The sequence below is a fragment of the Dermacentor andersoni genome, unplaced genomic scaffold (genome assembly GCF_023375885.2).
Source record: "Dermacentor andersoni unplaced genomic scaffold, qqDerAnde1_hic_scaffold ctg00000041.1, whole genome shotgun sequence".
In the NCBI taxonomy this organism is placed as follows: domain Eukaryota; kingdom Metazoa; phylum Arthropoda; class Arachnida; order Ixodida; family Ixodidae; genus Dermacentor; species Dermacentor andersoni.
Window position 1 is genome coordinate 1,103,406 of NW_027314754.1, and position 288,358 is coordinate 1,391,763.

Here is a 288,358-nt window from a genome sequence, read left to right on the forward strand (position 1 = left end):
TGTGAGATCTCTCCAAGTGTACTGTAGATCCGTCTTTAATACAAAGGACTAGCGAACAAGAGACGTAAGAAAGCAACAACTGGCACTGGAAGTTGCTTATCTACGTCCCTCGTTTGTTAGCGCTTTGTTCTGAATAACCTTAATTTACAAGCTGGACTCTCAAAGCTTCCTCCGTTTTGGTGGCGTGATCATAGAAAACTATTTTTGACAGGATGGGCACTATATATCGTGCAACGGAATTTACTGTGGATTGGTACGAATTTCATTGTGAGCAGGTAGCGACGTCCTAGAGACTGGTAACTAATATGTTAAAATTTGTGGATGTGCTAGCCATCAGTACACATTTTTAGCAGAAAATGTAGCTATTAAATTAAAATGTATAAATATCTTGGCTTTCTTCGAAAAAACAGTTAGTGCTGCAAAGCTAAGGATGAGTATACGTCAGCATGGGTAAGCCGGATCCTCAGCCTTCTTCGGCGTATCTTTAGACGAGCACCTTTAAAATTATAAGAAAAACTGTATACGAGGAATCTGCGTCGAATCGGGGAGTTTGGCTGCCGCAAGTGCGACCCTTCTGCGATCATATAATGATATGCTGGAGCGGGTTCAGAAGCCCGTAGATGGGTTTGCGACCTGCACCTACGATTTCAGAAGAAGCTCATAAGATGTGGTCAAATCACTCGGCTGGCCCTTGTTCTCTGAAAAAGGGTGAATTCATAAAGCTGTCATCATTTTACTATACAGTGAACAATAAAACTGGCGTTGATAAGCATAACTATTTCAAATAGCTCACGTACCTGTACTCACGCTTGGACCATGCTCTAAAGATGCGCGAGCCTAACTAGCGCATTAATACATTCAAGTACGCATTTTTTTTCCACGTACTGTGCATGACTGTAACTCTAGCGAATTCGTGCCAAGGTGCCAAGAAGGCGCAAAAACTCCTTCAGCCATAAGCATTGCGCATCGATAGTATTTATTTATTTAACTCGAAACAGCTGTTTTATGCTGTATTCGTCAGGTTCTTCTTCACCATAAAGAGTAGGTTTCATTTTCGCGCAGGCGCATAGGTGTAGAGATGAAGGCCTTAGCGAATTCTGCAAAATTGTGCATGGCCAGGTTGACCCTAAAATATAAATACCAGAGGCGTGTTATGATTTTCTAAGTAAAGACAAGCGATTGGCATTTTTACACATGATTCCAGTGCCTCTACACAACACTTTAATGAAACGGTAATCCCACTGTTTCACATATTGTTTGTACCTGATTTAATTTCTCGGAATAAAGCTTTTTTGATATGATGATGTGGAGCTGTAATCTTAAGTTTACGCGTATGTCGCTTGAGCGATAACGCCAGGAGAAACTAGCTCTGCTGCAATTTTTTCCTGGTTAACTGACTTGGTTATATTAACAGTGCTCAGCACATTTTGAGCAGATAAATTGTAAGAGTTCAGAGAGAGAGAGAGAGAGAGAGAGAAAGCAAGGACAGCAAAGGCAGTGAGGTCAACCAGAAGAGCACCCGGTTTGCTACTCTACACTAGGGGTGGGGAAAGGGGGAAAGAAAGAGGAAATAAGGAGAGAGTAAGCATTGAATGCGTGGGGGAGGGACACTATATACAGGGACACTATAAACGGCCTCTTGAGCCGGTGCACTTCATGTAATTGACTACTGCACCAATCACTTTTCGTGCCAGTGACGGGTGTGGCAACGGTCCAAGAATCTTCGAGTCGGAGAACGGTCTTGAATCCAGTCGGTGTAAAGTTGCCCTCAAGGAGAGGCGTTGTACATCGTAGCGAGGGCAGGTACACATTAGGTGCTCGACGGTTTCCTCGCACCCACAGGAGTCGCACATCGGGCTGTGGGCCATTCCCAAACGATAGGAGTATGCGTTCGTGAAAGCCACTCCAAGCTACAAGCGGCGCAGTAAGGTTATTTCGCAGCGGGAAAGTCTAGATGGCAGTTGTAGCCGTAACGTGTGGTCCAGTCTATGTAATCGGCAATTGAAGGCACTTGAACTCCAGAGATCTTGTGACTTTTTGCGTGCAAGTAGGCGAAGTTCCCTGGCAGCGTCCGACCTCGCCAAAGGTGTTGTACGCGTCTGGGTATCTTCTTGGACAGACTTGCCTGCCTAGTCAGCTAGGTTGTTGCCGACGATGCCACAGAGAGCAGGAATCTATTGAAATATAATGTTGTGCCCTCTTTCCAGAGCATAGTGTTGCACTTCCCTGATGTCAGATATTATCTGCTCGTAAGTTCTCTGATGTAATGCAGACTTCATACTGTGAAGAGCTGCCTTAGAATCACAAAATACAACCCATCTCTCTGTTCACTCTTTGGTGACGTAGGTAATAGCGACATGGAGAGCTGCAGGTTCTGCCGACGTAGATGTAGTCATGTGTGACAATTCGAATCGAACTGTAACCTGCTTAGCTGGAACAACGAATGCGGCAGTTGAGCTGGTAGGTCGAACCAGTACTATATATATGTATGTGGTCATGATACGCCTGGTGCATCAATAGGAGCGTAAGTTGCGTCAAAACCGGCGATGGATGATTCGACTTTTTTGCAATTAGAGGAATAGCAAAATTCACTTGAGGCTGTCGGAGGCACCACAGGGGAGATGAACGCTTCGCCACCGGTGTGAAAGATGACGGTATGCACTCTTGATGAGCGCTAATCACTCTTGAAAAGGTCGCTTGAGGTTTCTCGGCTGGTAGGGGATGGTTGGGGATCATACGATGGTCGGGGATCCTTGACAGATGACGAATGTGCGCTCTGAGAGAGTGGACAGCTACATGTGTCTGGATCATATGGTCTCCTGCGATGGCAATTGTTGCTGTTGTTGAGGTGCACCAAAGCAGCCCTAAACACGTGCGTAGGGCTTGAACTTTTATGCTCTCTAAAAGTGAAAGTTCGTCTTGCAACCATTTGACAACACTCGTAGACAGTAACGTAGGAGCCCGAGAAGCAGTACCCTGTACAACTGCAAAATAGAATGGACTGCTCTACCCCAGTATTTCCCGCAGGAAAATTTGAAGACCTGTGCAATGGTAACTAACTTCTTCAGATAGATGCAGTGAGGGCTCCACAGAGGTTGCCGTCAATGATGACACCCAGAAAGCGATGCATCTTAACATACGATAAAGCTTGACTATTGATTGATACAGGACAATGAAATTTTTCGCGCGTAAAGCCAACCAATGCGCACTTTTCAGTAGACACGCTGAGGCCTTGTTCTCGGAGATAAGACGCCGTCATGACTGCCGCCCGCTGAAGCCTGGCTCGTACCTGAGGGCGAGTCACCGCAGAGGCCCAGGTGCAAATGTCGTCGGCGTATATTGAGGCATGAACTGTCTGCGTTAGGTACTCGGCTAGTCCGACCAGGACCAGGCTGAAAAAAAATAGGGTTCAACACTAGACCCTGCGGCACACCACGGCAGATGTAATGTTGTGAAGTTGGGCCGTCTTCTGTCTGTAATAAAAAGCATCTGTCAGTGAAATAGTCCCCAATGCATTGATGCATCCGGCCACCAAGTACAACAGCCTCAAGTGAGTTCGGTATGACCTCATAGGCAACGTTGTCCTTTTATATCTAGAAAAAGTGCCACTGATAGGCGCTTGAGACTTTTTATTTTGGACCCACGTTACGATGTCAATGACGTTGTCGATGGACGAGCGATCTCGACGAAAGCCCGTCACGGCGTCCGGACGGATGCTGAACCGCTCTAGGTACTATTCCATACGAGCAAGGATCATTCTTTCGATCACTTTGCCGACCCACCTCGAAAGCGCAATCGGACGATATGATGGGAGCTCAAGCGGAGACATCCCAGGTTTCAGAATGGCGGCCAAGAAAAAACGCCGCCATCTTGAGATGACGTCACCAAGACCAGCAAGCTAGCTCCCCCTGTAGGAGTAGGCGAGAAGCAGCCGATGACTTCACCGGCGCCATCACACGGGGAGGGCCACAGCCTCCCCGTTTGGAGGTTGTGAAAAACGGAAAACACGTGAGCGGCGTGGGGAGGGCTGCTTCCTCCTCCCATCCATCTACTCCTCCTGCGGCGCACAGCGCTGAACAAAACATGATCTCAGGTCTGCATGCACAAATGAGATGCAGGTAAAGAAAATTACAGCACTCGAAGCATAATTGACACAACCCCTCTCTCCCACGCAGTAGAAGAAGTGGAAAGTGAGACTGAAGCGCCGGCCGAGGCACCTAGCGCGGAAGCCGCTCTTGAGGCCCGTATGAATGCCGGGATCCACATCCTCGAGACCCGTATGGACAGCCGGATTAACGTTGTTGAAACCCAAATCTCCGCGGCCATGACTGCCGTGATCGCCAAATTGACAGAGACCATTCCCTTTCTCATAACTCAACAAATCGCGCAAAGCTCTCGCAGCACACGGCAAGCCCGCCCAATTAAAGATGTGTCCAGCCGGTATTCCAAAATGTTTCGACGACAACTCGATTTCGATGAAAAAGGCAGTTGCTCACTCATCGGAATGGATGATGCTCCCCTCCACGTGAGTGCTGGCACGGAAGCATGGTCTTCGCAACCCACTACCAATCATACCGATCATGGCCGGCACCCCTAAACTCAGGAAATTCCTCCAATCCAAATCAGCCAACCCCATCCTACTTACCGAGAGTGTCACGATCCGCCCGGGTTCGCGAACGAGGGAGGGCTCGAGGCACCCTCCGTTAGACGCTCCGCAGCGTGGTTGTGACGAACGATGACTGACCGCCTAGCAGCTGTGCCCGTCGGTGTTTATTGGGTGCAGTGACCAATTTTTGCCTACCTAGGCTGGCAGGTCACCGAGCCTGGTGGGCCAACGAAGATTATGCCCGAGGGGGCGTCACATGCTTGTTGCACCCCTTTACCCCCAGTTTGTAGACAAAAAACGTCCAAGTTCAAAGTACGAGGCTCTGCCTCCGTCCTAGCCTGGTCGACGGAGCCTGCTACCCACGCGAGTAACGAACCGGTGGCCTCCGCTGTCGAGTACTCTGCCTGGGCACCGGTGTTGATGGGTCGGGTGTGGCAACGCCGGGTGCTGCACAGCCTTGCTCTATCCGGAGGGTCTGCAGTGGTCGGCTTTGTGATGGGGGCGGGCTCGACACCGGCGCCAGGGGTGCCGCACCACTGGCAACGCTTGCCGGCTCTGAGGTTGGCGGTGCTCCGCTAGAAGCGACTGGTGTGGTCGCTAGCCCTCCTGCGGGCTGGAACTCGGAAGTGGCAGTTGAGTGTGCTGGCCAGGTCCGGAGACGGGACCTAACGTGGTCGGCGTGTCTGTGCCACGCGGCCCCGTCTGGAAATCGGACGAGCAGCGATGAGGCGCTGGCCGGAGGCACCGCCGGTCCGGCAGACCAAGGTGTACCAGGACGGAAGTTCCTGGCGAAAACTGGAGCTCCTGACTCCGGCAAAGGCTACGAACTACGAAGAGCAAAACAGTAGCCGTCACCGGCGCCGGCGACAGTGGCGCTTTGCGGACTTTGCCTTCAGTTTCACTTTTAGTTGATGGGAAAACAAACAGAAGCTAGGACATTCTGCGGCCGAAGCCGTCGAAGTTTTGCATGGTCCCGCTTCTGAAGTCAGGTGCCGACCGGGGGTTCCGTCAGCGCGACAGGACATTTTGGTCGACGAGACGATTATTCGTCAATAATACTGCCCTAAATAAGTTGGCTTGCAATATGGAAATGTATAACTTGCAGAAATAGAAGAAAAGAAAAAGAACCAAAGACTGTATATCTCTCCTTTCTCGTTTCCTTCTCACAGGTGTGGAAAATAAAATAATATAACGCATAAAATAAGAAATACAACTCTGTTTACGCTAGAGGGAGTCCTCCATTTTCTAAACTTCCTCTTAAAAAGGGTGTAGAATTGAGGTTGTTCCTCCTTCTTTCATCCCTTTTTAGCGAAGGATCGAAATGGAGGACGCTGAACATTTCTACACCACTGTAAGGGAGCACGGTTTTCAGGCACGTAGCCTAAGGGAGGGGACATACCTTAACATGCCCTTTTCGGCTGATTTCCGTTTACAGTGCAGGATACGACACAAAGGGTGTAATTTTGCTTAATAGTGTGAATTGTGCGCTGGAACTTGGTAGAAAATGGCTGATCGTTTCGTTTTCTGCGCGACCGACGGTACGATGCGAGAATGAGCAGACGAAACGGAAGTTCGTAACTTTTTACTACGGCGTGGAACGATACGAAGACTCACAGGGATTCGGTTTATGGAGTTTAGTAATTCTGTAAACTTTAAATGGCATGTGAAGCAACGGATCAGACGAAAAACGATGTAACAATAACGAATTAATAAATTACACCGTCAATAATTTAGTGAAGTCAAGTGTCGTAGTCAGTGACATTGCTAGCCATGCATTTTAAGTAGACGTTTTTGTGCGTGTGACCTGGCTCTGGCTGTCTGCGATCGAAGCTCCTTCAAGAGTAAACGCGTACGGTGTTTCGTTAGAAATTTCAGCTCTTTTTGGTGGGCAATGTGCAGCGTTATAATACTTTGTAGACACGATCATCAGTGCATGATGCGTTGCGCTGGTCTGTTCGAAATGACCAAACTTGGTGAGGGGTCTTTTAGGATTGGTTAGTGCGAATTACCCGAGCACCTTTGCCTCATCATGTTCCTTATAGTGTTCAGTGCGAACAGACGTACGAAAATAAGAAGGTGCATGTTATTTTTTGTGCAGAGATTCTCTCTATCGTACACACACACACACACACACACACGCACACGCACACGCACACACACACACACACACGCAAAACAGACACACGCACGTTTTATCACAATTCAAAATCATATTTCGGGCCAGACACGTTTACATAAAAGGTAATATCATAGGTGGCCCGTATGCCAGGTGAAATACCTATAGATAATACAATAATTCGCTAATACCTCCCTGACGACTTATGATCTTGCAGTCGATAAAAGTATAGGGCAACGAATTAGGCGTTCGACTTATTTTTCGAAAAAATAGCCTACAACGCCACAGGCCCTATCACTAAGCTGCATATATGAATAATTGAAGTAAGCAAGAAAGCACCTACATGCTTGAAGCAGCGTCGTACGAAGGCATGGCGTCCTTAAAATTGTTGCAATATATGTGATTCTAGTTAATTGGTGGCAAGGTGCCAAGAAGGCGCAAAAACTCATTAAGCTATAGGCATTGCCCATTCATAGTGTTTATTTATTTAACTTTACAAAACGGTGTATTCATTAGCGCTTGTGGTGTCGTCTTCTTGTCTCGTCTCCCGTCTATGTTTTGCGCTCTTAAGACCCGGGTTTATTCATGCTGTTGTTGTGCGATTCTCTTTCACCATAAAGAGCAGGTTTCATTTTTGTACGGGTGCATTGGGGAGCCAAGTGAACAGTTGAACGCCTTACCAAATTCGTCCAAATTTTTTAAGGGCACGTTCACCCTAAAAATAAATAGCAGATACGTGTCATGACTTTGTAAGCAAAGACAAGAGATCGGCATTTTTACACACGATATCACTTCCTGTACAAAAAAATTTAATGAAAATTAATCACACTGCTGTACAGGTCATTAGTGCCTTATTGAATTTCTCCGAATAGAACTTTTTTGATATAATCATGTAGAACTGTAATTTTAGGCTTACTTGTGTGCCGCTTAAGAGATAACGCCAGTAGAGACTACCTCGGCTGCAATGTTTCCTTTGCTAACTGGCTTAGTTGTACTGACGAGAGTCAGCATATCTATAGCAAATAAATTGAAGCGTTCGGACTTCAGTTTAAAGTAAGATCGCTCTACTAAAAAAGAAAAAAAGAAATACAATTTCTTTTCTGTACCAACGGAACCATTTCTTATTGTGTATGTTACTTGGAACCTTTCTTGAAAAGCAAAAGCAATCTCTGAAAGTTGCCTAATTTATTAATTTTTTAAATTGTCAGCCCGCGAAGCCTACGAAGCAACATTTTCGTCACTTGGGATTCAGCAGTGAAGAATTATGAGGTATTCTTGTAGACAAATGAAGGTCTATTACTTATACTAACCTGCGGGCACACATTTCGTTGTGCGAAATATTGTTCGCGTTATAGTGCCACATATCCGTCAGTTTTGTTTCTGTGACCACATAACCACACTGAGCGTGTTTCAATTTGTTCATATGACTTGGCCTCTAAAGCTATCATTAGGTTACGGGGCAGCTGGGAACGCGATGAATTCGTCACATATGCCAATTTGCTGCGAGGAATTTATCCTATTACATCGCAGCACCTTTGTATAAAATCCAAACAATTTGCCCGCATATCATGCGCCAATAATTCGCCTTTGCAATATGTGAAAAAACAACGACAGTTGCAATAATTCCGTCAATTAGAGCGTCAAAATGATGTCCTCGTTTCCTGTAGTTATTAAAGGAGGCCCATGTATACTGTTGAGGTAAAGAATTCACAGTAATATTTGATTGGAGGCGTCGAATAAGTGGCATCCGGGTGTTTGGGTAGCTCCTCAGCAACTTTGACATCTGTTATCTTAATACCGTTGACTAGCCACTAAACGGGGGATACTATTGAAAAACGGTGATCGGGGAGAGTATTAGATTATCTCATAATTTTCGATGGATAGCTGCAGGTTGTACTTGACGGGTACAGCGTACCATCGTCCTGAGTTTTGTTATACTTCGCGTAAAAACACTAATGGGTCACCATTTGTTCACGGCGAAACTATACAACTTACGTAACACCGTTAAGCCGGCTACAACCTTCTCTGCTTCAACGACACGCCTCGCAAATGGCAGCGGCGAAATTCAGGTAAATGCACACATACGTTGCTGCCAACTGTACGGCTATGACAGTGAACGCAAGTGTCTGAAGACAACTGCAGCCAAAACGAAAATTTTAGCCTAAATTCTCTTGAAAAAACTGATCGATATATGTGGTCAAATTGTTCAAACACGTTTCGTAACGTACTTACTATGCTGAAATCAAACCAACGAACAAAAGATGGGAAAACTATGAATGTTTAGACAGCAAGGCCACTTTGGGGAGCTAGGTCGACTAGTTTCTTTGCTGCAACGCTAATTTCTAAATAATGGCAAAATAAAGCATCTTAGCGGTTACAGTCAGCAGAGAATGAATAGGATGGATTGTTAAACGCTTTTTGTATTCAGTGAGGTCCTCTGCGGCGCCCAAAGTGTTGAAGAAACACATTTTCTGACAATTTGCAGACTTTTTCTCCCGTGCATCGTACCCTAATGAAAGGAAATGCTAAAATGTTAGGTCATATACGCTACAATAATTTCATTTGATGAGGTACTGCTGTTATTAATTTGCACAATGCAAGGTGTATCGAGAAAGATCATGACTTCGCTCTCATTTTCCTTTCATTGCAAATTCTGTGAAAAAAAAAGGCAACAAAACTTATTAACTACGCATAAACCTTTTCTGACTAGATAAATTTTCATCTTACCTGTTTTGCGCAGAGCTGAATATTACCCTTCTTATCTCTTCGATGAGGGAATACTTGTCTGCTGTTTTGCACAAAGTCTGTGGAAATAACGGAAAAGCAATAGCAGGCATTACAGGAGTAATTTAGGAGTTTTTGCTCGTGTAAAATATAATTTGTTTGTCCAAAGTCAGACAACCTACCATAGCACGCGAAATGAAGAACAGCTGCGTTCCGCTGTATTCTTCTAGGCCTGTTAGACGAGTGTCTTGCCCTCCACATTCTTCTTCAAGTACTTTGGCATATGCCTGGAAATAAATAAACAAGAAGGTTGTAATTAGGCCTTTCACCAAAAGCGTGCCCTTTAAGTCCACCTCTAAGTAATGCAGCAGTAGTATGCTTCGACTTTAGTTCACTTTATCCTGCTTAAAGAGTAAACCATATTTAAATTCATTGGTAGCTGGTGGCAAAAATAAAAAAAAAATGCATAGAAGGTCCCAGGATGTTTTTAAAAGTATAGCCGTAGTGTGCGGTCATTTTCATAATTCACTATGCCAGCATTAAGGGTTAGCTCCCTTGTGCAGCTGTACTCATTACATGAAAGTTTAGTGAAACCACACTCATGTTTTGCGCTTTGTTTAGGCTTGTTTGTACACATTTACAGAGTCTACCATAATGACTCTTGGTAGAAAAACCTCAAGGCGAGGCAAACATGGGTAAAAGTATTGATCCTGATTAACGCCAGCATTTGAAAAACAGGTGGCATGAAAACTTAGATGGTTTTTCGTCAGATAATTTGTTTAAGTGAAAACAAGAAGTGTCAAGATCAGAATACAGTAACTGCGCGCATTTCTCAATAAGTGCAATTGACCTATAATGAAGAGCTCTGTTTACACATAACTACGTATGGCTCATTATTTCCCACTAGCGTAGTCATATTTTTTTTTCTCAGAACTTATGTAGGTATCGCCTTGTACAATGCGAGTTTCAGTTTTTTAAAAGAGGTTTCTGAATTCTCACCTATTAGGCCTCAAATTTAAAAATCGCATTTGAGTATCCTCAAACTGCAAGTGAAATCCCATTCGCATTTTGACGTTGTGAGCCTTTCACTTCACATGCGCAAACTACATGACTTTCCTCACTTAGTGGTCAAAAAGTGCAAAGTGTAGCTTAGCGTAATATGGTTGTCTAATAATAATTTTACGTGCGGATTAATTATTTTGATATGGATTGGGGGAAAAAAATTGACGCCGTAAAGAAAGAATGATACCAGTGTGGACTTATCCATGGACTAATGTTGCCTCGCGCTTGACCTTAATCTAAAACCAAATGGCGTATAATGAAGCGCAGTAAACTGTTTTTGCTCCTTGCACAACGTGAAGCGAATGGTTGGAAGGAAGGCACCGTTGTAATTCAGTAATGAGAAAACACGAAGCTTAAATATCTTAGAGCCATTTGGGAGAGTTAATAAATCGAACTGCTCTCAGCTGAAGTAGTGAAATGCTAAATTTTAATCTTGTAACGTTGCTTGTTCATTTTACTTCGAAGCTGTTCGCCTCTTGTTGGTCGGCATTTTTCGTGCCTGCGTCCCGAAGCAAAAATCTGGGGCGAATCTAGGCGGCAGTGCAACGCCAGGAGCAGTGTCGAGTACCCCAGTAGGGCAGAGGCTTCCAGCAGTCAGCAAAGTGATGTGAACTGTGCATACAACCTTTGGAAGCGCGCAGACAATATACAGACCAGCATACGTGTCAACAACCAGCAAGCTCGAAACAGTCATCCGAACCGCATAATTGATGATAAGAGGCTCCTGATAACAATGGGAATCACGCGGCGCTGCTCGCATAAGTTTCCGGAAAAGATTACTGGTGTGCAAGCTGCCGCGCCCACGACGTGGGGAGTGACGTCACTAATCTTTCGAATACAGAATAATCAGCCTAGCAACTGATTTCAGCCCTGTTGTAGCACCGCTATGTGTGGTGGCGTGTTTCCAAACTTACCATTGCTCCCATTAGAACCATTACCCTAAGTTACCATCACTGCGATTAGTCTAAATTAATATAGCGATGCATACCCCCCTCAGCAGTTGTAGTGGTGGTTGTCAACAGCTTCACTGGACACCCACTTTCGCAGGGCCCGGATGGTGAGTCAATTTCTTTAGCACAGCTTATACTTGCATTGTATTCACAGTTATAATGAACCACTGTATTAAACTGAGTATTTATTTGTCGTTTCTTCACAAATATCTGGAGAGAAGGAAACGGTCTTATCCGAAGCTACTGTCCCATTATTAAAGCCAAATGAAGCAGGTTTCCAAAATTCTAAAGTGCATAAAGACTGCTTTGTGAATACAACAATACCGTGCATCAAAAGCATTTCTGTATAAAATGAGCTCGTGTAATAATTTGATGTTATGTTTTATTAGCGTACGAATGTTAGTTATTACTTATACATTATTACATTTTCCGAACTCGAATATATATGGCAGGGATATTCCCACGAGGCGTTTTCGAAACTCACATTGAAAGCTGTCTGGAGGCCAGTGTTGTCAGCAAGGTCTTCGTTCAAGGTTCTGCTCCATTGGACGCAAGGTTGTTTTGACTTACAACGACCATTTGTCTGCAATGGAAGTTATGCATTAAACCTCCAGCGTACACGTAGTTGACTTGACCCATAACAATCGCGTCTCTGCATTTGTAGTTCTGTGTTAAACCTACAGCGGATAGTGCTAGTGGGGTGTGGTAGGGTAAATGCGTCAATGAAACACGTTGCTCGGCTAGTTACCGCATGATTGAGGCGCCGCAAAAGACGAGGGACGACACAATGAACATAAACCTGTGTTTGAAACATAACAACGCCTGTCAACGTTGCGCAACCTCGTTTTTTGCTGCGCCATAATTCTGGCAATTATTTGCGTCAAAGTGGTATCACCTTTGCCTCTTGTAATCTAGTGCATGAGGTAATACCATATTTTAGAGCGGAGCTCTCTGCGCCCGTTCCTGCGGCGCAGATCGAACGTGCACGTGATGAGAGCGAACGTGGAGCACAGGGGTAAATAAAAGACGGTGATAGTGAAGAGAGCGCGAGGAGGAAAGCGCAGCAGGAAGGTGCACCGGAACTATGAGGCGGAAAGCGGAGAAGGAGGGTATGGCGAAATCGTGAGAAGTGTAGTGCCGCGCGCGACAGAATTTACGGCGCCAGAATAGCGCGATTCGCCTGCATGGAAGCAAAGCGCAGCTTGAGCGGAAGTCTGTTTGCAGCTACTACTCTGACTCGCGCCCACGCGTCACGATTAGCTAGGTGCTAGGCCCACACTTCACTCCGTTTGCAATGTGCCCCACGAGACAGACTTTCCGCGCCAGTAAATATATCCAGAAGTGAAAACACATATACAGCTGGACTCAAATTTCGCATTAGGGAGTATCGTAATCATTGGGGGAGCTTATATTCTTCCTCTAGTTTTGTCGCGTCACTGCTCCTAACTGTGTTTGCACAAAAGTTTCGTCACAGTTTGGGAATTTAGCGCACCCTTCGTAAAAACTAAACCAACATGAGCATTTAAATTGGTAAGTTCCTTCGAAAATCTACTGTACGCAATTTATTTATTTTATTTCTTTATTTATTTATTTATTTATTTACCCCCAGCGCCACAGTGGCATTACAGTGGGGGGTGGGGGGGTTGTACAAAAGAAAAAAGATATTACAGGGGCAGTCACAATTACAATGCAAACACTTCATTGTCAGTAATATTAACAAGAAATGAAGATAAAGCATTCCATACTCGAACAGTGTGGGGAAAAACCGACATCTTGAACACATCGGTTCTTGACCTGAATTCACGCACTTTATACTTATGATGAACCCGCTCGGATCTATAGTGTGGATGGAAAATGTACTTCTCCCTAGGAATAGCAATCTTATCGTAATATATGTTATGCAAAAATTTAAGCCTTAGCTTTCTTCTTCTTACTTCAAAGGGTTCCCATTCTAATTCCTGTTTTATGCCAGACACACTAATGTATCTACTATAATTCCCAGAAACATAGCGGGCCGCTAAGTTCTGGATTCTTTCTAATTTTTGTCTGTCGGTCCTTGTCGGTGGGTCCCATACAGTACAAGCATATTCCAACGCGGACCTAATATACGTTTTAAATAGTAAATCCCTAGAGTCTTGCGGAAACATTCTCGTGTTACGGCGCAAAAAAAACAACAACATTTTGCAAGCTTTCCCAGCAACTGCTTTGTTGCAAGCTTTCCCAGCAATTACACTACCGATGGCCGCCAGTGGTTGCTAGTAGTACCCCGCAGTCTGCGTTCTCAAATATGCATGTCATTTCATTCTGCCTCACAGCGTGCACATTCGGGAGTATTCAAAACTTACCAGCGCATTCGCCAGCGGTACTACTGGCGCCGTATGTATACTACTGGCGCGGCTCGTGTCTCGATTGTTAGTGCCGAAAAACTTCACCGCGCCTCATGCCAGCTGGTCTGCAACCTTCACCTTGCCCTACCCGGCCGTTCGGGTGCGTCGGCATCGATTTGTATAGGCCCCTTCCCCTGACACCTGCTGGTAACCGCTGGGCCATAGTGGCTCTTGACCACCTCACGCGATACCCCGATACTGCCGCTCTCCCAGCGGCTACAGCGCGCGATGTTGCCTCCTTCCTGCTGCGCGCCGAATCATACTGCATCATGGTCCACCACAGGGGTTGCTCAGCTTTCGCGGACGTGACTTCTTGTCGGAAGTTGTCGAAGCCATCCTCGAGGAGTACCACGTTGTGCACGACACAACTAGTGCTTACCATCCGCAGACCAATGGCGTCACAGAACACTTTAACCGTTGGCTTCACGACGTGCTCGCAATGTACGTAGCCGCCGACCACACAAATTGGGATGCTACTCTTCCCTTCGCAATCTACGCCTACAATACCGCCACTCAGAGCAACACTGGCTTTTCACCCTTCTTATTGATCGGCCGGCACCCATCGCATACAATCGACACACTCCTTCCGTACAAGCCGGATGCATATGAGTGTGCGCCTATTTCTGCCACATCCAGACATGCCGAAGAGTGCCATGATGTCGTGCGGGCCTTTAATTCAAATGACCAAGAGCACCAGAAGAGTGTTCGCGGTGACACCACTTCTGCACCCACTTTCCTTTCGCAAAGTGTTGCTCTCAGTCCCTTTCACTGCCCCTGGGCTCTAGTCGAAACTACTGCCCAAGTTTGAAGACCCCTACCGCGTCGTCGAACGCACATCTCCGGTCAACTACATGACCGAGCCCGTTGAACCGTCTGCGGGCATGCGCCCTCGTGTACGAGACATTGTCAACGTCGACCGCCTCAAGACCTACTATGACCTATTCATAGTGACAGGCTGTTAGGTCGCCGGGTGGCTCCCTTTTCGTTCCCGGGGGTACTTGTAGAGAAGGACTGGAACGATATTGGAACGGTCATACTCTTCCACGCTTTCTAGTGCGTTGTCCTCTTCCGCGCCTTTGCTCGTGATTGCCGCTCGTGTTGAGAGTCCGTGCCCTACGCTAATGGTCGGTCCCAAACGGCGGTGACTAGCAAACGCGTTTGCAATACTTTCTTTTGCAGAAACGCACACCTTATGTGTCGCCTTTAAAGAAATAATTCTGAGGACACCTAAGCGCTTCCTATGAGTTGGGAATACGACAGCATTAATGTCCATGTGAATGCCATTGATGGGTCCTTCAAGCTTTGCTTTGCGATGAATGTTTTCCAGTTTTGCCGCGGGGTAGGATTTCGAGTTTTAGATTAAACTGACACGCGTAATCTTTTTTGTACACTTCCTACGTTAGCATGTTGGCTGTAGATCGTAATCCTTTGTGAGATAATGCCGGGCGGGGGTAAGGAAGAGGGGAGGAGGGGGCAAGGTAGATGTTATTCCCGGCATGATTGTTTAGTGGCTAAGGGATCTGCTGTTTAGCATTAGGCCACGGCAGCAGCGAGTACATTCCTGCTGACGGCACGTAAAAACAGTTGTGTATGTTGTTTTTATACTGAATATTCATTGCTTGCCGGAAATGAATGATCCCCAACCTTAGTATGTCCGTAATAGTATGTCCGCAATAGTATGTCCGTAATAGTCCGCAATTGGCTAACGATAAAAGTCAGAATATAGTATTTATTCTTCGCACACATTTTCTGTTGCCATTAGGTTATTTAATACAGGATATTGCTATGCCTGCGGAAGTGAAAACTGCCATTTTAGGCACCTGTAATTAAAATATTGCTCAATAGTTCTAGTGGCCTTCTTGCAAAGTTTTCAATAAGTGTATACATCAGAATGTCAAAGGCATAAATAGTAAATACTTACGTCTGCTCCACCACTCGTACTTTTGTTGTAATTGTCGTCAAGTTTCTAGAACAAATTTGTTTTACTTTATGAGTGTTCGTGATATCACACAATGGGTGCACTTTAAAATGCGTGTAAATTTATTTTAACCAAGAAAATAAACTTTTATAACGAGGCATCTTGTCTTATTCGTTATACTACATGGTGTCTTATGAGACGTGGAGAACAAACACACTACAAGAGCTAGCTTTCAAGTGGCGCCATCTCCTACACGTAAAGACACTGGCAGTGAATAATATATACATGTATGCAACATGTTTCCATAAAAACTAAGTCATCTACAAAATATGTATGCTGAAATAAAAGCACGGTTCCTTCATAGTCTAGCCATCAGCGGTAGCGACAACGAGGTGATGGGTGATACGTGGTAAATCGTTGTGGTTAAAACAATAGTTACTTATAACGTATAAAATTTTAATTTCAGCAGCGTCATCGGGATTGGGAATTTCCAACGAGCGCTCGGTAGAAGGAATACAAATTTTTGGATCTTCGAAAATTCGGTTATCCACGAAAATGCAGCATGGGAAACAGAGTCTAAGAGCGCCCTAAAATCTCTAGAATTAGTAATACACATCTTTGAAGTTGCCGCAGTTTACCCAACAAGAAAACAACGAGGTTCTCACCAGAAGCAGTTCTTTGTTAACCACTTCGTATTGTTTCTCGAAGCATGAAGTTTTGTTCTTAAACAATGCCAAGGAAGTTGTTGTCAGGAGCTTTTCGAATTTCTCTTTCATCCGTTTGCTGATACCTAGAGCAAAGAATAGATTCTAAGGTGATCTATACATGAATACGTTGATTTGCACGTTTATACATTAAGGTGTCGATGATGAGTATGGTATTTAGGGTTTTAAGGCGCAAGGGCCATAAAGGACATCCAACGTATATCCAAATCCAATATCCAAATGTAAAGTAGCTGGGCAGAACCAATCTAATGATGTTTGTCGTCGCTTGGAGATACAAAGATTATTTTCTGCGTTCCACCTAGTTAGTTATTTAGTTTTAATTACTCATTCACTTTCTCAAATATTATAATTAGATGAAAGTTTCCGTGAGAAAATTTACAGCAACATGAAAAACTCCCGATACAGCTTTCCGTTGCTCAATACGTGCTACGTAAATCCCTTTTTCCAAGTCTGAAAGAATCCCCGAATGCACGAAATATTGCCTCGCGACTGGCCACTCTAGGCACTTTGCCTGTATTCGCAGGCTTGTTTCATTGTTGGAAAAACAATTATATGTAGCACGTACTGAGCAACAGAAAGCTGTATCGTGAGTTTTTCATGTTGCTCTACAATATTCTCACTGGCACTGTCCATGTAATTATAATATTTAAGAATACAATTCACGAAGACTTATTGTGTAATTAGGCGGAATACCAAAAATAACCTGAGCAACTCCAAGGGACGGCGAGCAACATTACCTTGCATCTGTCGAGCTAGTGGCATTTGAACATTTTAGAGCGCAGCTGTTAGGCGGCCGTTCCTGCAGCGAGCGTCGGCATAACCGAGCGAACGAGCGCAGCATAAGCATGAAAGAACGAACGCAGAGCGCGGGTGAAATACAGCGACGGGGAAGAGAGGGCGAGGAGGGAAGCGGAGGAGGAGGGTGCGACAAAAGCGTGAGAAGAAAAGCGTAGTGCCCAGCATGACACGCTTAGCGGCGACGATGGATACGAGATGGCGCTACAGTAGCGCGCGTCGTCTGTGTGGAAACAAAGCGCTGCATGAGTGGAGGTCTGTCTGCAGCGGCTGCTGTGAAACGCGCCTACACGTCGCGATTGGTGAGGCAGTGGCGCAACACACAGCTCGGTTTGCAACGTGCTGCATGAGAAAAATTGTCCACGTCCAGCCAATATATCGCGAAATGAAAACATGTATACAGCTGCACTCAAACTTCGCAACAGGACCTATCGTAATCGTATGCGAATTTTTAAACCTTTGGCTCAAGTTACGCAGGACACGCGATATATTGAAGCCTAACATTAAATTTCACACAATAAACAAGCTGTATTTTCAGATACCTGAACTTTCCATTTCTTTCCATTTATTTGCCCTAAAGGCCCAGCTTGGGCATTACATAGGGGGGGAGCACAATTAATATACAAAGGTATAAGGCAACGTGCATGTAAGTCGAATATCCTTATATGAAGTCGTACATACTATGCAACCTTTACATCACTTCTCATTCGGCAACATCATACGCCAATAATTCTTACATTATACAAACAATAATCTTACATCCTCTGACATCAGAAGAAATGCAGGAAGAAATGTTACTGTTATTAATTTCCGAATGTTTCATTAAGTGCTTGTTTGAATATAATATGGCCAGTTATTTCGGCTATATTACTTGGGAGATGATTCCATTCCGAAATGGCTCAGTGCAGACATGAAAACTGCAATAGTTTAGTACGTGCAAATGGTTGTTCAACCTTAATTGCGTGATTAATTCGTGGGAATTTCCTTTTGGCTGGTAAGACGTGTGCCTGAGACAAGATATTTGGGTGATGAAAAAGCTGATGGAAGAAAGTTAGCCGAGATATCTTTCTTTTAGTCTAAAATGGGATGAGTCCTAGGTCATGTTTTATTTGGTGATGCTTGAATGTTGTGAATAGTTACCTGTAATAAACTGCGCTGCCTTCTTCTGAAGAGATTCTAACTTGTTAATAAGATGCGTTTGGCGCGGGTTCCATATAAATGAGGCATACTCAAGCTTTGAACGAAGTACGGTGGTATACGCAAGAAGCTTTGTATAACTATTAGCCTGACCAAGTGTTCGACGAATAAAGCCAAGAGATTTGCATGCAACCCGCCGTGGTTGCTAAGTGGCTATGGTGTTAGGCTGCTGACCGCAAGGTCGCGGGACCGAATCCCGGCCACAGCGGCCGCATTTCGATGGGGGCGAAATGCGAAAACACCCGTGTACTTAGATTTAGGTGCACGTTAAAGAAGCCCAGGTGGTCGAAATTTCCGGAGTCCTCCACTACGGCGTGCCTCATAATCAGAAAGTGGTTTTGGCATGTAAAACCCCATAACTTAATTTAATATTTGCATGCAGCGGAAACAATACAACCCACATGAATATGCCAAGACAAAGTCGGAGAAAGAACACCTATGATATTTAGATGATTCTGCAGTTTCTAAAGCCTAACCATTAAGAAAGTATGTGTGTTTCGTAATTTCACTGCAAGTAGTAAATCTCATAAGTTTAGTTTTCGAGGTATTTACGGTCATTTGCCAATCTGAACAACATCTTTCAATCCTGTTCAACTCATTATGTAATTTATCACAGTCAGCCTTACATTTTAATGGCCGATACAGAATGCAGTCGTCGGCATATAACCGGATTTCCGAGTCTATACCATGATGATGACGATGATGATGATGATGGAAATGTTTTATTGAAAAGAAAAGGGTAAGGGAGTTAGGAGAAGGGTAGTCGTATTCTTATTCCGGAATGCCGTTGGCTAAGGCCGCCGCCCTAGCTCTTTCCACGAGGGCTCGATGGTTGTTCAGGGTTGAGCCGGACAGGGCTGCCTGCCATCCTTCCCACGTTGGTGGTTTTATAGCTTCTAAGGCATTATTAGCCTGGCAGGCCCATACCATATGGTACAAATCTGCTTTCTGCCCGCAGAATTTACACTCGGCCAAAAAGGATTGTGGCTCAATAGCATTTAGCTTGACTGGGTTATTAAATGACATGGTTTGTAATCTTCGTACATGACATTCTTCTGATTTATCTAATCCCTTAGTCGGGCCCGGGTATTTTCGTCGCGATAAGCGCAAGTGATGTAATACGTCTGCATAAGCTATTAATGGCACTGGGAAATCCGACTTCTCGGGTAGGGAGGAGGAGGCACTCCGGGGGCGAAAAGCTCGGGTGGCAGCGTGTGCACACTCATTTCCCTCTACACCCACGTGACCTGGCACCCACATCAGCACTTTGCGCGAAGCGAAGACCCCAGATTGTGTGAGGATCCTGCAAGCTAGCGGTGCAATTCGGCGCCGCGTGTAATTTCTATTTGCAGTTTCCGAGTCTGTAATGATGTATTCGGAACTAGGATGCGAAGCCGCCATGGCGATCACCACCTCTTCCAATTCTGCAATTTCCCAGTGCTGAACAGAAAGTCCATTGACCGTCTGCTCCTGATACACCACCTATACCCTGATGAATATCATTTATATAAATTAAATATAGAGTGGGTCCCAAAACGGAAGCTTGAGGCACACCGGACTGAACAGGCTGAAATGACGAAAGGACATTATTAATTACGACAGCTTGTCGTCTCTTACTTAAATATTCTTTAGCCCATATTACTTTTCCGTCAATTTTAATCAGCTTAATTTTATATATAAGGCGGTTTATGAGCCACACGGTCAAAGGCTTTAGCAAAATCTATAAATACGGTGTCAGTTTGTGTAAGTTCGTGAAGGTTAAAGTGAATGTCTGTAGTTAGTTGAAGAAGCTGGGATTAACACGACTGGCCTCGTTGAAAACCATGCTGGTTTGCAAATAGAATGTGGTTTCTAGCAATGTACTGCATGATTTGAGAAGATAACACGTGTTCAAACATTTTGCATACAACAGAGGTAAGGGATAAAGGCCTATAGTTTGTTGGCTTGTTTTTGTCGCCCAACTTTAAAACGCTTTATAAAGTGTTTTATTCTAACACAAGCATAAATAATCCCATACCTGATAGCATATTACTCAACTATAGTAGGGCTGATTGGGTGCATGTATATCGGTGGCTAGGACGCTTTATAAAAACAGGAGGATTTCTTTTATGTAAACAAGTAAGCCATCTTAAATACATCATGCATGCTTAGTATCGTATAAAGAATACATAGCACAGTAAGAACAACGCACCCGTCGAGACAGGACAAGCGCCGACTTTCAACTAAGGTTTTTTTATAGCGGATCATTAACGCGCACGCGCGCACACGCACACACACACACACACACACGGATATATATATATATATATATATATATATATATATATATATATATATATATATATATTAAGCTGCAAATACTCGATAGAAAGAAGACAAACTGCCACGGGCCGTCTACGCCAGGAAGTCAAGCTCTTTCTTAGATAAAGCCCCAGATGGCTTACTGACTCAACCAGCTCTTCCCCATTGCAAACATACCCAAACTTATTCCCTGCTGATTATAGTTAACTGCAACATACTGTAGTGGCACGACCAGAAAGCCACGCTAGCCCTCTCGGCATTCGGAAACACCACGGAGCGCCGCTAGGGTTTCCCCTAGCGCTACTGCACATTTTCCGAGGGTGTAATGAACTAGAATATAAACACGGATGGCAAAGTCGGCACCGCTGTCCCGAATCTCGCGATCCGCTGCGTCGGCAGCCAAGAAATGACGACTGAACATGCACCGGTGTGTTCTCTAAAATTACTTGAGTGCCGTGTGGATATTTAGGATTGTGAGGACGCGCAGTTCACGACATGCCGAAGTGGAGGACTGAATCACACTGTTTTGCTCCGGCTTGCCGGAGCGGCTGCCTGGGCGTTCCGTGGACGTCGTTCTTTCCACATGCTACGGACGAAGATCTCAGCAGAAAGTGTCCTAATTAACCCTGTCGCTATTAACTGTACCTTAATTACCTTCGCCTTAAATAACACCAAAAGTCGTGGCTTTGACTTCGAACAAAGGTTGTTGGTTAAAGTGCCTTAATTAAATCTATCTTAATTAACTGCACCTTAATTAACAGCGAAGTTTGTCGGCTCGACTTCCAAAGAGGTCGAGGGTTCGACTCCCACCAAAACATGTAGCTTCGATTGCCTTAATTAACTGCACCTTAATTATGCGTGGCCTAATCAACTTCGCTCTAAACAACACCAAAGCTCTTCGACTGGACGCTCACCAAAAATCGAGTGGGTTCGAAAGCCTTAGTTAACTTCACCTTAATTACCACCAAAGGTCATGAATTCGACTCCCACCAAAGGTCGAGCGTTCGTAGACTTTTAGGATCATGGTGTGGCCACGCCATCGCCCACACCAACGAAGTTAACGTATTACGGGCCATTTACTGTTTTCGTAATAATAAGCCGACACCAAGACTATATTGAATTCACGCCAAAGATGTATGCCTAAATAAGGAATTAACCACAATCGCAGCGTAGTGAAGGTTCTGAGCGCGGGTGGTAAATAAGGAAAATATTTACTGGTAGCCAAAATACATACAAGAAGCTAAGCGACTCAGCGAGTAACCTGACTATTTTATGTTTTCATCAACCAGAAAGCAAATACGCGCATTAGAACTACAGTTCAAACTACTGAAGGAACCCTACAACGCAGCTAAATATGCTAGAAAAGGTTGTAGTGGCGCCATCTCACGGCGTCCGCGTAAAAGCAGGACTCAGAACCCAGGCGGTCGCCCCACCAGCTGATGCTTAGGATGACGTACAGTAAAGGACGCGAGTTTAATCAAACATTTTATCGACTTGCAAACTTAAAGGAAGATGGCAGTAAGCGGGAAGTTTAAAGTGCGAATGTTTGTAATAGTAGGGGTCTCGCAGGTTTCACCGAATTAGGAAAATTAATCCCTTAGCTCACGCCTTAAGGTGCTGCAGAACATTTTGACCACTTGTGATGGAAGTTAATGAGCCTCAATGATAGCAGGCAGCATCGTAGAGGATGAGGCTACAGAAGCGCACTAGCAGGTGGCCGCGCTATTGTCAACGACACCTCAGGCCATGGTCAAGCTTTATTTAGCACTGCACGTTCATGGTCGATAATGACCCCGGCTGTGGACTGGGAAATTACTGCCCAATTACTGGCACTTAAGTGTATAACTGCAAAATGAAGAGTAATATTGAATTTGAGAGGTAAAAAAGCTTCGTTTTTGTCATGCCCATTGGCTATTACCGCGTCTGCTTCTCTGACATTGTGGAACATTCATCAAATTGGATCGTATTGGTTGCAAAATAACAAGACCAAAGATATAATGATTTTACCTGCGTAGGCCAAGCTGTGCGCCAACTCGTGAGCAATTGTAGTACCCATGCCACCATAGTTGAATGAACTGAAATAAAAGAAACCGTTGTTAGCGTTGCCCTTGAAGGGAGACTTTCTTTTCCAAGCCTACCATGGTTTCGTAGCTGTAATATGGTGGGTATATATCTTGAGGCATGCGGACATGAACAGCCTGTTGCATTTCTCCAGTCCCCCTGGAGTCCGTTAAAGCACTATCCTCATCGTCCTCTACATGCCTACATACAGCACACGTCTTTTACCCTCTCTTTAAATGAGCATCGCCCGGATGGTAAACAATAAAGTTCGCTTGGTGAAAAGAGAAGTCTGCCATACTCGTTGACATATGCTTTCATGCGCACTACATGCACAAATTCAGAACGGTGTTGGCGGTGCCTTGTGCAATAAGAGCTATTTCGAATTACCTCGTATGTGACGTAACTTAGCCATTGCAGCACGTTTAGGGTGCGAAATATCACCTCGGGCGCTTCACGGATAGGCCCCGTTTTCGTATGGGCGTCCAGACCCATACTCGGTCACCGGGTTCGTAAGTTACAAGTCTATGATGGGCAATATAGCGACCTGTGTCATACTCTTGCTGCCGGTGTAGTCGCACGGGTGCGAGCTGCCTCGCTTCTGCGCGTTGCGTAAACGCATTGGCATCCATGTCAATGTCGTCAGGTTCGTGTGGTAGGATGGCACCGAGCACCGTCCTTACTTCCAGTCCGTGAACAATGCTCAATGGAGTCATCCATGTATTGCCTTTTTAGCCGTGTTATAAGCAAACGCAATATAAAGCAGAATCTCGTCCCAATCTTTGTGCTCTATATTCACGTACATTGAAAGCATGTCTTCGATTGTTTTGTTCAGGCGCTCTGTTAGTTCATTTCTTTGTGGATGGTAGGCTGTTGTCTTTTGATAAGTCCTGGCTAATGGTATTTTCGTCACACTCTGCTCAGCGTTCGCATGCATCCTAGATGCCCGGAAGGGATCTTGATGTGACGTGATTCCAGTAATTCACAACGAACAGCAGCAGGAACGACGAGGAAGCTGCTGTATTCACACAAAGAGCAGTTTATTTATTTATTTATTTACAGTACCCTCAGAGTAAATATACATTATAGAGGGGAGAGGCTACATAAAGGACGTAACAAAAATTATATACAGGAAAGGCACAGTATAAGTAAAAATAGAAAATTATACTAGCTCACTAATTTACACAAAAAATAATAGTTGTAGTTCAACATAGAAATCTCATCATACACTTCAATATACAAGTTGGGAATGATACGTAAATACATACATAGTTTTTTCTAAAATAGTACTTATACAATAACAAGTCACATGATATATTTAACGCGAGTTTCATGATTTACATGTAGTTAACTAAAGCATTTCTAAATTTACCAGGATTACTTATACTAACAATAGATGCTGGCAGACTGTTCGATTCGTTGCATGTTTTAGGTAAAAATGATTGTGAATGTGTTAGTGTGTTAGAGCGAGGAACATGTACCTTATGCGTTTGATCTCTACGTGAGGAGATGAATGGTGCTGGATTATGAAATAATGAAAATTATGATTATGAAAATCTTATGAAATAAGCATAGGCGTGATTGTTTCCTGCGGTTTGATAGCGAAGGTAGGTTCAGAGTAGTCTTCATTTGTGTTACGCTTGCAGTACGATGGTAATTAGCTAGTATAAACCGAGCGGAGCGATTCTGGACACTTTCAAGGCAGTTAATTGAGATGGCATGATGTGGGTGCCATACTGATGATGCATATTTCAACTGTGGACGGACATGTGTGGTGCATAACAAATATTTGAGTGATAATGGTGCGAGCGAGAAGTTTCTGCGAGTATATCCAAGTGTGCGATTAGCTTTGCTCGTTATAAAGTCGATTTGATACTTCCAAGATAAGTTGTAGGTTATATGGACGCCCACATATTTGTAATTTCTTATGCGCTCTAAAGGAATGTTGTCAAGTAAACAGGCACGGCAAGCTTCATTAGTACGGTATATTCTCATTGATTTACATTTCTTGACGTTAAGCTGCATGTGCCATTTTATAGTCCAGTTACGCAGTGTGTTTAAATCGCCCTGAACAGATGAAATATTAGTGTCATTAGTTATTTTACGATATATTACGCAGACATCTGCAAAAAGACAAATTGTAGACGAAATGTTATCAGGTAGATCGTTAACGTAGATCAAAAACAACAGCAGCCCAAGCAGAGACCCTTGGGGAACACCTGATTTGATAGGGGTTAGAGCTGAATTAACTTCTTAGCGCTTACAAAGTGCATGCGGTGTGTTAGAAATGCTTTTATCCAATTAAGTACATTAGTATCAATGTTTAGTGCGCTGAGTTTAGATAGCAGTAATGTGTGGCGTACTTTGTGAAAAGCTTTAGCGAAATTAAGAAAAATACAGTCCGCAAGAAATCCTGCGTCCAAGTTGGAATGCAAGTCGTTAGTAAAGCAAAGAAGCTGAGTGTCACAGGAGAATGTTTTACGAAAACCATGTTGGCTAGATGTAAAGAAGTTGTTAGATTCAAGGTGATTGATCACCCGAGAATAAATTACGTGCTTCATTATCTTACAAGGCACTGAAGTCAAACTAATGGGCCTATAATTAGAAGGGTTATGTGTATCACCAGATTTATGAACTGGAACGATCTTAGCCGTTTTCCAATCTAAAGGCAATGTGCCGCTGTGAAGCGACTGAGAAAAAAGTAATTCTATAATTATGGAACAATGCCCACTAAGTACTGTGTAAAAATTTAATGTTAATTCCATCAACACCACATGACGATTTCAATTCTAATTTATTTATAATCGATTCAATACCGTTACTATTAAATGCTATGGGATCCATGTGGGGTGTCTTCTAGGCCGTATTTCGGGAGGAGGAGTAACATGCGAAGACGGCGAAAAGGCCTGTACGAACGTGTCATTTAGCACGTCAGCGCATGCGTGGTCGGCGATTGCTTTCCCAGTTAGTGAAGTCAGAGTAACCTTTCTAGTGCTATCTCCTTTCATAGAGCTCCAGAATGCCGTACTGTTAGTTTTCAGTAGCTTGGTAAGGGTAACGTTGTAGTAGGAACATTTCGCAGACCGTAAGTTTGGAAAGTACGTGGCAGCAGAAGATTTGTATGAGAACCAGTGTTCAGGATTTAGTGAGCGTTTAGCGACACGAAATAGGCGTTTCCTTTTGTTACTTAGTCTGCTAAGGTGTCTGTTATACCACGGTGCGTTACTATTTGAATATGTACGTCAGACTTGAATATAATGATTTAGTAGATCAGATAGATAGAAGAGGCGCCAATTTGTCTCGACAGAACGATCAAGATGGCAAAGTAGAAACGCGTCAAGAAAGGGAGCAAGTTCGTTGTTTATTGCCGAGAAGTTAGCCTTTTTATAATCATATTTCCTTAAATCGTTTACGTTTCAGTGGTAGTGATATCGTGATTGTAAAATGTAATGTATCGTGGTCGCTAAGGTCAGGTAAGTGCGTTATCGGGGATATAATATCAGCTGATGATGTCAGCACAAGATCAAATAATGATGACGTAGTGCCTGTTACACGTGTTGTAATAACGACCGTTTGTACTAAGGTAAAGTCAGAACAAATAGCGATAAACTGATTAGCCTCACTGGATGATGGGTTAGAGAAGGGACATGTGCTCAACCAATTTATGTTAGGAAAGTTAAAGTCACCTATAGGAATTATCTTTGCTCCGGGGAATATTACTGTTAATTGATTTAGACAGTCATGCAAGTGATCACAAAAAAAAAACCAACTATTCGAGGGTGGCCGGTAGCAGACGCCTAAGATAATTTTTTTTGAAATTAATGGTTAAACAACACCAGATAGATTCAATTTCACTGATTTACGGTACATTAAAGCACTCAACGTCTTTACTAACAGCAAGTAATACACCGCCCCCTATTCTGTCAGTACGGTCATTCCGATACACAACGTATCTTTTACGGCAATGAAACAATTCTTCGTTCGTTATTTCGTTATACAAGCAAGTTTCAGTTATCGCTATTATGTCAGCATCAGTGTCATCAACCAGAGTACACAATTCTTCTCTTTTATTAAATATACTGCGAATAGTAGTGAATACAACCGAAATAACATGTTTCGATGAAGTGCAAGCATCTCCCCTTGCGTTTCGCTATCGCGAGTTCTGTAAAACACGACCTGAGCGCAGAATTCGAGGATCGGAATTTCTGTTTCGTGGCGTTATTTCGTAGACAACATCGTTATCTAGGTCGTAGCGGTAACATTTTTCTCCCACGAATAGTCTTTTGTAACGTAGCCTGTAGGGTACATTTAGTCCCTTGCCATATTCCGTTAATTTATGTCATATTTCGCGTTGCCTCACAGAAGTCTTCGCTCACAGTCAGGCTGCTTCCTTTTAGAAGAGAGCGCTTAGACACAACTTGTTCTTTGGTTTTATAAGAGAAAAACTTGACTATTATCGGCCGTGATTTTGTTGACTGTAGCAACCAATCCTATGTGCGCGCACTATGTGGTCGCACTATGTGGTCGCTCACTATGTGGTCGTAAACTAACTTTTGAAGTGCTATATATCAAATCTAGGGCTGTTTCCTCTGACTGCACTGAATTTGCTGTTGGACTGTGCGGTACTCCAAAAAAAGAAACCAGATCGTCGCGACGTGAGCGATCTTCCGCGTCATCAAGTCGCGAACGAAGCGTGTTCGTATCAATTACTACGCCCTCAGTCTTGTCGCGCAGTAAGCTGACATCCTGTTTCCATTCATCAAGGATGGCCGTCTGGCTTTCCACGTGCTGCAGTCTTTGATCGATGTCAGATATAGCATCTGAAACGGTTTTTTGCTGTTGTTTCAGCTCATGAATTGTCTCCGACATAGAATTTAGTACAGATTCCATTCTAATAGATCTTTAATTTAGGTCCCTCACGGTTTTAAGTACTTCAGCAAGGACATCGTCCTTCGATGGGCCAGGATTGCTTTCCGCGTCACCACACAGTGAAAGAAACAAGGAACAGAACGGGTCACTCAAGGCTTCTGGGCACACAAGCACGACAGTGAAGCGATTACTAGATTTAAAGCAAAGAAGTGGAAGTTTGGAAATGTAACTGACCTGCAGGGTGAAAAAACACAAGTGTGAGCCTGTCATCCTGTCGGTGCCTCCGTGCCCTCCGACTGCCCAGAGCGTGTTGCTTGGCTTTAAGCGTCCCGCTGCTGGTGCTGTCGATGCTGTCGCGGTTGCGCAGTGATGAGCCGAAGTTACAAATGGGGCGTCGTTCCAGATGTAGATTTGATGGCGGCTTTGATCCGGGCGAAGTGTGGCGGGAACAGGCTCACCGAATTTGCCGGCCTCAGAACCATGAGCGATAGGTTGGCCACGTGAATCCAGTGGAACAGCGCACCGGAAACCGGGGATGAAGGCAGCGAGTAACTGCAGGGTGAAAAAAGACAAGTGTGAGCCTGTCATCCTTTCGGTGCCTCCGTGCCCTCCGACTGCCCAGAGCCTGTTGCTTGGCTTTAAGCGTCCCGCTGCTGGTGCTGTCGATGCTGTCGCGGTTGCGCAGTGTTGAGCCGAAGTTACAAATGGGGTGTCGTTCCAGATGTAGATTTCATGGCGGCTTTGATCCGGGCGAAGTGTGGCGGGAACAGGCTCACCAAATTTGCCGGCCTCAGAACCATGAATGATAGGTTGGCCACGTGAATCCAGTGGAACAGCGCACCGGAAACCGGGGATGAAGGCAGCGAGTAACTGCAGGGTGAAAAAAGACAAGTGTGAGCCTGTCATCCTATCGGTGCCTCCGTGCCCTCCGACTGCCCAGAGCCTGTTGCTTGGCTTTAAGCGTCCCGCTGCTGGTGCTGTCGATGCTGTCGCGGTTGCGCAGTGTTGAGCCGAAGTTACAAATGGGGTGTCGTTCCAGATGTAGATTTCATGGCGGCTTTGATCCGGGCGAAGTGTGGCGGGAACAGGCTCACCAAATTTGCCGGCCTCAGAACCATGAATGATAGGTTGGCCACGTGAATCCAGTGGAACAGCGCACCGGAAACCGGGGATGAAGGCAGCGAGTAACTGCAGGGTGAAAAAAGACAAGTGTGAGCCTGTCATCCTATCGGTGCCTCCGTGCCCTCCGACTGCCCAGAGCCTGTTGCTTGGCTTTAAGCGTCCCGCTGCTGGTGCTGTCGATGCTGTCGCGGTTGCGCAGTGTTGAGCCGAAGATACAAATGGGGTGTCGTTCCAGATGTAGATTTCATGGCGGCTTTGATCCGGGCGAAGTGTGGCGGGAACAGGCTCACCAAATTTGCCGGCCTCAGAACCATGAATGATAGGTTGGCCACGTGAATCCAGTGGAACAGCGCACCGGAAACCGGGGATGAAGGCAGCGAGTAACTGCAGGGTGAAAAAAGACAAGTGTGAGCCTGTCATCCTATCGGTGCCTCCGTGCCCTCCGACTGCCCAGAGCCTGTTGCTTGGCTTTAAGCGTCCCGCTGCTGGTGCTGTCGATGCTGTCGCGGTTGCGCAGTGTTGAGCCGAAGATACAAATGGGGTGTCGTTCCAGATGTAGATTTCATGGCGGCTTTGATCCGGGCGAAGTGTGGCGGGAACAGGCTCACCAAATTTGCCGGCCTCAGAACCATGAATGATAGGTTGGCCACGTGAATCCAGTGGAACAGCGCACCGGAAACCGGGGATGAAGGCAGCGAGTAACTGCAGGGTGAAAAAAGACAAGTGTGAGCCTGTCATCCTATCGGTGCCTCCGTGCCCTCCGACTGCCCAGAGCCTGTTGCTTGGCTTTAAGCGTCCCGCTGCTGGTGCTGTCGATGCTGTCGCGGTTGCGCAGTGTTGAGCCGAAGTTACAAATGGGGTGTCGTTCCAGATGTAGATTTCATGGCGGCTTTGATCCGGGCGAAGTGTGGCGGGAACAGGCTCACCAAATTTGCCGGCCTCAGAACCATGAATGATAGGTTGGCCACGTGAATCCAGTGGAACAGCGCACCGGAAACCGGGGATGAAGGCAGCGAGTAACTGCAGGGTGAAAAAAGACAAGTGTGAGCCTGTCATCCTTTCGGTGCCTCCGTGCCCTCCGACTGCCGAGAGCGTGTTGCTTGGCTTTAAGCGTCCCGCTGCTGGTGCTGTCGATGATGTCGCGGTTGCGCGGTGATGAGCCGAAGATACAAATGGGGTGTCGTTCCAGATGTAGATGTCATGGCGGCTTTGATCCGGGTGAAGTGTGACGGGAACAGGCTCACCAAATTTGCCGGCCTCAGAACCATGAACGATAGGTTCGCCATGGGAATCCAGTAAAATAGCGCACCGGAAACCGGGCATGAAGGCAGCGAGTAACTGCCGGGTGAAAAAAGACAAGTGTGAGCCTGTCATCCTGTCGGTGCAGTCGTGCCCTCTCATTTTGTATAGAAATTTGTTCCTTAAGGAAAACGATTACAATGATCTTGCGAAAGCCTTAGGTATGGTCTGAGTGTGTCCGTCCAAACAATTTATCAGGCCAAGCAGCCCATGGTCGTCACGTTGTTGTTGTGCAATGGTAGACGTGTCGAGAAGACCGAGGAATGCTGTGTCGTCCTCACCGCAAGGAGCCGACTCTATGGGTGATCGAGACAGGCAGTCGGCGTTGGTATGGCGTTTTCCTGACCTGTAAGTAACAATCGTATTAAACCCTTTCACTCTAAGGCTCCGAGGTGCTAATCGTCCTGAACGATCTTTAAGATTTGTAAGCAAGCAGAGTGAATGATGGTCGCTGATAACTTTGAAGGGTCGACCGTACAAGTATGGGCGATATTTTGTAACTACTCATACGACGGCGACGCACTCCTTCTGAGTTGTAGTTTGCTTTTGTGCGTGAAAGCGCTAGAGAGAGAGAGAGAGCGTGAGAGCGTGCTAGCATAATCGATCACTCCTTCACTGTCCTCCAGATACAACACAAGCACGGCTCCGAGATCAACATTGCTGGCATCAGTGTGAAGCATTGTAGCAGCTGTCTCGTCAAAGTGTGCAAGCACATGAGGCGTTTGTAAACGGTTCCGCAAATCGGTAAATGCAGCTTCCTGTTCGTCGCCCCATACAAAAGCAATGTCATCCCTTGTAAGGCGAGTTAACGGTGACGCAATGCGAGCAAAGTCTGCAACAAAGCGCTCATAATATGCGTAGGGGCATAGAAAACGCCTGACAGCCTTTTTATCGGTGGGTAAATGGAACTGTGCGACAGCAGAAATTTTGATAGGATCCGGGCGGGAACCCGCGTGACTGACAACATGGACTAGAAACTCTAGCTCCTCAAAGCAAAAATGACATTTCCCTGAATTTAAGGTGAGGCCGGCGGACCGTATTGACTGCAGAACTGCTAAACTTTTCATACTCTTCTGCACTTCTTTCCTTGAATTTGACTTCGCTCTATTTCCTAGAATAGCAGCTTGGGCTTGTTGGTTTTCCATCCTGCAAGTAACAGCGCAAAATGTAGACAAGAGACGAGACAAGAAGACTTTCTTGCACAGCATTGTGAACTCTTCGGTCACTCTTCGTTTGACAAGACAACTACACTAACCTCGCGCCAGAGTCATCGACGAGATGACATCACAACTTGAACTTGAAGCCCAGGTTTGTTCTTCCCTCGTTCCATACAAGTCTCGAATTCCTTACCTGGGTCTGTTTGCTCATACCCATCCAGAAATTTTGTATCCGCTATCCAAGATCCATGGTCTTAGCAAATAATCCTTATCGCTGTATGTTATGTTCCTGCGTATACTTCCCACTGTTAAACCACTTTTTATATCACTTTTTTCGCTGCAGTATGTACAAATAAATAAATAAATAAATAAAGAATAAATAAAAATAAATAAATAAATAAATAAATAAATAAATAATCAGAACATTCGGGCATCCGTTGCACAAGTAAAGCGCTAAGGCCGACAAGCCTGGTGCCCATGTGAACTTCTATAGGGTCTATTCGGTAGTAATTAGGCAATATTAGGGCTAACGTAAGAAGACAGCGCAGATTCTTGACAGCGTCTTCGCGCCATGATGCTCACGAGGACATCATGCCGTTGCCATCGGGCAGATTTGTTAGCGGTCATATGATGGCCACAAAATTTCCCGTAAACCGTCTTAGAAAAGAACCAGTCCAGCGAAATTGCAGCATTATTTTAAGGACATTGTATTAGAAAATTCAGCAGCGACGTGAAGTTTGGCTACATTTTTGAGGACGCTGGCCTTGGACACTACATTAAGGAGTATTGTGAGCTGTATTATTACACCAAGCGGCAATTCGCTAAGTGCAGTCGTAGGTCGGCGTTTGTTAGGAATGTCAGGATAAATTACCGGAGCGAATGGGGCGTATGAGAAATCCGGAGCAAAGGGCATGACGTTACATTCTTATAAGCAATCGCATGTAACACACGCCGTGTTTGGGCTATCCACTTCTGCCACTCGCACTTGCCAATAACCCGGCCGCAGGTCTAACGAAGAAAAAAAAAGAATTCTTTCTAAACAGCCAATGGCGTCATCTATTTACCGTACTGTATAGATAGATATCCGCGCAAATGATCTTGTTATTGCACTGGTAATCTAGACAGAAGCGAATAGAGCCATACAACTTCGTAAGAAGGACAACACGAGACACCCACAAATTATGATGGTTGAATTACACGGCGGCAAAGCCCGTCGCCGTCTTGCCCATTGATGATGATGACAAGATGTAATTATTGAGGGATGGCTCAAAGGCCTATAATCGGGAATAGGTGATAACATGATTGTCTGTTGCACATAAGCGAGAGAAGCGTTGTCGAAATGGCGGGGTGGAAGATGGTGTTGATGTGATGCCGAACGGTCGACGTGCCGACGAAAAATGTTTGCATAAACATTAAAAGAAGAACGAAATTCTTCCAAGACACACAAAGTCTGGCAACACTTAACCGGTGTAGAACCTATGGCAGTGGACGGACCAAATACATTGGTGAACAATGGGCAAGGCGTAAATAAAGAACTGAACGTAGAGTAGCCGACATGAGCTCTGCGAACCGACACGTCAACGATTTGCATGTCATCCATGTCTTCCACACCACCAATCAATTCTCCTCGATGCAGTGCGACATGGTACAGGATCGGGTTTGAAACAAAGAGGTTATTACAGCCTTTCGTAATTTATTCGGCAGCATAATGTAGCACAACATCTTTCCGTGTAAGAAACAGCCCTGACAGAAAGAATAGATCGATTTAGTCGGAGAGACTGCTGCAACACAGGGGTGAAGCGCTCAGGTGTTCCGCGGAATGTTCGTTTCTTTGGTACATGAGTAGTTTGCTATAAATGAGAGAAACGGGAACCATGATAACATTCCAAATTGGTGATAGTTCAACTTCGGCTCGTGCGCAATGTATGACGGCGCTAAGTTGCGAAATAGAATCCCCACAGTGGATAGCGTCGTGAGAGGCCGAAAGGACATCTATTTCAAAAGAGTACCGGACATCTTCACTAACCGCATGCGTCTACCCGCCGCTAAAGGGTAAACATGCCAAGCAGTTGATGTGTGAAGGGCGAGCCTCTAAAATGGCGTCGTGGCTTTGAAAAGTGAGCGATAATATTGTGCGGCTATAAAGCACACACACCTTTAACACAAAATTCTGTTAAATTTGATGGGCGACAGTGAGAACCTTTGGGGTTTGACGGCTCAGCAGCCTCTGCCACGTGGACGGCGACAAACAGCACTCATCTTCTCAAAACACAGAACGAGGTCGCATCACTGCTGATGAATGGCGGCGCGCAGAACGCGAACGACGGGCAACAGGCATCGGACGAATGCTGGATGACAGGGCCAAACAAAGATGGGTTCCAACAGCTGTAAAATAAACGTGGCATGTCGGTACCCCGTAATGTCACGTGTGTCAACGCGATTGAAGGCTTTGACAAGGGCGAGCAGTATGACCGGCACAGCCACACCCAACTCGTAATGGGTGATCATCTGTCGCACGGCACTAGTTTGCGACTGCAGGTCGAGCTGACAGACGCAGCTGGCACAACAACGCAACAACGCCTCTTGGCAGAGCATGCATACGATGTCGGCGCAACTGAGAGGTGGGGCTGCAGTTGCACGGAGCGGTCGGAGTCTGGTGACCACTTCAGCTTAACTGAGAGGCACCACTACAGGGAGCTGTTGGCGTTGCACAGGCAGACCTTCGGTCATTTCTTGTTCAATCACGCTTGGCGGAGCGTGGGCACGAAATTGAAAGAAAGCTGCTTTATATGCAGCGGCTCAGCTAACTGCACTAAGGAGAGCTGGTAGGCAACATCCTCGCCCATAAATGCCTTCGTCTCTCCGACCAGCGTTGACTGATAGGAAAATTCATCCAATTCTCCCAGATGTTCGTCTTGCAAAAGAGGCTGAAGTGTCAAAGGTTCCGGCTAGTGGAATTCTTCACAACTTTAGCATGACATCAAAATCCGAGGACAGTTAAGCACTTCTTCTCAATTGTCAATGCGAAAGCATTGATGTGCGCTTGACTGCCCCTGAGCAGTGTTTCGAGTTGACTCCTCTCGGAATAGCAAGCGCGTTGAGACACCTCGCGCGTTTTGATTTGGCCTAACCGGGGCCCAGTTGGAAAGCCGATGAGAGCTTGTGCAGACAAGGAACGCGCGGATAACCCAGGGTTATCGAGAGCGAGATTGAGGATGATGTGGCGTGGCGGTTAAGCCCTCTTCCCTCACGCACTTGGCGCCCTAGCTCTGCAGCAGGTGCCTCCTTTCGCCCGCTCTGCTCCGTCAAGACGCGCTCGTGACACAGCGTCGGAGCCAATGGGAATCCACCTGCCGTTTCACTGCTGCAGATGACAGACGGCGGCTTTTTTGCTCAATGAGGCATTCGACGCTTTCACATCAGTAATGTCTGCTATTCTGCCACATTACTGGCAGTAGCGCATTCAAAATGCTGTCCTACATTCATTTCAAAACTTTCCTTACTCTGTCCCATACGAACTTGGTCTCACTGGCCTGCAAAAGTCCAGAATGCGTTCCATATAGCTTGAGAATGACTCACCTGCTTCCTGCACTCTTTCTCGCCAACGCTCCACGGCTTGCGCAGAGCAGCATGGCAAAACACCTTGCGCAGCGTGGCAAAACACCGGTACGGAAGAAGACTTAAATTATCTGCAGCCGCAAGGCTGACCACACTTGCATGAGAGAAAATCACGTTCAGTTTTGCGTCATCGTCCCACTGGTTGTGCAATATTTTCAACCTACCCTGCAGCTACAAACAATTCTAAAGAGATGTATCGATTGGATATTCGGAGTGGCTAACTGGACGGTGAGGTCATAACAAGAAGTTCGACAACGAGCGGTGAGCCTGTGGCTACAGTGGTGCTGCTGATAACTGACCAGCGCTCTTCTTCGCTACCAAACAAATCAACAAATAACCATATATGTAAATAGTTAACTAAATTAATAAACAACTAAATAAAGCTATAGGTAATGGAAATGTGTACTACAGCAGAAGGATAATCAATATTGTGCATCTGGAGGTGCATTCTGTAAGAGTCAACCTACTGGACTGTCCAATTCAGCTACTGCAAATCTACTGATTGGATGGAGCTGTGCGAGCGAGGAGGATATAAGCGGCCCCAGCCAATCATCCCCGGCTGAATTAGACACTCCGCTAGCTGGACTCTTACAGAATACCCCCCGCCTGGACAAAAGACGCGCCGCGGATTTCGGCGAAAAATGCGACTTGCAAGCCCCAGCATTGGCGGCAGAGAAACGCAATCACGCAATCTAAACCACAGATGCTAGAAATGACTCACGTGACAACAGGTGCGTTCAAATGAGTTATTTGATTAGTTCCTTGCAGCCCTGTGAAACTGCAGGACTGCTTAGCCAATAAGAATGCCAGATGCTCATATAGATGAGTTAATTCACACCGCGTCGGCTGCTTACCATCTAGGCAATAGATGCTACTTAGTTAGATTGACACAGGAAATATTTTGGCCTTGTAATTATAAGCAGCGTTTGCAAGAACGCGACAACAGGCCTTCGCTTGATCTGTACGCCTTCTCGGCAGTTCTTTTCCGCATCCTTAGCCAGCAGAAAGCGCAAATGATAAATGATTATCCCCGTAAAAAATTCGCTTCCTATGAAGAGGGCAAATGGTTATAAAGGGCTGCCTGGTCGTCATTAGGTGCCATGCCACCGTGTCTGGTGATGACGTAATTTTATTGCATATGGAAGCGTTCGCCAAACAGCAAGAAAGCCCTCTTCTGCAGTCCAAAAGTCAGTCCAAACAGATGCTCTCAATTGCATATCGTCATGAGTCTCATTTACAACGGCCACATGCACTTTAACCTTTGGAGGCTTGAACTCTCACGTTAATAGTGTAACTTGTTAATTCTATTGCATTTCTTGTTTCAGATAACCATAGTGCACTGGGCGAAATGTACACCACAGATGGCAGACTTTGCGTAGGCAGATCCTGGACGTCACCCACATTGTCCAAAGCTGTGCGAGTGCAGCAAAGCACACGGTTCAGCTTAATGTGCAATAAATAACAGTACTAGTAAACAATAATTCACCTTCGTCTCTTCTTAAGGTTGTCTCCTATTGCCTTTCATGAAGCCGATCTCCCTCGTTTACTGGCCGTTATCGAATATTACAGAGGAAATATGATTGAATGTACCTGTGATTATAATAAAGACGGGGGCAGGAACCAATGTCTCCGAGCCGAGGAAGAACGCGTAAGAGAAATAAAATTAGTGAGCTTGATTGATGGGCCGCCACATAAAAAAATGTTCCAAATCTCATCTTACGATGACTGTCGATGCTAATGCGATTAGCATTCGACCGATTTAGCAACACGCTATATTTCTGAAGGGAGAGTTATATCGCACCGTTAGTGGCCACTCTAAGGATTTCCTTGCATCAGAAAATTCTTTTGGTTCACTGGGTTTAGGGGCAAGTAGACACATTGGTGATTCTAATTTATGCAATGGCAAGTGGGTTGTAATATTCTGGATGTGGCTCCTCCTTCTTGTGTCATTTCATGGAACTACTGGTCGTCTACAGGCACCTAGAATTGAAAGTGAGCGTTGGTCCTGTTTTCACGTGCCCTTGTGTAGTTTGCACAGAATGTTTTTTTTTGTTTACCATGACCTAAATAGCCCTTTCCAAGGTGCTTCTGCAGCACGATTTTTTATCTTGTTTTGATATTGGCGAATCCACTGCATACGCTTGCCTGTGAATCGAAATGCACTTCACCCATTAAAGCTGCTGCAAAAAGCTCAAGTACATCAGGTGTCGCATACGCCTTCCTGACGCAAAGATCAAATGAGTTGGTTTCATATATGAAAGGGGGGACTTTCTGAATGAGTTGATGATAACGAAGGAATAAATCCTGTATACAGTCACATCAAACGTCAACTTCATGCCAAAACAAGCAAAACGCTAAATGCTACGTGGAATGTCCCGTGATGAAAAAAAAGAGAGAGAGAGGAAAGGGGAAAGGCAGGGAGGTTAACCAGAGAAAAAGATCCGGTTGGCTACCCTACGCTGGGGAGAGAGGGGAGGGGGAGGTAAAGTGGTAACAAAGTAGAGATAAGGAAAGGAAGGAGAATAGACACACAATCACAATTGGTCACTGTCACTGAATACTGTCATCGCACAGCACAGTGACACTTGAAGCACTGTCAACACCTGTTCAGGCTACAGCCGCCTGTTCAATTCTGTCGCCCTCAAAAACCGCAACAGTGCACTCGTCGCCCTCTGCTGCGAAGGCTTATGATGGCAGTATTTTAAAATAAGTTCCTCTGTGAGAGGTCTTTGGTCAAAGCGCGCTATCGCGGTTGCGAGTGATTGTCTCTGTAAATTATATCGAGGACAGTCACAAAGAAGGTGTTGAAAAGTCTCCTCGTCACCACAGTCCTCACACGAGGCGTCGTCGGCCCATCCAATTCGGTAAGCGAAAGACTTGGTGAAAGCCACCCCTAGCCATAGTCGACAAAGCAGGGTAGCTTCGCGACGGCAGAGTCCAGGTGGAATACAAAGGCGTAGAGAGGAGTCAAGATTGTGGAGTCGGTAGTCGTGAAAACTTCCAGCGTTCCACAAGGAGACCGTGATGTCACGGCTGATCAATCAAAGTTTTCGAGCGGCATCTGTCCTTGATAACGGTATCGGCTCCTCTTCGTCCCCTTGAAGAGCCGACCGAGCAGCGTTATCAGCGCGTTCTTTCACTATGACTCCGCAGTGACTTGGAAGCCACTGAAATGTCACGTGGTGTCCTTTATCAGTTAAGGTATGAATGAGTTCTCTAATCTCAAATACCAGTTGTTCGTGTGGTCCGCGCCGCAGGGCCGATAGCAAAGATTGCAGTGCAGCCTTCGAGTCACTGAATATTGACCATCTTCGAGGTTGTTCTTGGCTGACGAGACGAAGTGCAGCGCGAAGGGCTGCAAGTTCCGCGGCCATCGGTGTCGTTGGGTGACATGTCTTGAAACTGATGGTGGTGGCTTTCGCTGGGAAGACCACGGCTCCAGAGGTACACTGGAGAGTTGCCGATCCATCAGTATAAATATGTACGTGTTCGGCGTACCTCTCGTGCAAAAGGAGCAGAGTTAGTTGTTTAAGAGCAGGTCATGACAGCTCAGATTTTTTCCTGATTCCTGGTACGGTGAGGTGTACTGCGGGTCGAGCCAAACACCATGGAGGAATCGATGGCTTAGTTGCGGGGGTGAAGCCTGATGGGAGGCAGGTATAATACTTCGAAATCGTAGTACAAAATGCTGCCTGCGGCCTTTGTGACGGTAGTGTTGCCAGATGGTGGGAACAGGCACGGGCAACGTGCCTAATGTGCACTCTCAACACCTCTACCGCAATGTGTGTTTGTATAGGTTGGTCCCGAGCAATCGTAATAGTCGCTGCTGTCGATGTGCATTTTCGCAAACCAAGACAAACCCTGAGAGCCCGAGCTTGAATAGCCTGTAGAGCACGAAGATTTGTCTGGCAGGTGTTGGTCAGTAAGGGCAAACTGTATCTCAAGAAGCCCAGAAAAAGAGCCCTGTACTGCATGCACTGACATTCCCCAAGTCTTTCCTCCCAGAAACTTGAAAAGTTGGGAGATTGCTTTCAGACGCTTCTTCAAGTAGGTCACGTGCGGGCTCCATGACAGATCTCTATCAATGATTATGCCAAGAAATTTGTGAGTCTTCTCATAAGAAATTATCTGGCCATTTATTGATATGGCGTAGGGTGTCATTGGTTTGCGAGTGAACGCCAGCAGTGCACATTTGTCTGACGAGATTTCAAGACCTTGGTTGCGGAGGTATATAGCTGTTAGAGTAGCAGCTTTTTGAAGCCTTGCACGTATCTGAGGACGTGTCACACCTGAGGTCCATATACATATGTCGTCGGCGTACATTGATATCTTGATCGCTGCTGGCAGATGATCAACGAGACCAATGAGTGTGAGGTTGAATAGGGTAGGGCTTAGTACACCGCCTTGAGGAACACCTCGGTACGTGTAGTGTAGTGCCGTTTTGCCATCACCGGTACAGACAAAGAACGATCTCATAAAAAGGTAATGAGAGATCCATTGGAAAACTCGACCACCTAGGCCAACCATCTCAGGAGCATCGAGGATAGCCTCGTGAGATACGTTATCGTATGCCCCCTTGACATCCAAGAACAAAGCTGCAGATAATCTTTTGCGTGACTTTTGAAGCTGGACGTAGCGAGATCAACAACACTGTCTACTGAAGAGCGATCACGTCGAAAACCAGCCATGCAATTCGGTAACATGTTGTAGTGCTCCAGGTACCACTCCAAGCGGGCAAGGATCATCTTTTCCATTATCTTTCCCACACAGCTGGCCAGCGCTATTGGGCGGTATGAGGTGGGTTCAAGTGGGGACTTGCCTTGCTTCAGGAGAGGGACCAAGAGGCTTATCTTCCATTCTTCGGGAACCATGCCATCCTGCCAAGATAAGTTGTAGAGATGTAACAGTTCTCTCCATGCGCTATCACTCAGGTTGTTCAAGGCGCGGTAGGATATTCCATCCGGTCCCGCGGATGAAGAACGCCTGCATAGAGCAAGAGCAGCTTCTAGTTCCTCCATTATGAAAGGAAGATCCATGCGGCCGTCACGTGAAACAGGGATGCGACTGGGGGCTGGAAAGCCTGGACCGGTTGCTTGGCCAGCGATCCTTGCACAAAAGTCCTCTGCAACATCCGCCTCTAGCCGCCCCTGGAAGAGCGCCAGCGCTTTGAATGGGAAGCGTTGTTCAGGGAGGGAACGCAGACCACGTATGGTTCTCCAGATGTGGGAAAGTGGCTTTCGGGGGTCTAGTGACTGGCAAAATCTTGTCCAACGTCGAGATGCCAATCTATCCATGCGACGTTGAATTTTCTTTTGTAGTCGTCTGGCTGTCCTAAGGTCTTCGATGGATTTTGTACGCCGGTAACGCCGCTCCGCACGACGACGGAGTGCACGAAGTCGCTCCAACTCTATATCCAATTCCGTGCGCTTCGACGAAACCGTGACCGTGCGCGCGGCGTGTAGCAATGCAGACTTGATTGCTTCCTCTAATCCAGAGGACAAGCCCTCTCGACAAGCATCCTCCATGGTGGAAGTAAAAGTGGTCCAATCAATTAATCGAATGGTGTTCCATGGGGTGGGACTGGACATTCCATTGATGACAAGGTATGTGGGAATATGATCACTCCCATGTGTCTCGATATCCGAAAACCATTTAACATATTTTGTGAAAGTGCTGGAGACGAAAGATAGGTCAAGACAGCTGCCATAATTCACGCCTCGTATAAACGTTGGGCTGCCGTCATTCAGGAGTGAAAGGCCGTGGTTACAGGCGAAGTTTGCAAGTCTTTGCCCTCTTGCATTTGTTCTTGCGCTTCCCCATGCTATATGGTGCGCATTAAAATCTCCGATGATGACATATGGGGCAGGGCACACAGACAAGATGTTCGTTAATCGTTTGGGATCAAACACTTGAAGGCGATATATAAACGCCTACAAGTGTAAACATGAGTTTGCCCTTTTTAATTGTTAGGCAAACGTATTGATTTTTATCATGAGGCGGAATCGGCTGGCGAACATAGGTCAGTTCTCGACGAATAAAAACGATGACTTTGCTGCATGCATTAGTTGTTGCGGATATAACAGCTTCGTATCCCGATAATCTGACTGGTTTTGATACATTAGGCTCACATATGACAATGACTGGGAACAAATTAGTATATATATACTGACGAAAGTCCGAAAGGCGTGATTTTAGTCCTCTTGCGTTCCACTGTATGATTGACGCTGCCTTGACTTCCTCTCGAAACGATGGGCGATGGCTGGCCATGTCTCTATTCGAGGGACTCAAGCACTGGGCTTAAGGCGTCCAGTACTTTCAGTGCATTTTGAGCAGACGTAGTTCCAAGGTTCGACAGAATCACTCTAATGGCATCTATGAGGGGACGCAGCATTGAAAGGACTTGACGATCTGCTTTGGGCGTGGCATCAGCGGCAGGAGTAGGCTCCCGAGCGGGCTTGACAATCTGTAGTTTTGTGGGAGATTGCTGGCTCGGAAGCGCAGGCCATTCTTCTTGAGACAAATTCCTTTCAGGCGACTCCCTTGTGCTGTTCAGCCCCTTTTTGGCCTGATTGGAGGACGTGGGTGCTACAATAGAAGCGGCCCCCTCCTTTCGCGGTTCTGCCTTTTTTGAGGAGGTTCGGTGACGCCGACGCCGACGCCGGATCGTTGCAGCAGCCTCCCTGTGTGTCGAATTGTCCCGAACCATTTGCTTGAGAACAGCGACCTCTTTCTTGATGCGAGGGCAGTCCCTAGACGAGGCAGCATGGGAACCATTACAGTTGCCGCACTTTAGGACAGTAGCCCGGCACGTCTCCTCCGCGTGAGGTTCAGCACAACGGGGACACAGTATCGAGTTTGGGCAGACACCCTTGACATGTCCCGGCCTAAAGCACTGATGGCATTGAAGAGGCTTTTGTACGAAGGGCCGAACAGGGTGTCGGAAGTGACCGACTTTGACGTGTGTTGGTAAGCAATGTCCTTTGAAGATCAGTTTGACGCAGCGCGATGTTCCAAGGCGGCTCACACGCGTGATGACAACACCCTCACTTGCTGGTTTGACGAGGATAGGCAAGTCCGCGTTGGGAATGGCGACATCGATGTCATAAATGACACCTGCTGTGGATGCGTCATCCATCGGGATATATGAACGCACTTTGATGCGCCCTAGCACCGAGATTTGCTTCAGTTTTTCGAGCGCACTCCCGTTGTTAACATCAATTGCGAGGACATTTTTGCGTGCATTTATACGAATGTCCTTAATTTCATTCGGCACGACCCCTTCCAAGAAAACAGATAGTTCTTGCCTGTTTAGCAATCGGAGTTTGTTTGAGGGCTCTTCGGGTACGAACACGATGGCGTGAGGCCAGCGTTCAGGCCTTGACTTCAGAGTCGCCGTGCTCGCTTGCGTTGATGGGTTCGCGTTGACAGTCCTCCTTTTGGCCCTCTTTCTGCGGACAGTGATGAAGCTATCATCCGATGAGTCTTCATCCGACATTGAGTATAGCTCAGTGTCCTCGGTGTCACTGAGCACGCTTCCTCTCTTCCTCGTGAGGGACGGCCTTGATGACCTCTGGCCACGAGGGCCTCTGGAAGGCTCCGCGTTCATGGCCACAAAACCGGGAGCCAAGGCACCAGGAAATTCCGAAGAATTCGTCGGAAAACAGAGAACACAGATAGAAGCGTTCTAAGAAGAAGGCACTTCGTCCCCCGTGATGAAGTTTGTTGTATTTATAGCTGTGCTAGAAGTGTATCGAAAACTCCGTTTTGAAAGTTTGCGCAAATTTATTTCCCCTTTTATGGCTTTGTGTTTACATCTGTAGCGTGTACTAACTTGAAGACCGGAAAACGTTCAATCCACCTGCATTGGTGCAGTACCTTTCTGACTTCACAGACGTAATCCAGAAACAGCGTCTATTGTCCTGCGGTTGTCACGGCGCGCATAGCGGCAACTGATGATAAATTGCCTACTAGCCGCAGAATCTCAATATTGCCCAGACACATTTACCAAATGAAATACGGCAGCAACAGCGCACTGGTAAACCTGCATTGGCCATGTTCAAAACAAGTGATCCGCTCGCACACTACTAATATGTATTTGATACACGAACAGGGATAAAGAAATTCACAGAAACTACGCGATTTTACGAATTCTTACCGTGGAAGTCCTTGCTGAAAAAAGGGAGATGAGAAGAGTGCGTAGGGAATTTCTGCAAGAAATGAATACATCAAGTGTGTGATTGACGTTATAAGACCATCTAAATAAATTTAGGTACAAAAGATAAGTAGTAGCAACAATTGCTATGGGTGTTTCCATTGAACTGCTACGTCAAGCCGCAAATTGCTGACATAGAAACAGGGCATAGTGTTTAGTTTTTCGCTAGGTGTCCCAATTTTCTAGAGCACGGAATAATGCCATGAATTCAAAGATTTTGACTAAATAGTACAAAGTAATAGTTTTTTAGTCTGTTAAGCGTTCAGCACTCGGTACATTAAAGCCAAGTTAGACGTAAAGGAAGCTTGCTTATTATCTCTATGCCATGGACTCAACTTAATGGCAACTTGTGTCTATTGTATTTTCGTTCCTTTTCACACACGATGGTCCATTTGAATTTTGTTGCCGTTGCAGATATGTTTCAGCGCAAAGTTTAATAATTGGTACAGGCATGCGACTGAAAGTTTCTGCCATTTCTATGCAAAAAACAACCTGTAGCACAAAAATGTGTCGTGCAAATGCATGTAACTTTACCAAAATACTCGCCTTTCCTGTCAACATTATCAAGCCGAGAACGTTTGAAAAAAAGCAACAGCCATCATTTCCGGTAACGGGAATCGAATATTTTAAATGCGATCTCGGCAATAGTGTGATGAATACAGACTTGCCAGTCCACATTCTTTTCGAGTGTCACAACCTAGTGACGCGATTAGGCACTCAATGAAATTTCCCAGTAGATGGCGTTCTAGCCTTTAGGGTAGCATGTTCCTGATACATTAGCGTGGTGGCGTTAAGGGCCCTGTGAGACAGAAAATCCCGCATCAGTGCGGGCATCGGTGTGGGCGCCAGCACCCGTAAGCTAGAAAATTATCGCGAACCACGCATCCAGAATCACGCAGGCCCTCCGCGTGGTTCCTGAGTCTTACTGAACAGACTGACTGTCTCAAAGTAAAATGACTCAGAAAATTCGTAAAGTACGACTTACGCACACAACAACAGACATGATAGCGCCGGAGTGTAGATTGAATATACGAGAAAACGTAATTTTCTTTCGCGGATACTCAAACATAAGCCCCTTTTTCAGCCGCCGTTTGAGGTCTGTTTTAATAGGAGTCGGGCGACCTGCTCGTTTCCTTGCAAAATCATCAAAAAAAGAAATGAACTAGGAATTCACCCTCCTTGCATAGCTTTCGCCGCCAGCTTTTCCCGGTAAACGTTACGGTTTCATAAGCTGTAGTTGCTGGGAAGCGTGAGAAGCCAGTCAGGGATCTTTTAATACTATCGCGTTCCACTCTTAAATGCTAACCTTAAGCGTCCTCCCATATTTTTGCCAGCTGTTTCTAATTTTATTGCCACTGGTGAAGTGCTGATGGTAAGCGTCTAGCGTTGATGATATGTGTGTTCACCGCTGAAGACCATCAATTGCAAGGCAACTTCGGTCGTTACTACAAAAATAAAGGACAATTCTGAAACTACCTTTTGTGTAGTTTAAAATAGCATTACTTGCAAGTAATATATCAAGCGGCAACTCACGCTCTTATTCGCAGCAATTTGCTTTTTCTATAGTATAAATGCTTACCAATGACGTCCGCAAGGCTGACGTGATACGTGCGAGCCTCTCTTGGACTGTGCTCCCACCTACTCGCATAACAAAGAATAAAGGTGAAAATCGTAAATACAGAGCAGCCAATAAGTTTGTGCAGCACGATTCTGTCAAATGTTACACCTTGCAGTAGAAAACTGTACATTTCAAGAGCACTGTACTAAACTAACATCCACACAAATAAGCTTTTAGGATTGTAGAATAAAAATTGCGAACGTGGTTCATGTATTAACCTGCCATCACAAACAGTAGGCTTGTGAACATTCGGACCCAGCCGCTAATTGTCGGTTTAGTAACGCTTAAAGGCGTGCACCGTTCGCCGCTATTGAAAAAGAAATTCAATAATTCCCCATGCTCATAATAAAAACAAGTTTTCCACATAAGTTTAGGGGTTTGTTAAACACAAGTTGGTCAGAAAGGTGGAGCAAGTTCCTCATATGTCGGAATTCACATGTGCGTTCACTTACATTTCCTATTAAAATTCGGATGGGTAAATACTTCTTTTCCTAACGGGCGTTTTCTCACCAAAATTTGTTAAAAAATATGGCCTGTCATTTTGTAAGACGCAATGTGTAGAACGACTGCATTAACTCCTATTTTATTCCGAAACAGTGAAACTTGTAATTAAAACAGGGTGTAGGTCCTGGTTTGTTGGTAAAACAAGCTTCAAAGTTTCAAAGTTTAAAGCCTAAGAACCTAAATTGTGTGCCCGAACGCGTAACGGACATTTCATCAAGTACACTTCTTTTTCTCGAATTCACTGTTGCACTGAACTATAGGCAAGTGCTAAAGTGGCCGCCATATGCCTGATGTGATCATCATAGGTTTACGATGTTACATGATTGTGACTGCGCACAGACGTTTTTCTTAAATACAAAAAACACCTGGCTGCTCGTTATGTTTTGAATCCCACATGACTTGTACGAGAAATTTTCTGTTGCCTAAAACAGTGCGAGACCTCCAATGAATCCCGAATTAGAGCTGCCGAGATTATGCCAGGTGAATTGTTAATAAAGTAAACGCTGATACACAGAGATGCGTTACAGAAAAGGCTGAATGGACAAGCCCTCTCCAAACCAGCTTTTGTCACGTACTATCTGTGTATAAACTGCTTGAGGAGCATCTGGAACAAAGTGTTTTCCAAAAATATGGAATCCCATGAAGCATGGCACACTTCGTTGAATTCAGATAACCATTTTGTAGTAGCATGTGCAAACTACTCAGTGGTCCATGCAACAAGAGGCGTGCCTAAGCAAGACAGAAATTCACATTTCTCTTTTTATTACACGTGAACTCTAACCCTTTATCACTCCGAGCAGAACAAAACGAAAACAGAAGAATCAGCTTTACTCAGAAAACCGAACGTGTACCACTAATGGTGTTGAGAGCATCGACTGCTATAAGTATCACACAGCGCGTGTGAAAACTATAATTATCTTGTGAAGGAAGTGTCATCAATGTAACACAGCAACCTGCCATTTCAGCCTATTCTACAGCCACTCGGAAGCACTGAACCAGATTACTGTATTACGCCCTGCGAAGTTCCCAATTAAGGGTTGCTTGCACTGAGAATATGCTGAAATGATTTGACCATAAGCCCTATTTTGCAACGCTTCGGCGAGATGGAACAACGGTAAATGTGTTCTGCAAATGTTCGCGCAACAACGCGTCACAAATTGGTGCGTGTCATGGGGCATAGCGGAATATACCAATTCATTTTTAGCACCTGCACACTTGCAGCTAAATTCTAGATATTGAGTAAAATAATAAACAGAACGATTGGCATCTTGTGTCATTAGCCAACCTTTCTCAATTCTCTTTTTATACACAATTAATAGGATTTAAGTGCAATTGGTAGATACATTTATCATCCCCCGGTGACCCTAAGAGAACATTTGTAGAGATTTGGTTTTACTTTTATAGTTTCATCTATAAGCAAACGACTAGAATTTTTTTACAAGTCTCAGACGTGCTAATCCGCACCATGCAAAGCTATTTCTGTAGCATTCTCCACATCTAAATTAGTATCTACGACACCCACTTAGTATCTCTATTTACAGTACCTAACAGATCACCTTGATCGATTTCAAAACTGCGGCATTAGGCTAGTTGACTTTTCTTATTCCTGTGGTCTCTGTACTAATTCGTGAAAGCTGACAGCAACTTGTCACTTCTCTCATAATCGTCGTACTTATGGTGCTTATTGCCGCAAGCGCAGTGCTAAACACCATAATCTCTCAATTATATTGTGGTTTATCGAGAATATGAAATGAAAGACACTGTAGGTCAGTTCTTGTTAACGCAGAAATACGGGCTGGTAGTTCATTAGCAGTTTCATGTTTAGTTGTAGCGCGTAAGGCTAAAGAAAGACCACACACAAACAGGTTAGTGATCGTCCTGTTTGTATTCGCTTCTTGTCCAGTCTACCGGGCTCCCAGAATGCATAAAGACCTGTTCTGTATTTACATTCACAATTTGTCTAAGGATAAAAAGCTTGGCACTGTGCCCCTCACATTATGTTTTAGACCATTCTTTACTCACGTTAATTGTCCCTCCTCTGGAGAGCGATACTTAGTCAATTCCATTTTGTTGAAGCCTTGTCGAATGTAGTACAAGGCTTCTGTGAAAGAAATATTCAAAGCAAAGGGTCGTACCTAGAAGGACAAAGTAATGTTGATAACGTTAGCGCGATATAAGTGTAGGCTCATAATGAGGACACCGAAGGGGGTTTTCTTGGCTCACATAAATGTCCTCTAAAAAGATAATTTTTAAGCATTTCAGTTTGTGATAGTTCATTGCATTATATGCTTCATAGGCAGGTATGTACACTCCCCCACGCTGTACTCAAACACTTACAAGCTTGTCGTCCATCATATCGGTACAAAAATAAATATATACGGCAGCTTATAACTCAGCGCCAAAAGTATATTCACGACGTACTTGAAGCGTTTCACCAAAATGAAGTTACAAACAATATTGCTAAAACGAAGTATTTTCCCTTGTCCGTGTTGTGCAAAAGAGTTCGAAAAATTCCCGTGTCTCCTTTATACGAAACTTACTGCTGCAACGCCTTATGCACAAGAAATACAGTAGTAAGGTTGACCATCATTTGTGCCTTTCATTCCTGAATCTGCGGCCAAAATCAACTGCCATGTGTTCGTATTCTCGCTTTTCCGTGCATATTATTGTCCGGTGACGTGACGAACGCGCGAATTCATTCAAATCACTTGACGACGTTGGCAAGAAAGATGTATCTGGATCAGGATGTGATCCCATCATCGGCCACGTATTCTTTAAGGGAATGTTTCTTTAAGAACCTTCTTGGACCTTCGTTATTATGATTGATAATAGCTTCAGCTGCGGCTGTCTTGCTGAGTAGATTGCACTCAAAAAACGTCATGCAAGTCGAAATTACATGATGAAATCTAATACATGAAGGGAAATTTTGTGACGCCATTATTTGAATGTTATCAAATCAAATGCTATTATACAAATTGCTCTTATGTTATAGCTATTCAGCATTTACTCACATACAAAGATTTCTTCATGCCCCAGACTGCTGAAAACTATTCTGCAAGGTTTTGTTTATATTGATGTTCATGCTCAGACGTCAAAAGAAGTTATGCAGATACGCAAGCAGCCATGGATGTGAAGGTACACCTTGAGACGTCGACGCAGTAATGCCGTGAGGCAAAAGACCGAGTCGATTGTTTGACAGGGGAAAATTGGGAGCACAGGTGTATTGATACAGACAAAGGAACTGTAACACATATTCAGTTTTGCCATATTTGAATATGTGTCTCTAATGAAAACTGGCGATAGTGCACGTTCTTTCGTCACACACGCTGTGCTTCCCGATTTATTCGCGAATTTCCCCAAACACGCTAATGATATAAGCACAGGGCTGTTGCGATGCGACGATAATGTTTTGTTCTCACCATGGAGTCCGGAGAGCTCGGTTGCATGTACTTTTTGTTTGTTTTCGTTGCGCTGCAACGGCTTAAGCAAAGATTTACCATCACGTTCATTCTTTGTTATATCAATGCGTCGACCTTTACCAGTGTGCATTTGCCCATATTACTGTTTGCATATCGACATAGTTTTCGAACAGTCTACTCCGTAAGAAACACACTGGATCTTTTTTATTGCAAAATTGGATGGCATAAAAAGACTATACTCGCTATTTATCCTGAAATGAGCTGACAAAACTTCAAAGGTGAGACTACTTAGGGGCCTTCTGCAAGCACTCATAAAATTCACTCATTTCCCACTTGTCAGTTCAAACATACGTACATTTGTTTTAGATTAAGCAGTATGGCAGGCATCAATTGTTTTTAAACATCCTTGGCCTGCACCTACAAACAAGTTTGTTTTTCACTCTGGTTATTAAGGGCTGTGTTTTTTTTTAGTCGATGAGATTTATATGTGTAACTAATAAACTTAAGACAATGGTATTTGTACAATTTAGGATAGTAAAAGCTTGCTGTATGGGAATATATTCCTGCATTCATCTATGAAAATAACAGTGTATGCGAATATTAGAAAATACAGCATTAGCTGAGTTTCTTCATGGCTACTGTAACAAGTTCCCTTAAGGACCCACAATATGAGCGATGATACTTGTATTGAAGTTAAAAATTTAGATCAGTTCTGTTGACACGTACTGAGGTAAACGAAAATTGCTATTTAGGTGTTCCAGCAATCTGCTCAGTTTTGCTTTGCACTTACGTATTGGTAGAGTGCTGACCGGTTTAGTAGCGTGTCCTCGTATCCTATTCTCATTGTCACTCCTGTCAACTGAAACAAAACGAAACGTTTTTCTTTTTTTGATGGACGGATAGAATAAATTTACACACTAATTCTCTATACTAGCATTAGTTCCGTAGTCATTGAGCTTTGAGGGAGAAAGCATCTGTGGCATCTCACTACCATTGGTATTACTAGCTAAAATATATTGATGCGTTGAGATTTATACTGAGTTTTTATACAACACACCACTACCATGCAACTTCAGACATGTTAACACGACGGCGGTCCTGGTTTTCAAATTGGTAACATTAAAGATGATTGCTTAACACCATACAATATGGTTACTGCCCATTCTTATTTAAAACTGATTTTTCAGTTTCGCACACATAAATGAATCACACAAACCACGACGACAGCAAAAACAAGCCCCTGGTAAAGAAACGTGCGTTTTGTGAATACAGTGACTAATATTTTTCAACTGAACGTCAACCTAATATGGGATTAACAACTTACCTTCAACGTGAAAAAAGTGATAAACTGTAGGAAACTGCACTTTACCTCAGAACTCAACCTAGACAGTCACTTCGTAAACATCAGCACTGGAAGTCATAGTGAAATATTCCGGATTTAATCAGTTCAGTCAGAATGATATATCATGCCGTAAGTGTTGAAGGAATAAAACTGCCGCGCGACTGGACGCTCGAGGCACTCTGCGTGTATGCGCGGGGTTCTTTCTTGTCTGGCAAAACACTTTTATGTAGAACGTATTGAGTAACAAGCTGTAGCGGGAGTTTCTGATATTGCTCTAAAATTTTCTGATTGGTATTTTCATCTGATCATATAACTTGAAAAGCTCATTAATTAAGATCAATTATGTATACAAGAGAAATACAAAAATAATCTGAGTGTCTACAAGCGACAGCCAACAACATTACCTTGGTTCTGTCCAGCTACTTGTCATTTGCATATTTCTAATGTTTGGCTGAAATTATGTGGGACACCCAATGGGGCGCGGGGACATACCGTGACACGGCTAAGCAGAGCCATCCGTGGGACGTGCAATGTTCTATTGCTTCGCCAGCCCTCTCCTGCTCGGCCCGCTGCGGCTATCCCGTTGCATTTTTTTATTATTTTTCTATTTCACTTCAACGAAACCAGTAAGATACTGCTATGGCTTCGACACTGACTGTCAGATAAGTTAAATAACTGTTCCGAAAAAGGTAAGTTCCTGATAAAGCCTAGCTTAGACGCCACGCGATTGACGGCGTCGGCAGCTATAGCCACCGACGTGGAGACCAGGGAGGCGGAGTCCGCTGCTTTTGTAAAACGTGAGAAACCCTTGCGTATAATTAAAGCTAAGCTGAAAATGGGGTTCAGCGTGTACTTGCGGTAGAGAAACATATTATTTTTAACGAGAAAGGCGTGCAACGTGTCCACCCTGTAATTTCATTCATTGTAGGTTTGCATCTACAAACGGGCCGTAGCTGACACGACAAAGAAATGGCAATACATAGCGTGATCGCTTAGTTCACTCTTTGCACATTAAGAGCAGATAAGGAGACCGCCTTTTCACGTTTACTGAAATGTAAACGCGGTTTTTCGCGAGCCTCAGGGACAGCCTCCCTGCTAGCCATTGTTCTCTTATCTCCTGTCTTGAGAGTCGAACGATAATACGAGAAATTTATTCTGGCCTCCATGGCAGTCGGTGCAACTCTAATAGCAATAAAAGTAATGTATTAACACGGCAAGCTGGGCGAGTTGGTGATTGAACATGTTCCTATGGGTGGGCAGCGCAACTCGGACGAAAGGCGAGAGGAAGTGCACAATACGAGCGCAGACTAACGACTGGTTTATTTTTTAGCCATATAGAGGAACATGTTAAATCACCAACTCGCCCAGCTTGCCGTGTAATTCAGTTTATTTCTTCTTCAAGGGCCACTTTTTCTATTTGTAACTGCTTCATGATCTGGCCTACTTGGCAGCGACAATAGCCAGGTGTGAGTGCCGTGCAATGGTGGCGTCTTGGCGTCCTCACCATGGTACGTGTCCAGAAGAAGTTAGGGCTCTATGCGGAAATTTCCGCCCCACGGTAGGCCACACCAGAACGATTTGCAAGATCTTGCGGTCCGAATGGATGAGCCAGGCCAGGTTGCTTAGAGACTGCCTGAAGTACGTGTGAGGTTTCATGAAAGGAAGACAACGACAGTGTCGTCGATACTACGAGTGGTCTAGGTCAAGCCAGTCTTTGCTGGAATTCCTTTGCAAAAACGTCTGGCGCACCCTACCCACCAGGGAGAAGAAACCGAAGCCCACGACCAAAGGGCTGAACCTAACCGATATCGCCGTAAGCACATGAACATACTTGAATTAGGCCGAAAGTTCAGCCTAGATCCGTGCCTAGACTCTGTCAATTAGATAGTCGCCGTTTGATCAGTGTCTAAGCATGTAGAATGAGATGAAAAATTCAGGTGCATTTCTGATTGCGTTGACGTGCTAGTCAGACATCAAAGAAACCAGAACGGCAGAGTGCGATAGATTCAGCCCCTTGCGCAATGTTTAAGAGAAAACGGAGTGAAAGTACCGACCGCTGATAAACAAGGGAAATTCGTCCTCCTAACGGAAGAGCAGTTTTCTGAAAAAGCCTCAGCCACTTTAACAAAAAACTTCATAAGGTATATGTTCAACCTAAGAAAGTCAAAGATCAAGCAAAGAAATTGTTGCTGGCATTGAACCTTGAGCGTCTATCTGGTCCAGTGAACAAAAGTCAGGGATTGAACCTTGAGGTTTTCTTTACGATAAAAACGCATAAACCCGACAAACCTTTACGCGCAATTGTGTCTGAGAGAAACACATGGCAACAAGTAGTTTCTGGTTACCTTCAGAAGAACTTAACAGGGCTCTAGGTAAAAGACCCATTCAAATTAAGAAACACGGAAGATGTCATTAGGTTTTTACAAGAAGGGGCGTATCGAGCATGCACAGCGTTCAGCATCGACGTCACAGATTTATATTATTCCCTTCCTAGAAATCAGCTGATCAAGACAATCAAGGATTGCATTATAGAAAACGATGAGTTAAAGTTTAGGAATGATATTGGCGTCCCGGTTCAGTCTTTTCTCGAACTCTTGGTGTTTTATTTAAATTCCACGTTCGTTATCTGGGTTAAAGAAATTATGATTCAGAAGCAGGGGGTCTGCATTGGCTCACAGGTCGCGCCAATTCTTAGCAAGATCTTTCTCGGCACAGTTGACCGCGCACTCGGGAGCGTCTTGGCAGGAACATTGATCAAGTGCTTCAGGTGTGTTGACGACTACCTGGTAGTTATCCGCTCTCAAAACAGTTCCAAAGATATTGGAGTTATTCTCGCAGCCTTGGATAAAGAAGGAACGGGTCTCATATTTACTCATGAACTGCCTAGTAATAACTAAATTCAATTTTTGGATTTCCAGTTGAGATTAACAGCGCAACATATTTGTTGGCAATATAACGCGAGGACAAGCAGACCAATTCTAAACAGCGCCTTGGCACATTCAAAACTAGTGAGAAAAGGAATTGCTATGACGTTCTTAGGTTCCGCACTTAGAAAGTCATGCCACCTCCTCGCCAATCTGAGCTTTTCGCAACAACTTAATTGTCTAGAGAAGGCCGGTTTTCGTAAACCTATTATCGTGTCAATATGTGAAGGATTAGTGAAGAAATTTAAAAATAAGGGAAGCACCCCAAACACAGATCGAAAAAGTTAAAAAGTACGCAGTCATCCCTTATGTACTTCCGATGGGGCATGGGTTAAAAAAGACAGCCATGAAATATGGTGTTCAAGTAGTCTTTTCAGCAAAGAACTCCTTAAAGAAGATTTGCAATCTTGTCGATATACCTAAACAGGCGTCCGAAGCTACCTGCGGCGTGAGACACTCGCGGCAGCTTGTGGCATGCTCGGTGGGAATGGTCTACGTCATTCCACTTTTGTGCGGCAAAAAGTACTTTGTGCAGACGGGACAGTGCCCTAACATCCGCCTTGAGAAGCACCAAGGTGTGATCAGGAATGAAACAGGTTCTAATCTGGCCTCGCATTGTAGAGTTTGCTCATGCAAATCCATGTTTCCACCAACGGAAATACTGTATAAAAATAGGAATCAAATCAACCGCGAGATCGTAGAGGCCTATACTTCATGCATGATGAACTCAGGCGCATGCGTCAGTCAGACTTGTATCACTCTGCAGGATAAAGAAACTGATTTTTTGAATGGCATGATAGGATAAGACCCTTGTAAACGTGACTTTACACGTGTTTACATTCTCTGCATATTACAGTCCGTTGTTTGAAAAAATAAACCAGTTGTTAGTATGCGCTCGTATTGTGTACTTCCTCTCGTCCTTCTTCCGAGTTGCGCTGCCCACCCATAGGAACATAAAAATAATGCCTGAATCAGGCTGTCTACGAGGCATTGAACCGGGAGGTGTCACCACTGTGGCGAAGTGAAGGAAACTGGAGGGTGGGAGGAACTGCGTAATAGGCGCTGCTTTCCCGCGTCAGTTCCCGTTCCAGCGAGCCTTCGTATGTAAAATATTTAGCCCCATATCTTTCGCAAAACCATGTTTATGAAAAAGATGTCATCGCTCAGCTACATAACGACGAGGATAGGGATCAAACTCTAAATTTTGTGAACGAACTAAGTGCAATAGGGAAAAAAATGTATCCTTGCCTAAGGAAGAAGAACCGCACTCTAGAAAGGCCCTTCACCATCGCCTGTGGCGCGGCCAGTTCGTCCATCCAGCTGACCGTTCGTTGCTGCCGTTGTGTTTCTGGCTGACACTCGACCAGTTCAATAAACATCGTCATAGTCGTTTCGTTGTTACGCACATTGAATGCAAAAAATTCTTATTTAGCGGTATATCATCTGCATATTTGTAACGTATAGACTTTATTGCCCTGAATTACACTGGTTTGGCTTCTTTTCTATCTTTTCTAAAATTTTGTTGCGGTCCCAAACCAGAACTTTAGGGGGTCAGAAAATTGATCTTGCAGTCTGGCAATTTCACAAGAGATGAATCTTATCCCACTGTTACGTAATATATTTATTTTTCTAGCCATTTTTTGATTACTGCAGTGTAAATTATTGTAGTGTTGCTACTATTTCCTCCAGCTTTCTCAAAGTCACACATCAAATTTGCATTGTCATTTGTGCTTTTCAGTAAAAAAGGAAAGCGCTAATATAGAGAGATTTAGTCGCACTGCAACATACTGAACTTCTTCGGTTCTATAAAAATTTTAACTGCATGGGGGCTGTTAGCCAGAGAATATATACGAAAATGTGCAGCACACGTAAAGCGAGCAGGAGAAGAGAATCCCGAAAGAAAGAAGCATTTTTCCTGCTCTCTGTCGTAACTTTTACGATGTATTTCTAGCCTTATCTTGCAGAAGCCCGAGTATTTCCGAAAACAGCGATTTCCATTTTCACGGCTGCTGATACTTATAGAAATTTTGGTAAATAAGGTGTCACTCCCGTTTTGCGCCAAGCGTGATCCCATTTCTTTTTTCATTGATTTTAGTTAGGAACATGAACACAAAGTACTACTTCATAGAAGACTGTCTTTGTTTCAGACATGCCTGCATCATGCTTGGTCAGTCACACTTTGTTGCACGCACTGTTTCAGTTACAAACGTATACAATGCCCAGCGCATTCGACGGTTTCAAATAATGTCAACAGAACAGAACTTGGATGAAATGAAAAATGTTGTATAATACTTTTTGCGTAGCAGTTGTGAGGCGGTGCTCTTACCTTTTTCTGTAAAGCTTCTCGCGTCGTATTGTCGATCCAGGTGTTGTTTTGAAGCGTTTCATTGAATGCTTGTTTCAGCCTGTCGGCAATTCCTTCTACCTGAATCGAAGAGCATTTGTAATTAATTTAAACATAACTATCTAATAGTGTTTCTTTATTTCATGTTCGTGATGCACCGTACTTCAAGGTCTGCCAGTGCATGTAATTATAATTTGCAGAATGAATACAAATAGGCCGTCCAATGAAGCTGATTTCAAGCGCGTTTTCTTTGTTTTTCTTCTACGCGGTGCAGTTTTCAACAGTACTTTAATTTAGGCGTTTTGATTCACGGCTACCTATTCATAGCTTGCGAGCATCGAATGGAACAAAGTATTTAATGCATGAGCGGGAAGCACCTAGATGCCTATTACTGTGTTCCTTCGTATTCTATTTGACTACGTCGCGCAGAACTGCTACAGTTCTAATCACTTTGCAGCGATTCTGTATGCTTTGGAAATCGCATGTCTTGATGTAGGGTAGCTTTTTGTTTCCATACGTTAGCCATGAAATGTATGAATATTGTGATGGTCGAAAAGAAAGGTGAGAAGCACCAGGTATATGTTATTTTCACACATAGGTAACGTTTCAAAACAGCAAAATTACCATTAGAATTCTTGCGTGCCAAAGCCACGGTGTCATTATGAGGCACGCTGCAGTGGAAGGTTCCGAATTAGTCTTGAGCACTTGAGGTTCCTTAGCATGCGCCCAATGAATTATACGGGTGTATTGTTTTCCATTTCTCTCCAATCAAAATAAGGTAGACGCGGTCGAAATAAAAACCGACACCTTGAAATCAACAGCGGGACGCCTTAAACACTTGGCTAACGCGACAGTTAGTGCGAGATACTGAACTTATCGGACTATACTATGGCCATTTGATAGCGTAATCAAGGCCTCAGATATACGGCACATGGGTGATTAAGTGGTGGAGATAGAATCTAACAGCTGCTGGAGAATACGGAGCAACAGGAACTTCTGTGAATTCATTCGACACGTCTGAAGTATGCCACCACCAATGCCGAATGTTTTTACAGCGAAGGTGTATGTGGCTAGGTTCTGTTGAAAATGCATCCGTGGGGGAGAGCCGTGTAGATCGGCAATTCCTCCCCATACGTGGGCCGATCACGAAGATAGTGCAATAGCGGCCTGACCTATGGCTGAGGTGCGGCGGGCTTCAAGCACTCTGCCAACATGCAAAATATAAGTTTGATATCTCAGGTCCAAATATAACCCGTAAGAGGTATTATGGTGTTAAGAGCGGATTCTACACGTTGACTTGCGTCGGCCATGTCTTCGTCCGCACCGCCCTCTGTATGTCGGCGTTCCAAAAGTTTACCTACCTCGTTTTCTTTCTTTCCGATCTCCCGTGGTGGCGGTCCCTTAAGCGCACTGCCCGCCAGGATCGCGAGGTGCAAAGAAATGCGAACCGTCGAAGTGGCCCCGATCCCGCAAACTTGTAACGTTTCACCGGAGCAACGGCCAGGTTTCATAGGGAGTTTGTGGGGAACAAATTTTTGTGGCCTGTGAGGCGTGGGACCGGTTGTGGTTTTCAGCTGACCTCAAAACCATTACTGCACTGCGAGACATTCACCAACGCACGATCGCCTTGGCTAAGCTGAAGCAGTATATGCCCTCCGGGTGTGGTGAGGTGCATGTCCGTTCTACGCGCCGGGATTCATTAGTAAAAGATGTCGGGACGCGCTTAGCTACAATACATTGGTTGTATACCCCCCAGTGCCTCATCAGCTTCCGAGGTTCAACATAGAGGAGGAGCGGCTAGTGGCGCCTCGCCTTCCATTCATGTGCGCACGGCGTTCGACGCACGGCAATGGATAATTCGCCATTCGCCATACACAGCTTCGCTAGACATCCACCTCCACAAAGTGCAATGGCACTGAATTTTTCGAGGTAGTCGGATAGACCAAAGTAGAATTTTTGAAGAATAGGGCGGTCGCGGGATCGAATCTCGGCAACAGCGGCTGAGTGTCGATGGGGGCGAAATGTGAAAACACCAGTGTACTTAGAGTTAGGTGCACGTTAAACAACCACAGGTGGTGCGAATTTCCAGAGTCCCTTACTACGGCGTGCCTCATATTCAGATCATGGTTCTGGCACATAAAACTTCATAATTAAAAAGGAATACGGCACTTCAGACGTCATACTATATGTGCGAAGATGCTGAAAAGATAATAACGTTGTGCCTTAAAACAGGAGGAAATAGTCGAAGGTCGTGGTATCATCCCGTAGGCTTGGTTACTTAAGCGTAACTTCGTCTAAAGGCTGCCGGGGATCCATATCATCATGACCACAATCTTATCGCCGTCCTTGTACAGGCCGCAGGTTAAAGAACTTGAGGTAGTCAAAATTATTCGGGAGTCCTTCAATGTGGCGCGCCTCGTAATCAGCTTATGGTTCCGGCACGTAAAACTCCATAATGTTATTGAAATTATTGCACAGTCAAGTTATTTATAACTCGCGTTTGACGGTGCTGTCATGCCTCAGTTATATGTTTTTATTAGGAAAAGCTTTCATTCTACGACTTGTTACGTCCGCCAATGTGCTTCAGTTCCTAATATTGCTCTCATAATGCGTTGAGAATCGGTCCGGTCCTGCGCATGGCCACGTTCAGCATCGGTCTGCTTATTGTGTCACTGATAGCGTAAGCATACAAGTTGTTTACGATGTTGTTAAGGAGTACATGGGGGGTTTACTTGAACTTGATCAAACGGCCGTTTTAAAAGGGCTACAGGCCATGAGGGAACAGCAGGTTGCCGTGGGGGCATTGTGGTAAGGTTTGTAGGGGCACGACCAACGCCTCCAGAGTCAGTGAAGAAGGAGACGGCCCACGTGCCTGTAGCGCCAGAAGAGAACACGCTAACTCGCTGGGCATGAGGGCCGCGATATCGGCCGCTCCTGAGATCCCGCGACACCATGGCTGGCCGGCCTAAATAAACATCGGCCACAGTGACTATCTCTTCGCGCTGCCTCCCACAGGTTTCCCTAGCAGAGTCATTATGCTAGAGGGCGACGTGCTTACCATAAAGCACAATGAACGCTTCAGCACCAAGGAAGGTCAGTTAATTGGCACAACTTTCCGGGATGTGGCTCAGATAAAGCCATCGCTCGAAGTTGCAAATAACAGATCGAGAGGAAACAACCATTTAATGTTTAGTATGTCTCACTCTGCGAACCAGAGTGGGAATAAGATAGAGGAAAATGAGGGCGCCCGATCTTTGCATGTACCTCTTCTGGTGTAGTGTCCCATTTGCCAAATTTCGCGCATTTAGAAATCAGTCGTTAGAATGAACCAACTAGCCCCTCAAAACATTCTAATAAAATGAAGTTCCTTTTTGCAGTGAAATCTCTATGTATCTTTTTCTACTCAAGAAATTTTGCGCGCTCATGGGCTTTCCCGCCCACAAGAATAAAAGAAGTCCTTTGTTTGGGAACTCTTGCTTCATTGAAGGCAATGGCGTCTGCTGACATGTGGCCCTAAGTGCAAGGGAACCACTTTTGTCATCAAAGAAGGTTTCACCCATGACGTGGGTCACGAACATTGTAAAATGCCGTAAATGCTTACTTTCACTGGATAGCGCTCGCATTCGCATAAACCTATATTGTAATCTTACATATTAATCTAGAATTATTAACGTGCAACGGTTGTCGGCGATTGCAATGCAATTAGACCTGCATACTGCCTCCGAAAGTGGAAGCCTAGTGATCACACACGGTAGTTTCATACGAGCACCTACTAGACATATTTATCAGAATGTTTTCTGCTGCCCGCTCCGCTCACGTACACGCGCTCCTTCGGAGCAGTAGGACGGAAAAACAATCGGCTTTACCTTTGCGCTCAACACGTGCGGCGAGCATGAAGTATCTCACTACGGCCCCTTATGGTAGAATACGGGACTACTGCAAATATTATATGGTATATTCAAGTTCATGAGTTGCATGCGGTGTATTTTTGCTCATAGTAGCAATTTATGTAACGATGGTCGTCAAAGAAGGCACTTCCTTTGTTACTTGTGAACCGATGTGCAGTGTGACATAATGCGTTGAGGCGGCGAAGTAGCAGTCAAGACGCTTCAGTTGCCCCTTGTTTTCTCTTCAACAAGTTATGATCGTAACTAGTGTCAAATACTCTAAGCTTCTCCTCAGCTCATTAGCAAACCAACGGTGGTGGCGCAGCCATTTTCCATTTTCGTTGGTCTCGATTGCCACGCTTGGGCGTTCCGGCTGACGGGCTGTCTAGTGGAACGAAGACGCCTCACCGCTGACGCGCTCACGGCTTCGACATCGGCGCATGCGCACTTGTGCCTCCAATCGCAGGAGGAGTGGCGCGAGGCGCAGGAACCAATGTTTACACCAACCTACTGCGGGTAAGACAAATGCGTGGCTGCCATTCGTGAAGCGCTCGTGCAGTTGCCGCAGCTTTGCATCGAAGGGCATCTGAACAGGCTCAAGCATGGCTCCCTCTGAAGCCCGTCAAGCCTGCGTGTTCTGTTCGAGAGATTTTTCATAAACTACCATGTCACCCTAGCAGCAGGCCAGCCTAAATTGATGTGCCACATGCAACCGCCAGTGGCTTGAGCCCTTAATCCCAATACACTTTTAATCGACTCCAATAAACATTTGAAACAACGTGCCCAAACAATGCAGGCTCTCTCCGTATGCAGATGTGCAAAAATATGAAGCTTTCATCGTTTATTGCCACTTACAAACCAATGCACCGTCTAGTAAACTTAGGGGTCTTGGCTAGTATAAGATACCGGTTCTAATTGATCTATTATATTTCTTTCTCATCATCCATCGATCACGAGCAACATATCAGAGTGAAAACGTCCCACTGCCCGCGCAATAGCGGACAAAGGGAATGAGTGGATTAGACTACTTCCATTCTCCCCGCCGTTAATTGCGAAAAAGCGTATCGCACTGGATGATTTTCTGTGGGCGTTCGCTTCCGTCGTGACGTTATATTTTGGTAACAAAAACCATGGTTTACAGATTGATGGAGGAGCTGATTGAGCGTTATACAATGCATACAACTTACCTCATTCTTAATCTCAATATGGTAGGTGTCGCTTGTAACATATAAATAGTCGAGAATATCCGGCATATTTTCGCCCAACAAAGCTATGCATTCACTCCAGTTACGGCCCCTCGTCGTACTTTGAGTCAGGTCATTTGAAATGGCCTCTTCAGTGCCCATATTTGCATATGGAATGTAAGGGAGCATTGCAAGGAATCCTGCGTAGTTGTACAGATTGTTCCTAGAAAATTAAAAAAAAAAGTCACATGCTTCTGGATTTCATGTCGACAGCGCTATACCAGTCCTGACCACTGTACTGTGATCACTCTTGTTGTTAAGGCTCCTACCGTTGCATCAGTTTCAAAGGACTTCGAAGATTTTAAGGTGGCTTTTGCAAAAAAAGAAAAGCAGCTGCCATTAATAACACGTTCGAATTTGTGAAGGTTGCAGTGACTGGATGCAATCACGAGAGTGTCTAGAAGCTGAAAGCTGAGGTTGACGATACGAAAAAAGTCACGAATTTCATGAGCAAAGAATCTGAAGCAACGCAATCAGAAAAGAGCAGCCTTGCAGCTGACCTTCTCAACCTTACAGCTGAGAAGATTGGTCATATGGAACGGTACTACCGTATGAAGAATCTATAAGAGTTCCATTAACGCAAGGTGAAAGCTGCAGAAAGATTGTTGAGTTTCTTGGCAATAAAGACATTTCGCACAGAGCACAACACGTGATGCAATTAACACGAACATTATTGTTCTTTTCTGTTCGCGTGACAAGCGCACCGAGTTTTTAAAGAAAGCTCTCAAGGCACAGCCAAGACTGTTTACCTCGTTCTCTGGAGCACAATACAAGGTTGCGTTCGATAACGATCCCCTGACTCATGGCAATAGCTGTTCTTTTCTAAGGCGCTTACCTTTAAAAATCAGATCTGTTGACCGCCAACTGCGTTGTCAAGAAAAAAAAAAAACCCTGGATGATGACGCCCACCAAATCGTATGTGACGTTCCATACGTATTCAACGTTTAAGCTTGCGTGTAGCGATAGAATAGGAAAAATAAAGAAATCGCTCATTTTCTTCCGAGTGACTTTAATAATCTTTCTTCACAGATTAGCGTATTTCCCTTCATATATTTTAATGCTCGTAGCCTTCCTAAGAACTATGACGCAAATGCTGCTTTAATGAGCTCCGCTAATCACGAGTTCTCTGGTATTTGTTGCACTTGAACTTGGCTACCAGTGGTAACGGTGATTGTATGGTTTCCCTGGTTATTCTAGTGCATGTTGTCATGTAATCAGTGATTCTCATGGTGGTTCAATCATTTTTGTCTCGAACAGTTCTCTCGAACAGTTCGTCTTCTTCTGATCCCACCATTTTTTGTAAAGCTCTTACTCGCTTACTTGGCAAATCTATTGCTGAGCACCAAAATGTATTATTCATGGGTGATATGAATATTAATTTACTTGATTCCTCTAGCTTTACTACTCTTGAGTACATGACTTGTACTTATAGCTATAGGTTTCAATCGCTATTATCCGTAACAACACGCTAAACTAATCATGGATCACAGTCATTAATTGATTATTTGCTCATGAACTTCGATAACGCCGCTGGCGCAAGTGTGATCAAGAGAGATATAACCGGTCACTTCCCCGTGTTATTATACTCTGAAGGGCCTATCATTCAGAGCAGCGCATTACTTCAGAAGGCTATTCTTAATTCGGATGAATACTTTCCGCTCACTCAATCTGCAGATTGGTCACGTATGTATGCTGCTAATGAACAAGAGGTGGCGTTGAATATGATCTACGATGTTATTTATTCAGCAAAGGAGCTTTAAAAACATTGCAATCATCTAACAGACGCTACTCTTCCTCACGCCGTCCTTGGTTGTACAGTTCACTCATACGATCCCTTCTCAAGAAATATAACTTGCATAAATAGACCAAACGTCAACCATTCAAAGAAAACAAAAATCGCGGTATCAGAGGTACTCTAACTCGTTATCGTTGCGCCTGAAGAATGCTCAAGAAAGTTATTACGTACATGAACCTCAACTCTGTAAAAATGATACAAACAGAAACTGACAGCTCCTAAACGAATTTTTCAATTCTATCAAGTAACGCAGCAAAGTAACGTCTGTTCGTGTGAGCAACAATATCCTCACCATGGCTAGTGATAAAGCCAATGCTTTTAAGGTTCACTTCTAGTTTCACCGTCACCCTTTCTTCCAGCTAGGTACCTCCGTTTACCAATCACTTTTTCTTTTTCCTACTTGTGCCTCCGACTTATGTTAAGTTATTTCAGGATTAAAAGCTACCGCACCTAGTTTAGAGAGCGTTCGCTCAAAGAACTTTTGTTGCCCTTGTTCTAAGTCACATTTTTAACCGCTCCTATAAAATTGCTGTCCTGCCCGAAAAATTTAAGGGGGCCAATGTAGTGCCCGTTCTTTAAGAAAAATGATCAATTTAATAGCGATAATTATAGGTATATATCCGTGCTTCCTTTCCTCGATAAAACCTTTGAATATCTAAGTATCGCTATCTAAATATTTTAGTAAATTTAATTATTTTGGCATGTCAGTTGAGCTTCAGGGCTGGTCTGTCCACTGATACTGCAATTGCAGTTTCATTGACAAAGTTAGATCATTCAAGGATAAGTGTGACATCGCAGGATCTATTGTTTTTACTATTCAAAAGCATTTGACAGAAAAGGCCATATAATTATTTTTTTTGTAAGTTAACGCACTGTGAGATACCTGGTTCTGCATTGACCATATTTTTAAATCACCTATTTTTACATCTCCCGGACAAGGCTTTCGTGAAACATTATTCTTCATTTTTATTTTCTAAGGACACTATTGATTCTCACCAACACTCACGACTTTTAGTGAATCTTCGAAAGCGGCTACGTAAATTTTACTAAAAATTTAATTGTAATAACGGAAAAAATAGAATTTTTCTAATTCGTGTGAGCTTTCTAATGTTTCCTTTGTGGCTTCATTTCAATTTTACGAGGAATGTATAATATCGACCCACCAGACGCTATTACAAATGCTACGTATTTCACAAAACGAAACTGTATTTTTCTTCGTGATAAGTGGTATGTTACCAATAATGGGATCGGTTTCTTTAGTTATGACGACATGCGGAGAGCAGATGATGTATCAGTTAGCGTGACAAGCAAGCTTTTAGGCTGGTTGCATATGCCAGTCTTGTATCGCTGACTAGCGTCATTGTATAAACAATAGGGTAGCTTTGGGAAGACTCACAAACGCCTGCTTCTATCTGACTTCAGCTGTGATAGCTGCTCTTCATCGTAGCCGCAAAAATTAATTGGAAAATTAGGCCTAGTCCTGTCACATCTCACGCGGAGAATGAAATATTAGAGATATTTTATCGGTAATATTGAGATCACTTCTTTTTTTCAGACCATGAAAGACGGCACCAACTAAGGCAAATGTTGCACGTAGATTGACACCACAGTATATTTTCATGCGTCGGTGATGTGTAACGCTCTCAACTTCTAATCCTAACGGTATTTCCTAATAATTCTACGCCTAGCACAGGCTAGCTCTTACAGTATGCTAAAACAATTATATCTTAGCATCTATACCACGATATCACATAGAGTTGACTGGCGTGCAGACGCCCTAACCCATCACCTATTACAGATACGTATAGCGTATGTCGCGAAATAAACTGTCTACTAGAGTCGCGCACATAAGACCATGCAATATGCAAAGTGATGCTTACGGATTTGCAGTGGCTAAAAATGTACTTAATTCCTCGTATTCGTTGAAAACTTCGAACGTATAATTATCAGGCAATGTGATGTTAACCTTTGTAAATTTTTTATTGACTAAGTCAGATATAGGAATCTAGAAAGAAAAGATATATTTGTTATTTCTCAAACGGACCACGCCGTTCACTAATAACCCAATAAAATAACATTCCAACAACATCCTCACTAAATCGTTAGCGACTACATCGTTAGCGATCCAATAATAGAAGGTCATTTCATGTCAGAATGTGTAGACCTGCATGAGAAAATAATGAAGTACGTAAGTACAGATTACTGAAGCAATATATTGAGAGCCATGTGAAATAATAAAAGTTTCCATGAACACTATCGTGCCCTTGTACACTTCATAAGCTTATGAAACTTTCGTACTGAGACAAAAATGTGTCCTAAAAGAAAAACTATAAATAAATACAGCTTAAGACAAGGCTGTTTTCGCATGCTTACTTGCCTTGTCAATTTGGCATTTTTAACAATTTATTCAGTGGTTACATGTTTTTACGGATATGAAGGACAAAAAAAGGTCCCCTAATCGAAGACTGCCCTTGAACTTTCAGAGAAGGTTGGACAACTAGACGACCGACTATTTCGGGATCGGAATAGCGGAAACAGAGATATAGAACCAATATCATAATAAATATCAGAGGGAAAAAGATGAACGGAAAACGCATTAACATAGAAATGATGGTAGGATAGCATGGTTACATATTCTATTTCGTCTACGCGTTAACCTATGCTAGTGAATTACGTCGACAGGAACAATCTAATGACCTAATAAGTGCAACAACAAAAAAACACCGCCGATTACTATTCTCCCTAATACGAAGTTTGAGCGGATCACTATGCTTGCTCACATTTCGCAATATTTCGGCTCGCGTGTACAATCTGTCTCGTTCGGCACGTTGGAAACAACGAAGCGAAAGGTGGCGCGAGTGCCTTGCTAATTACGAGAGCGGGAGAGCCAGAATGTGGGTGATGTGCACGCGCGACTCACAGCAACCGCCGCAGACAGACATCCGCGAATGCAGCGCTTGTTTCTATACAAAACATCGGTGGGCGCGCTCACGGCATGCCTTATTGATGGCGTCATGGGTGAACAGACGAGTCGCGCTACTCTAGCGCCATCTCGCAGCAATTATTGTCGCAGAACATGTCATGCACGTCACTACGCTTTTCTCCTCCCTCTTTCGCCATACCCTCCTCCTCCACTTTCCTCTTCGTGCTCTCGTTGCCATCGTCGTCCTTCATCTTCAGCTGCGCTCCGCGTTTGCTCTTTCATCCTTGACTGTGCTCATTCGCTCAGTTAGGCCGTGGGATTCCTACGTTCAACGCAGGAACCGAAGAGCGCACTATAACATTACGGTTACGTATCCATTCGACGATGCGGGTGACGCGCAAGCATATGTGTGCTTAGTGCGCTATAGCGCACACTAAGCTATAAGCGCTCGGTGCACCCAGACAGCTAGGCTCTGTCCGCATCACAGGTCAATTTCATGAAAGGATTCGTACTGCCGCGCCATACGCAGCAGCCACCGGAGTCGTCGGTGTCGGCCGCGCTGGCCGTGAGCGATAAATCCCGCAAGGTACTTCATAAATACAAACCAACGTGCAAGATGGGCTGGGTGGGAATCGAACCAGGGTCTCCAGAGTTTGAGACGGAGACGCTACCACTCAGTCACGAGTTCGCTGCCTCAAAGCGGTACAAAAGCTTCTCTAGTGAATGCGGTGTTGCCTTAGAAACGTGCCGTAGAAAGTTATTCTGCGGTGTATATCGGTAATTATAAGTCTGTAACTTACAGAAGTCGCAGTTACACGAATAATGAAGTACGTTTCCGCTACATTTCTTCGCTCTGCGCACACGCAGAGCCATCTTGCGGCAAACACAAAAGACCCCCTCCTCGCAATGTGTGGTGCTGCCCCGACGCGTCGCACGCCACTCGCCCACTTCGCCCCTTCGGGCCATGCGGGGACCGGTGCGAGGATGCCCCACTACCCTTGCGTTTAATAAGCTTTCTCGCTCTCTCCCCTTCCAACTTCCAGCGTGCGTCACTCGAACTCTCGTGTTTAGGCGACGCGGCTCCTCTTTCGGCGCACAGCGCGATTCCTAGGTACAGCGTCCGATGCGGGACGCTTCTGACGTGATCGCAGCACCGTAGCACGTCTGGTGGGAAAGCGTCCCCTGCGATGTGTGCCGAGTTGCTTCCGAGGAGTCATGCGTCTGCGTGGTGCTCCCAAGCGAGATAGAAGATGATCCCATCGAAGCGTCAGCCCCATGGTCGCGTTGGCCTTCATGGCGCGTCGCGGCCCGGCTGTCCGTGCCGATCACGACGTTTGGCTGGCGTAGATTGTTTCTCCTTCTGAGACACCGAGTTCTTTGGTTCGTTCCGCTTGCTCTGGCGCACGTTTCGTTGCCGCGCGGAACGCTGCGTTGCTCGGCGCTCACTGCTTGATGGGTGGGTGCAAAGTCCGATGCGGGGCGCCTCGTAAGTGATTGCTGCGCCGTAGCGCACTGTGTTACACCTTTCGGGGGGTCGACGGAAACGCTATCGCGTTCCACTCTTGAAGGCGAAGCTTAAGCGTCCTCCAATTTTTTTACTATTTGAAACAACGTGTCATTATTTCGCAATATTGGAGGCGCCTCCAGGACGCCAAAGCGGCAACGGGGTCACCAAAGCTACAACACGCACTGGTCTGTGGATTGAGGCTCCCAGAGGCCTGCGCGTGCCAAGGGGTGTTTGCATAAAAAAATTGCTGTCGGCGACAGCGCACAGTCAATTTCTTAGGCGAACACGCCCTGGCACGCTTCGGCTTCCGCGGCCCCAACCCCCGGGCAGCCCTGCATCCAGCCTTCATCCCCCCGCTACCCATTGGGTGCCCTGGAGATCCTGCACCGCCTGCTTTATTATAACCTCAGGTGGTCTCCTCAGGCCTCGTATCTCGGTTACATGTGTCCTCCGGGAGGAGTGCTTGTAAAGAATGCAACGTATCGTCGCAATGAAAAAGGCGACCCGCAACTTATACTACACAAGTGAAAACTTTGCCCCTTCAGAAACGGCGATTACCAAATGGGGCGTCCGTGCCCACTGCTTCACAGCGCGGGCCGCCAGCGGCGGAGTGAAAGCAAACTCCACCGCACTCCGCAACGCCGGCATGTCTAGAGGAGAAACGTATACAACACGCGCTTAGAAACCGCCTCCGTAGTAAATCCGTAGTGCCTAGACAGAGTTACATATTCAAGGAGCAAAGGCCCACAGATTTTCTCTCTCGCACCCGCTGTTACTCGCGCCCGCGCAGAAACGTCGAACGCCGTGAGAAGCGCCCTGCTCCGCTGTACCTACTAGCAATTGTAGAGAGTCAACGCGGTACGTTCATAGCGCACACAGAACCCGTAGCGGCCGCTAGACGCGTCCAACACATAACGTCTCCACCTACCGTCCTCCTCCGTGGCGCTGCGCCTCCTTTCTCATTCCCCTCTGCACTAAACGCCAGCTAGTCTTTCCTCTAGGTGGTGTAGCTTTCACGCGCGCTCCTCCGTACATCCCCGGTGCATGATTGTCTTCTCTACCTCCAGGCGTCTTCTTCCTCCAGCGCTCGCTTGCCTCGAAGCGACCGCCATAGTTTTGCCGATATGACAGACGGGGCATGTACCAGTACGCTGGCGCTTGACACATTAGGTGCATTTGATGTGTGAAGCAAACTAAGTATTAGCAAAAGCTGAATCTGGTGATCACAATCAGGACGATTATGGTAAGCAGAAAGATGTGGGAAATTAGCATATAGTTGGCGTTAGTCCTAGTACATCTAACTAGAATATTGACATTGTTTCTTGCTCCCTCCGAAGGCCGTCGGCCTGACATTAGCCCTGTTAGTGCTAGCGCACTTTCTCATCACAGGTTTTCGCCGTTGACGCCGCCTTATGTGACGGGGAATCGACGGCGTGTTGCTGTGAAACGCCGCTAAACCAGGTGCTCCCACACGGTTGAGAAAACAGAAGGCTAAACTGAATCTTTTGGTTTCTATTGCCCTGAGGCAATCAGTGCCACTCGCAAGCGGTATGTTTAGGTGTCAATAAAGGCAAAGTGAAACTTTACGCATAATGAAAAGGTGCCGATACAATAGCTTGCACAACAATATTGCCAGTAGGTCTTATACTGTTTCGTCGGCTATCGGTTCAAGTAAATATTCGCAGGTGGGCGCGAGTACTAAGCTTTGGAGGATTCAGCTGCATTAGGCGGGCTTAGTAGCGTTCTGGGAATGAATTAGCGACGACTACAGACTGCTTTTACTTCTCAGTTGACATTACTTGCGGCTTATCTTCTCGCATGCCACAACTCCGGGTTGACTTCGATGCTTGTCGCAACATGAGTAGCGACACTATGATTGCTACCAAAATTTTTCGGCCGTCTCTCATACTTTGCAAGCAGCTGCCTCGCTTTTGTCATGCGGTCAATATTTCAGTAAAGTAGCTTTAGCCTGCTGTCTGGAAGCCTCCAGACTAGATGGTGGATCGAAAGTGACATCAAGCAAGTAACTTCGTCAAAAATTTGTAAGCTACTAACGCCGCTTCTTTCTACCATAAAAAATGCACTTACTCATACTTTAAAATGCAGTATAAGCTTTTCTCGCCGCAGGAAATTATAATGGCTGATAGCGGATCATGTTTATGGCCTCACAGACGTGCGTGCGCGTCAAGAACGCAAAAATTTCCAGATGAATTTTAGGGACTAGAAATCACATTGTTACACGTCTACGACCACGTTTGCACGACCTGTTTAGACTGAGAAAAGGAGGCCCAAAAAGATAATTTACACGCGCCAATGTTCCCCTCCCACTGGTAACTTTTGCAATGCTGTTTAGGAACATGAAAGAAGAAATGTATTTGTAAAAAATCAAAACACAGAAGCAAGCAGGAAATAAAGTTCCAGAGTTCATTACCTTCTTCAAAGAGGCTTAAGCCACACTACGGTGACGAATTCAGGTAGTGCGCGGCACGGCTGTGGTCGCGTAATGAAGTCGGGCGTTACGCAGTACGTTGCACCAATGTATCGGATTATCTTTTATTTTCGGGAATAACGTCGGAGTACCTTTTCACGAAGCTCACGCCGGCGTATTGGTGTGCAAATATTAACAAGGTTAACGGGCTCGTATTTCACATAGCTTGGTCGAAGATTGCAGGGTCGGTTGTCGATCGTTTTCTGTTGCTTCATGAGCAGGCGAACGTGTTGTTGGGCCTATATGGTGCGCCGGAAGTAGTCAGTGACGTCGAAGGAGTCTTAACCGCTAACGTTCGGTTGCACGATGTCAAGCATGGTTGCGGCGTTCCTTCCGTGAACCAGTTTGAATTCCGTTATCGGCGTTTTTTATCGCCCCATCATTTTGTGGACGACTTTACGTACGGAAAGGCCCCATCCCACGTCTTCTGTTCCTCGCTGACGTTCATTGTAAATACGCCTGGTTTAGGTTTATTTAGGTGCACCATAAGGCCATTCGTCTGCGGGTCATAGGCAGCTGTTCTGCAGTGACTTGTGCAGCTGTATTGCGGGATTGCTTAAGTCAACCCTTCTTCTGTCGGTGACGATTTCGTAGGGAACACCACGTCGAAGCAGCATATAGAAGCGCACAGTTTTTTTTTTTTGCGTTAGGATTGTTTGGGTTCTTCGCGAACTTTCCGTCCATGGTCGAATAGCTAGCGCATCACGCTGCTCTGCTGAGATAACAGGGTTCGAAACTAACCTCCGCATCGATTTTAGTCACTGACTATATTCCATTGTGTACATATGCACCTCTATTCAACAAATATCTTCACGGTGACGTAAGTGACAGTAGATGGGGCACTGGGTATGTACTCCTGTTCAATTAAACTTTTTCACGGTGACTTGCAGCACTGGTTATGTGCTACTCGCTCTGGCCTGGTCTTCAGTGAACCTCTTTGATGCCAACTTCGGTCACAAAAGTGTCACCGAACGTCTTTGACGCCAGTTCAGATAGGTAGGTATGTGGCACTGGAAATGCACCGTCTGTAATATGACAAGAAATGATCCCTAAATTTCTCCGATGCTAAGCGGAATCGCGCCCTTCGCAAGGATTGCTCAATGACAAAAGCCCAATGCATTAGCAGGCTGCACCAGAAATGCACCTGGTATGTGTCGCTTTTCAATGAACGCCTTTCACGTGAACGCTTTAGCAAGCTGCGCCATGATTGCAGTGGGTATGCACCATTTTTGAATGCCCCGCTCGCCATCTTTGGTCGCTGCGCATGTGCCACTGAATGTGCGGCAAGCGAGGGAACAATCCTAAGCGTTCCATGGCACCGCGACCTACGCTTCTTGTCTCGGAGGCCAGGCGCGTGCTTCTCGGCGATGCCACATGATGGCGCCGCCTGTCCCGAAAATAGCGCCCCATTGGAGACCCGTTGCCACGTGACGAGTTTCTTAGCATACAAATTCACCAGTTCACCATGCATTTTGGACGCCACGTGCAGGCTCCTCGGTGGCGGCGCTCTACGACTCAGGTTTCTTAGGAAAAGCGCGAAGAAAAATGCAGAAAAAGTACGAATGAACGGAAATCAGTATAGCAGAAGCAAACATAGTGCACTTCAATATTTTAATCATTTTAAGTGCCGGAATAATAAAACTTCCTCATACTGAAATTTCAGAGTGTAGATACCTTAATGGCGTGTTCGAATGTTCAATTTTTTTATCTATGGTTGCGCTTTCGTCTAATCAGTCTCAAAGCTTAAATTATGCACAGACGGGAATAAGTTTTCACAAGACTTTCCTAACTTGTGGCCAGCACTAGATATTGTCAAAAGGATTGGTCATATGTAGCGGTGATACGCTTTGCTAAGTAGGCGAAACCAGCATTCATTGCGGAAATTTTGACTTCACAATGTGTTCTTTTATGAACTGATGGTTTCAGGGTGAATAATATAATAATCAAGGACGGAACATTTATAGCATTCCTCAAATTAGTCAACCATAAACAAAAATTTGTTTTGGTACTTCATCAGCAAAAAGAAAACATTTACAACGTTGCAGCAACGAGTGTTGTGGTGTCGAACTATCTTTGTTTCTTTATATAGTTGAAGTGATTATTGATTACAATTCGTGACTCACAGTGGGATATTCTGCTTCCAGCGAAGATAGATTGTAGGCTTTAAAAGCATAATCTTCGGCGAATAAATGCGACACCTGAAAAATATTGCAAGCATTAAATGTTGTATCATAAGGATGCTTTCAATAGGACAAAAACATAAACAGCCATGACGGTATTTTGTAAAACACATGCACCATAATTTGAATGTTTAAGTCACTCAACTGAAGTATTCGTTACTAGCGAAGGGACAAATGCACTTATTCAGGGCATCTGCATCTGGTTGTTTTAATATAAGCAGTTTTGAAGCCGTCATCATTGTCCAAAAGATCCCTAACTGTGTCCCCACTACTGAATTACTAATAAGTAATTGCTTGATTACGGTTACAACTTGGCCCTCTCGCGCTATTGCACAAGCACAAACTGATCACGTCTAGAATTTGCTTCAATACCTTAGTACTTATGGTTTATTTTTCATTTCAGAATTCTTAAACAACACAAATGTATTGAAATTGTTTTTGGAATTGATTGTAACGGAAAAGAACAGCCAAATGCTTTAAAAAAACATGGTTTTTTTAATGATCCGCTTGAACACCTATATTTGCTGGAGCGACGAACTTCAAGGATACCTTGTTGTTTCATAGCGTAATGTCGCAAACAAATGTGCCGTTAAACAGCGCATTCGTAATGACAGTACAGGTGTGCCTATACATATAAAGCGATTCTTTATACGTGTGTTGTATTCTGCAGCGCGACAGTGGGGTGGAAGGCAACCGCGATCGTCCTCTCACACCGTCACCATATGCAGAGAGGATGAGAGGGCAGCCAGAGATCCAAAGGGCTGTCCTTTTCGAGTCCCTCACCACAAAAGAAAATGTGTTCTAAAAGCCCTTCATACGTATCTAAAGCTAAAACAAGAAAATTCATAAGTTTGTGTTTGATGGCACTTGACCAAAAAGGTCGCTTGAGTGCCAAATACACAAGAAAACCAAACGGGCACGCATACATAGCCGGAATAAAATTATCACACCTTTTCCTGTGTTTTATCATATTGTTCTTATTTTAACGCTGATAAAGTGATGTTTTGTGAGTGTTTTCCAGTAGTCTGCAAGTGCGGTGAACAGAGATAGCCTCATGCTAGCCTAAACTTGCATGAACGTTTGCATTCGAAAGCTGTAGTAACATTTGTTTGCAAAACAATAGTGTAAATCATGCATGTAAGGCTTGTTTTACCCTATTTATTCCTTATTTCCAACATTTAAGCATTTACTCACAATTATTTACACTATCCAATCATGTAAAGCATGCGGTGACGTCTTCGGTAATACTGGAGGAGGGAGACGAAGTAGGGTTGTATCATTGTGACGTCGGTGGCTGGTATTCTAGGACGGAGTGTCATGGGGGCCTTCAAGCCATGCGCAAGCTAGGGCAAGCACACGGCAGCAGCGGTGTTGTGGCTTAGTGGCACAGAAATTGCTGCGTAATCTTACCGCTTCGCTTAGGCTTAGCATGGCGTTCGCTCCATCCTGAAATTTACAAGCTCGTAGAGTGCAAATAATACCAGTTGTAAACGCGTATAAACTTGAGATGTGTGGCGCGGTGAGATTAGCTGATCAGCGGTACTTGTGGAGGTGAAAAGTGCGGGAGAATGCTCAGGTGCGCATGTGGCGCGGGAGCCTCTGTGAGATACACCTTGCTATTCTGACATGGAGCGTCCCGTCAGGTTGAGGGAGCGCTCAGCGCGAAAAGCTAACAGTAACTCCCCATCGTCTGAATAACTATTCGCTTTATTAACAGAAATATTCACTTGCAGGCGCGTACCTGCTGCAGTGAGGATATTTGCCGTTAGGATATTCAACTAGCACATCTGGGCAGTGGCACGAAGAGCTCCGCAGTACTACACGGCTGCAGTAGTAAAGCCGACTTGTCACACGTGTGTTCTCTTCAGCAGCGTCAGTGCCTAATTGGAAGGCGACTGTGATACGAGGCGACCTCTCTCCCACATCCGCCACTTGGAGGGAGGTTGGGAGAGTGGTGGCGAGAGTGGAGTATTGCCTTGCCGAGTACTCCGCCAGAACGTTTACAGCTTCATAAACACCAAATTTATCGCGCGATAGCTCGTGCATCTCGGTGTGCACACGGCCTAGAACGCACCCCACAACTCCGTCGCCCGAGAACACGTGATCTTTGTTATGATACTATGGTCAGATAAAGTCCAGATACTGCCAAATTGTTGAAATAACCACTTAAAGCTCTTGGTACTCAGCTTTCAGCAACTTCGAACACGTGGCCGTAGGGATCAGGAAAGTTAAACGAACCTGCCACGTAGCAGAACCCTACAGGGCAAGCACAGCGAGCCGACTCGCCTAGCTGCTAAGTGGAATTAACAGCTTGCAATTACATTAAAGGGCACATCTCATATTCATATCATTGGCTCAAAATTAAACGCGTGTGGGGTATGGTGACCTTAGTTGAAGTTCAAAAGACACATACCGTTTAGAGTACCGTTTAGAGTAAGTCGAAATACTTTGACCGATGAGCCAGACAACATTGCAGAGGCAAATGAACAAAAATAATTCTTAGATAAGCTAACACCAAAAAAAAATAGGTCGTTTTGAAGTAATGCCCAATATACTTCTGGGCCTGATGTTGTTGCAACGACAAGATGTTCTTGCAATGAAGATAACCTAGTGGTCATGCATCAAACTATAGTCTCTTCTGCCTTGCGAAATACGTGCACACATACCATACTCTCAGAGTACACGTAAGGCAAAAGCATTGTCATGCGCAAACACTTTATGACAATTTTCCAAGCATTCAGCCATATGAGTAATGCCAGCACAGTGCGAGGCCTTTTCACACGAGTGCCTATTAGTGAAGAGGGCACGTCAAAACTACTGCCATCGCCCAAACTTCCTTCCTCTCAGGCGGCCAGTTCAGTGGAGGCTCTGATCCAGCAGAACCACAATATTCCGGATAGCGTCGTGCGGGCCCTCCTGCAGCGCTTCAGCAGGACCTGAGGGTATATGCAGCGCATCAGGTGGCAGCAGCCAGACAATCCAGAGCTACTGTAGCGTGGGCTTTCGTCGATAGGCCTTGCGGAAGCGGAGCCGAGGCTTTTGGCGTTTTAAAACACCGGTGTTCGTATAAATATGGTTTCCAGAGTTGAGGAATTTTTAAAATCGAACAGGTGAAAGGCATCATTTGCAACGAAATAATGACATGCACTAACTCCGACATCCTCAGATACACCACTCGGCACAGAGTGAGCACGTCCTGAAGGTAATGTGGGACTGGGACTTAGTGCATGTCCGGACACGCGATGCGAGGTCTTTTTGAGTGGCACGCTTATATCCAATATGCCTGCCAAGGAAATTCTGCACCTTTCCTTTACACACCTTCCAGCTAGTCAGTTCCTCCTCGTGGGCCTCAAACCAGACGATTACAGTTCCCGCGAGGTAAAATACGAGTTGACCTAGTATGATTACCTGGTGCCGGTGATTGCTTGCGCTCGTCCGTTCGTATAGTTGAAGCCAATCTTCAAGATCGGTGTTGTGAAGGCCGGAGAAGATTCTTGGGTCACGCGGTTTTGCCAGAATTACGGTGGGTGAGGGTGGCGACGTGCCTGAAGCACTCTAACCTTGAGCTGATATTAAAGACGCAGACAAGGAGCGGCGGCTGCACAATTTCGTCTTGCTCATGAGCCCGCAACATCCACCAATATGTTACCGGGAAAAACAAGCATAAAATATATTTAGCGAATATTCACAATAACTCTACCGGCTGACACGATGGAACTTAGCTGGCGAAGCCACGGGCAATGTCTTCTTTTGATGAATTTGAATGTCTCCTTCATCAACCTGTTGGAATATGTAGGTTGATCAGTTTGGATGCCATCTTATATTACTTAAACATCGTCCTCAAGGGGAGGGAATTAATTATCGTAATCTCTATCATATTTGGGGGACTGTACTAGAGCAATCGCATGATGTACCCACAACTGTCTGCCTTGGTGCTTTCCAGGTCCCGGGACACTTTTTTGGCACGGATTCTACCACAGTGAACGTAGCTGCAGCGTAGGGAGTTCCAGCAAGTACACACGTGAGCACAAATAAAAGGAACCGACAGCACAACGCTTTTACGACTCGTTATACTTGTGCTCGCGTCTGTTTTTGCTGGAGCCCCCATACTGTGACCATGCATGTACTAGCCCAACATACTACGCTACTGGACGTCGTTAGTTGCGGTCTTCGAGTTTTTTTCTACACCAGAAAACGAGCTGTTCATTATGCTCGGCGCTTCCAGCGTACTAATATGACAAGCAAGCAATCCTTCCTCGTTGGCCAGGAGCTCCTCGGTCTCTTCAATCTCTCCACTGCTGGCAATGAATTGGCTTACCCATTATCCAACCCGTTACGCCATAGCAATGCCTCATCTTTCCAGTTAGGCTTCGAACGTTGCTCAATTCTTGATGCAAGACGTCGTACACATCACTGTGCTCCTCATCAGCGTCTTCCCGAACGGTGTCGCTGATTCTTGCCTTTGGTCACCTAAGAATCACTTTCCTCTTGTGCCACTACACGAAAGTTTACGACTGCACACCACGCTCAAATGATCACCCTTATCAAACGACTAATTGCACAAGTACTAATATAACCTCCTCATACGTTTCATCAAATCATTGCGACTGGGACACTGTGCGACCTTTATTCACACTTGAGTATACGCCGCAACAGGACACTGCTGGCTTCTCTATATTCAGCATTCTGCATGAAGGAGAAGTAGCCTTGCCTATCGATACGCCTCTTCTGACCGCTGTAAAGCGATTTAGTGAGTACGAGCTTGTAACAAGACCCCGACAGGCACCCGCCCTTCTTTCTAAGTTGTCTTTCCCGTCCTTCTCTAGAGATTTCCTTACTTTCAGTTAATAAATAAATAATTAAAATGAAAAATTAAGTCAATCAATCAATCAATCAATCAATAAATCAATCAATCAATCAATCAAATAGCTTTATTTTGACCAAAACTAAAAAATTGACACTGTAAAAATTTCGCCGGGAAAAAAGATGCCTAATGACAGCTTGACAATGTCTCAGCCACCCATCAAATAGGACTTAGCTTGAGCTTTGCTGAATCATTTATCATGCAAGATCAAATCTGACTAGAAATTTCAAACAGTATCTGCGAAATATGTTTACACTGCGCACAATATTCATACTCTAAAATAAGTCAGGCTCGTCGTTTTGCATGATAACTTTGGTTAAGTAAGTTGCAAGAAACTATGGATGCCCATGAAGTAACCGATATAAATACTGATTGTTTTATCACCCTCTCCAACCACCCAGTGGTTGTGGCAACGCGATGTTGAGTTCAAGGTTGCGGCTTTTATTCGGACAATTGTGGTCGTATTTGATTGGACGCGAAATGCCAAACACTCATGTAACTTAAATGTAGATGTGGGCTTTTCTATGTATTTCTATATTTTACTCATCTTATCGTGCGACCAGAAATCAAACGTGCGGTAATTTTAATCTTCCTCCAACTAAAAATATTTACGGACAACGTTTGCTACAGTTTTCAGGGTCAAAAATTTGGAATAAACTACCAGCAGAAATAAAACAAGCAAATAATTTTTCATCTGTACTTAAGAAATACTTGCTTAGCCTCAATAATGCTTTTCAATGGTAACAATAATGACGTCCTTTCCTTTATTTAGTAACTCGCTGACACCTGCTGAACATATCTTAGTGTTTCGATTTTGTCTAGATTAATATTGTGTGTTCATAATAATGCAGAAACTTGCCTGCAATCCTCCTAACTAGTGTATTGTGATTATTTAGAAATATTTAATAGTATAAGATGCTTTTCACTGTTTCGCATTTCATTGTGTACGCTCGTGCAACTTAATGGTATGCGACAAACATGTGTATACACATGATGTATTTTATTTGCTTTGTACTTGCAATTGTTATTCATTTTTCATTGGACCCGACACTAGCCTGTGGCTATGGGTCCAACCAGTTCTGGTATTTCTGTGTATTCTATGTCTGCAAATAAAGAATTGAATTGAATTGAATTGAATAAACGCACGTGGTCAAAGTTATTCTGGAGTCTCCCACTGCGACGCGCTGCGTACTCATGTCGTGGCTTTGTTTGTTTCACTGATTGAGTGATTTTCTTCGCGTGTGACGTCCTAACGCTACTCGCAGCTGATGAAAGGTGACGTAATAAGAACGCCGGATGAGTCTACACAGATGGCAGTTTTCCAGCAGCGACAGGAACCGGTAGGCACGAGCGTTCTTGAATTTTGCCGCTTAAGAATACCACCATCTTAGCCTAATGCTCAGCAGTAACCACTCAACAGTAACCAACAGTAACCATCATAGTGGTTACTATGGCTATTGAATTAGTAAAAATGTACATACTCACATTCAGTGCGAAAGACGCCAATTCATTAGTTAAGTTTGCAAGATTTGAACTGTCAATATGGGGTAATAAGAATTTTATAGTGTTGTTTACTAATACTGTGAAATTCGGCATATTTTTTATATTGAACATATCAGGTATGCGGTCAATCTGAAAAATTTAACAGTAAGAATAAGAAGGGTATACGTAAAGCTTTCGTGTAACTTAAGAACTTACTAAAACTTCTTTTTAAAGAAAAGCAAGAAGCAGCGGATGCTCTTCTTATATTACAATTTCGCTGTTGTGTGCCTATAATTTCGGTATTTTTTTCTATATTAAGTTCGTTAGTCCACCAGATTCTACGTTTTTTCTCCGGTAAGACTAAGGCAACAGGAATGCAGCATTGACTATAGATCACCGCAAAATAATTTGCCGAGGTCAATATGTTTCTGAAGGTTAAATTATTAGAGATATGACGCTGGTATATTGATTAGCTCTATTTGTTAATCATGTGCGGCATGTAGCTACTGTGGCATGTGGGCATGCTGAATTGTCCTGAAAATGTTGCCTTCGGCGTCAATTTCCGAAGAAACAAGATTAAACGCCAAATTACTCATTTTCCTGCAAGTATCTTTAGAGCATCGAATATGCAGTGGGCTTTGTCCTGCGGAGCTTTGAACTGTGGCGCGAAGTGTTCGATTAAAGCGATAGACGTTCTTTATCTACTTGGACCAATTTCACTTGTTGTACCACAATCACATTCTTTCCCTGGTTGGTGCGCAGTTATCATTCTAAGAAACTCAAGTTGTCTAGTATCTTGGGCCACTAGGAATGTGCGGGCTTCGGTGTTGCCGAGCAGACATGGACCACCTGCATGTGCCTCAACAGACAGGCTACCGCGACGTGTTGGGCAGAATAATGCTGCGTCAGCAGTGCTGCTGATTTCATCACTTGTTCTGCGCTACAATGCCGCGTAAGCGAGGTTCGGGTTGTATATATAAGGATATCGAAGTCTTCTAAAGCAAGCACAAGGGCTAAAATGATCGCGTTGTCTTTCGTGTTTTCTGTTTTTGTTCGTTTTCGGTTTCTGTTGCGCATACGTATTCTAACTTCCAGTTTACGTCCTCTGCAAGAAATGTTCAGTTGAGAGCACTACTGCCCGTGTGTGCTTCTCGGTCGTCCGTGTTGTCTCTTGTGTTGAACAAGTCAGTTGAAAGATCAATCAAGACGAACTACTCAAGCTGCCCGTTCGGGTAATTGTGCAACTTGCTCATCTCCACGCAACCCAGTCTGATTACTAATATGTTATGAAACTTCATTCGACTAGTAAAACCCTTATCAACCCTTGTCAGGCGTTATCGAACCTATCGGAATAATTTGACCCTTATCAACCTTGTCGGACTCGATCCGAGCATTATCCGGCCTTATCGATCGGTTTCAACCTTATTGCGATCATTCCTATTCTTATCAACTATATATGTCCTTATCAACGTTATCAATCTTAATCCGATCCTAATCGGTGCTTAACAAAATTGCTTCCTTATTATAAGCCCTTTTCGCTATTTAACACCTTATTCATCCGCGTCGAATCCTAATCAATCGTGATGCGACCCAGATAACCCCTCATCGCTCCTTATCAACTCATTCACAGCATGTCTGTACGTGTTGCGCGAGGTCAAGCGCATGATGCCCCAGAGATCGGTGGCATTTCAGTCGGGGAAGGAACGGCCCTATGGAAGGCGCATACCGCGACCACAGAAACGCATCGGGACGCGCCGTGTTGGCAATAAATTGTGAGAAAACGGCATTTTACTGATGTCTACAATGCTGCAAGTCGGCTTACGTGTTGTTAAAGAAATGGCTTTTATTCTACCATTACCAAATCTTTCAACTAAGCCTTCCTATACACTGTTCTCCTTTGACATTTGTTATGTACTACACGTCCAACACATTCATATAGTTCAGGTATATTCCCTTTCTTCAAGCATGGGTGTTTAGCGCAGTGGGTGAAACACTGGGCGTCTGAGCTTTAGGGTGGAGGTTGGAAACGCACCGCCAGTGTCATTTTATTGCGATAGCAAGTATATTATGGACACTCCAGGCGCATTTCTCCTGTCTTCGTCGCCGTGAGGCTCCGTATAAAGGTCAAGGGTGGTAAACTTGTTGCCGCGCGCTCTATGCTGTGAACCTTGATAGCTATATATACTTCAGCTTGATTAAGCCGCATCCGTTTGGTCTCCCTATCAGAAATATTTGATCGAAAAACTCGAATCTATCAAGAATATAGCAGCGCGTTTTATTTCACGTTGTTAGGGCTATAACAAAAGCATACCACAAATTAAACTCGACCTCTCAATTTACAGCCCTTGCATGATCATTGTGATATAGCCCTGCTATAATTATTTCATAAATATGTCCATAATACAGCACCATCAGTCCTACCTCTTGAACCTTCTCATTACAGGTCACACCGGCTGTACAATCAGTTCAATTTCATGCATGTCTGCGGAAATACTCATTCATTTAACTACTCCGCTCTTCCAAGAGCCATTCGCCTTTGGAACAATCTTCCTAACGCCATCGCGTATTAGAGTGACCAGGAAAAGTTAATTATCTAGTGTCATCTACGTCAAGTTACCCCGTTTGCCCGAAAACCTAACGCATACACGTGTCTAGCAGGAGAAGTATATGGTTTGTCATGAATTAGGCCAGTTTTCAATGATGAGCATGTAAAGGATGTGAAAGACTTTCTAAATGAAAAGCAACTTGATTTGCTTCCTGCAGGGAATGAGGGCGGCTCTATGTATGGTACTTTCTATTTCCACTTTAAACCCAATGCAGTTCAGGCTTTGATCTCCATTTTCACTCGACGGCCCGTTGTGTTGCTAGTAAAGATCACACCAGAAGACAAGAGATTGCGTACCCAGGTAATGACGAAGCACCAAAAAATGGGACATATAGTGGAGAATGATAGTACTTGGAGCTGAGGGATACTTTTGTGTAACACTTCACAACCGCGAGAGTCACTGTTTTACAAGTGGGTGCTTGGCCGATAGTAACCTCATGTCTTAAGGCAATTTGTATTTTTAGTATACCTCACGCACTTTCATGTATCTCTGTCCGTGCTTGTCTCTAAGACTTTTCACACTAAGGGACTCAACATGTCTACTATCTTGGGTTACTGAATATGTGCTAGTATCGTTACGCCGTCGTAGTCGTTTCAATTTCGCAGTCTAGCTACATCATGCGGTTCTCATACTTTCGTGGTCAGGCCATCCTCATCACAATGTCGCCGTCATCCCAGTGTAGTCGTGTCATTGTCGTCATACCGCCTTCATCGCTCTATGACGCCAGGCCTTTTTCTGTACTGCAATTATGCTGTTGTCATTGAAAAGTGATTATGCCGCCGCTGTCATGCCGTCGTCTCCATCGCATAGTCATGCAATTCAAGGCGTGCATTTTTTGTCATACCATCGTTGTGATGCTATCATTGTGATTTCATTACCATCATTGTAGCTGCTTCATCAAAGTCTAGTCACACCGTCGTCACCACGCCATCCTCGTCAGGTCATCGTCGTTATTCCTTTGTTCTCAAGTCATAGTGGTCACGCTGTCGTTATTATACCCCCGCCATCATTTCAGAATACTGATCCTACTTCCTTCGTAACATCGTCGTCCTACTGCCTACGCTGTAGCGACGACGTCATACAGCGGTCGTCGTTGCGTCGTACTCATGGCAGAACGTCGCGAGGGTTTGTCGTAGAAAAATGAGCTGATCCCGCATATTTTTATGAGACAAACAGCCCAAGGAATTGAAATCACATGATGATCACTACAGCTTTTAAATGAACCTGTCGTAAGCAATACGGTGAGCCGCTACTTTACTTGGAAAGTAATTGAATTAACGTCGACAGTAATCGTGAGATGTGTTGTTCCTTTTTTTTATTTGCTGAAGAAGCTCAATTGGCTCAATGTGTCCATACGTTTTTCGAAAGAGATCTCAGTAAGTGATACCTTATTTCTGCATTTGGCTCAATGATACATTTCAAGTATATCCATAGGCGTAAATGGTCCGTACTGTGCATGCAGTTGTGCATGCTACAATGTATTGAATCCTTTAGAGTAGTGAGAGAGAGAGCAAATGATAATTGAAAAGCAGGGAGGTTAACCAGTATTCGAACCAGTATGCGAAACCAGTTAACCAGTTAACCAGTTAACCGTTAACCAGTTAACCAGTTAACCAGTTAACCAGTATGCGAAAAGGCGAGGCAAGGAAGAGAAGAGAAATGAAGAAGAGAAAATCCACTGGGGATATCGATTGGTCACTGAGTCCGGATCACAGACGATCACTTAATCCGGTAGCTTTCCAATATCGCAGCAGCGCTTCCGTGGCCTTTTGTAGTCGCCGTATGCGAGACCATGGTCCCAAGAATCTTGTTCAAGCTGAACCATTTTCTATTAAACTGTTTTAGAGCTGTTTAGAGCCCAGGTAACAGTCGCAGTTGGTTACATGGGTCGAGGGAAGGCAATCTATGTTGGGTTAATTCAGGTGTGCGCCACTTCCCCAGTGTCATACGGTGTGCTAGTTTGCTTAAGTGTTATGCTGCGTCACTCGGCGATAAAGGTATAGAAACAAGGGTTCCTCCTTCGTGTGCATTCCAAGCAGCTTCCTCAGTCAGTTCGTTGCCGGAGATACCGCACTGGCCCGGCAGCCACTGAAACACCATGTCGTGTCCTTTGGCGATCATATGATGATGCATTTCTTGTAGCTCTGACACGAGTTGTTCGAAGGACCCGCGACGAAGAGCTGACAGAAGATATTGTAAAGCTGCCTTCGAGTCACAGAATACAACCCACTGATTAGCTGGTTGTTTGCTACTATAATCAACGGTACCTCGGAGGGCAACAAATTCCGGTCCGGTCGATGTTGTGACGTGATAAATATTGTATCGGATGCTCATTGATCGGGATGGTATAACCACTGCGCCGGCGGAGCTGGATCTGAGTGGCACAGCCATACGTATATATGCGGACTCGGTTAAAGCAGAAATTGTGCAAACAAGCCAGATATGCTTGCTTCAAGGTAGGCAGGTCAGTCTTCTTTCTTCTCCCTGGAACAGTAAGACGCACTCAAAGTTGTTTTAATTACTACAAAGCTGAGATTGAACGTGCTGAGGGTGTGAAGCCCGATGGTAGGGAGGCGCCATGGATGCTGACCACGTTGGGGAATGACACATGTGGTCATCGTTCTGCCAGGCAGGCAAGAGAGCCTAATTGCATTCGTGAAACGTTACGAATAAGACCCCAAGTGTGTCGGTGCTAATGTTAGTAGTGATCGGAAGTTCTTGAACCATTGTAACGGTTCCTGGTGTTGAGGCCCTCCACAGAAGGCCTATTCAAACGCGTAGTGCCTATGCTTGCACACTCTGAAGTTTTTTAAGATTTGACTCTCATGTTTTAGGGAGCACGGGTGGGCTATAGCGTAGGAATCCGATAAAAAATTATTAGTAACACTGTAGCATAGAGCCCACTGTCGATCCCCATGTTTGCCGGCGATGAACTTGAAGCCGTGAATAACGGATATGAGCTTCTTAAAGTGGGCAACTTGAGGGCTCCAAGAGAGGTCGCGGTCTACAATAACGCCGAAGAACTGATGATTTCTCTTGTAGGAGATGGGCTGGCCATTGATGCATGCTGGATAACAAGACATCGCTTCGAAGATATCGAAGCCGGGAAACCATGATGGCGCACTTGGAACTGTAATTTTGCGCGCTCATCTTATTCTGTAGAGTGGCGCGGCCGGAATGTAAGTTCCTTTTGTACCCTTTAGCAGTTGAAACAAACCTTGTGCAGGCCATGTCCATCCAATTCGTTTTGGCGAATCTGTACGGCGACCGTATTCTGCTGTCGATTAGGTAAATCATTTTTGCTTGACGTGTCAGTGCGTACATAATAATGGGAGATCTCTACGGTACCCCTCCCGTGACATACTCTGCAAGAAGATCGTTATGCCCTTCATGAATGATGAGAAGGCTTAAGGGATCCTGGCTCTGGGGGCAGCACAAGGCGACAAGAGGAAGGCAGCCAAGCATTTCCGGATGTGGCATTGTGTAGGATGCTTTAGTCCGTAAACAATGCTTAGAACGTACGAAGTCCTTTGCGAAACGGGTAGCTTCACAAGAAAGCGACACAGGACTGCGACGGTAGTTCAAAAGCGGAAGCCGATGTTTCGTAATTCTTTACTGCTAACCCTCACGGTAGCGTACGCGACGTCAGTACGGAGGCCGGAACTTTGAGGTCATCAGTGTAGAGGATTTTTTTTCTTAAAGATCATATGCACCTATATCATGCACGTATTCAGCAAAAACATAAAGACCGAGATCTTGAAAACACACTTAACTTCCTCACTCGCGTGCTTTGGACGGATGAGGCTTATTTCTCCAGAAACGCACCAGCTAATCTTCACAATGCGCACTACTGGAGGTATACTAATTCCCACAGGCTGGCACAAACGCGATGTCAATACCACTGGTCGTTTATTGTGTGGTGCGGTATGTTTTATGGCAACATCATCGGACCCATTTTTTATGACAACACACTAACCACGCAACGCTGCGTCACCGACATCCTGCGGGGCCCGTCAACGACGTCTGTTGCAATACCACTTGCGCACCTTCGGACCATCTGGTTTCAACACCATGGTGCTCCTGCGCATAGCAATGGTTAGTCACGAGCGTGGCTCGACAAGTTTTTACCTGGACAGTGGATTGACCGGCACGTATCTGTACCCTGGCCTGCAAGGATGCCGGACATGACACCACTGAACTTCTTCTTGTGGGACTTAGTGAAAGATCGTGTGTATAGCAGCGAAACTGCCACACTGGACGCTCTAAAGGCGAAAATAAGCAGTCTGCTGCGAGATTTCAACGTCGTTCGTCAAAGCTGCAACAGCCCAAGCGTTGGAAGGAAGTGTTGTATTGCTGCAGAGGGTGACCTGTCTGAGCACGTTCTATAAGTGACAGTGGAAAATAACCACTCTAAACGGGTGTAAAACGTGACTGTTTAACGCGTGTTCATGATGTCACCCTATCCTTACATTAAAAAAAAGCTTGCGACAAAAATACAAATAGGTAAAAACTGGTTTGTTTTGCCTCTTTCCTGGAGTTCGAGATACAGAAAGGGTAAATGGCTACACCAGTTGCAACTTTGGATGTTTCTTTGTGGGCGCTCAAACGCCTTACGTGTTTCTGGTTTATTTTTTATTCAAATAAACTCCTATGTAGCTCTTTTCTGTTCTTCCGAGAGCTGCCTTGTTTTTCTTGTTTCGTGCCCTTTTACGCACTGTTTTTTTAACATTAGTTGAATTTCTTTTGTAACTTTGTTTCATGATATGCGAAGGTTAATGCTATCCTGAGTGCCTCATGATCGAGCACAACATTCTTGCGCTCGCAGATGCTGATGCTGATCGCACCATGCTAGTTAGGTGGTGAAACCTCTCGACCCACGCTACATGACGAAGCCTTATACGATGCGGCGATAAACGAATGCAGCCATGAATCTTTCAAAGTTTGTTTGGAGGCGCTTGAGTAGCGGCGCTTGATCTATATCATATTTCGCGTATTTCGTGGGCTGTGCTTTTTCTCTTTGAGAAAAAGAACAACCAGGCGCACTTCAGTAGGAAACAAATGCACGAGTCGGAGGTTATTTGAGGTGCCCTACAAATTTGTAATTGACATTTCTGTGATTCAAGCAATAAATAAACAGTTCACCAATGAAAATAACATAATCAATAGTTCGTGATAAAGAAATACTGGCTGTTACATGCACTCGGTATGATTTCTCTATAGCACTTGGGCTTGTTTGTTTACATACTTGGTTCAAGTTAATTGGGGCACCCGGTATATGTACGACACATCGGGCACATACGCTCGCTTCAGGTACAAACGTTGGTGCCAGCGAACTTGCCGTACTGTTCGGATGCGAGATTAGCAATGAGCATTGTTCAAGTGGGACGCTCATCTACAGTGGCATAACAAATACATCTACGTTCTGGGACTGCAACCCACACAAATAAAAATCGGGGGAACTCAAAACCTCACGGTGAATGTCGACGCTATAGTGCGACTAGCATTGAGGCGATACAGCGGCGCACCGCATAGGCACCTTTTTTACTTCTGTGCTCTCAACTTCAATTTTCTGTTACCGACATTTTCACTATCCTCGAGCCCATTGTTATTCTGTCAAGGCACGTTGTGGTCCTATTTCGTTCGCGCCACTTCGTTTTCCTCAATGGGTTGCATTCGATGGTGCCTTTCTCACTCCTATATAGCTCAATTCTGTTCGGCGACGACAAAGCGCGCTGAGATAAGGCACTGGCGTCGTTTTTGAGTTGCCTGATTTTGTGTGTAGCCTTCGCTTTGCCAATGAACGTAGCGCAACAAACAATCGGAAGATGCTTACCGGAAAATTGCTTTATAGAAAACTGAAATACTGCAGACAGAGACAAGTCCCCCCTCTCCCTAATATGAAAGAGTTTTAAAAGCTGACCCCCCCCCCCCCCTACCACCATTATCCTGCTGAAGAATTAGCCGAGTTGTTTACGAAGCGCCAGGTTTAATAAATCAACTTTTTGGTTGGAGACTTGCGGGCGCGACTCCAACCAACATGTTAATTTATTAAACCCGGTGCCAACCAAAAAGAAATGCTGTCGAAATATTTAACTTCAAGTCGATTAGTTGCTTCACTCCCTTTTGAGGGTTCTGGATGACGTCCTCTGCGGATTGCACGTTGGCGTTTAATAAACATTTGTCATTCTTTCACAATTAAATGCTAAAAGGGATCTGTGAACTACGGGTGGACGTGGTATGCAGCCAGGTAACGCACGGTTCCGGAGGCTGGCACTAACAATGATTACCTGCAGTCCAGTGTTATATGGGTGCCTGCTGGTTTCTACGCGGTCTCTAAAGTTGTGACAACCGTGATAGGCCCGCCCACGGTGTTTTCGCAGCGAACGACTCCGTTTGAACGTCGTGTGCAGCTGCCAAGAGACGGGCTACTGCCAGTTCAGCACCGCGAAGAACACGGCTATATTTGAGCCTTCTCTTTGGAAGACTGCTCGTAGTGCCTTTTTCTGTGTAATATATACATTTCTGTATACCTCTGTATTCGCAACTCTATCTGTATATTCCACACGTTTCATATACGTGAGTATATATTACACATGCATGATACTGAAACAACTAACTTGTTATTATGCCAGCCTACACAACAAACAAAAATCTTAATAGAGAGAATAGGGTATGCCCTACTTTAGATGAGTGCATATTGCCAGTTGTCACCCAAGGGCTCTTTATCTTGCATATAATGCTACGTGAAACCCTTTGACTTTTCGGCTGTATCGTTGGTCCCGCATGAGACACCACGTGAACACTACAAGAACGTACCTTCAACCAGCCCAGCATGTATTAACTAGCTGTATTGAACATTCTTTTGAATTTTCCTTCTCTCGAACCGAGCTTTTGGAGACTTGAGAACACATTTCAAATTACATGTTTCGTAGTCATGCTAAATTATTGTTACATTTATGAATTTCATAAAAATGCTGAAAACCTCACCGCCATTCCGTAATAATCTGCACGATGATCGTCGATGTACTCGACTTCGATATGCTGAATGTGCACATAGAGAATTGCAGAAATGTCCATATGGCGAAGTAAATCCGTACAATTACTGGAGTTGAAGATGTTTCCTTCAGTGAGAATCGGCCAGGCATTTATACCGGATTCATTCAGCACTCTAATCAAAGCATCACGATTATCTGGAAGTGCTTCAAAGAAAATTATTCAGGGAATTGTAAGAAACAGAAGGACATTCAAATAAGCATAATATACCCTACAAAGCGAGAGTGTATAGTACTCAGGTGCTTTCCCAATAAGTATAAACAAACTGATTCACCAAATGAACTTGCGGCAATCTCCGGGCTTGAAACAATATCAACAAGGGCAAATCACGCTCGACTGAAATTTCTCTATGAACTACTTCTTAACGCGTTAAAGATCGGCTCTTGAAAGTGTGTTTACCGGACACAAAAACGTGCATCAAGGAACCAGCACGCGTACACACTAACTGAGTATTCATGTCACAGTGGCACCTTTAAACACTCTTTCTTACCGCTAGTAGCACGAGAATGGAACTGCCTGGACGCGTCCATTACTAACGCTGACTCATTTCCAATTTCTTGCTCACAACTAGACGACGCGTTTTAAACACTAGAGATTTGGTCATTCTGTCGGTTCTAAATAGTAGACAATATATTGTGATCATGTTTTCCATTTCAACCTGCGTGAGATTTTTGAAACTTGTTTGTACTAACTTTTTGTTAATTGATTGGTAATTATTGTCTTTGTAGAGCTGCTGTGAACAATGATACTATAGCTGCCAAAGCTGACGAATGTATTGTCGACCTGCTCAGATCTCAACCAGAGGCTGACAGTATTCCATATAAAATAAAGCTATGCTGTCTTCATAATTTTGTCTCCAACACAATTACTTAAAAGCTGCAGGTATGCAATTTTCCCACTACGCATTTTGTTTCCCATCTTAGATGAAGACGACCTAAGCCCAGTGAAAAATGGGCTGCGATCTAATTGGTACAGCGCATTTAACCAGTAGCAGATGCAGGTACTTTTGATAACATCGAGTGAAACGCTGACTAATTGTACAAGACGCTACAGAATGACGCTTTAGAAATTTCAAGAACTTCGCCCTTTATTGTTTTCTACTATAAAAAAACACGGAACCTAGCAGTTCAACTTTTTTTACAACACCAAAGCATGATGCCTTTAGGACAAAACATGTGACATTTTGTTGTGGTGCATTTGATATAAAAGAACATTTTGTACGGACACAATGTTTTTATGCCCGACTGGCATGCATGTCATTCAAGTAGCAGACAGTTACTGCTGACATCAAAATAGAACTAAAATTTTGTTTGTGCGTATTGAGTCTACGCCAAATATAAGTACTCGACTGATAATACTTGCACATCAAAATCCACATCTAAAGCAGATTTTTCGGTATTCTGTCGGTGAGTTTATTCGAACATTCTTGCTTGTGAAATGAAAAATCTAAAGTGCTTCGTCAGTATTTCGTCTAGCAAATTTTCCGGTGCAATGTCTCTGGTCCTGACGTCAGCAAGTTTCCGTCACTGTTGCTTGAGCAACAGTGACGGAAATTTGCTGGGGTAAGATATGCAGATCATTGAGATTTCTGAAATTACCATGCTCTCATTAGAAATGCATAATCAGCGCAGATGTCCTTATTTAGTAGTGCTACAGGTGCTTAACAGACCACGTTCATACACAGTGCACATAACATCGAGACTCCTACAGAAACTAGGGCACGCCGAAGATTGACATTTCACCTTCCAGCTGACGCGGCAGTCTTCTGATTAGGAGGCGCCCCAGGCTACGCTCGCAACAGTCCGCGTATCTTGCAAACAGGTTATGGCGATACAAAAGTGGGCTATCATAAATCGCATCACTGGGTCTAGTTTTGTTCCATACTGCTAAGAATGGCCGTACGGGGTGGCAACGTGCCAGCTTTCAGCCCGCTGCACGTGTTCCAAGCCCGCCAGTCGGGGATCCATTCCGAGAACTGCGGACGGCCGGCGGCCACGTGGCGCGCGATCAGCTCAGGAAATTGGTACTTGGCGGAGCCATCCGGGACCAAGCAGTTCTACGAAGCCCTCTGACGTCGGCACTGAAAGCTGGGCGGTACCGAGAACTGCGGTCAGTTCAGGAATGTGGTACTCCGCCGCGCCACACCAGACGGAGCACAGTTCTACGAAGCCCTCGGTCGTTGACTCCGGAGCCTTTGTGTGTGTGGGCGTAAACGATACTGTGGAACGGCGCCCCTCTGTCGTCGGCTCCAGACCTTCGCACCTGTGTGTTTGCGTGTGTGTGGGCGTAAACGATAGTGCGGGGCGGCGGCAAGTTTACAATGCTTGGACGAACCTTCCCGACCATTCGTGCTCCGTCCACGACCGAACGATGACGTCGAACTATGACGTCAAGCGGAGAGCTTATAAGCAGCGTTTGCCGGGTGCTAGGGTGTGCTCGTGTCGTGCTCGTTGTCGGGAGCTGAGTGCTCTGTCATACTAGAAATGTACTAGTGAGCTGTGTGCTCGTAAACTGTTTGCTGTATGTTAGTTTTGCGGGCTCCATATGGGAGCCGCGCTAGTCGGCCAATCTATGTCCTGTTTTAAAATGTAAATCCTGCAATTAAATCCTGCTCGCCTAGCCCTGTCGTCCCAAGTTCATCTCTTCAGCTACGTCTGACGAACCTAATAACTGGTGGCAGCGGTGGGATCCGACTACGGCTCCTAGATCGGCCTACGACTCGGAGACAGCAACGGCAGCTGACGGACGTTGGCACATGGTGACCGACCGGCATCCTGATCAAGTTGGAGGCGACTTGAGATTGACCACCTCTTGCAACTGACTGGATACGGCGGGGAAGGACTGGTGATATGGCGCTGCTTCAGTGGGTAAGCGTTTGGTTTTGGCTGTAAGATGTACCAGGCTTTAATTTCTCTGTGTTTTTGAATTTGATTCGCTGGGATCTGTTACTTGTATTTTGATTTGCGTGGGTATCGCAACAAGTATTGTGTGACAGCAGAGCCAAAGCTTAAAGCAGCGACCATGGTCCTAATGTGTTTGACGAGAGCTGACCTGTTGTGGTTGTGTGAGGAGATCGGGGTAAACGTAGATGAGAACTTGAAGGAATCAGAAATTCGTAAGACAATTCTCGAAAGTGAGAATGATTTGAAATTCATAGAGCAAATGGGCAAACGAATTCTAAGTAAGAAACGGGAACAGGAAGCAACTAGGCAAGAACAGGATGAATTTAGGCAAAAAGAGGAAAAAGCTAGGCAGAAACTAAAAAGCGTTTCGCAGGAAGAAGGCCTAACAGCAGTAACGAGGCAGTACATTGATGCACTGAACAAAGAGATTGAAGGTTTTGAGCAGTTAATCGAGCAAAGTCAACAGTGGCTTGAAAAATCGGTAGGCTGGACGCAGCGAAAGTGGCAGGAAGTAAATAGCAGATTTTGTTCAAAAGCCGAGGAAAGTAGTAGTACCTGTGAGAGTAGCAGCACGTTCACAAGTGAACTCGAAGTGCTAGCAGCTAACGAAGCCTTAGTGGCAGCAGAGGCCGTTAAAGGCCAGAGTGAGAGCGACGAGGTGCTGTGCCAACAGATGACTGTAGAGACAGCTAGGCCAGCTGCGAACAAATTGGCACAGTTACCGCGCGTGTGCGTCGCATCTCATGGTAGCGAGCTCGTTAGCGAGGTACAGAATACTGCGGACTTGACAGACGCGAGCACCCATGTCGAGTCAGATCTGCGTGCAGAAGTGAAGTGCCAGCTGGACGATGCAGTTGAGAGTAGTTCTCGGGGTGGCGAGCTCCGTAGCTCACGAGAGAACAACTGCATTGTTCAGGGATCGGTGCGGCTCTCCGCCAGTCTAGATAGCCTAGATAGGGATGATTCAGTTGTTAATCATTCGGACTGTGCGCGTGAGACAGCGATCGATACCGACGGGCTGTGTGCAGATGCACAGCGTGAGCTGGGCAATGCAGTAGAGGGCAGTTCGCAAGAGTGCGAGTTGCATAACTCGAGTAAAGCCTGCTGCATTGTTCCAGAGTCGGTTGAGCTGTCCGCCAGTCGAGGCAAAGTGAGAGTAGATTTAAATGCAAATCACTCAGACTGTGCGGGTAAGAGACCGATCCGGGCCGACGAGATGTGTAACGGCTAGCACGAGGCGCGACATGACGGCATGAAAGAGAGTTCGAGGAGAAAGCGCCGCAGAAAGAAGCGCCGAAAAAATCGGAATGCGGTGACTAATGTAGCGCCGCCAAAGACGGCGAGAGACCCAGAAGGGCAGGGCGCGGAGAAAAGACAGGTGCGGTCGTCAGGGACGATGTTGACGCATGAACACGTTCGAGCCACCGGTCAAAGGGGGACCGAGAAGCTTGTTCTGCACGGACGCGGACAAAGGGCACGGGGCAGTCAAATTCCTCGTCGTTCCGTCGTTCTCTTCGAAGCTCAGCGTGCAGTACAAAGAAGCGCAAGGTGGCAAGACGAGACCAGGTGGGGAGTAGCGACGCGGTCAGTCGAGGTCATGTTCAAAGCGGGGCGCGAGGACGCAAATTGGCAGGAGACCGTAACGTCTTGGGGGAGCTGATAGTGAGTCAGCCCTTTTGTTGTTCCTCCGTAGCCAGAGTAGCTTTTAAACCGCGACCACCTCGGGTGCGGCTGAAAGTATGAGTCAGTCGTAAGCAATCGGGAACGGGAGGCCAAGAGAGCTTCCGTAGTAGTGTTGTTTTGTTTTACTTTTGAGCACTCGGATAATTTTCGCGATTTAAGTTTCGTTCAATATGTAAGGCATGAGCTCTGTTTATGTTTTGTTTGAGAAGCTCGAGATTTGAAAGACGCGTTTTAAGCAAACACGTAGTTTCGCGAGGTGTTCATTGATAAGTATATAGGCTTGCTTTTTGTGTATGTGAGTAACCTGAAGGTCAAGGTTATCGTTGAGAGGCCTATCGTAACGCACGTGTGTGTTATTTAACCTTCTTTTTTTTAAGTGTTTTTTGAATTTTCTAAGGTTAAGCGCGTAGATTTTCAGTAAGTGCACGATTTGCACTGAGAAGAGCTCTTAAGTCCATTAGCGCGTGTCCTGTGTGGACGGAAAGAAGCAGATTTATGTCTGGGTTGCTCGTGTGTGTTGAGGGCAGCCGTATTCTGACTTCTCTAGTACGCGTGCGTAGAGCTAGTTATTAGAAGACACATTTGTTCGAAGGTTCCTCTGTGTTGCGTAAGTTACGCAAGTGTGGTTGTTGGTTTAAGGAATGTGTCCTGTGTGGATTAAAGGAACAAATGTGAGTCAGCATGATGAAAACTTTGTATGATGCAAGCACGTGTTCGGAATAGGGACCTCAAACTTAGCGCGTCTGTGATGACGTACCTGTGGACTTGGCCAGACGGTTCAGTGGCAGCAGTACATGAGATAAGTACGCCACTGTGATAGGGTAGGAACAGGCTGTTCGCGAAGTTATGCTGCTGAAGTTATGTTTGAGTATTGGTGTTTGAAAGGCTTCGGTTTAATTCTGCGTAAACCTTTACTCTTGTGCAGTGCGACGGTCGGGTTTGGTCGAACTCAGGAGGAACGTGAACGCTCGCTTTGGCGGCACGAAGTTTTGGGGCAAAATTTGGGATTCCCAGTTGAGTGACTTGCATGGAAATTGTGATGGGAGGCCTGGTGGGTTAACAGCTGATTCCGGGCGTTTGAACGCTGAGCGGTATTGTGTTGCCGGGTCGGCTCTTCTGTGCCAGTTGTTATAAGATGGTTGAAGGAATTCCAAGTACGCAGGGGTTGCAGAGAGCAAAGCCATCGTCTTGCTCGCCAGCCATTCTCTTCCTGCCCAGCGGTTGCCAGCACTGGCCAGGCGAGATTTTCCGGGCCATGAAGGAGCTGTTAAGAATGGCCGTACGGGGTGGCAACGTGCCAGCTTTCAGCCCGCTGCACGTGTTCCAAGCCCGCCAGTCGGGGATCCATTCCGAGAACTGCGGACGGCCGGCGGCCACGTGGCGCGCGATCAGCTCAGGAAATTGGTACTTGGCGGAGCCATCCGGGACAAAGCAGTTCTACGAAGCCCTCTGACGTCGGCACTGAAAGCTGGGCGGTACCGAGAACTGCGGATGACCGGCAGCCACGTGGCGCGCGGTCAGTTCAGGAATGTGGTACTCCGCCGCGCCATACCAGACGGAGCACAGTTCTACGAAGCCCTCGGTCATTGACTCCGGAGCCTTTGTGTGTGTGGGCGTAAACGATACTGCGGAACGGCGCCCCTCTGTCGTCGGCTCCAGACCTTCGCACCTGTGTGTTTGCGTGTGTGTGGGCGTAAACGATAGTGCGGGGCGGCGGCAAGTTTACAATGCTTGGACGAACCTTCCCGACCATTCGTGCTCCGTCCACGGCCGAACGATGACGTCGAACTATGACGTCAAGCGGAGAGCTTATAAGCAGCGTTTGCCGGCTGCTAGGGTGTGCTCGTGTCGTGCTCGTTGTCGGGAGCTGAGTGCTCTGTCATACTAGAAATGTACTAGTGAGCTGTGTGCTCGTAAACTGTTTGCTGTATGTTAGTTTTGCGGGCTCCATATGGGAGTCGCGCTAGTCGGCCAATGTATGTCCTGTTTTAAAATGTAAATCCTGCAATTAAATCCTGCTCGCCTAGCCCTGTCGTCCTAAGTTCATCTCTTCAGCTACGTCTGACGAACCTAATAATACTGTTTAGATGCCCTGCTATGGTCACCCGCACCAACCGCCAAGATCTGCGCTTTGCGATATCGCAGTGCATGTGAAACTTTCTCGCCCACTAAGGTAGAATTGTGCGAGGTTTTAAAAGAAAATCAATTTAGCTGAAAAGTTATCTTTTGTTCAGAATTTATTCAGCCATATTGTCGCTCGTTTTCTCGAGTGAAATCCAGTAAAACGCTTGACGGCTTTTAAAGCAAAGCTTTCTTTGCCTCTTTCTTCGATAATGCTACTGCTGCTGCTGCTTTCCTGCCTGTCACATAAAGGGGGGGGGGGGGGACAGGGGGGGTTGAGAGCGTGTATATACATGGAAGGAGCGCTGCAGATGACGCACAAATCTAGTGTGAACTTTTCGCCACGTTCTGACAATGCCCTCGTGGCTGCCTTCGTATCGCCACAATACGGTCTCGACCTAGGAGGTTGGAAAGTTGGAAAGAAACATTTAGGTCCAAGCCTAACTCAGTGGTGCGCATCTAAGTAAATAACTATGCGGCATGTAGCGTAACGCATGTCTTCAAGGCACAGGTTTCACACAATTTCCTAATAAATATGTGTTTTGAATATCTCTTGTCACCTTGTCTTTGTATCTCGAAGGTACCTTGGTTTAGAAAACGTTCGGGCGCTGCGGGGCCCTTACAATGTTATGGTAAGTATCGACACGGCTGGCCCCTCAAGGAATGGTTGTGGCCAATAAGTATGTTACTCAGACAAGAACCCGTTTCGTCGACATAACATTTCTCGAAATATAGCAGAACGTCGTATACAACGACTGTTTCGCACCCAGCCAATCTACCGCGGTGCTTGAACATGCGCCCATGAATGCTTCGCCTTGTGCCTTCTCGTCCACAGCCGCGCTTATCTTGCAAAGGTTATCGTTCGCCTAAGAGGCCACGTTACACCTGTACGTTTCTCCCATATTTTTAGATGACGGGAAACACTGCGAAGATGCGGAAGGCTGGCAATTCGTCTCTTCTTTGGGTTCCTGTCTGCCTCCGACAGTCTCGCTTCCGCCTTTACCTTTTGCAGTACTCTTTTTCTCAGGAACCAACTAGCCCACTAGCACATGCTCAGTAACTTCTCAGGAAGGCTAGCTGATCTTCAGTAAATTGTTAAATCGAGTTCCTCACGTGTTCCTCCAAACATGTCTCTATGCAATGTGGGCATAACTTCTTAAGAGCAGACTTCGAACAGGAGACCGTGAATGCATTCTTGGCCACATTTGAATGCCCCGAACGGTAGTCAAGGATTGGTTTCGTGTGGCGTACTACGTGTGGCGTACATCGAGCACGAAAACAAGTTTGGTGGTTTCGTAACAAAGTAAAGAGCTGGTAATAGAGTACCGTAAATAAATTAAGGTATCCAAAGCCATTACGGCATTTTGAGAGCTGCTGGGAGCAGATAAAAAAATTACGATGGGCAGTTTCTCCACGTGTCCGGTCATGATTTAGCGCTGACGAGAGGTACAGCAAACCAATAAATAAAGACAGTGGTCGCGGGCCATATAGTAGGGAGTTGCACCCTTCATTTCGTTGCCCCCGTTCCCTGGAAAGGCCGTTTGCGGCGCCGTGGGGTCGTTGCCCTTTGCTACCCTTACCGGTCCTCGAGGTGTGGTCATCGCCCCCTGCTTGCAGGCCGGAGGCGCCACTACAGCCACTCGGCGAACCTGCTTTTTCTTTTGAATAACGCCAGTCGACTCTCCGTTCTCAGCCTATCAAAACGTGTATTACTTGCCTCCGCTAAACCGGGCTCCCAACCACGTTTTTACAAAATGTGCCTGAAAATGATTCCCGCCAATCAACGGGAAATCAGCCGTGAATATTTCGCATACACATCACTAGAAAACCGCTCATAATTTCGCAAAGGAGAGTCGTACTATTGGCAAAGCTTCCGGCAAGTTGCTTTTCTCGAAGCCTGCGACAAAATCTAGGCGAAGAATTTTTTTTTGCCAGCAACACACAAATGTGAACTGATGTAAATTTTAAAGACGTTTTTCCTGAAGTTTTTTATCGCGCAACACCAAATGCAATAGAATCCTATGCATATTCGTGGCCGCCTGTGCCTACAGCAATTGAGCCACCTAGGCTTCACTCGCACACGCAGATGGCTGCAGAGCCTGCCACTCCGGCCGATTTATATATAACCTCCTTGCTCTCGACTGTTGTAAATATCGGTAACCCCCAACCCCTAACACAATACACAAACCATTGCAGAAGCTGCAGCACTTACAAATGTTATAAGGCGCCACAGTCTAGAGGGGAGGCGTTAAAATGAAAGATAGAGAAGGAGTAAAGAGTGAAGGTAGGTAGAGCTGAAGGAGCCAGAAAAGCAGTGAACAAATGCCGCGCCATTCTTCGCTCGTGGCAGCTCGCATGCTTGGTGGGAGCATGGAAGAGATAAAAGGAGGCGTAACAAAGCAAGGAAACGATGTTACTAGACATAACGGCAGTTGTGGACAAGCTGGATTAAATTAAAGTAATGGTGCGGTACGTTGATGTCATTCCTGAACAATAAGCACCATCTAAATTTGTCAAGTCAGCAAATGATACCGGGCGTGCAGAGACAGAACCACATAAAAGAGTGCACCATCTAGACGACCTTACGGAAGCGGACGCCCATAAACTCAACACTTCTCTGACTGCGGTGGCATCTTTGTGGCTATGACGTTGCTCAAGTTCGCAAACTCAATCGCGATCGCAGCAGACGCATTTCAACACGAGCTGAACATTAACCCTTTCATGTACTAATGTTAGGGGTAAGTTGAGTAATCACAGGTGGTCAGGCCTAACCCGGAGCTCCCCACTACTGCGTGTCTCTTAATTAGGTTGGGGATTGGCTGGTAAATCCCCATAATTTAAGCAGTTTTACGCTTTAGGTGCTATGTGATGCGCCATGTTAGACAATGACAGTGCTAACCCTATGGCAGGCTACGAACAATGGCGCACAACAACGCCTGAAGAACGTCTCGCTATGTATCCTGTGTACTACGTAGACAAACACAAGTGGTGCGCACAAGTTAACGTCTACCACCAATTTGACACTCTCATATTGCACCAAACACGCATGAACTTAAACAATCCTCGTGAGCATCTCCACATATTACCGCCAATTAACGGAAACACCACCGAAAGCTTCCCGCATGGCATGGGACCCGCATCATTCTTCTTTAAATCCTTCATTTTCATTGGCACGCAAACACTTACCATGTATTTCTACCCACTACACCTCAGTCATAGCTGAAGCACGTTTAGAGATGACAAGTCTTCCGCACGTGTCACCCATTCACTTGTTTTGTTAGCCTTCCTGTACTATGCACACCGTATGTCTCTCCTAAAAATGACTTCGTTCTGATACAAGCTTTAAAAAGCTGTGGAAGCAGTAGCTCGTGACGACCTGAAACCTTCACCAGAATATGCTTTATCCCACGTGATTCGAAAGAAATCATAAAATGATTGGTTAATTCGTTACGAACGCGAACCGAACCTTATGCCACTTTCGATACTTTTAGCAAATTCTTCGAACCGTGAATTGCAATGTTCCACAATAGAGCCGTGCACGTTTCGACCTTGCTTAGAACGATGGCTTCGCTTGGTGCGAGCCCTGCTGAACATTGTGCAGAAGCAAGGATCAGCGTAGTGTTAACTGCACACTAATTTATAACTTGAAAAAAAATCATGACGGGGATCATTCCGCTCTAGCATCCCTTAGCTACTATGTTGCGCTAAGCATAAGACAAGTTGTTTTAGTAACGTCACGTACCGCTGCCACTGGAATAAGGGGTAGCCAACTAAATTAGACGAAGCGAAAGAAAAATGTCTCCTATCGAAGTCTGCCACACTTCATATCCTTCGAAGCTGCGCGATGCGCGTTTCGTCAACACTGTTGTTCAGCTTCAAACTATCTCTCTGTTCTTCGTGTTTTACGCAGGTATTGCAACATAGCAGCCAGCCCGCCTTCCGACTATTTCACATTGGGTTTAATCTTGCAGTTTTGGGTCATCGCCTGGCAGTTATGATAACAGCCGCACTTCTTTCTCTACTGTCAATGCTATTACATTTTCGTTCTCAAAAGAGTTCGTTACTACTGTTCACTCTGTCGTTTTTTTCAGTAATGACAGAAACTTGTATTTTGTCGAAGATATTGGCATATAATATTGCTGCTTTAAGGTTTGATTGTACCTAGCTTCACTCAAAGGCAGACGGTACAGCGGGATGACCTTTTAATACAAGCACTCTGGCGCCGATCCGATTTTGTGTGTGCACTACACTTACAGTGCAGGATACAGATGTAAAATTTCGTGAAATTTTGAGGGGAGTGACAAAAACTGGTTTCTTTCATGATTTTTTTCAGAAAAATAAGAAAAAATGAAAAATGACCATGGCGCATAGAGCTGTGAAAAATTCGACACATTTACTTCTCAAACAGTGAAAAGCATCTTACTGTTACATTATTGCATCACTAAAGTCCCAGCAGACCTTCCGGATTCAAAATATAGGCACCATTTCCCGTCAAGGCATTGATTTCACATCAAAGCATCAAGACGGACATTTGTACCAATGTGTTTTGAATTGATTTCTGCTTGACGGGTCAACGCTTCGCTGTGCAGTGGACAAAGGCTTCTGGACATTGAAGTTTTTATGCACGTACAGAACTTTTTGCACTAGATCCTCTGCGAGCCTGTTGCGTAGGTTTGTGTGCACATTTTAAAACTCGGAGCAGTTAAGGTCACATGCCGCAGAAGGGCAAATCTGCAGTACGTGATAGGCGAGGGGGCTCAAGGGTTGGTTGAAGCAAAGTCCTTGCCACCACGAGGATGAATCCAAGTGCTCCTTCATTGAGCAAACTTTGAGCAAACAAGTACTAATATGTACCATATATTTTCCTGTATCCAAATATTTTCCATAAAACCTTCAAACCTTCAACTCTAAGTCGAAGAGAGTAGCATCGCAACAGACGATTTCTGCGGGGAAGCTCTGTTTAGGTTTTCAATTTTATCTTGGTTGAAAAAAAAAAGAAAAATCTTTCTCCCGATATTTTCAATGTTTCTTTTTCAGCCGCTTATATCTCTAGTGAAGGACCCACAGGGAACTCTGTCATTAGTTAACCACTGTCTCTAACTGAAGCTTGAAATGCACGTGGCACAGCACCAATTCTAATTTTTCATACAGTATTGTTTCTGCACATGTTTAACTGCTTGTACAGGGGAAACGAGACATATCTGTTGAGCTGTCTCTAGAGCTTCAAAAACACGTATGTTCTGTTTTGAGAGTATCCTCATACAGTATATAAAGCTGTGAAGTCATACCCTGACCACATAAATGATGGCTAACATTCCTGTTTTAATGCTTCAATACAGTAAAACATGGATGAAACAAGCCTGTTTATGCGCACTAATAGTTTTAGACATCAGGTAATTTGATGTAACGAAAGCCGCCTCCAAGAAAAAGGTATTTAGTGATGCGTTTGTTAGATGCGCATTCTTTTCTCAAGTCGAAAAGACAAGAGATTTATTAATTTTTTTGCTACAGTGCTATAAGTATAGGCCTTCGTTAGGCTTGTGCCTTCTACTGCTTCCCAGCGTCCTTAAAAACTGTGTTTTCAATGGCTCGATAGTATGCAGGCATGATTCATTGAACTTTCCTCAATGTTCGCACAATGTCATGCCAAATATTAAACCTCCCCAATATTATTGACTTGCTTCTCTTCCTTATCTAGATAAATCTCTTCCAGCTCATCAATCCTACGAGCAAGCCACATGGTCGAAAAAGAAACTTCGCATCTACATGAACCTGCCGTAGCCACTGATATGCACAAAAAATATTCCTCAACGTCGCCTACGTTACACGCAAGTGGTTACAGTGGTAGCGAATGCATTGAGCTTAGTATATACGTTATGCAGTTTGTTATGAGAGGTATTTTACATGTGTATCTGTCAATAAGATTTACAGGAGTGGTTTTGAACGCTTTTACCAGGTTATAAAATTTAGATAAATAATACTGCACACTTATGAAGCTGTTCATAACATTATTACACATAAACACCATTGATTTCGGTGTAGTGTGATGCGATGCAGCCTGCCTTGCATAGTAGGCCTGTGCACTGCATTCTTTGGGCAACATATCATGTGAATTCATTGAGGAAAATGAACACATTTATGCATTTATGATCTCAGCCCTCACGTGATAATCCCACTTACCTAAACACGCATTATACGTGATTGCCATCTTGTCTAATAAGGTTTGGTTAGACTCAACCACAGTTCGGTTTTCAAGAATATCTGTAAGAAGAGGTGTATTGGGATTTTCAGTATACATCACCTGCTCATCAACATGGCATCGTCTAACAATGCTTGTTACAGCTGAAGCAAGTACTTGCAGAGAAAATGAGTGCGGAACTATCGCCAGCGGAAACCTTAAGATACGCTACTAATAAAACATAGGTTCTGAAACCTGTTTAAAAATTTCAACGTAAATGATATAAAATTTTCCGCACACACCGAAATAAGTGCAGCTTATACATTGAACTCAAAAGACTCAAGAGGGCATCCTAATGCGCTCATTTTTTTTCTTCAGTTAAGCTTGCTCATCTAAATAATGCATACATGCGCCTTAGGGAAAACATAGCAGGGTAAAACAGGTGAAGCATTACACTAGTGTAAGGTCCAGTGTGCTGCCAAAGATACTGAAAAGCGACAGAAAGCACAGGAAACACGCCACTTTCTGCAGCTGAACATTAAGGTAGAAATTGTACTACTTATATTTCTAAATGTTTAAACCCAATATATCCATTTCTCTAACTACACCAAAATAAAAATTCAGAATATGGATTGCACGAATTGACATCTATATTTTATATTCGCAAAGTTAGAAGACGCTGTCGTCTTCGTTGATAAACATTGAGCCTTAATTCAATGGTTTTCTCAAGTCTGAGTGTTTGACACAAACGCACATGGAATTGATTTTTTTTCTAGAACCCATACCAAGTGAATCCACAAATTGCTCATTTAACTATAGCGCGTTTGAAAGTAGATTCAGGTACTCAACGACGATTAGCACGAGTTCAAAAAGCAACAACGACTTACAGCGTAGCTTTTCCGAAACATTTTCATCCATCTCCTGAAAAACATCATAGCTGCCGTTAAGACTTCGACTTTGATGGTCGCTTTCCCACCCGCTGCAAACGTATGAATAGAAGTCCTGGCAAGGATCAATGGTGGTGTTAAGTGATTCATTTATTAGGTTGGCTGTAAAGTAAGAACATTCATTCAGATATTTACTCAAACGCGTCCTTCAAAGTTCTTCTACTACATCCTATAGGTAGTGACAAATGTTGCTGAACCATTGAGCACAAAATGCTTTGTAGACGTCTGTGACAAGCCAAGTATGCTACACCTATAGCCATTAAAAACGCCCAGAAAACGCCTTCTTGCCCCCGTCGAGAACAGTTGTGAAACATGGGTAAAGGACACATTTTGAAGCATTGTATCCCTAGATCGACTTAAGCCTAGTGATGTTTTTAGGCCCATATGTATGTATATAAGGCATCTGTAAAAGGTCGTCTGTTCATGCTTAGGAAACGTTTTGCAGGACACGAACGTATAGAAAGTGCTCGTGCTGATTCCCTTTTGAAGGAATATATAAATACAGTTTGAGAATGTTCTCTGCTTTATACAGTTATCACATATCTATCACCCAATATGGCCACACCTCCTGCAGTCAAATGCAACATGGGCTCAGTTCCTCTATTTCTAATTTATTTGTCCAAAGAGGTGAACATCTCCGTATGGGGGGAGGAGGTGGACACATATATGTTCGCCATGGGTTAGCGGTTGCAGGGTTTCTAGATATGTGAAGCAATCGCAAGAATTGCGGTATACATGACTGACAAAGGACACGTACGCGCGACGCAACGTTTGTACAAATTTAGGCACTTAAATAGCACTCAGAAGAGAATTATTGCTCACCTAAAATCCAAACAAAAAATCTTTGCAGACCTAACGCAAATACCAAAAGTTATGAAGCGAAACTTTCACGAAGTGGTTAGAAAACGTTATAATCTTGTTCATTTCGATCCTTCGTCTTTCGCTCCATAGAAACTTTCGCGCATGTACTCTAGCTCGTCCACGCTATAGAATGTCGCAAACATTGAATTGCTATAAATATCGTCACATCTTTTTTTATTTTATATTCACCGGTAGTTACTTGATTGATTCCCTATCGCGGGTTCGTGCCAGTGTATGGATATCCGGACCATTATCGTCAACGTGCGGGTACACTTCATGCCCGATTCAAGCGTTTTCCATAGCATATACATCGTAACAACCATCAACACCTAGCGATCATTTCAGAGTTATTTGTTGGCACGATTTGTACCGCCCGATTTTAGTCCCTCGTTGTGAGTCTGTGTCATTATGTGGAAATAATCATCATAATGAACACCCGGACACGCTCCGACTGATTCTCATATGTAGGTGTGCGCCCCAGCATGTAATTCAGCACGTGGGCACGCTTCTTGGTTGTGTCAGTGTGGATAGATGACCTTGTATGGAAAATGTTGTTAAGCCTATCCCTCCTTTTGTCGTTTTAACAGAAAATATGTTATTCAGGTGAGGGGAATAGAACATAATAAAAAAGAGGTGTTAGTAAAATCTCAGTGCCCTTACCCTCTGTGAAAACGGATGACCAGCGAAGGTGTGTATGAAGGCCCCTTAATCACAAAAAAATACTTCACGCGTAGACGACAGTCGCTGCTGAAGATGCGCATCTTGGAGGGCCAAGGCGCATTCTCAATACTTGAGATTGAATCGACTGGATGACGTATACGCTTGTTCTTCGGTTCCTGCCCTGCACAGGTAAGCTGTAGCGCATGAACCCGAGGAAAGTACCGTATAAGGTACCCCGCGATTCTCCCGCAAGAAATCTTAGCACATGGGTGACCATGCCCCATTTCTTTTTCATGTAGGCACCGTGAGGACTCAAAGACAGGTCGCGATCTATAATTATTCTCAGAAAGCAGTGGGCCTTCTCATAACTAATAGCCTGCCCATTGATTTTATTGGCGTATGGGGCCGTGACCTTGCGTGTGAGCGCAACCAGCGAGCACTTCTTAGATGGCAGCTGTAGAACCCGTCCTTGAACATAGTTTGAGGTCAGCGTAGCCGCTCTTTGAAGCCTGGTCCGTACGTGAATATGCCTCCCCACTGATGCTCAGATGCAGATGTCATCTTCATATATTGACAGATGCACGCACTGCGGAAGTACATAAGCAACGCCGATGAGATCAAGGTTAAAGAGAGCAGGGCTCAGCACTCCGCCTTGAGGCACACCACCAGAAGTACAATGGTGCGTTGTTGCATCATCTTCTGTTTGTATAAAGTTCAGCCCTTCAAAGAACTTCAGATCCATGGGTAGACACGGCCCCCCTCCCCCCCAATCAAATGTTCCCAAATGTATCCTGAACACCTTCTTGTGAAAAATTGCCGTATGCGCCTGTCCCGTGCAAGATCATCACCACAGATAATCTTTTTAAGCTTTTCTGTTGCTGTGCAGACGAGAAAAGGTCAATCACGTTATCTATCGAGGACAGTCCACGCTGAAAGCCGGTCATAGCGTCACAGTATAGCTGGTTATGCTCGAGGCACCACTCTAGGTGAGTCAGTACCGCTCTCTCCATCACATTCGAAAACAACTGGCAAGGCCGATGCGGTCTTAGGAGGCTAGGTCCAGGGAATATTTGCCTGGTTTGAGCAGACGAACGAGGCGGCTGAACTTCCACGTGGGAGGAACCAATCCGTTACACCACGAATCGTTGTACATGGTTAGAAGGACACGCTGAGCTATTTAACCGAGGTTACACTGGGCCATATAAGTGACCGCATCATGCCCAGGTGACGAGGAACGCTTGCATGCTACCAAGCTCCTTTGCAGAGAACAGATTGTCCTTCTGGGAATTTCTTGACATCGGCGTGTTTCCTATATTACATGCCGTGAACGCGGAGTCCTTACAAGCAGCCCTCACGCAGAAGTCTTCTGCTATTTCAATTTCGCAAAGAACTTGGTGGATAGTAAGGCACCTAAAAGGGAGATGTTGATGTGCCAATGTTCGCTGGATATTGACAATTCTCCATATTTGAGATATAGACTTGTGTGGATTGAACGACTCACATAAAGATTTCCATCTTATAGACGCAGACTCTTCTGCAAACGTCTGGCCTCCCTCAAGTGTAGACGGGTTTTGTGCGCCTATACCGTTGTTCAGCACGACGACGGATTCCTCGAAGCCGCTGCAATTCGGCTTCATATTCGCAAAACTGTGATGAAGGTGCAAAATTACCAACAGAGATATCAGTAGAAAGTTTTATTATGCCCTCTAAGTTTTCAATAGAACCATCTTCATTTTCCTGACAGCGCTTGTCTGTGAGTGACCTCTACTTTGACCATTTGTTGCATGAAGAAACGGTGATGTCCGACTTTCCTAGGCCCTTGATTTTTATATAGGTGAGAATATGGTCACTTCTATGGGTGTCATTGTCTGCAAACTACTGTACCTTGTTACTTAGGCTGCGTGACACAAACGTTAGGTCGAGGCAGCTGCTATATGTCAGTCCGCGCAAGAGCATAGGACAGCTCTAGTTCACACAAAACAGTTCATGATCTGTCGCAAAGGAGGAAACTCTACTTCCCCGAAGATCCATCTCCTGGCTTCCCCGTTGTTGGGGATGAGCGTTGAATGTAGCCGGTACTGAGCCACGGTCCAGGTGTCGCTGATATTATAGCGCTTAATCTCGCAGTGTCAAAACGGCTTGTAGGTGAAATATACACACCTACTAGCATGCAAATGAGGTTATTGTATTTTACTGTCATGCACACGTATTGGTTGTTATTATCAGGTGTTACTGGATGCTCAATATAGGCAAGCTTGCACCTTATATAAACTATGACTTTACTACGGTTGTTCAAGGTAGCAGACTTGAATGCTTCATATCTAGAAAATCCCATCGCATTTTGAAGGCGTGGTTCGCAAATGACGATAATGGGAAATCTATTTTTAAATACAAGAGGCCGAATATCCAAAATGCAGGATTCAAAGCCTCGGGCATTCCATTGGAAAATCGAAGCTTGTCTGACTTCTTAGCGGAAGGGCTGCAGAGGAGGAACCATGGTGCTTCTGCAGACATGGTAGCACCGGGTTTAGAGCATCCAATATTTCAAGTCCACTGTGAGCAGCCGAAGTGCGAACGCGAGTTAGGAGCACTCGAAAGGTATTCATGAGTTTTTTTTTATGTCATTCAACGTTTCAATGATGCACATTAGCTCTCATTTCCAAACCAATAATTACTTGCCTCCGGGCCAAGACCGGATTAATAAAAACAGCTTCAGTGCAAAGTTGGCGTTTTATAAGCGGATTTCCTGTATAATGCTCTTGAAAAGAGGCGAATTGGCATGCGCAGTATACTTAAACGTACCAAAAGTTCTTGATTCAGTGAACCGTGATGTTTTACTTTGCAAGCTTCATTGGTATGGCTTCCGCGTGCCTTTCGTATCTTTCTTTTAAAATTATTTGCATGGTCGAGCTCAAGTTGTGGTAATCGGAAATATCAGAAGTAAGGCCAGAGAGTTGTCCAGTGGAGTTACTCAAGGATTGATTTTAGCACCCTTTTTGCTTAACTTATATGTTAACAATCTCACTCAAACCATTAATTTCTGAGTTTTCAGTACACTTATGACATGCTTCTTGTATCTCGGTAGGTGAGCTACAAATAATGCATTCCTGAAACACATTCCTCTCATAATTCCTTTGTTCCTTCATTCGCGTCGCTGTAATAATTGGCTTTGCTCTCCTATTCCACACCTTTCAAGTGTAAAATATCTGGGTGTTCATTCCGATTCCAGCATGTCTCGGGACAGTCATGTGGCTAATGTCTGTGAATGACGGCGCAAGATAGCGTGTCTGCTATAGTCTGTCAAAGCATTATGCCCAATTTGTATATGAAAAATAATAGCTCATGCATTAGGATACAGTGTGCTGCGTTACGGAGTTCGTTCTTTTTACTTTTGTGCTGCGTTTTCGCGCAATAACGTTGGTTGCTTTCTAACGTCTGCAACTTATACCGTGATGTATGGTTATTGCTTGTGTTCGTGCATTTGATTGTGCAATTCCTTTGAACCATGACGGTTAGATTGGTGTAGGATTATATTATCTCATGGTCATTTTGTTCACACGCATTGCTGCGTTTCTGTGTTTCATTATTCTTAATGAAAATTCTTTTATTAGACACTGTATAAATTTTGATAACTTTTTTTTTTGGTGTGATATGATCGAGTTTGCTGCTTGTAGATAATCTATTAATGTACCGCGTATCGTTTTGCTGCCTGCCGGGCTCTGCCGCTAAAGCCTTCAAAGGCTTTGGCAGGCCTGTATGTATATACTGGTTTCATTATTGGAAATAAAGGTATTATTATTATTATTATTATTATTATTATTATTATTATTATTATTATTATTGTGTTCCAATTCCCGACCAGTCTAGTGTGTCTTTGTGCTCACGTATGCTCCCGCTCACGTTGTTATTTAAACAAAGCTTTATTCTTACGTATCTGCGGAATAATAAATTACCCCTCCCCAATGTCCCGGCTAGAACATTGCGTCCACGAGATCATTTCATTTCGTCTAGAGTGCGGACTAGATATGGTGGCCGTATTCGTGCTTTCTGTGTCAAGTACTTTGAAGGACCTGACAATTAGTGTTTTCACTGTAGGCAGTCGGAATGAAGTAAAATCTGTTATGTTTTTTTATGCTTGATTCATTTTCTTCCTGCCGGTTCCCCAGTCCAGTTATTGTCGTGATGTGAACCGGCAGTGGTGTATGCTCTGGCTTTGCCCTTGCTGTCGGGCACTGTACCATAAGCCAGTTTTTAAATTGGACAGGCCCTTATTGGCATCCTGCAAATCAACGCTTAAATAAATTATTTAACAAAAATCGCAAAAGTTCATAACACACCCGGTAGCAAAACTCGAAAACATTATTCGCAGCGCAAACTTCGAAGAACCGCTCAGCGGCGTTCAATTGGACCTGGATGCTTTCGCATCCACAACTCATACCGAAGCTTATGTGTCCTCGGATTTTTAGAGCGCAGCCGTTTGGCGACTGTTCCTGCGCTGAGCATGGGCCTGTCTCCCTCTCTTGGCGTAACCGAGGGGGCGCGGAGCGCAGTGGGGAATACGAGAAACTGATAGCCACTGTTTACCACTGCAGGTAACATTTTGTGCAAGCTTAAATAATTATTAAGCAAAATCTAACACATTAGCCCACTTTGGCGCACATATAGCCGTCTGATTAACTTTGCTGCTGAACACGCGGTACTCCAATATGATCTTGAAGATATCAGTGATTGGTGTGCTACGTGGCTCATGTCCCTAAGCGTGTCGAAGCGCAAAGTAGTTTCTTTTTTCTCGAAAAACTGTTAACTCACTTCTCTTATCATTTGGATTATGACATAGTTGACCACACCACAGAATACAAGTACTTAGGGGCGCTCCTAACGCACAATGTTTCGTGGACTACTCACATCACCTCCATTTGACCTAATGCCGGCAGATCATTAGGATTTCCGCGCCGCAACCCAAGAACTGCGCCTTCATCACTAATAAAACTAGCTTACATAACTATTGTGCGGCCACAAATTCAGTAAGAGTGTTGTGTATGGTCTCCTCATCAAAAATACCTCATCTAACTCCTCGAGAGCATCCAGAATAGAGCGAGCCGTTTCATTTCAGGAAAATATAGTAGCCAGTCAAGCGTAACACCCAAATAAACGTCGATCTTTTGTTGCAACCTCTAGCTACGCGCCGAGATATTTCCGTTCTATTATTATTTCATACATTGATTCATACAGTTGGCCTATCCTTGTCAAACCTGGAGAAAGCATCCTCGGCGTCACAAAGACTGAACAATCAGTTCAGCCACACCCGAATTTATGCCAATACACACGCTTTTAATTTTTCAGCTTAGCCCCGTGAGGTCCGTGTAGTGAAAGTTCTCCAAGATAACACCGCTTGCCAATCAAAACACAGTGCATTTCTCCAATCTTCTAATCGATCAATATACGGTCTCAAGCGTCTAATAATTTTCTTTCCTGAACTTCTCTACAAGGTAATAAAAGAATGTCAAAAGGGTGTTTAACTGAGCTAGTTGGTTCATTCTTAGAGGATTGTAGCAGCAGAGCTTACGGAGACGGACACAGAAAGAGCGAATAGACGTGAAGGAACTGCAGTTGGGTCCACACCTATTCCTTCTTTTTGTTTCCGTATTCCACGGGTTATGCTGCTACAATCCTCGAAGACTAATAGAAAAATTTCAGTGATCCAAACTGTTTACTATATTTATTACTGCATACATGCAAAGGTGTTTATAATGTTATGTTAATATGTTATTGTGCTTATTGTTCTTTATTATTTATCTCCATATTCTATTTGCTAATATCGTATTACTTTTCGATACTGCTGCGTTGCGTGAATATTCCTTTCATTGTACTGATGGCTTTTTTTTAATTTCCGAAATTGCATACAAATATGTTACCGTATTTCCGCCCTTACAAGATGTCTTCTCGAAAGCCTGTAAGGCACTTGTAAATAAATAAATAAATAAATAAATAAATAACTGAATAAATAAATATGTTTGGAATGATTTTGGCATCTGCACTAGACTCTCAAAAGACAACCAGGAAAGTGCCCGCGAGCTCCGAGCAGGAGTTGGGGGCATTTTTAATGGAAAAAGCACTTCTGCAAGGATCACTTGAAATTGACCAGTTAAATTCAATACAATTCCCACGAGTGCTTTAGCGGTCGTGAATGCGGAGAATTGAGTGTATTATAAGAGAATCGCTACTTTCAGGAAAATAAGCTGCATTGGTGCATGCATCAGCGGGAGAGAAATCTTATTCGTGGCATTCAGCAGCAGTATCTTCAATATAGAAAGAACTCGATTCTCTCTCTGTGTTGGGTAGAAGACTGAGACAATTCTGTGTTTCGAAATTGACCAATTAATACGCTGAGTTGGAAAAGAATATATTATGACACAATATGCAAATGTACGTTACCTCTTTGTATACACTCTGGCGTGTCGCAGACTGGCCAAGTTTCTGGAAATACAACAAATATGTGTTGTTTAGATGCACCAGACAAAATTAGCTGACTGCAGTGGCTTTCGTGAACGTCGTACTCCCGTACCAAAATATTCTTGCCGACTTTGATATAAATCTCAGAACCTATATTATTTTAAAGCCCCAAATCCAAGAGCTGCTGAGCATAAAAATTATCATTATCAATTATCGAAAGTGCATTTCAATGCGAATAAATTTACGTGGCTGAGGTTCATCTCAGGACAATACATAGTCCCTTATCATGAATAATATTGCGTTAGTGTTGAACACACTACTTCCCTGTCTTGCTTGAAACTAAAGGAATGCTTGATTCAAACGCAAGTGTAATGCACGTCGTCGGAAACTTACCACTGGCTTTATTCTGTGCAGTTAATAACGCAAGAAACCAAATCAACAGAGTTATTTCGATTGCCTTGAAAGTCATTGCTTAGATGATGACGTGCACGGTGGTACGAAGGCTGCAAAAGACAAAAAATAATAATGTATTAATTCTTTTTTTTTAATTCGTCTACTGTCAAACGTTATGTCAAACCTATGTGAAGAGACAATTGTCGCTAACGTCTCATGCAATCAAGTCAGCCGCTCGTAAATGGCACGTATAAATGCATGAGTAAACGTGAATGAAGGCAAGATCGACCTACATGGCACATGCACACCGGTCAACCTGGGTACCACAAATTTATGGAGATTCCATGAGGAAAAAGGAAGGAGGTGAAGGAATACACGACCGCAAAAAATAAAAAAAGTAAACATTTTTTTTCCCTGGCTACAGCAACGTCACCAACAGCTCTGAATGATTCTTAGTACAATTATTAGCGCTCCTTCTTTGACCGGACACGAGGCGCAGCCCTGAAAAATTAACGAACACGTACTACCCACCGTGACAGTGGCCCCTTTCTACTGCTGATGCGTTTTAATGTCTAACTGGGCTGTAGAGCGGTAAAAGTGGCGTAAGAAAACCGGCCATTATGAAATGCATATGAGACGTTTAACTCACGCGCACTCGTCCACGCATCTCTCGATCTAAAGCGACGTGAAGGTGTGTAACACTTGCCTTCTGTCTCGTTTGTTGTGCGCGTTGTAGTTTGATAATGCAAAGTGAAGTGAATCAGGCCTACGCTCGAGCCACACTTTGGAGTCGATTTAAATGTGGCTTCTGCTATGTACCTATCGTACATTGGCATCATGGTTTCTTTGGCGCACTGGTTGGATCAGTTATTCCAGAGATTTATGGCCATGCCCACACATTTGCAAATATTGGCTGGAAATTTGAATTCAGGCGCACAAATCGGGAGAATTGGCAGGTATATATGTATTTATATGGGCTGAAAACACTAAATTGATGCAATGTTGCGCAATTGCACTATACTTTTGCGATATTTGGAATATTTTCTTCGTTCCATTCTCGGGCATTATAGTTTCCCCAAAAAATCTATTTCTTTTATTCATTTGAAATTTTTTTACACACACGCTCGTCGACAATGTCATCTGGCGCGTTGAAGTTGATCGAGACGCCTTTTGTCTTTTATGATAAGGAAGCCATGTGTGAGGATGACGGAGAAACTGTACTCTTTGATGCAATACATTTAATTTACGACTATATTGGCGTGATCAGGCCCATCTCCTACAGTTAACCTATTCTGTGACTTATTATCTGGTCTTCTTTCGTTCACACTTACATTTTGATAGTTTATGACTGGTTCCGATATTTCTCAGCAAGAAAAAAAAGCCTCTTTTGTTTAGAGGTTACAAACAGACATCGCCAGATCCCAGCTACGCGAAACTAGCATAAAGTCAGTAAAGAACACCTCGTCTTCAATATGTATGCAATATTAAATTTAACAATTGCTAGGTGCACTTGTAAATTGGATATATTGTAGTAGGGTTTGTTAGCAGCCGCTCTTAAAATAATTAATCAGTCACTTTTATTACGGAACGGTATGTACCTGCGCACCCGACCTGTTTTCACAAGTGCTGTCCTTACCAAGATACCCAAATAACTGCTTCCATATGCGTCGAGAAAGTGACCAGCGGCATCAAAACACGTCTTATTTTCATATGGTGTGGCGCATTGTCATGTAGGCGCTGCATTTTAATGGCTGTATTTCACCTAATAGCACCACTGCCTCTGCTTAGTTTCAACATTTTTATTTTCCTCGCACAATCGTATCCGCTTTATCCCTATTATAGGCGTGTTAACCTTCTGCTTTTTTCTAGCTCTAAGGCAATTTCAAAACGGTATTATAGATCCGTCCACTGCCGTGACTGTTCTAGCGAGAACGTCCATCCATTCATTCACGGCAATAGCCAACGCGCAAGCGTCACTATTCATGTTTCGCGCTTATTATTAAACTTTCTGTGACGTCTAAAGCCAACTTTTCTTGAAGTTTGGTGTTTCTCACTGAGAGTAAGAATGAATCCGACGTTATGAGACAGTTTGAATTATTTAAAAAAAAAGGAAGACTGAGTGCAATCCTCTCGGCGGGAGCCGTGTATCAGCATAAAACTGTATCGTCGTTTTTTCTTGTACGTGAATTGTTGGAATTGAGTACTTGTCTTGTAGTTCTTTAATTTTTCATTGTTCTATTGATTTACCTCACTCGCGCAGATATGCAAAAGAATAAGAGAAAGGGTATGTATTTTAATCAACATTACGCTGTCATTTCCATGTTGTGTCCCGCATGTCATTAGTGTTTATTTACGTAGACCAATTTCCTATTCTTTCCTATTGCATTTCATAATAGCTTTATATGTGAGCTGAAAGAACACATGACGGCAAAAAAGAAAGAAATAAAGGGTTTTTACATAGCAAACAAAAATTATTTTAATTTCAATTCTACCATAGCCGCGAACTGCGATTGAGATCTCCAGCCAGGTGCCTAGTATAAAGTGTGTCTCATCCAATGAAGGCTGTAATTTTTCATGGATGAAGTAGTACTTGTTATCCAAACAGACATATTATATACCACCTAAAGAAGCAAAGAACATGCTTAATATGCTTGCACCTTCAGGTCAAATTCTGTCCTTGGCTGTAATGTGAGCAACAGCGAGTCCGACTACTTCCTCCGTAATTCGTTGGTCTTATATTATTGGTGAAGAGAACAAATTTCAAGTAAATGTTCGACAGAGCTCGAACAATTGCAATTCAACTACAACCTGCTGGGCCAGGAGGCATTAACCTACCAGGAGGCCTGAACTGGGGCCAAAGTTCCTTTGACAATAATAAATTTTATTTTTCTCTCTAAAAAAATACCCGAATTAGCAAAATTCTTCGTATCTAGGGCGTTACTCTAGTAGAAAGGTAATGCAGGGGCCGTAAGATATACTGCAGAATAAATGAAGAAAAAGATACGTACTTACAGGCGCAGTGCTTCAATTCCTTGTTGTACTATCTAAGTCTTCTTTGCCTTTTGACAATAAGCATGAGTCACTTCTGGCACAGTGCGTATTTGTCTTTATGAGGTCGTTCTGGAAGTTCTCTCTGCCTTAACACTGAACTGGTATGAGTCGAATTCTTGAATGGAAGATTCCTTATAAGCAAGTGCAGCGCACACGTTTCCCATTTGACATTTCAGAACGACATTAAGCACAGCCTCTACCAAACTATCGCTTGCCGGGAATTCTGACCACAGAAACAACTTTATATTTTTACGATGTAGTGAGGGTCTCGCCCACATTAGAGAAGCTCTGAAATGATGAAGCTACCTCTTTATTCGGCAGACCCTTCACCACACACACACAAAAAAAAAAGAAATTGAGGAGCCATCCTACTCGGTGAACGTGGTGGACCAGCGAATCTGCTATGCTGGTGTAATTCATATTGCTACAGAGTTTTGCCAGTATGTAACTATAGATATAATCCTGTATATTGGATTTACGCGACATACAAAGAACTCTTAATGCGCACTTCGTCCCGCACTACGTCACGCATATACAGAGCTAGCGTCGAAGTACCTTTACGATGCCGCTCTAAAGACACAGGTGTTGTCTACGCAGCTGCGACGGTGAGCAATTTAGACAAAGGTAGCCGTTAAACCGAGCCTTGACGGGAGCTACGATATGCGTTGACTGGGGCTCAGTCCAAAGGAGTGCACAAAGCAAAACACGTTTGCCGGTTCTCTGCGATTGAGCATAACTCCTAGTTTACTAGCTAAATGAAACTTGGAAGGACTAGAGTTTTATTCTAGCGGACAAACATGGGGCTGTCTGTTTCACCCCGCAGAATGCCACGTATTGAGAGCAGACGGGAATTACACAATATTTATAACATCACTGTGAACTACGTAATCATGGCAAGTAAGTGAAATTCGGCGTAATATGAGAGTCATCTTAGCGGCTAATTGTCATGTAACTTGTTTCGGGGTCATTTTGATAAAAGAAGAGTTACAGCTATATTCTGTAACCATATTTCCTCCGTATATGCCGATGTATTAACAGCAGACGGGAATTCTGTGACCTTATGACAAGTAAATGAAACTCCATGTAGTGATAGAGTCGTCTATGTGCCAATTTCAGTATGAGTTTTTCCGAGATAGTTGGATCACATTGAGAGCTAGAGAGCATTCGCCAGAATGTAGGCTTTGCCGCAAGGCAACTTCCGTTCACCGCCACGTTTTTTCTGGTGTAGCCATACACAGTTTCTATATAAAACAGGCTGCACTCAAAGCACAACGATTAAGCGGAACACAATTTGCGATCAACAAAAATCATCTGCGAATCATGTACCGCTACCTTTTTGTCGTTAACGTTATGCCAATCATTGTTGACAGCGAAGCTGTATATGGCTAGGTTTCCGCGTATTTCTGTTCTCCATGAACAAAAACTATCATCATCAATTGATTATACCCGCATAAGCATGCAAACACTGTAATCGCTCATATCCCCGTGAGGCAGAGGATGCAAGCACTCAGCAATAAGAAGCAACAGCGATTACATTGTTTGGAACCACGCATGTAACATACAGAACAGCATATCAAAAACTGTCAATATGACTGGCTCATACTCCCGTAAGCAAACAAAACTGCAATGTTTCATACTTTTGTAATGCAGAGGCTACAAGCCTTTAGCAAAGTGCAGCGAACAGTACACACATTCCTTGTTATGTTTTGAAAACATATATACAATTGACAGGAAATGAGAAGCGAAGAGCTGGGTAGCAACTGCCACCGAAAGGGGCACAACGCCTGCCTACTCATCAGGCAGGAGGGGACAAAAACATAGAAAATCACGCATACAACATACAAAACAGGATACGTTTTAACAAAGAACAGGGCACACGAACCACATTATTGATGACAAGACGCTCGTGGTAGCAATGCGTACCACGTAGCGCTCCCAGCAAACGTAAAGATTACTGTTGTGCAAACTGCCACGGCGACGCCGGCTTTCCGCATGGGGTGTGACGTCCCTAGCCTTTCGTGTACAGAAGAACCAGCCTAGTAACTGCTATCAATGTTGTTGATGCAGCGCTATGGGTGGCACGGTGCTGTTAAAATTAGGATTACTCGCATTCCTCCCAATACTGTAACATAGCACTACTACCACTACTCTGCCATATAACATTGCATAACACCCTTACCAAGCAGTGGTAGTGGTTGATTTCAACAGCTTGGCTGGTTATCCACCTTCACATTGTGGAATAGCTCGTTTTTTTTTTTTTTGACAGTCATTGCGTAGGCTTGAAATTCTACTAATGTTTTTTTGTTATCTTCCTATTTTCTTCCCAGTGGTCTGCCTTTCTATTTTTGCCGAGATCGATCTAAAGTTTATTACTTGGAAGTGCCTGTATAAGCAATAGGAGAGTAGGTCTTTTCTGTGTTAGGCATGGCAGCAATAATTAGAATTAGAATGTATGCGAGCAGTAGGTATGCTAATTGCTCCTTCTAGTTCTGTAGGGTAATGAGTACAGCGTTGCTTCACTACTATCGGTTCTTTTCAAGTTATTCTACAAGGTTGAAAAGAAGTACCCGAAAGGAAGATGCCTGGGAAACTTCCCAATTATATACATTGATGATGCTATATGTAGTTGCCATTCTACATTTTGCTACCGTGCATGCAAAATTAGACCCTCGAAGAACTAAAATTTGCATGAACGTGAAGAAGTTTGAAAAAAGCCAATGTAGCTTGGCTACAAGGAGCGTTCTAGAATATGCCCACGATGACATTGAGGTCGTCTTTCGAGCAATGCTTCCAACAGTATCTTTTCTATAAACAAGTGGATCCCTATTTTTCTTTTAAACTCAATACACTTGTACAACAGCCCCATTACGTGGGCGAACGCTTGATTTCGTTCGGATAAAACATTTATATCTACTGACAGGGGAAACTAAATGTTGCATCTAAATAAAGCACTCAAGGAGGCATTTGCGCGAATAACAACTGCGGCGTACTGATATTCATTGACCATGCTAGTCTTGATTATTAAAATGGTGACGTCATTTTGTTTATTGTGCACAATTCTCAAAACCTTTTCTAATGTATAACAGGCCCAATAAAGCTTTCTGAATCACGTCTACAAATGACCGCAGTTTTTTTCTTCGCACAAAGAAGAGAGATGGGGCCCGTGAAGTAATAATGATAAGGTAGTGGCTGAAAACAAGTACGCTCTCCTGCGATGTAAGTGGTGTTAAACGTAAGCCTCATCATCAAATACAGCATGCACCTTGAGGAGGTTTCAAGTCAAAGCATCACGTTTGATAACGCCAAAGATGCGTGCCAAAGGCTACTGACGTGCCGAGAAAGAGCGCGATCTCTCGTTCGCAGTGCTAGCAGCTACACCCGTATTTCGCAACGTTACCGACCTATGCATGACAACCTCCACGACATTTCTATACATGACTTAGAATATGTAAGGTAAGTAAGTATTAGCCTCATCAATCTAATCGGACACCTATTTGTGCAGTATGGATCGAATATAGATTACAACGCCCATGGTATGTAGTGTTTGCTGTTAGCGTAAAACAATCTCCTCCTTTTTAGTTCTTGCAGGCATTTATTTGTGACTGCCGTTACACGTAAGCAAACTTTTAAGAAGCTGACAGTGAAGGACGAAAAACCGCGGTAGATAGGCGAAAAAACGCTTCGCTCTAGAATTTGACAGGAATAGCTTTTCAAATTAGAGGCCAATATCTATATTAGCTATCATCCGCAAAGGTCTAGAAAAAGTTTTACGTGAACGGATTTCATGTCTTTGTGAAAAACAGAGCTTTTTGCTATCTCCACAGCACTTTGGTTTTCGCCGCGGTTAGTCAACCGAACTAGTGTTATTAACTCAGAAAAACTTATTCTTAACGGAACATGGTTATAACTAGCTCACCTAATTCTGTTAATCGCGATCCTCATTCTTAACCGTTTCGAAAATGAACTTCTGACCCTGGGCACATATATATTGATTTTTGAAAGGCATTCGAGAGAATAAATCATCAACTATATTAGCCTTAAAGTTGAACATTATGGTTTCCGTGGTGTTTAACTTGTCATTTTAAACTCGTACTTAACACATAGAAAGCAGTGCGTTGTAATTGACGGAAATCGTTCCTCCTTCTTGGAAATAACTTCGGTAGTTCCGCAGGGAAGCATATTGGGGCCACACCTATTTAATGTTTAGGTAAATGACATAACTAGGCTCATTAAACGTGCCGAGTGTGTCATGTATGCAGATGACAGTGCCCTGTGTTCACAGTCTACTAACGTTGACGAACTAACTTGCTTAGCGAATATTGCATTACAAACATTATTACAAAAGACTAGCATAAATTCATTAGAAATTCAAGCCTCCAAACTTAAAGCTCTTTTGTTTACACCTGTGCAAAACCTAGTAAATCGTAACCTCAGTCTATACTTACAATCAGAAAACGTTTAACATGGACTGGAGGTCAAGACATTTGCTGTGATTTTTAATCAGCACGGGTATTGGAGCAAAAATTTCGATCATGTGGCAAAATGTTTGGCAAAGACCTGTGGTATATTTTGTAAATTTCGGCAAGTACTTCCACCCATGGTTAAATTGTTACTTTACATTTCTATGTTGGCCCCTCATTTATATTATTGTAACCTTGTAGGGAGAAGCTCATCAATAAGGAAAATTCAGAAACTCCTTTTATTACAAAATAAGGCCATTCGCCACATTTTAAATGCTTCTTATGACGTGCACACGGCCGAGCTGTTTGCCACGCTGAACGTGCTTCCTCTGCAAACGATTTTCCAGTTTAATCTTGCTATGAAATATAAGCACACTTCGAAATATAACAATAAACTTTTCATATTGTTATGCGATCTTGGAAAAGCTCACACCCCATACCAATATAATATTATAATATAACACACCTTTCTCAGGCACCAACAATGGAATAAATAGACTAGAACACTGCATGCCCATTTATGGCGAAGGAATTGATTTGTGCAGCATTACTAGGAAAAAGTTTAGGAGGTTTCTTATTCTGAACATAAGTTGATTATGCCCAGTTTTACATCTAAATGTCGCACTTATTGTTATCTTTTGTTCAACTAATATTCCCATATGTTGGAGTCTAATACACGTAATATACGTTTATTCAACAATTACTTAAATACATTGTTTGCACGAATGTATTTAAGTTTAATGTTATTACGCGTTCCATTATGTACACATTTCCTGTGTATGTGAAATAATACTATCATGAATGAGTTTTTTATGTAATGTCCCTTGTAGAAATGTATATAACTACATCTTTATGTGCATTGCTCAGCTGTATTCATTGTGTTCATTCTATGAATTGTGATTTGCTTGTTATCGTCTGTGCAAGACATGGGCAGGAACCTCGTCAAGCTACTTGGCTGTTGTTTTTTGTTCCCTTCCAAACATTTTTTCATCTGCTTTTGTAAGAAGCACGAATGTGAAATAAAGTTGATTGATTGGTTGATTGATTCATTGATTTGAGTTACTTCTCCGCTGAGCCGACGGAAACATGAATTCCTGAACTTCGGAGACGGAATCGTTCAATAAATTCGCTAGCGTCATTCGTGACCTATCACACTAGCATTCCGTGATATTCTGTGCGGCCTAATTTTTTGCTTCTACCTTTTCTTTTATTGTAAAGGTCTTCCACACAGCTCTACGTCTTTGCAAAGGTATTCTTCTTGCTCTTTGCGCACGGCTGACTCACTGGCCAGCACGGCGGTTTAAACCATGCACGGGAGAAAGAGAGAATGCGAAATACACGTAGTCGATTCGCAAAGGCTTCAAGCATGCAGTGAATGAATTCGCTGGATGAATTTTTTAGATTAAACATCTTCGAAATAATTGGGATGGGGGTCGCTTGACTTAACGGCATGTAATAAATAAACGGTATAGGATTACCGCTCATATAATTTCAACCGGACTACCCATGCGCCTTGTTTCCATATCCTCGTTTAGAGTTCATGCGGGATTGCTCCAATATGCGTGAGTTCCGTGCACAGATGGCGCTGATGTCACTCCACGAATGACGCAATAGGAGCGAAATCACTAAGCGTGCAGATAGGTGTAGCTTGGCAGCACATTTCCCAATCTCAGAAGGAGTGGCCGCTTTTGCGAGTGCTCACCCAGCCACAGCATATCTAGAATATTAAACCAGAAGCAGTTCTTATCACGAGTTATGAAGCCTACAAGTTTGGAGGAATTCCACGCTTGCTCGGCTATGGAGACCAGCGTTCGGCGTGCAGAATCATAAAATGGCGCGAAGAGACTCGGGCAAGGCGCAGGGAGGCCAATTCGCGCCTCAAATGTTCGACCATAGCTGGTCCACTACGTATGTGAGAGCGAGCACAATTCAAAATCAAACCATAGGTCTTTCCTTAAAGTTCGAGTGCCCTTTCTAATGCGTGAATGGATGTCATCCTCTTTACGCTGGTATTGTTGCGTGGACAAGAGTAACAAATAATCTATCATGCAAGTGTCACATGCCCAGTTGGCACTGTTGTCCTATGACTCAATTGGAGCTAACTTTAACCTCACGCGCGGCCTTCAGATAGGCGGAGCTGGGCAGTTATTTTGTTCATCTGAGCAGGAATGATAGCGTTTGAGAGTTTATTATGCCACGGCAGGAATATCTTTTCCAACCCATACAGGTGGTCATCAGGATTTATAGGGCATGGAAGGGGCACATTTTTGTAGAAAATTCAATGTTGCGCGACTGTGACCACCCTGTGCTAGGCACTGCCACGCGTATGATTCTGCCTGGTACATTGCTTTTATAGACAGAATGAAAGCACGAACTGAGCTTCTGGCACATGCACAAGATTCAAATACACGAAAATAAAAATGGCTAAACAAAAACGCACGAACCACGGAGCACGCACCACGAAGCTTTCCTGCATACGGGCGGACCTCTTACAAATTTGGTTCATTCGGACGATGGCCGTGCCACGTCCAAAACCTTAAAACCATTAAAGAGGTGAAAAACCATTAAACCGTTAAAACTCAAGAGGACCATCACAGCGAAAATTTTCGACTGGGCCTTCCAGCATGTCGTTCACGTACCATTGAGCAGTGAGCATGAGGTAAAAAATATGGGGCCAATTATTCTTCCATTAAAGATACCGCACCACACGCTGAATGACCATTGGTACTGGTGTCTGGTCTACGCCACCCAATGCGGGTTCGTAACGCTTCAGTAATGCGCATTATGGATGTTGACTTGAGAATTTCTGGAGAAGGTTGCGTCATCTATCCAGAGCACATTGTCAACAAAATCCGGTATTTCGTCGCTGTTCACAAGGATCCAATGTGAGAAATCAAGCCCCCGCAAAAGTCTCTTTATTGCAGCTTTTGATGCAGTTGGAGGTTATACGGATGCATTTCAGCATTCCTAAAAAACTCTTGACACTGAAAACTTTGAAATGCCGACCTCACCCTTCACATCATGCACGCTGGAATGAGGGTTTGCAGTCATGAAAGCCAAAATGTCTCCTTCAGCCTCTTCACTGATGGTACCCTTTCTGTGGCGCGTCTTCGTGAAGCTATCTGTTTCTTTAAGCGTCAAGGCACTCCTCACAATTGGGTTGGCGCTTGGTCTTCCCCCACATTGCGAATTTCGGTATATTTTGGCAGCTTTCCTCTTGTCGCCCCGTGCCGCTCCCAAGGGTGAGACCATATTCGCCTTCTGCTCGCTTGAGTTCGGCATGCCTTAGGCTCTGCAAACAAATTGTTCGAAACGATTGCGTGGCACCACCGTAATAGACAGTCGAGCTCACATGCATCTAGCCGCTGGCACAGCTTGGAAGAATAGCAGCATTGTAACCAACGATGCTCTCTCTCGTACATGTTCCAGACGCATGATGCATGTTTTTTGTGTAATTTTTCTATTCCGCATCGGCTTGAATGCTGGAAAAAAATTGCTCTTCTCGTCATATCGGAATAAGCGGCTGATGACGGCGTGTTACGATAAGAAAAGAGCAGATTGGGTGAGGAAAGAAACGCGAGTTAATGACATCTGAATTGAAATTAAGAAAAAGAAATGGGCATGGGCAGGACATGTAATGAGGAGGGAAGATAACCGATGGTCATTAAGGGCTACGGACTGGATTACAAAGGAAGGGAAGCGTAGCAGGGGGCGGCAGAAAATTAGGTGGGCGGATGAGATTAAGAAGTTTGCAGGGACGACATGGCCACAATTAGTACATGACCGGGGTGGTTGGCGAAGTATGGGAGAGACCTTTGCCCTGCAGTGGGCGTAACCAGGGTGGTGATGATGATGATGATGATGCCAGCGTGTTCTTCGGTGACAGGCGCGAGCGGCTGCTGACGAAGCGCTTTTTCGGAGCGCCATCGTCTGCCGCTGCCGGTAATGTGAGAGCCGAGCAAAGGTTTAAGCTTTTTCTCGTTTTTACAAATCACTCATTAGAGTGCTGTAATCGCGGCGCATGCGGGCGCAGAGCGCGCTGTCATGTGGTATTTCCGAAACTTCGCGAGCTTTCGTTTTTCCCCAATAAAAACGGCGACGTAATGTCTATCTCGTTGGAAGTACCTGGGATGGGGAATACTTGTGAAGCTCCACAACTTTCCTCTGGAGGTCTGAACGTCTCAAGCTATATTTAAGAAGTTAATTGCTTTATCTCGGCTAATTACTCAAGAAAAGACCACCAAAACATGGTACTCTAAGTTTAGACAAACGCTAACAACATCCACGCGATTTTTGCCAATACTATTCGAAATTTCCATTATTTTGTACTTGGAGGTTCCCCTCGACGCCTACTGCGGTGTTGAAACATAGTCGTTTCTGAACCATCAATCATGTAAAATTGCGCCCTAGAGCAAATAAAGCATCCACGAACTACATACGCGGTATTTCTATACCACGTTATTGCAACATACGGTTGTGAAGCCTCTGTGAACTGAGTACGTGTATTTCGCCTCCTCTCCTTTTCCCGTGCAGGAGCTCCACCTGCGTGTTGGCCTTTGAGTCTACCGTGCCCATAGGCTAACGGGAATACGTTTGCAAAGACGTAGAGCTGTGTGGAGAACATTTAAAATAAGTCAAAGGTCGCCGAACTAATTTATATTCGGGTAACGCAGATATCTACGGAATGCTATTGTGATAGGTCACAAGTGACGCTAGCAAATTTCTTGATTTCGTCTCCAAAGCTCAGGAATTTATTCTTCCGTTGGCTTAGCCGACAATCAGCACAAACGCTAGAATGAAGAGCTTTTTTGCGCATCTACTGCAATTTTTCATCCTTCATCTGGTATTGGTTACACAAAAGGAGGAAGAAGCACAGTTCCGAGATTGTTCGCGAAAGGGTCGCCTTGGTCTTGCTTGTTGTTTACAGTGGTGTAACAACGATGTTAGGGATTCGAGTTTACTTTCAAATACATTGTGAAGCTGGGACTGCAACTCGTTCGACTCTACATAGAGGCGTTTTACAAGGTTTATCCTGAACCGGTCGCAAGACGGATATATAGATGGTGCACGTGGTGTAGGATTTTTAGAGCGCTTGGCGTTGCGGAGTGATAGATTATAACTTCTTCGTCAAGGCGAGAGCGAACAAGGCTCCTGTATAAGTTCGGGAAGCTTTTTTGATCCCTACCCCTTGTTGTGCGCGATATAATTTTTAAATGGTTCATCATCTTCAGACATTTTGCCTTATTTTTTAGGTTGGAGGATTAGGGTAAGCTTCGAGTCTATAATTATTCCAAGGAATTTATGTTTACTGCTCACAGATAGTGCCTCTCGATTGATTGTGAAAGTTGGCACTAGTTTCATGCCTATTTTGTTTGAAAAGAGCATACACGCACTTATCTGGTCTTTTATTTTCTATCCATTTGCACCCGCCCATTTAGACAATGTGTTTAATGCAAGATGCACCTGGCGTTCGCAGATAGCAATGTTATATAACTGGAAACATATTTGCACATCATCGACAAACACAGAATAAAACTTTGTGCGTTGAATGACTTTATATAGGGAGTTCATCTTTACAACAAAATATACGCAACTATGCACACCCCTTTGAGGCACGGCGGTCTCCTGGGCGAATGTTCTAGATAAAGCAGTGCCCATTCTTAAATGAAACGTGGGATTAGACAAGTAGCTTTCGACTGTATTTAACAATTTTCGACGGATTCCCATCGCGCAAAGATCTCGAGGGATACCGAAGCGCCATGTCGTGTCATATGTTTCTCTAAATCAAGAAATACAGAAAGCAAAAACTGCTTACGCATAAACGCATCCCTGAACTTTGCCTCGATGCGAGCAAGGTGATCTGTTATCGACCTACCTTGTCGAAAGGCACACTGGAAGGTGCGCAGTATTTTGCTTTTTTCAAAGAAACTGATTAAGTGCCGGTTTATCATTTTTGAGAGTTTGCGCAGACAGCTTGTTAGTGCTATTTGCCGGTCGCTGCTGGCTAAGGAAGGCTCTTTGCCTAGTTTAAAGGGACAGAAAGTGAAAAATGATTTGTTCTGCATCAGTAAATTAGTGTTTTACAACATCAAAAACACCACTCTTGCAACGATAAGACGTTTGGTAAGCCAGAAATAGCGCAAGAACGAAATACAGGTGGCGACGCCTACTTAAGTTCCCGCACCTGGGGGCTGTGACATCTTGGATTTTGATAGCATCTTCTAGGGCCTACTAATTATATATAGCGGTACAGACTGACTACATTGTGTTCTAAAGGAACCAAATATTAAACATGGCAAGTTTCGGGAACGTTTATTCAGCTAACGCGGCCCAAATGCGAAAACATACTTTGGAATCGCTGACGTCACGCTGACGTACCGGCGCTTGGGTTTCGGCGCGAAATTAAAATACTGATACTTGGACCTTCATTTTCTCATCTAATAACCAAACAATTTTTTTTTAAATGGCTGCCTGCAGGGTTCTCAAACAGTGCTTCAGTAGTCTAAACTGATTTATTGTTTCGCTTTAGTGTCCCTTTCAGTATCGGGATGACTATATGGTTTTGAAAACAGACAGGAGGGTTTTCATTGCTTCAGGTTGTAGGTATGTTATGATGTTATACATAATCACATCATCACCTGGCGCCGAGTTGTTGCAAGAAACGAGAGATGCCTTACGTTCTGATAAGCTATATGAAATATTGCTACCCTCATTTGGTTAACCTCTGCGATTAAAGGTCTGCCGCTCTTCGCGTTCATTGAACCTCAAGAACGTTTCTGTACAGTGCGATGCACTCGAGACATATTGAAATTCTAACCTGTAATAGAAAACCGTATTAACCCGCTATATCAAACCGTTTAAAGCCGTAAAAACCGGTTTAGAAGGCCAGCTTCACTGCAGCTTCTTTACTTCGAAGTCGCTGAAATGTCACCGATTGATTGGTCACTAAAGAATGCCACCGGTCACTAAGTAGAACTATTTGTCGCTAAATACGCTAAAAATATATCTAAATTTTGCGACAAAACATTGGTAAAATCGCGGCACAAGTCCCAAAGTAACGCTGGGGTGGGACCGACACACTGGCGCAGGGATCCGGATGAAATTTCACAGACTGTGTTACCTTAACAAACTTCGACTCTTTAACCTATAAACATAAGTAGATAAATATTTTGTGCATTCCGCCTATACACAAATTCAGTCGCCGCTATCGGTAATCGAACCGACGACCCTTTGTGCAGCAGCACAGAGTCATAGCTAGTGAGCCCCTGCTAGATTTAGGTGCACGTTAAAGAACCCCAGGTGGTCGAAATTTCCGGAGTCCCCCACTACGGCGTGCCTCATAATCAGAAAGTGGTTTTGGCACGTAAAACCCCATAATTTTTTTTTTTTAGTGAGCCCCTGCATCGGGTATGAAGAACGTCGTTTTCGCTTGTCAATATGATTTGTACGTTTGAAACCCCGTTCATTAGATTGGCGGTGAAGGTTAGCAAGCTGTTGTACTCAGCCAACTCGCAGAGTTACTTCACTCAAAGCTATGCCTGGCACTATACCAGCGGGAAGGTGGTGGTAGAACAATGCAAGGACACAATCCGGAGCTGCAGACAGCCGCACCGTAAGCAGATACCGGGAACCACGCGTGCGAGTGGCAACATTGTGTTACAGGAGATTTACACACGAACAGAGGTGATAAGCACATGCGCAATAACAAGCATGCCAGTTTTATGTTGTGACCGAGCGGGACAAACAGCAAAGCTGCCGCCTAGCGGCATCTATGGGTCCATTCCGGGGATACAAACGGAGCTTGCAGACCCGGTCAGTGTTCACCAAACGGCACGGTTGAGCAATACGGTGCCCACAAGTTGCGATTTAGCAGACGAGCTTACCAGACGGGTTTATTTTCCACTAGAAGGGAAAAGTTGTCCAAGGCTTCGCCCAGGAGGCTTCGTTTTAAGACTGGCAAAAAATTATTGCTATAGCTCTGCGAGTTCTGGAAAGGAGCCCTGTCAGAAGATTGGCGTGTCTGGCAGAAGCGCGCATACTACGGTTGCAGAGTGATAATTGGAAGCAGTAAGCCACCGCGGCTCCTGCTGCGTCAAGGCGGCCACCCCTCCGGGCGCGAAATAGACGTACCCAACGTGTCTAGGAATCGGAGTCCCAGGCTGTCGGGTGAAGCAGCATCGCACTTCAAGGGAACCGATAACGCTGTCTATGAACTTTTGTTGTCGTTGACAAACGATGCCGCAGATCTGAGAGCACTGTATTTGCAAAAAATTATTGTTGCTAGAAACCGCCCGCCGCACGCTGACGATTGCGTCAGAATACCATCTGCACCTCAACGCCGAATACTAGGCTTATGATAATGTGACAAATTTTATGTAAAACTTTAATGGCTGCTTCTCTTCGATTCATAGACATTCCATGAATGCGCTCGTGCGCTATCGTTTTGCAGCGCGCTCAAACTTGCGTCGAGCCTATGACTTATCAGGGACGACGGTGCTTCCTCTCCGTGTGCCACCGTCAAAGATGCTGACTCACTGTGAAGCCGATTGCTAGAGCCGCGGCTGCTCACTTCGTCACGGCCCGCGCCCAAGCTTAATTAATTCCCATGAAGCGCGGTCGAGACCGCTGCAATAAGGTAGCGCTTGAGCGCCGTCACATGGTTTTCTTTCATATTTCGCGGGTTTTCATTAAACGGCGGCAAGAATCGCCACGCAGCGCGTACGTTGCCACAATAAATTGGATCGGTTCGTGTCGAATGCCTTCTATAACGTAATGAAACGCACTTGGCCCTGAAGTGAATATTTGAAAAATTGCACAATTGATCTTAGTTAAAAAACGAATTAACCGCGATATCAAAATATATCCTAACGACCGCCACATGACGACAAACCATATGTCGTCGATTTCATTCGGTTGCAGGTAAACACTTTCTTAAAATACATGGTTTAATTTACGCGAAACATCCTGTGTAAGCGAGAGAACAGTGACATCTCTAATGAGAAAAATTGACGGAAGTCAGGTCGCATAAGAATTGTCTTGCTGATGGAAGGGTGTGAGTGTTGCGCAAGGTGTCACGTTCCACATAATGCTCGAAGATATTCATCGCTGTCGCGTGTCGCAAGGGTAGCGCAGTGGTTAACGTGCTCGGCTACGTAGCGGAAGTGGTAGGGCAGAGTTTCGAATCCTCACCGTGGCCACTTTTCTAATAAGTAGACAATTACGTGGTCTGTGCGTTGTTTTTCGCCCACAGCTTTCTGATGACGGCGCGCAGTCGCACTATAAGCCAAGTAATGTACTCGCATTAAAAACTAAGACACGTTGATCACGGCGGGGCCGGCACGGGGGCGTTCTATTTTGTGCGCGTGTCTTTAGAGGCAAACGGCTGTTTAAAATGTACCAGCTAATCCAGTTTTTGTTAATAATTTCAATGAGAATGTTCACTCTGACCCTACTTTGAATAAAAAATACCGCCATCTTCTTGTCTCATTGCGTTAAGCGTATCATCTTTAGTGAGTTGGCACGTTGCGCAGAACTTAGCTTCATTTCAGAATGTGTTTGCGTCCTCCACATTTTTCCCCCTTGGTCCTCAGTGTTCCATGCGTTACAGTAGACCGGGGGGGGGGGGGGGGGGGTCACTAGATTACTCGGATGCATGAAAAGGTGTCCGATTGAGCCTCGCAGCTTTGACTGCGTGCCAGTGCTCAGTTAAAATTAAGACACGTGACAGGACATTGTGGTCGACGAGACGAACCAATGGTCAATTATATTGCCCTAAACAAGTTGGCTTGCCCTCTGGAAATGTATAATTTGCAGAAATAAAAAAAAAGAAAAAGAACAAGGACAATATATCTCTCCTTTCTCGTTTCCTGCTCACAGATGTGTAAAATAAAATAAAATAGCGCATAACATAAGAAATACAACTCTGTTTAAGCTAAAGGTCTTCCATTTTCTAAACTTCCTCTTAAAAAGGGTGTAGAATTGAGGCTGTTCCTCCTTCTTTCATCGCCTTCTTGCGAAGGAGCGAAATGGAGGTCGCTGAACATTTCTACACCATTGTAAGGGAGCACGGTTTTCAGGCACGTAACCTAAGGGAGGTGATATACCTTAAAATGCCCTTTTCGGTTCATTTCCGTATACAATGCAAGATTCGACTCAAAGGGTGTAATTTTGCTTAAGAGAGTGGATTGTGCGCTGGAACCAGGTAGAAAATGGCTGATCGTTTCGTTTTCTGCTCGGCCGATGGTACGATGCGGGAATGAGCAGAGGTAACGGAAGTTCGAAACTTTTTACTACGGCGTGGAATGAAACGAAGACAGGGATTCGGTTTACAGAGTTTCGTAATTCTCTTAACATTAAATGGCATGGGAAGCAACGAATGAGACGAATAAGAATGTAACAATATAGAATTAACAAATTACACCTTCAATGATTTAGTGAAGTCAAGTGTCATAGTGAGTGACATTGCTAGCCGTGCATTTAAAGTAGACGTTTTTGTAGGTGTGACCTTGGCTCTGGCTGGCTGCGATCGAAGCTCCTTCAAGAGGAAAGGCGCACGGTGTTTCGTTAGAAATTTCAGCTCTTTTCGGTGGGCAGTGTGCAGCGGTGCAGTGTGCATACACGATCGTCAGTGAATGATGCGTTGCTCTTGTTCACACACAAACACACACACACACACACACACACACACACACACACACACACACACACACACACACACACACACACACACACACACACACACACACACACACACACACACACACACACACACACACACACACACACACACACACACACACACACACACACACACACACACACACACGCACGCACGCACGCACGCACGCACATAGGCACACACACACACACACACACAGGTACGCAAAACAGACACACCCACGTTTTATAACAATTGAAAATCATACTCCGCGCAAGACACCTTTACATAAAAGGTAATGTCATAGGTGGCCCGTACGCCAGGTGACATATCTATATACAGTACAGTAATTAGCTAATACCTCCCTGACGACTTATGAATCTTGCAGTAGATAGTAGAAGAAGAAGTGACGGTAGAGAGCATCTGTGTTTTCGGCTGTTCCACTTTTCTGCAGCTTTTTAATATTGTGTGTACACAGTGATCGCGTCGTCCTTCGGGATGGCGGGCACACGTCCCGTGCAGCTTCCCGTCGACGCAGTTGACCCAGCTGCTGCTCGGCCAGTTGGTGCCCTCTGTACTACGGCCGTCACCGACGTGGAGCTTCCAGGTTCGGCAGATGACTCCACGGTGACTGAGATGGATTCCGACAGTAGCAGCTTCACGCCTGTTGAATCGCGCCGCCTGAAAAGGAAGTTGCGCCGGACATCAACAGCTGGTGAGTCGACTACAAAGACTGTTGACAAACTTGGCGCGTTACGCCGGACATCAGCAGCGAGGGAGTTGCCTGCAGAGAATGTTGACGCACCTGACGGGTTCTCTGTGGCTTTCGTAGCCACAACGGAGACGGCTAATTTGAATACCATTAACAGACAGCGGCTGTCCCAATTCTTCGACCAGCTGATTCCGGGACAAGTCCAAGAGGTCAGAATCAACTCTTGGAAGAATGTCCTTACGGTAGATGTGAAATCTCGGGTGTCCGTGGAAAAACTGAAAGAAATTGGAGTGTTAGGCGGTATGCCGGTTCGCCCCTATCTCTCTCACGGAAAACGGACTTCCGCTGGAGTTTTTACAGACGTAGACCCTGAAATAACGGACAGCGACCTGCGGACACTCATCAAATCTACGGCCAAGATAGTCGACATTCATCGTTTCGGCCGATCACGGTGTGTTAAAGTAGTTTTTGAAGCCGACTCTATCCCATCCCACGTCAAGGTGGGCTATGTGCGGCATCCTGTCCGTCTGTATGTTCCCAAGCCTGTTCAATGCCACAAATGCAACAGGATTGGCCATGTGAGTGCTGTTTGCAGAAATGAAATATCCTGTCGTCGATGCGGCGGATCACACCAGCATGACACTTGCAAGACGGAGACAGTCAAGTGCACCAACTGCTTCGGCGCTCATGAGGCGACGGCTAAAGACTGTCCTAGGATGAAGAACGAGAGGCTTATCTTGAAGAAGATGGTAAAAGACAACTCAAGTCACCAAGAAGCGGCCGCGTCTATTCGTCGCCGCAAACGTCGTTCCCGACACCGACGCCCAGAGTCACACGTCACTAGTCTGTCTCAGCCGCCGTCACAGCAACTCTCAGCTCCGTTGCCTCAACGTATTGAGCCGCAGAATGATAAGACGCCGCCTGCTGCAGCGCCCTATATTACCACGGTGGTTCAGAAAGATGCGGGTACATTATCCACCTCCTCTGATGTGGAATGGCCTGCTCTGTCATCCAAAGTCGTCGAACCAACGCGTACATCATTCCGTGCCGGTCCAGCGGACAATAAGGACAAGCCGGAAGGCCAGCAGGTGAACGTTCTTCTGAAACAACTTTTACATTCCATGCGCACGCTGCTTTCAGGCCTCAATACGCCAACAGGAAGGGTTGTTGTTCAGTTTTTGGATGCAATTGAGCCGCTCTTGGCGGCACTGCAGTGATTCATTATGGCGCTACCACACAACCCCTCCTCTGTGTCGATGCACATACGTCGCAGTGTAGTGATGCAGTGGAATGCCCGAGGCCTGCGTGGTCGCCTAAGTGACTTCCGACAGCGCGTCCAGAAATACCGCTTCCCCGTGATTGTTATATGTGAGCCCAACATGCCTTCTGCTTTCCGCCTTTCTGGATATGTATTGCTGTGGTCTCGAGAAGCTGATGAAACCAGCAAGGTATTAGTGTGCATACGCCGAGATATTCCACACTACCGCCTTGTCCTCCAGCACCATAACACGAACCACTACATTTGCTTGACGTTAACGCTTAAAGAACGGGTCTTCTCGATACTCGGCGGCTACATTCCACCCAGAGATCACATTAATTTCTTGTACCTGTCCTCAGCAATCCAGAGTTGCACAGCTCCCCATATTATTGTGGGCGACTTCAATGCTCATCACTCCCAATGGGGAAGTACAGTAATGAATAACCGAGGCAAAGCCTTGTCCGACTTTATGCACTCACAGGATTTCGTCAATGTTAACGATGGCTCTCCTACGTTTCTGCGTGGCACGTCCTATAGTAGCTGCTTGGACCTGACGTTTGTTTCCTCCTGACTACAGTCTTCTATTAGCTGGTTCAGTGATGTGGAAACACATGGCAGTGATCACATACCAACGTATATCTGCGTCAAGTGGTTCGCACCTACCACTTCGTCTCATGTGTGGTGCACTGACTGGCCCACTTTTAAGACATTCGTGGAGAATTCCTGTGCGAATCTCGAGTCACCAACGCAAATAGAAGACTTGATCACGTCTGCCCTCGGTGAGGCCACGCGGACCATATGTGCACCTTCACCGGGGTCTCCTATCGACGTGGAATTCGAGAGGTTGCGCGCAGTCTGACGGCGCGCTGAAAGGAAATATAGAAGGACGAAATCCACGTGCGATCTCGCCCTTTGTCGCCGGGCTCAACGACAAATAAAGCGCCATCTCGAGAAATTAGGAAGGAAGCGCTGGAGAAAGTTCTGCTCATCACTGGATCCTCGCAAGCCGCTGTCACGTATTTGGCATGCAGTCAGGAGCCTACGTTTTCCCCCACAAGAAAGGTACCCTTTCAGAGCTCTGGCCCTTTACCAACGCCGAAATGATGTAGAGGTAGCGGACGACTTCTGCAAAATGATTGTGGGCACAACTCAACCAGCCTCAATCCAATTCGAAGTTTTTGCGCCACCTTCCTCAAGTGACCACTACGACTTGCTCTTTACGATGCCCGAATTAGAGGCTGCTCTTGCGTCGTGTCGGCATTCATCTGCTCCTGGCCCTGACGGGATCTCGTACTCGTCTCTGTCTCACCTTGGCAGGGCTGGTCGCACTGCACTGCTCAATTATTACAACGACACATGGGTCTCCGGCATTGTTCCGCAGCAGTGGAAGATCAGCCGCCTGGTTGCTCTCTTGAAGCCTGGAAAGACACCTTATGAGCTTACCTCATACCGTCCAGTTGCATTAGCCAGCTGTGTTGGCAAAGTTATGGAACGAATGGTCCTGGCGAGGCTCGAATGGTTTCTGGAAAGAAATGATCTTTATCCGAACATGATGACTGGTTTTCGGCGGGGTCGTTCTTCAATTGACAGCGTCATTGACCTCGTTACGACAGTGGAACATGAAAAACGTCAACGCCGACTCGTCGCCGCTGTTTTCTTAGATATCAAAGGGGCCTACGACAACATCCTTCATGAAGCCATTCTCGATGCCCTAGATGACTTGGGTATTGGCGGCCGGCTCTACCTGTGGATTGTGAGCTACCTCAGCGGCCGTGTCGTTTACATGTCCACGCCTGACGGAGATACTAACCGTCATCAGGTATGCCGTGGAGTTCCTCAGGGAGGAGTTCTCAGCCCAACATTATTTAATGTGGCACTGATTGGCCTGGTGAGCGAGCTTCCACCTCACATCCACATCAGTGCATATGCAGATGACATCTGCATCTGGGCTTCTGGTGCAACACGCCCACAACTACGTGCGAAATTACAACGGGCTGTGTCATCTACTTCACGATACATACGGCGTCAGGGTTTGCGCTTAGCTGCCGAAAAATGTGCTGTGGTTGCATTCACGCGCAAATCCGTCTGCCGCTAACCGATCTCCATTAACGGTGTCATAATACCTTATGTCTCCCACCACAGATTCTTGGGCATTATCATCGACCGCGGTTTGTCATGGACGAGGCATGTTAATATGTTGAAGCAAAAACTCAATCTGTTTTGCCATGTTCTTCGCTTCGCGACAGGCATGAAATGGGGCCCCACGGAAGGCTCATTACTAAGACTTTATCAGTCTCTTTTCGTAGGCTACATTCGATACAGCCTTCCGATACTCTCAAACTTGAGCATTTCCTGCTTACGGACATTAGAGAGCGTCCAAGCGCAGGCACTAAAAATATGCCTCGGGTTGCCACGGCGTGCCTCCAACAAAGGCACAATTGAGGAAGCCCACGTATGCCCATTACCGATATACCTGTCCCACGAACCACTTCGTGTGTATTTACGCTTACTGACACGACACCATTGCCATCCATTGACGTCGGTTCTACATGAGCGACCGGACAGCAGTTTCACAAGTGCACTCCGCTGCCATCTACCCCACATAACATCAGGCTATGCCTTTCCATATCACCCCGTCAAACCACCATGGGTGATGGTTCAACCTTCCGTATGCGTACATGTCCCCGGCATACTAAAGAAATCATTGGTTCCCGTCAGTGGACTACAACAACTTGCTCGCGCGTACATCTGGTCAGAATACCAGACATATGTTCATGTTTACACAGACGGCTCCGCGTCACCTAAGGCATCGACAGCAGCTGTGGTGATACCAGCCCAACAGATGACTCGAGGTTTCATACTAGACCATAATTCAACATCAACCGCTGCAGAGCTTGTGGCTATTCGGGAAGCGATTCGCCACATCTGGGGGGAAAGACCTCAAGAGTGGTGCATTTTCACGGACTCAAAACCCACGCTGCAAATTTTGGGATGCTTCCTGCGCCACACCGCATATCAGGTTCTGGCCCTGCAGATCACCGAGCTACTTTCATACGCTCAAGAAAAACACCACCGCATAGTGTTCCAATGGATCCCGGGACACTGTGGGCTCAACGGTAATGAGATGGCCGATGCTGCAGCAAGGCGCGCCCTCAGCAATGGCCTGCGAACTGTAGTGCCATTCTCCAGACCGGACATCACATGCCTCCTGTCGGAATTAATGAGGAGTGCGACGAGAAGATACTGGGCCCAGCCAGACGCTCGTCACGTCCGCCTTAAAAGCCTGGATCCCGATATGAAATTTCCTATTCTGCGTGGAATTCCACGCCCTCATATATGCCTGATACACAGACTGCGATTAGGCGTCGCCTTCACGCGCAAATATTTGCACATTATTGGACGGGTAGACTCCCCGGACTGTTCAGTGTGTGGCGCTGTAGAGACTATAGAACATGTGCTCGTGGTGTGCCCTGAGTATGCGCGAGAAAGACTGATGTTGGCAGATACATTGAGACATTTACACAATGGACCACTGTCGGAGGACCTCTTGCTAGGCGCGTGGCCACAGAGTTGGCAGACGACAGAGACAATGCGTGCACTTTCACGTTTCCTAGGTGACACTGGCCTGGACTCACGCCTGTGATACCAGTTGTGTAATGTGCCATTCACCTCGTTCCTCCCATTATCATCCCCCATTGTGACCCTTTTTCTTCCCCTCTTCCCCTTCCCTCACGTAGAGTAGCAGGCCAGATGCTCCATTATCCGGCCGACCTCTCTACATTTCCAATCATTAAAATACTTCTTCTTCTTGCAGTAGATAAAAGTATAGGGCAACAAATTAGGCGTTCTACTTATATTGCCAAAAAAATAGCCTACAACGCCACATGTCCTATCACTAAGCTGCATATATGAATAATTGAAGTAAGCAGGAAAGCGCCTACATGCTTGAAGCAGCGTCGTAAGAGGCATGGTGTTCTTAAAATTGTTGCAATATTTGTCATTCTAGTTAATTGGTTGCAAGGTGCCAAGAAGGAGCAAGAACTCATTAAGCTATAAGTCTTGCGCATTCATAGTGTTTATTTATTTACCTTTACAAACGTTTATTCATTAGCGCTTGTGGTGTCTTCTTGTCTCGTATCCCGTCTACGTTTTGAGCTCTTAACATCAGGCTGTTCATGCTGTTGTTGTCCAATTCCCCTTCACCATAAAGAGCAGGTTTCATTTTTGTACGGGTGCATTGGGGAGCCAAGTGAACAGTTGAACTCCTTACCAAATTCGTCCAAATTTTTCAAGGGCACGTTCACCCTAAAAATAAATAGCAGATATGTGTCATGCCTTTGTAAGCAAAGACAAGGGATCGACATTTTTACACACGATATCACTTCCTCTACAAAACAGTTTAATGAAAATGTAACCACACTGCTGTACAGGTCACTAGTACCTTATTGAATTTTCCGAAGAGAACTTTGCTGATGTAGTCATGTAAAACTGTAATTTTAGGCTTACTTGTGCGTCGCTTAAGAGATAACGCCAGGAGAGACTACCTTGGCTGAAATGTTTCCTTAGTTAACTGGCTTAGTTGTACTGATGAGTGTCAGCATATTTATAGCAAATAAGAAAGCGTTCAGACTTCAGATTAATGTAATCTCGCTCTACTAAAAAAAGAAAAAAATTACATTTTTTTCTGTACCAACGGAACAATTTCTTATTTTGTATGTTTCTTGGAAACTTTCATGAAAAGTAAAAGCAATCTCTGAAATTTGCCTAATTTAATCATTTTTTACATTGCCAGCCCGCGAAGACTATGAAGCAACCATTTCGTCACGTGGTATTCAGCAGTGAAAAATTATGAGGTTTTCTTGTGGACAAATGAAGGTCTATTACTCGTATTAACCTGTGGACACACATTTCGTTCTGCGAATTATTGTTCGCGTTATAGTGGCACATATCCGTCAGTTTTGTTTCTTTGACGACATAGCCAAACTGAGCGTGTTTCAAATTATTCATATAACTTGACCTCTAGGGCTATCATAAGATTACGAGGCAGCTGGGAGCATGATGAATTCGTCACATAAGGCAATTTGCTGCGAGGAATTTAGCCTATTACATCGCAGTACCTTCGTATAAAATCCAAACATTTCGCACGCATATCATGCACCAAAAATTCGCCTTTGCAATATGTAAAAAAAACAACGACAATTGCACTAATTCCGTCAATTAGAGCGTCAAAATGATGTCCTCGTTTTCTGTAGTTATGAAAGGAGGCCCATGAATACTGGTGAGGTGAAGAATTAACAGTAATACGTGATTGGAGGCGCCGAACAGTGGCATCCATGTGTTTTGGTTGCTCCTCAGCAACTATGACATCTCTTATCGTAATAACGTAGACTAGCAAGTAAACGGGGGATACTGTTGAGAAACGGTGATCGGGGAGAGTATCAGATAATGTCATAATTTTTTTTAGCTGTAGGTTCTACTTGACGGACGCAGCGCGCCATCGTCCTGAGTCTTGTTATACTGCGCGTAAAAACACTAATGGGTCAGCATTTGTTCACGGCGAAACTATACAGCTTATGTAACACCGACAACCTGGCTACAACCTTCTGTGCTTCAACGACACGCCTCGCAAATGGCGGTGGCGAAATCCAGGTAAATGCAAACATACGTTGCTGCCAACTGTACGGCGAACACATAGTGAACGGAAGTGTCTGAAGACAACTCCAGCCAAAACGAATATAATGGCCGAAACATCCTTGAAAAAACTGATCGATATATGTGGCCAAAATGTTCAAACACGTTTCGTAACGTACATACTATGCAAAAATCAAACCAAAGAACAGAAAATGGGAAACTTATGAATGTTTACACAGCAAGGGCACTTCGCGGAGGTAGGTCGACTAGTTTCTTTGCTGCAACGCTTATTTCTAAATAATGGCAAAATAAAGCAACTTAGCTGTTACAGTCAGCAGAGAATGAATAGGATGGATTGTTAAACGCTTATTGTATTCAATGTGGTCCTCTGCGGTGCCGAAAGTGTTGAAGAAATACATTTTCTGACAATTTGCAGACTCTTTCTTCCGCGCATCGTACCTTAATGAAAGGAAACGCTAAAATTATAGGTCATAGACACTGCAATAGTTTCATGTGATGAGGCACTCCTGTTAAGAATTTTGCACAATGCAAGGTGTCTCGAGAAGGGTCATGACTTCGCTCTCATTTTCCTTTCATTGCAAATTCTGTGAAAAAAGGCAATAAAACCTGTGAACCACGCATGAACCTTTTCTGACTAGATAAATTTTCATCTTACCTGTTTCGCGGAGAGCTGAATTGTACCTTCCTTATCTCTTTGATGAGCGAATACTTGTCTGCTGTTTTGCACAAAGTCTGTGGAAATAACGTAAAAGCAATAGCAGGCATTACAAGAGTAATTTAGGAGTTTTTGCTCATGTAAAATATAGTTTGTTTGTCCAAAGTCAGACAACCTACCATAGCACGCGAAATGAAGAACAGCTGCATTCCGCTGAATTTTTCTAGTCCTGTTAGATGAGTGTCTTCTCCTGCACATTCTTCTTCAAGTACTGTGGTATATGCCTGGAAATAAAAAAACGAGAATGGCGTAATTAGGCCTTTCACCAAAAGCGTGCCCTTTAAGTCCACCTCTAAGTAATGTAGCAGTAGTATGCTTCGACTTTAGTTCACTTTATGCAGCCTAAAGAATAAACAATCTTTAACTACAGTGGTAGGTGGTGGCAAAAATTAAAACATTGCATAAAATGTGTCAGGATATTTATAAAAGCATAGCCGTAATGTACGGCCATTTTCATAGTTCCCTGTGCCAGCATTAAGGGTTAGCTTCCTTGTGCAGTTGTGCTGATTCCTTGAAAGTCTTGTGCAACTGCACTTATGGTTTCGTGCTTTGTTTCGGCTTCTTTGCACACTTTTAAAGAATCTAGCTTAATGACTCTTCGTAGAAAAACATCAAGGCGACGCGAATGTGGGTAAAGGGATTGATTTTAATTAGCGGCAGCCTTTCAAAAACAGGTGGCATTACCAATCACGTGGTTTCTTGTCAGATAATTTTTTTTAAAAGCAAAAACAAGAACTGTCGAGGTTAGAATACATCAACTGTGTGCATTTCTCGATAACCGCAATGGACCAATAATGAAGAGCTCTGTTTACACATAACTACGTATGGCTCACTATTTCCCACTGGCGTAGACATATTTTTTATCTGAGCACTTATGCAGGCATCGTCTTGTTCATTGTGAGTTTCAGTTTTTCAAAATACGTCTCTGAATTCTCATCTAAAATTTAAAGGTCGCATTAAATATTCTCAAATTTCAAGTGCAATCCCATTCGCATTTTGACGTTGTGAGCCTCTCAGTTCACAGGCGCAAACCGCATGACTTTCCTCACTTAGTGGTGAAAAAGTGTAACATGTAGCTTAGCGTAATAAGGTTGTCTAATAATAATTTGACGTGCAGAATAATTATTTTGATAAGTTTGGGGGGAAAAATTGACGCTTCAAATAAATAAGGATGCCAGTGTGGACTTATCCACATGCTGATGTTGCCTCGCGCTTGACCTAAATCTAAATTCATACGACATGCAAGGAAACCCAGTAAACTTGTTTTGCTCCTTGGACAACGTGAAGCGAATGGCTAGAAGGAAGGCACCGTAGTAATGTCAGTAATGACAAAACAGGAAGCTAAAAGATTTTGCAGCCATTTGGGAGGGTTAATAAATCGAACTGCCCTCAGCTCACGGCCTGAAATCCTAAATTTTATTTTTGTAACATTGCTTGTTCATTTTACAGCGAAGCTGTTAGACTCTTGTTGGTCGGCATTTTTCATGTCCGCGTCCGGAAGCAAAAATGTGGGGCGAATCTCGGCGGCAGCGCTGGGCCAGGAGCAGTGTCTAGTACCCAAGTAGGGCAGAGGCTTCAAGCAGTCATCAAAGTGAAGTGAACAGTGCATACAACCTTCCGAATGGCGCAGACAACTTACAGACCAGCATACGTGTCAATAACGAACAAGCACAAAACGATCATCCGAACCACATAATTGATAAGATGCTGCTGATAACAATGCGAATGACGCCGCGCTGCCCGCATACGTTTTCGGGCAAAAATTACTGGTGTGCAAGCTGCCGCGCCGACGACGTGGGGAGTGACGTCACTAATCTTTCGAATAAAAAAGAACCTGCCTAGCAACTGATTTCAGTGCTGCTGTAGCAACACTATGTGTGGTCGCGTGTTGTCAAACTTACCCTTGGTCCCATTAGTACCATTAGTCTAAACTAGCACCACAACGATTGGTCTAAAGTAATATAGCATTGCATAACCACCTAAGCAGTTGTGGTGGTTTTAAACAGCTTTCGCTGGACATTCACTTTCGCAGGGCGGGGATAGTGAGCCAATTTCTTTTGCACAGTCTATACTTATAACGTATTCCAGTTATAATGGACCCCTTTCTTAAACTGAGTGCTTATTTTTCGTTTCTTCACAAACGTCTGCAGATGGGGAAACGGTCTTATCCGGAGTTACTGTCCCATTATTAAAGGTAAATGAAGCAGGTTTCCAAGATTCTGTAGTGCATGAAAACTGTTTTGTGAATAGAACAATATCGTTCATCAAAAGCACTTCTGTATGAAATGAGCACGTGTATAAGTTTGATGTCATATTTTATTCGCGCACGAATGTTAGCTATTACTTATAGATTGTTACACTTTTCACAAGTCGAATACATATATGGCAGGGTTATTCCTGCGAAGCATTCCTGAAACTCACTTTGAAAGCTGTCTGGAGGCCAGTGTTGTCAGCAAGGTCTTCGTTCAGGGTTTTGCTCCAGTGGACGCGAAGTCCTTTTGAATTATAATAATGACTTTTCTGCAATGGAAGTTATGTATTAAACCTCCAGCGTACACGGAGTTGTCTTGACCCATAACAATCGTGTCTCTGCATTTTAAGTTCTGTGTTAAACCTACAGTGGATAGTGCTAGCGGGGTGTAGTAGGGTAAACGCGTGAATGAAACACGTTGCTAGGATAGTTAATGCATTATTCTGGTTCCGCAAAAGACGACGGACGACAGAAGGAACATCAACCTGTGTTTGAAACATAATGGCGCCTGTCAACATTGCATTTGTAGTCCCTCGTTGTTGGCTGCGCCATAATACTGCTAATTAATTGCGTCACAGTGATATCACCGTTACATCTTGTAAGCTACTGCATGGGGCAATACACTATTTTAGAGCGGAACTCTCTGTGCCCGTTCCTTCGGCGTCATACCTCGTAACCGATCGAACGAGCATGGTGAAAGATGAGAGTGAACTCGGAGCACAGGGGGAAATGAAATGCGGGGATAGTGAAGAGAGCGCGAGAAAGAAAGCGCAGGACGAAGGTGACCCGGAAATATGAGGCGGAAAGCGGAGGAGGAGGGTATGGCGCAATCGTGAGAAGTGTAGCGCCGCGCGCGACAGAATTTATGGCGCAAGAGTAGCGCGCTTCACCTGTATGGAAGCAAAGCGCTGCATGAGCGATGGTCTTGTTAGAATCTGGGTCGCAAGCCCCAAGGGTAGCGTTGGCCTGGCGGCCTGGGGCACAACTGGAAGCATCCGAAGGTCCCGGCAAAGCATGAGTCGACTGGTAACAGAACAACTTGTTTATTCTAACATCGCAAAAGAGCGGGCGGTCAGGTCGACCGGAGTGGAGAGACGGGAGAGCACGTTACTCAACAGAAGAAATCGGAGCCTCTCTCCCGGCGTCCGGGGGCAGCTGCTCTTATACTCTCGGAGTTGAGGGCAAGAGGAAGGCCGCGTGACGAGACCACGTGACGGCGGGGCACGGACGAGCTGAGAGACAAGTTGAGACGAGTGTAGTGACGCATCCGCCTTGCCGGCGCCGGACAGACCTCCTCGCTTCACACTTGGGAAGCTCCTCTCCCCGGCTGCCGCGTTTTGACAAGCGTGGGCACACACACACACACGCACACACGAAGACACGTGGCACTGAAACACGCCTGGACGCGTTTGGCGGGGAGGCTTTGCGGCAGCTCCGAACGGGCCAAAATGTCCGCCGCTTTGAACGAAGCCCCGGCGTCCGTTGCATCCGCGCCGGCTATACCGCGCGTCGTAGGCGAAACGTAACAGACCGCCCCACCGGGGGAAGGAGATCCCGATGGTCAGGGGACTGCATCCGCTGTCCGGAGGGATGTCGCTTGATGATGCTCATAACCGAAGTCGGTCGTCCTTCGGCGTTTCTTGAGCGCAGCGCACAGAGAAGGCCTCGTTCTCTCGTTCAGGTTCACCCAGGACACTGCAAAGTGACTTCGGGAGAGTTGACATTTTTGTTCTCGTTCCCGGCAAGCGTTAGAACTACGCCGAAACTCAACCGCTCAGTCAGCAAGCACGGCACAACCCTCACTAAGCCCTGCCAGGCTCTTTCCCCTTTTATACTAGCGCCTAGTTCCTTACAGTAGTTTAGCAGCACTCAGAACGCGTCCACAAATCGGAAAATTGCACTAGAAAGCACATCATCACTTTGAAACACTACACAAAAGCAATATGTTGAAAATCCTGCCTCAGGAAGAAAAACATCAGTAACAAATAACTTTGAGGCTGATTCTTACGTTAGGGGCTTCGACTTAAGCCATCGGCGTTACCGTTGAGACTCCCCTTTTTGTAACGCACCTCAAAGGAATATTGTTGCAAAGCGAGGCTCCAGCGCAGGAGGCGGCCATTTGTGGAAGAGATGGTCTGCAGCCATTGGAGAGGGCAGTGATCCGTCTCGAAGCATGCGAAGCGGAGAACGCAGCGAGCGACCGTACACTAGCTCAGCTGGCGAAAACCCCGTAGCCGCATGCGGCGCGGTCTTTAATGCCAACATCACCCCAGGCAGACACAGCTCCCAGTCAGTTTGTTGTTCAAACCACAATGCTCTCAACACGCGCTTCATGACGGAGTGGAGCTTCTCAACGGAATTCGACTGTGGGTGGTACACTGAGCTGTCTAACAGCTTTACCCCGCACCTTTCGGGAAAGGCTGTCGTCAAAGCGGTAGTAAACACTGTGCCCTGATCTGATTGGATTTCCGCAGGAAAACCAACTCGCGCAAATATCGACAGTAGTGCATTGACTATCTCAACTGAGCTGAGTTCTTTAAGCGGCACTGCTTCAGGGAACTTTGTCGCTGGGCAGATCACAGTCAAAATGTGTCTGTACCCCGTGGTTGTTACCGGCAGAGGTCCCACTGTATCAATAACGAGCCGTCTAAAAGGCTCCGTAATGATAGGTACCAACTTCAACGGCGCCCTCGATTTGTCCCCTGGTTTGCCTATCCGCTGACAGGTGTCACATGTCCTCACAAAGTGGTCTGCGTCCCGAAAACACCCTGGCCAATAGTAGTCTTGCAAGAGACGGTCCTTAGTTTTCTTAACTCCTAGGTGTCTGGACCACGAACCCCCATGCGACAAGCGCAACAGATCCTGACGATAGCATTGAGGCACGATCAGCTGATCGAACTCCACTCCCCTGCGGTCTAGATACTTCCGGTACAGGACCCCACCTCTTTCCACAAAGCGAGCATTCTTCTTGGCGATACCTTCCTTGACAATGCAGCGTATGTTTTCTAGGCTGCCATCCTTTTTTTGCTCGGCTATCAAAGCCGACCGGCTGACTTTTAGCAACCTATTAAGTCCGTCTGACGTAGGCGCGATGAGCAAATCTGCAGATAGCTCTTCTAACTTTCCCGTGTCGGGCATTTCCTCTCCAGTATCTGGTGCCTTTAACGCTACAGGCTCAATTTTATTCAGTTCGGACGTGCTCTGAATATCAGCTTGCTGCGCCTCTGACCCTTTCTCATTGTTCGACAACGTCGGCCCCGCAACTACCGCCTTTGCAGCGAGCTCCCGAACCTTTGATCTGGTTAAGGCCTGAACGCTAGCCTCACCAAACAAAAGCCCCTTCTCGCGCAGGAGGTGATCGGACCTGTTCGAAAATAGGTACGGGTACTGGGGGGTGCAGCATAGATGACACTGCGGCCTCCGTCTCAAGCGCTCCGAAAGGTCCTTCAATAAGCACTTTTGCTACGGGCAGACACACGCTATGAGCTTCCACGGCTTGCTTGATCCATGCGCACTCGCCCGTGAACATATCGGGTTCTACGTAAGAGGGGTGAACTACATCCATCGTAGCAGCGGAATCGCGAAGCACTCGGCACTCTTTCCCGTTCACGAGGAGGTCTCGCATGTAAGGCTCGAGAAGCTTCATGTTCTCGTCAGTGCTGCATAATGACAAAAACACGACTTTTGTTTTTGTTTCTGGACACTGCGCCGAAAAGTGACCCAGCTTCTGGCACGTATAACAAACGCGCGCTTGCCTCGTCTCGAACCGCTTTCTCATGGGCGTGAACTTCGGCCTCTCAAACTTGGAGCCAAATTCACCCTTTTGACCGTCCTTAGCTGCACGAGCCCGACGCGTCCCAAACTCCTCGGCTAGCTCAGCGGCTCTAGCCACCGTACTAACGTCTGGCCTATCCAAGACCCAGTACCGCACGTTCTCAGGTAACCGACTATAAAACTGTTCCAGCCCGAAACACTGCAGAACTTTCTCGTGGTCACCAAACGCTTTCTCTTCTTTGAGCCACTCCTGCATGTTTGACATAAGCCTGTAGGCAAACTCTGTATATGACTCACTTTTACCTTTCTCATTTTCCCGAAGCTTCCGACGGAACGCCTCCGCTGACAGCCTGTACTTTTTTAGCAGACTCGATTTCACTTTGTCGAAATCCTCTGCCTCCTCTCTATTCAAGCGAGCGACTACGTCGGCCGCCTCGCCGGGTAACAAAGTGAGCAAGCGCTGTGGCCACGTTTCCCGAGAGAACCCCTGCTTCTCGCACGTTCGCTCAAAGTTAACCAGGAACAAACCAATGTCCTCTCCAAGCTTAAACGGCTGCATCAGGTCAGTCATTTTGAACAATACTCGTTCTCCTGCACCGTGTGCCTGACTTCCATTACGAGCGCGTTCCATCTCTAACTCGAGACGCTTCATTTCCAAAGCGTGTTGACGATCGCGCTCTCTTTCTTTCTCTTGTTGCTCTCGTTCTATCTGTTCTTTACGTTCACGCTCTTTTTCTTTCTGTTCTTTTCGTTCACGCTCATCTTTCTCTTTCTGTTCTTTAAGTTCACGCTCCTGTCTCTCTTTCTGTTCTTTAAGTTCGCGTTCCTGTCTCTCTTTCTGTTCTTTAAGTTCGCGCTCCTGTCTCTCTTTCTGTTCTTTAAGTTCGCGCTCCTGTCTTTTTGCCCTCTCCTCAATGGGCTCAAGGCATTCCGACAGCTCGTCATCCTCCGCTTCTAACTCAAGAATAGCCCTTAGCAGTTCTGGTTTTCTGAGTTTGTCTGAGACATCCAGACCCAACTCTCTTGCAAGCTCCAGCAATTTGGGTTTGCGCAACGACTTCAAATCCATGGCTGCTCTGAATGCTGCTTTCTCCACTGCCTACTATTGTCTTGCCGCAAACTAACCCGGCAGCAACGACAACCACAATTACCAGCTCTGTTTCTGACACTAACAAAAGCCTGGCAAAACTCAGAAGAAGAAAGTCCCGCACTCACCAAACCTCGCAGCCAAGAATTCAGCGCAGTCGTTCCGCTGCAGGCAACCAGTCATCACACAGGGCTCGTTGCACTGCTCCCGGATGGTCGTTGTGCTGCTCAGCATACAGTCAACCGCATATCTTCGCTGCTGGCCTCCGTTGTCGCGATCTCACCGCTGGCAACCAGCTGTTAGAATCTGGGTCGCAAGCCCCAAGGGTAGCGTTGGCCTGGCGGCCTGGGGCACAACTGGAAGCATCCGAAGGTCCCGGCAAAGCATGAGTCGACTGGTAACAGAACAACTTGTTTATTCTAACATCGCAAAAGAGCGGGCGGTCAGGTCGACCGGAGTGGAGAGACGGGAGAGCACGTTACTCAACAGAAGAAATCGGAGCCTCTCTCCCGGCGTCCGGGGGCAGCTGCTCTTATACTCTCGGAGTTGAGGGCAAGAGGAAGGCCTCGTGACGAGACCACGTGACGGCGGGGCACGGACGAGCTGAGAGACAAGTTGAGACGAGTGTAGTGACGCATCCGCCTTGCCGGCGCCGGACAGACCTCCTCGCTTCACACTTGGGAAGCTCCTCTCCCCGGCTGCCGCGCTTTGACAAGCGCGGGCACACACACACACACGCACACACGAAGACACGTGGCACTGAAACACGCCTGGACGCGTTTGGCGGGGAGGCTTTGCGGCAGCTCCGAACGGGCCAAAATGTCCGCCGCTTTGAACGAAGCCCCGGCGTCCGTTGCATCCGCGCCGGCTATGCCGCGCGTCGTAGGCGAAACGTAACAGTCTATTTGCGGCGGCTACTGTGAATCCCGCACTCGCGTCCCGATTAGCTCGGCGCTCGGGCCACACTTCACACCGTTTTCAATGTGCCGCACGAGACAGACTTTCCGCGCCAGTTAATATATCCCGAAACGAAAACACATATACAGCTGCGTCGAATTTCGCATTAGGGAGTATTGTAATCATTGGGGGAGCTTATATTCTTCTTCTAGTTTTGCAGCGTCACTGTTCCTCACTGTGTCTATACAAAAGTTTCGTCATAGTTTCTGAATTTAGCGCATTTTTCGTAAAAACTAAAACAGCCTGAGCATTTAATTTGGCAAATCCATTTGATTATCTGCTTAAAGGGCTCGTAAAGAATGAGTTTACACTTGTAGTATCAATACAAAAATACAGACACAACTATTAGGATCCGTACTGCAAATAGTCACTTGAAATAAACCTGCTGGTACATTTGCACCACTTTGTTTAAATCAAAACAATGTCGAGTAGCTGACTACGTATAGACAATTTCACGCAATGACGTTTCTTTAAGCGCGTAGGAAAAGCACAGTGTAGTCTTCTTCATAACGTAATAATCGACGTCAAGGGGAAAGCATGTGAACTTATGAAGGACTCTGTATAATGGCTGTAACCAATCTAAGAATCACTAACTCATAAAATAGCCAGTGTTCGAAAATTATCTGTGGCTTTATTCTGTAGCGGTTCCGTTAGGAACTGGTTGACTCTCACGAACGCGATTGGCCGGCACTTCATTGTCGTCATCCCTGTTGCGTATTACTGCAAATTTTGTTGTCGTCCCACAAGCTTCCAATCAGCTGGAAAAGCGAACCGGTCGTCTGCTAAGAGCGGAACCACGGAAAAGTGGTTCACCCGAGGGTCGCGCGCGGCCGCGAGCATGATCTAGAGGGTTGCTAAGGCAACTGTGGCCTTCTGCTAGCCTCGCGATCGCTGGCGAGACGAGTTAGAGAGGCCAATGGCTGCTCCTTTGGTGTGCTGCTGGTGAGCGTTGGCGAAAGACAACCGGGACGAGAGGCATCGGTGTGACGAGCTCGACATGAGCGAAGAAGAGTTCCACAGACATTTTAAGCTCATCGAAAACACAGTGCATTGGATTTGCGATGAGCTAAAATATTTCAGACCACAAGATTAAATGGCGTCGACATTGCGACGAAAGGGCTCTGAGCGCCTAGTTTACGTTCTTTTTTCTTTTTTGTTTTGCTCCGTGTTGTTTTCAGCAGTGCGTCTGGAATGAAGGAGCGATAGCATCATCGTAACCGGCAGTGAGTCGTGTCATTACCACAGTCGCCAGGACCAATACGGTTGAGGGAAAATAAACAGGGAAATAAACAGGGAAATAAACAGCTTGGCGTGTACTGAATCTCAGTGAGACAAGTTTGTGACGCTTTCTATGGCCCCCCAACATATACCTTCTTTCGGTACTCACGCTTGTCGAAGACGCGACGAGCAATTGCCAAGAGTGATAATAGTGGAGTGTTATCATAAAAAGCCGACAAACGCAGACACAAAGGACAACATAGGGGAAATTAATTGTGCTTAAGAAATGAAATAAACGATACATTAATGGAAATTAATATGCATGAAAGAACAACTTGCCGCAGGTGGGAACCGAACCCGCAACCTTCGCATTTCGCGTGCGATGCTCTACCAATTGAGCTAACGCGGCGCTGTTTCCCCATCCACTTTCTCGGGTATTTGTGTCCTAGTAGAAGCCTGGGAGTGTTAGCCAGCGCTACTACTCACAGACCTTGGCGGCGGACGTCGAACGTCCTTTTTGCCGTAGGCGTCACGAGAACGTGATCTTCTTGGGTGAAGGCAACTGGTCAATAAACCCTTGGTGTCAGTGTTTGTTGGCTTCTTATGATATGACTGATAAAATTCGGGCCCCTCGGTTAACCCTCTTTCTCCTCGTTTATTGCATAACGAGGGTCTCGAATCCGGCTACATTGATGCCTTCAGGTAGCATATGTGGGTTTATTGACCAGTTGCCTTCACCCAAAAAGATCACGTTCTCGTGACGCCTACGGCAAAAAGGGCCTTCGACGTCCGCCGCCAAGGTCTGTGAGTGGTGGCGCTGGCTAACACTCCCAGGGTTCTCTGCTGGGACACCTAAATACCCAAGAAAGTGGATGGAGAAACAGCACCGCGGTAGCTCAATTTGTAGAGCATCGCACTCGAAATGCGAAGGTAGTGGGTTGTGCTAAAAGCAGGTCTTGCCTTTCGCGAAAACAGCACACACTGAACACTTTCTAAAAAAAGAAGTTCCTATTGTTGATATGCATTCCCACCGTGCAGGATCCGGGAATGGCTTTTGCGCGTTCACTTCACGCAGCAAAGCAGAAATCGTAGGCCATTGAAATGTACAGCCTTCCGCTGGTCTCCTCTGACGCTGCCATTTTGAGAAACTCTTTTGCCTCGCACCCTCCCGAAGAAAGGAGAACCATGACAGCAGCACGCAACGCCCCCTACGTACGCACGCAAGAATCGGATGCGTGCGTACGCAGCGGCCGCGTACGCATCACGTACCGTTCGTGTTGCGTTCTGCACATGCGCACTGTGCAGACCGTAGCGATCTTACGTACGAAACGCCGTTGCGTACGCTAAGTACACAGTACTAAAACCATCTATGAACGGAAATTAACTACGCCAAAACCGTTGAGATGTTTTTCGCTAACTGCGTCACAATCTCGGTTCCGTGCCGTAAAAGCCAAAATTGCTTGAAATACGTCGCAGACAAACAAAATTTCTCGCCGTTCCGTAGCCTAATAGTGCCGTGGTGCCATGTCGAACTACAGAAGGAACGCAAGAATACGCCTAGAGCCCAAAAAATAAGCTACATCCAGAATAAACGGGTCGCCGGACAGGCGAACTTAACATGCGCACCCGGCCTCGCTGGCTTCGGTGGCCTGTCTAGCGCATGACGCATGCATATGTCGCGCTTGGCGTGCCGTTAGCTTGTTGCTAGATAACGCAAGAAAAATAGGTCGCAAAGTATAAGTTCATTTATACGCAAAGCTTTTTAGTTTTAGGGGGCAAGAATAAAAATAAATAAAACGTTGTCTCCAATTTCATTTTACATTCTTTTTTTCCATGCTCGCGTCAACTAACGGATGGGATTAACACTAGGCGTGAAGTGTTTCCTGTTGCCAGTTTTCGCCTAGTGTCCCCTCTTGTTGAATGTCTTTCACTAAGTCCGAAGTCTCATGCTAACAACACTCTGTCTCTCTCAGCCTGTGCTCAAGCATTATGACGATCTTTTCCTTCTTTCACGGTCGGCTTTTTCTCACGGCGCCTATTCGAAAACCGAGCGACTACTAAGGGAAATATTGTGCTCCATGTGGTTCTCGGGCATGCCTCTGCCCATCCAAGCCGTCCACCTGAAAAAGTATTAGCTGCCTGTTTTTGGGCATGACTGCCTTGTTTGCAAGCGTGATACATACAGAAAAGCGATTCGCAGAGCCAAGCGAGCAATAAGGGTCATGCCACACTGGCACATGGCTCAGTCGTAGTAGCTCGCCAGCACACCTTCTTCACAGCTTGACGTACTTGCTGTCATTTCTTCACCTATAATATTCCTTTTCACCTCTATGGCCCTCCTCATTTTTCCAGCTGCGCTCAGAGTTCAGCCACAGCGCCGAGAGCGCTTGAATAAAATGTATACTGCTTTCACAATAAAGAAAGTGATTTCTGTGCTAAAGCTAGCGCGCGGGAACAAATACACCCTTTGAAGAGACTCTAAAGGTTATCCGCCGTTTTTGCCTCCTTTACAAAATATATTTATTACTTAATTCCACACAATAGACCTTTTTATCTAAATCATTAAGCTTCAAGTGAGGCACACATTAGAACTGTTTATCCAGTGTAAATGGGCAATGTCTTTGTGCCGATTTTGAATAATTTATCTTTGTGCAGCATTGCGTGAAGTTTACCACGTAAATGTTCACTACCAAGCGCTGTAAACCCCGAATTCTCGCTATTTCAATGTAACCATCTTCATTCGAGACGTTACACAGAATCTAAAAGGTCTAATCCTCACACTCAACTTCACTACGAGCTAAACTGAATTTTATACTATACAGAAAAAGACGCAGAACACTCACAGGCTGTTTGTATGCGACACGGAAACATGAAAAAGAAATTCACGGAGAACCTACTCTGGGAGGAGCCTAAGTTTGCGCGAACATTGTGCCACTTGCTCATCTCCACGCAGCCCGGTGTCATTATCAATGTTACGAAACTTGATCCGGCCAGTACAAACGACAGCACTGTGGCGACACGAACTGATGCGGACGGTGACGCTGATGAAGTTCTGATCGTTATAAGCCGTTATAGTTCGTTAGCGCCTTAACCATCCGTGACCAAGCGCACTGTGTCGACGGCTGCTTATGACACGGCCACGCGGAACGTGTCTTGAAAGCGATCCGGCATGCCGAAAGAGGGCGCCGACTGCTGCTAGCTCAACGCGCTGTGTTCTGGTCGCTTACTTAGCGTTGAAGAGAGACGCGCGGGCCCGTACCTTGAAAGCGATCTGCGAAAGGCGCAGAGTACGGCCTGTGCTGAGAGCTCCGTGAGCGCTGTGGCCTCGGCGCTTCGTTCGCGTTGAAGCGACAGGCAGCACGAAGGTAAAGTCGCTCGCTGCTGTGGGCTGTATGTCTTACATGACAGATGTACGGACGCTTTTCTCGTTGGGTAAGCACAAAAAATGCTCACGCATTTAGCAGAGTAAATTCTGCACGCACAACCACTCTTTACAAAAGAAGAAATAAATAATCCACTCACATTCCTGTATTCCTCCCAGTAGGCGAAGCATTCTTCCCACTTTTCAGAGATAAACGCAAAAGAAACAAGAAATTGTTATTCTGCATGAGTAAGCAAAAACAGTTACATTGAACGGACACTAAATAGGAAAATGAAAGCTGCTTGAGGTGTACATTAATGTTGCCCTTTTCGACCAAAAAAAAAGCCAATTTACTGCGACAAGATTCTCGGTGAGCCGGAAAACTCGCAGTAACGAAAGTCATTTGGCAGTGCCACTTTCCCGCTGAGACCTTAAACATTGAGACGGCATCATGTCTCGGGCCCAATTAAAATAGTAAGCCTCGCAGTTGAAGAAGCATTCGTCCTGGTCCCGTACCAGGACGAATTTTTCTTCAACTACGAGGCTTTTCATTCGAGGAATCCGTATGGGTTTTCTTTGTAGCAATTGCTACGAATGGGTGGATGTCTCATTTTCCTTTCATTACCGGTATAGAACAACATGTGTTTTCAGTCCAAAGATATCCTAGAAGGTGCGATTGCTTTTGACCAGCGATTGTTTATATCTTAAACAATTCACCGGTGTGTTCAGTATAATCGACTATAGATATATCCCTAATCGCTTTCTTTCGAAGTTTGTTTATCTTATTAACATTGATTGTCGTTGGGTTTCTCCTTAGCAAGAAACAATAATTCACATGCTACAAAAACAAGCTGCTATAAAGTGTTATCTGAACAGAAACTGGAAGAAAGGAACGCGTTCTTGCAAGTATACCTGCACATTTCGAAATATACGCATTCAGCAACATAAATGTGTGTCGGGAGGATTCCACGTTGCTCTACGAGTTTCTCATTGACACTTTTCATCTAAACATAATATATGAGAATTAGTTTGGTTATTCAATACTAATTATGTAATTAGGCGGAATGAAAAAGTAATCTTAGTATCTCCTAGTGACGACAAACAACATTACCTTAGTACTTTGCAGCAACGTGGCATTTGCATATTTTGAATGTTTGGCTCAAGTTACGTGGGACACCCTGTGCGAGATCTGTTAGAAAACTATCCGATATTTGACCGAAGAAAAAGAACTAGCATAACCTGAGCGTTGGAAACCTAATCACCCTCAAGGTAGTCTCCTTGGGACTCGACACACTTCTACCAGTGGTGCTGCCGTTGTTAGAAGCATTCCGAGAAGGCCTCTTTCGGAATGGTGTTTAGCTGAGCTGTCGTTGCAGCCGTATTGTCCTCTCTTGTCTGAAATCGCGCTCCTTTTAATGGCATCTTGATTTTGGGAAACAATCAGAAGTCGCAGGGGGCCGTAGCAGGATAGTAAGGAGCCAGCTGAACTACCGGAGTCTGGTTTTTCGCCAAAGAAGTCTGAATCAAGTGCGAGGAATGTGCAGGAGCATTGTCGTGATGGATGCGCCAATTTCCTGCTGACCAAACTCCGGTCTCTTGCGCCGCACAGCGTCACGTAGGCGACGGAGGACATCCCTGTAGTACTCGTTGGTGATTGTTTGACCCTGTGGTGCGTACTCGTAGTGTACTACACCACGGGAGTCAAAGAAAGCAGTCAGAATCACTTGGACGTTGCTGCGCACTAGGCGGGCCTTCTTTGGTCTTGGTTACGTGGGATGCTTCCACTGTGGCGAATGGAATTCGGTTTCCGGGTCGTATCCGTATACTCTAGACTCGTCACCAGGGATTATGGCGTTCATGAAGTCGGGGTCCCTGTTTGTGGAATCCAGCATATCCTGTGAGACTTCAACACGAAGTTGCTTTTGCTCTACCGTGAGCAGCTTCGGCCCGAATTTCGCCGCAACTCTATTCATGGCCAAAGTTTCGGTCATAATGGAATGTGCAGAAAAAGTGCTGATGCCCAACTCTTCCGCAATTTTTCGGATAGTCACAGGACGGTCCCGCATCACCACAGCGCTCACTTCGGCAATATCCTGGTCATTTCAGCACGTTGATGGCCGACCGGAGCGTTGCTCGCTCTTCACCGATGTGCGACCGTCTTTAAAACGGTTGTACCACTCCTTCATCGGTGTGCTGCTCATAGCATCGTCACCAAAATCCGTCTTAATCTTCCGAATGGTTTCCACTTGGCTGTCGCCCAGTTTCTGGCAAAATTCGATGCAGTAGCGCTGCTCCAGTCACTTCGCCATTTTCCTTGGAATAAAAAAACGATGGGTGCATTGCGCACTACCTCCCTCCAACGCTCCGTCCCAGCGACTGACGCTATCGGAAGGCGGGAAAAACTTTTGCATGCTCACGAAGGTTCAAGATCGGATGATGCAAGCGGTCTTGTTTCATATGGATCAGGTGTTCTCAAAAAATAAAAAATAACAAGGTCGGACACTTTTCTAACAGACCTCGTATAGCACAATCGGGTCGTTGCCTCAACGACCGCCGGCTCGAGCACGCTAATAACGTGATGACGAAAAGCAAGAGTAATCTGGCCATATACTGTGCAAATTGTGCCTGTTATCCGTTCTTAATGAAACACGGGTTCGGCCCCGGCATAGAGACCAAACAGCATGCGAGGTTTTGAAGCGTTTGCGATGATACGCAAAGGTGAATCATGCATTAGTGCTCCTTCAATTGCACTAACTGTCAAGAGTTTATGTATCTCCACCACTAATCTCGCTGCCCACTTCAGTTTCATTCTTAAGAGTCCACTTTTTATAACGTGACGCATGCACGGATGAAGTGCATGATAGCTCCTCCTCCCCACGAACCCCTTTTCAACCGTATGTTTCTCTATGCGCTCAATAAACCGATGTGGTTGGCTGGCAGCCCTTGTCCTGTGTTGCTTCCTTGTCCTCGCTTATTTCGCGCTGTGTTTTCACCGATGGAATATGTGCGATGTTTTTCGTGTCTGTTCCGAACATTTGCTCTCGAACTCTACAATGTTCCTTCCAGGATGGCACATCTAATGTATTTCTGGTGCGCTATGCAGATGTTGCCGCTAAACGTCTCATTGTGTTGTTCAACTGTTCACCATTAACTGCAAAAGTACAAACAATTTGAAGACGATTCGGGTTCCCTCCATCCTTAAGAAAAGCAAGCATTCATAATAAGTTATAGTCCTATAATATTAATGTCATATATTTGTTGATTCCTTGATGATGTATTCGGTAAACGCATCGGGAGATTCTTTGAACAAAGTGCTATATTCAGAAATCCCAGCGTGGATTTACCGTTACAGCAGTTAACACTGTAGCACGAACGCTGCCTACAAATGTTGAGATCGACAACATATTCTTAGATTTTAGCAAGGCATTAGAAACATATTCTCATCAGAAACTGACTCTAATACTTAAAGATAATGTTCTGTTTCATATACATTTGATCAAATAATTATTGCTAGACTCAACTTGTTAAGTTACTTTCAGTGGAATGGATTTACTCGTGGTCTCTTTCTGTTACATCAGGTGGGACCCAGGGCATCGTATCTTGTTCTACGTTGTTTCAACTTTTTGCAGCGTGGTAACACTGGTATTTACCGATGACCCCGTACTATTCCTTGAAGTTACTTGTACGGGTGATCAAATAAATGTGTACTTATGTCTGGATAATACATTTAAATGGTGTAATAAACATGGGATGGTCAAAAATACAGAAAAAAAGTGTCTATCGTCGAATACCTCACATAATGCCATCATTCAAGTATACGTAACAACTGGGTCTATTCACACTAAAACAGGTAAATGATTACAAATAGGGATGATCAACTACAACTATTTAACTTACTTCGAAACTGCAAATCAACACATTTCCTTTTCCTTACGTCAGTTGTGCTTCCTAAAGCGCAAACAGTTTTTTTTTTGTCCAGCCTTACACTTTTTACTTACTTTGAGCATATAAGACCCAAGTTAGAATGTTTTTGTGTTGTATGGGACCCATTAATAAAAGTATCATGAAAAAACTTTTAGCTATCCAAAGAAAGGCTGTTAGACTTACTTATTCAAGTTTAAGCCTGCTAACTCAATAACTGAGCTGACCTCAAACCACCTGTAATTAGTATACGTCGTAATTCGATGCACTTTTTGATACAATTTAGCGTTTCTCGTCCAGGTAAATTTCTCCTCTCTGACCATGAGACATAGTGTGCTTTTGTTGATACGTATCTTCGAGAACATTTGGGCAGAGCGCGATAAGAGCGGGCATGAGTACACGATGTACACGCTTCATTGTTTGCGCTTGAGTTTTGTAATCTTGTCCCCAAGTGCTGATATTGTTTAATCTTGTCCCCGCTTTTTGCCCTTAACCAAATATACCCACGAAACACTAATTCGGGCTTTAGCTCTTTTTTGTCTAAAACTGCTCATTCTATCCGGGGCCCTTTACATTTTGAAAAAATATCTCTAGGCAACTTCCAAAACCACGCATGGCTTCGCTGATTGTTTATAAAAACTGGCTTGCATGGCAACAGTGCCGTATATTGAAAACAGTGAATGCCAGGCTAAAGAGGGCGGTGAGTCCCGTTTAACAAGTTTTTTGGTTCACACAATAATTAGGCACGAGGAAAACCACCACATTCTAAGGCATTCAATGTAAGGGAACAACGTGTGGACGGAGAAAGCGATGTATTGGTTCCACGCTTCTTAGGTGAAATGCCGTTTTTAAAGAGAAACTTTGATAGCGAACTCTCCCGGACGTAGTGAACCTTGCGACGTGCCGCGTTGGTTAGCACTATGTACCAGTGCTAGTTTGCACTATGTAAGGGTGCCGAATATTGCAAAAGACAGCAGCAGAGAGCAGCCACAAATGGCAGGAATAGCAAAAAAAAGCTTCACCTCAGGAATTTGGCGTAAGTTTTTTTATTTAAAGGTAGTAACATAATTTTCACGATATATGTCCCATGTTGCTTGGCAAAAATGATTAGCGTCCTTTCTATGTCGCAACTGAGAGTGTACTTTTCGCTCTGTTATGACAAAGTTCTTAATTGCTTGTAAAAATTGACCAACAATAGCGAGAAAACAAAACACGCTTCACACTTACCTCTTGATCGCTTTTGCCAGATTTTTTACGTTGACTTTCCTAGAAGAAATGTTAGTAAGTTTAGAATGCCTGAAGAAATTGCGAAGGGGAAACTGGTGACAATAAAGTTGAAACACATGTTCTCGCTCAGAAAGACAAGAAAACAAAGCACACCGGCGTTTGAGAGGGGTACCCTGGCGTCAATATTTGATATAATTCCCCACGGTACTGTCAGATTAGCTATGTGCTATGGCACTATGTTGCTGAGCATAAGACAGCAGGTTCGCTTGCACGCAGCTACGGCTGCAATTTTTTGCGTTTAAAATGCAAATGCACTCGTGCATTCTGAATAGCTGCGCGTTAGTAGCTCCTTGTGGTCAAAAATAATCCGTAGCCCTCCAATACACTCTGCTCCTTAAATATCTGGGCAGTTTCGGGACGTTTAACCCCCAACTCAATTTTTATTTTATACTAAGAAAAAGGCGTAGTCACGCCTCAGCGAAATTGGAGGCGACAAGTTTAACCTTTAATTATGCTGTTAGTAGTGGCAGTTCAAGTTCCGTATTTTCAAAGCAACATTGATATCTCCTTCCATCCTACAGGCCAGAATGCGGTGCTTTTGGGTGCCGTTTTGTTCCTCTAGCTGCCGTAAGAAAGAACGACGAGTGTCATTTGGTACCCGAAAACACAGAGCGGCCTGAATGATGACGTTGAGCTATTGAAAGAAAGGGCAGGGAGCTGAACTGGACTTGAAGTTAGTCGGCCTCTTGCAGCCTCCATTTTCTGTAAAACGATATTCCTCACTTTATGAAGAAGTGCATGGTCAAGCATGATGCTATTCCAAGCGTGTTGCCTAACAGTCCGGCCTACATTAACTCATTAAGGCCCATGATAGGACTACGAACCAGAGTTAATTGGTTTTCGGTAACTATCGGTATTATCACACTCTAACTGCACTACGAACATTTATTGAATTGCAATTTAATTTTTCATACGTTGCAGCCCTGTAGTTTCTAAAGTACGCTTGGCGTGTATGACACCAAAGCCTCAAAAGTATGACAGCTCCTCAAAATTATGCTATTGCTTGGAACCTCCTAAAACATAAAAGTCTTACTTTTCATGGTCAAATGAAACTTTACACACACCTATTTAGTGTTAAGATGGCAAAAGCTGCATTTTATAGACAGGCATTCTTTGTTTGAGAGGTGTTTTTATTAGTATTCAAATGTGTAAAATATCAATCCGAATGGTGACAGAGAAGGGCCTTGGCGTTGCTTTCAGAGGCGCGTGTGTTGTAAGTATAATATTATATACAGTTTTCTTTGTTTTCATCGGGCACTTTTAACCTTGCTTCAAGTATGAAGCAACTAGCCCTCAAGAACGTTCGAGTAAAATGTTATTTTTCCGTTGTAATTTCACGCCACGTGCCCTTCCAGCTTGTTTCCATTGTTCGTCTATGTTATTTTTTGTATTGTTCCAGAGTTCCTCCCTAATAAGTTTACGCGATTCTAATATATCCTAGAGACGGCCTTGTATTCCTCACGTATTTCTAACCATCAGCGTTCACTTTCACCTTTCCTCTTTGCTTCAAGCAATAATTGAACCATATTCTTTTTTCTTCCGGCATATTTCCCCTTTTTTGGTTTCTTCATCCTGCGGCAACTGCCTTTTTTTTGCCGGCCTGTGCTCTCGTGATGATTCGGTCATTCAGTCATTGCTTTTCGTATCTCCCTGTTCCACCAGCTTTTCGGTTTTTGTCCTTGCTGTGTTGCTTCTCTTCCGCATTTTTGTCGTAATTACACTTAGAAGCTCACTATATTTCCATTCTTCATTTCCACCCCACACTATTTCCATTCTTTGCTTGGCCATTTGCCAAGTTCTTTCTCGACTCTTGTCACTATAATTGTTATTTTTTCAGCGTTCCAATTTAGCAGCGTAACTTTTTGGGCTTGTTGGTGCATGATCTGAATAGCAATGAATAGCGCCCAGAGGACGAGACAGTAAAATTCACACACACACGAACAGTACGACCGCTATTCCAACAAATTAAGATAAAAGGAACCATTATATATTGTCTAATAGGGAGTACATTGTAGGTGAACACACTGACGTATCTATAAAGCTGTGAAATGACGTTTTTTACAGTGCCGCCAGAATTTTGGGGACAGTCCTCATTTATAGGTAATATATCGCTTTTAACATTACACACTGTTTTAGGTTGTTTGACAACGTCACGCATTCCTGATTCATTACACAACTGCAAATCTATGTGTGCAATTTGCGAATCATCGTCAAGATCGTCATCATAAGCCTAATATTACATCCACTGAAGGACGAACGTCTCTCCCTGCGATCTCCGATTCCCCCTGTCTTGAGCTAGCTGATTCGAATTTCCACATGCAAAGTTCCTGATTTCATCCCGCCACCTAGTTTCCTGACGTCCTGGACTGCCCTTCCCTTCGCTTGGCACCCATTCTGCAATTCAATTTGCCCACCGGTTATCCACACTACGCATTATGTGATCTGTCCAGCTCCACTATATATATCTTAATATCAGTTAGAATATCTGGTATCTCACTTTGCGCTCTGATCCACAACGCTCTCTTCCTGTCACCTAAAGTTGTACCAGCATCCATTTTTTATGTTAACCTCCAAGTTTCAGCCCCATACGTTAGCTGGGCAGAATGCAATGATTGCACGCTTTTCTTTTCAACGACAGTGGTAGGTATGCTCCCAGTCAGAATTTGGCAATGCCTGCCGTAGGCACTCCAACCTATGGGCATTCTTCTTCAATTTCCTTCTGATGACCAAGGTCCCCTGTGAATAATTTACCTAGATGAACGTACTTCTGTACATACTGTAGAGGCTGACTGGCGATCCTGAATTATTGTTCTTATATGTCATTATTATTGTTCTCGTATTGTTCTTTAGCCAGACTGCAGAAAATCGTCTCGGTGTTCCGCGTAATCATCTACAACCCCACTCTTCCACTTTCTCTGTTGTGGTCCTCAATTATTCGTTGTAATTCGTCCCCAGTACTGCTGAACAGGACAATGTCATCCACAAACCGAAGGTTCGTGAGATGTTCGCCCTTGATCCTCGCTCCTAAGCCTTCCCACTCTAAGGGCTTGAATACTTCTAACCATGCAGCGAATAGCATTGGAGAGATTGTGTCTCCTTGCCTGACCGCTTTTTTTTTATTGATATGATATAAGGAGATGTTGGCGCACAGGTTACGGCGCCGGCTACTCCTCATCTCTTCGGTGGTTCTGTCATACATCGTACAGTGTTCAAGGTGACATATCAAATAGTCTTTTCACACAAGCACCAGGACATATCACGCAACCTTTCCCCAAGAAGACTATGACGTAAGGAACACATGGTACATACAATATACAATGTAAATGTCTCCACACTTATGTAGATGAAAGTCTCAAAAGTACAAAAGATATTGTCGCCTAATAACACATTGTCTAGTCAGCGGGTGGTGCATACATCGTGTAAATGCATTATCACATACAGTCACAACAGAACAGTCAACATAACATAATTCACAAACAGATGGATATATACAGTGACAATGAAATGAAGGGAACAATGAAAGCACTAATAACGTCCAGCGATGCCGCTGTCTTCAAGAAAAGCCTTTAGTGCTTTTAAAGCACTCTTCTGTAAGGCCGTTGTTGGCCAAGGGCCCAAAAGTTTCCTTAAACTGAAAGGTCTGCGGTTTAATTTAATTAGCGCTGATTTAAGTCGGCTTCTTGGTGTGTCGTGATGTGGGCAATCTAGAAGGAGGTGATATATATCTTCGTCTACAAATCCACAATCACATTCGGGGGTTTCCGCACGGCCAATTCTGTGTAAGAAATGCTTTGTGTAGGCAGTGCCTAGCCTTAAACGATGAATAAGGGTTTCCATAGTTCTATCTAATGACAATGAAAATTTGAATTCAATAAATGGATCAATATGATATAAGTCCGAGCTCTTAGAATTCTGGTCAAACCAAGTGTTTCTAGACATTTTGAGAGACGTTGTCCTTATAATGCAGCGTAATTCATCCTTTGATATTGGGAGCGGAGCCGTATCATCTTTGAGGTGCGCTTGTCGTGCTGCTTCATCGGCTGCTGTGCTGCCAGGAATGTCGCAATGCCCTGGTATCCACTGGAATGCTATTGAATGTTTCGCTTCGCTTGCCTTTGTGAGGTTTTTAAGTGTTTCATATATTATACTGTCACTGAATGTTTTCCCCTTTGTGTTGCAGAGTGATGTTAGAGCCGCCTGTGAATCGCTGAAAATTACCCACTTTTGCGCATCTCTTACTGACAATATAAATTTTATGGCACATAGGATTGCGAACAGTTCAGCCGTTGTGGACGAAGTCGCACGAGATAACTTAAATGATTCTTTTTTGTTGAGGTGCGGTATAATGAATGATGAAGTTGAAGAGGTTGCTGTACTGGAGCCATCTGTATAGACGTGTGTGTATCCTGAATACCGCATATATATCTGGTACAGCGCTAGTTGTTGAGCAGCTCGAATGAACATGTCTCTTTTGCTGAATATCCCATCTACTGATAATTCGATTTTCGGAACTGTAAGCAGCCATGGAGGATATTCGATGTCTGAGTTCCAAAATTCATTTCTTGGCAATATTTGAAGATTTTCTTGAATTTCTACATGAACATAACTTCTATCTCGTTTCATTATATCTAGAGCCAATGGGTGGTTTTTATGCTGGGTTTGAAGACGGAAATAATGCCGGCATGTTTCTGTAGTTCGTATAACTGGAAATGGTGATTGGCGAGCCTCAGCTATTACAAGAGAACTAGAAGTCGCTCGTGGAACTCCTAGACATAGACGTAGTCCTCTAGCTAAGAGTCTTTGAAGTCGCTCTTCTGACGTGTGGGAAATTCCGTGTAAGATGGGCGCGGAATACGCAACTTTTTGTCGTGTTAATGCATTGTGAACAGTCAGCATGGACGATACTGATCCGCCCCATGATGTGCCTGCAAGTCTGCGAAGTACAGTCACTATGGCATTGACCTCGTTTTCGAGTTTTTTTATGTGGGGTGACCAGGATAGCTGCCTATCAAGTATTATGCCTAGAAATCGATGCTGTGTGACAATCATTAGAGGGTGTCCTTCCAGACTAAGAGTGAAATTTTTTAACTGCCTTCGAGTGAAGGGCAATACACCTGTCTTTGCGGGTGATAGTACCATTCCTCTCTCTCTCAAAAAATTGTTGATTATATTTATGCCGTCTTGCAATGCCATTTGAAGTAGTTGAGCATTAGACCCAGATGTCCAAATACACACATCATCTGCATACAGTGAAAACATTAACTGTGATGGCAGCCTTCTTGTTAAATCAGCCATGACGCAGTTAAAAAGGAAGAGGCTGAGTACGCTTTCCTGTGGTACTCCCTGTTTGACAACATGTTCAGCACTCTTTCCTTCACCCGTCTGAACAAATATTTTGCGACCTGATAGAAATTCAGACATCCATCGCAAGGACCTGCCAGACAGACCAAGTTCCAACATGCTTAGCAAAATATGAACGTGACTAACAGTGTCAAATGCCCTCTTGATGTCTAGAAATACTGCTACAGTCATGTTCCCACGTGCACGCTCATGCTCCACACAGGTTACTATATCTAATATTGCATCCATTGTGCATCTATGTTTTCTAAAACCTACTAAGTAGTTGGACAGCACATTCGTTTCATTACACCACCATTGAAGTCGCGCGTCAATCATTTTCTCCATTACTTTGCATAAACAACTTGTCAAACTAACAGGGCGGAAGGATTCAAGGCACAAGGGCGTCTTACCAGGTTTTAAAATTGGTATGATTCGAGCGACTTTCCAAGAGTCAGGTACAGTTTCCTCTATCCATAAGTTATTATAGATGTCTAAGAGAGCATTTGTACCTGTCGGTCCGAGGTTTCTTAGCATATTGTACGTAATGCCGTCCGGCCCAGCAGCGGACTTTTGGCGACATGATGCAATTGCACATTGAAGCTCGCTTAATGTGAAAGTATGATCTAATTGAGGATGTTGGGCCCAGTAGCAAGCAGTAATTTTTCGCTTAGCCAAAACTACTGAAATATCGAATTCCGCACATTGCGATGAAAAAGCAGGTCTGGAAATAAGCTAACAAAATTGATCTGCAACTATTATTTCACACGTGTCCCGAGCTACAGCGAGAGCACGAAATGGGAAGCTCTGTGTTACAGGTCCGCTTAAAGAACGAATTACTAGAAAAATTCGGGGGACAGCCGTGTGAGGAGACAGCGTGCCGCAGAAATCGCGCGAGCGCCGTTTGCCTAAATTTTCCATTCGTCTGCGCATTACATTGTGTATTTTCTGAGCGTTTCTGCATGCTTCTAAACTTCCGCTCCGTCGGTAAGCTCTTTCGGATCGACGTCGGATGGCTCTTACGTGTTCATATTCTCCGTCAACTGCAGCATAATATTTTGTAATTGGGACCTTCCTTGTGCATATGTTCATATTGTCTTGCAAAAATTCTGTAAATTTTTCCACTGTTGCATGTTGATTAATTTGATCCGTTAGGCGGTACCGAAAAGCCTGCCAGTTGGTTAGTCTGCTGTAACGCCTGACATCACAGAGCATGCTAGGGTGGTAAACAAGGATGGGAAAATGATCACTTCCGCGCGTTTCCATATCTGTTGTCCATCCCACACCATTCACTAGATCATGTGAACACAGGGTAACATCTATGCAGCTTGAGTAATTATATCCACGAAGGAATGTTGGCGACCCATCGTTTAAAACAGTCAAGTTGCATTTATCTATGGCGCACTCAATGACGTTACCCCATGCATCACAATGATCACTGCCCCTGATGGTGTTGTGTGCATTGAAGTCGCCACATATAAATACATTAGAGTGAGCTATTTTGAAGATATCCACTAGCGCTTCTACTGAAATCCGGTTTGAAGGTTGTAGATATAGATTAATCACTGTTATATAGAGCTTGCCAAAGGATACTTTACATGCGATGAATTCCGGGAAGTCTGAATCACTGGACTGAATTTGATAAGATGGTAGGTCCTTTCTGACGCACAGGAGCACTCTGCTAACAGCACCTTGACGAGAAGTCTTGTATATCACATAATTTGAGAGGCGAAAGTCGTCATTGATTCCCGCCTCTTGAATGCAAATTATTGGGAAGTTGTATTGCACAAGCAGTTTACGAAAGTCAGCACACTTCCTTCGAAGACTGTTGGCATTCCACTGAAATATGGAGACATTTTTGTAGCGGTTATTCATGCTCTGCCTGCCGCAGTTTCGGCCCGGATTGTTGACACAATAGTGCTTCTAGAGGCAACAAGGCTTTCACTTATGGTAGGTTGTTTGCTTCCGGCAGAGCAGACAGGATTGCCTTAAGAGCTGCGAAAAGCATTGGCAAAATCAGTTGTGTCACCGATGCTGTGGTATGGTCGCTATTAGCTGGTGTTACTTCTGCAGTAGATGAGTAAGGTCGCTGAGAGAAATGTGTGCGAGTACTGGAGTTTTCTTGAGTATTACTTTCTGCCTGTTGTCGTCTGGGTTTCCGTAGCACTGATGCATAAGACTGGGCACTTGACTGTGATCCTCTTGATTGGTCTCTTGATTGCACTGGTGGTTGTTCTCTAGAGGAGGAATAGCTTGTTGATGCTCTTGGCTGTGGTGGTTCCGGTGCCCGCTGAGGTGGGTGATCTGGCACTGAATGAACAATCTCAAGGTTTGGGGCGGGTTCATTGCGTCGCGGTTGTCTTCCATGGATTAGTTCATGTCGACGCATTTGTGTCGCTGCTTTTTTCTGAGGGCAGCCTGAGAAGGAGGCGGCATGGTTCCCCGCACAGTTTGCACATTTAGGTTGAAGAAGTGACTTGCACTCCTTGTGGTCATGATCTTCTGAGCAGACTTTGCATCGACGTGTGCTGCGGCAGGTTTTCGCCATGTGCCCAAATCTCTGGCAGTTATAACAGCGAAGTGCTGGTCCTAGGTATTCCTCGACAGGGTGACTGGTGAAACCCAAGTAAATTCTTCCTGGAATAGGGCGGTCGTCTCTGAAAGTCAGAATTACCGTGTGAAGTGGACGTGACTGTACTGCTCCATTTTCTTGGCGGGAATATCTTATCTGTCTGCGTGCCGATATAACTCCTGCGTCTTTCAAGAAGTCCAGGAGTTGTTCGTCTGTATACTGCAGAGGCACATGTTTTACTTTCCCAACGTTTCGCGTGTATGACTCGGGGATGAAGGGCTTGACTTCCAGGCCGCCTACATTTGAGAGCATCAAAAGGCGTTTCGCCGACGCTAAGGAAGCAACGCTGACACTGAAGCTTCCGTCTCTGTTCGTCCTGAAAGACTGTACTTTTTCTCTGGCAGCGGAAACTATTTCGGCAGACACTCGGTTTGGATTTACTTGCCAAAAAGTAGTACCTTCACTTGTTGGGCAAAAGACAACCGGAATGCCTTCGGCTCGCTTTTTCTTGTACGTGACCAAAGTAAATGGTGCATCGTCACCCATCTCTTCCTCATCACTTAGCTCATAATTCGATGTTGTGTCATCGGACTTGCTGTCTTCTAGGCGAGGCTTCTTGCTCTCGGCTTCACCGTCAGCCATTATTCCTGAATTCGCTGAAGTTGATTCCGAGTTGTGGAGAACCAGACGTGCCGGCTTTATGAAGCTTTGTGACGCTTGCAAGGCCCCAGGCTTTTCATTATGGCCCGTAGCATCATTCATATGGCTTGTTACGTTTGGACGAGCATAAGGCTCGTGACGATGTTCTCGGCATCCGACCACCGTAGCGGCAGGGTAATAGCCAGGTCCTCAAAAAAGAAATGTCGTACCTGTAAGGCGCCTGGCTAGTTGAATCTTCGCCCGACGTCTTGCTAATCAATCGTCGTCAATGGTAACCGTAGACGTTCAAAAACCAGAAAACTCGAAGGACCGCATAAAAACAGTGACCGAACAGATACACTTCTTCTTCTTCTTCCTTGGTAACTTCTTCCTAGGTAACTTTCTATTTTTCTTGTGGAGAACCCAAGTAGCTGTGGAATCTCTCTAAATAGTTTCTAATATATTCACGTGTGCCTCCTGTATTCCTTTACTACGGAATGCCTCTATGACTGCTGGTATCTCTACTTAATCAAACACATTTTCATAATCTATGAAAGGCATAGAGAGAAATTGATTGTACTCCGCGGCAAACGACAAAGCATAAAAATATCCAACTCAAGTGATCAGGTAGAATAGGCTGAACTGCCAAAATTAATCACCATGAGGAAACCAAGGGATATTTGAAATTATAACTTGGGAAAGATAGGGGAAGTAATAAAAATGAACACAGCATGAAATCAGTGAGAAGAAAACTTTGCATAGGACAATGCGAGGTGTATGCACTGAAATACAAGCAGGGTGATATCATCAGCAATTGTGATGATATAGTAAAGGCTGCGGAACCAGTCTGTACGGAGTTGTACAATAAAAAACAGCCACTCTACCTTCATTCGAAGTAATGGCAAACATGATACAGAGCTACACAAATATTTTAATACAAATAAACCTTATTTTGTATAATGAAGTCTTCGGAAAGTCTTGGCGCGCGACGTTTTCCCATTTTTATCCTTGTGTGTAGCACATCAAGCGGATTGCTGCAAGTTTTCTTTAATTTAGGAAGGAAAATGCGATTTCCTGTTTTGAGTAGTGAGCTCGAAAGATGTACGATATTCTTCAGTGGTATCTAAGTCCTACTTTCCGCTTAACTCAAGCATGCAGCTTAACTTATGCTCTACAGCTTATTATGGTAAATGGGTATATGTCAACACAGTAAATTGTTCGCTCATGGTAATTTTTAAGCAGAAAAACACTTAGCCTACTTACCTTAGTGCTCTCCAGACCGTCATAAGCGTAACAGAAATTCTATTGCAGTGAAAAAAAATATAGATGAAAATATTGAGCATCAATCAGCGGGACACCATTAATAAAAATTATCTGTAGTACCATGCGCTTCCTTATATATTATATATGATGGACGCGCTGTATAATGAAATGAGAGTTTCCGGCAAACTTTCGTCCAGTACTTGAGATAGAGGAACAGAGATAACTTTTCTGCGCGAAAATAAGCCCTACTTTATCAAAAAAGTTACTTTCAATCCAGTTCTCTTTAAGTTCATGGGTTACGCTATGATGCCTGCGCGAGCGGGATGTTCGGCGTATCATTTGGCACAGGCTAAAGCGATTCGATTTGAAGCCGATGCGTTATAATAGCATATTAGGAAAAGCTTAGCTTCCACCGTAAATCATAATTACATAGAGGCTATAAATAAAGTTTTGAAAGTGTGAGGTCAGTAATAAGTGCGGTGAGCTTCCTAAGTAGTTGTGCTTTCATTAAATGATTAATACCGAAACGATCCTTAATGATTCTCTATATCAGGCAAAGCATCTGTAAAAGGTAAAGACAATTCGAATGTGTGGGCAAATTTTTATTTCTTCGGTACTGTTCTTAAGTGTTTTCCTTGATGCTTGTGCAGTCGCATCTACTCTACTCATTATACAGGGTGTTCAAAATTAAGATTTATGGTTTTCTTAAAATTAGGCACTGGGGTGCACGCGAAGAACACCTGTGCAACTAAGTCATGTGGCCAGGGGGACACAAAGTGAGATGATAATTATCTCTTTCAATAGCCCAATTAACTAACATCCAATAATTAACTCTTTTTACTGCCTTAAGTGGGTATCTTAGTATTGAAAAGCTAGTGGCAGTCGTGTTTCTACACAGTATCGATTGGAAGAATTCTTCTAGCGTGCCTGTGCTCCGAGATATCTGACCCCAAATTTTAATTGTCGTTCGCATGATTACTCATGCAAGAGTTAGAATCGGCGCAAAGCTCCTCCCTGATGTGGCGCGGCTGTCGCGTGCGGCGTTTAGTCTGACAACGTTTTTTCACCAACATTTGAGAGCTACCTCACTCCGTTATCAGCATTCGTTGGCGTTTTCCGACGTGCTGGCCTTCAGTTGAACTAATCGAAGTGCAGCATCGGCCGAAGTGAAATTACGATCCTACGTCCCCATGTGAGCTCTCGCGGAGTCCAACCTGATCCCGAAAGAATTCGTGTCGTGAAAGAGTACCTTGTGCCGCGATCGGCCAAAGACGTCCGGAACTTCACCGACTATAACGCAGCTCCTAAAGAAGGAAAGCACACTTTCACGGAGTCCTCAACAAACCGATGCATTCTAAACGCTCAACAGATTGCTTACTACTTCTCCCACCTTGGCGCATTTTGACCCCACAGTGCCTACAAAGGTGAGAACGAACGCTAGCGGACACGCCATCGGCGCTATCCTCCCACAGCAGCATCAAGGCCAAAACCGCTACATCGCCTACGCCAGTCACCTCCTCTCCCCTTCAGAGCGCAAGTTTTCCCTCCCGAACGCAAATACCTTGCTCTAGTTTTGGCTGTGGCAAAATTTAACTCGTACTTGTTTGGCCGCACCTCTTCGGTAATCACGGACCACCATGCGCTGTGCAGGCTCTCGTGCTTTAAGACCCGACTGTACGCCTCGGTCGCTAGCAGCTAAAGTTTCAAGAACACAGCTTTGATGCCCTCTACAAGTCCGGCGTTTCACACCAGGACGCCGATTGCCTATCAAGTCATTCCGTGGGCCCTCCCAAATCCACCACCCATGATTGAGATTCTGCGTCCTCGCCATCTCCGACTTCAGCAATATACGCAGTGAACGGCTCAGTGATGCAAACTTGTGGTCCACCACCGATCACCTAAACTCTAATCCCTCCGACCCGTCCCTCCACCTATGCGTGCTCCGCGACAATATTCTCTACCGTCCCAATACCAACCCTGACGGTCCTGAGCTTCTGCTCGTAGTAGTACTTACGACCCTCCGTTCTACATTTCTCCGCCAGTTCCACGATGTCCCAACAGCCAGCCGCATTGGAATATCCGGTACATACGACCACGTGCGGCGCCAATTCTTTTGGCCCGGTCTTTACCGTTGTGTGCACCGGTACGTTTCTGATTGCGAGCCCTGACAACGTCGCAAGCGTTCGTACTTGCGGTTTGCCGGCCCACTTCAGCCTATAAACATTCCAACTAGTCCGTTCTACCGCTTCGACCTTAATCTCGTTAGGCCATTTCCGACTTCTCTTTCGGGGAACAAGTGGATCGCCGCAGCTACTGACTACGCGATGCGATACGCTATCATACGGGTACTGCCGACCAATTGCGCCACGAACGGTGCTGACTTCCTGTTTCGCGACGTCATCCTCCACCAACACATTCCACGGCAGCTGCTCACTGATCGGGGTCGGTCTTTCGCACACTGTCGAAGATATTCTTCGCTTTTGTTCCACACATCTCAAGTTAACCACCGCCTACCACACGCCGATTAATGGACTTGCAGAATGCATCAACCAGCACGCTCATCAAAATCATAGTCATGTACGTTTCAGAAAATCACCGTGATTGCGACAAGAGCCTGCCAATGGAACATTCGCAAAGAACTCCTCCTGCCACGACACTGCCGGCTTTCCTCTCTTTTACCTGTTGTCTCGCAGCAACCCCACGCTGCTCCTTGAGACACTACTTCCACCAGCTCCGCACGCAGCTATAGAATATGCTCGCGACACCATTGCTCGTGCTCAAACGGCTCGTGACATCATACGTGACCGTCTCAACCACAAAACACGAACGAGCTCTTTCCATTATCCTCTTGGTTGTCCTGCTGAGCACTTTCTTGGGAATGTGGGAATCGCATGTAAAAATATACATGGCAAGCATATAGCCCAGAGTACAAATCAAACACTTGGTAAGCCTTTTGGTATGAGGGTGGAATGTCGAAGTGGTGCGGCGAATAAATTGGCACTGAGCAAGGAGGGCTTCCACAGCGTGACACAAAAGGATCCCCCCCTCTGTCGCCGAGGGAAAAACGAGGAGGACAATGATGGAGAATAATACAATGTAACAAGTGAGAGGCGATAATGCGTGCCGTTGCGGTAGGGATAACTGCGGTTACGGTGTACGGCGTAAGAAAATAGATGGCGACGATGGTCCTGCGGTTACTCGCAGCTAATAGGAGACGGGACCCAAAGAGGTCAGTGCTCACGATGTACCAGAGTTGGGCGGGATATGGAAGAGGTTCCAAGGGACTTAATGGACGATAAGGTGGGTATTTCAGGCGTTGGCAGTCCGCACACGAGGGAATTAACTTGCCAATGAACGTGAACGTTCCGCTCCAATTGTAGCACGGCCGAGGGCTTTCATACGTTTCTAAGACTCCGGCCTGTGAGCACTGAGGGAAGACGTGGAAAGACGCGCCGATTTTGGAAGGCAGGTTGCATGATATATCCAGAATCTATTTCTGGCCATGAGAGGCGTAGTTGCACACATACAGAAGTTGGTCGCAAATAGCAGATTGGCTAGTTCAACGGTTGAGTGTGCAGGAGGTCGGAAGGTCTAGGCGTGCCGTAAACGAGATGGAGGAAGGCAGCTATCTAGCGGGCCTGACACTGCTGTCAAGTTATGTTGTAGATGTCGCGAGGCGAGAGAAATTACACAAGGGGTGAAATGCAAGTAGCGTCTGCGGGCAGGGAGGAGTGAGAGAGCATCGGCGTCCGCATATTTTTAGCTAAAACAGCAGGGAATGTTGATGTCAAACTCTTTAAGGCGAAGTGACCAGCGAGTAAGGCGCCATGATGACTTCTTTCAAAGTCGAGAGCCAACGAAGAGGGTGGTGATCTGTGACAACGTCGAAATTTCAGTCGTACGAGTAGAGACGGAACTTGGTAAGGGCCGAGAAAATGCCTAGGCGTTCTTTTTCATTGAAATCGTAGTGGGTTTCCATCTTAGTTAATGCGCGCGGCTGGTATAAGCCACTCCATATTCCGAAGCATAACTGCTGGCCGGCCTGGTTGGAATTGATTTATAGTGAACCTTTGCGCTAAACGAAAGGGGACAAAGAAAAATACACAAGGGCTGGCGCTTCCAGCAACTGGTTTTGTTTCCCGGAAACAGATCTGCAAATAGCGTACAGATCTGCCCAGAACATCTCAGGCTTACCTCTAGGGCACTATAGTGAAAACCTGTATTGTCTCGAATTTTATAGATACAAGGAAAGCCGCAACATCTCTTTAACTAGAATAGCAATGGATGGGTGACTAACACAATATTTGTTGTGCCATCAATTGTGAAACGCTTCCACAATTTCCCTCGAGATTTTAATAGAGCGATTGAATAGATGGCTGTGTTGTCAAAGGAGCGTGTGCGCTTACACGCGTTAGAATGCATGACCAAATATGTGCTAGGGCGTCCTTTTAACCTAACCAAATCTTATGTTAACGCATCTGCTGGTTTATCCAACGTACACGTGTCCGGACGACGTAGGGATTGTATATACAATATTCTTTATACATTCAACAAACTGATGCCTGCAGCTTACAGCGCACTCATTCTTAACATCATCCTTGCCGTAAAACTGTTGTTTCATCCTGGAACGTACACTCCTTGGTTAAAAAACCCACCTTCACTCCGTAGTTTCTTGCTAGCTTTTAATCTGTCGGAAATACCATGTACATGAGGAATCGGAGCTACCTTTGAATGTTCTTCGTTCCGCCTACTTTTTGCCGTGGTTCGTTCCTTGTTATAGCTTGATTAGTCTTCATCACGCAAACTGCATTACAGTAAGAGGGAATTTAGTCAACAGGGTGCCCGTTGGCGAGATGCGGGATATTTTCTTACTGCAGTGTAGTGAATTGCATTGGAGAGATTGTGTCTCCTCTTCTGACCCCTTTCTTGACAGGTAACTTCGTATTTTTCTTGTGGAGAATCAAGTTAGCTGTGGGATCTTTGTAGGTAGTTTTAATGATATTCACGTATGCCTCCTGTATTCCCTTGATTACGCAGTGCCTTTATGATTGCTGGTATATATACTGAATCAAAAGCCTTTTCATACTCTATGAAACTTCCTCCAGTACTTCCTTCTGCACTTTGTCCTGTACAGATTCCTTGATATGTGTGAGAAATGCTGATTGGTCAGAGAGGACAAAGGCCATCGAAGTATTCGTCGTTCGAGACAATTCCACGAGTTAAGCCACGCTGTTTTGCGCAGCTTGTTATAACTCCCATATAAATGGATCAAACAGCATTTGAAAAACGTCACAGGCCTACGTGGCACAAACAGCACAGTCACAGGGCTCTCCAACACTTCAGTGAAGGAGGTCTTGAAAGTGAAACAGGTTCAAAAGTCTTTCTTGTGGTTTATCAACCAAATGTTTACCACCTCAGAACAGTAACAATAGCATTGAGGAGTTCAGTAGCATATGTCCATTAGTTGGGAGCGCTTACCTTCTCTTATGACGAAAGCGAAACCTCAACGCAACTGTTATCAGTGCCACTGAAAATCATGAGGTCTTGCTGGCGTGGCAATTCAAAGCAAGCGATGAGCGGTGACGTAAGCGGAGCTGGTGGTGTGGTCGTGTCGTTGGACAAAGCGAGCCGTAATGTCCGGGTCCGGAGTTCTATAATAGATGCTTAGTATACTACACAGCATCCTCACTAATTATATACAGATATATTGAAGCAATAAAGTTTGACGGTAGCTGCGGGAAGCGCGCTTTCTCAAAAGTACGACATCAGCCCCTTCCGAGTGGCATTGGCAATGGTGCTGCCGCTCCTGCTGGCGCTATTAGTGAAGCGTTGAATCCCAGGATCCGGCAGTGACATTGTCAAAGAATGGAAGAAAGTAGGGAAAAAACGGGATTCTACTGACGCATTGGCCGCGGGGCGCGCCTTCGTCGAAGTGGGTCTTGGGAAATGATCAAACTGAGTTCCCTCTTGCGTCGGTTGGCTGTTGCTCCAAAAGGTTTGTTAAGGTCACACGGCGGTCCATTTATCCTGCCGCTTGTGTTGGCGTTAAAGGATGTTGAAGGATCCCGGGACAAAAAGCGATTGGAAAAAGCGCACGCGTCACCTCTTGGGCTCGCTCACTTTCCATCATGCCCGGCTGACTAGTGATCCAATGCAGTGTTACACTAACCTTTCGGGCCATCACACGCCAACTTCCTTGACAAGGTTGACAAGTACTGCACATGATGCCGTGTAGTGAGACTTACAGGAGCGCAGTTCAGATTTCATACCAATGTGTACACTTATGTGTTCTACTAGTGTACAGGCTGAGACCATGTTTTCTGCTCAGGCTATCACCCCGAGTTAAAGTTCAGTCGGCCAGGCCTGCACCAGCACTTGTAAATGAGAAATGCGTTGCACAAGAACTGGCTGCCCTCTAGGTGACTGCTACTCCACTGGTGCTTGGGTTGGTAGCCACGTCTACATACACATCTTGGCTCATTAGGGCGTCCGCCAGTCTCTGGAAATGGCACTCTGCGAATACTGCCCTGCGATGCGCATGTTTGCCACCTATGTTACGGGGAACTGACATGGTGTTATTGACTAATCGGATCCTATAGTGGAATTTTTGATGGCAGTGATGATAAAGTTTATGTGTCCTTCACCACGTAGCTTGCCTTGTCTGGCATGGTTGAGGCATCCCTAGTTGGTTGCCTTCGATGCTTCAATGGTTGCGCGGAATGAGGACAACTTTTCATATCCATGCACTTCCTCTGCAGCTGTATGATTGGGAAGCCTCGTGATGACATGGAGAACGGCTCCTTGAATTACATATAGTCGGTTCGAGTGGCTAGGAAAGAGATCATAACATGCAAAATTGCAGCTCGATTCGCCTACAGACTGGCCACTCGATGGGCTGCTCCAGGCACTCTGCGTGTATTCGCAGGCTTCTTTTACGCTCGGAAAAACACTTCTATATAGCACGTATCGAGCAACAGAAAGCTGTATCGCGAATTGTTTATGTTGATGGCTTCATTAGGTCTTGGAAAGCGGTAGGCCCTATGCTGCGTTTTGTGTCAGCCAGCTAGCATATTATTTCATTGTACACTCATAAATATGGCGCCAAGAAACAACACAGCCCGTACTTACGACTATACATTTTGACACCAAAAGTGTTCTTTCACGAGGAAAAGAAATCGGCTATATACAAAACAACCAATCACTAATCACTGCATGCTGTATAATATGCAATATATAAAATGTTGCTTGCCTCGAGGAACAACCTAACTATATTTCTCGTTTATTGTATTACTGTAGGCTTGTAAATAGAAAAGTTCCTGGAATTCTTGTGCTTTGATTTCAGCTCTAAATATGCCAATAACACTGTTCATTTAGGAACTTTGTTCTGTGAAGAGCTCTCGACAAATATTATCAAAATGAAAAAAAATGGCAAATACTTTCAAATGTTCCCGCCGCCTATTATTTAGTGCTGGATAGACAATGATTCAGGGTAACTATGTAGGATTTTCTGTCTCTTGGATATTACAATGTTCGAACGGGTTTGTCTATGCGCATTGCAGATAACAAGCAATGTGGTGAGGCAGCATATTTTTTTCTGGTATGCGAAGTACTAATGATATATAAGATATACTTACGTATTTGCTGGAATTCTTAAAGAAGGCTTGGTATTCCTGAAAAAAAAACGTTATTTTTAGTTCCTTAACAATGTTTTATGTCTAACGAAAATGGATACTTGGTTTCATTACAGTGTTTTATGTGTAACGAAAATGAATACTGCGAAAGAAAGAGCTTTCAACTAACCCATACAACAGCTACAACGAGTAATATTTAGAAGTTGTACCTTGTGCATACTCTAACATACATATTTGTGTGAATCAATACGTTGCAGGCGCTTTCAGAGATATATATAGGGAAGTAACTATAAACATTTTTCATAATGTCGGCAACCCTGTGCACACGTTGCGTTGCCGTGCATATCGTAAATTATAGACATGCAGGTAAACGAGAAGAAAGGGGGTTAACCGAGGGGCCCGATTTTTATTAGTCATATCATGATAAGCCAACAAACACTGACACCAAGGACAACATAGGGGAAATTACTTGTGCTTAATAAATGGAATGAAGAAACGATAAATTAGTGGAGATGAAAGTGGATGAAAAAACAACTTGCCGCAGGTGGGAACCGAACCCACAACCTTCACATTTCGATACATGCAGGTAGGCACATGACGTGCCTAGATGGATGGATAGATGGCTGGATGAATTCTATGAGCATCCCCTTTAAAACGGGGTGGTGGGTTGCGCCACAAAGGCGCTCTTATTTTGCCGAATCTCTTAGCTATCCTATATTATTTATTTATTTATCTTGCGGACAGAAGTCCCAGCACTCAACTTTATGAGTCCTTATTAGGAACTTTTGGTTAGTACCCCTTCGTTGATTGTGGTCTCTGTACTTCTGTGCCACGAAAACCCCGACTGCCTATTACTGATCTATATTGTGGACATTTTTATTTCCCCCCGTTATCTCCTAATACAAAGGCTTCAAGGAGGCCAGCGGAGCCTACATCGGCCACCGGGTAAATATCTCCCCATTCTAATAAACGTATTGCATCATTTCCGTAGGTTTACCGCAGCAAGCACATCCTTCTTGTTCATTGATGTAACTCGCTTTAGCCTACGCGTTTTAAGGCATCCTGACCTCATTTAGCAAAGTGTAGAGCTTCACTTTGGGTAATCATACTTTTTTTTCTTTCCAGATTTCATTCTAGCCCTTAGCTGTTACTCATGACCGCCACCCATAATATCAGTCTTTCTGACTTAGAGGGCTTGTTTACTTGTTTAAGCATACTCTTTTTATACTCTTTATTGCCATGTCGCTTACTATACCTGCCGCGTACTTGATTGTAAGATTTCTAGTTTGTTTCCTCCACTGTAAGTCGACATTCTTCCTGTAGGAGTAGTCGAATATATTCGCAGCCCGTTTATTCTACTTCGGAATCCTCAGTAGTTCTTCGAAATTAATTTTACTCCAAGCTTCCCTCACTTCAAAACTTGCGCAGCCCACATCATCCGGCAGGGCTTCATTTGTAGTCTACCCCTGAGTACCCAATGCGAGCCGCCCCAATGACCTTTGGTTGCTGTGAAGTCTTCATTGTACCTCTGTCTTGAAACAGAAAACCGCGTTCTCAAGTGTAAGTTCTGGAATCATTACAGTTTTCCAAACCTCCCGGAACACCTGTTACCTATTATCCTCATAGTGTTCTGCACATCACAGCTTGTGGGTAGCTGCTGGCCCGTACGCGCTCCACTACCGGCCTCAATGTGATTGCTTTGTACGTAGAAGCCTCAGTGAACAAGTGCAAAGTATGTTTGTTGGATAACATCATCCTGGGAATACAAAGTGCGTTCTCGGGAATGCGATAAATTGAATATGCCGACATGCTCTTGCGCCCCGAAGAAATCGTTAACTAATACAAAGCGAAAGCGGCGACGGTGAGAAGCCTTAAGAACAGCAGCCTGCACTTTCGCCCAGTCTTGCGTCATTACCAATTACATCATTTCAAGCTACACGAAAAGAGGGGAGCGAACCAAACGTGAGATTCCGCGACATTCTTACTTGTGTACTGGTGTAGCCATCAAGCGTGGCCATCTATCATAGTTGAAGTGTCGTCGCAAGCGCTAGAGTATACGGTCACATGATTCCATCAGCTTATAAGAAGAACCCTTGTTACCCTTGGCTCTACAAACGTCACTGCTGTCGTCTACATTGCTTTAGCAAGTGACACAGCTCACTGAGAAAGGGCTCTCGCACGTAAGCGTAAATAATGATTTACCAGCTATGTGTGCGCTGTAAACATTCTTTAAGGTGCACATATGTTTAAGATTAGCGTAAAATACGGGCAAGCGGTCGGCATAGCCACGTAGTGGCTCAATTCACTGATGAAGTGGATGAATTAAACATCACATTACCCGCTGTGGTTGCTCAGTGGCTATAATATTGGGCTGCTGAGCACGAGGTCGCGGGATCGAATCCCGGCGATGGCGGCCGCATTTCGATGGGGGCGAAATGCGAAAACACCCGTGTACTCAGATTTAGGCGCACGTTAAAGAACCTCAGGTGGTCAAAATTTCCGGAGTCCTCCACTACGGCGTGCCACATAATCAGACTGTGGTTTTGGCACGTAAAACCCCATAATTTAATTTAACATCACATTGAATGTTGCGCAAATATACAATAGTTATAGCATACGGCCGGAACTGCCCACATCGGCACGCTGCTTGCATGGTGACGCTGAGAGGGCATGTCGAACAAGAGTGGAGGAATGCTTCAGAAACTGTGCAAACCATACAAGCTCGTGTTAGGGTTACGTAGCCGCCTACTAGACCATGCCCGTGTCTATTCCGCGGAATGGCGTCCGAAAACCAGCGTCGCCTCACTGCAGCAAAGGGTTATCGGCTTTATGCAATTCTTATAGCACCCCTGTATCAGCACGTAGCACGTGGATAAATATGCGTGCTTTTCTCCTTGTTGCTTTCGGTATCGATTATGGCAAACCAGTGCTTGGCTTTCATAAGGTTAAAAAGCGTCAGAAAGTAAAACCTGCGAGTCTCCAAACACATCGATCGAGGTTGCTGGTATAAAGCTGAGCATCGCTATGTAAGAAAGCCTGTTAGTCGTAAAGTGAGGTTTTACAGACTCCTTTTCAGGCTTGCAGGAACAGACCTTTTTATACTGGAGAGGACACAATCCACCATGTAAAACATTGCACAAAAGACGCATGTACTCAGTGCTTTAGGACGTAGCGTTTTTGCACATAGTCAACGGGACTGTATGATTCAAATGAGGTAACATCACCGTACTATGGGGCTTGAGATCCTGCAAGGTACAGAAGCACAAATCGGCTGTGGGTCACAGGTTAGTCAAGGCCTGTAGTGGATCACCTTTAAAGCGATTTGACTGAATATAATGTTACAGAAGTGGCTCTCAAAGTAAATTTCTTGCAGTGTTTACGGCATGCTGTCAGCAGGTCTTGTTGAGGCAACAAGATTTCACCGCCCAGAGGTTGTTTTCTTGTTGGATTTCAGTTAGACTGAACCTTGAAGGTTGCGCCCACCTGCCTTCAGCTGTTAAGCACAAGGGCAGGTACTACGTATGAGGTGTCACTAAGTCATTCTTAATGAAAAGTTTCAATTTAAGACAATCGAATTTCTATTTCCCACAGAATACCAACTTCGTGCCTCAGCACCTAAGGAAACATCATCTGTCTCTACTTCAAGTTGTTCGTTGGAAAGTCTCTAGATTATTTGGCGGATTTTCTTGATGGTTGGGTATTACATAACTCCGCAACATAACGTAGTTCGTGTGATGAGCATTGCAGATTGTCAATTATTGATTATTAAAGAAAACTTCTCTTGCACGAAACAAAAAAGTCATTCTTATGTATGTTAGATGCGGCGAAACGACGCTACTCGCGTTCAACGGTGTTCGCCGTTTCGCAGTGGAGGCTCACTCTGTGAGTGCAATTGATCTGCGGGCCTAAGTCATTATTAACGTGAGATCGTTCGCAGTGTCATTAGCCCTGGAAGTTGACTTAACAGTGGATCCCAAACTTCGTGATGATAACGGTTCTAGAATCAGGGGCCTTGTTCATTTTCTTGGCTTTACTGGGTACCATTAGTGCTACTCATGTTGTTTCTTTCTTTTTTGCCTTTTGTGCTATTATAGACGTTGTATAAAACATGACATGTATTTCGATATAGAGAAATATTTAGTCGGTACTTGCCTAGTCGCAAGAAATTGCTACGTGTAGAATAGTACGCACTTCGGCTGGCTGGCTGGCTCATGATTACGAGCAGTACAACAGTGCTAAACAACAGGACGAGGAGAGGGACACAGACACGAGCGTTGACTAACAACCAAGTGTCTTTATTCTTTCAGTCAGCATATATATACTCCGCCGCTATATCAAAGCACAGACTCATGTATGCTGCATGATTCTGTGCTTTGAGATAGTGGCGGAGTATATATATGCTGACTGAAAGAATCAAGACACTTAGTTGTTAATCAGCGCTTATGTTTGTGTCCCTGTCCTCGTCTTGTGGTTTAGCGCTGTTCTACTGCTACGTTTACTTTCTTTTTGTAAACAAGTACGTGAATAGGTAAGCGAGTCGCTGCATATCTGGAGGAAACACCGCTAAAGAGAGTCGGCGATAAAATAAAATTACTGTTCGCCGGCAACCTACATGAATGTTTATTTCCGGGGAAATCATTTACGAACCTTTAAGCACCAAGAAAAAGCAGCAGCTGAGTGACGTAGGCTTAAACCTCGAGGGTCATGCTTCTCATACTTCCTTATAACAATGGCGTTTACAAAGAGGAGGAAATGCTGCAGTATGCATCAGTGTTTTCTCAGTTTTCACGACCAAGAGAAAGCTTGGATCGCTCTGATGAATAGTCAGTAACGCAAATCGACCACGTAGGCCGCGGGGCAAGGAAGCGCTTAGAGGTAAATCCAGCGTAATGTAAGAGTTATATATGAGCGTTCACAAATAGTATTCACAAGCAAACACTTACGTTGCGCGCTATCAGTACCATCAGCTATACCTGAATGCTTTGCCCAGGGTCTTCTTTATTCCCATTATGCAATAACGATGTAGCCTAGCATGCACGTAGCGCGCGCGTTGCTAATGTCACGTCATAACATAAAAACTGTCGGTTGAAAAACGCCATGAAAAACCAATCCGAAAGATGTGCAACTACTGGCTTAATATCATTAGTCAAGTCTAAGTTAGTCTGCTCATCGCCCATCTGGAACCAACACGAAGTAAGTCTCTTAAACACTCTTGAATCCGTTCAAAATCATGACTAGATTCATTCATGCTTCTTGTTCATATTGACACGTGTACTTCTTTATCATTATCGGGCGATACCTTCTCACCACCTAACAAATGTTATCGTACAGCGCAGGATGCGCCTGCATGTAAATGAAGTTTCTGGAATGTTATCGATGGTTCCATCCGCTGTCTTTCACCACAACTTGTGTAAGCTGATTGCATGTATGCGCGACGCGAAGAGTGTAGAACTTTGTGGAAGACACGCAGGTCCCAGCGGTTACTCTGGAACATACGACGACTGATCTATACAAGCCGATGCGCTTGACCCACTGATCAGATTTTCGACAATCGCCGACTGTGTTCGCCGCTATCGTTGTGCTTTAAGTGTAGCCTGCCTTTGTGGGCACAGGTTCGGATAATAAAAGCTAGTTTTGTCTTTCACAGTATTGCTACTGTGTTCTTTAACGTCACTACTACGTGACATCTGGTGGAGGAGCTTCTCGTCCATGTACCGGATGCCCCCGACAAGCCGTGATCCAAGCCCGGACCGCAAAGAGAGCACCAACGTAGTCTCGGACCATCGAGGAAGCCGTCGTCTACAACAGCTGCCCCCGGAGCACGGACTTCTACCTGAGAAGACCAAAAAGATTGTGGCCAAGACAACCACAATGGCAGCCTCAGTGTCATCCGTCGTACTTCAACAACCCAGAGTTCCCCCTACCTTCCGTAGAGCTACGTCGGAGGATCCGAAAACCTGGCTTGAAACCTTCGAAGTGATCTCGACCTTTAACAACTGGACATCTGAGAATAAGCTACGACATGTGTACTCCTTGGAAGATGCCGCGAGGACTTGGTTCAAGAACCGGGAGTCCACCCTTGCAACATGGGACCTGTTCCGCAGTAACTTCCTGAGGACGTTCACGAGCGTTGTCCGAAAAGAAAGGGCCGAAGTTCTGCTGGAAACCCGATGCCAACTACCCAATGACACCATCGCCAACTTCACAGAAGAGGTGACCCGTCTTTTCCGGCACGCCGACCCGGAAATGTCCGAAGAGAAAAAAGTACGTTTCTTGATGCAAGGCGTAAAGCAAGATCTTTTCGCCGGACTAATCCGAAACCCACCGAAGACCATAGCTGAGTTCCTGACAGAGGCTACGACGATTGAGAAAATTTTAGAAATGCGCACTAGGCAATATAACCGCCAAGTGCGGATGGATGGCGCACCTCAGTACGCCATCCAAGCGCTGGGCTCCGTTGATCTCCAAGAGACCATCAGGGCCATTGTGCGCGAAGAACTGTGCAATGCCTTGCCTTCGTCGCAGCCTCAAGCAGCTTCAATTGCTGACATCGTGAAAGATGAGGTTCAGCGATCGCTGGGAGTTTCTCAGGTGCAACCTCAATTACCGCATCCCCAGCCAGAAGCGATGACCTACGCCGCCATCGCACGCCATCAAGGTCCCCCTCCGCGACCGCGCCAGGGCCCTGTAACGCCGCAATTACGTAGTCCGCCACCACCGCCGCCAGCACAGGCACCCGTCGCACAGCGCACCTACGCGAGGAAGACGGACATTTGGCGCGCCCCCGACCACCACCCGCTCTGCTACCTCTGCAGCGCAGCCGGCCATGTGTACTGCCGATGACCATACCGCGACCTGGGATTGCGAGGCTTCGCCGTCAACGCACAGCGTCCGAGGGAAGGTGGACGCCTTCGTGACATCGCCGACTACCTCGCCGCTACTCAGTGGAGCCCTCGACGACCGTCCCGTTCGCCATCAGCAGGCGGCTACCTGTCGCCGCAGCACCGTCCATACACTGGCCCAGCCCGGGGCCGGTCAGCGAGCCCATATCCGGAAAACTAAAAGTAGCAACCGATGGAGGTGCGGTTGCTGTTCGTCGAACTGACGAAGATCCTCCGCCGCCGATGAAGACGCCAAAGAAACTACCTCGACGACATAACGACACGCCGCCGTTTCCACGAAGTGTGGAAGCAAAGAACACGACGACGAGAGACGACCTGACGAGGTCCCGTACCAGCCACAGGTCAACGCGACACAGCCACGATCCGACGCCAAGACCTAACTGTAAAGCAAGACAAAGAACCCCCGACCTCGACTTGCTTCTCGACGGCCACGCAGTCACCGCCTTAGTCGACACAGGGGCCGATTACTCCGTCATGAGTGGACACATCGCCGCCCAGTTGAAGAAGGTTAAGACTGCATGGGAGGGCCCTCTAACTCGGACCGCTGGAGGACACCTCATTAGCCGACTGCAATCTGCACGGCAAGAATTACCGTTCATGACCGGACTTACCCTACCACCTTCGTTATCCTCCAACAGTGTTCACGAGAGGTCATTCTCGGATTGGACTTCCTGAACCAACACGGCGCAATCATCGACCTGAAGTCAGAGTCGATAACGCTGCCGGAAGATCAAGTGATACCGCCGGAGAGCTCTCGTAGTCACCATGCCTTAAGTATGCTCGAAAGTCAAGTCAATATCCCGCCTCGCTCCAGCATTGTCATTTCCGTCGGCACCAAAACATCTGCGACGAAGAAGGCGTCATCGAGGGTGACCAACGTCTACCGCTAGACCGTGAAATTTACGTCACAAGAAGGATCGCTCGACTGCACGAAGGAAAAACTAAAGTGTTGCTGACAAATATCAGCCAGGAGTTGAAACACATCAACAAGGGCACTACGATCGCGTACATCGAGGAAACCAGTAATACGTTTGTTCTCTCCGGTTCTGCCACATCTACCCCGGCGACCATAGTTCCCAACCCAGACTTCGACGTAAATCCAAGTCTCCCCATAAGCAAGCATCAACAGCTCAGAAGTCTTCTCCGACAATACAAGGACTGCTTTTCGACGTCATCGACGATTCGACAAACACCAGTTGCAAAGCATCGCATAATAACCGAAGAGTGCGCTCAACCACTCCGCCAGAGCCCTTACCAAGTTTTGACGCGAGAACGAGAAACTATTAGGCAACAAGTCGACGAAATGTTCCGCGACGACATCATCCAGCCGTCGAAAAGCCTGTGGGCATCTCCTGTTGTCCTGGTGAAGAAAAAGAACGGAAATGGTTGCGACGGGCCTGTACACTGCGCAGGCTGAATACCTTTGCGAAGTTCCGTCCTTACCTTACGGTCCCCCTTTTTCCGTAGTCACTGACCATCATGCTCCCTGCTCGCTCATCGCTAAAGGATCCTACAGGCCGGCTTGGTAGATGGGCTTTGAGGCTACAGGAATTTTCATATTCTGTGGTGTACAAGTCTGGCGGCCTGCACCAAGACGCTGACAGTTTGTCCCGTTACCCTGTTGACGACTCTGACTCCTCCAATATTGCCAGTGCTTCATGCGTATTCTCTGTATCCCAGCTGCTTCATTTCGCCGACGAGCAACGCCGTGGCGCCTACATCAGAGCACTCCATAGACCGTTTTGAAAACCCTCCGGCCGATGCTGCTCTACGCCTCTTCGTCCTCCGCGACGGTACCCTGCACCGTCGTAACCTTCATCCGGACGGCTCTGAGTTCCTGCTTGTAATACCTAAACACCTCCACTCCACCGTTCTAGAAGCGCTTCCCGACGCACCAACGGCAGGACACCTCGACGTATCTCGAACTTATGACTGTGTACGGCACCGTTTTTTCTGGTCGGGCCTTGTCCGTTCCGTACGACGTTACGTCGCCGCTTGTGAACTTTGCCAACGACGCAAGAAGCCTTCCCAGCTCCGCGCTGGTTAGCTGCAGCCGCTCGACATCCCCGCCGAACCCTTCCATCGTGTCGGCTTGGACCTTCTCGGCCGATTTCCGGAATCTACATCAGGAAACAAGTGGGTTGCAGTCGCGGCGGACTACGCGACCCGCTACGCCGTAACCTGCTCTCATCCGACCAGTTGCGGAACTGATGTTGCGGACTTCCTCCTACATGATATCATTTTAATGCATGGTGATCCGCGTCAATTGCTTACAGACCACGGCCGCATCATTTTGGCCAAAGTCATTGACGATATCATGCGTGCCTGCTCAATACAGCATAAATTTACCCCCTCCTACCACCCCCAAACGAACGGCCTCACTGAGCGTTTGAACCGCACCCTTACAGACTATCCATATACGTTTCAGACGACCACCGTGACTGGGACCTGGCTCTACCTTACATTACCTTTTCATACAACTCTTCCCGTCTCGAAACTGCTGGCTTTTCCTCGTTTTACCTCTTGTATAGCCGCGAACGGACGCTACCACTGGACACTGTGCTTCCGTCCGCCACAGCTTCAACTAGCGATTATGCCCGTGATGCAATCGCTCATGCTGAGTATGCTCGCCAACTTGCGCGCGCTCGTCTACGAGTGTCTCAAGGCAAGCCAAAACAACGCTACGACCTCCGTCACCGTGATGTCCATTCTGTGCCCGGCGCACTCGTGTTGCTTTGGTCACCATCGCGTAAAGTCGGGCTTTGTGAAAAACTGCTTTCCTGTTACACAGGCCCATATCGCGTGATACGCAAAGTGACCGATGTCACCTATAAATTCGTTCTAGCCACGCCCACTATGTCCTCCGCTGTGACAACCAGTGACATTGTCCACGTTGCCCGACTCAAGCCCTACAACTCTTCATGCACCTTGGATATTTAACAGCACCGTGGCGGTGTTTTTGCAGCCGGGGGGTATTATTACGATGTCATCGAGCGATGCTCAAGAGACGAGCCGAAGCGAGAACGACGAAGTTGGTCGGCGCCCTTGGCACGAGCGAGTGTCAGCCTGGCTGCCTGGATCCAGTGTAAATAGCATCTTTCGTCTGTGTCTTTCCACACGTAACAATATTCTTTCGACTGTATCACTTAGCTACGCTGAGGTCGCTGGGCCGCCCCCACCGGTCCCAGCGGCTGCACCACACAGTTACGCCGTAGCGGTTGCGAGGACCCAGCCACTGCCTTCAAGTATATGCCTCTCCGTTCTGCTGACTTCCTGCCTAGACCCCGACTGCCGCCCGGCGTGCAGTCATGGATGCAGCCGCCCCGTACAACGCGTCCTGTGACATGGATGGGAGATGCCTCGGCGAGCCGGTGTCCAATACTGCTTAATACTGCCGAGTACTGGCCAATGTACTTTACATGCGGCTACCCCGGTCACGGCGCACGTTTCTGTAATCATGTTCAGCCGCCTGTCGCCGCACCACCCGTGGCAAGCCAGTGCAACGGCCCATATTACGGCCCCCCGTCAGCTATGTCATCGACATGCCGGCCCACCACAACTATACCACTGTTGACCGTCTCCACGCCGTCGCTAACTGTCGCCGATGCGACCTCGCCCCGTAACTCGGGACGAGGAAAACTAATCCTCGCACTCCAAGAGGCAAGAGCTTCGACAACATCGAAATGTAAAAGTCCTCCCCGCGGTCCGTCGACCGTAATCGAAGTGTTTGTTGAAGGTCTTCTTGCTTCTGCACTCGTGGGAACTGGAGCCGCTGTAGGTCTTACGAACGCTAAGCTTTGCCGCTTAATTCGGAAGGTCACGACGCCCCTTTCTGGACTGTCCCTCCGCACAGCCAGTGCTCAGCACGTTCACCCCTTGGAAGCTTGCACTGGTCGTGTTGTCATCGCCGACGTTCTATATGCCATAGAATTTATCATCCTTTCATCGTGCTCTCATGACCTTATCCTCGGCTGGGATTTTCTCTAGCGCCACAGTGCCGTTATCCATAGAGCACGGGCTGAAATATAATTCTCGCCGCTGTTGCATTTGCCGCTCATCGACAGTTCTTCGCTTTCGAGGAAACTATTTGTCACACCTGACGGCTTATAAAAATTTAACGTATTGCCTCTTGGAATTTGTAATGCGTCCACAACGTTCGAGGGCATCATGCACACTGTTCTGCGCGACTTGAAGTGGCACACGTGCATGTGCTATCTTGACGTTGTTTTTTCTTTTTGCTCCTGACTTCCCCACGCATTTTCAATGTCTACGGTCTGTTTGAACGTGTTTAGCGAACGCTGGGCTGCAACTAAACCTCAGTAAGTGCCGATTTGCTATTGGTCAGCTGACAATTCTAGGTTACGCCGTCTCCAGGATGGAATTCTCCCCGACCCAGCCGAACTTCGGACCATTGCCGAATTCCCTAAACCTACATCCTTCAAAGACCTGCTTAGTATTGTAGTCCTGTGTTCCTACTTTAGACACTTCACCCGAAACTTCGCCACCATCACATCACCCCTGACGAAGCTCCTTGGAATAAGCGGGCCCCTCACTTCGTGATCGTCAGAGTGCCACTGGGCGTTCGCATTGTTGCACCTTTTGCTGACTGACGTCACCTCCAATTTTGCGTTAATACGACCCGACGCCCCCTACAGAGGTACACACTGATGCTAGGTGTGTTAGCCTCGGCGCATTCCTTGCGCAGCTAAAACATGGGTTTTCTGAATACGCTGTGGCTCATGCAGGTCGCACGCTTACGAAAGCCGAAAGTAACTACACCGTGACAGAAAATGTTTGCCGATCATCTGGGCTCTTAATAAGCGTTGTGTGCTAGAAAGTGACCGTGCGCGAAGCGAGGTTCATAGATAAACGGAGCGGTGCGGCGAAGACAACTTAACATCGAGAGGGAATGGGTCAGCGCAAGAAACTGACGACGAAGAAGCAATGCGCATGATACCTGATGCACAGTCAAAACAAAATACTAAGAAGAACGGAACCATTAAAGTCCGTACACGATCAGTGACGTAGAAGAAAAAGTAAGGAAGAAGAGATGAGAGAGAGACCCTAGAACGGCGTGGTGGCGTTTGGACGCAAGTGAGCGCCGAAGAAGTCAGGGCCCGAGCTTCCAGACTCCTACCGGCAGAATCTGGACTGCCTAGCCTCCAAGGTCCCACCGCGTGACTGGAGTGAGCTATTGGGCCATGAGCTGGAGCTTCCAAATTTCCACAGGCAGAACCTGGACTGCCTAACCTCCTGAGCCAGTACGAGGTCCCATCGTGTGACAACCTGGAGTTCGCTGAAAGAGCGGCCAGTGCCTTCCGTCGACGACGGCTCGGCACTCTTCACCTACGCGATCATGTGCCAGAACAGTTGGTGAGCCCCACCCCGCTGTCAGTCCACTGTCCATGTGTATTCGGACACACTTAACAACCATAGGATTAGAATAGCGGTGACTTTGAATAATGAGAACTGCGTTTGTTGTAAGCAATGTAGAGTGCTCTTTAACCTTTTGTTTTTGTTTTATATCCTTTGTTTATGTGTGTTTTCTTTCAACTTTCTATGTCAAAATATACATTCTACTTTCACTTCTGAAGTCAAAGGCTCTCATCCTTCATTTGAATAGGAAACATGGATAGCGATATTATTTTAATTGGCTTTCCATAAACGAACCGTGACAATATGATGCGGCCATATTTGTATGGCCGCCCATTTGACGTCGTCACGGACCAGCACGCACTTTGTTGTTTCTCGTCAGTGAAGAACTCCTCAGCGCGTCTTGACCGTTGGGCACTTCGCCTGCAACACTACGATATTCGCGTGCTCTACAGTAGCTGCCGCTAGCACGCTGACGCCGCCGCCCTCTCGCGCTCTCCATTGCCCGACGACAATGGCCGTTGCTCTGTATCGCAGCTTGCCTTTCCTTCCATTGACCTTCGCACCATCGTTTCCGAACAGCGCAAGGACCACTGGATCGCTTCACTGGTAGACATCGGCATAACCAGCCACTCGCGTGGTTACGTCGTCAAGCCCACCACTTTGCCATTCGCCACGACCTACTCAACCGACGCAATCACACCACCGATGGCCGACAGTGGTTGCTAGTAGTACCCCGCAGTCTGCGTTCTCAAAATGCACGTCATTCCACTTTGACCCACAGTGACATTCTGGAGTATACAAAACTTACCCGTGCATTCGAAAGCGGTACTGCTGGCGCGGTATGTATATTACTGGCGCGGCTCGTGTCCCGATGGTCAGTGCCAGTAATCTTCACCGAGCCGCATGCCAGCCGCACTGCAACTGTTACCTTGCCCTACCCGGCCGTTCGGGTGCATAGGCATCGATTTGTATGGGCCCCTTCCCCTGAGATCTGCTGGTAACCAATGGGCCATCGTCACTTTTTACCACCTCACGCGATACGCCGAAACTGCCGCTCCCCTAGCGGCTGCATCACGCGATGTTGCCTCCTTCCTGCTTAGCCGATTCACACTGCGTCATGGTCCACCACAGGGGTTGCTCAGCTATTGCGGACGTGTCTTCTTGTCAGGAATTGTCGAAGCCATCCTTAAAGAGTGCCACGTTGTGCACGACACAACTACTGCTTACCATCTGCAGACCAATGGCCTTACAGAACGTTTTAACCGTACGCTTGGCGACATGCTCGCATTGCATGTAGCCTCCGACCACACAAATTGGGATGCTATTCTGCCCTTTCGTAAGCTATGCCCATAATACTGCCACTCAGAGAATTACTGGCTTTTCACCCTTATTGTACGGCCGGCACCCGTCGCACACAATCGAGACAGTCTTTCCGTACAAACCGGATGCATATGAGTGTGCGCCTATTTCTGCCACAGCAAGACATGTCGTAGAGTGTCGCGATGTCGCGCGAGCCTTTACTTCAAATGACCAAGAGAGCCAGAATAGCGTCCGCGGTGACACCACTTCTACGCCAACTTTCCTCCCCGGAGCGTTTGCGTGGCTCTCGGCCCCTTCCGCTGCACCTGAGCTCTCGTCGAAACTACTGCCCAAATATGAAAGCCCCTACCACATCATCGAACTCATCTCAGCTCAACTACATGATCGAGCTCGTTGAACCGTCTTCGGGCATGCGCCATCGTGTACGAGACATTATCAACGTCGACCGCCTCAACACCTACTATGACCAACTAATAGTGACAAGCTGTTAGGTCGGCGGGTGGCTCCCTTTTCGTTCCCGGGGCTAATGGTACAGAAGGATTGGGGAACGATCTAGTGGGTCGTCCTCTAGCCCGCTTTCTAGTGGGTTGTCCTCTTCTGCGCATTTGCTCGTGGATGACGCTCGTGTTGAGAGTCCGTGCCCTGCGCTAATGGTCGGTCCCAAACGCCAATGACTACTAAGTGCGCTTGCAATACCTTCTTTTGTACAAACACACACCTTGTGTGTCGCCTTCAAAGAAATAATTCTGAGGGCACCTAAGCGCTTCTTATGAGTTGTGAATGCGATAGCATTTATGTCCATTTGAATGCCACTGAGGGTCCCTTCGAGTTTTGCTTTGTGTCCGCGTCATACCTCTGTCTCTCGACCCTTTTTGCGCGCTAAAAACCTAGAAGTTATGGTATACCAGCATGCCCAAACCTGCGCTCTTTCAAATCAAGAACGGCGCATGTCACCGACCTCCTGTGGGGAACTAACAGTAGCAGACTGAGGAAGTAGGAGCTGGCACATAGGCCAGCAGGCGCACGCCACAGGTAAACCCAGAGATGTGACAGAAAAAGAGACACTCACTGGGCGCCGGCTTTCGAGAACGAGACGGCGGCACCAGCACACGCGCGTCACGTGACTACCTCGACGACCATAACCCGTCTCGCCCAGCGTAGTCACGTCGCCGTATCTGCTCCGCCGAGGCGTGCACGTCAGGTGGCGTCGCAGCGAATGGGAATTTAGCTGCCGTTTAGCTACTACCGACGCCGGATTTTTCGCTCAATGGGCCATTTGATTCTTTGGCATCAAAACAATATGATTAATGAATCAGTTGGGTTTTACATGTTGAGGCAGTTTAGCCAACTTTTTCAAAAGCAATGCAATAATCAAGGTCACAGCAGTGTTCGACAAACGGAAAAAGTAAAATTTCCGCCCGAAAGGCGAAGCATTCATTGCGATAGCAAACTATTAGATAGTTATATGACGTAAGCCAAGTCCTTTTATCAGCTCCATAAACTACTGTAAACAATCCCTTAGTAACTGTACTAACAAGCACGTGGCCACGCGCACACTGGCAAACACGAACAAACGTCACTCGGTGACCAGGAACACTCGCTGTCAGCACGCTGGCGTGATGAAGAGTGGCAATCACGCAAGCACGAACAAATCTCACTCGATGAACAGGAACGCTCGCTGCCAAAACGTTGGCGTGATGCAAAGCGGCAACAGCGGCGCGCAAATTCCCCTTCGTGCTGCCTCTCGCTTTAACGCGAAGCACGCGCGCGACATGTCAGAGCCCAGGCTAGTCTTCGACCTGAGCGAAGATTACCTCCGATACGATGCGCGCGGCCTCCATAACTGCAGTGGAAGGTGAGATGCTGACAAACCTCCTCCCACTACCCCCTTCCCCTTTCGCACGTGAGAATACAGCGAGCTCCCTTCTCGCCTTCCTCCAGTGCGAGCGCGCGAAGACACCGGCGCATCAAGGCACTGCACTTTGCCGATCACCCTCGCAAGCTTTTCCTCGCACCTGCAGGATACGGCACACTGCAGCAATGTTATCACGCTTGCTATTTACAGAAAAGATCACGTTGATGTCGACGCTGACGACGACGGCAGAAATTCCCCTAGAGTTCTCACATAATTGCTATCGCAATAAAATAATAATGTTTAGACAAAGGATGCCCACAAGATAATAGTATGCGAAACACAGGATATCTTATGAAACTGTTGATGTTACAATTTATCAGCCAAATCATAGCATGTATATTATAGCGTACAATAGATAAAGTGTTGCAAGCTAAGAAAATTGAGAATGGAAACAATAAAAATATGCCGGATGCTGCAGCAGACTGGAACGACCTACCGAACGACATCGCAGCCATCACGTGTTCATCCAACTTTGCCAATAACGTTACCAGTCATGTTTCGTTGTGTGAAGACTTGCTCACCAAAATATATGTGCCCAACCCTTATGTAATACCCCTCGAGGGTCTTTAAGGTAATAAAATGAAATGAAATGAAATGCCCTAATATGCATCGAGATTTCTTTTTCGAGTAAGGAGTCTATATCGGTAACATTTGTAGCCGAGCGTGGTACGGGCCACTGTTTGGGGGGGAGGGGTGGAGGGGAGGATGGGGGCAGGGTAGATGTTATTCCCGGCAGAGGGTTTAGTGGCTGAAGAATCTGCTATTTAGCATTATGTCACGGCCGCAGCGAGCACATTCCTGTTGACGGCACGTAAAAACAGTTGTGTATGTTGTTTGTATACTGAATATTCATTTTTTACCGAAAATGAATGATGCTCAACCTTATAATGTCCGTAATAGTCCGCAATTGGCTAGCGGTAAACGTCAGATTTTATTATTTCTTCTTTCGCACACCTTTTCTGCGGGCATTGGGTTATTTAATACAGGATATCGCTATGCCTGCGGAAGTGAAAACTGCTGTTGTAGGCACCTGTAATTACAATACTGCGCAACAGTTCTAGTGGCCTTCTTGCAAAGTGTTCAATAAGTGTACACATCAAAATGTCAAATGCGTAAGTAATAAATACTTACGTCTGCTTCAGCACTCGTATTTTCGTTGTAATTCACGTCAAGTTCCTAAAACAAATTTGTTTTACATTATGAATGTTCGTGATATCACACAGCGGGAGCACTTTAATATGCGTTATTCAATCAAGAAAAACTTTTATAACGAGGCAACTTGTCTCATTCGTTATACTACGTGGTGTCTTATGAGACATGGAGGCCAAACCCACTACAAGGGCTACCTTTCAAGTGTCGGCATCTACCACAGTTAAATGCAATAATTAATGTTATAATTAATAAATTTATTAGCACTCTAATGAAATCAAACCAATTATAAACTTTAAAGTGAATACTACAAATAACGGAGATTTTACTACTAAATTACACCTATTATGTATTCATTTCTATATTCGAATACATGAAGTTAAATACATCTTTAACCGATTTTTCATGGATGTTTTCAGAAACATATGCAATTTCATAAGCACATACCCATAATTTCTGGCGAGAAGAATCGTCGATCTCCAAAAGACGCGTTACATTTAATGTAAGATGCACAGAAATGTTTATCGTTACTAAAATATTGAGAATTACTAATACATATTTTTGAAATCGCTGCAGTTTATTGAACAACGATACCATGAGGTTCTCACCACAAGCAGTCTTTTGTTGACCGGTTTGTATTGTTTCTCGAAGCAAGAAGTTTTGTTCTTAAACAATGGCAAGGAATCTCCCATGAGCTTTTTATATCTTGTTGCTAGGATTCCCCGGATACCTAGAGCAAAGAATAGATACTAAGGTGATCTATACATGAATACGTTAATTTTCACGTTTATACATGTCGAAAGCTTCTATGAAGATATGGAATCGGCGCTGGGTAAAGTCAAAACACAACACACTATACTGATGGGCTACTTCAATGCCAGGGTACGCAAGAACCAGGCTGGAGACAAGTCAGCGGGGGAATATGGCATAGGATATAGGAATAGCAGGGGAGAGTTATTAATCGAGTTTGCAGAACGGAATAATTTGCGGATAATGAATACCTTGTTCCGCAAGCGAATAACCGAAAGTGGACGTGGAGGAGCCCGAATGGCGGGACTAGAAATCAACTAGGCTTCATACTGTGCTCTAACCCTCGCATCATACAAGATGTGAACGTGCTCGGCAAGGTGAGCTGCTCTGACCATAGGATGGTAAGATCTAGAATTAGTCTAGACTTGAGGAGGGAATGGAAGAAACTGCTACATAAGAAGCCGATCAATTAGTTAGCGGTAAGAGTGAAAATAGAGGAATTCCGGATCAAGTTACAGAACAGGTGTTCGGCCTTAACTCAGCAAGAGGATCTTAGTATTGAAGCAATGAATGATAATCTTATGGACATCATTAAGGAATGTGCAATAGAAGTCGGTGGTAAGTTCGTTATACGGGATACCGGTAAGCTACACTGTTAGCCAAGTCCTGGCTAGAATCCACGCATGCAGACAGGATATCAGATCAAATGACGGCCGGTGATATACCGCTCGCTAGGCGGCTCCACAGGCGGCCCCTCGGAGACAACGGCCCATTTTCAAGCGGATAAGTTTCACGTGGCCCAATTCCAAGCGGCTTTCAGAATAGGCGTGACCGAAGTTATGAAGAATATTAAGTCAAATTTTTCCTGGTTATGTGCGGCCTACCATGAGGCGTGACTGCTCTGACGGCGGCCTGTGCGCATGCGTCCCGCAAAAAGCGAATTAACACTTAATGCGCAATTATCTACGGAAGTTTCGCAAACAGGGGTCATATAATCTAATTAGAACACAATCAACAAGGCAATCGCACAGTTACGAAGAGTTCACAATACTCTGTACACATCACGTGGATTCAAACCCGCGTACACTCGCATTTATACAATTCAAAGCACACATCGTAACGACTACACCACAGCACCACCACGCCCACAGGGGGTTCTTTTAGGGGTTATATATTTACGAAATGTATTTAAGGAATCGGCGGCGGTGGCTGGCGTTTCTCTGCAGTGCGCTGTGCTGTTGAGTATTGGAATATATTTGCATCATTTCCAATCCTTGTTACGACTGACTAAGGAAGACAACGTAGACGACAGCGTGAGAACTATTCTTCACGGCTTGTCGTCACCGCAGGAAAATAACAAATGTGCCGTTCAGCTCACGATTGAGTGCTTCTCCAGTCCGTGCATTATATGTTCTCCGAAAATACGCGTATACAAAGTATCGTGCCAACCATCCACGTATGTGATTTTAATTCGCGCGTATACTGGTGAGCATTTCTGTTTATTTTTTCCGCGAGTTCCATTCGTATATGGTCAACTGCGACGCCAGTACCAGGCATCTCGACGTGCCTCACACTGACATGTAGGCATTCTTTTCAAGTGCATTAGTTTAGAGTTTGGTTAACTCCGCTGTAAGCGGTTGTCCTGCATTAGTAGCGGATCGTTAGCGCTTTGGAGCGCACGCATTCCAGCATATGGAGATTGCATCTGCCGATTGCCGCGTCACATGCATCGGCACGCATGTTTAAATTACTAATGTCTCCACTTGTTACGCGTTCACTGCTCGTATCCTGTGGCAGTGCTCGTTCTAAAAGCTTCGAAGAGCAGCTACGCTCGTGCATGTGTTCAATATATACGTACAGGATGGACTTGCCGGCTAGTTTGCTGAGCATTTTAGAAGAAACAGCGCAACACAAGGACGACGGAAAAACATGGACCACACCATGTAGCGCTGGTGTGGTTGATGCTTTTTTGTCGTTCTTGTGTTTGCGCTGTTTTTTCTTCCACGATACATGCACACCACAGGTGCACGAAAGCTTCGGAGCATGGGGTGTTAACTTTGTTTTCCCCGTTTCCTCTCAGTGTCAGTGGAACAGTGCGTTGCCCCAAATTGTGCACGCTTACCCCGGTATTCAGAAATGCATCTTAACTTGAAGCTCATGCTTGACTTGATCTGAATGACGCAGGTCGTGAACGCACCAAAAGAAACGCAATGAGCGTCTTGGGGGGCGTTCGCACCAGGCGTCATTTATATCAAGTCAAGCATGAGCTTCAAATTAAGATGCATTTCTGAGTACGGCGGTTAGTCATCTGCTTCTCACCGAAAATGTCGAAGAAACGCCCACGAAAACCAGGCACATTTGTAAACTTAACTAGGCAATAGATAGCTCCATAGAAAAAAGAAAGAGTGGTATTGAAGGCTTTCAGTGTTTTTCTTTACTCCAAAATGGCTGCGCTGCGCTCCAATGGCATCAGTGTAGAGAGATAGTGCAGGGTTAGTTAAAAAGCATGAATTTCCGAATTCTTTGCCAAAATAAGCTTGTGAAATTATTTAGGTGCTTGAATCCAGGGTGTGTAGCGATCCTTGAAAACCCATTATCTTTAAAATGCCGTTTTCAAGGCATTGAAAGTCCTTGAATTTTTAGAAGCACTGGAAAGTTCTTACATTTATACACTTGGCTAGACTTAGCAGACATTGGAAAGCGTTTCGTTTTGTGACTCTCTCGCATGTCACAGAGAATTGTCTATGGAGGAAATAGAAGGAAAGCGGCATCTATAAAGTTGAAATTACAAAGGAGCCCCGGATACCAGTTTTAGGCATATGGAACCGGTAACAAATGTACTTGGAGCAGAAGCAGGAAGCTCAACAGTTTAGGCATTTGAAAAGAAGCCGTGAGGAATAAATCGAGAGCTACAGACACAATGAAAAGGGACTAGAAATGACTATTGCTTATTTGATGGTGAAAAGATGAGGCAAAAATGACATCACATACACTCTCAAATCAAACAGTGTTCAAAAACTGCAAATATTGCAGGTCCAAGCAGTTATTTATGCTATTGCAGAGTAACTTCCAGCGCTTTCTTGAAGTACCTCCTTGTGTGTGCATTAAGACACTGTGTGCGTTTAGTGAAGGGCGGTGAAAGGCAAATTAACAGTCTTTCAAATGTTTGAAATCAGTGAAATGCGATTTCTTTTGTTTTCTTTTGTTTGCATTCATATTAACGATGTAGTTGTTGAACAGGTTATTGCCTCTCCAAGCTACTAAGCACATCGCATGAGGTCCTTGAAGTTACTATGTCGGGGCCTCGAAAGTCCTTGAACACCCTTGAATTTATTGCTTCAATATTGCTACAAACCCCGTAGAACAACCGTCATGGCGTAAAAACCTTGGCTGAGCAGGGACTTATACGCAGAGTACAGGAAGACTAGAAATGTAGTAGTAGGCATGGAGGGCCCTGAAAAAAATGTGCCACATCGGCTCGTCTGCCTTATGTTTCTGCCCTGGCTGTCGCATTTTTAATGGAAGTATACTTTCTGTTCTACTCCACAATATGCAACATTACCAACTCCAGTGTGGGGCAGTCCTTTAGCCAGTGCAGAACTCTTTCTGTACATCCCAGTCAGCTCTGTCATTTTTCCAGCATTGTAGTACAAGATTTGTTAAACTGGTTTAGCAGAATATGAGCAGTATACTCTTAAATTAGCTGTTTATTTGTATGCGTAAGTTAAGGTCCTCAGTTTGGTTGCATGAAAAATTGCCATACCTCAATATATACAAGAAATAATTTTATTACAGTTTAATAAAATCCAAACAGTAATAATCACAACAATATAATGATATACATTTATTTTGGTACGTATACAGCCCACGTCTTGGCACTGTATAAATTCAACTATACATCGCAAATACTGTGTCCTGACCACTATTATTCACATGTGTAAAACCATCACAGCAATTCTTCAACAAATATCACAGTGATTAGTGACACACACTTTGTAATTGCTTTACATGAGCATAATGTATACAAATGGTACCTGTGTACCTACACATGACTAGTGCCACCCGGGTACTATTACTCACAGGTGTAAAACCAAGAAAGCAGTTCTTTAAAAAAATATCATAGCGCTTAGTGACGTACAGTCGCGGACAGAATAAAATGGACCACGGGATCTCCGAAAACGTTCAATTCCCGAGCAGCCTGTAGCAGTAACCAGTAAAACTGCCCACGACAACGTTGTTAGCATATTCTAGTTGAGGTCCAAAATGCAAATACCAGATTGCGTTGTGAGGTTGTGGAGATATTCAGCTTTTTCTTAGATTTCATGGTCCGTAATATTCTGTCCGCGACTGTACATGCTGTAACTACCTTGTAAAAGCTTAATACAAACACGTGAGCACACAGAAAGCTAGCAGTCGGCCTACATGGAAGTACCACTGCTTCACTACTAATTCACAAGGGTAAAACCAACCAAGCAGTTCTTTAAAGAATATCACAATGCTTAGTGACATACATTTTGTAACTAGCTTATATAAGCTTCATACAAACATGAGAACATACACAAAGCTGGCGGTGCACCTACATAGAAGTCCGGCCATCTGAATACTATTATTTGCAGGTGTAAGCTCAACACAACAGTTCGTTATAGTGACGCACATATTGTAACTGCGTTATAAAAGCTTAGTGCAAGCACAAGAATGCGGAAAAAAATAAATTAAAAACTGACTGTGTGCATACACAAACAGATCAACACAAATGGTAAACACCGCTTTGAAGACATGTGACTGTGGCAAAGCACAGTGCTCTGCCGGTTGAAACTGCCATCCACAAAAGTATTGAGCAATGCTTAAACCACACGCAATAAAGTGCTGAAAGCCTGCGTCTAACGTACCTATTTTATTTCTAATTTCTTGAATATAGGGCTCTCTTGCAGGTAAGGCATCTGATCCAACTGTCCTGATTTTACACCTGCTACATGCATACAATGCACTCAGATATAACTGGTAATAATAATTATAAAAGGCGTTAAGAAACTTGATAGTGTGATGAAGATGTGTGACTAGAAATGTTCTGTCCCCCTCGTACTTGTTAAAGAGGTGTAAGTACGACACGTGTTCTTTTTTTTTCTGACTTTTTGCAATAATGAACATCCGGGAACCTCGAACCCACACAAAAAAGATACAGCTGTGTTAATAGTGTTATGAATAATTTTTGGGAAAGCTTTTTACAGACAAGTTGCAGTCTCGTTTCTGGAGGTTGAGCTGTATCATGCAAAATAACACGGAAAGTGGTCACATGGGAGCATGACACTATGTCATAACGTTCCTTTCAGTTGACTCTCTTGCCCTACAAGTCGCTGCTCACTGTGGCCAGTGATGCAGCAGCAGTGTCTGTGTGATTTTCATCACACCTCTGTCCTATGCCATCCATACCAGAGTTGGTGGCACATAGATACCCAAATTTCGATAGTGTTGCTTTCTCAGGTGGTTGTTTTTGATTTGCTCAATATCAATTGGCACTTCAGCTGCATTAAACTTCCTTTTTACCTCTTCAACAACAACATCAACAACAATCGTATGACACCTGTGTTGTGCTTCTAGTTGCCTACAAAGACCAGTTAATCTAGCAACAACACTGACAGTCTATATGTTCTAATGGGGGAGAGGTGTGTCCCACCATGTGTTCCACATTGTTGTCACTATGTTGGCTGGCTGGGGAGGCAACAACTGTTTGCATATATTAAAGTGAAGTTTGTACTGTGTTATAACACCTAACTTAGTCTTGCACTTGCTGCACAAGAACACTGGCTCACAGTCGTGGCGAAAAGCTTTTCTATGTTGAGCAAATGAGTTGTATCCACTACAAAAAAAGTCAGTGATAGCACACATGTTGCCCTACCAGGTCTGGTGCGGTTCCTTCTGACACTGCTGCTCATGCTGACGCGCTGCTGCTTGCCTCGTACACTGTTGCAGCTGCAGTAGACATGGCAGTCTCTGTATCTATTGCTGCTGTGTCATCTGTCATGGTAACTTCAGGTGATATCGGGCTCACTTCTGCAACAGAGATGTCGTTTGCCCCTTGAGGGCTCTCGTCATCAGGGCGAATATTTTCGTAGGCATTGTCTCCTGCATCGAAGAACCAATAAGAACAGCCTGAATAAACGAAGCTCTAAAATGTACGGACATCAAGACTTAACCACAAACTTTGCACATCAGTGACCAGGCTTAATAAATAATACTTGCACGATGAGGAATTGTGTGTGCACATTACAGTAAAGCCTCATTAGAAGAGATACTCAAGAGGCACGGCAAACATGCCTCTTGAAACCAAAAATTTTAAAACACTGAGGAGCCAGACTAGATCGCTTTATTATGCATAATCAGTAAAGTATGTTTAGATATATCTGAAGGAATAATTGCTGAGGGTGGATTAAAGGGCCCCTAAACTACCTCTCGACATTTTTTGAGCATTTCAAGTAAACACTCGTATCCAAATCAGAATGCCGTCACAATCGACGATGCCGAACGCCGCAGTGCTACGCACTGCGGGAGTGTCACAAAAGGACGAAAACGACCCCGTGTGCCTCTCCGGACTTATCCTGCACCCCTCAGTTCGTTCTGACATCACCAGGCTGTCTCTGATGATGTCACCAGTTTCTGATTCTGTCAATTGGTTGAACGAGAGTGTATGACCGCCGGCAAGGTCTGCAAGCAATTACACGCGCTCCTTTTTCCTCGTCGCGTTGCTCGCGTTGCCATTGTGGGCAGCCAATGGGGCAAAGAACAGAAACGCCGACAGAAGGGTCTTCCTGTGAGGCTTGTCAACACAGCGAGTCACCATACGGTTCCATTGTATTGGCGAGGTCGTTAACGGCACCCCTCGCAGGACGATGGGCCGGCCCGACAGCAACAGAGCTCATTGGTGATAGCCTGTCACGTAACATTTGGAGGTGTACTTAGCGAGGAACAAACGATAGCATCCAGATGGCGCGTACCAGATGAAAGAGTGAATTGAGCGGAGACTACTTTTCGATAATCAAACACACGTAAGTCCACTATTACTGCACCGTTTCGAAAAATTATCGTGGCTACGTGTTCGTTGCCTTATCATGTACAACTGCAACACCGCAACTAAATTTCAACCTCGGTGGTTTAGGGGCCCTTTAAAGAAGACATTCACAGCTTTTTAGTGACTAGATTGTCTTAGCTTCCTTCCCAACTTCTGGAAGTTAAACACTTCCCTTTGCAAGCCTCCTCGTTGCTCGCAGTAACGTTGAGGTGCTCTTAGACGCTCATCAGCTTCAACTGCCGACACTTTCTGCCCTGCACTGTCCTCGTTGCCCTCCTTTTCTTTCATGCTTAAGGAGACATGCGCAATTGACTTGTGTAAGGATTGCGTGATCTTTACGCCCTTCGGAGCACACAAGGTGCACGAAATGAATGTGTCTGGGTTGTGTTTCTTCGAAATAGTGAAGAATACTTGAAAAGTCATCCTTAGTAACAAAGGTGTCTCTTGTATACAGTGTTGTTAACGGGGCAAACATCGAAAAACCAACCAAACCATTTTCAAATGTCTCTTACAACCAAGTGTCTCTTGTAACGAGATTCTGCTGTACTGAATATTTTTCATCTATGGATCATCTGCATGTACATATAGTCACAAAGACATGTTGCGTGGAATGGCGAATCAGGAAACAGCTCGTACTCTTACTTTTTGTCCCTAACATAAGCGACTGATATCAATATGATAAAAATCAGGCAATGAGACTAGCTTGGAACATAATCCTTCAGCTCTAACAGTTATTTAGGCCCACATCACTCCCTGATATGACATAAGGAAACAACTTGATTGCAGTAATGGCTGCATGTGATCTGGGTTGATCGAAACAAACAATACGTAAGGTTGTCTTGTATGTAATTTTATCAGAGTGCTTTTCAGGTGTCCTGCTGGTGATCCTGGCTGCACAATGCTTCTCATGCTTTTTGGCATGATTGCTTTCTTATCCACTCCCCTCATTTTTCTGACTTTCTCCCCTTTCCCTTCCCCTTGTGTAAAATAGCACACCTGAAATATCAAATCAGTTGAATTAACGTGCGGATACAATCTGTTAACATGCGTGCGTCTCTGTGGTTTTGTATTTTTGTGCTGTACAAGTCAATTTAAGATGAAAGGTGGAACGTCCCTGCCTTTAGTTTACTTGTATGTGTGTTTTTTTGTCATGTTTTGGTATATATGTACATTCAGGAGTGCCTGCATGCTCTTCTACCCTGGTCCAGTGACGAAACGGAGAGCCTTTCTATGTACTATAGTAAAACATTGAAAGGTTTTCACTGTACCCACTACATCACTTATCATGTCGATCAGTCACAATACAGAGTAGCAGTGGTCCATAATACTAGCCCATCCTAACATAACTGTAAATTAGCACATACCGACATGCTGTGAAACAGCGGTTGCAAAGCCGCTGGTGCCGGTAATTTCTGCAGCACTGCAGTGGTACAGCTGAGTGCCACCTGCATAGTGAGAAATGCATATGCATGTTAGCAACTCAGTAGTTGCTGACGCTTTCATAAGCTGTACACTGCACAATAAAGTAATCTAGACAGCTTTGCTGGAACAAATGCACACAATTAGAAGACCATTGAAACACTAACGTGAATAATTGCCCCCAATCTCTCACTCACTAAGGAATAATACTACTGAAACATCAGTGGAGAGCTCAGAATAACACAGCCTATAAAGGACAAGCTTCCTTTGAGAAAAACAGGTATAACAGTGGTTAGTTTTCTTGATCATTTTATGTGCTAGCTTTGCTTTCAATTCCATGCAGTACTATAAAAATGAAGTGCAGCATTTGTAGCAGCAGAAGTCGTCGTCAGGTTCATGGTACAACTGATTTTTGCACTGTTTGTGTCAGTGAGCCAACACATACAAAGAAAACCGAATTCACACATACATATACAGTGTCAAGTGCACTTCTCCTTCTGAAAACACAGCCACCAGTTCGAATGCTGCTGAAAGCAAGGGTCATATAGAGTGCGGCACTGCATGGAACTACCACTTATGACAGTATGTGCATGATATGCTGATTGGAGAGGTAGTCACATGCCATTTCTAGTCTCTTTTAGAAGCATCACTAAAGGATGAATTAAAATCCATTCATATGTTACGAATTTCACATATCCACAGTTTGGTTATATAACTTGTGAAAAAAAAAAAGACATGTTTACCTGGAATAGCAACCTTTTTCCTGCTGCAACATCTTCCTTCGAATTAATGAAATAACTTTACAGCGTCATAATATATCGTGTTTCTCGCAACTACTTGCTGGCACTGGCAAATTACAGTGTTAATATCTGACTCATTGGGTGACAATACTGTCTAATGCTTCACGAACACGAGCACATGTCCCTCGCAGCGAATGGCAACCATATATACCTCTGTGAGACATGATCGCGCCTTCTTGGTCAAAATTCACGTTAGAAGGACATCACCGCCTCATTAAAAACAAAAACAAAAAAAACCCTCAGTACAAGCCAGCAGCCGACTGGGTAATGTGCAATTGCAACTGATGTACACTTACTGGTGACCTGTGTTTAAGCCACTTTTGGCAGTTGACTGGGTGCTGAGAAATACATGTCCTGGGTTGTGCCTACAAAAGATACAGGATTATGTCAACTGTTGAAATTGTATATACGCCAGCATTCCATAATTAAGTCGCAAAACAAGTGAGTAAACCAGTAAACAACTGTGATGTAAACAGAGTACACATCATAAGTCAGGCTGTCAACTGGTAATGCATTCCGCGAAAAACGTAATGCATAGGAAAGACTATATGTATACACACGAAGCTGACACACAATTTAATTCGCTGTAGGTTTTTCCGTGCAATATAATATAGTCAAATTATTATGTGTCTCGTTTTTACAGCGTAATTAGTGTAAATTACGTACAAAATTATGTATCCTGCAAAACTTTTCTTCAAGACGCACCTGTGCACGCTTCGAATGAGTAGCGTTGTAAAATTTACATGCATGGCATTTAATATAGTTGCTGAACTCGGATTTCCTTTTGCCCTGTGTCGTGTACAGTGAGCTACATATACCTGCCCCCCCCCCCCCCCCTTTTCTTAGCGATACTGCGTGGCACTGCACCTATACGCGCGTCAGTAAACCTCCCGACATCGATATAGAAAAAAAATACAGAAGTGCCACTCACCAATTCGTGCATGTTGTACTGCGCTGTGTTCTCAGTATGAGCGCCAACCGGCCTGGAATGGTGCAGCAGGTTCATTGTTCGCGGAACAGCAAAATCCGTCACACTCACATTGCGGGGCATTGCATTGGCCTCGAAACGCAATTTTCATGTCCACTGGTGAAAACATATCGCCCTGCTGCGCACGCGAAGGGCGCCGCCAACGCAGTTACAAAACATTGCAAACGGTATGTTCCATTACAAACGGTCCGCAGAACGGGAGCTTCGACAAGGCACGTCCGCACGGCTCCTCCGATGACAATCCGAAACTTCTCCTCTCTTGTATATATTTTTCTCTTTTCATTCGCGCATGCGTGGAGAGTTTGTTTATATATTGCGCTTCGGCAGTTTCGGTTTCGGCGCATTCGGTCGCGTATCGCGCACAAACATCGGTGTGCGGGGCCGTATACGGACATGGGCCACGTATCAGCGAGTGCATAGAGACAGTACTAGTTGGTTTGGCGGCCGCTTGAAGAGTGTCACGTATATCTCCCTTTGTCGGGCTGGCCATAGTTGTTATATTAGGCAGTACGTCGAAGGGCGCCGTTTCTAGCCAGGCGGTTATCCAGGACCGGGCTAAGAGTGTATCGCAGGAGACAAAAAATCTGATTAAGAAACGACAATGTATTAAAGCCTCTAACACTACAGCTAGAATAGAACTGGCATAATTTTCCAAGTTCATCAACAAGCGTAAGATCGCTGACGTAAGAAAGTATAATATGGATAGAATTGAGCATACACTCTGGAACGGAGGAAGCCTAAAAGTAGTGAAGATCCTAGGAATAGGCAAGAATCAGATGTATGCCTTAAGAGACAAAGCCGGCAATATCACTACTAATATGCATAAGATAGTTCAAAAAGCTGAGGAGTTCTATAAAGATTTATACGGTACCAGTGGCACCCACGAGGATAATGGAAAAAGGAATAGTCTACAGGAATTTTACATCCCACAAGTAATGCGGGAAGAAGTAAAGAAAGCCTTGGGAGCTATGCAATGGCGGAAGGCAGCTGGGGAAGATCAGGTAACAGCAGATTTATTGAAGAATGGTGGGCAGATTGTTCTAGAAAAACTGGCCACCCTGTACACGCAATGCCTCATAACCTCAAGCGTACCAGAATCTTGGAAGAACGCTAACATAATCCTAATCCACAAGAAAGTGGATGCCAAAGACTTGAAAAATTACAGACCGATCAGCCTACTATCCGTTGCCAACAAAGTATTTACTAAGGTAATCGCAAATAGAATCAGGAACACCTTAGACTTCTGTTCAACCAAAGGACCAGGCTGGACTCCGTAAAGGCGACTCAACAATAGACCTTATTCACACTATCAATCATGTGATAGAGAAATGTGCGGAATATGACCAACCCTTGTATATAGTTTTCATTGATTACGAGAAAGCGTTTGATTCAGTGGAAACCTCAGCAGTCATGAGACGCGAGCGTCGCTCCTGTCCGAGCATACGTGCCTTCGCATCGCTCCACAGGAAAGACCCGAATGCCAACTTATTCGGCAAGGACCAGTCCTCAGACACGGCTCGGCTCCTCTAGAACATCATCCGAACATTTTGGCCACCTTCTGCTGTGATCGGATCAACGTACTGTGAGTTTCTGTGCTTTTGTCACGGACCTGGCAGGGCGCTCAGCTAGCCCTAACGGCTAGGGGAGTAGGCCTACCGTCATGTACGCCAACGGCCCGCACTCCTTCAGCACCAATGGCCCCGAAATTCGTCACCGACACTGATGGATGGACCACTCGAGTATCAAAACGTTCCCAAGGTACGCAGCACGTTGCAACGCTCATTTTGCGTCCGCCAACTGGCCTTTTCCTACCTCAGTGGAGCCCACGAACGCTTCACGACGCGCTAAGCGTCTCAGCAGCTCTGACTGCTGCAGAGGCTCGCGCCGCTACAGTAGACATCAAAAAAGAAAAGAACTTGGCTATAATAACCAGTGATGACCCCTCGGCGACAGAAAAACTCCAGCGCATTAATGAAACCACTATTAATGGCAAAACTTACCCTGTCCACATCTATATCGCTTCACCCCATAACTCGTGCAGAGGTGTGATTCACAACGTGGAACTGAACACCCCAACCGAAGAATTGATGCGTGAACTCCGAGCCCCAAATTATGAGATTATTGCGGCTCGTATGATGGGTAGAACAGCCACTGCAATCATAACTTTCAAGGGCTCACATGTACCTCGCCAGGTCATCTTCGGCGGAGGTGTATACCGCTGCGTCCCTCACCGACCCAAGGCGCAATTTTGCTCAACATGCTTTGCTATAGGACACCGATCAGACGTTTGTCGCGACAATGGAAAACAAAGGTGCAGAACATGTGGAAAGTATGTCGGAGATCCTGTAGGGGATCATGATTGCAAACCAGGCTGCCCTAATTGTGGCAAGGACCACAAGGCAGATGACCCAACTTGTGAAGTGCGACGAGCCGCTGATAAAGCGGTCAGAGAAGCGGCCTACCTGAAGCGTTTGAAACAACGAAAGGACGACAAGCAAATGAAAACAGTCACCATCGCAAGCCGAAGCCCAAGCCCAAAGCGCAACTCCGACAACACATCGAGAGACAGAAGTAGCTCCAGAAGCCGTCAGCAGTCCAGAGGCCGCAGCCGCTCCAGAGGCAGGAGCCGATCCAGGGGCCGCAGCCGATCTAGGGGACGCGGCCATTCCAGGGGCCGGGACCACTTCGAGGACCAAAGCCAGTCCGGCAGCAGTGGCCAGTCCGGGAGCGGCGGCCAGTCCGGGGACTGCAACCGGCTCGGTGGTGGCAGCCAGTCTCCGGATCACAATCATTCCCGAGGTCAACAAGACGAGCGACCCGCAAACCAGCGAAACGTGAGTCAGTCACCCGGCACCTCCCCTTTTCCCCCCGTGACCTATGCATCTCAAGTTCAAACACGAGCTCACAAAGTAGCCAAAGATTATAAGAACGCTCTACTTCAAACCCGCAGACCTAATGAAATGTCAACACTATCGTCACAATCACTAGAGCCTACCGAAGGCATGGACATGCAAGCAGAGGCACACGCACCTGAAGTTACACCATTGGGTGATATAGAGCAACCCTTATCACAGGAAGCAGAACCAGCGTCATTGCAACCGGCAATGAAAAAGGCAAGATACCACACAACAGCCCTACACCACCTTGAAGCAGATTTTAAGCAACTAAGGGACGAAATGAAAGAAATGCAAACCAGTCTAGAGGCCAAGATAGCTCAACAGGTTGCTGCTCAAGTTGAGGAGGCGCTAAAAACATACACTCAACAAATAATGAGCCAAATGCGCTCCCTGTTCAACGAGCTCCTCAGGAGCCAGGCAGAGGCGATTGTCTCTACACAAGTGCAGGCTGCGATGGCCGCATTACCGCGCCAGGAAGAGCGCGAACTACCCAGAGCACGTCGATCTACCAGCGTAACGCGACCCACTCCTTACCCTACAGCGGGCGCTCCGCAAAATCATCAGTAGAACAATGGCGACTAATCTGGTTGTGTGGCAGTGGAACTGTAGAGGGATTGCTCGAAAACGGGGCCTTCTCACGCAGTACATTGCCGCTCAAGATCGTCGACCCGACATTCTCCTACTCCAGGAAACTAACCAAACACCTCATCTTGCAGGCTATACGGCGTATAGCCATAATTCTGCATTGGCCATTCTTATTCGTAAAGATATAGCGGCAAATGTTGTCCACAGCACGGAACAGAGCCTCACTGTACGTGTCTTTCCAACTAAGATTGTCAAGAGCAAGGCACAGCCCCACTTATTCATCACAAATGTTTATAGCCCGCCAAAACAGAAAGTAGACTTCTTCAAGGAGGTTGCGAATCTGCGGCCAACGAAGTATTTTGATCATCTAATAGCAGGCGACTTCAACGCGCCACACACTTCATGGGGATACACAAAAAACTCCTCCAAAGGATCCGCACTACTATACCATATGCAACAGGCCCAGCTAACTCTCCTTAACGAGACCGACTCCCCGACGCGGCATGGAAACTCCGTAGAAAGAGATACCACGCCTGATCTCGCCTTCATTAAAGGACGACTGTCAGCGCAATGGGTTAACACGCACGATACTTTAACGAGTGACCACACTGTCATACAGATGTTTCTACAAATCAAAGGATTCCCAAAACGCCAGCGCAAGCATCGCCTGACGGATTGGAATGAGTTCCGAAAGACACATGTAGGAGACTTCCAAAACATGCACTTGAAAGATTGGGTAGAGATGGTCAGGCAACGAATCCAATCACACACGAAGGAAATAATAGAGAAGTGGGAGCAACCAAGCACGGACAGGCATCTTCTTCATCTCTGGGAGGCACGACATGCCCTCATTAAGAGATGGAAAAGAAATAAGCTCAATCGAAAACTACGCTCACGCATCAACACGCTCAACGAGCAGATCGTCCACTACACTGAACATCTCACTCGTGAGCAGTGGTACGATACGTGCAACAAGCTCAATGACACATTGAATATGAGCTCCACGTGGAATCTCATCCGATCACTCATTGACCCAACCCAGACAAAGACGGAAACGTCCCATAAGCTCCGAAAGCTGCTCGAAACATTTGAGCATACCGATGACCTGTTCAACGAGCTTATAACAACACACATTGCGGATCCAGTGCAACCACAGTATGCCGACTACAAAAGCGCAGAGCCAGAAAATGAGGGTCTCACCGGCCCAATCACATTAGCGGAACTACAGCGTGCCTTAGCAGAAGCAAAGCCGAATAAAGCGCCAGGACCAGACCAAATTACGACAACACAGCTCCGCAACCTTACAGAAGCCGATCATGCATTCTTACTTCAGCACATTAACAATGTGTGGGACACGGGCAGCTTGCCAGAAGAGTGGAAGACTGCCAGCATCATTTTCATCCCGAAGCCTGGCAAGCCCCAAGCCATAGCGAATCTGCGTCCAATATCGCTAACATCATGCGTCGGCAAGCTAATGGAGCGCATCGTGCTTAACAGACTTCTAATTCACCTTGAGCAATCACAACACCTACCCCATAATTTGATTGGATACAGACATCACTTATCTACTCAAGACGTTCTGCTGCAGCTACACGAAGAAATCACAAAGGAAACAAGCAGCGCTCAACTTAAAGCTATTCTTGCCATAGACCTCAAGAAAGCTTTTGACTATGTTAACCACGATGCTATGCTGCGAGAGCTCGAAGCTACTGGCTGCGGAACCAAGCTTTATAACTATATTAGGGACTTCTTACGGAGTCGCACGTACACGCTACGAGTAGGCGACATCACCTCACAACAGTATCCCCATCCGCAGAGAGGTATCCCGCAGGGTTCCGTGATCTCGCCCACTCTCTTTAATCTTGCCATGTGCGTAGTCCATAGAGCGCTACGAGACATCCCCGACATCAAATATGCGATCTACGCGGATGATATCACCATCTGGATCAACACGGGTTCGCCAGGGCATATCCAAGAAACTCTCCAACAGGCTATGAACAGGGTGCATGAGGCTGCTCAAGCTATTGGCCTTAGATGTGCGCCGGAAAAATCTGAGTTGTTACTGGTCCATCACAAAAGATGGAGACCGCCCACCATACAAATTGTAAACGAAGGCGTGCCGATTTCCCAACCAAAATGTATTAAGGTACTCGGTCTCCATATCCAGAAAGATGGAGGTCCCGCTGCGACGGTGCATCACCTGCTCAGACAAGGAGAACAGGTGCTTCACATGATGCGTAGGGTCTCCAACCGAGCAAATGGAGTGAAAGAGGCGGATATGCTTCAACTAAGAAACGCACTAATTATGTCGCGCCTGCGCTATCACCTGCCCTATACCAATCTCCGCAAGCAACATATCAATCGCCTTGATGCGCTCATCAGGAAGGCGACAAAGCTGGCCATCGGCATCCCGTTTAGTGCCAGCACTAAGCTCCTACTTGACATCGGTTGCCATAACACGGTGGAGGAACTAGTCAGCATTCATCGTCGTTCCCAAGAACTGCGTTTGCAGCGCACGTGTCAAGGTACGCACATCCTCCACAGCATCGGCCATCATCCTGAAGCTGCGCCCCTTCTGAACACGCGCCCACTACCCCCGAAACAACGCGAACTTCTAACTATAGCTCCACTGCCACGCCACATGAATCCAGAACGAGGCAAGGAGAGGCGACGACAGCGAGTTGCCTACTTCAAGAGGTACACGGCAAGACACCCTGACGGCATATACTTGTACGCTGATGCTAGCGTTGGTGCACGGGGCTCCGCTATAGCAGTCGTGAATAACAACCTCCAAACTCTACATACTGAGTTACTCCCAGAGACAGATCCGACCTTAGCGGAACTGACAGCCATCGCAACTGCGATCAAACACATGCCCCTTAGTAACTCAGCCTACCCAAGAATCATATTTACCGACTCCATGACGGCTTGCAGGAAATTGTTGCACAACGATCTCCCTGCCCACACTTCGACATTTATTCAAGAGCACCTTCAGGGTCCTCTGGAAATCATCTGGATACCTGGTCATGACGGACTGCCGGGAAATGAAAGAGCTAATCAGCTCGCCTGCGAGACTTTGAACCAGGCACCCTGCATTCCGCGACCAGCCCAGACGAAAAGGTGGGCTCCCCTGCTTCTGCGGCCATATCAAGAGGCAAGACGCAAGTTCCCCAAGCTCAGCAAAGTGCTCACCCGTGAACAAGGTGTACTGATTCGTCAGGCCCAGACTGAAACACTCCCTACACCAGCAAGAATGCACCTCCTCCGCGGCCTCTTACCTGAAGATCCCCCACCCTGCCGATACTGTGGCGAACACCCAAACACATCCCATATCCTCTGGTCCTGTGGACCACCCCCACCTCCCCTTCCTGCCCCCACAAATCTTTCCCCTAAACCCCATGCCGGGTGGCTGACAGAAGCAGCCAGCGCCGACGACCAACGGTACCTTGCGGCGTTTATATGTGCTGCATTGAAGAATGCCGCAAGCGAGGCTCTGGACTGAGGGCCTTTCCACGTTACCACCGAACATGAAAATAAAGTTTTTTCTCTCTCTCTCAGCAGTCATGGAGGCATTACGGAATGAGGGTGTAGGCGAGCCGTATGTAAAAATACTGAAAGATATCTATAGCGGCTCTACAGCCACCGTAGTCCTTCATAAAGAAAGCAACAAAATCCCAATAAAGAAAGCCGTCAGGCAGGGAGACAGGATTTCTCGAATGCTATTCACAGCGCGAGAACAAAAGGTATTCCGAGTCTTGGATTGGCAAGAATTGGGATAAGAGTTCATGGAGAATACCTCAGTAAGTTGCGATTCGCCGATGATATTGCCTTGCTTAGTAACTCAGGGGAGCAATTGCAATACATGCTCACTGACATGTACAGGCAAAGCAGCAGGGCGAGTCTAAAAATAATCTGCAGAAAACTAAAGTGATGTTTAACAGTCTCGGAAGAGAACAGCAGTTTACGACAGGTAGCGAGGCACTGGAAGTAGTAAGGGAATACATCTACTTAGGGCAGGTAGTGACCGCGGATCCAGATCATGATACTGAAATAATCAGACGAATAAGAATGGGCCGGAGTGCGTTTTGCAGGCATTCTCAGATCATGAACAGCAGTTTGCCATTATCCCTCAAGAGAAAAGTGTATAACAGCTGTGTCTTACCAGTACTCACCTACGGGGCAGAAACCTGAAGGCTAAAGAAAAGGGTTCTATTTAAATTGAGGACGACGCAACGAGCATTGTAAAGAATAATGATGTGTGTTATATTAAGGGATAAGAAGAGAGAAGATTGGGTGACTGAACAAACGCGAGTTAATGACATCTTAGTTGTAATCGAGAAAAAGAAATGGGCATGGGCAAGACATGTAATGAGGAGGGAGGACAACCGATGGTTATTAAGGGTTATGGACTGGATTCCTAGGGAAGGGAAGCGTAGCAGGGGGCGGCAGAAAGTTAGCTCGGTGGATGAGATTAAGAAGTTTGCCGGGACAACACGGCCAGAATTAGAACACGACCGGTGTAGTTGGAGAAGTATGGGAGAGGCCTTTGCCCTGCATTGCGCGTAGCCAGGCTGATGCTGATGATGATATGGAGGGCGTCCATAATGAGGATGATATTTGGGGTTTTAAGGCGCAAGGGCCATAAGGGCATCCCACGTAACTTGAGCCAAACGGTAAAAATATGGAAATGTAACGTAGCTGCACAGAGCCAAGGTAATGATGTTTGTCGTCGCTTATAGATACAAAGATTATTTTCTGCGTTCCGCTTAATTACATATATAGTCTAAATTATTAATTCAGTTTCTCAAATATTATAATCTGATGAAAGTGTCCATGAGGAAATGGTACAGTAACATTAAACTCGACACAGCTTTCGGTTGCTCTATACGTGCAACGTAAATGTGTTTTTTCAAGTCTGAAAGAAGCCCACGAATGCACGAAATATTGCCACGCTATTGGCCGCTCTAGGAACTTTGCCTGTATTCGCGGGCTTGTTTCATTGTTGAAAAAACACTTTTATGTAGCCCGTACAGAGCAACAGAAAGCTGTATCGTGAGTTTTTCATTTTTCATGCTGCTCTACAATTTTCTCATTGGCACTTTTCATGTAATTGTAATGTTTAAGAAGTTAATTAGTTATGACTTATTGCGTAATTAGGCGGAATACCAAAAATAACCTGAGTAACTCCAAAGGACGGCGAGCAACATTACCTTGCATCTGTCCAGCTACGTGGCATTTGCACATTTTAGAGGGCAGCTATTAGGCGGCCGTTCCTGCGGCGAGCGTCTGACCAACCGAGCGAACGAGTGCAGCATAAGGATGAAAGAACGAGCGCGGAGCTCGGGTGAAAGTCAGTGACAGCGAAGACAGGGCGGGAGAAAAGCGGAGGAGGAGGGTGTGGCGAAAGCGCGAGAAGAATGGCATAGTGCCGAGCATGACGGGCTTAGCGGCGACGATGGCTACGAGATGGCGCCACAGTAGCGCGCGTCGTCTGTATGGAAACAAAGCACTGCATGAGTGGATGTCTGTCTCCGGCGGCTGCTGTAAAACGCGCCTACGCGTGGCGATTAGCGAGGCGAGGCGATGGCGCCACGCATAGCTCGGTTTGCAACGTGCTGCACGAGACAAATTGTACACACCAGCCAAATAACGCGAAATATAAGGACGTATATCGCTGCAATCAAACTTCGCATCAGGAAGTATCGCAATCGGCTGTGAATTTTTAAGCCGTTGGCTCACGTTACGCTGGACACGTCGTATATTGCACCTTAACATTAAATTGCACACAATAAACACGCTGCATTTTTAGGTAACTAAACTCAAGAATCAAGAAAGGGGCTGACAGATGGAATAGCACACTGTGGTATGAAGTTTGTAAACAGGGATAAGGTGCCTTAGAAAGGCTGGCCAACGTTTCCATAGGAGGGCCTATCTTCGTCAAATGCGGCCTCGTCATCCTCGGCATCTTAGATTTAGAGGGTTAGTGCAGTTACATCACGTGGGGGTGTTGTCGGTGGCGGTTCGTTATAAAGGGAGAGTCTTCAGAGGTAATCAGTCGCCTAACGTGTGTGAGCTTCGTTCCCAAGACGAGGGGACAAGAGCGGGAGAGTGGTAAGGCGGAAAGAAAAGAAAAGAAATGAAAGAAGAAAAAAAATCCGGGCGACACAAAGACGGAAAGAAAAAAAGTATTTATAAAGAAAGAAGGGGGCATGTGAGGGCATTGGGGAGGCGAGAGATTAGGGAGCATTTGGGGGTGTCGTTGAAGGCATGTTTTTGTGGCATTAGTAGAGCCGGTCAGGCGGTCAGGGAGCGAGTAACAAACAGACCTCTCCCCTCAAAAAAACATGGGTTGAAAGAGTGACTTGAGTAGCATAGCAGCAATACGTCGAGTAATCTTGAACTAGTTAAGATGGCGACAAGGAGTCTGCAGTGCAATGTATCGGGTGACTGAAAGGCAGCGGACAGTAGACTACGTTGCTTGATGTAAAGGTGAAAGCCGAAGTTACATTGTGTGCGTAATTCGACGCTGTACTTCTAACTGTAGTATTAGATTTAATATGTTTGCATGTAGAGCACCTGGGACGGCCACATGGACTGGTTCCCAACTTCCTCGTTGTCTTTAGTTTGGCATGCACAAGAATATCTTTAAAATTAGTGTCACGTCTGTAGGCTACTCTAGGTGGGTCGGGAAAAATCTTATTAAGTTTCTAGTTGCTGGTGAGAATTGGGTAGCATTTACTGAGGATGTTATTCACGTTTGGGATTGCGTTTGAGAATTTTGTAGTAAGAAGAGGCGCTGTTGTTCTTGTGATCCTCGGGTGGGGCTTGAGGACCTCGACTCGATCAAGTTTGGTTGCAGCGGTGTAGGCTATTTGAAGGTCACTGTTTGAGTGGCTCCTGTTTTATAGGGTTTCTTTAAGGGTGATCGAGTATATTTATGTAGTCTTGGTTTTCAACGCAAATGGGACGTAGTCGTGTGGCTTGGCCTTCAAAGATGGCTTGCTTGCAATGTCTGGGATGGTGGCTCTTATATGTTAGGTACTGTTGTTTCTCGAAAGTTTTCCTATACAGCGTTGTCTTTAGCCCCCCCATTGTTAATGTATATTGTTGTGTCCACAAAGTTTATACGCTCAGTTGAGGATTCTGATGTGAATTTTATTGTTGGGTGAAAAGAATTTAGAAATACTACATATTTATCTAGACTGTCTTGACCATGTCCCCATATTATGAGCATGTGGTCTATGTATCGTAGGTATGTGTGGGGCTTGTCAGTGCAGCGCGATGAAAATCTGTTTCCAGAATGCCCATAATTATGTTCGCGTAGATTGGTGCAACAGGCGTACCCATGCTTGTACGATGTATCTGTAGGTAGTAACTCTCCTCAAATTCAAATTAGTTATGTGTTAAAACTAATTCAAGGAGAGACAAGTAGACTTCTGTAGAGGGTAGTGCATTGTGTTCAGACAGCGTTTGTTTTATCGAAGATAAACCATCAGGGATTGGAATGTTGGTGTACAGGGCCCTGACGCCTAGCGTTGCAAGAATTGTGTTGTGGGGTAGTGTACCTTTGTATTATAGTTCTCTATAATTCTTAGCAGGTGGGGCGTATCTTGTACAAATGACGGAAGTGCTTTTGGCAAGTCACCAAGGTAGTGGTTAAGGAATGTGGAGATGCTCTCTGTCGGGTTGTTGTTTTATACTATCGGGCGACCTGGGATAATAGCGGTGTATAGTTCAACGGATGGAATTTAATGAGCTTTTGGAAGGTGGTAAACACCCGGCAGTTTTGTTGCTTGGTTTAAGGAATTTGTATTCTGGTGGTGTAATCAATTCATCAACTAAAAGTGATTTGAGCCTGTTGGCAATTGTCACTGTATAGGATAACGTCGGATCGTTACCTAGCTTACGGTAATGTTCTCGGTTGTTTAGTTGTCTATAAGCCTCGTGTGTGTATTTTTCTACTGGTCAAGTAACTATACTTCTACTTTTATCTGCTTCCTTAATAACAATGTGATTCCGGTAACTAAGATTTGAAACGATATGGCTCTCCGACACAGTTATGTTTTTATTTGGCTTAGATGTCTTGGATTGCTGAGAATTATAGAGAACTATAATACAAAGGCACACTACCCCACAACACAATTCTTGCAACGCTAGGCGTCAGGGCCCTGTACACCAACATTCCAATCCCTGATGGTTTATCTTCGATAAAACAAACGCTGTCTAAACACAATGCACTACCCTCTACAGAAGTCTACTTGTCTCTCCTTGAATTAGTTTTAACACATAACTAATTCGAATTTGAGGAGAGTTACTACCTACAGATACATCGTACAAGCATGGGTACGCCTTTTGCACCAACCTACGCGAACATATTTATGGGCATTCTGGAAACAGATTTTCTATCGCGCTGCACTGACAAGCCCCACACATACCTACGATACATAGACCACATGCTCATAATCTGGGGACATGGTGAAGACAGCCTAAATAAATATGTAGCATTTCTAAACTCTTTTCACCCAACAATAAAATTCGCATCAGAGTCCTCAACTGAGCGCATAAACTTTCTGGACACAACAATATACATTAAACATGGGGGGGCTAAAGACAACGCTGTATAGGAAACCTTCGGAGAAACAACAGTACCTAATATATACGAGCCACCATGCCAGACATTGCAAACAAGCCATCTTTGAAGGCCAAGCCACACGACTACGTCGCATTTGCGTTGAAAACCAAGACTACATAGATATACTCGATCACCTTAAAGAAACCCTATCAAACAGGAGCCACCCAAACAGTGACCATCAGATAGCCTACACCGCTGCAACCAAACTTGATCGAGCCGAGGTCCTCAAGCCCCACCCGAGGATCACAAGAACAACAACGCCTCTTCTTACTACAAAATTCTCAAACGCACTCCCAAACATGAAGAACATCCTCAGTAAATTCTACCCAATTCTCAGCAGCAACCAGAAACTTCATAAGATTTTTCCCGACCCACCCAGTGTAGCCTACAGATGCAACACCAATTTTAAAGATATTCTTGTGCATACCAAACTAAAGAAAAAGAGGAAGTTGGGAACCAGTTCATGTGGCCGCCCCAGGTGCTCTACATGCAAACATATTCAATCTATTACGACAGTAAAAAGTACAGCGTCGAATTACGCACACAAGGTAACTTCGGCTTTCACCTCCACATCAAACAACGTAGTCTGCTGTCTAGAATGTGCCGCTTGTAGCAAAGAATACATAGGTGAGACTGGGCAACAAATTCATACAAGACTCAACGGTCACTGCGTGGACACAAAACAGTTTATCTAAAGCAGTAGCCAGCCACTTAAATGAACATGATCATATTTTACAAAGCAAGGCTCTATATACTACAAGCAAATTTCCGTTCACCTCCCGAAAGGAAATATACGAAATCATACCTAATACACAAATTAAATTGCCTATACCCGACGGGAATTAATTTGGCACGTGGCAACTTAGAACCTTTAAAAGCTTTAACTTAAATCTGAAATTCTCATATTATCAACCAAGACACAAAACACATTATGCTACCAGTTAACCTCAATACTTAACCTCGCCTACACTACCACTTCGAAAATTTTTTCCTGCCTATTACTCAGTTTAACATACTCTTTGAGGTTTTTACGTTTATATGAACTGTACAACCCCTCTTTTCTTATGTACACTTGCCCCCTCCCACTTCTGCGCACGTCACTCTCCTATTTGTTCGTCCAGTTTCGGTTCTCCCCTTCTCTTTCCCTTTTTTATTATATTTTTTTTAAACACCCTCTCCAACACACTCCGAAATCTCAGACGTCAGTACGCCTTTTTCGGCACCTTACTCCAGGGTATCGCCATTTCTGGATGCCGCCGCAATGACACCTAAGTTGAGCGACTTGGGATAATGCCCTTTGAAAGACCATGTCGCTGCCTTTCAGTCACCCCATACATTGCATCGCAGAGTCCTTGTCGCCATCTTAACTACTTCAAAATTACTCGACGTATTGCTGCTATGCTATTCAAGTCACTCTTTCAACTCAAAGGAAGGGGGTTAACCAAGGGGCCCGATTTTTATTACTCATATCATAAGAAGCCAACTTAGCTTCTTATAATATGACTTTCAACTCATGTTATTTTTTGTTTTGTGGGGCGGTCTTTTGTGTCACTCGCGTACTGACCACCTGACCGGCTCTACTAATGCCACAAAAACATGCCTTCAACCACACCTCTGAGTGGTCCCTTACCCCTCGCTTCCCCAACGCCCTCCCGTGCCCCTTTTTATATATATATATATATATATATATATATATATATATTGTTTTCGTCTTACTGTCGCCCGTTCTCTTTTCTTTATTTTCTTTTCTCCCCGCCTTTTCACTCTCCCGCTCTTGTCCCCTCGTCTTGGGAACGAATCTCACACACGTCAGGCGACTCATTAATTCATTACCTCTGAGGTCTCTCCCTTTATAACCAACCGCCACCGACAACCCCCCACGTGACGACACTGCAGTAACCCTTTAAAACTAACATGCCGAGGATGACGAGACCGCCTTTCACGAAGATAGATCGTCCTGTCGAAACGTTCGCCAACCTTTCTGTGGCACTTTATCCCTATTTACAAACTTTGAACTTTAATGTGTTTTACAATGTGTTTTGTTGTAACACAAGCAGAAATACTTCCATTCCTCATAGCGTATTACTCACTTAGAGTAGGGCTCAATGAGTCATTGTATATTGGTGGCTAGGACGTTTTGTACAAACATGAGGATTTTTTTTAATGTAAACTAGTAAACTATTTTAGATAGATCATGCATGATGAGGATCGTACAGAGAATACGTTGCGTAGTAAGAACATCGGGCAGGTCGAGAGAGGACAAGCGCTGACTTTCATCTGTTTTGTTGTGGATCTGGAGCGCACACACACACACACACACACACACACACACATATATATATATATATATATATATATATATATATATATAAACGAGAAGAGAGGGGGTTAACGTAGGGTCCCGATTTTTATTAGTCATATCATGAGAGGCCAACAAACACTGACACCAAGGACAGCGTAGGGGAAATTGCTTGTGTTTAATGAATAAAATAAAGAAACGATAAATTAATGGAAATTAAAGTGGATGGAAAAACAACTTGCCGCAGGTGGGAACCGAACCCACAACCTTCGCATTTCGCGTGCGATGCTCTACCAATTGAGCTACCGCGGCGCTGTTTCCCCATCCACTTCTTGCGTATTTATGTGTCGTAGTAGAACCCTGGGAGTGTTAGCCAGCGCCATCACTCACATACCTTGGCGGCGGACGTGGAACGTCCTTCTTGCCGCAGGCGTCACGAGAACGTGATCTTTTTGGGTGAAGGCAACTGGTCAATAAACCCACACATGCTACCGGAAGGCATCAATGTTGCCGGATTCGAGACCCTCGATATGTAATAAACGAGAAGAGAGGGGGTTAACCGAGGGTCCCGATTTTTATTAGTCATATCATGAGAAGCCAACAAACACTGACACCAAGGACAGCATAGGGGAAATTGCTTGTGTTTTAAAGAAAGCTTAAACACAAGCAATTTCCCCTACGCTGTCCTTGGTGTCAGTGTTTGTTGGCTTCTCATGATATATATATATATAAACCTGCAAAGGAAAGAACCGATAGAGAGAAAGAATAAAAACTGCTACGGAAGTCAAGGCCTTTGGCAGGGCCTTGACGTTCCTCCGTGGGAGACCTGAGCCCGGGTCGCGTTAAACCTTGCCGGACGTACAAGAAAGTTGTATCCATCCGCACATTGAGCTCTTGCCCATTACCAGCATATATATATATATATATATATATATATATATATATATATATATATATATATATATATATATACATAGATTAACCTGCAAAGGAAAGAACCGATAGAGAGAAAGAAGAAAAACTGCTACGGAAGTCAAGGTCTTTCTTAGATAAAGACACAGATGGCTTACTGACACATTGAGGACATTGAGCTCTTGCCCATTACCAGCATACCCAAACTTATTCCCTGCTACTATAGTAGACTACAATACACTCTAGTGGCCCGACCGGAAAGCCGCACTGCCCTCTCGGCGCTCGGAAACAACACGGAGCGCCGCTATAGGGTTCTCCGTAGCGCTACTGCACCTTTTCCTAGGGTGTAATGAACTAGAATATAAACCCGGATGACACGTGTGGCCATGGCTGTCCCGAGCCTTGCGATCCGCTGCGTCAGCAGTTACAAAGTGACGACTGTACGTGCATCGGTGCTTTCTATAACATTACTGGAGTGCCGTGCGGGTATATAGAATTTTGACGACATGTAGTTCACGACATGATGAAGTGTAGGACGTAATCACTCTGTTTTGCTCCGGGTTGCTGGAGCGGCTTCTCGGGCGCTCCGACGGCGTCCTTTTTCCAGCTCCTTAGGGCGTAGATTTCGGCAGAAAGTGTCGTAAATAATATTATCATAATTAACTGTGCCTTAATTAACTGCGCCTTAAAGAACACGAAAAGTCGTGGGTTCGACTTCGACCAACGGTTGTGGGTTAGAATGCTTAATGAACTCTATCCTAATTAAATGTGCCTTAATTAACACCAAAGTTCGTCAGCTTCACTCCCACCGAAGCTCGGGGGCTCGACTCCCACCAAGGGTCCTGGCTTCGCGCCCCTTAATTAACTCAACTTTAATTAAGTATGGCATAATCAACTTCGCCCTAATTAACACCAAAGGTCTTAGACTCGACTCTCACAAAAAATCGAGAGTTTGGCTTCCACAAGCGGTGCGGAGTCGAGAGCCTTAATTAACTTCACTTTACTTAACACCAAAGGACGTGTATTCGACTCCCACGAAAGGTCGAGGGTTCGTAGCCTTTTCGGATCATAGAGTAGCTATGCCACCGCCAACATCAACTTATTTACTGCCTCATTAGCCATATACTGTTTTCGCATTAATAAGCTTGCGCCAAAACTATATGGAATTCACGCTAAGATGTATGCCTAAATAACGAATTACTGCAATTGCTGTGTAGCGAAGGTTCTGAGCCTAGGTGGTTAATATGAAAAAAAAAAAAATCTGCACTGGTCACCAAAATACATAGAAGCAACTAAGCGAGTAAACTGACTATCTTATGTTTGCGTCAACCAGAAAGCAAATACACGCATTATAACTACAGCTGAAACTACTGAAGGAACCCTACAACGCAGCTAAAGCTGCTAGAAAAGGTAGCAGTGGCGCCATCTCGCGGTGTCCGTGTAAAAGGAGGACTCGGAACCTAGGCGGTCGCACCACTAGCTGATGCTTACGATGACGTACAGTAAAGGACGCGAGTTTAATCAAACATTTTATAAAATAGCAAACTTAAGGAAGGTGGCAGTAAATGGGAAGGTTAAAGTGCGTATGTTTGTAATCGCAGACGTCTCGCAGATTTGGCTGAATTAGGAAAATTAATCGCTTAGCTCACGCCTAAAGCAGCTGCAGAACATTTTGCCCCCTTGTGATCGAAGCCAATTAGCCGCAGTGATGGCAGACAGCATCGTGGAGGACGAGGGCGTCGCGTGAGGTTGCAGAATCGCACTAGCAGGTGGCCGCGCTATGGCCACCGACACCTCAGGACATGGCCAAGTTTACTTAGCACTGCACGTTCATGGTAGATATTGGCCCCGGCTGTGGACTGGGAAATTACTGCTCAATTACTGGCACTGATGTGTATAACTGAAAAATGAAAACAGTAATAATGCACTTCAGAGGTAAAAAAGCGTCATTTTTGTCATGCCCATTAACTATTATCGCGCCTGCTTCTCTGGTATTGCGGAACATTCATCAAATTGGATCGTATTGGTTGTAGAATAACAAGACCAAAGATATATTGATCTTACCTGGGTAGGTCAAGCTATGTGCCAGCTCGTGAGCAATTGTAGTACCGATGCCACCATAGTTGAACGAACTGAAATAGAAGAAATTGTGGTAGCTTTAATAGGTGGCTAGTGACTAATAATAATAACAGTAATAGGTGACTAATAGGTGGCGTAGCTTTAATACGGTGGGTCAATATCTGGCAGCATGCGTATATCTATATCTATATCTATATATATATATATATATATATATATATATATATATATATATTGTCGCAGTTCAACGTGAACAAGAGACACCACGTTGAGCACAAGAGCAATACGGCAGAACAGCCTGTTGCAAAACCACCAGAACAAAGACGTCTTCTTGCTCTCTGCATTTCCCTAGTCCCACTACATAGAGTTCGTTAAAGCACTATCCTAATCGTCGTCTACATGTCTACATACAGCACGCGTCATTTGCCCTCTCTCTAAAAGAGCCCCGATGCTAAACAATAAACTTCGCCTGGTGAAAAGAGAAGTCCGTCGTACAGTCACTCGCATATGGCTTCATGCGCACTACGTGCACAAATTCAGAACGGTGTTGGCGACGCTATGTGCAGTAAGGGCTATTTGGCATTACCTCGTATGTGGCGTCACTTAGCCATTGCAGAACGTTTAGGGTCCGAAATATCACCCGATGAGTTTCTCGGATAGCGCCCGTTTCCGTATGGGCGTCTAGACCCATACTCGGTCACCGGGTTCGTCAGTTACATATCTATGATGGGTATTATAACGACCTCTGTCATACTCTTGCTGCCGGTGCATTCGCACGGGTGCGAGCTGCCTCGCTTAATCAGCACGTTGCGTAAACGCATCGGCATCCATGTCAATGTCGTCAGGTTCGTGTGGTAGCATGGCATCGAGCACCGTCGTTACTTCCCGTCCATGAACAAGGCTGAATGGAGTCATCCATGTAGTTTCTTGTTTAGTCATGTTATTAGAAAACGTAATATCAAGCAGAATCTAGCCCCAATCTTTGTGCTCACTATTCACGTACATTGAAAGCATGTCTTTGATTGTTTTGTACAGGTGCTGTGTTAGTTCGTTTGTTTGTGGATGGTAGGCTGTTGTCTTTCGATGAGTCCTGGCTAATAGTATTTTTGCCACACTCTGTTCAGCGTTCGCGTGTACTCTAGATGCCCAGAAGGGATCTCGTATGACTTGCTTCCAGTACCTCACAACGAGCAGCAGCAGTAACGACGAGCAAATAGCTGGATCCTCAAGATCAGTTCATTTTTTATAGAATTTTGTTCCTTAAGCAAAACGATTAGAATGCTCTTGCGAAAGCTTTAGGAGCGGTCTGAGTTTCTTCGTCCAAAAAATTAATCAGGCCAAGCAGCTCAGGGTCGTCACATTGTTGTTGTGCAGTGGTAGACGTGTCGAGAAGACCGAGGAATGCGGTGTCCTCTCCATTGGAAGAAGGAGCTGACAGGCCGTCAGCGTCGGTATGCGTTTCCCCGACCTGTAATTAGCCGTCGCATTAAACTCTTGCAGTCTAAGGCTCCAACGTGCTTGACCTGCTGATCAGATTTTCGACGATCGCCGGCTGTGTTCGCCGTTTTCGTTGAGCATTGAGTGTTGCCTGTTTTTCTGGGCACATGTTCGCCCAAGAAAACGCTAGTTTCTATAATCGCAGTTTTGCTGCCTTCTTCACCGTCACTACTACGTGACAATGTTAGGGCTAACGTATGAAGACAGCGCAGATTCTTGAAAACGTCCTCACAGCATGATGCCCACGACAACATCATGCCGTTGCCACCAGGCAGCTTTGTGAAGGGTGATATGATGGCAACAAAATTTCCCATAAACCGTCTCAGCAAAGAACCTGTCCAACGAAATTGCAGCATTAATTTCAGAACATTGGATTAGAAAATTCAGCACCGACGTGAAGTTTCTTTATATTCGTGAGGACCCTGGCCTCCCATACTACATGACAGAGTAATGTGAGCTGTCTGACTACAAAAAGCGGCAATTCGCTGAGTGCAGTCGTAGGTCAGTGTTTGTTAGGAATGTCAGGACAAATTACAGGAGCTAAAGGTGCGTGTACAAAATCCGGAGCGAAGGGCATGACGTTACATTCTTGTAAACAATCGCATGTAGCACATGCTGTCTTCGGGCGATCCACTTCTGCCACTGGCACTTGCGGATATCCCGACCGCAAATATAATGAAGAAAAAAATTCTTTCTAGCCAGTCAATGGCATCATCTATTTAGCGTACGACATAGATGTCCGCGCGAATGATCTTGCTATTGCACTGGTACTCTAGACAGAAGCGAATAGAGCCGTACATTTTCGTAAGAAAGACAACAGGAGACACCCAAAAATTAAATGATAGTCGAATTACTCGACGGCGAAGCCGGCCGTTGTCTTGCCCATTGATAACAAGATTGTCGGTTGCACATAAGCGATACGGGCGTTGTCCAAATGGCGAGCTGGAAGGCGGTGTTGATGTGATGCCGAACGGTGGACGTGCCGACGAAAAATGTTTGCGTGAGCATTAAAAGAATAAAATTCTTCCAAGACACACAAAGTCTGGCAACACTTAGCCAGGGTAGAGCATACGGCAGTGGAGAAACCAAATAAATCGGTGAACAATGTGCAAGGCGTAGATAAAGAACTGAACGTAGAGCAGCTGGCATAAGCTATGTGAACCGACACGCCAACGACTTGTATGTCGTCCGTGTCTTCCAGACCACCAATTAAGTCTCCTCGAATCAGTGTCACATGATACGGGATCGGATTTGTAACAAAGATATTAATACAGCCTTTCCTTATTACTTCGGCAGCGTACTGCAGCACAACCGCTTTCCGAGTAGGAAACAGGCCAGATAAGAAGAATAGAGTGATTCAGTCGGTGAAATTGCTGCAGCACCGGGGATGAAGCCCTCAGGTGTTGCGCGGAATGTTAGTTTCTTTGGTTCATGAGTAGTTTGGTGTAAATGAAAGGAACGTGAGCCATGATCCCATTTCAAATTGGTGATAGTTCAAGTTCGGCTCGTGCGCAATGTAAGACGGCGCTAATGTGCAAAATAGAATCTCTACAGTGGATAGCGTCATGAGAGAAAGAAATGACAACCATTTCAAAAGAGTACACGACATATTCAATGACCGTATGGTTCTACACACTGCTAAAGGGTGAACATGCCGAACAGTTGCTGTGTGAGAGGCCAACCTATAAGATGGCGTCGCGACTTTGAAAAGCGAGCGATAATGTTCTGCGTCAATAAAATAGACGGTGACCCCAGTGTCCACGAGAGCGACTGAGCACACACGTTCATCACAAAATTCTGTTAAATTTGACAGGTGACAGTGAAGACTTTTGGGGTTCGACGGCGCAGCAGCCTCTGCCGTGTGGACGGCGACAAACAGCACTCATCTTCTCAAGACACAGAACGAGATCGCATCACTGATAACGAATGGCGGCGCGCAGAACGCGAACGACGGGCAACGGGCATCCAACGAATACTGGGTGACAGGGCCAAAGAGGGGTCGCAACAGCTGTAAAATAAGCGTGGCATTTCGGCACCCCAAAATGCCATGTGTGTCAACGCGATTGAACGCCTTGAAAAGGGCGAGCAGCGTGAGCGCCACAGCCACACCTAACTCGTATTGGGTGATCACCTGTCACGCGGCACTAGTTTGTGACGGCAGGTCCAGGTGACAGACGCAGCTGGCCCAACAACGCAACAGTGCCTTTTGGCAAAGCCTGGATACGATGTCGGCGTTACTGAGAGCGGGGGCTGCAGTTGCACGGAGTGGTCGGAGTCTGGCTACCACATCAGCTTAACTGAGAGGCACCGCTACAGGGAGCTGTTGGCGTGGCACAGACAGAACTTCGGTCATTTCTTGTTCAATCACGCTTGGCGGAGCGTGGGCACAAAATTCAAAGAAAGCTGCTGTATATGCTGCGGCTCAGCTAACGGCACTAAGGACAGCTGACGGGCAACATCCTTGCCCACAAATGCCTTCGTCTCTGCGAGCACCATTGACTGATAAGAAAATGCATCCAATTCTGCGAGGTGTTCGTCTTGCAAAAGAGGCTGAGGTGGCAAAGGTTCTGGCTTGTGGAATTTTTCGTAACTTTAGCATGAAATCAAAATTTGAGGACCCCTAAGTTCTTCTAACTTGTAAATGCGAAAGCATTGATGTCCGCTTGAACGCCACTAAGTAGTGTTTCGAGGTGACTCCTCTAGGAAAAGCAATTGCGTTGAGACACCTGGCTCATTTTGATTTGTCCTAACCGGGGCGCAGTTGGAAAGCAGATGAGAGCTTGTGCAGACAAGGAACGCGCGTGTAACACAGCGTTATCGAGAGCGAGAGAGGGGATGACGTGGCGTGGCGTTTAAGCCCTCTGCCCTCACGCAATACCTGGCGCCCCAGCACGGCAGCAAGTGCCTCCTTTCGCCCGCTCTGTTCCGTCGAGGAGCCCTGGTGACACGGTGTCGCAGCCAATGGGAATGCACCGGCCGTTCAGTAATGTCTGCTATTCTGCAGACTATTGCAGACTTCTGCTATTCAAACTGCTGTTCTACATTCATGTCAAAACTTTCCTTACTATGTCCGATTCCAACTTGGTCGCACTCACCTGCAAAAGTCCAGAATGACTTCCATATAACTCGAGAATCACTCACCCGGTTCTTGCGCTCTTTCCCGCCAACGCTGCACAGCTTCCGCAGAGCAGCGTGACAAAACGCGTTGCGCATAGTGGCGAAACACCAGTACGAAACAACACATAAATTAGCCGCACCCACTAGGCTGACCACACCCGCATGAGAGAAAACACATTCACTTTGGGTCATCGTCCCATTGGTTGTACGATATTTTCAAGGTACCCTGAAGCTACCATCATTTGTAAAGAGGTCGATTGGCTGCTTATTCGGAGTGGCTAACTTGAGGGTGAGGTCATATAAACAAGTCCGAGGAGAAGCGGTGAGCCTGTGCTGATAATGCTGCTGATAATAGGCCAGCGCTCTTCTTCGCTACTAAACAAATGTCAAAAAAATAAAGCTATAGTTAATTGAAATGTGTACTACCACAGAAGGATGATAAATTTCAGTGCATGTGGAGGTGCATACTGTAAGAGTCCACCTAGTGGACTGTCAAATTCGGCAGCTGCAAATGTGCTGATTGGATGGAGCTGTGCGAGCGAGGAGGACACGAGTGGTCCCAGCCAATCAGCACGGCTGAAATAGACAATCCTCTAGGTGAACTCTTACAGAGTACCCCACGCCTTGACAAACAACGGGCCGCGGATTTCGGCGACAAACGCGGCCTGTAACTCCCAGCCTTGGCGGCAGAGAAACGCAATACACCGCTGCCACTGATCACCCAATCTAAACCTTCAGATGCTAGAAATGACTCACGCGACAACAGGTGCGCTAGAAAGAGTTATTTTATTAGTTCCTTGCAGTACTGTGAAACTGCAGGACTCATTGGCCAGTAGGAATGCCAGGTGTCCATATCGATGAGTTAATTCACACCGCGTCAACTGCTTACCTTCTAGGCAATAGATGGCACTTAGTTAGATTGACACAGGAAATATTTTGGCCTTGTAACTATAAGCTGCGTTTTCAAGAATGCGACAACAGGCCTTCGCTTGATCTGTACGCTTTCTCAGCTGTTCTTTTTGCATCCTTAGGCAGCAGAAAGGGCAAATACACTGACAAATGGTGATCCCCGTAAAAAGTTCACTTCCTGTGGAGGACAAATGGTTAAAAAGGGCTGCCTGGTGCGCATTAAGTGTCATGCAACCGTGTCTGGCGATGACGTAATTTTATTGCATATGGAAGCGTTCGTCAAACGGCAAGAAAGCCCGCTTAGGCAGTGATAAAATGAGTTCAGACCGATGGTCTCAATTTCATAGCGTCATGAGTCTCACCTACGACGGCCACATGCACGTTAACATTTCGAGGCTTGATCTCGGACGCTAAAAGTGTCAATTGTTAATTTTATTGTATTTCTTGTTTCCGATAACTATAGCGTACTGGGCTAAATGTACACTACAGATAGAAGTCATTGCGTAGGTAGATCCTGAATGTCACCCACATTGTCCAAAGCTGTGCGAGTGCGCCAAAGTGCAACGTTCCGCTTAATGTACAATGAATAACAGTACTAGTACAGAATAATTCACCTTCGTCACTTCTTAAGGTTCTCTCCTAATGCCTTTCATGAAGATGATCTCCTTCTTTTACTTGCCGTTAGCGATTATTACAGGGAAAATACGACTGAATGTATGGGTGATACATTCAATCCTTTGTCTCAGAGCGGAGAAAAAACGCTTAAGAGAAATAAAATTAACGAACTTGATTCATGGGCCGGTACATAAAAAAAAATATTGCAGAACTCATCTTACAATGGCTTTCGATGCTAATGCGATTAGCATTCGACAGATTTAGCAATATGCTATATTTCTGGAGGGAGAGTTATATCACATGATTAGTGGCCCCTCGGAGGATTTCTTTACATCAGGAAATTCCTTTTATTCACTAGGTTTAGGGTGAGGTAGACACATTGGTGATCCTAATTTGCGCAATGGCAAGGTGGTTGTAAAATTCTAGATGTAGCTGCTCCTTCTTATGTCATTTCATGGAACTACTGGTCATCTACGAGCACTTAGAATTGAAAGTAAGCGCTGGTACTGTATTCACGTGTCTTTATATAGTCCTTGTCTAGTTAGCGCTAAAATTGTTTTGTTTACCATGACTAAACTAGCACATTCCAAGTTCCTTCCGCACCAAGATTTTTTATCTTGCTATGATGTTGGCGAAGCCACGACATACGCTTGCTTGTGTATCAATATGCACTTCACTCATTAAAACTGTTGCCAAAAGCTCAAGTACATCAGGCATCACATAAGCCTTCCTGACTTAAAGACCCGATGAGTTGGTTTCAAATATGACAGGGGGACTTCCTAGATGAGTCGATCAAAACAAAGTAATAAATCCTGAATACAGTGTCATGAAACGTCAACTTCATGCCAAAACACGCAAAATGCCAAACGCTACGTGGAATTTCCCGTATTCAAGTTCGTTGTATTTATCTGTGCTAGAGGTGTATCGAAAATTCAGTTTTTAATGCTTCCGCGAAATGTTTTTCTCTTTTTTAGCTTTGTATTTGCATCTGTAGCGCATACTAACTTCAAGACAGGAAGAGCTTCAATCCACCTGCATCTGTGGAGTACCATTCTGACTTCACAGACGTAATCCAGAAATGGCGTATATTGTCCTTTGGTTGCCACGGCGCGCATAACGGCAACTGTTGATAAATTGTCCACTACCCGCAAATCTCAATATTGCCCAGACACCTTTACCAAATGAATTATGGCAGCACTAGCACACTGATAAACCTGCATTGACCGTGTTCAAAACGATTGATTCGCTTGCAAACTACCTATATGTATTTGATACACGCACAGAGATAAAGAAACACACAGAAATTGAGTCATTTTTCGAATTCTTACAGTGGAAGTCCTTGCTGAAAAAATGGAGGTGCGAAGAGTGCGTAGGGAATCTCTGAAAGAAGTAAATACGTGAAGTGTGTGATTGAAGCTGTAAGACCATCTAAATAAATTTTGTTACAGAGAGATAAGTAGTAGCAACAACTGCTAAGGGTTTTTCATTGAATTGCTAAGTCGCAAGTGGCTTGATTAGGCTTAGGGTTTAGTTTGTCTCAAGGAGTCTGAATTCTCTAGAGCACGGTATAATGCCAGGAATTCAAAGCGTTTAGACTACATAGCACAAAGTAATAGTTCGTTAGTCTGTTAAGCGTGCAGCACTCGGTACATTAAAGCCAAGTTAAACGTAAAGGAAGCTTGTTTATTATCTGTATGCCGTGGACTCCACTTAATGGCATCTTGTGTCTATTGTATTTTGGTTCCTTCTCACACACGACGGCCAATTTGAATTTTGTTGCCTTCGCAGTTATATTTCAGTGCAAAGTTTAATTAATTTGTACAAGTTATACAAGAGCAAGTTAGTACTGGTACAAATGAGAAGAAAAAATTGGTTTTCTCCTATTTCTATGCAAAAAAACAACCTGTAGCACGAAGTTGTTTCGAGTAAAAAAATGTAACTTTAGCAAAATACTCGCTTTTTAAGTCAACATTATCAAGTCGAGAAAATAAAATAAAGCAATAGCAATCATTTCTGGTAATGTGAATTGAATATTTTAAAGGCGATCTCAGCAAGAATGCGATGAATATAGACTTGCCAGTCCACATTTATTTCGAGCGTCAAAACCTAGTAACGCGATTAGGCACTGAATGACATTTCCGAGTAGATGGCGCTATAACCTTTAGGGTAGCATGTTCCTGATACATTAACATGATGGTGTTAAGGGCCGCGTGACACAGAAATCCGGCATCAGAGCGGGCATCGGTGGGGGTGCCGGCACCCGCAAGCTAGAAAATCATCGCGAACCACGCATCCCGAGCCACGCAGGCCCTCCGCGTGGTTCCTAAGTTACTGTTACCGTTACTGAACAATGTTACTGAACAGATTGACTTTCTCAAAGTAAAATGACTCAGAAAATTCGTAAAGTACGACTTACACACTCAACAACCGACATCATAGCGCCGGAGTGTAGTTTGAATATACGAGACAACATAATTTTGTTTCGCGGACACTCAAACATAAACCCCTTTTCCAGCTGCCGTTTGAGGTCTGTCCTAGTAGGAGTGGCACGACCGGCTCGTTTCCTTGCAACATCATAAAAAAAAAAACAAAATGAACTAGGAACTTCGCCTCCTTGCATAGCTTTCGCCGCCAGCTTTTCCCGGTAAATGTTACGGTTTCATAAGCTGTAGTTTCCGGGAAGCGTTAGAAGCAGTCAGGGATCTTTTAATGCTATCGCGTTACACCCTTAGCTGCTAACCTTAAGCGTCCTCCCACATTTTTGCCAGCTGTTTCTAATTTTATTGCCACTGGTAAAGTGCTGACGGTAAGCGTCTACCGTTGATGATATGTGTCTCCACCGCTGAAGACCATCAATTGCAAGGTAACTTCGGTCGTTATTACAAAAATAAAGGACAATTCTGAAACTACTTTTTGTGTAGATTAAAATAGCATTACTTGCGAGTAATATGTCAAACGGTTACTCACACTCTTATTCGCAGCAATTTGTTTTTTCTGTAATATAGATGCTTACCAATATTGTCCGAAAGGCTGACGTGATACGTGCGACCATCTCTTGGACTGTGATCCCAACTACAGGCACAACCAAGGAGAAACGAAGAAACCGTAAATTCAAAGAAGCCAATAAGATTGTGCAGAACGATTTTTTTCAAAAAGTTAAGCGTTGCGGTAGAAAACTGTAGATTTGAAGAGCACTGAAGTCAACTAATATCAACACAAATAAGCTTTTAGAATTGTAGAATAAAAATTACGAACGTGGTTCATATATTAACATGCTATCACAAACTGTAGGCCCATGAACGTTCGGACCCGGCTGCTAATTGTCTACTGACTAACGCTTATTGGCATACATCGGTCGCTGTTATTAACAAAACAAAACTCAATAATCCCTCATGCTCCCCATATAAACAAGTTTGCCACAAAAGTTTAGAGGTTTGTTAAACACAAATTGGATAGAAAGGTGGTGCATGTTGCTCGTATGTCGGAATTCACATGTGCGTTCACTTACATTTCCTTTAAAAATTTGGAGTGGTAAATTATTCTTTTTTTCTAACGGGCGTCTTGTTCCCAATTTTTTAAAAAAGTATTGTCTGTCATTTGTTAAGAAGAAATGTGTAGAACGACTACGCTACTACTACTTCATTGCGAAACGGTGAGAACATGTAATAAAAAAGGGTGTAGGTCCTGTCTTGTTCGTAAAACAGGCTTTAAAAGTTTGACTAACAGCGTACGGATAGCAAATAAGACAAAAGAGAGAACAGAGCGCTATCGCTCTGTTTTCTCTTTTGTCCTCTTTGCTGGCCGTGCGCTGTTATTCAAAGTGTAAAGCCTAAGAACCTAGATTGTGTGCCAGAACGCGTAACCGACATTTCACCAAGTACACTTTTTTTCTCGAATTCACTGTTGCACTGAACTATAGGCAAGTGCTAAAGTGGCCGCCATGTGCCTGATGCGATGACCAAAGGTTTTCTGATGTTACATGATTGTGACTGCGCACGGGCGTTTTCCTTAAATATAAAAAACAATTGGCTACTCGTTATGTTTTGAATCCCACAGGACTTGTACGAGAAATTTTCGATTGCCTAAAACAATGGGATACCTTTATTCAATCCCGAATTAGAGCTGCCGAGATTATGCCAGGTGAATTGTTAATAAATTAAACGCTCATACAGAGAGATGCATTCCAGAAAAATGTGAATGGACAAGCGCCCTTTAAACCAGTTTTTGTCACCTACTATCTGTGTATAAACTGCGTGAGGAGCTTCTGGAACAAAGTGTTTCCCAAAAAAAAATGGAATCCCATGAAGCTTGGCACACTTCGTTGAATTCAGAGTTCCATTTTGTAGTAGCATGTGCAAACTATTCAGTGGTTAATGCTACAAGTGGCGTGCCTAAGCAAGACAGAAATTCACACTTGTTTAATTACACGTGCGCTCTAACCATTTGTCACCGTGAGTAGAACAAAAAGAAAACAGAAGAATCAGCTTTATTCAGAAAACCAAATGTGTACCACTAATGGAGTAGAAAGCCTCAACTGGTATAAGTACCCCTCAGCACATTTGAAATCTATAAATTTCTTATGAGCGTTATCAATATAACACAGCAACCTGCCATTTCAGCCTATTCTACAGCCACTCGGAAGCACTGAACCGGATTTCTCTATTACGCCCTGCGAAGTTCCCAATTAAGGGTTGCTTGCACTGAGAATATACTCAAATGATTTGCCCACAAGCCCTAGTTGTTTGCAACGCTTCGGCGCGATGGAACAACGGTAAATGGGTTCCGCAAATGTTCGCGCAAGAACGCGTCACAAATTGGTGCGTGTCATGCGGCATGGCGGAATATATGAAACTATTTTTAGCACCTGCACTCTTGCAGCTGGATTGTAGATATTGAGCAAAATACTAAACAGAACGATTGGCATCTTGTGTCATTTACCAACCTTACTCAATTCCCTTTTTGTACATAATTAATAGAATTTAGGTGTGATTGGTTGATACATTTATTATCCCACTGTGACCCTAAGAGAGCATTTGTAGAGATTCGGTTTTACTTTTCTAGTTTCATTTATAAGCAAATGACTAGAATGTTTTAAAATCTCAGACGTGCTATTCCGCACCATGCGAAGCTATTTCTGTAGCATTCTCCACATCTAAATGAGAATCTACAACATCCATTTAGAATCTCTATTTGCAGTACCTAACAGATCACCTTGATCGATTTCAAGACTGTGGCATTAGGCTTGTTCACTCTTCTTATTCCTCTGGTCTCTGTACTAGTTCGTGAAAGCTGACAGCAACTTGTCACTTCTCACATAGTCGTCGTACTTATAGTGCTGATTGCCGCAAGCGCAGTGCTAAACACCATAATCTCTAAATTATATTGTGGTGTCTTGAGAATATGAAATGAAAGACATTCTAGGTCAGTTCTTGTTAACGCAGAAATATGGGCTGGTAGTTGATTAGCACTTTCATGTTGTAGCGCGTAAGGCTACAAAAAGACCACATACAAACAGGTCAGTGATCGCCCTGTTCGTATTTGCTTCTTGTCCAGTCTACCGCGCTGCCAGAGTGCATAAAGACCAGCTCTGGATTTACATTGACAATTTGTCCAGGGATAAAAACTTGGCACTCTGCCCCTCACATTATGTTTTAGACCACTCATTACTCACGTTAATTGTCCCTCCTCTGGAGAGTGATACCTAGTCAATTCCATTTTGTTGAAGCCTTGTCGAATGTAGTACAAGGCTTCTGTGAAGGAAATATTCAAAGGAAAGGGTGGTACCTAGAGGAGCAAAGTAATGTTGATAACGTTAGCACGAAAAAAGTGTAGGCTCGTAATGAGGACACCAAAAAGGGTTTTCTTGGCTCACATAAATGTCCTCCAAAAACAAATTTTCACACATTTTAGTTTGCGATATTTCATTGTATTATATGCTTCACAGGCAGGTATATACCCCTATACCCACGCAATACTCAAACACAAGCTTCTCGTCCATCATATCGGTACAAAAAAGAAATATATACAGTAACTTGTAACTCAGCGCCAAAGGTATATTCATGACATACTTGAAGTGTTTCACCAAAGTGAAGTTACAAACAATATTGATAAAACGAAGTATTTTCGCTTGTCTATGCTGTGCAAAAGAGTTCGAAAAATTCGCGTTTCTTCTTTATACGTGACTGCTGCAAAGCCTGATGCACAAGTAATACAGTAACAAGGTTGACCATCATTTGTGCCTTTCAATCCTGCATCTGAGGCCAAAATCACCTACCATGCGCTCGTGTACTCGTTTTTCCATGCATATTATTGTTCGGAAACGCGACGAACGTGCGAATTGTTTCAAATCATTTGACGTCGTTGGCAAGAGAGATGCAGCTGTGGGACTGTGGTCTTATGGATTGTACATTGGGCTGCGGTGTTGGGAGATCACAATGTGATCCCACCATCGACCACGTATTCTTTAAGCGAATCTTTCTTTAAGAACCTTCTTGGACATCCTATATTGCGACTGATAGTAGCTTCAGCTGCGGCTGTCTTACTGAGTAGCTTGCACTCAAAAACGTTATGCAGGTCGAAATCACATTATGAAATATAGTGCATCAAGGGAGTCTTTTGCAAAGAATTATTTGAATGTTTTCAAACCAAATGCTATTTACACAAATTGCTTTTATATTATAGCGTTTAAGCATTTACTCCCATACAAAGTTTTCTTCATGCCCCAGACTGATAAAAACGATTATGTAACGTTATGTTTATATTTATGTTCATGATCAGACGTCTAAAGAAGTTAGGCGGATATGCAAGCAGCCATGTATGGGATTGCGCACCTTTAGACTTCGACTCAGTAATGCCGTGAGGCAAAAGATGGTGTTGATTGTTTGATAAGGGGAAAATTGGGAGCACAGGTGTATTGATACAGAAAAAGGAACTGTAACAAATATTCCTTTGTGCCATGTTTGAATATGTGTCTCTAATGAAAACTGGCGATAGTGCACGTTCTTTGCTGACACACGCTGTGCTTCTCGATGCAGGCGCGAATTGGCCCAAACACGCTAATGATATGAGCACAGAGCTGTTGCGATGCGAGAATTATGTTTTATTTTCACCATGGAGTCCGTAGAGTTCGGTTGCATGTTCTTTGTGTTTGTTATACTTGTACTGCAATGGCTTAAGCAAACATTTACCATCACGTTCGTTCTTTGATACATCAATGCGACGACCTTTAATAGTGTGCTTTTGCCCATATTGCTGTTTGCATATGGACATAGCTGTCCAACAGTCTACTTAATAAGAAGTACATTAGATTTTTTTATTTGCAAAATTGAACGACATAAAACTCTAAAATTATTCTAAAATAAGCTGACGAAAATTCAAACGTCAGACTACTTAGGGGCCTTCTGAGATGACTCATGAAATTCACTCACTTCCCACTTGTCCCTTCGAACATATGTACATTTGTTTTATATTAAGCAGTATGGCAGGTACCAATTGTTTTTAAGCATCCTTGGCGTGAATCTACAAACAACTCAGTTTTTCACTCTGGTTACAAAGGGCTGCGCTGTTTTTAGTTGATGCCATTTATATGGGCAACTAATAAACTTAAGACATTGGCATTTGTACACTTTAGCATAGTAAAAGCCTGCCCTATGGCGATATATTCCTGCATTCATCTAGCAAAACAACAGCGTACGGGAATATTAGAAAATACAGAATTAACTGAGTTTCTTCATGGATACTGTAACAAGTTCCCTTAGGGACCCACAGTTTGAGCGATGATACTTGTATTGAAGTTAAAGATTTATATATGTTCTGTTGAGACGTACGGAAGTAAACGAAAATTGTTATTTAGGTGCTCCAGCAATCTGATAAGCTTTGCCTTGCACTTACGTATTCGTAGAGTGCTGACCGGTTCAATAGCGTGTCCGGGTATCCTATTCTCATTGTCACATTTTTCAACTGAAACAAAACGAAACGTTTAGAATTAATAGAATAGAATTAAGTATAGAATAGTATAGAATTAATTTACACATTAACTCTCTATACGAGCATTAGTAACGTAGTCATTGAGCTTTGCAGGAGAAACCATCTGTGGCATCTCGCTACCATTGGTATTATTAGCTAAAATATATTGATGTGTTGAGATTTATATTGAGTTTTTTATACGACACACTACTATCACGCGATTTCAGACATGTTAATACGATGGCGTTCCTGGTTTTCTTATTTATAACATTAAAGATGATTGGTTAACACCACGCAATATGGCTACTGCCCATTTTTATTAAACTGATTTTTGACAGTTTCGCACTCATAAATGAACAATACAACCCGCGGTGACAGCAAGAACAGGCCCCTACTAGAGAAACGTGCGTTTTGTGAATACAATGGCTAATGTGTTTCAATTGAACTTCAACATAATGTGGGAATAACAACTTACCTTCAACGTGAAAAAAGTGTTAAACGGTAGGAAACTGTACTTTATCTAAGAACCCAACCTAGACAGTAACTTCGTAAACATCACCACTAGCAGCCATAATGAAATATTCCGGATTTAATCAGTTCAGTCCGAATCATATATCAGGCCGTAAATGTTGAAGGAATAAAACTGCCGCGCGACTGGACGCAGGAGACACTCTGCGTGTATTCGCGGGCTTGTTTCATGCCTGGCAAAACATTCTTATGTAGAACGTATTGAGTGACAGAAAGCTCTATCGGGAGTTTCTGATATTGCTCTAGAATTTTCTCATTGGTATTTTCATGTGATCATATTACTTGAGAAGTTCATCAATTAAGATGAATTATGTATACAAGAGAAATACAAAAATAATCTGAGAAAAGACGGGGAATCCGGGAGATGGCAATTCAAGGCGATGAGCAAAACGTGAACAAGGTGAATGCAGGAGCCAACGTTTCGACAAGGCGACATATGCTTTCCTCGCCACAGTATATATAGGTGGGGTTATTCTAAAGGGGAGGGGGTGTGAGGCGGGAGGGCGCGGAAACGAGGGAAAGTGTGTTAGCGTGTCGAATTAGTAAAGGAACGCTGTGTACAAGGTCAAAGCCAGGACCCCCCCTCCCCTCACCCTAGTCTGTCAACCCACGCGCGTTAGCCGGCGTGTCAAGGGCGTCTGACACGCCAGCTGACGAAAAAAGAAAGAAAGAAAGAAAGAAAAAGAAGGGAAGAAAAAGGAAAAGGGGGGGATACGCCAAGAAATCAAACTAAGTGTTGTTGCCTATAGCTTGAGGTTTAGCATAGCGAATAGATTCTAAAGCTCCCTTTGAAACGTTTATGCCTATTGGTTGCAATGTCTTGAACTTATGGATAAGGTATGATTCTCTGTATTTTCTTTCTCGTTCATAACGGAAATTTGACTGTAAGATGTAGAGTTTAAGTTCATCAAAGTTATGACCTGGTTGGTTGAAATGCTCGGCGACGGCTTTGGGAAGCTTTTTAGCTGTGTCCGCGCGATGTCCGTTTAATCTGACGTTCATTGATTGTCCTGTTTCACCGATATATTGTTTCTTACAGAAGGAACATTCAAGCATATAAATCACATCCGAACTTGTGCAAGTGAAGCTGGATTTGACTTCATGTGTATAATTATTTGCGGTGCTTTTAATTTTAATGTCACTTTGAAGGTGCCTGCAGGTTTTGCATCTAGGGCGACAACATGCTTTTATTACGGGGGAATGCTGCTGGCTGACTTTTGCGTGCACTAACATGTCTTTAAAGTTCTTGTTTCGGCGATAGGTAACCCTGGGTACATCCGGGAACGCTTTTCGCAGACGCTCGTTACTTGATAATATTGGGTGGTATTTTCTTAGGATGTTGTTTGTGTTTGGGAGTGCATTAGAATATTTTGTTATAAAGGCCGGCGGTCTGTCAGATTCTAATGTGGGCTGTCTCTTCGCCAATTCCGACTGTCTCTCCAATCTTGACGCGGTATCTGAGTGTCTCCAAGCGACAGCCAACAATATTACTTTGGTTCTGTCCAGCTACTTGAAATTTGTATATTTTTAATGTTTGGCTGAAATTATGTGGGACACACACTTGGTCGTGAGGACATAACGTGACACCGCTAAGCGGAGCCATCCGTGCGACGTGCAATGTTGTATTGCTTCGCCAGCCCTCTCCTGCTGAGCCCGGTACTATCGCCGCGTATTTATTTATTATTATTGTATTTCACTTCAATGAAATCAGTAAGATACCGCTACGGCTTCATCACTGATTGTGAGATATGTTAAATAACTGTTCCGGAAAAGTTAACTTCATCATGAAGCTTAGCATAGACGCCACCCGACTGACGGCGTCGGCAGCTATATAGCCATCGACGTGGAGACCACGGAGGCCGAGTCAGATGATTTTCTAATACGTGAGAAACCACTTCGTGGAAAGAAAGCTAAGCAGAAAATGGGGTTCAGCGTGTACTTGCGGTAAAGAAACATATTCTTGCTAACAAGAAAGGCGTGCAACGTTCCACCCTGTAATTTCATTCATTGTAGGTTTGCATCTACAAACCGCCCGTAGTTGACACGACAAAAAATTGGCAATACATAGCTTCACCAATTATTTCACTCTTTGCACTTTAAGAGTAGATAAGGAGACCGCTTTGTCACGTTTACTGAAATGTAAACGCGGCTTTCGCGAGCCTCAGGGCCAGCCTCCCTGCTAACCATTTATCTCTTATCTCCTGTCTTGAGAATCGAACGATAATACGATAAATTTATTCTTTCCTCGATGGCAGTCCGGTGCGACTCTAATCGCAATAAATATAATGCCAAAAACAGGCTGTCTACGAGGCATTGAACCGCATGGTGTCGCCGCTGTGGCGAAGCGAAGGAAGCTGGAGGGTGGGGAGATCCGTGTATTAGGCGCTGGCTTTCCTGAGTCAGTTTCCGTTCCAGCGAGCCTTCGTATGTAAAATATTTAGCCCCATACCTTTCGCAAAACCATGTTTACTATAAAAAAATGTCATCGCTCAGCTACATAACGAAGAGGATAGGGTACAGACTCTAAATTTTGTGAGCGAACTAAGCGCAATACTCAAAAAGCCTAACATTGTGTCAGGAAAAAGAACGGCACTAGAAAGGCCCGTCACCAACGCGTATTGCGCGGCCGGTTCGCCCATCCCGCTGAGCGATCGGTGCTGCCGCTGTATTTGCGGCTGACACTCGACGAGTTCAATAAACCTCGTCAGAGTAGTTTCATTGTTGCGCATATGAATGCAAAAATTTCTGATTTAGTGGTGTATCATCTGCATACCTGTAACGTATAGACTCTATTGCCATGAATTACACTTGTTTGATTCCTTTTCTATTTTTTTTAAATTTTGTTGCCGTCCCAAAACAGAACTGTAAAGGTTAGAAAATTGATCGTGCAGGCTGGCAATTTCACAAGAGATGAATCTTATCCCACTTTTATGTAAAATATTTTTTTCCAGCCGTTTTCTGATTACTGCAGAGTAAATTAATGCAGTGTTTCTCCTGTTGGCTCCAACTTTCTAAAAGTGACACCAAAGATTTGCATTGTCATTTGTGCTTTTGAGAAAAAAATAAAGTATTAATATAGAGCGTTTTCGAAGAATCAGCCGCGTTGCACCATACTGAACTTCTTCGGATCTATAAAACATTTTACCTCCATGGGGCGTATTAGCCAGAGAATATATCCAAAAATGTGTAGCACACGTCAAGTGAGAAGGAGAAGGGAAACCCGAAAAGAAGAAGCATCTTTCCTGCTCTCTGTCTTAACTTTTACGATGTATTTCTAGCCTTATCTTGCAGAAGCCTGAGTAGTTCCGAAAAGAGCAATTTCCATTTTCACTGCTGCTGATATTTACAGCAATTTTGATAAATAAGCTGTCACAACCGTTTTGCGCCAAGTGTGATCCTATTCCTTTTTTCATTGATTTTAGCTAGTAACATGGACACAAAGTACTACTTCATACAAGACCGTCTTGGTTTCAGACATGCTTGAATCATGCATGGTCAGTCCACTTTGTTGCAAGCACTGTTTCAGTTACAAACGTAAACAACGCCTAGCGCATTTGACGGTTTCAAATAATGGCCACAGAACAGAGCTTGCATGAAAAGAAAAAGTTTTTATATGTTTTGCGTAGCAGTTGTAAGGCGGTGCTCTTACCTTTTCCTGTAAAGCTGCTCGTGTCGTATTGCCGATCCAGCTGTTGTTTTGAAGCGTTTCGTTGAATGCCTGTTTCAATCTTTGGGCAATCGCTTCTACCTGAATGGAAGGGTATTTATAATTAATTCGAACTATCTAATAGTGTTTCTTTATTTCATGCTCGTGATGCACCATATGGCAGGGCCGGGCAGTGCATGTCATTATAATTGGCAGAATGAAAATAATTAGGCCGTCCAATGAAGCTGATTTCAAGCGCATTTTCTTTGTTTTTCTTCTTAACGCTGCATTTTTCAACAGTACTTTAATTTAGGCGAGTTGATTGATCGCTACCCATTCGTAGCTTGCGAGCATCAAAAGGAAGAAAGTATTGAATGCATGAGCGGGAAGCACCTAGACGCCCATTCGTGTGTTCCTTCGAATTCTGTTTGACTATGCAGTGCAGAACTTCTACAGTTCTAATCCCTTTGTAGAGATCCAGTATGCTTTAGAAATAGCATGTATTGCTGTAGGGTAGCTTTTTGAGTCCATACGTTAGCCATAAAATGTATAAATATTGTTATGGCCGAAAAAAAAGCTCAGGAGCACCAGGTATACATGCTATTTTCAAATGTAGGTAAGGTTTCAAACCAGCAATATTACCATTAGAATTCTTGCGTGTCAAAGCCATGGTGTCATTGTGAGGCAGGCTGCAGGAGGGGGGGTCCCGAATTAGTCTTGAACATTTGAGGTCCTTAACGTGGCCCAATGAAGGTATACGGGCGTGTTGTTTTCCATTTCTCCCCAATCAAAATGAGGTAGACGTGGCCAAAATAGAAATCCAGACCTTGAAATCAACAGCGCGACACCTTAAACACTGGGCTAACGCGATAGTTAGAGTGAAACACTGAACTCAGCAGGCCAGTTGATAGCGTAATCACGGCCTCAGATATACGGCACCTGGATGGTTAAGTGTCGTAGATAGAACGTAAACAGTTGCTGGACAATACGCAGTAACAGGAAGTTCTGTAATTCGTTCGACACGTCTGCACTATGCCACCACCAAAGCGGAAAGTTTTTACAGCGAAGATGTTTGTGGCTAGGTTCTGATGAAAATGTATTCGTGGGCGAGAGCCGTCTAGATCGTCAATTCCTCCCCATACATGTGCCGATCCCGAAGAGAGTGCAATAGCGGCCTGACCCATGGCTGAGGTGCGGCGGGCTTCAAGCACTCTGCCAACTTGCAAAAAATGAGTTTGATATCTCGGGTCCAAATATAACTCGTAACAGGTATTATGGTGATAAGAGCGGATACTGCACGTTGACTTGAGTCGGCCATGTCTACGTCCGCACCGCCCTCTCTATGGCGGCGTTCCAAGCGTTTACCTACCTCCTTTTCTTTCTTTCAGCTCTCCCGGGGTGGCGGTCCCGTAAGCGTACTGCGCGCCGGGATCGCGAGGTGCAACGAAATGCGAACCGTCGATGTGGCCCCGATCCCGCACACTTGGAACGTTTCACCGGGGCAATGGCCAGGTTTCATAGGGAATTTTTGGGGAACCAATTTTGTGTGGCATTTGTTGCGTGTGACCGGTTGTGGTTTTCAGCTGACCTCAATACCATTACTGCACTGCGAGACATTGACCAATACACGATCGCCTTGGCTACGGTGAAGCAGTCTGTGCTATAAGAGTGCGGTGAGGTGCATGTCTGTTCTACGTTCCGGGATTCCGGGATTCTACGTTCCGGGAGTAAAAGGTGTCGGAACGCGCTTAGCTACAATACATTGGTTGTATACCCCCCCCCCCCCCCCCCCCCCCCTATGCCTCATCATCTTCCGAGGTTCAACATAGTGGAGGAGCGGCTAGTGGCGCCTCACCTTCCATTTATGTGCACACGGCGTTCGACGCACGGCAATGGACAATTCTCCATTCGCCATACACAGCTTCGCTGGACATCCACCTTCACAGAGTACAATGACACTTAATTTTTCGAGGTAGTCGGATGGACCAAAGTAGAATTTTTGAAGAATAGGGTGGTCGCGGGATCGAATCTCGGCAACGGCGGCCGCGTGTAGATGGGGGCGAAATGTGAAAACACCAGTGTACTTAGAGTTAGGTGCACGTTAAACAACCACAGGTGGTGCGAATTTCCAGAGTCCCCGACTACGGCGTGCCTCATAATCAGATCATGGTTTTCGCACATAAAACTTCATAATTAAAAAAAGAATGCGACACTTCGGATGTCATACTATATGTGCGAACTATATCGCGTTTCACTCTTGAAGGCGAAGCTTAAGCGTCCTCCAATTTTTTTTACTATTGGCCACGTTCAGCGTCGGTCTGCTTATTGTGTCACTGATAGCGTAAGCACACAAGATGTTGACGATGTTGCTAAGAAGGACATGGGGGGTTTACTCGAACTTGATCAAACGGTCGTTTTAAAAGGGCTACAGGCCATTAGGGAACAGCAGGTTGCCGTGGGGGCATTGTGGTAAGGTTTGTAAGGGCGCGACTATCGCCTCCAGAGTCAGTGAAGAAGGACACGGCCCACGTACCTGTAGCGCCAAAAGAGAACACGCTAGCTCCCTGGGCCTGAGGGCCGCGATATCGGCCGCTTCTGAGATCCCGCGACACCATAGATGGCCGGCCTAAATAAACATCGGCCACAGTGACTACCTCTTCGCGCTGCCTCCCACAGGTCTCCTTAGCAGAGTCATTATGCTAGAGGGTGACGTGCTTACTATAAAGCAAAATGAACGCTTCAGCACCAAGGAAGGTCAGTTAATTGGCACAACTTCCAGAGAAATGGCTCAGATAAAGCTATCGCTTGAAGTTCCAAGTAACAGATCGAGAGGAAACAACAATTTAATCTTTAGTATGTCTCCCTCTGCGAACTAGAGTTGGAATGAGAAAGAGGAAAATGACGGCGCCCGATCTTTGCGTGTATCTCTTCTGGTGTAGTGTCCTGTTTGCAAATTTCGCGCATTCAGAAATCAGTCGTTAGAGTGAACCAACAAGCCCCTCAAAACATTCTAATAAAATGAAGTTCTTTTTTGCAGTGAAATCTCAAGATATCTTTTTCTGCTCAAGAAATCTTGCGCGCTCATGGGCTGTGCCGCCCACAAGAATAAAAAATATCCTTTGTTTGTGAACTTTTGCTTCATTGAAGGCAATGAGCGTCGCCGGACATGCAGCCCTAAGTGCAAGGGAACCACATTTGTCATCAAAGAAGATTTCACCCATGACGAGGGTTACGCACGTTGCAAAATGCCGTAAATGTTTATTTTCACTGGATAGCGCTCGCATTCAAATAAGCCTATATTGTAACCTTAATCTTAATCTAGAATAATCAAGGTGAAACGCTTGTCGGCGATTGCAATCAAATTAGTCATGCATACTGCCTCCGAAGGTGGAAGCCTAGTGATCACGCACGGTCGTTTCGTACGACCACCTACTAGACATTTTTATGAATGTTTTCTGCTCCCCGCTCATCTCACGTACGCGCGCTCCATCGGAGCAGTAGGACGGAAAAGCAATCGGCTTTACCTGTGCGCTCAACACGTGCGGCAAGCATGAAGTATCTCACTACGGCCCCTTATGGTAGAATACGGGACTACTGCAAATAATATATAGCATATTCAAGTTCATCAGTTGCATGCGGTGTATTTTTCCACATAGTAGCAATTTATGCAACGACAGTCGTCAAAGAAGGCACTTCTCTTGTTACTTGTGAACCGGCATGAAGTGTGTCATAATGCGATGAGGCTGCGAAGTAGCAGTCAAGACGCTTCTGTTGCCACTTGTTTTCTCGTCAATAAATTAAGATCATAAGTAATGTCAAATACTTTAAGCTTCTCCTCAGCTCATTAGCAAACCAAGGTGGTGGCGCAGCCATCTTGGATTTTCGTTGGTCTGGATTGCCACGCTTGGGCGTTCCGGCTGACGGGCTGTCTAGTGGAACGAAGGCGCCTGACCGCTGACGCGCTCACGGCTTCGACATCGGCGCATGCGCACTTGCGCGTCCACTCGCGGGAGGGATGGGGCGGGACGCGGGAATCATTATTTTAAATCAACCTGCTGCGGGTAAGACGAATGCGTGGGTGCCGTTCGTGAAGCCTGGTGCAGTTGGCGCAGCTTTGCATCGAAGCGAATCTGAGCAGGATCAAGCATGGCTACCTGTCAAGCCCACCAAGCCTGCGTATTCTTTTGGAGAGGTTTTTCCTAAAGTAGCATGTCAGCCTAGCGGCATGCCAGCCTAAGTTGATGTGCCGCATGTAACCGACGGCGGCTTGAGCCCTTGAATCACAATGCACTTTTAATCGGCTCTAATAAGCATTTGAATCAACGTGCCCAAACTATGCAGGCTCTCTGCGTATGCACATGTGCAAAAATATGAAACTTTCATCGTTTATTGCCGCTTACAAACCAATGCACCATCTAGTAAACTTAGAGGTCTTGGCCAGTATGAGATACCAATTTTTGCAGATATATTACATTTCTTTTTCATCATTCATCGCTCACGAGCAGCATAACACAGTGAAAACGTCCAACTGCCCGGCAATAGCTGACAAAGAGAATAATTAGATCGGAATACTTCCATTCTCCCGGCCCTTAATTGCGAAAAAGCGTAACGCACTGAATGATTTTATCTGCGCTTTCGTTTCCGTCGTGACATTACATTTTGGCGAACAAAAACCATGGTTTACAGCTTGGTGGAATAGCTTATTCAGCGTTATACAATGCATACAACTTACCTCACTCTTAACCTCAATATGGTTGGTGTCGTTTGTAACATATAAATAGTCGAGAATATCAGGCACATTTTCGTCCAACAAAGCTATGCATTCACTCCAGTTACGGCGCCTCGTCGTACTTTGAGTCAGGTCATTTGAGGTGGCCTCTTCAGTGCTGATATTTACATATGGAATGTAAGGAAGCATTGCAAGGAATCCTGCGTAGTTGTACAGAGTGTTCCTAGAAAATTTAAATAAAGTCACATGCTTCTGGATTTCATGCCGACAGCGCTATTCTAGTCCTGACCACTGCACTCTGATCACTCTTGTTGTTATGACTCCTACCATTGCATCACTTACAAAAAACTTCGAAGATTTTGAAGTGTCTTTTGAAAAACAGAAAAGCAGCTGCCATTAATAATAGGTTCGAATTCGTGAAGGTTGCAGTGACTAGATGCAATCTCGAGAGTGTAAATAAGCTGAAAGCTGAGGCTGACGATACGAACGAAGTCAGGAATTTCATGAGCAACGAATCTGAAGCAACACAATCAGAAAAGAGCAGCCCTGCACCTGACCCTCTCAACCTTACAGCTTAGATGATTGGTCAGTTGGAACGGTACTACCACCTGAAGAATCTATAAATAAGAGTTACAACAATGCAAGGTGAAGGCTGCAGAAAGATTGTCTAGCTTCTTGGCAATAAAGTTGGTTGCCCTGTGAAGCTTGAGGGCATTGGCACTTCGCACAGAGTACAACGCGTGACGCAAATAACACGAACATTACTGTTCTTTTCTGTTCGTGCCACAAGCGCACCGAGTTTCTAAAGAAAGCTCTCAAGGCACGTTCAACGACTGTTTACCTCGTTCTCTGGAGCACAAGAAAAGTGTGCTTTCGATAACGATTCCATGACTCATGGCAATAACTGCTCTTTTCTAAGGCGCTTGCCTTCAAATAACAAATCTGTGGACCGACAACTGCGTTGTCAAGGAAAGACAAACCCTGGATGGTGATGCCCCCCAAATTGCCTGTGACTTTCATCTATACGTGTTCAACGTTTAAGCTTGCGTGACTTTATTAATCTTTTTTCTCAGATTAGCGGTTTTTCCTTCATATATTTTAATGCTCGTAGTCTTCCTAAGGACCATGACGCAACTGCTGCTCTAATGAGCTCCCCTAATCACGAGTTCTCTGTTATTTGTTGCACTTAAACTTGGCTACCGCCGGTAACGGTGACTTGTATGGTTTCCCTGGTTATTCTAGTGAATGTTGTGATCTAGTCAGTGATCCTCATGGTGGTTCAATCCCTTTTGTCTCGAACAGTATTCTGTAGAAGAGACGTAATGATTTAAATTGAATGTCGCAATATGCGAACCTGTTTGGCTGGAAATTTATACGCCGGCATTTTGTAAGAATCAACGAAAAATTATTCTTGCTACTGTCTATCGCTCGCCTTCTTCTGATCCCACCATCTTTTGGAAAGCACTTACTCGCTTACTTGGAAAATCTATATAGCTGAGCGGAAAAATGTATTAATCATGGGTGATATAAATTTTAATGTACTTGATTCCTCTAGCTACTCTAATCTTGAGTACATTACTTGTATTTATAGGTATGGGTTTTAATCGCTATTATCCGTAACAACATGCTGTACTGATCATCGATCACAGTCATTAATTGATTATTTTCTTATGAACTTCGATGAGGCCGCTGACGCGGGCGTGACCGAGAGCGATAGAACCGGTTACTTTCCCGTGTTATTATACTTTGAAGGGCCTATCATTCAGAGCAGCGTATTACTGCAGAGGAGTCTTTTTAATTCGGATGAATACTTTGCGCTCACTGAAGACGCAGATTGGTCACGTATACACGCTGTCAATGAATAAGAGGAGGCGCTGATTATTTTCTATGAGGCTATTTATTGAGCAGTTGAGCTTTCAACTGCATTGTAATCATCTAACAGACGCTGCTCTTCCCCACGCCTTCCTTGGTTGTACAGCTCACTCATACGATACGATCCCTTCTCAAGAAAGATAACTTGTATAAATAGAACGAACGGCAAACATTCAAAGAAAACAAAAATTGCGCTATTATAGGCACTCTAACACGTTATCCTTGCGTCTGAAGAATGCTTAAGAAAATTATTACGAACATGAACCTCAACTCTGTAAAAATGATACAAAGAGAAAGTGGCAGCTCCTAAACGTATTTTTCAATTTCAATTTTTTGCAAGTCACGCAGCAAAGTGACGTCTGTTAGTGTGAGCAACAATATCCTCACCACGGCCAGTGATAAATCCAATACTTTGAAGGTTCACTTCTAGTTTCACCATCTCCCCCTCTTCCTGCTAGATACCTTCGTTTACCAATCACTTTTTCTTTTTTCTACTTGAGCCTCCGAGGTATGTTCAGTTATTGCACGATTAAAAGCTACCGCACCAGGTTTAGAGAGCGTTCGCTCAAAGATCTGTTGTTGCCCTTGTTCTAAGCCACATTTTTAACCACTGTATTAAAACTTCTGTCTTCCCCGAAAAATTTAGGTGGCCAAAGTAGTGCCCGTTCTTCAAGCAAAATGATCCATTTAGCAGCGATAATTATAGGCTTATATCTGTGTTACCTTTCCTCGATAAAATCTTGGAAAATCTAAGTATGGCTATCTAAATATTTTAGTAAATTTAACATGCTCTCTGTATGTCAGTTCAGCTTCAGGGCTGGTCTGCCCACTGATAGTGCAATTGCATGTTTCATTGACAAAGTTAGATCATTCACGGATAATGGTGACATCGCATAACCTATCTTTTTTTACTTTTCACAAGCAATTGACAAAATTGGCCACTTAAATGTTTTTTGTAAACTAAGGCACTATGAGATAACTTGTTCTGCACTGACCATATTTTTAAATCGCCCATTTTTAGATCTCCCGGCTGGACAAGGTTTTCGTGAAACATATTCTTTATTTTTATTGTCTAAGTGCACAATTGATTCTCACCAACACTCACGACCTTAAGTGAGTCTTTGAAAGCAGCCACAAAAATTTTACTAAAAATTTCATTGTATTAACGGAAAAATTATAATTCGTGTGAGCTTTGCTAAAGTTTCCTTTGTGGCTCCATTTCAATTTTACGAGGAATGTATTATATCGACCCAGCAGACGCTATTACATATGCTACATATTTCCCTGAATGAAAGTATTTTTCTTCGTGATAAGTGGGATGTTACCGAAAGGAAAAATGGGATCGGTTTCTTTAGTTATGACGACATGCGGAGAGCAGATGATGTATTAGTTAGCGTGACAAGCAAGCTTTTACGCTGGTTGCATATGCCAGTCATGTATCGCTGACTAGCGTCATTGCATAACAATAAGGCAGCTCTCGGAACACTCGCAAACGCCGCTTCTGTCTGACATCACCTGTGATAGCTGCTCTTCATCGTGGCCGCAAAAAGTAATTGGAAAAGTAGGTCTCGTCCTGTAACATCTAACGCGGAGAATGAAATATTAGATATTTTCTCGGTAATATTGAGATCAGTTCTTTGTTTTCAGACCTTGAAAGACGGCACCAAATAAGGCAAATTTTGCACGTAGAATGGCACCACAGTATATTGTGATGCGTGGGTGATGTGTAACGCTCTAAACTTCGAATCCTAACGGTAGTTCTTAATAATTCTACGCCCAGGACAGGCTAGCTCTTACAGTATGCTAAAATGTGTAACGCTCTCAACTTCTAATCCTAACGGTATTTCGTAATAATTCTACGCCCAGCACAGACTAGCTCTTACAGTATGCTAAAACAATTGTATCTCAGCATCTATACCACGATATCACATTGAGTTGGCAGGCGTGCAGACGGCCTAACGGATTACCTATCAGAGGGACGTATAGCGTATATCGCAAAACTGAAACTGCCCACTAGAGGCGCGTACAAAAACCATGCAATATGCAAATTGATGCTTACGGATTTGCAGTGGCTAAAAATTCACTCAATTCTTCGTAGTAAGAAAACACTTCGAACATATATTCATCAGGCAATGTGATGTTAACCTTTGTAAATTCTTTCTTGACTAAGTCAGATATAGGAATCTAGGAAGAAAAGAAATATTTGTTATTTCTCAAACGGCCCACGTGGTTCACTATATAACACGATAAAATAATATTCCAACTACATCGTCACCTAATCGTTAGCGACTACATCATTAGCGATCCAAAAATAGAAGGTCATTTCATGTCAGAATGTGTAGGCATGCATGAGAAAATAATGAAAGACGTAAATACAGATTACTGGAGCATTATATTCAGAGCCATGTGAAATAATAAAAAATTCACGAACACTGTCGTTCCCTTGTACACTTTCATACACTTATGAAACTTTCGTACTGAGACAACAATCTGTCCTAAAAGAAAAACATTAAATAAACACAGCTTAAGACAAGGCTGTTTTTGCATGCTTACTTGCCTTGTCAATTAATCAATTTTCACAATTTATTCAGGAGGTACATGTTTTTATAGATATGAAGGACAAATAGAGGTGCCCTAATCAAAGATTGCACTTGAACTTTCAGACAAGGATGGACAACTAGACGAATGACTATGTTGGTATCAGAACAACGTAAACCAAGGTATAAAACTAATATCATAATAAATATAAGAGGGAAAAAGTTTAACGGGAAATGCACTAACTTAGAAATAACGGTAGGTTAACATGGTTACTCTCTATTTTATCCGCGCGTTAACCTATGCTAGTGAATTACGTCTACAGAAACAATCTAACGACCTAATAAGTGCAACAAAAAAAAGTCACCAACGATTACGATACTCCCTAATACAAACTTTGAGCGCATCTCTATGCTTGCTCACATTCCGCAATATTTCGGCTGGCGTGTACAATCGGTCTCGTTCGGCACGTTGCAAACAACGAAACGAAGGGGGGCGCGAGTGCCTCGCTAATTGGGAGAGCGCGAGAGCCAGAATGTGGGTGATGTGCGCGCGCGATTCACAGCAACCGCCGCAGGCAGGCCTCCGCGAATGCAGCGCTTGTTTCCATATATAACATCGGTGGGCGCGCTCGCTGCATGCCTTATTGATGGCGTCATCTGTGAACAGACGACGCGCGCTACTCTAGCGCCATCTCGTAGCAACTGTCACAGAACATGTCATGCACGTCACTACGCTTTTCTCCTCCACTTTCCTCTTCGCGCTCTCGTTGCCATCGTCGTCTTTCATCTCCAGCTGCGCTCCGCGTTTGCTCTTTCATCCTTGGCTGTGCTCGTTCGCTCGGTTAGGCCGAGGGACACCCAGGGACTCCTACATTCAACGCAGGAACCAAAGAGCGGCACTCTAAAATTACGGTTACGTCTCGAGGAGGACGCGGGTGACGCGTAAGCATATGTGTGCTATAGCGCACACTAAGCTATAGGGGCTCGGTGCACCCAGACACCGAGGCTCTGTCCGCATCACAGATCGTTTTCAAGATAGGGTTCGGGCTGCCACGCAATACGCAGCAGCCACCGGAGTAAAAGAGGCTTCCCTCCCTCTTTCCGCCCCCCCCCCCCTCGGCGACTTGCATGCGACGAAAGACTGCGCGCTCCCCCCCCCCCCCCCCGCCTTCCACCCTTGCATGCGCAGGACAGCGCCGGTTTCACTGGCACATAAAGCATGCGGGGCGCGTGGACGATGTTATCACTAGATGAACCCGCTTGCCTACATGCAATTACTAGTAGGCACAGCGGGGAACGGGACTTGCGGAGATGCCGGACGTTTGCGCGCATGCGCGAGTAAGAGCGGATGCGAGAGACGAAATGTGGGGACTTTTGCTCCTTGAATATATGACTCTGCCTAGGCGCTACGCAGTAGTTTCTTAACGCGTGTTGTATGCGTTTGTCCCTAGGCGTGCCGGCAGAAGTCGCGGAGTGCGGTAGTGCTCAACTTAGCGTCACAAGTTGGCTGCTGGACGTAATTATATTTATTCAAACGTGTTTTTACTAATTGAAACAGCTTGTCATTATTTCGCAATATTGGCGGCGCCTCCAGGACGCCAAACCGACAACGGGGACAACAAAACTACAACACGGACTGGTCCGTGGATTGTGGCTCGCCGAGGCCTGCGCGTGCCAAGGGGTGTTCGCCTAAAAACATGGCTGTCCGAGACAGCGGACAGTCACTTTCTTTTGTTCGATAATTTCCTCCGCGGCCCCCAACCCACGAGCCGCCCTGCATCCAGCTTTCATCCCCCGCTACCCCTTGGGTGCCCCGGAGATCCTGCGCCGCCTGCTTTATTATAACCTCAGGTGCTTTCCTGAGGCCTCCATTTCGCGGTAACATGTGCCCTTCTGGAGCAGTGCTTGTAAAGAAAGCAATGTATCGTCGCGACAAAAAACCGAGCCGCGACTTATACAACACCAGTCAGAACATTGCCCCTTCACAAACTGCGATCACCAAATGGGGCGTCCGTGCGTCCACTCTTTCACCGTGTGGGCCCCCAGCGGCGGAGCGAAAACAAACTCGACCGCACTCCGCAATGCCGGCATGTCTAGAGGACAAACGTATACAACACGGGCTAAGAAACCTCCTCCGTAGTAAACCCGTAGTACCTAGACAGAGTTACATATTCAAGGAGCAAAGGTCCCCAGATTTTCTCTCTCGCACCCGCTCTTAATCGCGCCTGCGCAGAAACGTCAAGGGCCGCTAGAAATGCCCCGCCTCGCTGTAGCTACTAGCAATTGTAGAGATTCAACGCGGTACGTCCATATCGCACACAGAACGCGTGGTAGGTGCTAGAGGAGGCCAGCACGGAACGTCTCCGCCTACCGTCCTCCTCCGTGACGCTGCGCCTCCTTTCTTATTGCCTCTGCGCTAAACGCCAGCTAGTCTATCCTCTTGGTGGTGTTGCTTTGCCGCGCGCTCCTCCGTACTTCCCCGGTGCGTGATTCTCTTTACCTCCAGTCGTCTTCTTCCTCCGGCGCTCGCTTGCCTCGAATTGACACACATAGCTTCGCCGATTTGACAGACGGGTCATGTACAAGTACTCTTGCGCTTGACACATTAGGTGCATTTGATGTGTGAACCAAACTAAGTGTTAGCGAAAGCTGAACCAGGTGATCATCACCAGAACAGTTAATGTAAACAGAAAGATGTGGGAAATTAGCATATGGTTGGCGTTAGTCCTAGTACATGTAACTAGAATATTCACATTGTTCCTGGCTCCCTACGAAGGTCCTCGGCCTGACATTAGCCCTATTATTGCTAGTGCACTTTCTCATCACAGGTTTTCGGCATTGACGCCGCGTTATGTGACGCGGAATCGACGGCGTGTTGCTTTGAAACGACGCTAAACCAGGTGCTCTCACACGGTTGAGAAAACGGAAGGCTAAACTCAATCTTTTGGTTTCTATAGCCCTGAGGTAATTAGTGCCACTCGCAAGCGGTATCTTTAGGTGTCAATAAAGGTAAAGTGAAACTTTACACAATAATGCAAATGTGCCGATACAATAGCTTGCACGATAATATTGCCAGTAGGTCTTATACTGTTTCGTAGGCTATCGGTTCAAGTAAATATTGGCAGGTAGGCGCGAGCACTAAGCTTTGCGGGATTCAGCTGCATCAGGCGTGCTTAGTAGCGCTTTCGGAATGAATTAGTGACGACTACAGACTTTGCTTTTACTTCTCAGTTGAGATTATTTGCGGCTTATCCTTCTCGCACGCCACAACTCCGGCTTCACTTCGACGCTTGTCGCAACATGAATAGCGACACTATGATTGCTACCGAAATTTCTCATCCGTCACTCATACCTTGCAAGCAGCTGTCTCGCTTTTGTCATGCGGTAAATATTTCAGTAAAGTAGTTTTAGCCTGCCATCTGGAAACCTCCAGACTAGTTGGTTGACTGAAAGTGACATCAAGCAAGTCACTTCGTGAAAATTGTGAAGCCTATTGAAGCCGCTGGTATCCACCATAAAAATTCACTTACTTCAAAACTTCAAAATACAGCATAAGATTTTTCACGCCGCAGGAAATTATATTGACTGACAGCGGATGGTATTTCTGGCCTCACAGACCTGCGTGTGCGACAAAAACGCAAAAATTGCCAGACGAATTTTAGGGCCAAGAAATCACGTTGTTACGCGCGTACGAGCACGTTTGCACGACCTGTTTAGACTGAGAAAAGAAGCACCAAAAAGATAATTTATGCGTTTCAATGTTCACCTCCTACTGAGCATTATTGCAATGTTGTTTAGGAATATGAAAGAAAAAAAGTATTTGTAAAGAATCCAAACACAAAAGAAAGCAGGAAATAAAGTTCCAGAGTTCATTACCTTTTTGAGAAAGGCTGAAGCCACAATAGGATGACAATTTCAGGTAGTGCGCGGCACCACTATGATTGCGTATGAAGTCGGGCGTTATGCAGTACTTGGCACCAATGCTTCGGATTACGTTTTATTTTCGGGAATAACGTCGGAGGGCTTTTTCACTAAGCTCACGCCGGCGTATTGATGTGCAAATCTAAACAACGTCAACAGGCTTGTCTTTCACATAGCTTGGTTCAAGATTTCAGGGTCGGCTGTCGATCGTTTTCTGTTGCTTGATGAGCATGCGAACGTGTTATTGGGCCTCTTTGGTGCGGCGGATGTAGTCAGTGACGTCGAAGTTGTCTTAGCCCCTGACTTTCAATAGCACGGTGTCAAGCGAGGTTGCGGCGTTCTTTCCGGGAACCAGCTGGAACAGCGTTATCGGCGTTGTTTCTTGCCCTGTGATTTTGTTGACAATGTTACGTACGGGAAGGCGGCATCCCACGTCTTGTGTTCCTCATTGATGTTCATTGCAAACATGCCTGATTGGGTTTTATTAAGGTGCTCTTTGAGGCCATTCGTCTGCGGGTCATAGGCAGTTCTGCAGTGACATGTGCGGCTGTATTGCGGGATTGCTTAATGAAACCCTTCTACGGTCGGTGACGAATTCGTATGGAGCACCACGTCCAAGCAGCATGTAGAATCACAAAGTTTTATTTCGTTAGCATTCTTTGTTTTCTTCGCGAACTTTTCATCCATGGTAGAATAGCTAGCGCATCACTCTGCTGTGCTGAGATAACAGGGTTCGAAACTAACCTCCGGATCGATTTCGGCCACAGACTATATTCCATTGTGTACATACGCGCCTCTCTTCAACGAATCCCTTCACGGTGACGTAATTGACAGTAGATGCAGCACTTGGTATGCGCCGCTGTTCAATTAAACTCTTTCACGGTGACTTGGGGCGCTGGTTATGTGCTCCTCGCTCTGGCCTGGTCGTCAGTGAACCTCTTTGATGCCAACTTCGGTCACAAAAGTGTCACCGAACGTCTTTGACGCCAACTCATATAGGTAGGTATGTGGCACTGGAAATGCACCGTCTGTAATATGACGAGAAATGATCCCTAAATTTTTTCGATGCTAAGCGGAATCGCACCCTTCGCAAGGATATCTCAATGACAGAAGCCCAACGCATTAGCAGGCTGCACCACAAATGCACCTGGTATGTGTCGCTTTTCAATGAACGCCTTTCCCGTGGATGGTTTAGCAAGCTGCGCCATGATTGCAGTGGGTATGTACCATTCTTGAATGGCCCGCTTGCCAACTTTGGTCGCTGGGTATGCACCGCCTAATGTGCGGCAAGCGAGGGAACAATCCTAAGCGTCCCATGGCACCGGCCACCCACGCTTCTTGTCTAAGAGGCCAGGTGCGTGCTTCTCGGCAATGCCACATGATGGCGCAGCCTGTCCCAAAAGAAGCGCCCCAGCGGAGACCAGTTGCCACGTGACGAGTTTCTCAGCGTTCACATTCAGCAGTTCACCATGCATTTTGGACGCCACGTGCAGGCTTCGCGGCGGCGGCGCTCTACGACGCAGGTTTCTTAGGAAAAGTGCGAAGAAAAATGCAGGAAATGTATGAATGAATGGAAATCAGTACAGCAGAAGCAAACATAGTGCACCTAAATATTTTAATCATTTTAAGTGTCGGAATAATAAAACTTCCTCATACTGAAATTTCAGAGTGTAGATATCGTAATGGCGTGTTTGAACGTTCAATTTTCTTATCCATGGTTGCGCTTGCGACTAATCAGTCTCAAAACTTACATTATGCACAGACGGGAATAAGTTCTCACAAGACTTTCCTAACTTCTGGCCAGCGCTAGGTATTGTCAAAAGGATTCGTTATACGTAGCGGTGCTATGCTTTGCTAAGTATGCGAAACCAGCATTCATTGCGGAAATTTTGACTTCACGATGTGTTCTTTTATGCATTGATGGTGTCAGGGTAAAAAATATAATAATCAAGGACGGAACATTTATAGCATTCCTCAAATAAGTCATCCATAAACAATAATCGAACAAGGAAAGAAAACATTTAACTCCATAAGCACAACGTTGCAGGAACGAGTGTTGTGGTGTCGAACCATCGTTGTTTCTTTATCTAGTTGAAGTGATTATTGGTTACAATGCATGACTCACTGTGGGATATTTTGCTTCCAGTGAAGATAGATTGTAGGCTTTAAAATGATAAGATTTGGCGAATAAATACGACACCTGAAAAATATTGCAAGCATAAAATGTGGTACAATAAAGATGCTTTCAATAGAACAAAAACATTAGCAGCCATGACGGTATTTTGTAAAAAAACATGCAGCACGATTTGAATGTTTAAGTCAATCAACTGAAGTAATCGTTACTGGCGAAGGGACAAATACACTTATTCAGGGCATCTGCATCTGGTTGTTTTAATATAAGCAGTTTTGAAGCCGTCATCTTTGTCCAAAAGATCGGTAACACTGTCCCCACTACTTAATTACTAATAAGTAATTGCTCCATTACGGTTACAACTTGGCACTCTCGCGCCATTGCACAAGTACAAACTGATCAAGTCTAGAATTTGCTTCAATACCTTAGTACTTATTGTTTTTTTTTTCATTTGATAATTCTTAAACAACACAAATCTATTTAAATTGTTTTTGGAAGGAACAATAAGAAAAATTGAGCGGTAATTGATTGCAACGGAAAAGAATAGCCAAACGCTTCAGGAAAGGCATGGTTTTCTTTAATGATACGATTGAACACCTATATTTGTTGCAGCGGCGAAGTTTAAGCATACCTTGTTGTTTCATTGCGTAAGTGCGCAAACAAAAGGGCCGGTAAACAGCGCATTCGTAATAACAGTACAGGGGTGCCTACACATATAAAGCGGTTCGTTATACGTGTGTTGCATACCGCAGCGCCAGCAGTTGGGTGAAAGGCAACCGCGATCCCCCTCTCTCACCGCCAGTGGCAGGGAGGATGAGAGGGTGGTGAGAGATCCAAAGGACTGCCCTTTTCGAGTCTCTCACCACAAAAACAAAGTGTGCTCTAAAAGCATTTCATGCGTATATCAAGCTAAAACAAGAAAATTGATAAGTTTGTATTCGATGCCACTTGACCAAACAGGTCACTTGAGTGTCAAATACACAAGACCAAACAGGCAGCTATACATAGCCGGAATGAAATTATCACACGTTTTCTGTGTTTTATCATATCGTTCTTATTTCAACACTGATAAAGTGATGTTTCGTGAGTGTTTTGCAAAATATGTTTACACTGCGCACAATATTCATACTCTAAAATATATCAGGCTCGGCGTTTTGCATGATAACATTGGTTAAGTAAGTTGCAATAAAGTGTGGATATCCATGAAGTAACCGATATAAATACTGATTGTTTTATCACCCTCTCCAACCACCTAGTGGTTGTGGCAATGCGATGTTGAGCTCAAGGTTGCGGCATTTATTCGGACAATTGTGGCCGTATTTGATTGGAGGCGAAATGCCAAACACTCATGTAACGTAAATGTAGATGTGGGCTCAATAAACGCACGTGGTCAACGTTATTCTGGAGTCTCCCACTGCGACCTGCTGCGTACTCATGTCGTGGTTTTGTTTGTTTCACTGAATGAGTGATTTTCTCACGTGTGACGTCCTAACGGTACTCGCAGCTGGTGATAGGTGACGTAACAGAAACGCCGGATGAGTCTAAACAGACGGCAGTTTTCTAGGACGGGCACAAACCGGTAGGCACGAGCATTCTTGCATTTTGCCGCGTAAGAATACCACTATCTTAGCCTAATGCTCAGCAGTAACGGCTCTACAGTAACCAACATCAACAGTAGTCAACAGTAACCACCATAGTGATTAGTATGGCTACTGAATGAGTAAAAATGTACATACTCACATTCTGTGCGAAAGACGCCAATTCATTAGTTAGGTTTGCAAGACTTGAACTTTCAATTTCGGGTAATAAGAATTTTATAGAGTTGTTTACTAATACTGTGATATTCGGCACTTTTCTTATATTGTACATATCAGGTATACGGTCAATCTGAAAAATTTAACAGTAAGAATAAGAAGACTATACGTAAAGAGACCATGTAACTTAAAAACTTACTAAAACTACTAAAAAAGAAAAAGCAAGAAGCAGCGGATGCTCTTCTTATATTCGGTATTTATCGGTATTCGGTATATTCGGTATTCTTAATTATTTCGGTATTTTTTTCTATATTCAGTTTGCTAGCCCAACAGATTCTACGTTTTTTCTCCGGTAAGTCTAAGGCAACAGGAACGCGAAATTGACTATAGATCCCCGGAAAATAATTTGCCGAGGTCAATATGTTTCTAAAGGTTAACTTATTAGAGCTATGACGCTGGTATATTGATTAGCTCTATTTGTTAATCATGTGCGGCATGTAGCTACTGTGGCATGTGGGCATGCTCAATTGTCCTCGAAATGTTGCGTTCGGCGTCAATTTACGAAGAAACAAGATTAAACGCCAAATGACTCATTTTCCTGCAACTATCTTTATAGCATCAAATATGAAGTGGGCTTTGTCCCGCGAAGCTTTGACCTGTGGTCCGAAGTGCTCGAAAAAAGCGATAGACATTCTTTACCTACTTTGACCAATTTCACTTGTTGGGGCACAATCACATTCTTTCCCTGGTTGGGGCACAGTTATCATTCCAAGCAACCCAAATTGTCGAGTATCTTGGGCCACTAGGAATGTGCATGCTTCTGTGTTGCCGAGCAGACAACATGGGTGACTGGCATGTGCCTCAACGGACAGCCTACCACGACGTGTTCGACAGACGAATGCTGCATCAGCAGTGCTGCTGATTTCAACACTTGTTCTGCGCTACACTGGTGCCGTAAGAGAGGTTCGCGTTGTATATATAAGGAGATCGAAGCCTTCTAAAACACGCACAAGGGATAAACGATCGCATTGTCTTTCCTGTTTTCAGTTTTTGTTCTTTCTCGGTTTCTGTGGCGCATACGTATTCTAAATTCCTGTTTACGTCTTCTGCAAGAACTATTCAGTTGAGAGTCACAACTACCCGTGCGTGCTTATCGGTCGTCCGTGTTGTTTCTTGTGCTGAACAAGTCAGTTCAAAGATCAATCAAGACGAACTACTCAAGCTGTCTCTTAGGTTAATTGTGCCACTTGCTCATCTCCACGCAACCCAGACTCATTATTAATATGTTATGAAAGTTCATTCGAATAGTAAAACCCTTATAACCCCTTGTGTGTCGTTATCAATCTTATCGGAATAATGTGACCTTTATCAACCTTGTCGAACCCAATCCGAGCATTATCCGGCCTTATTGGTCGGTATCAACCTTATCGCGATGATTCCGATTCTTAACTATATATGTCCTTATCAACGTTATCAATCTTAATCCGATCTTAACCGGTGCTTACCAGAATTGATCCCCCATTATAAGCCCTTTCGCTATTTAACACCTTTCCACCCGCGTCGAATCCTTATCAATCATGATGAGACCCAAATAACCCCTCATCGCGCCTTATGAACTCATTGACAGCATGTCTGTCCGTGTTGCGTGAGGTCAAGCGCATGATGCCCCAGAGATCAGTGGCATTTGAGTCGGTTAAAGAACGGCCCTACGGAAGGCGCATACTGAGACCACAGAAACGCATGGGGACGCGCAGTGTTTAGCAATACATTTTCAGAAAACGGAATTTTCCTGATGTCTACAATTCTGCAAGTCAGCTTATATGTTGTCAGAGAGATGGCTTTTATTGCACCATTACCAAATCTTTCAACGAAGCCTTCCTATACACTGTTCTCCTTTCACATTTGCTATGTACTACACGTCCAACACATTCATATAGTTAGGTATATGCGCTTTCTTCAAGCATGGGTGTTTAGCCCAGTGGGTGAAACGCTCGGCGTCTGGGCTTTAGGGAGGAGGTTGGAAACGCACCGCCACCGTCATTTTATTGCGATAGCAAGTATATTATGGACACTCCAGGCCCATTTCTCCTGTCGTCGTCGCCGTGAGGCTCCGTGTAAAGGTCAAGGGCGGTAAAATCGTTGCCGCGTTGCCGAGGAATAGAAAAGTTTGGAATAGCTTTACGTTATAGCGCCCCAAATAACCGTCATGACTACTGGGAAACCGTGACGGTGCACTTGGAACTGTAGTTGTGCGCGCTGATTTCATTCTGTAGAGCGGCGCGCCCGGAATGTAAGTTCTTTTTGTTCCCTTTAGCAGGAGAAACAAACCGTGCGCAGGCTATGTCCATGCAATGAATTTTGGCGAATCTGTACGGCGAGCATTTTCTGCTGTCGATTAGGTAAATCATTGTTGCTTTACGTGTCATTGCATAGATAATAATGGGAGATCTCAACGGCACCCCACCAGTGACATACTCTTCAAGAAGGTCGTTATGCCTTTCACGAATGATCAGAAGACTAAAGGGATCCTGGCTCCTGAGGCGGCACACGGTGACAAGAGGAAGGCAGCCAAGCAATTCCGGATGTGGCATTGTGTAGGACGCTTTAATCCGTCAACAATGCATAGAACGTACTAATTTCTTTGCGAAACGGGTAGCTTCACAAGAAAGCGACACGGGGCTGCGACGGTAGTTCAAAAGCGGAAGCGGATGTTTCGGCATTCTTCGCTGCTAACCCTCACGGTAGCGTACTCGACGCCAGTACGGAGGCCGGAACCTCGAGGTCATCTGTGTGGAGGATATCTTTTTTAAAATATCATATGCACCCGTACCATGCACGCATTTCTCAAAAACATGAAGACCGAGATTTTGAAAACACTTAACTTTCCCACTTGGATTTTAACGAAATGTGAAGAAGAACCGCACTTCCTCACTCGCGTGCTTTGGACGGATGAGGCTTATTTCTCCAGAAACGCACCAGCTAATCTTCACAATGCGCACTACTGGAGTTATAATAATTCCCACTCACTGGCACAAACACCACGATATCAATACCAGTGGTCGTTTATGGTGTGGTGCACTATGTTTTATGTCAACATCATCGGACCCATCTTTTATGAGAACACACTAACCACGCAACGCTCCGTCAACGACATCCTGCAGGGCCCCGTCAACGACGTCGGTTGCAATTCCACTTGCGCACCTTCGGACCATCTGGTTTCAACACGATGGTGCTCCTGCACATAGTAGTAGTCAGTTTGGAGCTTGGCTCAAGAAGCTTTTTCCTGGATAGTGGATTGACCGGCACGGATCTGTACCCTGGCCTGCAAGGACGCCGAACATGACACCACTGGACTTCTTTTTGTGGGACTTGGTGAAAGATCGCGTGTATAACAACACAACTGCCACACTGGACGCCCTAAAGCCAAAAATAAGCAATCTGCCGCGAGATTTCAACGTCGTTCGTCAAAGCTGCAACAGCCCAAGCGTTGGAAAGAAGGGCTGTATTGCTTCAGAGGGTTACCTGTCTGAGCATGTGCTATAAGTCGAAATGGAAAATAACCACTCAAAACTGGTGTAACATGTGAATATTTAACGCTTGTTCATGATGTCACCCTATCCTTACATAAAGAAAGCTTGCGACAAAAACAGAAATAGGTAAAAGTGCTTTGTTTTGCCTCTTTTCGGGAGTTCGAGTCATAGAAAGGGTAAATGGCTAAACCAGTTGCACCTTTGCATATTTCTTTGTGGGCGCTCAAATGCCTACGTGTTTCTGGTTCATTCTTTATTGATATAAACTCCTGCGTAGCTGCTTTCTGTTCTTCCGAGAGCTGCCTTGTTTCTTGTTTCGTGCACTTTTGCGCACTGTTTTTTTAACATTGGTTTACTTTCTTTTGTAACTGTGTTTCTTGATACGCGAAGGTTAAAGCTATCCTGAGTGCCTCATGATCGAGCACAACATTCTTTCGCCGGCAGATGCTGATGCTTATCGCACCCCACTAGTTAGGTTGCGAAACCTCTCGAGCCCCCCTACATGACGAAGCCTTATACGATGCGGCGATAAACGAATGCAGCAGTGAATCTTACAAAGATTGTTTGGAGGCGCTTGAGTAGCGGTGCTGCATCTATTTCATATTTCGCGTATCTCGTGGGCTGTGCTTTGTCTCTTTGAGAAAAAAAAACAACCAGGAGCACTTCAGTACGAAACAGATGCAGCATTCGGAGGTTATTTGAGGTGCCTTACAAACCTGTAATTGAGATGTCTGTGAATCAAGCAATAATTAAACAGTTCACTTACTAAAATCGAATAATTAATAATTCGTGATAAAAAAAATACTTGCTGTAAGTAAACACGACTGTTGCTACTATGCAGTCGGTATGATTTCTCTAGAGCACTTGGGCTTTTTTTTTACAATCTTGGTTCAAGTTAATTGGGGCACCCGGTATATGTACGACACATCAGGCACATACGCTCGCTTCTGGTACAAACGTTGGTGCCAGCAAACTTGCCGTACTATTCGGATGCGAGATTAGCAATGAGCATTGTTCAAGTGGGACGCTCATCTACAGTGCCATAAAAAATACAGTTACATTCTGGGACTGCAACCCACACAAGGAAAAATCGGGAGAACTCAAAACCTCACGGTGAATGTCGACGCAATAGGGCGACTAGCACTGAGGCGATACAACGGCGCACCGCATAGGCACCTTTTTTACTTCTGTGCTCTCAACTTCAATTTTCTGTTACCGACATTTTCACTACCCTTGAGCCCATTGTTACTCTATCAATGCACGTTGTGGTGCTATTTCGTTCGCGCCACTTCTTTCTCCTCTCCTCCCTAATATGAAAGAGTTTTAAAAGCTGAACCGCCCCCCCCCCCCCCCCCCAACCAACATTTTTCTGCTGATGAATTAGCCGAGTTGTTTACGAAGCGCCGCGTTCAATAAATCAACTTTTTGGTTGGAGTCCTGCAGGCGCGACTCCAACCAAAATGTGGATTTATTAAATCTGGCCCCAACCAGAAGGAAATGCTGTCGAAATATTTAACTTCAAATCGATTAGTTCCTCTACTCTCTTTTGAGGGATCTGGATGACGCCCTCTGCGGATTGCAAGTTGGAGTTCAATACATATTTGTCATTCTTACACGATTAAATACTAAAATAGATCTGTGAATGACGGGTGGACGCGGAATGCAGTCAGGTAATGCACGGTTCCGGAGGCTGGCACTAGCAATGATTACCTTCAGTATAGTGTTATGCGGGTGCCTGCTGGATTCTACGTGTTGAGCTAAAAGTGTGACAGCCTTGGCTGGCCCGCCAGCGGTGTTTTCGCAGCGAAGGACTCCGTTTGAACGTCGAGTGCAGCTGCCAAGAAACGGGCTACCGCCAGTTCAGCACCGCGAAGAACACGGCTATATTTGAGCCTTCTCTTTGGAAGACTCCTGGTAGTGCCCATTTCTGTGTAATTTATACATTTCTGTATTCCTCCGTATTCGCAACTCTATATGTATATTCCACATGTTTCATATGCGTCAGTATATCATACAGATGCATGATAGCGAAACAACTAACTTATTAATATGCGAGCCTACACAAAAAACAAAAACATACTAAAGGGAATAGGGTATGCCCTACTTTAGATGAGTGCATATTGGCAGTTGTCTGCCAAGGGTTCTTTATCTTGTATATAATGCGACGTGTAATGAAAGAGGAACCCCCTTGATTTTATCGGTTGGGTCGTTGGCCACGCGTGAGAAACCACGTGAACACTACCAGTACGTTCCATCAACCAGCCCAGCATGTATTAACCAGCCGTAATAAACATTCTTTTGAATTTTCCATCTCTCAAATCAAGCTTTTGGATTCTTGAGAACACATTTCAAATTACATGTTTCGTAGTCATGGTAAATTATTGTTACATTTATGAATTTGATAAAAATGCTGGAAACCTCACCGCCATTCCGTAATAATTCCTAGGATTATCGTAGAATAGGTCGTCGTCTTTGATATTCTTAATGTGCACATAGAGAATTGCAGAAATGTTCATATGGCGAAGTAAATCCGTACAATTACTGGAGTTGAAGATGTTTCCTTCGGTGACAATCGGCCAGGCATTTATACCGGATTCATTGAGCACTCTAATCAAAGCATCACGAGTATCTGGAAGTGCTTCAAAGAAAATTATTCAGGGAATCGTAAGAAACAGAAGGGCATTCAAATAAGCATAACACCCTACAAAGTGAGAGCGTATAGCAATCAGGTTCGTTCGCAATAAGTATAAACAAACTGACTATCCAAATGAACTTGCTGCAATCTCCGGGCAAGAAACGATATCAACAAAGGCAAAGCACGCACGACTGAAATTCCTCTATGAGCTACTTCATAACGCGTTAAAGACCGGCTCATCAAAGTTTGTGTACCGGACACAAAAGGTGCATTAAGGAACCAGCACGCGTACAAACTAACTGAGTATTCATATCACAGTGACATCTTTAAACACTCTTTCTTACCGCTAGTAGCACGAGAATGGAACTGCTTGGACCCATCCATTACTAACGCTGACTCATTTCTAATTTTTTGCTCCCAACTAGACGACGCGTTTTAAGCACTAGTGATTTTTACATTCTGTCGGTTCTAAATAGTAGACAATATATTGTGATCATGTTTTGCATTAGACATTGCATATGATTTTTTAATCTTGTTTGTACTAATTTGTAGTTTCCTACCTTTTATTACCGTAGAATTGTTTTGGTAATTATTGTCTTTGTAGAGCTGCTGTGAACAATGATACTATAGCTGTCAAAAGCTGATGAATGTATTGTCGACCTGCTCAGATCTTAACCACAGACTGACAGTATTCCATATAAAATATAACTATGCTGTCTTCATAATTTCGTCTCCAACACAATTACTTAAAAGCTGTACGTATGCAATTTTCCCACTACGTATTTTGTTTCCCATCTTAGACGAAGACGACCTAAGCCCAGGGAAGGATGGGCTGCGTTCTAATTGGTACAGCGCATTTAACCAGTAGCAGACACAGGTACTTTTGATAACATCGAGTGAAACGCTGATTAATTGTACAAGATACTACAGAAGGACGCTTTAGAAATTTCAAGAAATTCGCCCGTTTACGGTGTTCTACTATAAAAAGCACGGAACACTGCAGTTCAACAAGTTTTACAACACCAACGCATCATGCCTTTATGAGAAAAGATGTGATATTTTGTTGTGGTGCATTTGATATAAAAGAACACTTCTTACGGTCACAAAGTGTTTAATCCCGGCTGGCAAGCATATTTAAGAAATTAGCAGTCAGATGCTGCTGACATCAAAATAGAACTAAAATTTTGCTTGTGTGTATTGAATCTAGACCAAATATTAGTACTCGAATGATTAAATTTCTACATCCAAATCCACATCTAAAGCAGATTTTTTGGTAATCAGTGGGTGAGTTTATTCGAACATTCTTGCTTGCGAAACCGAAAATGTAAGGTGCTTCGCGAGTATTTCGTCTATCAAATTTTCCGGTGCGGCAGCACTGGTCCTCCCGTGCACGTAAGCCGAGCACAGGTCTGGCTCGATCAACAGTGACGTAAATTTGCTGGAGTAAGATAAGTAGAACATTGAGATTTTTGAAATTACCATGCTCTCATTAGAAATGCATAATTACCGCAGATGTCCTTATTTAGTCGTGTAACAGGTGCTTGATTAACAAAGCATGCTCATTCAGAATTCACATAACATCGAGACTCCTAAAGAAACTAGGCACGTTGAAGATTGACATTTCACGTTCCAGCCGACGCGGCAGTCTTCTGATTAGGAGGCGCCCCAGGCTACGCTCTCAACAGTCCACGTATCTCGCAAACAGGTTACGACGATACAAAACCGGGCTATCTTTAATCGCATCGCTAGTTCTAGTTTCGTTCCTTACTATTTAGATGCCCTGTTATGGTCACCCGCACCAACCGCCAAGTTCCGCGCCTTGCTATATCGCAGTGCATGTAAGACTTTCTCGCCCACTAAGGTCGAATTGTTGTAAGAGGTGAAATGTTATCTTTTGCTCAGAACCTATTCAGCCGTATTGTTGCTCGTTTTCTTGAGCGAAATCCAGTAAAACCATTCCCGGCTTCTAAAGCGAAGCTTTCTTTGCCTCTTTCTTCAATTACACTACTGCGGCTGCTTTTCTGCATGTCACATAGGAGGGGGGGGGGGGGGGGGGGGTGAGAGCGTGCATATACATGGAGTTATATACTAAGGTATCCAAATCTGGCTGTAGTGGCTGTAGTGTCGCCTTACGGAGGCGACAGCCATTCGGCAAACCTGCTTTTTTCTTGAATAAAGGCAGTCGACTCTCCGTTCTCAACCTATCAAAACGTGTATTATGTACCTCCGCTTAAGCGGGCTCCCAACAAAGTTTCCGCAAAATTTGGCTGAAGATATTTCTCGCGAACTAGTGGGAAATCAGCCGCTAATATTTCGCATTCACATCACAAGAAAACCGTTCTTAATTTAACACAGGAAAGAAGTGCTATTGGCAAAACGGCCGGCAAGTTGCTTTTCTCGAAGCCTGCGACAAAAGCTAGATGCAGAATTTTTTTTTACAGAAACACACTACTGTAAGTTAAAGACACCTTAAGGACGTTTTTTCTGAAGTTTTTATCGCGCAACACCAAATGCCACAGAATAATGTGCGTATTCACGGCCGCTTATGCCTCTATCAATTGAGCTGCCGAGGCTTCACTCACACTAGCAGGTGGCTGCAGTGCCTGCCACTCCGGCAGTTTCATATACCATCTGCTTGCTCTCGACTGTTGTAAATATCTGCACCACCCACCCCTAACACACACACACACACAACCATTGCGGAAGCTGCAGCGCTTACAAATGTTATAAGGCGCCAGAGCCTAGAGGGGAGGCGTTAAAATGAAATATACAGAGGGAGTAACGAGTGACGGTCGGTAGAGCTGAAGGAGTCAGAAAAGTAGTGAATAAATGTCGTGCCAATCTTCGCTCGTGGCAGCTCTTAATGCTAGGGGGGAGCGCGGAAGAGCGAAAAGGCAGCGTAAGAAAGCAAGGAAACGATGCTACTAGACATGGTAGCAGTTGTGGAAAAACTGGATAAAATTTCAAAGTAATAGTGCGGTATGTTTGCTCTGATTTCTAAACAATAAAAACCATGTAAATTTGTCAAGTCAGCAAATGCCACCGGGCGTGCAGAGACAGAACCGCATAAAACAGTGCACAATCTAGACCCTACGGAAGCGGACGCCCATAAAAGCAAGACATCTCTGGCCACTGCAGCAGCTTTGTGGCTATAGTGTTGCTAAATATCGCGAAGTCAATCGCGGCCGCAGCAGACGCATTTCAACGCGAGCGAAGCGTTAACTCTTTCATGTACTAATTTTAGGTGGTCAGGCCTAATCCGGAGCTCCCCACTACACCGCGTGTCTCGTAATCAGATTGGGGCTTGGCTAGTAGATCCCCAAACTCAAGGAGTTTTACACTTTCGGTGCTATGTGATGCGCCATATTGGGCAATGACAGTGCTAACCCTATCGCAGGCTGTGAACAAGGGCGCACAACAACGCCTGAAACAAACACGTCTCGCTGTGTGTTCTGTGTGCTACGTAGACAAACACAAGTTAACGCAGAAGTTAGCGTCTACACCAATTTGAAACTCTACTATTACACTAAACACGGATGAACTTAAACATTCGTCGTGAGCATCTCCACAAATTACGGGCAATTAACGGAAACACCACCGAAAGCTTCCCATATGGCATGGGACCCGCATCATTCTTCTTTAAATCCTTAATTTTCATTGGGACGCAAACGTTTACCATGTATTTTCACCCATGACACCTCAGTCATAGCTGAAGCACGTGTAGAGACGACACACGTCTTCCGCACGTGTCTCCCATTCACTTGTTTTGTTAGCCTTCCTGTACTATGCACACCGTTTGTCTCTCCTAAAGATGTCTTCGTTCTGATACAAGCTTTAAAAAGCTGTGAAAGCAGTAGGTCGTGACGACCTGAAACCTTCACCTTGTACCTTATACCGCGTGATTCGAAAGAAATCATAAAATGATTGGTTAATCCGTCACGAAGGCCAACCGAACCGAATGCCACTTTCGATACTTGTAGCAAATTTTTCGAGCCGTGAATTGCAATGTTCCACAATAGAGCCCTGTACGTTTCGACCTTGCTTAGAACGATAGCTTCGCTTGGTGTGAGCCCTGCTGAACATTGTGCAGAAGTGAGGATCAGCATAGTGTTAGCTTGAAAAAAACATGGCGGGGATCATTCCGCTCTAGCATCCCTTAGATACTATGTTGTGCTAAGCATAAGACAAGTTGTTTTGGTAACGTCACGTATCGCTGCCACTGGAATAAGGGGTAGCCAAATAAATTAGACGAACCGAAAAGAAGATATCTCCTATCGAAGTCTGCCACACTTCATGTCCTCCGAAACTGCGCGATGCGCGTTTCGTCAACACTGTTGTTTACTTTCAAATTTCGTCTCTGTTCTTCGTTGTTTACCCAGTTATTGCATCATAGCAGCCAGCCCGCCTGTCGACTATTTCACATTGGGTTTAATCTTGCAGTTTTGGGTCATCGCCTGGCCGTTATGATAACAGCCCCACTTCTTTCTCTGCTGTCAATGCTATTACATTTTGGTTCTCTAAAAGACTTAGTCATTACTGTTCACTCTGTCGTTTTCAGTAATGACAGAAACTTGTATTTTGTCGACGATATTGGCATATAATATTGCTGCTGTAAGGTTTGATTGTACCTAGCTTCATTCAAAGACAGATGGTGCAGCGGGGTGACCTTTTAATACATGCACTCTGGCACAGATCCGATTTGGTGTGCGCACTACACTTACAGTGCAGGCTATAGATGTAAAATTTCGAGAAATTTTGAGGGGCGTGACAAAAACTGGTTTCTTTTATAATTTTTTCAGAAAGATACGAAAAACTGAAAAAAGACGATGGCGCATAGAGCTTAGACAAATTCGACACATTTACTTCTCTAACAGTGAAAAGAATATCATTGTTACATTATTGCATCACTAAAGTCCCAGCAGACCTTCCACATTCAAAATATAGGCACCATTTCACGTCAAGGCATTGATTTCACATCAAAGCATCAAGACCGACATTTGTACCAATGTGTTTTGAATTCATTTCCGCTTGACGAGTCAACGCTTCGTTGTGCACTGGACAAAGCCTTCTGGACATTGAAGTTTGAATGCACGCAATGAAGCTTTCGCACTCGATCCTCTGCGGGCCTGTTGCGTAGGTTGCTGTGCACATTTTAAAACTTGGAGCAGTTAAGGTCACATGCCACAGAAGGGCGAATCTGCAGTACGCGATAGGCGAGGGGTTCAAGAGTTCGTTAAAGCAAAGTCGTTGCCACCGCGTGGGTGGATCCAGGTGCTTCAGAGACTTCCAAACTCTTTCTCTTGAGCAACGTTTCAGCAAACAGGTACTAATATGTACTATATATTTTCCTTTATCAAATATTTTCAATAAAACATTCAAACCTTCAAACCAAAGTCGAAGAGAGTAGCATCGCAACAGAAGAATTCTGTGGGGAACCTCTGTTTAAGTTTTGAACTTTATGCTGGTTTCAAAAAAATAAAAAATCTTTTTCCCGATATTTTCAATGTTTTTTTTTTCAACCGCTTATTTCTCTAGTGAAGGCCCCAGGGAACGCTGTCATTAGTTAACCACTGTCTCTAAGTGCAGCTTAAATGCACCTGGCACAGCACCAATTCTAATTTTTCATACAGTCTTGTTTGTGCACATGTTTAACGGCTTGTGCAGGCGAAACGAGACATATTGCTGTTGATCTGGCTCAAGAGCTTCAAGAACATGTATGTTCTGTTGTGAAATTATCCTCGTACAGCATTTAAACCTGTGAAGTGATACCCTGGCCACAGAAATGTTGGCTGACATTCCTATTTTAATGCTTCGATACAATAAAACGTGGATGAAACAAGCCTGTTTATGCGGAATCATAGTTTTAAACATCAGGTAATTTGACGAACCAAAACCCTCCTGCAAGAAAAAAGGTATTTAGCGATGCGTTTTTTACATTCGCATTTCATTTCTCCAGTCGAAAAGAGAATATATTTATTTATTTGATAGGCTGGTATGAGTATAGGCTTTCATTAGGCTCGTGCCTTCTGCTGCTTCCCAGCGTCCTTAAAAACTGTGCTGTCGATGGCTCAATAATGTGCAGGCATGCTTCAGTGAACGTTCCTCAACGTTCGCACAGTGTCATGCCAAATATTAAACTTTCCCAATATTATTGACTTGCTTCTCCTCCTTATCTTGATAAATCACTTGCAGCTCATCAATCCTACGAGCAAGCCACATGGTCGAAAAAGAAACTTCGCATCTACATGAACCTGCCGTAGCCACTGGCCTGTACAAAAAATATTCCTCAACGTCGTCTACGCTACACGCAAGTGGTTACAGTGGTAGCGAACGCTTCGAGCTTGGTATATACGCTATGCAGTTTGTTATAAGAGGTATTTCACGTGTGTATCGGTCAGTAAGATTTACAGGAGTGCTTTGGAACGCTTCTACCAGGTTATGAAATTTAGATAAATATTACTGCACACTTATGAAGCTGTTGATAACATTACTGCACATAAACACCATTGACTTCTGTGTAGTGTGATTCGATCCAGCCTGCCTTACATATTTGGAATGTGCGCTGCATTCTTTGGGCAACATATCATGTGAATTCATTGAGGAAAATGAACACATTTATGCATTCACGATCTCAGCCCTCACGTGATAATCTCACTTACCTAAACACGCATTATACGTGATTGCCATCTTGTCTAATAAGGTTTGGTTAGACTCAACCAGAGTTCGGTTTCCAAGAATATCTGTAAGAAGAGGTGTATTGGGATTTTCAGTATACATCACCTGCTCATCAACATGGCATCGTCTAACAATGCTTCTTACAGCTGAAGCAAATACTTGCAGGGATAATGAATGCGGAACTATCGCCAGCGGAAACCTTAAAATACGCTACTAATTTAACGTAGGCTCTGAAACCTGTTTGAAAACTTCAACGTATATGATATAAATATTTCCGCACACACCGAAATAAGAGCAGCTTATACATTTAACTCAAGAGACTGAAAAAGGCATCCTAATGCGTTCATTCTTTTCTTCAGTAAAGCTTGCTCATCTAAATAGCGCATACATGCGCCTTGGGGAAAACACACAGAGTAAAACAGGTGAAGCATTCCACTAGTGTAGGGTCCACTGTGCTAACAAAGCTACTGAAAAGCGACAGAAAGCACAGGCAACAGGCCACTTTCTGCAGCTGAACATTATCATGTTTACCACAAAGGGCCTACTGGTAATTACGATTGTAAGGTAGCGATCTTACTTCATATATATCGAAATTTTAAAACCCAATATATCCATTTCTGAAGCTACACCAAAACAAGAATGCAGAATATGTATTGCAAGAATTCACATCCATATTTTATATTCGCAAATTTAGAAGACACGGCAGTCTTCGTTGACCAACATTGAGCCTTCATTCAATGGTTTTCTCATGTGTCAATGTTTTACACATCATCATCATCATCAGCCTGGTTACGCCCACGGCAGGGCAAAGGCCTCTCCCATACTCCAACTACCCCGGTCATGTACTAATTGTGGCCATGTTGTCCCTGCAAACTTCTTAACTTCATCCGCTCACCTAACTTTCTGCCGCCCCCTGCTACGCTTCCCTTCCCTTGGAATCCAGTCCGTAACAATTAATGACCATCGGTTGTCTCCCCTCCTCATTAAGTTTCCTGCCCATGCCCATTTCTTTTTCTTGATTTCAAATAAGATGTCATTAACTCCGGTTGTTCCCTCACACAATCTGCTCTTTTCTTATTCCTTAAAGTTAGCCCATCATTCTTCTTTCCATAGCTGGTTGCGTCGTCCTCAATTTAAGTAGAACCCTTTTCGTAAGCTTCCAGTTTTCTGCTCCGTACGTGAGTACACGTAAGACACAGCTGTTATTCACTTTTCTCTTTAGCGATAGTGGCCGCCTGTTGTTCATGATCTGAGAGTGCCTGCCAAACGCGCCCCAGCCCCTTCTTCTGATTCTTCTGATTCTCCTCGGTGCCAACTTGCGTGGCACCGAGAAAAGAACTGGCACACGAAACCTAGTAGCAACTTTCTCCAAGTTATGGGAAAGCTTGTGGAGGTATGGCACCACTGCGGGTTTGCCTCGTTTTTCATCGGGCCCAGGCGTATGCCTTTTTATCTTCGCCTTCTGGAGCAGTGTTTTTGACACCTGTTTGACACCGGATACGTCTGTTTCTCTGTTTGAAAACAAGTTGCAATTCTTAAAAACGTCACTGTCATCCCTCTAGGCAACACTGATATACGCATGCGCATTTTTTCATTCTCCCTGCCCTGCTGTAAGAATAAAATCAGTTGAAGTTCAGCGCTCTGTCTGTCGTTTCGTACTCTCCCTCCCAAGTCCTTATTTTCCTTCTTTGGTGCATCAATGTATTCATTAGATCCCAAACAACTCACCCAGCAACAAGTTCTACTCCTCAATTTAATTAGAACCCTTTTAGTAAGCCTCCAGGGCTCTGCCCCGTACGTGAGTAATGGTAAGACACAGCTGTTTTACACTTTTATCTTGAGGGATAATGCCAACCTGCTGTTCATGATCTGAGAATGCCTGCCAAACGCACCCCAGCCCATTTTTATTTTTCTGATTATTTCATTCTAATGATCCGGATCCGCGGTCACTACCAGCCCTAAGTAGATGTATTCCCTCACAACGTCCAGTGCCTCGCTACCTATCGTAAACTACTGTTCTCTTCCGAGACTGGTAAACATTTCTTCAGTTTTCTCCAGATTAATTTTCAGACCCACCCTTCTGCTTTGCCTCTCCAGGTCAGTGAGCATGCGTTGCGATTGGTCCGATAAGTTACTCAGCAAGGCAGTATGATAAGCGAATCGCAAGTTACTAAGGTATTCTCCATTAACTGTTATTCCCAATTCTTCCCTAATCCATGTCGCTGAATACCTCCTGTAAACACGCTGGGAATAGCATTGGAGAGATCCTATCTCTCTACCTGACGCATGTCTTTATTGGGATTTTGTTGCTTTCTTTATGGAGGACTACGGTGGCTGTGGAGCCGCCGTAGATATCTTTCAGTATCTTTACGTACGGCTCGTCTACACCCTGATTCCGTAATGCCTCTATGAGTGCTGAGGTTTCGACTGAATCAAATGCTTTCTCGTAATTAATGAAAGCTAGATATGCGGGTTGGTTATATCCTGCAAATTTCTCTATCACCTGATTGATAATGTGAATATGGCCTATTGTTGAGTAGCCTTTACGGAATCGTGCATGGTCCTTTGGTTGACAGAAGTATAAGGTGTTCCTGATTCTATTTGCGATTACCTTAGTAAATACTTTGCAGGCAACAGACAGTAAGTTGGTCGGTCTATAATTTTTAAAGTCTTTGGCGTCCCCTTTCTTATAGATTAGGATTATGTTAGCGTTCTTCCAATGTTCCGGTGCGCTCGAAGTCATGAGGCATTGCCTATACAGGGTGGCCAGTTTTTCTAGAACAATCTTCCCACCATCCTTTAATAAATCTGCTCTTACCTGATCCTCCCTAGCTGCCTTCCTCCTTTGCATAGCTCCCAAGGCTTTCTTTACTTCCTCCGGCGTTACTTGTGGGATTTCAAATTCCTCTAGACTATTCTCTCTTCCATTGTCGTCGTGGGTGCCACTGGTACTGCATAACTCCCTATTGAACTCCTCAGCCACTTCAACTATCTCATCCATATTAGTAATGATAGTGCCAGCTTTGTCTCTTAACGTATACATCTGATCCTTGCCTATTCCATGTGTGTTTGACACGAACACACATGAAATTGATTTATTTATAGAACCCATACCAAGTGAACGCACATATTTCTGAGTTAACTACAGCGCGTTTGAAACTAGATTCAAGTATTCAACGACGATTAGCACGAGTTCAAGAAACAACAACGACTTACAGCTTAGCTTTTTGGGAACTTCTTTATCAACCTCCTGAAAAACATCATAGCTGCCGTTAAGACTTGGACTTCGATGTTGGCTTTCCCACCCGCTGCAAACGTATGAATAGAAGTCTTTGCAAGGATCAATGGTGGTGTTAAGTGATTCATTTATTAGTTTCGCTGTAAGGTAAGAACATTCATTCAGATATTTACTCAAACGAGCCCTTCAATATTATTCTACAACCTCCTATTCGTAGTGACAAATGTTGCTGACCCACTGAGTACAATATGCTTTACAGACGTCTGTGACAATCCAACTAAGCTGCACCTACAGCCATTCAAAACGCCTAGAATAACGCATTCTTGCCCCCGTCGAGAACAGTTGTGAAAGACGGGTAAAAGACGCATTTTTGAAGCGTCGTATGTCTACATCGACATAAGCCTAGTGGTGTTTTTGGGCCCATATGTATTTATTTATTTAAAATACCCTACAGGCCCTATGCGAGCATTGTGTAAGGAGGTTTACAAAATCAAGGCATAAAAATGTAACAAAGAAAAAAAGACTAAACAGCCTTCTGGAGTATGCTACAAAAGATATGCGTCAATGCAGGGCTCATCAACATTATTACAAAGATCAAAACATGAAAAAGGAAAAACTAAAGTAATAAGATGCAACAAAGGTACACTTAAAGGAAAGAACACGATTAACATGTAACGTAAGGCACTAATACTAGAAAGTAAAATACAGGAAAATGAACAGATCAAGGAGTACAATGCTTCAAGGGAAATTTCGGGAAAAAGACGCAAGAAAAGCAATGTTAATGTACATAAGGCATCTGATAAACATAGTCTGTACATTCTTAGGAAACATTTCGCACGACACGAATGTATAGAAAGTGCTCGTGCTGATACCTCTTTGTAAGAAAACAAATACGTTTTGAGGACGTTCTCTGCTTGATAGAGATATCACATATCTATCACCCAATGTGGCCGCACATCCTGCAGTCAAAAAGAACATGAGTACAGTTTCTCTACATCTTTTTTCTAATTTATTTGTCCCAAGAGGTGAACATCTCCGAATGGGGGGAGAAGTTTTTTCTAATTTATTTGTCCCAAGAGGTGAACATCTCCGAATGGGGGGAGAAGTTTTTTCTAATTTATTTGTCCCAAGAGGTGAACATCTCCGAATGGGGGGAGAAGGTGCACGCATATATGTTGGCCATGGGGTACCGGTTGCAGGGTTTCTACATATGTGAAACAATCGCAAAAATTGCGGTAAGCATGACTGACAAAGCACACGTACGCGCCACCCAAGGTCTTTACAAATTTAGACACTTAAATAGTTCTCCGAAGAGAATTATTGAACACCTAAAATCTAAAAAAATCGATGCAGATCTAGCGCTGCATTGAAGCGATGCAGTGAAGCGAAGCATTCACGAAGCGGTTAAAAAAACGTTATAATCTTCTTCATTTTAATGCTTCGTGTTTTGCACCATAGAAACTAGCGCGCGCATGTACTCCCGCTCATGCGCGGTATAAAATGTGGCAAATTTTGTGTTGCTATAAATATCTTCACAGCTTTGTTATTTTAAATTCGCAGGTCGTTACTTGATTGATTGCCCTTCGCGGGTTCGTACCAGGGCATCGATATCATGACGATTATCGTCAACGTGCGGTACACTTCATGACCGATTAAAGCGTTTTACATAACATATACATCGTAACGACCATCAACACGTAGCGATCATCTCAGAGTTATTTGTTGTCACGATATGTACCACCCGTTTTTAGTCCAATCTCTCGTTCTGAATCCGTGTCATTATGTGGAAATAATTATCATAAGGAACACGCGGACACGCTCTGACTGGTTCTCTTATGTAGGTGTGTGCCACAGCATGTAATTCAGCAGGTGCACATGTTTCTTGGATGTATCAGTGTAGATAGATGACCTTGTATGGAAAACGCTGTTGCGCCTATCCCTCCTTTTGTCGTTTTAACAGAAAATATGTCATTCAGGTAAGGGGAATAAAAGATAATTGAAAAGAGGTCTTAGTAAAAACTCAGTGCCCTTCCCCTCTGTGAAGAAGGGTAACCAGTGAAGCTGTGTATGAGGGCCCCTTAATGAAAAAATGCACTTCCACCGCGGGTAAGCCCGGAATCGCAGTATCTTCAGGATCGGCCCACGTATGGGACGAATGGCTAACACCTGCTTCACCTCCACTGCGGGCCGACCCCGTATTGCACTACATTCGGTATCGGCTCACGTATGGGGACTGCTTAACACCGCCGTCAACTCCGCCGCGGCTCCACCCGGCATTGCATTATGAACATAATTTTTTTTTTCTACACGTGGACACGTTATTTTCCGTAGCCCTTAACAGCTTCATTATAAAAAAAGGAAACAAGAGCAAGAACGAAAAGGGAAAACGGGAAATACGACACCGCTTAATGTCGGTGGCTAAGGCTAGTTCTTTGCAAGAAATGAAACAACGCTTTTAAAGCCTTCAGTGCTGAGGATGCCCTCGCCAGTATCCCAGCAAAGGGCATTTCCGACAAAGGGCATTTGTCAATACTAACACCTTTGTAAGTTATTTCCTGGGCGCACTGTAGCGGGAAAACTGACAAAGGGGGCGATTGTTTTCTAGTACCTACGGTCATCGCGCGTAAGGCTGTTGGCCATTCCGATCCAATATGAGTAAGCAATCGTGAACGCCACGCCAAGCCACAAGTCGCACAGAAGCGTCTACTCAGCTCTAGATATAGTGCTGACAGAACACGTAGCCGTAGATTCAGATCCAACTTGTTGAGACGACCATTGATAAATTTCGTCAAGTTCGACTGGGCAAGCATAAGTTCACGTGCGAGCCAACGAATGCCTGTAAGCGTCTGTTCTGGATAATGGTATACCAGGTCTGTTAGAAATTTATCCGAACTTTAGCCGAAGAAAAAAAAAACTGGCATAACTGGAGCATTGGAAACCTAACCACCCTCAAAGTAGTCTCCTTGGGACTCCACACCCTTCTCCCAGCAGTACTGCCATTGTTGGAAGCATTCCGAGAAGGCCTCTTTCGAAATGGAGTTATAGCTCAGCTGTCGTTGCTGCCATAATGTCCTCTCTTGTCTGAAGTCGTGCTCCTTTCAATGGCGTCTTTATTTTGGGAAACAGCCAGAAGTCGCAGGGGGCCATATCAGGAGAGTAAGGAGCCTGTTGAACTACAGGAGTCTGGTTTTTCGCCAAAAAAATTCGAATCAACTACGAGGAACGTGCAGAAGCATTGTCATCATTGATGCACCAATTTCCTGTTTACAACTCCGGTCTCTTGCGCCGCACAGCATCACGCAGGTGATGGAGGACATCCCTGTGCTACTCTTTGGTGATTGTTTGTCCCTGTGGTGCGTACTCGTGGGGTACCACACCGCGGGAGTCAAAGAAAGCAGTCAGTATCACTTTGACGTTGCTGCGCACTTGGATGGCCTTCTTTGATCTTGATGACGTGTAATGCCTCTACTGTAACGACTGGGATTCGGTTTCCGGGTGGTACCCGTACACCCAAGACTCGTAACCAGTGATTATGGTGTTCATGAAGTCGGGGTCACTGTTTGTGAAATCCAGCATGTCCTGTGAGACTTCAACACGAAGTTGCTTTTGCTCCACCATCAGCAACTTCGGCACAAATATGTACTGCAACGTGCAGAAAAAGTGCTGATGCCCACCTCTGACGTAATTTCTCGGATAGTCACACGACGGTCCCACATCACCACAGCGTTCACTTCGGCAACGACCTGGTCATTTTGGGATGTTGATGGCCGACCGGAGCGTGGCTCACTCTCCACCGATATGCGGTCATCTTTAAACCGGTTGTACCACCAATTAATCTGTGTGCCGCTCATAGCATCGTCACCGAAAGGACTCTGAATCTTCCGAATGGTTTGCGCTTGGCTGTCGCCCAGTTTCCGGCAAAATTTCATGCAGTAGCGCTGCTCCAGTCGCTTCGCCATTTTCCTTGCAATAAAAAACCGACGAGAGCACTGCTCACTACCTCACTCAAACGCGGCGTCCCAGCGACTAACGCTGTCGGCAGGCGGGAAAAGATTCGCGCATGCGCACGAAGGTTCAAGGTCAGCTGATCCAAGCGCGCTTGTTTCATATCCATCAGGTGTTCGCAAAAAAAAAAAAGGTCTGATACTTTTCTAACAGACCTCGCAGCTACACAGTGGCGGCCATCATGAGGACATCGGGTGGCCTTACGTGCATGGTCGTGTTCCCAGATACCGCAATGGCCCGGTACCCACTGAAAAACTATGTTATGTTTTTTTCTCTATTCCTTGGTGATGAAGAAGTTATGTGTCAGCGACTGATTGTTCATTCGGTTCAAGGCGAAATGGCGACATAATGCCCCAGATAAGCGGCCTTGGAGTCGGACAAGATTGACCATGACTTCGAAGGTTCTTCAATTGCGAATTCTCGAGCAGCCCGGAGAGTGGCGAGTACTGCAGCTGTCGATGATGTAAAATGCGATGTCTTGAATATTATGGCGAATGACTTCGCGGGAATAGCCACTGCTCCTGTTGAGCTTGCAGAAGAAACTGAACCATCTCTGTAAATATGAAGGCGTCCGCTGTGTTTCTTATGCAGGAGCAGTAGTGTGGCTTGTTATTGAGGCAAAATTCACGACTGGTGTTTCTTGAATTCCAGGAACGATTAGGAGAGCTTCGAGGGAATTTAGGCACAACGGTAAGGGTGGCCTTGCTGCAGGCGTGAAGTTCGAGGGAAGCATTGAACTATGCGCAGCAATAATATCGCTGTATGGACGAGAAGCAGGAAATGAGGCGAGGTGGTGTGATGGAATCCGGTCGAAATGCCTGATATGCCTTCTTAGGCATTGACGTGAATATATCTTGTGATTCGGTGGTCACGCGCGTTGACGACAGCCGCTCCTGAAGATGCGTACCTTGGAGGGACAAAGCGAATTCTCAGTACATGAGGTTGAATCGACTGGAGGACGTGTATACTTGTTCTTCGGGTCCTGCCCAGCACAGGTAAGCTGTAGTGCACGAACCCGAGGAAAGTACCGCATAAAGTTGAAGCATCGCTCCTGCATATGCAGCCCGTGATTTTCCCGCAAGAAATCTTAGCACATGGGTGATCATGGCCAGTTTCTTTTTCATGCAGTCACCGTGAGGACTCAGAGGCAGGTATCGATCTATAATTATTCCCAGAAAACGGTGGGCTTTCTCATAACTAATAGCCTGCCCATTGATTTTAATGGCGTATGGGGCCATCACCTTGTGCGTGAGCGCAACCAGCGAGCAGTTCTCAGAAGACAGCTGTATACTGCGTCCTTGAAGATAGTTTGACGTCAGCGTAGCCGCTCTCCGAAGTCTGGCACGTACGTGTATATGCCTCGCCACTGACGCTCTGATGCAGATGTCATCTTCGTATATTGACAGATGCTCGCACTGCGGAAGCACATCAGCAAGGTCGATAAGCGCGAGGTTAAAGGGAGTGAGGCTCAGCACTCCACCTTGAGGCACACCGCGACAGGCACAATGGTGCCATGTTGTATCATCTTCCGTTTGTAGAGTGTTCACCCCTTCAAAAAACTTTAAATCCATTGGCAGACATGACCCCCCAATCAAATGTTCCCCAATGTATCCGGAATAGCGCCATGTGATACATTGTCGTATGCGCCTGTCACTTGCAAGATCATCGCAGCAGATAATAACTTCTGGCTTTTTTGTAGCTATACAGACGACACAAGGTCAATCACGTTATCTATCGAGGGTATTTCACGCCGAAAGCAGGTCATAGCATCACAGTATATCTGTTTGTGCTCCAGGCACCACTCTAGGCGAGTCAATACCATTCTCTCCATCACATTTACAAAACAGCTGGAAAGGGCGATATTGCCATCGGAGGCTAGGTCCAGGGGATATTTACCTGATTTGAAAAGAGGAACGAGGTGGCTGGACTTTCGCGAGGGAGGAACCAATCCGTTACAGCACGAGTCGTTGTATATGCTTAGAAGGACATGCCGAGCTATTTGACCGAGGTTACACAGGGCCATGTTAGTGACACCATCACGTCCAGGTGATGAGGAACGCTTGCATGCTACCAAGCTTCTTTGCAGAGAACAGATTGTCCATCCGGGAATTTCTTGACGTCGGCGGGTTTCCTAGATCACTTCCCGTGAACACGGACCCCTTACCGGCAACCCTCGCGGAGAATCTTCTGCTACTTCGATTTCGCGAAGAACTTGGTGGGTGGCAAGACATTTGCAAGGGAGATGCTGATGTGCCAATGTTCGCTCGACGCGGAAAAAAGTCTGTATATTTGAGATATAGATTTGTGTAGAATGAAGGACTCGCATAAGGATTTCCATCTTATAGAGTGGAGAGCATTGATTCGACTCTGAATCTTCTGCAGACGTCTCGTCTCCCTCAGGTCAAAGACGGGTTTTGTGCGCCTATACCATCGTTCAGCTCGACGACGGATTGCTCGAAGCCGCTGCAATTCCACTTCATATTCGCAAAATTGTAATGAAGGTGCGAAACTACAGGCAGCGTTATCAGTAGAAATATTTATCATGCCCTCTTAGTTTTCAAGAGAACCTTCTTTATTTTCCTGACACCGTTTGTCTGTGAGTGACCTGTACTTTGACCATTTGTTGCATGAAGAAACGGTGATGCCCGACTTCCCTGGGCCCTTGATTTTTATATAGGCCGGAATATGGTCACTTCCATGGGTGTCATTGTCTGCAAACCACTGTACCTTTTTACTTAGGCTGCGTGGCACAAACGTTAGGTGGAGGCAGCTGCTATATGTCAGTACGCGTAAGAGCGTAGGACTGCTCTATTTTACACAAAACAGTTCACCATCTGTCGCAGAGGAGGAAACTCGACTTCCCCGATGATCCATCTTCTGGCTTCCCCGTTGTAAGGGATGAGCTTTCAATGTCGCCGGTAATTACCCAAGGTCCAGGTGTGGCTGATATTATAGCGCTTAATCTGGCAGTGTCTAATCGGCTGGTAGGTGAAATATACACACCTACTAGCATGGAAATGAGGTTATTGCATTTTACTGTGATGCGCACGTATTGGTTGTTTTCATTAGGTGTTACTGGAGGTTCAATATAGGCAAGCTCGCACCGGATATAAACTATGACTTTACCGTGGTCGTTGAAGGTAGCAGACTTGAAAGCTTCATATCTGGATAATCACATCGCATTGTGTAGGCGTGGTTCGCAAATGACGATAATGGAAAACTTATTCTTAAATACAAGAGGCGGAATATCCAAAATGCAGGATTTAAGGCCGCGGCCATTCCATTGAAAAATCGAAGCTTGCCTGACTTTTTGTGGAAGGGCTGCAGAGGAGGAGCCATGATGCTTCTGGAGACTTGGTGGCACCGGGTTTAGAGCATCCAATATTTGAAGTCCACTATGAGCAGCCGGAGTGCGAACGCGAGTTAGGATCACTCGAAATGTATTCATGATGGATTTTTATGCCATTCAAAGCTTCAATGAGGCACATTAGCTCTCATCGCCAAACCAATGAGAATTTGCCTCCGGCCCAAGGCCGGGGGCAAATCCGGGTCAAGCCCGGAACAATAAATACTGCTTCAGTTCATGGTTAGCGTTTTATAAACGGATTTCCTTTATAATGCTCTTCAAAACAGCGAATTTGCATGCGCATTATATTTAAACGTATCAAAAGCTCTTGATTCAGTGAACCGTGATGTTTTACTTTGCAACCTTCATAGGTATCGCTTCCGCGTGTCTTTCATATCTTTCCTTGTAAATAATTTGCATGCTTGAGCTCAAGTTGCAATAATCGTAAATATTAAAAGTAAGCCCACAGAGTTGTCGACTAGAATTACTCAGGGACTGGTTTTAGCACTCTTTCTATTTAACGTATATGTTAACGATCTCACACGAACCATTCTTCATTTGAGAGTTTTCAGTACACTGATGAAACGCTTTTTGTATCTCGTCATGCTAATTATGATCAAGCGGTGGGTGAGCTGTAAATTAATGCAATTAATTCCTATATTTGTTCATTCGCGTCGGTGTAATAATTGTCCCTGCTCTCCTATTCCATACCTTTCAAGTGTAAAATATCTGGGTGTTCATTTCAATTCAACCATGTCTTGGGACAGTCATTTGACTAACGTTTGTGAACGACGGCGCAAGATAGCGTGTCTGGTATAGTCTGTCAAAGCAATATGCTCAATTTATATATGAAAAATAATAGCTCATTCAGTAGGATACAGTGGGCTGCGTTACGAAGTTCGTTCTTTTTACTTTTGTGCTGTATTGTGGCGCAATAACGTTGGTTGCATAATAATATCAACAATATGTACCGTGATGTACGGTATTCCGATTTCCAACTGTACTAGTCTGTTTTTGTGCTCGCGTATGCTTCCGTTCACGTTGTTATTTAAAGAAACGTTATTTTTAAGTATCTGCGGAATAATGAATTCTCCCTCCCATATGTCCCGGCTAGAGCATTGCGTCCACGAGATCGTTTCATTTCGCCAAGAGGGCAGACTAGATATGGTGGCCGTATTCGTGCTTTCTATGTGTCAAGTCTTCTGAATGACCTGCCAATTAGTGTTTTCACTTTCGGCAGTCGGAATGAAGTAAAATCTGTTATGTGTTTTTTATGCTTGATTCATTTTCCTCCTGTCGGTTCCCTAGTCCAGTTATTGTCGTGATTTGAACCGGCAGTGGTGTATGCTCTGACTTTCCCCTTGCTGTCGGGCGCTGCCCCACAAGCAATTTGTCAACTTGGACAGAGCCTTATTGGTATCCTATAAATCCACTCTTCAAGAATTTATATAACAAAAATTTTGAAAGTCGACAACGCACCCGGCAGCAAAACTCGAAAACATTATTTGCAGCGCAAATCTCGAAGAAGCGCTCAGCGGCGTTCAATTGGACATGAATGTTTTCGCATTCGCAACTCATACCAGTGCTTATATGTCCTCGGACATTTAGAGCGCAGCTCTTTGGCGACTGTTCCTGCGCTGAGCGTCGGCGTGTCGCGCTCGCTTAGAAGGCGATAGAAGGCGATAGCGACAGAGTGCGAGCAGAAAAGCAGAGGAGGAGGCTACAGTGAAAGCATGAGGAGGAAAACGAAGGAGGAGAGCATGGCTAAAGGGTGAGGAGAAAAGCAGAAGACTGTGATAGCGAAGAGAGCCCGAGAAGGAAAGTGGAGGAAGCCACCTTGAAGCACCACCAGATGACACTCGAGTCTGAGCATCATTATTTTATTGTTTAACCTAGGTAGGACATTAGGCAGTATAACAGCAAGAGCTTGGTGGCGCAACCCACCGCCCCGTTCCAAAGGGGACGCTCATAACATCCATCCATCTATCCATCCATCAGCGGCAGCGGCGGCGCCGGCCGTTTAGTCATCATCATCATCATCATCATCATCACCGTCATCATCATCATCATCATCATTATTATTATTATTATTATTATTATTATTATTATTATTATTATTATTATTATTATTATTATTATTATTATTAGATGAAATAGTGACGTGTGCAAGTACTACCTCATTGTTGGCAGGAATTTCATAATACTTATAACTTCACTGTGAACTACGTATTTATGAAAAGCATATGAAATTCGGCGTTATGTTAGAGTCGTCTTAGCGGCTAATTGTCATAGAATTCGTTTCGGGATAATATTGATAAAACAAGAGTTACACCGTTTTCTGTAACAATACTCCCTTCGTGGGCAGCCATGTAGTGACGGCAGACGGGAATTATGTAACGTTTACAACTTCACTGTGAACTAACAAAATATGACAAATAAATGAAACTCGGCGTAATGATATAGTCGTCTGAGAGGCCGATTTCAGTATGATTTTTTTCCAAGGTATCTACATTAGATGGAGAGCTACAGTGCATTCGCGAGAAACTAGAGACAAAAAAGGCAGGTGGTGTCTGTCATGTACGCCGGAGGAAAAGGCTCGAGTTTCGTCTCGACACATGGACACAATCCTGGGGGAAGTAGCCCTTAACGGCTATTCTGTAAAACTTCATTTCATTGCTTTGCTAAAGATAAAATATCTGTTTCTGTATTTAACGTTTGCATAATTTGTGGTATATGGTGGCAGTAAAGCATGCGAAAGAACGGCTGTACTGTTTTCTGCTGTAGGAAACATTTGGGGCAAACATAAATAATTATTAAGCGAAATCCAACACTTTAGCCTAGATTGACGTACATATGCCCGCACGATTAACTTTTCTGCTGACCACGCGGCGCTCCAAAATGATCTTGAACATATCAGTGATTGGTGTGCTACGCGGCTCACGTCTCTAAACGTGTCGAACTGCAAAGTAGTTTCTTTTTCTCAAAAAACTGTTAACTCTCGCTTTTCTTATCATTTGGATTCCAACATAGTTGGCCACAACACAGAATATACTTAGGAGTGCTGCTTGGGTACAATCTTTCGTGGACTAATCACATCCCCTCCATTTCAGCTGACGCCTCCAGATCATTAGGATTTCTGCACCGCAACCTAAGAACGGCGCCTTCATCACTAAGAAAACTAGCCTACATAACTATTGTACGGCGACAATAAGCCTGTTGTATATGGTCTCATCATCAAAAATACCTCATCGAAGTGCTCGAGAGTATCCAGAATAGCGCGAGCCGTTTCATTTCAAGAAAGTATAGTAGCCAGTCAAGTGTAACACCCATATAAAGGTCGATCTTTCGTTGCAACCACTAACAACTTGCCGTAATACTTCCATTCTAGTGTTATTGCATAGATTCATTCACACAGTTGGCCTATCCTTATCAAAGTTGTAAAAGGCATCCTCCACGTTACAAAGAGTGAACCATCAGTTCAGCAACACCCGAATTTATGGCAATGCACACGCTTTTAACTTTTCAGCTTGGCCCCGCGCGGTCCGCCCATGGAACGTTCTCCAAGATAACATCGCTTGCTAATCAAAACACAGTGCCTTTCGCAATCTTTTATTCGATCCATCTACCGTCTCAACCGCCTAACACGTCTCACCTTCTTTTATTTTCTTTCCTACACTTCTCTACAAGCTGTATTTATTACTGTATACATGCAAAGACGTTTTTAATGTTATGTTATTATGTTATTCTGCTTACTGTCCTTTTTGTTATTGCTCTTCATATTGTATTTGCTAATATCGTAATAATTTTTCATACTGCTGCGTTGCGTGAATATTCCTTTCATTGTACTGATGTTTTTTTTTTTCCCCTATTCCATACAAATATGTTACCGTATTTCCTCGAAATCCTGTAAGGTACTTGTAGAACTTGTAAATAAATAAATAAATAAATAATTAAATACGTTTGGAATAATATCGACATCTCCACTAGACTCGCAAAATACAAACGTGAAAGTGCCTGCGAGTTCTGAGCAGGAGTTGGGGGCATATTTAATGGATAAAGCGCTTGTGCAAGGATCGTTTGAAATTGACCAGTCAAATTCAATACGATCCCGAAGAGTGCTTTAGTGGTCGTGAATGCGGAGAGTTGAATGTATCAGAAGAGAATCGCTACTTTCAGGAAAATAAGCTGTATTGTTGCATGCTTCAGCGAGGGGGAAATATATTTGTGGCATTCAGCTGCAGTATCTTCAATATAGAAAGAACACGCTTCTGTCTCTGTGTTGCGTAGAAGATTGAGACATTTCTGTGTTTCCAAATTTACCAATCAATACGCCGAGTTCGAACAGAATAAATTACGATACAATATGCAAAGGTACGTCACCTCTTTGAGCACACGCTGGCGTGTTGCAGACTGGCCAAGTTCCTGGAAATACAACAAATATGTGTAGTCTAGATGCACCAGACAAAATTAGCTCACTGCAGTGCCTTTCCTGAACGTCGTGCTCCCGTACCAAAGAAATCCTTTGATATAAATCTCCGACTTTGATATAAATCTCAGAGCCTATATTACTATAAAGCCCCAAATCCAAGAACTGCTGCGCATAAAAAATATCATCAACGCCAGTTTTTTTTTCTTTGTCAAGATTCGTATTGTGCCAAAAGCTTTCGTGATAAATAATCATAAACCAGGTTTATTTCTTTCTTTGCGCGTGGTAGTTGCCGCAAAGATACAGGAGCCATGTCCGATTCTACTGCTTGCAAACAAAATTCAGTAAAAGGCTGCTGATGCTTCGGAATATAGAGAGGCTTCGCAATAAAGCTAGATATTCTTAATCCCATGCGCAGCCAATTCTTCAATGACAAATTTGAGATTAGACGGTGCATGAGTTTTAAGTCATGTCAGAAAACGGAGGAATACATTAACGCGCTTTTACTTACATGTACGTATTCACACGTGTGTACAAGTCTTCCAACATAACAAGGATAACCCTCATCCTCATAGCGCGCGTTTATTTTCCGCATTGTTGCCTTCAGAAGACGATGTGAAAGACGTTGCATCCTTGCAGCTACAGCAAAGATTCATTTCACTGCTAATAACTTTATGCGGCTGAGATTCATCTCAGGACAGTACATAGTCCCTTATCGTGAATAATAGCGCGTTAGTGCTGAACACATTGCTTCCCTGTCTCGCTTGAAACTAAAAGATTGCTTTATTCAAGCGAAAGTGTAATGCATGGTGTCGGAAACTTACCAATGGCTTTATTCTGTGCAGTTAATAAAGCAAGAAACCAAATCCACGCAGTTATTTGGATTGCTTTGAAATTCATCGCTTAGATGCTCAAATATCAGTAGTAGGAAGGCTGTAAAAGACTAACAACCATAATTTTTCAACTTTTTAAAAATGCGACTACTGTCAAACATTGTCAAACCTATATGAAAAGACTATTATCGCTTACGCCTCACGCAGTCAAGTCAGCCACTCGTAAATGACACGTATAAATGCATGAGTAAACGCGAATGAAGGCAAGATCGACGTACATGATATATGTATACCTGCCAACCTGGGTACAACGAAATTATGGAGATTCGATGAGGAGAAAGACTCGAAGTGAACATATAGATGACGGCAAAAAAAAAAAAATCCTTTTTTTTCCCGGGCCACATCAATGTCAAGAACCGCTCTGAATGATTGTTAGTACAGTTATTAACGCTCCTTCTTTAACCGGAGACGAGGCGCGTGCGTGTATAGTTAACAAACACGTACTATACACCGTGACAGTGGAGGCGTTATACCGCTAATGTGTTTCAATTGGTAACTGGGCTGTAGAGCGGTAAAGGTGACGTAAGAAAACCGGCCATTATGCAACGCATATTAGACGTTTAACTCACGCGCATTCGTCCACGCATCTCTCAATCTAAAGCGAAGTGAAGGTGTGTAACATTCGCCATCTGTCTCATTTGTTGTGCGCGTTATAGTTTTTTAATGCAAAGTGAAGTGAATCGGACCTACACGGCAGCCACACTATGTCTTCGATTTAGATGTGGCTTCGGCTGTGTACCTATCGTATATTTGTATTAAGGTTTCTCTCGCGCACGGGTTGGAGCAGTTATTCTGGAGATTTAGGGCCATGTTCATAGATTCGGAAACATTTGCTGGAAGTTTGAAGACACGTGGACAAATCGGGAGAGTTGGCAGGTATCTATATGTATCGATACGTGCTGAAAGCACTAAACTAATGCAACGTTGCGCTATTGCACTGTATTTTTGGGTTATTCGGAATATTTTCTTCGTTCCATTCTCGGGCATTATAGTTTCCCACAACCATCTATTTCTTTTATTCATGCGTACCTTTTTCATTCGCATTTTTTACACACACGCTCGTCGACGATGTCATCTGGCGCGTTGAACTTGATTGAGGCGCCTTTTCTCCTTCATGATACGGAAGCCAGTTGGGCCGATACCGGAGATAGTGTACCCTTTGATGGAATATAGTCACTTTACGACCATATTGGCGATATCAGGCCCATCCCCTAGAGCTAACCTATTCTGTGACCTATTACCAGGTCTTTTATTTATTTATATTACCAGGTCTTTTATGTATTTTATTTTCAATTCTACCATAGTCTGAGAACACCGATTGAGATGCGGCCAGATGCGTAGTAGAAAGTGTCTCTCATCCAATGAAGACGGCAATTTTTAATGCCTGAAGGATTACTTTTTATCCAAACAGAAATTTGGTATGCCACCTAAAGAAGCATAGAACATGTTTAATAAACTTGCACCTTCAGGTAACATTGTGTCGTTAGCAGTAATGTGAGCAACAGCAGACTGGGTCCCACTATTTCCTCTATAATTCATTGGTCTTATATTAGTGGTGAAGAGAACAAATGGCAAGTAAATGCTCGACAGAGCTAGAAGAATTGCCATTCAACTACAACCTGCTGGGCCACGAGGCATTAACCTACCACGAGGCGTGAACTTGGGCCATAGTTCCTCTGACTATACTAAATGTTATTTCTCTCTCTCTAAAAAAATACATGAATCAGGAAAATTCTTCTTATCTAGGGCGTTACTGTAAAAAAAAAAAAAAGAACGCAATTCAGGGCACCCAAGATATACTGCAAAATAAATAAAGAAACGGATACGTACTTACACGCGCCGTGCTTCAATTCCTTGTTGTACTATCTAACTCTACTTTGCCTTTTGACAATAAGCATGAGTCACCTCTGTTCTGGCACAGTGCGTATTTGGCGTTATAAGGTCGTTCTGGAAGTTCTCTCTGCGTTAACACTGAACTCTTCTGAGCCGATTTCTCGACATTAAGTTGCCTTATGAGCAAGTGCAGCGCACACGTTTCACATTTGACCTTTTAGAGCGACATTAAGCACAACCTCTACTAAACTATCGCTTGCCGCAAATTCTGAACACAGAAGAAAGGTTTATATTTTTACGATGTAGTCATGCTCTAGCGCACATAAGAGAAGCTCTGAAATGGCGAAACTAACTCCTTATTGGGCAGATCCTTCAACACACACAAAAAAAAAAAAAGTTGAGGAGACATTGAGACATTCTACCCGGTGAACGTGATTGACCAGCGAAGCTGCTATGGTGGTGTAGTTTATATTGGTATAGAGTTTTGTCAGTACGTAACTAAAGATATATTCCTGCATATTGTATTTATGCGAAATACAAAGAAGTATAAATGCGCACTACGTCACTCACGACGTCATACATACACAGAGCTTCCGCCGAAGTGCTTTTACGATGCCGCTCTAAAGACACAGGTGCTGTCCACGCAGCTCCGACGGAGCGCAATTTAGACGAAGGTAGCCGTTGAACCGAGCCTCGAGGTGAGCCACGATATGCGTTGACCAGGGCGCAGTCCAAAGGCGTGCACAACGCAAAACACGTTTGCCGGTTGATATGCGATTGAGCATGATTCTTAGTTAACTAGCTGAATGAAACTTGAAAGAACTAGAGTTTTATTCTGGAGGACAAACATCGGGCTTTTCGTTCTCCCGTAGAATGTCATGTATTGACAGCAGACGGGAGTTCCACAATATTTACAACTTCACTGTGAACTACGTAATTACGGAAAGTAAGTGAAATATGGCGCAATATGAGAGTCATCTTAGCGGCTAATTGTCATGTGGTTTGTTTCAGCCGTTTTTTGTAACCATACTCCTTCCGTAGATGCCGATGTATCACCAGCAGACGAGAATTCTGTGACCTTATGACAATTAAATGAAACGTCGTGTAGTCATAGAGTCGTCTTAGCGGCCAATTTCAGTATGATTTTTTTCCGAGATACCTACATTAGATTGAGAGCTACAGAACGTTCGCCAGTATGTAGGATATGCCTCAGGGCAGTTTCTGTTCACCGCCACGATTTTTCTGGAGTGTAGCCATAGACAGTCTCCTTGTAAAACAGGCTGCACTCAAACCACAACGACCGAGCCGAACACAGCTTGCGATCAACGAAAATCATCTGCGGATCATGCGCGTTGGTGCTCATGCATGACTCCTCGAAGGTTCCATTGTAATCACTGGTGACCGCTTGACTTCCAGAATGTGCTACACAATTCACGTCGAGCACACATTCGAATTACAAAGAGCTCTGGTGACAGACAGTAGAACCAATTACGATTGTAACGCGCATACAAATTTGACCGCACCTTGAACGCAAAGAGGGTGCGCGTTATAATCGTGCAAATATGCTATTTTGGCTATTGCCCCGAAAATCCAATGCACTCGCGGCTTCTGTCCTGCAGCTTCTTAACTTTATGCAAATAAATTTTTTGCGTATGCTGATCTAACCTCTCATTTGAAACAATTGCTCTTTTCAGAACACTTGTGATTTGTGGTCCCTTCAGTTTCTTTTCTTCTTTGTTTTTTTTAGATTGGGGAAAATGGTGTGTGACTGAGCCATGTTGGGCGAATAGAGAGGATGCCTTATCACTTGTAAGCTTACAGAGAGGAGTTTTGTCATTATTTCACTTACAGTTGGGAATAAGACATTTTAATGCAGCATAGTGGCAGTTTTAGAAAACTTTCTTCGACGTTTTTCTGTGGTGCTTTGCCTCATCGTCGCCACTAAAGCACAGCGATATTTTAATATAAATATTGAATCCTGTTGGAGGTAGCTTTTATCGCATTTCATCGTGAGGTGCATTGTGTGGAATTTTTTGTGTATGGGACGACCACAAATGATGCCGCTTTAATCGTAATGACAGACATTGGGCCGTATCTGCATTCCAATACGGGTATTGTGGGGTGGTCTAGTCACTCTATGGCCGGGATCGAATCCCGGCCACGGCGGCTGCATTTCGATGGGGGCGAAATGCGAAAACACCCGTGTACTTAAATTTAGGTGCACGTTAAAGAACCCCGGGTGGTCCAAATTTACGGAGTCCTCCACTACAGCGTGCCTCACAATCAGAAAGTGGTTTTGGGCACGTAAAACCCCACAATTAATTAATTTGCATTGCCTTGGTAAAAACTCTCGAACGACGTTGTTTGCACAAAGGCTATTCAATAATAGTAACCATGACTGACGCATTCTGGGAATGCACGGCTTTGTAAGTAAATACTTGCATCTACTAAAAAGTGAAGCCAGTGCACTAAACAAATGATCAAATCAAGGGATACTAGCGAAGGATGTGGTCAAATAAATTGCGCGCTTTGCACCATTTAGGTGATCTGAACTTTGACATGTTGTCAAGCATATTTTGTTGCCCTGTTCTCGTATTCGTTTGCAAAAGCATTTCGCACGCTTCTTGTTACTTCGTGTCTGCAGTAAAGTTATACGGAAGCATCGCAATACAGGTACCATTACATAATATATACGTTTTTTTGCGATGGTATGATTTCTAGTTATTCATCACATCTTTTTTATCTGATAGATATAGAATAGGGCACATCGGTCACACATTTAGAACTTCTATAGTATGTAGCGGTCAACATACAAATTATATCATTTACCCTTTCTTTATGGCTGCGCTTCTCTTTTTATTATATAATTTAACAACGACACTTAACAGCAGCACCGATTATTTACGTCTTGCTGATTCATAGCATTCTTATTTATTTCACGTTTACTCATGTCACAACAACGGTCTCTCACTATTCGTACCGTATTCCTTATTTGGAAGTACTTGAAATCTGGTTTTCTTGAGAAATCTGGGCTGATCAAACATTGCTGAGGATAGCCGTGTTAATTTTTGTACCCTAAGAGCATTAGATTATCTATTTATAATCCCCGTGCCACTATCACACTGTTGTATATGAAAAATTCGTATGTGTAGAAAGTTTTCATGGAAGCCTACCATTTTTGATAACTTGTTTTGACACTGGCTAGCACTGAAAGAAGACGTTGAGAAAGTGCTGGTAATACAATACGCGGAAAACCCACAAAACAACTACATTCTGCTTTAAAGTTTTCTATAGTGTACAAGGGCTTCTGCTCATTACTTTACAGGCAACGTTGAGGAGATAAGATGTGAGCAGTGAGGATACGTAATGCCCTCATTGATTAAACTAACTTATATGAGGATAGCGGGGCATAAATGACCACATTGCCTTCCAAACATAAAATGGTTTTTACTTATATTTAAATTGAGATTTCATTACAATTTTTTTAATTTTTGCTTTTTGTTAAGGATACCAGATGAAGACGTCCCTAAAGCTTTAAAGATAATGCGACCCTTGGTTTTGTTGCGTCTAGAAAAGTGTCGAGACAGGGAATGGGGGCGGGGTTTAGGGCGCTTTACTGGCTCGGCATTATCTGAGGCAGCACAAAGCATGAAAGGTCTACCCACATAACAAGTTATGTTATCTAACAAGTTAGATTACACATGTCGCTGCTGCTATCGGCCGGTAATCACTTTACCTTCTTTCCAATGTTAGAATGCTGTCGCTCTCATAAAGTAATAACGTACAGTACGCAAACAATTTTCCACATTATGGTGGTTGCACAAGTGAGATGGGTCCGGTCTACTGAGATTTTACTAATACCTCGCATATAGTACTTTTTTTATTATATCATATTGACGACGAATAAGCACAGCATCAGTTTAATTACCGCCTACTGGAAGACGAAAAACGAGAGATGCGAATTCTACTTACCGCGAATTCGCGTGAGCTGACTTTGTCGCGCGCCTTCGAAATTTATCGAAATTTATAACTGGTATGCATGCACAGCTTAATCACCTAATCAAACGCCTCATTTTCAGCCACGTTGGACTACATTTTTTTGCTCGTATCTATTCTTCAACTCTAATACCGTAGACGCTCATGTGGGCGCCACACATGAAATTTGGGTACGCAAAATTGCGAAAAAAAAGTGCGACTGTTATATGAGCCTGTACGGTAGGCTTTCCTATGTACGGCTACCCTTTTGCCAATAACGTTGTGCCAATCATTGCTTACAGCCAAGCTGTATATGGCTAGGGTTCCATGTATTTGTGCTCTCCGTGAACAAAAGCTATCATCAATTGATGACACTCCCGTAAGCATGCAAACACTGTAATCACTCATGTCCCCGTAAGGCAAAGGCTACAAGCACTCAGCATAGTGCAGCGAACAGTGCATGCATTCCTTGTTTTGTATTTGAAACATATAAACACTTGAGAGGAAAGAAGAAGTGAAGAGCAGGGTAGCAACTGCCACCGGAAGGGGCACAGAGCCTGCCTACTCTTCAGGTAGGAACGGACAAAAACATAGAAAATCACGCGTACAACATACAAAACAGCATACGTTTCAAAAAAGAACATGATAAAAAAAGGCACCCGAACGACACAATTGATGACAAGACACTTGTGATAGCAATGCTAATCACGTAGCGTCCCCCGCAAATGTTTCCTGGTAAAGTTTGCTCCTACTCAGGCTGCCACGGCGACCCCGGCTTTCGACATGGGGTGTGACGTTCCTACCCTTTCGAGCATAAAATAACCAGTCTAGCAACTGGTTTCAATGTCGTCGCTGCAGCGCTCTGGATGGCGCGGTGCTTTCAAAATTACGATTACTCCCATTCCTCCCATTACTCTAACATAGCACTACTACCACTACTCTGCAATAAAACATTGCATACAACGCTCAACAATTGTAGTTGTTGTTTTCAATAGTTTCGCGGGTCATCCACCTTCACGGAGTGGAATGGCTCCAGTGTTTCTTTAAGAGTCATTGTATTGTCTTTAAATTATACTAATGTTTCTTTATTATCCAATTTTCTTCCCATTGGTCCGCGTTTTCATTTTTACTGAGGTCGAATTAAAGGTTATTACTTGGAAGTGCCTGTTATAAGCAATATGAAAGCACGTCTCTTCTACGTTAGGCATGCAAGTGAAAATGCCCAGGAAAGTTAGAATGTATGAGAGGAGCCCTTATGATAATTGCTCCTTCGAGTTCTGTAGGGTAATGAGCACAGCGGAGCTTCACAATTGTCAGTTCCCTCAAAAGAAATCAACAACGTTGCAAAAAGGTATCACATACAAATATTCCAGTGAAACGACGCAATTATATTCATTGCCGATACTGTTTGAAGTCGCCATAATTTAGTAATTGGAGGTTGTCGTCGACGGCAGATCCGGTGTTAAAATATACTCGTTTGTGAAATATTTGGCGTCTAAAATTGGACGCTCCAGGAAGTCAAACATACATGAATGTGAACAAGTTTGCAAAATTTCAAAAGTGGCGAAGTAACAGGGTTACAAGGAACGCCGTAGAATACGCCACGACGCTATTAAGGCCGTGCTTCGAGAAACAAGTTAAATAGCATTTTTTCTATGAGCAAGTGGATCACCATATCTCTTATAAACGTAATACACTACTACGTAGGCCCTATTAAGTGGACGAGCGCTTGCATTAGGTTCGGATAAAACATTTATATCTACTGGCAGATGAAACTAAATGTTGGATCTAAATAAAGCAATCTAGGAGGCCCTTACGCGAATAACAACTGCCGCATACTGATATGCGTTGACAATGCTAGTTTTGGTTATCGAAGTGGTCATGTCATATTCTTAATTGTGCAAAATTTTGAACTCCTTTCTTCATCTATGAGAGGTCAAATAAAGTTTTCTGAATCATGTCTACAAACGATCGCAGTTCTTTTCATCGGTCAAAAAACAAAGAAAGAGAGCCAGGCAAAGAATAATAACAATAATAAAGTACTGGCTGAAAACAAGTCTGCTTGCCTGCGACGGCAGTTGTGTTAAACGCAAACCTCCTCATCAAACACATCATGCTCCTTAAGGAGGTTTCAAGTCCAAGCTTGTAGGAATTTGGGGATTTCGACGCGCCATAGCGCGGGCGCATTTCACCT

General features: G+C 44.8%; 2 protein-coding genes, 1 long non-coding RNA gene and 3 pseudogenes across 4 annotated transcripts; all 6 read right to left on the reverse strand.

Annotated features, from left to right (window-relative positions):
* Positions 1 to 7,184: 7,184 nt before the first annotated feature.
* On the reverse strand, positions 7,185 to 239,610 carry LOC126531200 (membrane metallo-endopeptidase-like 1). 2 transcript variants are annotated; one of them, XM_072285753.1, is made up of 17 exons: positions 239,397 to 239,610; positions 234,668 to 234,766; positions 230,416 to 230,484; positions 228,197 to 228,309; positions 225,539 to 225,597; positions 223,854 to 223,905; positions 216,373 to 216,440; positions 188,569 to 188,690; positions 187,943 to 187,987; positions 171,302 to 171,337; positions 163,668 to 163,706; positions 153,797 to 153,835; positions 148,810 to 148,848; positions 138,422 to 138,520; positions 9,629 to 9,733; positions 9,450 to 9,526; positions 7,185 to 7,437 (listed from the first exon to the last, which is right to left on the reverse strand). In XM_072285753.1, exons 1-17 carry the CDS (start codon positions 239,580 to 239,582, stop codon positions 7,332 to 7,334), a joined length of 1,353 nt encoding a protein of 450 aa, XP_072141854.1. In that variant the 5' UTR covers positions 239,583 to 239,610; the 3' UTR covers positions 7,185 to 7,331. The 2 variants fall into 2 exon arrangements, with proteins under 2 accessions (XP_072141854.1, XP_072141853.1); XM_072285752.1 differs by lacking the exons at positions 7,185 to 7,437; positions 9,450 to 9,526; positions 9,629 to 9,733 and adding exons at positions 133,701 to 133,938; positions 135,941 to 136,017; positions 136,120 to 136,224.
* LOC140214388 (neprilysin-1-like) lies at positions 22,733 to 55,339 on the reverse strand. Its single transcript, XM_072285754.1, has 6 exons — positions 55,250 to 55,339; positions 49,448 to 49,516; positions 47,261 to 47,373; positions 44,696 to 44,754; positions 43,060 to 43,111; positions 22,733 to 22,856 (listed from the first exon to the last, which is right to left on the reverse strand). The coding sequence occupies exons 2-6, from the start codon at positions 49,499 to 49,501 to the stop codon at positions 22,733 to 22,735; spliced, it is 402 nt and encodes a 133-aa protein (XP_072141855.1). The 5' UTR covers positions 49,502 to 49,516; positions 55,250 to 55,339.
* LOC126518395 (U2 spliceosomal RNA) lies at positions 56,397 to 56,577 on the reverse strand (annotated as a pseudogene).
* On the reverse strand, positions 87,237 to 101,226 carry LOC129381434 (uncharacterized). Its single transcript, XR_008609615.2, has 3 exons — positions 101,069 to 101,226; positions 100,184 to 100,264; positions 87,237 to 87,442 (listed from the first exon to the last, which is right to left on the reverse strand). It is a non-coding gene; the product is annotated as an uncharacterized lncRNA (long non-coding RNA).
* LOC140214393 (protein GVQW3-like) lies at positions 150,415 to 150,957 on the reverse strand (annotated as a pseudogene).
* LOC126518390 (U2 spliceosomal RNA) lies at positions 235,802 to 235,982 on the reverse strand (annotated as a pseudogene).
* Positions 239,611 to 288,358: the final 48,748 nt, after the last annotated feature.

Coding starts and splice junctions, on each gene's coding strand:
- LOC140214388 (XM_072285754.1), bottom strand. CDS start 49,501: ATGAGAATAGGATACGAGGACACGCTACTAAACCGGTCAGCACTCTAC. Junction 47,374..49,447: donor GGTCAGCACTCTACCAATAC/GTAAGTGCAAAG, acceptor TTGTCCTTCTAG/GTACGACCCTTTGCTTTGAA. Junction 44,755..47,260: donor CCAGAGGAGGGACAATTAAC/GTGAGTAAAGAA, acceptor TTATGCGAGTAG/GTGGGAGCACAGTCCAAGAG.
- LOC126531200 (XM_072285753.1), bottom strand. CDS start 239,582: ATGCTTCCTTACATTCCATATGTAAATATCAGCACTGAAGAGGCCACC. Junction 228,310..230,415: donor GGTCAGCACTCTACGAATAC/GTAAGTGCAAGG, acceptor TTGCTCCTCTAG/GTACCACCCTTTCCTTTGAA. Junction 153,836..163,667: donor ACGGTCTGGAGAGCACTAAG/GTAAGTAGGCTA, acceptor CATTTCTTCTAG/GAAAGTCAACGTAAAAAATC.